Here is a 266,669-nt window from a genome sequence, read left to right as displayed (position 1 = left end):
CACACAGTGGGAGGGGTGGTATTGAGGGAGGGTCACACCTTGGGAGGGGTGATACTGAGGGAGGGTCACACTGTGGGAGGGGTAGTACTGAGGGATGGTCCCACTGCGGGAGGGGTGGTACTGAGGGAGGGTCACACTGTGGGAGGGGTGGTACTGAGGGATGGTCACACTGCGGGAGGGGTGGTACTGAGGGAGGGTCACACTGTGGGAGGGGTGGTACTGAGGGAGGAGTGGTACTGAGGGAGAGTCACACTGCGGGAAGGGTGGTACTGATGGAGGGTCACACTGTGGGAGGGGTGGTACTGAGGGAGGGTCACACTGTGGGAGGGGTGGTACTGAGGGAGGGGCGGTGCTGAGGGAGGGTCACACTTTGGGGGGGCGGTACTGAGGGAGGGTCACACTGTGGGAGGGGTGGTACTGATGGAGGGTCACACTGTGGGAGGGGTGGTACTGAGGGAGGGTCACACTGTGGGAGGGGTGGTACTGAGGGAGGGGCGGTACTGAGGGAGGGTCACACTTTGGGGGGGCGGTACTGAGGGAGGGTCACACTGTGGGAGGGGTGGTACTGAGGGAGGGTCACACTATGGGAGGGGCAATATTCAGGGAGCTGATATGGACCCACTGGGGTGGCAGTGGATCACCCCGTAGACAGTGAGAAGCACGTGCCAGCCACAATCAACTTGACAAGACCAAACCTGAGAACCCAAGGGATCAATAACTCCAGTTGAGATATTGACCAGCAAACACAGGTGCTCAAACCCTGTAAGCTCAACGTTTTACAGCAAGCCTCAGAGCTCATGACAGTGGTATCTTCTCCCTCCATCCTGCCACACATAGCAGCCCAAGTGTTCGGTTTATGGGGGGACGGGGCAGGTACTCAAATCAGTGCACGTGTGAAGCTTTTGACTGGGAAACATAACCCAATGTGAAGCTTTTGGACTGTGGAAGAGGGAGGCAGAGGAGAAGGGAGTGAAGAGGGTACGCACACACAGAAGCAGTGAGTAAGGCCGGTGTACGTTAAGGTCATCACAGCATAATAATCTAAATGGGAAAAGAACATGTCATATCTAAGCCACTTGAGGACCAGCTGGAAGGAGAGACACTGAACACCGGTGTACTGGAGGAGGACAACGTTAACAGTATCTCTGGAGATAAAGCAACACCAACTCCGATGGATAGGTCATGTCATCCGGATACCTAACTGACATCTCCCCAAACAGATCCTTTAGTCCCAGTTGAAGGAAGGTCAGCGAGTCTCTGGTGGGCAAAGGAAACGTTCAAAGAAAGCTTCAAAATCAGCCTGGAGAATTTTAACATTACACTTACGTACTGGGAAGACATTACGCCATGGTAGAGTAGCGGTTAGTCTGATGGTATCATAGCTACTGGCACCAGAGTTCAGAGTTCAATCCCGGTGTAAGGAGTCTGCGTGTACTCCCCGTGCAATGCGTGGGGTTTCTCCATGAGTTCCAGTTTTCTCGCACGGTCCGAGGACATGCTGGTTAGTGGGTTAATTGGTCATTGTATGTTGTCCTGTGATCAGGCTGGGCTTAATGTCAGGGGGTTGTTGGTGGTGTGCTGGGCTGGAAGCTCCTGTTCAGCGCTGTGTCTCTAAATAACTGAAACTGATACACCTGAAGCAAATCTGTTCAAGAGGGAGCTGTGCTACATAAGAACATAGAAACATGGAAAACCTACAGCACAATACAGGCCCTTCGGCCCACAAAGTTGTGCCGAACATGTCCCTACCTTAGAAATTACCTAGGTTTACCCATGGCCCTCTATTTTTCTGAACTCCATGTACCTATCCAGGAGTCTCTTAAAAGACCCTATCATATCCGCCTCCACCACCATCACCGGCAGCCCATTCCACACACTCACCACTCTCTGCGTAAAAAACATCTCCTCTGTACCTACTCCCAAGCACCTTAAACCTGTGTCCTCTTGCGACAGCCATTTCAGCCCTGGGAAAAAGCCTCTGACTATCCACGCGATCAATGCCTCTCATCATCTTATACACCTCTATCAGGTCACCTCTCATCCTCCGTTGCTCCAAGGAGAAAAGACCGAGTTCACTCAACCTCTTCTCATAAAGCGTGCTCCCCAATCCAGGCAACATTCTTGTAAATCTCCTCTGCACCCTTTCTATGGTTTCCACATCCTTCCTGTAGTGAGGTGACCATAACTGAGCACAGTACTCCAAGTGGGGTCTGACCAGGGTCCTATATAGCTGCAACATTACCTCTCAGCTCCTAAATTCAATTCCACAATTGATGAAGGCCAATGCACCGTATGCCTTCTTAACCACAGCGTCAAACTGCGCAGCTGCTTTGAGTGTCCTATGGACTCGGACCCCAAGATCCTTCTGATCCTCCACACTGCCAAGAGTCTTACCATTAATACTATATTCTATATTATTAATGAGAACGATCACCACTGTGTCGCAGAGAACAAGCAGCAGCCGTGAAAGGAGAGACTGAACAACCAAAAGACTCAACCACTGACCACAGTCACCACTTACTCGTATCCACACTGAACCAGAATACGTGGATCCTGGACCGGCCTCCACAGCCGAATGAGGACCCACCAATAGACAACCCACTAGGGGAACATCATACTCAACTCCAGTGATCGAGTTACCACTGTATACAATAATGTTAATAGACCCAATGAAGTAAATACTTTCTGCATGTTTAGTGTGCGTGTGTTTCTGAGGGTGTGGTATGTGTGTGTGTGTATATTACTCTATCAGATCTATCTAGTCTATTTATTTATATACTTACTTTATCTTATTGCACTCTTCTCCACGCTCCCTGTACTTTTTCAAAGATATGACATGGAGAGAATGTCTCCTATAGTGGGGGAGTCTTGGACCAAAGGACACAGCCTCAGAAAAGAAGGACATCTATTTAGAACAGAGATGAGGAGGAATTTCTTTAGCCAGAGGGTGGTGAATCTGTGGAATTCATTGCCACAGACGGCTGTGGAGGTCAAATCATTGGGTGTATTTAAAGTGGAACTTGATAAGATCTTGATCAGTCAGGGTGTGGAGGTTATGGGGAGAAGGCAGGAGAATCTGGTGGTGTGAGATAATAAATTGGCCATGATGAAATGGTGGAGCAGACTCAATGGGCCAAAAGGTCTAATTCTGCTGCTATGCCTTATGGTCTTATGATCCTATATCAATAAGGTTGAAAGAGTGCAGAGAAAATTTACAAGGAAGTTGCCAGAACTTGAGAAATTGTCACAGGGAAAGGTTGAATAGGCTAGAACTTCATTCCCTAGACCATTGGAGATTGAAGGGAGGTTTGATAGAGGCATACAAAATTATCAATAGATAGGGTAAATGCAAGCAAACTTTTTCCAATGAGGTTGGGTGAATGTAGAACTAGAGGTCATGAGTTAAGTGTGAAAGATAAGATACTTAAAACATCTTTCACTCAGAGGGTGGTGAGAGTGTGGAGCAAGCTTCCAGCAGAAGTGGTGGATGTTGGGTTCATTTGAAACATTTAAGAGAAGTTTGGGTGATAAATACAGGGATGGGAGTGGTATGGAGGGCGATGGCCCAGATACAGGTTAATGGGGCTAGGCAAAATAACAGTTCAGCACAGACTAGATGGGCTGAAGGGTCTGTTTCTGTGCTGTGGTGCTCTATGACTCTACAGAAGAAACCAGGAAATGATCTCTCCAATGAGAAGGAGCTTAGTCATAAAGTCAATAGCAGTGCCATCATCACGTTCATCACTAGAGAGGGTACCAAAAAGATTCATGGAGGTATTACTGGATCTAGAGGGCTTTGGTTACAAGGGGAGTCCAGATAGGATGGGACTGTTTTCCTTGGAGTAAAGGAGGCTGAGAGGTAACCATCAGCATTATGTGCTGTGTCATACAATGGGGGTGATTATTGTCTTTCCATGACCATGATTGTCCTTGGCAATTTTTTCTACAGAAGTGATTTCCCATTGCCTTCTCTGGGCAGTGTCTGTACAAGACAGGTGACTCCAACCTTTCTCAATACTCTTCACAGGTTGTCTGCCAGTGGTCACATAACCAGCACTTTTGATGTGCTCCACCACCCACCATCTGCTCCCACGGTTTCACGTGACCCTGACCAGGAGCGGGGTGGAGCACCTTGCACCTCCTTTGGTAGGGACGTACCTCCACCCATAGAGAGGTTTATGAAATCATGAGAGGCATTGATAAGGTGGACTGTCAGTCTTTCTTGTAAGGTAAGGGAGTCTAAAACTAGAGGAAATGGGTTAAGGTGAGAGGGGAGAGATTTAAAGGCATCCTGAGGAACAAGTCTGTTAGGAGTTTGTATGTTCTTCTCGTGACCCTGTCGCTTCTCACTGGGTGATCCAGTTTCCCCATACATTCCAAAAACGTAGTTTAGTTGTGGCCATGCTATGCTCACGCCGGAAGCATGCTGACACTTGCAGGCTGCCTTCAACATGTCCTCGGACTGTGTCGATGCAAACCACACATCTTACTGTATGTTTCGTAAACACAAGAGATTCTGCAGATGCTGGAAATCCAGAGTTACACACACAAAAATGATGGAGGAACTCTGCATGTCAGGCAGCATCTATGGAGAGGAATAAAGAGTCGACGTTTTGGGCCCTTCCCTAACCTACACAGCTCTTCCACCTAGAAGGACAAGGGGCAGCAGGGGCAGGAGAACACCACCACCTGCAGGTTCCCTCCTAGCCACACAGCATCCCCACTTGGAAATCTACCCCTGATGCTTCATCATTACTAGGTGTAAATCCTGGACAGAGTGAATGTGGCAAAGTTGTTTCCCATGATGGGGGAGTCTAGTGCGAGAGGGCATGACATAAGGATTGATGGGCACCCATTCAGAACAGAGATGTGAAGAAATTTTTTTAGCCAGATGGTGGTGAATCTATGGAATTTGTTGCCACAGGCGGTAGTGGAGGCCAAGTCATTGGGTGTATTTAAGGCAGAGATTGATAGGTATCTGAGTAGCCAGGGCATCAAAGGTTATGGTGAGAAGGCGGGGGAGTGGGACTGAATGGGAGAATGGATCAGCTCATGATAAAATGGCGGAGCAGACTCCATGGGCCAAATGGCCAACTTCTGCTCCTTTGCCTTATTGTTGTCTTATGGTTGACTCCCTCCTCAGCAGCACCCTGGAGGAAGGGGTGGGGGCACCTTCACCAGAAGGACTGCAAAGGTTCAAGGAGGTGGCTCACCTCACAACTTCTAAAGGAGAACTTAGTGATGGGTGATGAACATCATTAAGTGATACTTGCAGAAAGTAGAAAGAGGGTATTTTTTTCCAGGGCAGAAATGTCAAATATGAAGGGCCATAATTTTAAGGTGATTGGAGGAAAGTTTAGTGGGGATGTCAGAGGTAGGATTTTACACAGAGAGTGGTGGGTGCACAGAGTGCACTACCAGGGGCAGATATATTAGGCACATGGATGGCAGAACAACGGAGGTCTACCAAGTTGATGCCAACCTGAAATTCTCTCTAGTTAAGAAACTCGCTCCACAGATTAGAAGCGTAGAAACATAGAAATCGACAACACATTACAGGCCCTTTGGCCCACAATGTTGTGCTGACCATGTAATCTACTCTAGAAACTGCCTAGAATTTCCCTACCTATAGCCCTCTATTTTTCTAAGCTCCATGTACCTACCTAAGAGACTCTTAAGAAATCCTATTGTATCCGCCTCCTCCACAGTCCCCGGCAGTGCATTCCACGCACCCACCACTCTCTGTGTGAGAAATTTACCTCTGACATCCCCCTTGTACCTAGTTCCAAGGACTTTAAAACTATCCCTCTTGTGTTAGCCATTTCAGCCCTGGGAAAAAGTTTCTGGCTACCCACACGATCAATGCCTCTCATCATTTTATACACCTCTATCAGGTCACCTCTTATCCTCCAAGGAGAAAAGGCAAAGTTCCTCAACTTATTCTCATAAGGCATGCTCTCCAATCCAGGCAACATCCTTGTAAATCTCCTCTGCATTCTCTCCGTAGTATCCACATCCTTCCTGTAGTGAGGTGACCAGAACTGAACATAGTACTCCAAGTGCGATCTAACTAAGGTCTTATATAGCTTTAACATTATGGTTGTGAACTCAATCCCACGGTTGATGAAGGCCATCACACCACATGGCTTCTTAACAACACTGTCAACCTGCATAGCAGCTTTGAGCATTCCATGGACACGAACCCCAAGATCTCGCTGATACTCCACACTGCCAAGAGTCTTACTATTAATATTATATTCTGTCTTCAAATTTGACCTACCAAAATGAACCATTTCACACTAATCTGAGTTGAACTCCATCTGCTACTTCTCAACCCAGTTCTGCATCCTATCAATGCTGGGCTGTAACCTCTGACAACCCTCCAGACTATCTTCAACACCCCCAACTTTTTTGTCATCAGCAAACTTACAAACCCACCTCTCTACTTCCTCATCCAGGATCATTTATAAAAATCACAAAGAGGCGTGGTCCCAGAACAGATCCTCGTTAACACGACTGGTCACCATCGTCCATGCAGAATATGAACCATCTACAAGCACACCTTCCTTTCTGTGGGCAAACCATTTCTGGATCCACAAGGCAAGGATCCTCTGCCTCTTCACTTCGGTTCCTACCCCCTTTGCAGATCTAGTTTAAACCCTCCTCAATAGCATTAGCAAACTTCCCTCCTAGGATATTGGCTTCCCTCCTGTTCAGGCTTAACCCATCCCACTTGTACAGGTCACCCCTTCCCCAGAAAAGGTTCCAATGATCCAAGAACTTGAAACCCTGCCCCACGCACCATCTCCTCAGTCACTCATTCATCTGCACCATCTTCCTGTTCTGACCTTCCCTAGATCATGGCACTGGGCGTAATCCAGAGATTACCACCTTGGAGGTCCTGCTCTTCAGCCTCCTTCCTAACTCCCTGAACCTACTGCACACAGGACCTCTACCCCTCTCCTGCCTTTGTCATTGTTACCAACATGTACCACAACCTCTGGCTGCTCTCCCTCCCCTTCAAGAATATTTTGCAACCGTTCAGAGACATCCTGGACCCTACCACCCGGGAGGCAACACATTATCCTAGCATCTCTTTTGCTGCCGCTGGATCTCAGTTCTGACCCCTAACTATCAAGTCCCCTCTGACTATTGCTCTGCCTGACTTCACCCAACCCTTTTGCAGCTCAGAGCCGACCACAGTGCTATTGGTTTGGCTGCTGCTGCCTTGCCCAGGTAGGTCATCCCCCTCAGCAGTCCCCAAAGGGGTAAACCTGTTGCTGAGGGGAATGGCCACAGGGGGACCCTGCACTGACTTCCTGCTCCCTTTACCTCTCTGTATTCACCCATCTACTCCCCGAATTCTGCACTCTGGATGTAACCACCTGCTCAGAAGTCGTGTATATCAATTGCTCTGCCTCCCGGATGACACTAAGTTCATCCAACTTTAGCTCCAGCTCCTTAATGCAATCTTTCATGAGCTGGAGTTGGCTGCTCTTCCCATAGGTGTAGTCATCAGGTTCCATGAATTCCCACATCCCACAGGAGGAGCTTTCCACTGCCATATCTCCCATCCTGCCCGCACTGTACAATGGGAAACCAAGAGCAAATCTTCTAGCCAGTTTCTCTGGCCTCAGCCTCTTCTCGTTGAAGCCTCTTGAGTCAAAGCCTGATACTCCCAGTCTCACCGCTGGCTCACTCCCAACAATGGCTGCCTCGCTTGTCCCTTCTGTACTTTTACTTACTTCGCAGCACTCTGTTCCCACCACTGATTGGGCCTCTGGAATGTCCCAACACCCGCGAAGCTTTCCTTTTATTCAAGCCTCGCTGACCTGCGAGTAGCCTCCTCGAGGTGCTGTGTCCCCACCGCAGACTGGGCCTCCAGAACGATTGGACCTCTGGATTCCCCCTAAATGTTTCACCTTTTGCCCTAAACTATGACCTCGAGTTCTAGTCTCACCCAACCTGAGGGCAAAAAGCCAGCTTGCACTCACCCTATTTAAACCCTCATATTGTATACCTCTACTTTCTTTTACATAGAGAGTTTGGATGTGTGTGTAGCATGCTGTAAGGTTTCACCACTAAGGCTAATGTAATGGCTTCTATGTAATGTTCCACTGTTAATGTAATGGTTTCTCTGTAGCAGCACTGTTTGGGTTATGACTAGAGATAATGGGACTTTGGAATGCAGGGGCTATTCAATGGGAGAAATGTTGTTCTTTCTTGTGTGTCTGGGAGCCGGGTTTTCCGTGGTCTTTCGTCAGGGAGCAATGGAGAGAGAGGACGTGAATAGAGAGAGTCAGAAGACCACTGGGCGGAGTGGACTGAGGAGTGAGGGTCCGAGGGCCGGCTACGCTCAGAGGTCGACGGGAACAAATGAACGGACGGTGAACTCCAACGACGCGCGATAGACTTTTTCCTTAAAAAGGGCCCTTTTACTTTTTATTTTCTTTACTAACCCTCTATCCAGGGTAAGATTTATAAAGTTCAGTCCTTTAATTGCATATGGTGTACTGTCGGATGTTTAGCAGTGCGGATTTGTAATCGGGCAACACATCACGCAGCACCTACACAAACAAGATCTCTCAGTTTGGCAGGGCCAGGAGTTGTTTTCCCCTGGACAATCACGTGCCGGCCGAGCCGGAGGGTCACACGTGGAACACACTGCCAGGGGTGGTGGTAGAGACAGCTACATTAGGGACATTTAAGAGACTCTTAGATAAAATGGAGGGCTGAGTGGGACAGAAGGGTTAGATTGATCTTAGAGTAGGTTCAAAGGTCAGCACAACATCGTGGGCCGGAGGGCTATACTGGAAGGTAATGCTCTGTGTTATATGTTACTGGGTCTTAATCCTGGAATCTCCTCTTCAACAGCACAGGGGGAACATGTTCACCAGAAAACCCTCAGCGGTTCACGGAGGTGTCTCACCCCACCCTCTCAAGAGGCAGCTAGGGTTGGGCGATAAATGCTGGTCTTCACAGTGATGACCGGATCACAAAGATGAAGAAATGAAACAACAAATAGTTCAGAGTTCAATGTAAATTTATTATCAAGGTACATGTATGTCACCATATACAACCCTGAGATCCATTTTCTTGCAGGCATACTCAATAAATCCGGAATAGAATAATAACCATTTTAAAATCAATGAAAGACCGCACCAACTTAGGCATTCAACCAGTCGCAAAAAACAAACTGTGAAAATACTGAAAGAAAGAAAAGATAATAATATATAAATAAGCAATAAATATCAAGAACATGAGATGAGTTCTTGAAAGTGAGTCCATGGGTTGAGAGAACAGTTCAGTGATGGAGTGAGTGAGGTTATCCGTTTTGGTTCAAGACCCTGATGGTTGAGGTGTAATAAATGTTCCTGAACCTGATGGTGTGGGCCCTGAGGCTCCTGTACCTTCTTCCTGATGGCAGCAGTGAGAAGAGAGCATGGCGTGACTGGTGGGGGTCCCTAATAATGGACGTTGCTTTCCTATGACAACATTTCATGTATATGTGCTCAGTGGTGGTGAGGGCGTTACGCGTGGTGGACTGGGCCATATCCACTACTTTTTGTAGGATTTTCCGTTAAGTGCCTTCCTTATTGAATACTATTGAATCCTTACACTTGTTGAGTAAGCATTCCCTATTGGAGGGTAGTGTTAGTTGAGTGTGTTAGGACCCCCCCACCCCCGGTGCTGCAGGTTATATAATTTGGCAGCAATTTCTTCAAACAAGCCTGAATGGAGTCCCCAACTATGATTTCAAACGTCAGGGTGGGAAGTATTTTGTTTGTTGATGGAGGCATTCAATATTATGAGTGCCTGATAAATGTTGGCTTTTGGCAATAAGTAAATGAAATCTTGATTCAGATTGTTAGCATAATGGTTAACGCGACACTATTACAACTCGGGGCGTTCTGGAGTACGAAACAACCGATTGACCGACCCACACAACCAATCGACAGACGATGCAATAGCCACAGCTCTACACACCGTCCTTACATATCTGGAGAAGAAGGATGCTTATGTGAGAATGCTGTTCTTGGACTGCAGTTCAGCATTCAACACTATAGTTCCATCCAGGCTCGACAAGAAGCTCAGAGACCTCGGCCTTGACCCTGCCTTGTGCAGCTGGATCCTGGACTTCCTGTCAGATCGCCAGCAGATGGTAAGAGTGGGTTCCCTCACCTCCAACCCTCTGCCTCTCAATACAGGAGCCCCTCAGGGCTGAGTATCAAGTCCCCTCCTTTACTCCTTGACTGTTTCGCCTCCCACAGCTCTAATCTGCTAATTAAATTTGCCAACGACACAATTGATTGGCCTTATCTCAAACAATAACCAGGTGGCCTACAGGGAAGAAGTCATCTCTCTGACACAGTGGTGTCAAGAAAACAACCTCTCCCTCAATGTCGCAAAAACAAAGGAGCTGGTTGTGGATTACAGGAGGAATGGAGACGGGCTCACCCCTATTGACATCAATGGATCTGGGGTTTTGAGGGTAAACAGCTTCAAGTTCCTCAGCAACCTCATCACCGAGGACCTCACGGGGTCTGTACACACCAGCTGTGTGGTGAAAAAGGCACAACAGCGCCTCGTTCACCTCAGATGGTTGAGGAAGTTTGGTATGGACCCCCAAATCCCATCCTGACTGGCTGCATCACTGTCTGGTGTGGGAACTGTACCTCCCTTAATCGCAGGACTCTGCAGAGAGTGGTGTGGATAGCCCAGCGCATCTGTAGTTGTGAACTTCCCATGATTCAGGACGTTTACAAAGACAGGTGTGAAAAAATGGCCCGAAGGATCACTGGGGACCCGAGTCACCCCAATCACAATCTATTCCAGCTGCTACCATCCGGGAAACGGTACCGCAGCATAAAAGCCAGGACCAACAGGCTCCGGGACAGCTTCTTCCACCAGGCCATCAGACTGATTAACTCACGCTGATTTGAGTGTATTTCGATGTTACATTGACTGTTCTATTTAGTATAAATTACTATGATGCACATAGCACATTTAGACAGGGACGCAGTGTAAAGATTTTTACTCCTCATGTATGTGAAGGATGTAAGAAATAAAGTCAATTCAATTCTGGTACCATCTGTAAGAGTTTAAACTCTCCTCCCTGTGACTGCGTGGGTTTACTCTGGGTTTCCCGGTTCCTTGCCACAGTCCAAAGACATGGGTTAGTAGGTTAATTGGCCATTGTAAATTACCCTGTGATTAGGGTTGCTGGGCAACACAGTGGTCGGTTCCACTCTATCTCTAAATAAAGATAAATAAATTTATTGTAATACATTTCAGGGTGTAAAGAAACTCCTTGTTTATAGAAACATAGAAAATAGGTGCAGGAGTAGGCCATTCAGCCCTTCGAACCTGCACTGCCATTCAGTACGATCATGGCTGATCATCCAACTCTGAACCCTGTACCTGCCTTCTCTCCATACTCCCTGATCCCTTTAGCCACAAGGGCCATATCTAACTCCCTCTTAAATATAGCCAATGAACTGACCTCAACTGTTTCCTGTGGCAGAGAGTTCCACAGATTCACCACTCTCCGTGTGAAGAAGTTTTTCCTAATCTCGGTCCTAAAAGGCTTCCGCTTTATCCTCAAACTGTGACCCCTCGTTCTGGACTTCCCCAACATCGGGAACAATCTTCCTACATCTAGCCTGTCCAATTCCTTTAGGGTTTTATACGTTTCAATAAGATCCCCCCCTCAATCTTCTAAATTCCAGCGAGTATAAGCCTAGTCGATCCAGTCTTTCATCATATGAAAGTTCTGCCATCCCAGAAATCAATCTGGTGAACCTTTGTACTCCCTCTATGGCAAGAATGCCTTTCCTCAGATTAGGGGACCAAAACTGCACACAATACTCCAGGTGTGGTCTCACCAAGGCCTTGTACAACTGCAGTAGTACCTCCCTGCTCCTGTACTCGAATCCTCTTGCTATGAATGCCAGCATACCATTCGCCTTTTTCACCGTCTGCTTATAAATGAGAAGCTCGTGGGGTAAAGAATGCATATGGTAGTAATAAGTACAATGATAAACACTCCAGTGAATTTCAACAGAACTGCATGAAATTATGGAACGGTCAGAAGTCATGCAGAGAGAAATGATGATGTGACTATAATAAAGAAATAAAATTAATGGTATGAGAATGTGGCAGGCCCACTGGGAGGAGGTGACTAGTTCAGGTGGGGAGAAAGCTGATGCCTGAGTCTGATGCATGTATTTATATAGAGAACAGTACAGACATTTTAGCCCACAATATTCTGCCAACCTTTAACCTACTCGAAGATCAATCTTACCAGTCCTTCGCAGATAGCCTTCCATTTTTCTATAATCCATGTACACTTAAGACTCTCTTCAATGTCCCGAATGTATCTGCCTCTACCACCAACCCTGGCAGTGTGTTCCACACACCCACCACTCTCTGTGTACAAAAAATTACCTCTGACATCCCCCTTATACTTTCTTCCAATCACCTTAGGATAAGGCCACCTCCTATTAGCCATTTCCACCCTGGGAAAAAGACTCTGGCTGTCCACTCTATCTATGCCTCTTATCATCTTGTACACCTCTATCAAATCACCTCTCATCCTCCTTCGCTCCAAAGAGAAAAGCCCCAGCTCACTCAACCTATCCTCATAAGACATGTTCTCTAATCCAGACAACATCCTGGTACATCTCCTCTGCATCCTCTCAAAAACTTCCACATCCTTCCTATGATGAGATGGCCTGAATTGAACACAGTATTCCAAGTATGGTTTAACCAGGGTTTTATAGAGCTGCAACATTACCTCACAGATCTTGAACTCAATCCCCTGATCATTGAAGGCCAACACTCCAGATGTCTCCTTAACAACCCTATCAACTTGTGCGCCATCTTTGAGGGATCTACGGATAGGAATAAGATTCCTGTTCCTCCTCACTGCCAAGAATCCTGCCATTAACCCTGCATTCTACCTTCAAATCCAACCTTCCAAAGTGAAACACTTCACACTTTCCAGGGTTGAACTCCATCTGCCACTTTATATTATGTACCACAGGTCCATAAGACATGGGAGCAGAGTTAGGCTACTTGGCCCATTGAGTCTGTTCCACCGTTCCATCATGGCTGATTTATTATCCCTCTCAACCCTATTCTCCTGCTTTCCCCCCTGTAACCTTTGACAACCTAACTAATCAAGACTTGGCCTCCACCTGTGATAATGAATTCCACAGCTTCATCACCCTCTGGCTAAAGAAATGTTTCCACATCTCTGTTCTACAGTGGCGTCTTTGTATTCTGAAGCTGTCATCGTGGCTATCCCTCGAGGTCGAGAATGATGGTCTTCATTCTGAAGAAGTGGCCCTCAGAGCGAAGATGCCTGTGCGTGTGTTTGTTTAATGTGTACTTGATGTTGCACTCCAAGAAGCACACGATATTTCACAAGTCAACCAACTGATTCCAATGGCATGGAAACCACGACGATTGGAGCTGATGGATTTGTTGCAGCCTTCATCCGCCTTCACAGCCGTTGAGTTCGAAGTAACTTCGTCCGCCTGTTCCACCATTGAGGCCTTGGTTGGATTGTTCTTTGTCAGGGACCTCATCCTCGACCTTACTGCCATGGGTGACCCTACCAGGAGCATAGCTCCAGACGGCATTGCTCTCGGGATCACAGGACCACACAAGCTTCACCACCACGACAAGGTGACAATCCATGGAGAAGTCTGAAGCTGCGCCCTCTGGTCCTATAGAAAACATCCTCTCCATGTCCACTCTACTTAGGCCATGCAACAGTCGATTGGTTTCAATGAAATCCACCTCATTCTTCTAAATTTCAGTGAGTAAGTGCCCAGAGATATCACATGCTCCTCATACAACAAACTGTTCATTCCAGGGATTATTTGCGTAAATCTCTTAGGGACCCTCTCTATTGCCAATGCATTTTTTCTTAGAAATGAGGCCCATAACTGCTGATGTGGGAGCATGTTAGATGTAACATTCCAGGGAGGTCTACTGAAGATCACAGAGGGGCAGAAAGCCAGTCCACTGTGAGAAATGTAGCTGTTAACCACAGCCTTGTATCAGCTGTCGGGAAACAGATATTGCCATCTCAGCATCTCTCTAAAGCCTGATTTCCTTCCTATTACGGCAGTTGCTAGTTCCAGGGAACTACAACGAGAGATTGGTGAAAGAGAGAGTGCTGACTTCATCATTGCCAGCTGTTTATCATGAATCCACCTCGTGTTCAAAACAGCATTGTTTATTCATCTGCAAGAATTAGACTTTTCATAAATTAGTATTCGCATTGGATTATTATAAGGAATTTCATAAATGGGTATTTGTATTAGATTGTCATAAGCACTTAGTGGCCATTTTATTAGGTACAACAGTACAAGGGCTCGTTAATGTAAATATCTAATCAGCCAAGCATGTAACAGCCAACTCAAGGCATAAAAGCATGTGGACATGGTGACTTTGATAACTTTGAACTTTGAATATGGTTATCCCACGTTAGGTTTTGTGAAATCACAGTCCCCAGGAACCTGAATGGTGAGATGGGGCTAATGCTGTTAACACAATGCAGAATGAAGTGTAACAGCTAGGGAGAAAGGGAAGGACTGGTAGATAGTGAAATGCAAGATCAGAATGAAGTTGATCGTCAGAATCAGAATCTGGTTTATTATTCCTGGCCTATGTCGTGAAATTTACTAACTTTGTGGCAGCAGTACAATGCAATACATGACAATATAAAAAAAACTCTGAATTACATTAAATATACACACATAGAACCATAGAACCATAGAACCATAGAACCTACAGCACAGAAACAGGCCTTTTGGCCCTTCTTGGCTGTGCTGAACCATTTTCTGCCTAGTCCCACTGACCTGCACACAGACCATATCCCTCCATACACCTCCCATCCATGTATCTGTCCAATTTATTCTTAAATGTTAAAAAAGAACCCGCATTTACCACCTCTTCTGGCAGCTCATTCCATACTCCCACCACTCTCTGTGTGAAGAAGCCCCCACTAATGTTCCCTTTAAACTTTTCCCCCCTCACCCTTAACCCATGTCCTCTGGTTTTTTTCTCCCCTTGCCTCAGTGGAAAAAGCCTGCTTGCATTCACTCTATCTATACCCACCATAATTTTATATACCTCTATGAGATCTCCCCTCATTCTTCTACGCTCCAGGGAATAAAGTCCTAACCTATTCAACCTTTCTCTGTAACTGAGTTTCTCAAGCCCCGGCAACATCCTTGTAAACCTTCTCTGCACTCTTTCAACCTTATTAATATCCTTCCTGTAATTTGGTGACCAAAACTGAACACAATACTCCAGATTCGGCCTCACCAATGCCTTATACAACCTCATCATAACATTCCAGCTCTTATATTCAATACTTTGATTAATAAAGGCCAATGTACCAAAAGCTCTCTTTACGACCCTATCTACCTGTGATGACACTTTTAGGGAATTTTGTATCTGTATTCCCAGATCCCTCTGTTCCACTGCACTCCTCAGTGCCTTACCATTAACCCTATATGTTCTACATTGGTTTGTCCGTCCAACGTGCAATACCTCACACTTGTCACTATTAAACTCCATCCGCCATTTTTCAGCCCATTTTTCCGGCTGGTCCAAGTCCCCCTGCAGGCTCTGAAAACCTTCCTCACTGTCTACTACACCTCCAATCTTTGTATCATCAGCAAACTTGCTGATCCAATTTACCACATTATCATCCAGATCATTGATATAGATGACAAATAACAATGGACCCAGCACTGATCCCTGTGGCACACCACTAGTCACAGGTCTCCACTCAGAGAAGCAACTCTCTACCACCACTCTCTGGCTTCTTCCATCGAGCCAATGTCTAATCCAATTTACCACCTCTCCATGTATACCTAGCGACTGAATTTTCCTAACTAACCTCCCATGCGGGACCTTGTCAAAGGCCTTACTGAAGTCCATGTAGACAATATCCACTGCCTTCCCTTCATCCACTTTCCTGGTAACCTCCTTGAAAAACTCCAATAGATTGGTCAAACATGACCTACCACGCACAAAGCCATGTTGACTCTCCCTAATAAGCCCCTGTCTATCCAAATGCTTGTAGATTCTGGCTCTTAGCACTCCCTCCAATAACTTACCTACTACCGACGTTAAGCTCACCGGCCTATAATTTCCCGGATTACTTTTCGATCCTTTTTTAAACAACGGAACAACATGAGCCACTCTCCAATCCTCCGGCACTTCACCCGTAGACAGCGACATTTTAAATATTTCTGCCAGGGCCCCCGCAATTTCAACCCTAGTCTCCTTCAAGGTCTGAGGGAACACTCTGTCAGGTCCCGGGGATTTATCCACTTTAATTTTCCTCAAGACAGCAAGCACCTCCTCCTTTTCAATCTGTACAGTTTCCATGATCTCACTACTTGATTCCCTCAATTCCATAGACTTCATGCCAGTTTCCATAGTAAATACAGACGCAAAAAAACCTATTTAAGATCTCCCCCATTTCCTTCGGTTCCGCACATAGCCGACCACTCTGATCTTCAAGAGGACCAATTTTATCCCTTACAATCCTTTTGCTCTTAATATACTTGTAAAAGCTCTTTGGATTATCCTTCACTTTGACTGCCAAGGCAACCTCATGTCTTCTTTTAGCCCTCCTGATTACTTTCTTAAGTATTTTCTTGCACTTCTTATACTCCTCAAGCACCTTATTTACTCCCTGCTTCCTATACATTTCATACAACTCCCTCTTCTTTTTTATCAGAGTTGCAATATCCCTTGAGAACCACGGTTCCTTATTTCTATTCAATTTGCCTTTAATCCTGACAGGAACATACAAACTCTGCACTGTCAAAATTTCCCCTTTGGAGGCTTCCCACCTACCAAGCACATCTTTGCCAGAGAACACATATATATATATAAAATAGTTAAATTAAATAAGCAGTACAAACACAGAAATAAAAATGTAGTTAACTAGTGGTCATGGGTTCAATGTCCATTCAGAAATCGGATGGTCGAGGAGAGGAAGCTGTTCCTGAATCACTGACTGTGTGCCTTTAGACTTCTGTACCTCTGTCCTGATGGTAGCAATGAGAAGAAGGCATGTCCTGGGTGGTGACGGCTCTTAGTGATGGACACCACCTTTTTGAGGCACTGCTCCTTGAAGATGTCTTGGATACTAGGAGGCTGGTGCCCGTGATGGAGCTGACGAATTGTACAACTCTCTGCAGCTTAGTTCGATTCTGTACTGTGGTCCCACCACACCCCCCTCCCACCCCCCAGACCAGACGGTGACGCAGCCAGTTACAATGCTCTCCACAGTACATCTGTAGAAATTTGGAAGTGTTTTTTGTGACGTAACAAATCTCCTCAAACTCCTAATGAAATGTAGTTGCTGTTGTTGTGTCTGTGCACTACATATGCATTGAATGAAAGCACGCGTGTGAATGATGGCTTTAGCTGGCGTGTTTACATTGCAGAGAGATGAGAGAGAGAACAATGTGCATAGACGACCAAGCAATTGCAGACGGCAGATCAATACATAGTGCTAAGGAGGGAGGTTTTATTATTATTATTAATAATAACAAGTACTTTATTTATCCTGAGAGGGGAATTATTTTGTTGCAGCAGTAACATTTAAAATCACCAGATTTCTCTAAAAGAAATAGATCCATATGTTATACTTCCTCCCCCTTTAGATTAATGCAGCATAAAACTGATTATGTACAAAACATTTAATTTCCCTTTCATAAGCCCATATTCCAAATAAACATGCTTTCGCAATAACAGTCCATAACTAACTTCACAGTTCCAAAGGTTCAGTCTTTTGGGTGGTGCTCTGTTTCTTTCAGGAAAGAGCCTCTGTACCTGTGGAGTGGCTTCGGGTTTGGTAGGTATAAGACAACGTTCTCGGTTTCCAGAGTCACGTTGCTGCAGTGACATGATCATCACTGAGAGGTAAGTCTGGTGACTGTAATGGGTCCGTCTTGTTGGATGCAATCGACTTGCGTGTGTTCTTCAGTCGAGCATCCAGTATCTGGTCCAAATAACGTCTCCATGTCTGATCTCTAACATCCACCGTGTACATCAGTGGTCCAATTCTTGTAGCTATCCTACCGGGTGTCCACTTGTCTTCTCGGTAGTCACACGCTAGGACTTCCTGTCCAATCTCAAGGCTCCTTGTTGCTTCACTCGACAACTGGCAGAGCTGTTTATTCTGCACTTCCCTCTATAGATCTGGTTTCAGGAGGTCTACACGAGATCTCAGATCCTGTTCATGAACAGCATTGCAAGTGTTTGATTTATATCACATGAACAGAGTTCTGATACACAAAAAGGAAGTTGTCCATCTTGTGCTGTAGAGAAATGTCCTCCTTGTCTATCGCTTTAATAGACTTCTTGAAGGTCTAGATAAACCTTTCAGCTAACCTATTCATTGCTGGGTGGTGAGGAGCTGACTTGAAATGTCTGATGCCATTTTTCTTCATGAACAGTTGGAATTCTTCTGACATGTATTGTGGTCCGTTGTCACTCACAATTTGTTCTGGTGAGCCGTTCCTGTCGAGGATAGTCCTCAGAGCAGAGACAGTCTTTGCTGAGGTGGTTGACTTCATTGGTATAACCTCCAGCCACTTCAAGTGAGCATCCACAGCAATTAGAAACATGGAGTCCGTGAATGGCCCAGCAAAGGCCTTTTGCCATGGTGTTGACAGCACTCCCGTGGGTGTAACGGTGTCTGTGGGGGTTCATTTTGAACTGTTTGGCATCTGAACAGCTTTTGGCCAAGTCTTCAATCTGTTTATCTATTCCTGGCCACCACACGTAGCTCTGGGCGAGACTCTCCATCTTGCCTATACCCGGGTGTCCTTCATGCAGATTTTCTAACACTCTGGTGCGCGGTTTAGGGGGAAGCACAACACGATATCCACACGTCATTGTTCTTTGACATAGCAACAGTTGGTCTCATCTCGCCGAGAACTCTGGAAACATAAGGTTACCTTGAGCTGGCCATCCTTGCATGGTGATTTCATAGACTTTTTCCCTTTGTACTGCAGAATTTGCTATCGGCAACTGGTCCACCAATGCAGTATGGAACACTTCTGCTGCGTCAAGTAAGAAGACTTTTCTTCCTCAGTTGCCAACAGTGGAAGACGTGACAAGCCATCAGCGTTGCTGTGTTGCTTGGTACCCTTGAGCTCTGTGTCATAAGAGTAGGCTCCTAGGAATAGTGTCTAATGTTGTAACCGGGTAGCAGTCATCACTGGAAATCCCTTCCTGTCGTTGAAAATGGACACAAGTGGCTGGTGATCTGTCACTGGTGTAAATTTCTGTCTGTAGGGGTAGTGGTGGAACTTCTTTATTCCCCGTACTAGACCAAGGGCCTCTCAGTCGATCTGTGTCTAATTGCGTTCTGCACTCATCAATAATCTTGAAGCAAATGCAATCGGGTGTTCAGACCTATCTTCCATAATATGTGACCAAACAGCTCCAATGCCATAAAGGGACACATCCCACGCCAGTCTGCTGGGCAGGGATGGGTCATAATGGGTGAGCAGTTATTAGTCTCTTTGTTTTCCTGAATGCTTTTTCACATCTTTCTGACCGTTCCCACTTTGCTCCTGTCTGTGACAGTGCGTTCATTGGGTGCTTCACTGTAGCAATGTTTGGGAGAAACTGGCGGTAGTAGTTTACAGGGCCCAAGTATGACCTGAGTTGTGACACATTTTCCGGTTTGGGAGCCTATAGCACTGCTTCAATCTTCTCTTGTGACTTATGTAAGCCATGCTTGTCAATGACATGTCCACAATATGAGATTTAATCTTTGAAAAAGCCCACTTTTCTCTCTCTTTGCATGCAGACCATACTCCCCCAGCCTGGTAAGCAATTTACCAAGGTTCTGGAGGTGTTCTTCATCATTTTTGCCAGTCACAATGATGTTAACAGGATAACATTGTGTTCCTGGGATATCTTGCAGCACTTAGTCTATTGCTCTTTGCCAAATTGCTGAAGCTGATGCGATGATAGAGACGATTATACTGTGCGACGGGGTCCTGAATTACCCCCATGAACTGTGCTTTTGAAAAGAGAGAGAGACAGTTATTTAACATCGATATCTTGTTTTGAAGAGAGAGAGAGAGAGAGACGAAGACTAACTGTTGGACTGTCACTTTAAGGCACAAGAAAGAACTGAGTAACTTTTGGATTTCTGCTGAGTTGGAGAGAGAGATGGCACTGAGCAGCTCGTAAGTTGCTATGGTGACCGAAGGCGGGGTTATTTGACGGACACTCGATGTTATGATCTTCGGCAGCGTGTTGGTACTCCTCAAGGACAGTTCACCTGCTGGTGATTTTCTTACACAGAGAGAGGAAGGAGGAGTTATTTGAATGACAGTCGATGTTCAGCACGGGAAGATAAAACAGGTCAGATGATAGACCTCAGACGCATGTTTTGGACACTGAATCAGCTTTGTTGTGTCCGCAGAAAAAGTGGGTTTTGGAGGATCGATCAGGCGGATCAATCAGTCACTCTTGCAGTGAAAAGTAAAGGGGTTGACTGGTGGGAAGTTTCCATGTGTCCACCCTCGCCGGGGTGATAGCTCCACCACAGAAAATCAGTCCCCTTTGTTAAAGTCACAGTCGGTGACTTCTAAAGGATTTCGAAGGACAACGAGAAGATCGATGGCGTCAGCTCACCTGAAGATTCAAATCTCTCCCTCTCTCTCCATCACTACTCAACTCAATACCACGAACTGAACTGAACTGAACTGAACTTTAATCATGATCGTAAGACTGTATCTTTTTACCCCTAGACTTGAAGAAGCCTGGTTTATCATATATATTTCCACACTTACAGTTATACTTACTTATGTATACAAAGCTTGATTTATCTACATTTATATTACCGTATTGCGTAGTTACTAATAAATATTATTAGTTTGTAGCAATACTGGACTCCAAAGTGTTTTCCATCTCTGCTGCTTCTTTATTCCCGTCACGGGGTTCGTGACATAAATTGGGGCCTGCGTCTGCGATATGAACAAATTGGTTGGATTGATTGGGGAAAATCCCTTTTGATTTTGTTGTGTGGAAAAACAGCAGAAATGGATGTTAGGGACTTTCTGAAATCACCAGACCCAGTGACTTTGAAGTTAGCTAGAAAGTATGAGTTGTGGGACATTGTTGAGGAATTAAAGCTTACCATAAGACCATAAGACCATAACACGAAGGAGCAGAAGTAGGCCATTCGGCCCATCGAGCCTGCTCCGCCATTTTATCATGAGCTGATCCATTCTCCCATTTAGTCCCACTCCCCCGCCTTCTCACCATAACCTTTGATGCCCTGGCTACTCAGATACCTATCAATCTCTGCCTTAAATACACCCAATGACCTGGCCTCCACTGCTGCCCGCGGCAACAAATTCCATAGATTCACCACCCTCTGACTAAAAAAATTTCTTCGCATTTCTGTTCTGAATGGGCGCCCTTCAATCCTTAAGTCTTGCCCTCTCGTATTAGACTCCCCCATCATGGGAAACAACTTTGCCACATCCACTTGTCCATGCCTTTCAACATTCAAAAAGAGGTCTCCCCTCATTCTTCTAAACTCCAAAGAATACCGTCCAAGAGCGGACAAACGTTCCTCATATGTTAACCATCTCATTCCCGGAATCATTCTAGTGAATCTTCTCTGTACCCTCTCCAACGTCAGCACATCCTTTCTTAAATAAGGAGACCAAAACTGCCCACAGTACTCAAAGTGAGGTCTCACCAGCGCCTTATAGAGCCTCAACATCACATCCCTGCTCCTATACTCTATTCCTCTAGAAATGAATGCCAACATTGCATTCACCTTCTTCACTACTGACTCAGCCTGGAGGTTAACTTTAAGGGTATCCTGTACGAGGACTCCCAAGTCCCATTGCATCTCAGAACTTTGAATTCTTTCCCCATTTAAATAATAGTCTGCCCCTTTATTTTTTTTGCCAAAGTGCATAACCATACACCTTCCAACATTGTACTTCATTTGCCACTTCTCTGCCCATTCTTCGAATCTATCCAAGTCTCTCTGCAGACTCTCCGTTTCCTCAGCACTACCGACCCCTCCACCTATCTTCGTATCGTCAGCAAACTTAGCCACAAGGCCAACTATTCCATGATCCAAATCGTTGATGTACAATGTAAAAAGAAGCGTCCCCAACACTGATCCCCATGGAATACAACTGGTAAGCGGCAGCCAACCAGAATAGGATCCCTTTATTCCCACTCTCTGTTTCCTGCCAATCAGCCAACACTCTATCCACGTATGTAACTTTCCCGTAATTCCATGGGCTCTTATCTTGTTAAGTAGCCTCATGTGTGGCACCTTGTCAAAGGCCTTCTGAAAATCCAAATATACAACATCCACAACATCTCCCTTGTCTAGCCTACTGGTAATTTCCTCAAAAAATTGTAATAGGTTTGTCAGGCAGGATTTTCCTTTAAGGAATCCATGCTGAGTTCTGCCTATCTTGTCATATGCCTCCAGGTACTCTGTAACCTCATCCTTGACAATCGACTCCAACAACTTCCCAACCACCGATGTCAAGCTAACAGCTCTATAATTTCCTTTTTGCTTCCTTGCCCCCTTCTTAAATAGCGGAGTGACATTTGCAATCTTCCAGTCTTCCGGAACCATGCCAGAATCTATCGACTTTTGAAAGATCATCGCTAATGCCTCCGCAATCTCCACAGCTACTTCCTTCAGAACACGAGGGTGCATTCCATCTGGTCCAGGAGATTTATCTACCTTTAGCCTATTCAGCTTCCTGAGTACTTTCTCTGTCGTAATTGTGACTGCGCACACTTCCCTGCCACCCTTGAGTGTCCGGTATACTGCTGATGTCTTCCTCAGTGAAGACTGATGCAAAATACTCATTCAGTTCCTCCGCCATCTCCTTATCTCCCATTGCAATTTCTCCAGCGTCATTTTCTATCGGTCCTATATCTACTCTCACCTGTCTTTTACTCTTTATATACTTGAAAAAGCTTTTAGTATCCTCTTTGATATTATTTGCTAGCTTCCTTTCATAGTTAATCTTTTCTCTCTTAATGACCTACTTGGTTTCCTTCTGTAAGGTTTTAAAAACTTCCCAATCCTCTGTCTTCCCACTAATTTTTGCTTCCTTGTATACCCTCTCCTTTGCTTTAACTTTGGCTTTGACTTCTCTTGTCAACCATGGTTGCATCCTTTTCCACTTGAAAATTTCTTCTTTTTTGGAATATACCTGTCTTGCACATTCCTCATTTCTTGCATAAACTCCAGCCACTGCTGCTCTGCTGTCTTGCCTGCCAGTGTCCCTTTCCAGTCAACTTTGGCCAGTTCCTCTCTCATGCCACTGTAATTTCCTTTACTCCACTGAAATACCAACACATCAGATTTCGGCTTCTCTTTTTCAAATTTCACAGTGGACTCAATCATGTTATGATCACTGTCTCCTAAGGGTTCCTTCACCTCAGTCTCTCTAATCAGCTCCGGTTCATTACACAATACCCAATCCAGTACAGCCGATCCCCTAGTGGGCTCAACAACAAGCTGTTCTAAAAAGCCATCTCACAGACATTCTACAAATTCTCTCTCTTGAGATCCAGTGCCGACCTGATTTTCCCAATCCACTCACATGTTAAAATCCCCCACAATTATCATAACACTGCCTTTCTGAAAAGCCTTTTCTATTTCCAGTTGTAATTTGTAGTCCACATCCCTGCAGCTGTTTGGAGGCCTATAAATAACCACCATCAGGGTCCTTTTACCCCTGCTATTCCTTAGCTCAACCCATAAAGATTCTGCACCTTCCGATCCTATGTCACCTCTTTCTAATGATTTAATATCACTTCTTACCAATAAAGCCACGCCTCCCTCTCTGCCTACCTTCCTATCCTTCCGATACACTGTGTATCCTTGGACGTTCAGCTCCCAGAGACATGCATCCTTTAGCTACGTCTCAGTGATGGCCACAATATCACACCTGCCAATCTGTAGCTGTGCGAGAAGATCATCCACCTTATTCCTTATGCTGCGTGCATTTAAGTACAGCACCTTAAGACCAGTATTTGATACTTCTTGCTTTGATTTCACTGCAACTTTATTGCACTGCAACTCATCCCAATGGCTACAAATTTGCCCCATCACCTGCCTGTCTTTCCTGACATCTTTACTGCTCACTATCTTAGATTTATTTCTGTTTTCCCCTTCCTCCGCTCTATCATTCCGGTTCCCATTCCCCTGCCAAATTAGTTTAAACCCTCCCTAACAGCTCTATTAAACTTTCCCACCAGGATATTGGTCCCCTTCGGGTTCAGGTGTAACCTGTCCTTTTTGAACAGGTCATACTTCCCCCAGAAGAGATCCCAATTATCCAAGAATCTGAAGCCCTGCCCCCTGCACCAGTCTCTCAGCCACACATTCATCTGCCTGATCCGACTATTCTTGCCCTCGCTAGCACGTGGCACAGGTAGCAATCCCGAGATTACTACCCTGGAGGCCCTGCTTCTTAGCTTCCTTCCTAACTCCTGGAAATCTCTCTTCAGGACCTCCTCCTTTGTCCTATCTATGTCATTGGTACCAACATGTACCAAGACAACTGGCTGCTCACCCTCCCCCTTTAGAATATTCAGGACCCGATCCGAGACATCCCATACCCTGGCACCTTACGACGGTAAAGAAGGGTATGACTAAGGTAGAAATTCAAAGAAAAATAGTTGAATATTATGTTTCGATGAAGCAATTTACTGAGGTTGTGTTGAAACTGTTCGTGGAAGGTGAACCTATTGATGATGAGCTTCAGCTTCTGTTGGAAAAATTAAAGATGGAGCATGAATTGAAATTAAAACAGTTCAAGAGAGAGGCTAGAGAGGCAGCAAATTGAGAGAAGAGGCAGAAAGACAGAGAAAGCTCGAGAGGGAGAAATGGCAACGTGAAGATCACGTGGCAGGAAGACAGAGACAGTTGGAAAAGATAGAGATGTGGCAGCAAAGAGGTTTGGTGTTGGACCCTGATGATTTTTGCAGCTCGGAAGGGTTTGCTTTGTGTGATGAATTTAAAAGGTGTGTTCCTGATGGTGTAAGGGCATACCCAGATGCAGAGGATGTCGCTACCCTGCAGGGGTCTGATAAGAAAGCAGACGAAGAAGTTTTAACCCACGAGGTTGAGTTTAGATCTTGGTTCAGTGAATAAGGGGTCAACCTTGGTACCAGTGGAATTTGAGGATTCTCAGTCACTTGTATTAGAACGTGTTTTAAAAGTTGGTGATGAGGTGGAAATTGCTGAGGTCAGTGTTGCCGAAAAGAATGGGAAAAGCGCTGTTCCTGGACTTTTGGATAAAGTGCTGGAAAAGGTTGGATTGGTTGCACGACCTTTGACCCTGCTTGCAGGACAAAGGCCTGCTGAGAAAGGATGTGCTACTCTGTGGAATTCTGTTTGGATATTTGGACACCTGCAAGATTATGGTACACTCACAATGCGCTGGAGGAACTCAGCAGGTCAGTCAGCATCAGTGGAAAAGATTAGTCGATGTTTCAGGCCGAAACCCTTCGTCAGGACTGAAGGAAGAACTTTGGGGAGGGTTTGAAGAATGCAGATAGTTGAAAAAAAACAGTAATTTGAAAGGCAAAGGGGTGGGGGAGGGGAAGCAGGGAGGTGATTGGCAGGAGAACAATGTGCAGTAGTAGAAGGAGGCGGAACTATGAGGGAGGTGATGTGAAATAGGGATAGAGGAAGGGAAGGGGAGGGAATTACCAGAAGTTGGAGAATTCTATGTTCATACCAAGAGGCTGGAGACTACCTAGACGGTATATGAGGTGTTGCTCCTCCAACCTGAGTTTAGCCTCATCATGGCAGTAGAGGAGGCCATGTATGGACATATCTGAATGGGAATGGGAAGCAGAGTTGAGGTGGGTGGCTACCGGGAGATCCTGTCTGTTGTGGCAGACAGAGTGGAGGTGCTCGACGAAGTGGTCCCACCAAGATTATGGTGTTGTGAAGAAGAATTGTTATGATTTTGGGGTGGAAGTTGTTATGGAAGCAAGTCGAAGTGAAGGTTGTAATTAGATGAATGGATTGTTTGGTCTCTTTCATAATGTATACATGGTTCTTATAAGCCTGGTGATGGTGGCTAAGTTTAGTAAATAATGGAGGCATGTTGACACCTCTCCAAGGTAAGGTTGATATAGCTGTTCAACTGATGAGCAAAGCTGCTGTTGAGGACTATGATAGCAAAACCAGAGGTTTAAAGTATGATGATGTGTCACAGACTTTTCTACCTTCCAGATTTCAGCAGGACTTAGAGGGTAGTAAGGCTGAGAAGATCAAGGAGGAAGGGAAAGGTTTGTCCTTATTGAGGAAGGAATTTATAGAGGAATAGAAGCGAGATTCTGAAATGGTGGCTTTAAAGGAGATAGCTCTCACAGGAGAGGAGGCTCAGAGAGAGTCAGTGGGATACTACCTTAAAGATAGGGTGTTGATGAGGAAGTGGAGACCAGTCACTGTGCCTGCAAGTCACGTGGTGGTTCTGAAAGTTTACAGGGCTGAAATTTTAAACATGGCTTACAGAATGCTTTTAGGTAGACTTCATGGAGTGAGAAAGACAGTGAACAGGATTATGAAGGAGTTTTACTGGCCTAGTTTAAGGAAGGATGTTGTGAATTTTTATAAGACTGGCCATACCTGTCAAGTTGAGGGGAAACTTAATCAGGTAACACTACTTAAACCGATACCTGCTTTTGGTGAATCTTTTTCTAGGGTCATAGTGGATTGTGTAGGCCCATTGCAAAAGACTGCAGCTGGTTATCAGTATGTGTTAACAATTATGTGTGCTGTGTCTAGGTCCCCTGAAGCAATGTCTTTTGAAAATATCGAGGCCAAGACTGTGGTAACAGCATTCAGCAAGTTTTTCACACTGGTAGGTCTGCCCAAAGCAATCCAATTTGACCAGGGTAGTTACTTTACTTCGAGAACATTCCAGGGGGTAGTTAGAGAATTGGAAGCTAAGCACATGGTGTCATCTACATAACACACAGAGTCCAAGGGAGCCTTGGAACGGTTCAATTCCACTCTTAAGACCATGATTAAAGCATATGGTGTGAGAAATGGGGAAAAATTGGGATGAGGGGGTTCCCCTCCTCTTATTTATTGTTGGAGATTCAATTCAGAAGGCATTGGAGGGTAGTTTGTTGAAACCTGTATTCAGTTATAGACCAAAAGGACCTTTGACCTTACTCAGAGAACTATGGTCTGATTTAGAAATAAGTGTCAATGTGTTTAAGTATGTTTTAGAATTCTGGGAAAGATTTAATAGGCTTTGTGGCCTTGCAAAGGAAAGTTTACAAAATGGTCAAATCAAAATAAAACACTTGTTTGCTAGAATTGCAGCTGGGAGAATTGTTATGGAACAAAATGGAGTCGTGGAATCTGATAATGGAGTGGAAAAACATGTTTACCCACTGAATCTAGTCTCACCAAGATGTCAGAATTCCATTGTTTTGGAAAATGTTACTGATAAGGTCCATCAGTTGGACCCTAGACCACAAAAACAAGTGAAAGGACTGATTGACGTTTTGAAAGGGTGCACAAGTGCAGTGCATCACGTCATTATAAATTCAGCCCAGCCCATGAAACAGCATCTTCACAGAGAGATATTTGAGAAAAGTAAAATGGTTGAAGAAGAAATTAGAAACAAGAAAGAACAAGGAAAGAGAATGGATGACTGTATTGATAGAGTGGGGAAGGCTAAATACCTTATTATGATTGACTTGTTAAAAGGATACCGGGGTGTTCCTTTAACAGAGAGGGCTAAAGAGATATCAGCATTTGTGACACCATCTAGACTGTATGAATACAATGATTTACACTTCGGGATGAAAAATGCTCCAGGGACATTTCAAAGAATAATCAATTCTGTGATTGGAGGTTTAGGAAACACAGAGGCTTATATCAATGATTTGGAGGTCTGGAATGACACGTGGGAAGAGCATATTGCAGCCGTCGAAAAACTGGTTAACAGACTTCCCGAGGCCAATCTTACTGTGAACTTCGCTAAAAGTAAGTTTGGTCATGCTACTGTTATTTATCTTGGCTATGTGGTGGGCCAGGTCCACCTGGCTCCTGTACTATTGTTGAAGTTCCTGTTCTGACCGGCAAGGAAGCTTTAGGAAGATTTTTGGGAATCGTTAAGTATTACCATAAGTTTTGTAAGAACTTGGCTGACATCGCTCTCCCCCTAACAAAACCCCTAGGGAAGAGTGATAAATTTGTATGGAATGACCTTTGCCAGGAGACATTTGAACATCTGAAAACCATCCTGTGTTATCATCCTGTGCTCAAAGCATCTGATTTTTCAAAGCCATTTTCTAAAACCACAGACGCTAGTGACGAAGCTGCTGGGGCGGTACTGTTACAGGAAGGACTGAATGACATCGAACATCCAGTAGCTTATTTCTCAAAGAACTTTAATGTACACCAGAAAAATTATTCAACTGTTGAAAAGGAATTACCAGCACTTATTTTGGCCTTACAGCATTTTGAAGCCAATGTTAAAAAAAAAAGACCTCGAAACCTTTCTGTTGTCCAGAGACCACTTGTAGTTTACATGGGTTATAATCCGTTGGTGTTTCTAACTAAGATGAAGGATAAGAATAGAAGTTTGTTAAATTGGAGTCTGATATTGCAAGAATTTCATCTGACAACCAGACATGTGATAGATACTAACAATATTATAGGTGATTAGTTATCCAGATATTAAGTTGGAAATTGTACACATTTTTGCTCTGTCATTTGATGATTTTACCTGTATTGTTTCAAACCCTGTATTTTACATTTAGACAAAAGAAATCGTCTTCGTCAGATTATTTTTTCCTGAGGAAGGGGAGTGTGACGAGGTCCTGAATTACCCCTATGAACTGTGCTTTTGAAAAGAGAGAGAGAGTTACTTAACATCGATATCTTGTTTTGAAGAGAGAGAGAGAGAGAGAGACGAAGTCTAACTGTTGGACTGTCACTTTAAGGCACAAGAAAGAACTGAGTAACTTTTGAATTTCTGCTGAGTTGGAGAAAGAGATGGCACCGAGCAGCTCGTAAGTTGCTATAGTGGCCGAAGGCGGGGTTATTTGATGGACACTCGATGTTATGATTTTCGGCAGCGTATTGATACTTCTCAAGGACAGTTTGCCTGCTTGTGATTTTCTTACACAGAGAGAGGAAAGAGGAGTTATTTGAATGACAGTTGATGCTCAGCACCAGAAGATAAAATAGGAGGTCAGATGATAGACCTCAGACACGTTTTGGACACTGAATGAGCTTTGTTGTGCCCGCAGAAAAAGTGGGTTTTGGAGGATCGATCAGGTGGATCGATCAGTCACTCTTGCAGTGTGAAGGAAAGGGGTTGACTGGTGGGGAGTTGTCCATGTGTCCACTCTCGCCTGGGTGATAGCTCCACCACAGAAAATCGGACCCCTTTGTTAAAGTCACAGTCGGTGACTTTTAAAGGATTTCAAAGGACAACGAGAAGATCAACAGCATCAGCTCACCTGAAGACTCAAATCTCTCCCTCTCTCTCTCTCCATCGCTACTCAACTCAATACCACGAACTGAACAGAACTGAACTTTACTCATCATTGTAAGACTGTATCTTTTTACCCCTAGACTTGAAGAGGCTTGGTTTATCATATGTATTTCCACACTTACTGTTATACTTACTTATATATATAATCATTGCTAATCGGTTTGATTTATCTACTGGAAATCGCCTCTGATCTGGGCCGACATTTATGTGCCGAGCGGCACCTAATTAATTAGCTTGTTTATTTCAGCTTTTTTTTTAAAGATGTGCTGGGTATGTTCTGGCTACCACTGCACCCCTGCATGCTTCACGGATTGGTATTGGTCCGCGGCCCAGAGGTTGGGGACCACTGCCTTAATGCATCAGTAAGTCCATCTCTAAAGTCACAGTACTGGGAAAGTTTGTGCAGTGCTACAATGTATTCAGAAATGCTTTCATCTTTTGACTGGTTCCTTTTGTAATATCTAAATCTCTCAGTTATTACCAGTGGTTTAAAGCTCAAGTGATTTTATAGAATTGTAACAGTTTTGTTGAACAGCTTGCTTGCTGGCTTTCCAGGGGTTATTAGGTTGTGTAAGAGCCTGTATGTTCTTATACCAATTAAGCTAAGAAGTTTAGGGAATTTCTTTCGCTCCTCCACGTTGTTTGTGTTGCAATAAAGTTCAACCCTCTTGGCATATACAACTCTCAGCCTTCATTAGCACTATCAAGTTCATCAACTTTCCCAACTGAAGCCATCGCTACGTTATTTTCACTTTAAATTCGGCGTGTCTTTCACTGTTACTACGCACTATACTCACGCCTTCGTTAGCATCTGTGACGGCCTTCCCTGCACCGGTTAACTCTCCTTGTTTTGTCCCGTAATCATGCTGTAAATGTTGGTGCAGTTCGTGATACTTTCTGACATTTAGGTTCATCCTTATTGCCAATTTTTTTGTGACTGTGCACAACTACATATCAGTTAATTAAAAGCACGCACACGGGTGATGGCTTTAGCTGGTGTGTTCACATTGCAGCGAGATTGCATTGCGAGAACAGATCATGTGCAGACAACAGATCAGCACGTAGTGCGGGGGGGTGGGGAGGCGGGGTCATTGCTCTAAAAGAAACAGATCTGTACATTACAGCTGTCGTGCCTTCCTTATAGCTGCGTTGATATGTTGGGACCAGGTTAGACCCTCAAAGATATTAATACCTGGAGCATCCAAGATATCTTCAAGGAGCAGTGCCTCAAAAAGGCAGCTTTCATCATTGAGAACCCCCCACCACCCTCTTCTCATTGTTACCATCAGGAAGGAGGTACAGAAGCCTGAAGGCACACACTCAGCGATTCAGGAACAGCTTCTTCCCCTCTGCCATCCGATTCCTAAATGGACATTGAACCCATGAACACTACCTCACTTTTGTTTATTATTTCTGTTTTTGCACTATTTTTAATTTAACGATTTTATATAGATATATATACTTACTGTAATTCCATTTTTTCTATATTTATCATGTACAGCAAAGACAGCAAATTTCACGACATGTGCCAATGATACTAAACCTGATTCTGATTCTGATTTTGAACACCCCGGAACTTGAAATTGCTCACTCTTGTGAAATTGTGAAGTCAGGGCAACACACGCAAAACGCTGGAGGAACTCAGCAGGCGAGGCAGCTTCTACGGAAGGGAATAGACAGTCGATGTTTTGGGCCGCAACTCGACTTCAGGACTGGAAAGGAAGGAGGAAGAAGCCAGAACAAGAAGGTGGGGAGGGGGTACAAGCTCTCAGGTGATAGGTGAGACAAGGAGGGCGAGTGAGGGAGGGGGAGGAAGTAGGAAGCTGGGAGGTGATAGAAGAGGTAAGGACTGAAGAAGAAGAAATCTGATAGGACAGTAGAGTGGACTGTGGGAAAAAGGGAAGGATGGGCACCAGAGGGAGGGGATTGTCAGGTGAGGAGAAGAAAAGGGGTGTGAGGGGAACCAGAGTGGGGAGTGGAAAAAGAAGAATGGGGAAGGGAAGAAATTACCAGAAGTTAGAGAAATCGATGTTTAGGTTGAAGGCTACCCAGATGGAATAGGAAGCATTGCTCTATTGCTCGATTGTATCTTAGTGTACGATTAGAAAACTGGTTGATTATTGATGCATGTACCAAGATACAGTGGAAGAACTCTGTTTTGTATGATCATTTCATCACAACAGTGCATGGAGCTAGAACAAGGTAAAACGATAACAGAATGCAGAATAGAGTGTAACAGCTACCGACAAAGTTCAGTGCAGGTAGACAATAAGGTACAAGGTCCTAATATTGCAGACACTGAGGCCAAGCGACCATGTTTTTGTGGTAGGGTGAGCAATTTCAATAGTTTTGTAATAGTGGATAGAAGCTGTCCTTGAGCCTAGTTGTACATGCTTTCAGCTTTTTGTATCTTCTGCCTTATGGGGGCGGTGAGAAGAAGAGAAACGTCTGGGGTGGGTGAGGTTTTGACTTAACAAGGCAGTGAGAAGCTGTCTGTCAGTCTGGTGATATGTGCTGTCAAGGTGGAAACAAGCAGGTCCCAAAGCATTTAACGGCGTCTCTGTAATCTTTTTTTGTACCATAATGTCACAAACTTAGATTCCTTGGCTCTACTAAGAAAACAAACTTCTTCCTTAGTTGTTCTTCCAGCCACAGAAACAGGAAAGGCGAGGATTTGATTCTTTCCAGAGATTTGTAATTGTTCAGGCAAATATTTACACAGGCTTTTGTTTCATTAATATTGTTCGATGGCAAATGTTCAAAAGAAACCTGGATCTGGCAGTGACTTCAAGAATGCACATGCAGAACAACTGAGGCTTACTCAGAAGTATTCCTGAAGTGTTTTACCGATTTAAAATTTATATTCAGTCGGAGAAATCAGAATCAGGTTTAATATCACTGACATATGTCAGGAAATTTGTTGTATTTGCAGCAGCAGTATTAGATATAAAAAATATATTTTATATATTAATTTTATATTAATTATTAAATATTACATATGTAACACCCTGGGAAAGGTTCACTGCTAATGTAATGGTCTTTCTGTGGAAGCAGTGTTTGGGTTATGGTCAGAGATAGCAGGTGCTTTGGAATGTGAGCTGAGTCTTTTCTTCAGCGGGAGATGAAGAGGGGAGAGTCTGGAGAGAAATGGTTGTCGGATTCAACCCAGTGGGGGACCGTGATTCAATGGAGCCAGGCGCCGAGATCGACTGAGGATCGATGAATATGAATTTTGGGAAGAGTTGAGCTACAATTTGTGCACATTTTTTTTTAAGATTCAAAGATTCAAAAAACTTTATTGTCATTCTAACCATACATCAGCTCTGCAGGGCAGAAGGAGACAGCGTTTCCCAGGAGCAGTGCAATCATAACATAACAAACACAACACTAAATAATAAACATAACAATAAATAGTAAAACACCACAGCCACATGTCAGTTAAAATCAGTTATAAGTGTCCAGTGCAAGTTAAAACTGTCCAAAGTAGAGTCAGGTGGAGCAGCTATTTAGCAGTCTGACTGCCTGTGGGAGGAAGCTGTTTAGTAGCCTTGTGGTTTTAGTTTTGATGCTCCTGTAACGTTTGCCTGATGGCAGAAGAACAACAGTTCATGGAGAGGGTGTGAGGGGTCTTTAATGATGTACCGTGTCTTCTGGAGGCATCGACTCTGAAAGAGGTCTTGGACAGAAGGTAGGGAGACCCCAATAACCTTCTCTGCTCCCCTAACCACCCTCTGCAAGGCTTTTTTGTCGACAGCACTGCAGCTGGAGTACCAGGTTGTGATGCAAAAGGTCAGCACACTCTCAACCACGCCTCTGTAGAATGTAGTTAAGATGTCAGTGGGGAGTGATGCTTGTTTAAGCTTCCTCAGAAAGTGCAATCTCTGCTGGGCCCGTTTCACAATCCCAGTGGTGTTCCTGGACCAGGTGAGATTTGACTGTTTAATTATAATGAGCCCTTTGTTTTTTTCTCTTTCTTTTCATGATTAACCCTTTAGTGAATTTAAGGTTTATAAATATGATTCCTTTAATCGTATGCAGTGTGCTGTCTGTTATTTCTTGGCATTGAGCTGTAACGGGGTAGCAAAGTACACAGCACCCACACAAACCGGGGCTTGGGGTGGGACAGCCGTCTCAACCTCACAGATTGGCAGGACCAGAGTTGTATATTCCCTAGACTTATGCAGCCAAGGAAACTAGCAGGGCTTCATAAATATGTATATACGTGTGTGTGTGTATATATATATATATATATATATATATGTGTGTGTGTGTGTGTGTACGTATATAAAATAAGTCGTGCAAAAACAGAGCAAAAAATACTGAGGTAATGTTCATTGTTTTTTTTTGTCTGTTCAGAATTCTGATGGCGGAGGGGAAGAGTCTGTTTCTAAAACTTTGAATTATTGTCTTCAGGTTCCTTCACCTGATTCGGTCAAGCCAACACCCATCACTGGTGATCGCCTGCGGCTCCAATGGGAATCACCAAACGTTCCCATTTAGAACTACTACAGCTGAAACCCACAGTCGTAGCCGTGGGGACTTCACTAAGCAACATTGTTTTTTAAGTAAAAAAATTGAGCAGAGTGTGCAGCAGTTCCTTGAAACAAACCAAAGCGGCTTGGAGACTTAGCATGAGCATTGACACTGTGTGACGTGCTTTCCACAGTAACAAAGTTCCAAAGTTTAAAATAGCACGTTCAGTCCTTTATTAAGAAACCAGTAAAGATGAACAACCTTGTAGTGATAAAAAAACTATCAAAACTAAAACTAGCGGTATAACAAAATAAGCAGTCTAATAACGATACAATAGTGATCTAGGCATTAGTGGTCAACAAACTAAATCATCCTGTTGCTCACCTAGACTAAACTGAGCTCAGACAAAGCAAGAATGTGTAACTATACTCATTTGCTTCTACCACCCACCAACCCACGTGACAAATTACCCACAATAAATGCGCAACACAAAATAGAATTCAGACAGACAGAGAACAGAGGCATGGTTACTACAGAGTGATTGGTAAATGGTAGGGCATTGAAGAATGCTGTAGAACAGCAGGATCTAGGAATAATGGTGCATAGTTCCCTGAAGGTGGAATTTCATGCAGATAGGGTGGTGAAGAAAGCTTTTGGTATGCAGGCCTTTATTAATCAGAGCATTGAGTATAGGAGTTGGGATGTAATGTTGAAATTGTACAAGGCCAAATTTGGAGTATTGTGTACAGTTCTGGTCACCGAATTATAGGAAAGATGTCAATAAAATTGAGAGAGTACAGAGGAGGTTTACTAAAATGTTGCCTGGGTTTCATCTCCTAAGTTACAGAGAAAGGTTGAACAAGTTAGGTCTCTATTCTTTGGCGCGTAGAAGGTTGAGGGGGGACTTGATAGAGGTGTTTAAAATTATGAGGGGGATTGATAGAGTTGACGTGGTTAGGCTTTTTCCATTAAGAGTGGGGAAGATTAAAACAAGAGGACATGAGTTATAGACAATAGACAATAGACAATAGGTGCAGAAGTAGACCATTCGGCCCTTCGAGCCTGCACCACCATTCTGAGATCATGGCTGATCATCTACTATCACTACCCGGTTCCTGCCTTGTCCCCATAACCCTTGATTCCCCTAACCATAAGATACCTTTCTAGCTCCTTCTTGAAAGCATCCAGAGAATTGGCCTCCACTGCCTTCTGAGGCAGCCCTTTCCACACCTCCACAACTCTCTGGGAGAAGAAGTTCCTCCTCAACTCTGTCCTAAATGACCTACCCCTTATTCTTAAACCATGCCCTCTGGTACTGGACTCTCCCAGCATCTGGAACATATTTCCTGCCTCTATCTTGTCCAATCCCTCAATAATCTTATATGTCTCAATCAGATCCCCCTGAATTCAATCTCCTACATTCCAGCATGTACAAGCCCAGTCTCTCTAACCTCTCTGTGTAAGGCAGTCCAGCCATCCCAGGAATTAACCTGGTGAACCTACGCTGCACCTCCTCCACAGCCAGGATGTCCTTCCTTAACCCTGGAGACTAAAACTGCACACATTACTCCAGGTGTGGTCTCACCAGGGCCCTGTACAAATGCAAAAAGATTTCCTTGCTCTTGTACTCAATTCCCTTTGTAATAAAGGCCAACATTCCATTAGCCTTCTTCACTGCCTGCTGCACTTGCTCATTCACCTTCAGAGACTGATGAACAAGTACTCCTAGATCTCTTTGTATTTCCCCCTTACCTAACTCCACACCATTCAGATAATAATCTGCCTTCCTGTTCTTGCTCCCAAAGTGAATAACCTCACACTTATTCACGTTAAACGTCATCTGCCAAGTTTCTGCCCACTCACCCAGCCTATCCAAGTCACCTTGAATTCTCCTAACATCCTCATCACATGTCACACTGCCACCCAGCTTAGTATCATCAGCAAACTTGCTGATGTTATTCACAATGCCTTCCTCTAAATCATTGTCGTAAATCGTAAACAGCTGCGGTCCCAATACCGAGCCCTGTGGCACCCCACTAGTCATCACCTGCCATTCCGAGAAACACCCATTCACTGCTACCCTTTGCTTTCTATCTGCCAACCAGTTTTCTATCCATGTCAATATCCTCCCCCCAATGCCATGAGCTCTGATTTTACCCACCAATCTCCTATGTGGTACCTTATCAAATGTCTTCTGAAAGTCAAGGTACACCACATCCACTGGATCTCCCGCATCTATCTTCCTGGTTACATCCTCGAAAAACTCCAATAGATTAGTCAAGTATGATTTGCCCTTGGTAAATCCATGCTGGCTCGGCCCAATCCTATCACTGCTATCAAGATATGCCGCTATTTCATCTTTAATAATGGACTCTAGCATCTTCCCCACTACTGATGTTAGGCTAACAGGGCGATAGTTCTCTGTTTTCTCCCTCCCTCCTTTCTTAAAAAGTGGGATAACATTAGCCATTCGCTAATCCTCAGGAGCTGATCCTGAATCTAAGGAACATTGGAAAATGATCACTAATGCATCTACAATTTCCAGAGCCACCTCCTTTAGTACCCTAGGATGCAGACCATCTGGACCTGGGGATTTGTTAGCCTTCAGTCCCATCAGTCTACTCATCACCGTTTCCTTCCTAATGTCAATCTGTTTCAGTTCCTCTGTTACCCTATGTCCTTGGCATATGTCTGGGAGATTGCTTGTGTCTTCCCTAGTGAAGACAGATCCAAAGTATTTATTAAATTCGTCTGCCATTTCTCTGTTTCCCATAACAATTTCTCCCAATTCATTCTTCAAGGGCCCAACATTGTTCTTAACTATCTTCCTTCTCTTCACATACCTAAAAAAACTTTTGCTATCCTCCTTTATATTCCTAGCTAGCTTGCGTTCATACCTTATTTTTTCTCCCCGTATTGCCTTTTTAGTTAAGTTCTGTTGCTCCTTAAAAATTTCCCAATCATCCATCTTCCCACTCACCTTAGCTCTGTTATACTTCTTTTTTAATGCTATGCTATCTCTAACTTCCTTTGTCAACCACTGTGGCCACTTTCCCCCCTTTGAATCCTTCCTTCTCTGGGGGATGAACTGATTTTGCACCTTGTGCATTATTCCCAAGAATACCTGCCATGCTGTTCCACTGTCTTTTCTGCTAGGATATCCGACCAGTCAACTTTGGCCAGCTCCTCCCTCATGGCTCCATAGTCTCCTTTATTCAACAGCAATACTGACACTTCTGATCTGCCCTTATCCCTCTCAACTTGCAGATAAAAACTTATCATATTATGGTCACTACCTCCTAATAGCTCCTTTACTTCAAGATCACTTATCAAATCCTGTTCATTGCACAAGAGTTGAGAATTAAAGGACAAAAGTTTAGGGGTAACATGAGGGAGAACTTCTTTACTCAGAGAGTGGTAGCTGTGTGGAATGAGCTTCCAGCAGAAATGGTTGAAGCAGGTTCGATGTTGTTGTTTAAAGTTTAATTGGATAGATATATGGACAGGAAAGGAATGGAGGGTTATGGGCTGAGTGCAGGTCGGTGGGACTAGGAAAGAGTGAGAGTTCGGCACGGACTAGAAGGGCCGAGATGGCCTGTTTCTGTGCTGTAACTGTTATATGGTTATATGGTTGCAGCATTCTATAGACGTCAATCCAATTTAAACAGTACACAATGCTGGGAATTTGAGCTGAAAGCAGGTTTTAATTTTTGTATGTGGACATTCTTAGCAACGCCTGTACCTAATTGTTTGGCAAAAGCTGCAGAGGGTTGTACACTCAGCCAGCCCCATCATCGAGGTCATCTTCAAAAGGCAATGCCTTAAGTAGCGGGCATCCACCACTAAGGACCCCCATCACCCAGGACATGGCCTTTTCTCATTGTTACTTAGAGCGTGGTTCAGTACTTGGAGATGTGATGTGGTGGCCATTACAGAGACTTGGATGGTTCAGGGGCAGGAATGGTTACTTCAAGTGCCGGGTTTTAGATGTTTCAGAAAGGACAGGGAGGGAGGCAAAAGAGGTGGGGGCGTGGCACTGTTGATCAGAGATAGTGTCACGGCTGCAGAAAAGGTGGACGCCATGGGAGGGATTGTCTACGGAGTCTCTGTGGGTGAAAGTTAGAAACAGGAAGGGGTCAATAACTCTACCGGGTGTTTTTTATAGGCCGCCCAATGGTAATAGGGATATCAAGGAGCAGATGGGGAAACAGATCCTGGAAAGGTGTAATAATAACAAAGTTGTTGTGATGGGAGATTTTAATTTCCCAAATATCGATTGGCATCTCCCTAGAGCAAGGGTTTAGATGGGGTGGAGTTTGTTAGGTATGTTCAAGAAGGATTCTTGACACAATATGTAGATAAGCCTACAAGAGGAGAGAGTGTACCTGATTTGGTATTGGGAAATGAACTCGGTCAGGTGTCAGATCTCTCAGTGGGAGAGCATTTTGGAGATAGTGAACATAATTCTATCTCCTTTACAATAGCATTGGAGAGAGATAGGAACAGACAAGTTAGAAAAGCGTTTAATTGGAGTAAGGGGAATTATGAGGCTATCAGTTAGGAAATTGGAGGTTTAAATTGGAAACAGATGTTCTCAGGGAAAAGTACGGAAGAAAAGTGGCAAATATTCAGGGGATATTTGTGCGGAGTTCTGCATAGGTATGTTCCAATGAGAAACGGAAGTTATGGTAGGGTACAGGAACCATGGCGTACAAAGGCTGTAATAAATCTAGTCAAGAAGAAAAGAAAAGAAAAGGTTCAGAGAGTTAGGTAATGTTAGAGATCTAGAAGATTATAAGGCTAATAGGAAGGAGCTTAAGAAGGAATTTAGGAAAGCCAGAAGGGGCCATGAGAAGGCCTTGGCGGGTAGGATTAAAGAAAACCCCAAGGCATTCTAAAAGTATGTGAAGAGCAAGAGGATAAGACGTGAAAGAATAAGACCTACCAAATGCGACAGTGAGAAAGTGTGTATGAAACCGGAGGAAATAGCAGAGGTACTTAATGAATACTTTACTTCAGTATTCACTATGGAAAAGGATCTTGGTGATTGTAGTGATGACTTGCAGCAGACTGAAAAGCTTGAGCATGTAGATATTAAGAAAGAAGATGTGCTGGAGCTTTTGGAAAGCATCAAGTTGGATAAGTCGCTGGGACCGAATGAGATGTACCCCAGGCTACTGTGGGAGGCAAGGGAGGAGATTGCTGAGCCTCTGGTGATGACCTTTGCATCATCAATGGGGATGGGAGAGGTTCTGGAGGATTGGAGGGTTGTGTATGCTGTTCCTTTGTTCAAGAAAGGGAGTAGAGATCGCCCAAGAAATTATAGACCAGTGAGTCTTACCTCAGTGGTTGGTAAGTTGATGGAGAAGATCCCGAGAGGCAGGATTTATGAACATTTGGAGAGGTATAATATGATTAGGAATAGTCAGCATGGCTTTGTTAAGGGCAGGTTGTGCCTTATGAGTCTGACTGAATTTTTTGAGGATGTGACTAAACACATTGATGAAGGAAGAGCAGTAGATGTAGTGTATATGGATTTCAGCAAGGCATTTGATAAGAAACCCCATGGAAAGCTTATTGAGAAAGTAAGGAGGCATGGGATCCAAGGGGACATTGCTTTGTGGATCCAGAACTGGCTTGCCCACAGATGGGAAAGAGTGGTTGTAGACGGGTCATATTCTGCATGGAGGTCGGTCACCAGTGGTGTGCCTCAGGGATCTGTTCTGGGACCCTTACTCTTCATGATTTTTATAAATAACCTGGATGAGGAAGTGGAGGGATGGGTTAGTAAGTTTGCTGATGACACAAAGGTTGGAGGTGTTGTGGATAGTGTGGAGGGCTGTCAGAGGTTACAGAGGGACATTGATAGGATGCAAAACTGGGCTGAGAAGTGGCAGTTGGAGTTCAACCCAGATAAGTGTGAAGTGGTTCATTTTGGTAGGTCAAATATGATGGCAGAATATAGTATTAATGGTAAGACTCTTGGCAGTGTGGAGGACCAGAGGGATTTTGGGGTCCGAGTCCGTTGGACACTCAAAGCAGCTGCGCAGGTTGACTCTGTGGTTAAGAAGGCGTACGGCATATTGGCCTTCATCAATCATGGAATTGAATTTAGGAGCCGAGAGGTAATGTTGCAGCTATATAGGACCTTGGTCAGACCACACTTGGAGTACTGTGTTCAGTTCTGGTCACCTCAGTACAGGAAGGATGTGGAAGCCATAGAAAGGATGCAAAGGAGATTTACTAGGATGTTGCCTGGATTGGGGAGCATGCCTTATGAGAATAGGTTGAGTAAACTCGGCCTTTTCTCCTTGGAGCGACGGAGGACGAAAGATGACCTGATAGAGGTGTATAAGATGATGAGAGGCATTGATTGTGTGGATAGTGAGAGGCTTTTTCTCAGGGCTGAAATGGCTAGCCCTGGGGAGCATGTACAGAGGAGATGTCAGGGGTAAGTTTTTTACTCAGAGAGTGGTGAGTGCATGTAATGGGCTGCCGGCAACGGTGGTGGAGACGGATACGATAGGGTCTTTTAAGAGACTTTGGATAGGTACATGGAGCTTAGGAAAATAGGGGGCTATGGGTAAGCCTAGTAAATTCTAAGGTAGAGACATGTTCAGCACAACCCTGTGGGCCGAAGGGCCTGTGTTGTGCTGTCGATTTTCTATGTTTCCATGTTTCTACGTTACCCTCAGGGAGGAGGTGCAGGAACCTGAAGAGGCACACTTAATGATTCAGGAAGAGCTTCTTCCTATCCCCCATCAGATTTCTGAATGGACATTGAACCCATGAACACTACTTCAGTACTCTGCTTTCTCTTTACATACTTATTGATAGTTCACTCCCAAGATGAATGGGTTCGGAGGTTAATTGGCCACGTGGGTGTGAGCGGGCAGTGTGGACTCGGTGGACTGTAGGGGCCCGTTACCGTATCGTATCTCTAAATAAAATATGTAAGTGAGTTGTCAATAAGCTTGGCTTTGGTATCAAAGTACCCTTATTATCAAGTGTGTACACTACACACAGCCTCAAGATTTGTCTCCTTACAGGTAGCCCGAGAACAGTGAAACGCAGTGGAACCCTATTGAAGAATAATCTGTCAAACACCCAACGTGCAGAAAAATAAACAAACCATGCAAGCAATAAAAGGAAGCAAAGACCATTCAGAACTGAAGACCACAAAAGTGAGCACACAGCCGGGCTGGGAGTCCACTCGTTACTGGCCACAGCCTCAGAGCAGGGCAGAGCTGAGTAAACCTTGTGGACCAGCCAGCTGAACCGGCCCATCCCTCGAACCCGGCCTCGTCACCCTGGCCTTTTCAATCTGGCCTGGCACTTCCATCATCCAAACCTCGGGTTGTTCCAGGTCTCTGCCATCTCAATTTGGCCCATAGTAGAGCTTCACAATTCAGCCTGGCTCTTAAATTAATCAAGCCCCGTGTCCTTCCTCACTCTCGGGCCCAGACCCCACTCCTTCGACTCTGCGTCACCTACACTTGCCTCGTTTGAGTTCTGCCGCATTGAATCACCTCCAAGTCCGCTCCTACAATGGCTAAACATTGGCTTATGCCATGCTCCTGTGCCTGGGCCAATCCACCTCGATTCGGCCTGTACATGCCGCGACCGTCCTGCACCTTCAAAACTTCAGTTCACACTGTAAAAATGCCAGGTTGCATGGGCAGTTCAAAAGTTCAGCTCTAAGAGGAAAGTTACGGACTATTGATTTCAATGATCGTATTGGAGAAAAAGAGTAATTAATACAGTAATTGCTTTTTTTTTATAACCAGACAAATTGTTCTGGCTGAAAATGCCATCTTAAAAGGATTCTGGTTTCCTCAGCTGTGTGTGTCCACCCCAAACCCCCGTTTGTGTGGATACTGTGTAATTCACTACCCTGTTACAAGTTAATGCCATGAAATAACAGACAGTACACTGCATACCATGAAAGGAATTATATTTATGAATCTTAACTAAAGGGTTAATAAAGACTAACAAAAAGAAAAGGCCCCATTCTAATTAAACAGTCAAATGTGCACAAATTGGAGCTCTTTTGAACTTCTCTGTCCCTCATGCGCTGGGCCCTCAGTCAACATGAAAGCACAGACCACCTTCTGAACGTTGCTCGCAATCCATCTCGAACAAACGGGTCTCCCACCGGATCGTACGCTACCACCAGTTCTCCACAGCGTCTTCTCTCTTCATCTCCTCTCGGCAAAAAAAACCCAAGACCAACCTTATTGTCCCTCTCCAAGAAGATGTCCCGCTAATTGGATGGCACGCATTCCATATCATCCCTCATCTTCAACAATAACCCAAACAGGCTGAAAGCAGAGCAGACCGCTCTTACAGAGCAGCAAAATGAAATACCTATAGCATAACAGTAAAGACATGAACCAGGGCATTACTCTAGCAAAAAGTGAAATCAGCTTCCCAATCTTCCACGGATTCCTAGATTGTTCCTGCGCATTAGAACACAGCTCAAACACCATCGATAAATTTGCCAGTGACACAGCTGTTGTTGGCAGCATTTCAGATGATGACCAGGAAACACACAGGAGTGAGATCGATCAGCAGATTGAGTGGTGTCGCAATCACAACCTTGCACTCAGCATCAGTAAAAACAAAGAATTGATTGTGGAGTCCCAAAAGGGTACGTCGAGAAAACACGCCCCAGTCCTCATCAAGGGATCAGCAATGGAAAGGGTGAACATTTGCAAGTTCCTGGGTGTCAGCATCCCTGAGGATCTATCCTGGGTCCAACATATCGGTGCAATTACAAAGAACACACGCCAGTGGCTATATCTCATTAGGAGTCTGAGGAGATTTGGTATGTCACCAAAGACTCCAGAAATATCGATAGATGTACCGTGAAGAGAATTCTGACTGGCTGCATCACCATCTGGTACAGAGACACCAAATGTACAGGATCGGAAAAAGCTGAGCCAGCTCCACCATGGGCACTGGCCTCCCCAGCACCAAGGGCACCCTCAAAAGGAGATGCCTCAAGAAGGTGGCACCCATCACTAAGGACCCTCACCATCTGGGTCTCGCTTTTTTCTCATTAGTGCCATCACTCCACATTTTAGGAACAGCTTCTTCCACTCTGCCATCAGACTTCTGAATGGAATGTGAACACCATCTCACATTTTGCTCTCTTTCTGCACTCGTCATCATCATCATCATCAGGTGCCGTGCCCAGTTTGAGCTTTGACTGCCATGGCCCACATACTCCTGTTTCGGGTCAAGTGGATCAATTCATTGGTATTCATTTCCAGTTCTCTGGCTGCTGTCTCCATCATCATTTGTCTTTGTCTTCCTCTTGCTTTCTTCCCTTCAATCTTTCCCATAATTACCGTGCATCCTAACTCCTCATTCCTAATCAATGAAGTTACGTTGCCTTTTCATGATCTCATACATTATTTCTCTTTTTGTGATTGCTCTGTTCATGACATCCTCGTTAGATATTTGTTTCGTCCATGATATTCTTTGCATCCTCCTCAAAAACCACATCTCTGCTGCTTCAATTCGTTTCCTCATGTTACAAGATATTGTCCAACATTCTGAGCCATATAACATAACTGGATATACGTAACATTTCAGTATTCTGAGGTGGGTTGTCATGCCTAGTTTAGTATTGGCCAGTATACTCTTCATTCTCGTAAAGGTGCCTTTTGCCATCCCTATTCTTCTTTTGATGTCCATGTCGCACCTGCCATCTGATGTCACCCAGCTTCCTAAGTAGCAAAAGTTCTGTACTTGTTATATGTCTTCCCCATTTATTCTCAGCCTGCAGATAGGATTCTCCTTCTTTTTGGATATCACCATGCATTCTGTCTTTTTGCAATAGATAGGTAGACCCATTTTTGCACTTTCTTCAACAATTATATCAATAAGTTTTGTACTTCTTTCTCCGTACTTGTAATTAACATAGTGTCATCTGCAGATCTGAAATTATTGATGTTTTCACCGCCAACTTTGATTCCCAAGATGTCTCTTATTTTTTGTAATATTGTTTCACTGTACACAATAAATAAATCAGGGGAGAAAACAAACCCTTGTCTAATGCCTCTCTTGATTTTCGTAGACTGACTCACTTCCCCATCCATTCTTACAGCGGCAGTTTGTTCCCAGTACAGATTTCTGATTAGGCAGAGGTCTTTCAAATCTAAATCTAGAGTTACCTGTAATATTTCAAATAACTTATTGTGCTTCACTTTATCAAATGCTATTATGTAGTCGAAAAAACAAACAAATCTTTTTGCACTTGAATAGCTCGTTCTGATAGTATCCTTAACATCAACATTGCATTTCTTGTACCTTTGTCTTTCGCAAAACCACATTGCTCTTTGCATATTTCAGCTTGTATTTTTAGCTCTTGTCATCAAAATTCTTAGAAGTACCTTGGTGATATGATTCATTAAACTTATGGTCATACGTAATTCACATTCTATTGCTCCAGCTTTCTTAGGAAAAGTGAAAAATACTGATCTTTTCAACTCTTCTGGTATTATTCCAGTCTCATAAATGTCATTGATTAAATCAATAAGTTTTTCCAATCCCATAATCTTCAAGGGCGATAATTTGTTCTATTACTGATTCATCAGGACCTGCTGCCTTTCCTTTCTTCATCTTATTTATTGCATTACGAACTTCAGATTTTAAAATACTTGGACCTTCAATGTTTTCCTTAATTTCTGGTTTTTCGCCTCGATCGTCTTCAAACAATTCCTGAATATACTCAGTTCATCTCTTCATAATCTCATCTTTTTCCATGATAATGGTACTGTCCTTTGCTTTCAAACATCCACCTGAAGAACAGGGGAGCTTTTTATCAGTGATATTCTTGATTTGTTGATGTAACCTTTTTGGATCAGTAATAGGGATTCTTTCTATTTGCTCACATTCCTGGTTTAACCATTCTTCTTTGGCTTTTTGACATAAGCTTTTAACTTCTTTACCTAAGGACTTATATTCTATAGGATTTGCTTTCTTCCGTCTCCTTTCTTCCATTAGATTTTTGATTTCATCTGTCATCCATTTATTCTTTGTGCTTTTTTTCTTTTTTAGGAATCACTGACTTTGCTGAATCTACCAAGGCATCCATAGAAACCATAGAAACTACAGCACAGAAACAGGCCCTTTGGCCCTTCTTGGCTGTGCCGAACCATTTTCTGCCTAGTCCCCCTGACCTGCACACGGACCATATCCCTCCATACACCTCCCATCCATGTATCTGTCCAATTTATTCTTAAATGTTAAAAAAAGAACCTGCATTTACCACCTCGTCTGGCAGCTCATTCCATACTCCCACCACTCTCTGTGTGAAGAAGCCCCTAATGTTCCCTTTAAACTTTTCCCCCCTCACCCTTAACCCATGTCCTCTGTTTTTTTTTTCTCCCCTTGCCTCAGTGGAAAAAGCCTGCTTGCATTCACTCTATCTATATCCATCATAATTTTATATACCTCTATCAAATCACCCCTCATTCTTCTATGCTCCAGGGAATAAAGTCCTAACCTATTCAACCTTTCTCTGTAACTGAGTTTCTCAAGTCCCGGCAACATCCTTGTAAACCTTCTCTGCACTCTTTCAACCTTATTTATATCCTTCCTGTAATTTGGTGACCAAAACTGAACACAATACTCCAGATTCGGCCTTGCCAATGCCTTATACAACTTCATCATAACATTCCAGCTCTTATACTCAATACTTTGATTAATAAAGGCCAATGTACCAAAAGCTCTCTTTACAACCCTATCTACTTGTGACCCACTTTTAGGGAATTTTGTATCTGTATTCCCAGATCCCTCTGTTCTACTGCACTCCTCAGTGCCTTACCACTAACCCTGTATGGTCTACCTTGGTTTGTCCTTCCAACGTGCAATACCTCACACTTGTCTGTATTAAACTCCATTTGCCATTTTTCCAGATGGTCCAAGTCCCTCTGCAGGCTCTGAAAACCTTCCTCACTGTCTACTACACCTCCAATCTTTGTATCATCAGCAAATTTGCTGATCCAATTTACCACATTATCATCCAGATCATTGATATAGATGACAAATAACAATGGACCCAGCACTGATCCCTGTGGCACACCACTAGTCACAGGCCTCCACTCAGAGAAGCAATTCTCTACCACCATTCTCTGGCTTCTTCCATTGAGCCAATGTCTAATCCAATTTACCACCTCTCCATGTATACCTAGCGAATGAATTTTCCTAACTAACCTCCCATGCGGGACCATGTCAAAGGCCTTACTGAAATCCATGTAGACAATATCCACTGCCTTCCCTTCATGCACTTTCCTGGTAACACCCTCGAAAGACTCCAATAGTGACTCAAACATGACCTACCACGCACAAAGCCATGTTGACCCTCCCTAATAAGTCCCTGTCTATCCAAATGCTTGTAGATTCTGTCTCTTAGTACTCCCTCCAATAACTTACCTACTACCGACGTTAAACTCACTGGCCTATAATTTCCTGGATTACGTTTCGATCCTTTTTTAAACAACGGAACAACATGAGCCACTCTCCAATCCTCCGGCACTTCACCCATAGACAGCGACGTTTTAAATATTTCTACCAGGGCCCCCGCAATTTCAACCCTAGTCTCCTTCAAGGTCCGAGGGAACACTCTGTCAGGTCCCGGGGATTTATCCACTTTAATTTTCCTCAAGACAGCAAGCACCTCCTCCTTTTCAACCTGTACAGTTTCCATGATCTCACTACTTGATCCCCTCAATTCCATAGACTTCATGCCAGTTTCCTTAGTAAATACAGACGCAAAAAACCTATTTAAGATCTCCCCCATTTCCTTTGGTTCCGCACATAGCCGACCACTCTGATCTTCAAGAGGCCCAATTTTATCCCTTACAATCCTTTTGCTCTTAATATACTTGTAAAAGCTCTTTGGATTATCCTTCACTTTGACTGCCAAGGCAACCTCATGTCTTCTTTTAGCCCTCCTGATTTCTTTCTTAAGTATTTTCTTGCACTTCTTATACTCCTCAAGCACCTGATTTACTCCCTGTTTCCTATACATTTCATACAACTCCCTCTTCTTCTTTATCAGAGTTGCAATATCCCTTGAGAACCACGGTTCCTTATTTCTATTCAATTTGCCTTTAATCCAAGCAATCACATCTTTGCCAGAGAACAACCTGTCCCAATCCACGCTTTTTAGATCCTTTCTCATTTCTTCAAATTTGGCCTTCTTTCAGTTCAGAACCTCAACCCTAGGACCAGATCTATCCTTGTCCATGATCAAATTAGAGAGTTAAATTTCATTTCTACATGATTACTATCATCTTCAACAGATTCTATTTCTAGACTTTGAAATCTATTCCTTACTTCAATTGTAAATTTTTGTCTAAGTTTTCTTCTTTAATTAATTGCAAGTAGTCAAGGGATTGTTCAGGTTTTTGCTTCTTTAGTTTTTAAGCTCTACCTTTACATGACATACTACTGGGTTATGGTCACTATTACAGTCTGCACCTGGATATGTTTTGCATTGAGTCACTGAGTTTCTAAATCTTTGGTTTATAGTAATAAAGTCAATTTGATTTCTAGTGTTATCACCTGGACTTCTCCAGGTCCACAAGTGTCTTGGATGGTTTTTAAAGTAGGTATTCATAATGACCTGATTATTCATCTTGTACCATTCTACCCATTTCTCACCTCTTTCATTTCTTTCGCTAGTCCAAATTTTCCTATGGTATTTCCATCAGCACCTTGTCCTACTTTAGCATTTAGATCTCCCATGACAATAACAATATCTTGAGATTTGCATTCATTCTTTGCTTGTTCAAGCTCTTCATAGAATTTATCTATATCCCCATTTGTTCCATCTGTTGTTGGTGCATATATGTGTATAATTGCTAAATCAAATAGTTGTCCTCTGAATCTAACAAGGAGCATTCTTTCTGATATTGCCCAATGTCCTCATGTTTTCTTCCATAGGAATTCCTACTCCATTAGTATGGGATGTTCCACAAGAATAAACTAGTGTTTTACTTCTAATCTGACATGTTCCAGCCCCTCTCCAACGAACTTCACTAATTCCCATGATGTTAATCTTTAGTCTTTCCATTTCAATTATCACATTGTCCAATCTTCCTGCTTGATATAGGGTTCTTACATTCCAAGTGGCAATACTTTCTGCACTACTTTTTTAAAAATATATTTATTATTGTACTTTTTATGTATTACACTGTACAGTTGCCACAAAGCAACAAATCTCACAACATACGTCAGTGAAAATAAGCCTGATTGAGTCTGATTAGAAGATGACAAACTTCTATAGAGGTATAGCAGACAGTATAATGACAAGCTGCATCACAGCCTGGTATGGAAAGTCCGATACCCTTGAACGTAAAATCCTACAAAAAGTAGTGGACACAGCCCAGTCCATCAAGGATAAAGCCCTCCCCACCATTGAGCCCATCTACAAGGAAAGCAGCATCCATCATCAGGGACCCCCACCACCCAGGACATGCTCTCTTCTCATTGCTGCCATCAGGAAGAAGGTACAGGAGTCTCTGGACCCAGACCACCAGGTTCAGGAGCAGTTGTTACCCCTCAATCATCAATCAGGCTTTTGAACCAAAGGGGATAACTTCACTCAGCTTCACTTGCCCCATCATTGAAACGTTACCACAACATATCGACTCTTCATCAAGCCCTCTCCTTTTCATGTTCTTGATGTTTATTGCTTATTTATTTATTTATTATTATCATTTCTTTCTTTTTGTATTTGCGGTTTATTGTCTTTTGCACACCGGTAGAACTCTCGAGTTGGTGCGGTACTTCACTGATTCTGTTATGGTTGTTGTTCTGCTACCAGTCTACTGAGTACGCCCACAAGAAAATGAATCTCAGGGTTTGTATATGCTGACATAAATGTACTCCCATAATAAGTTTGAGGCGGCAGATGCGAGGACAAGAAGGGAACACTGACCTCTACTGGCGCAGGAGGCTACAGACTCTGGAACCGGCAGCAACGTTCAATCACAGGGTCGAGCTGCCCCGGGGGGAAGGAAGGGATGGTTGACCCGATGTACATCTGGACTGAAAGGGAAGAGGTGCAGGAGATACCTAACAAGTGGCCACTGAGAATATATTCTTACTACACCCTGAGGTTCAGTTTCTTACGGGCATTTACAGAAAAATAAAGACATACAATCGAATTTACAAAAGACATACAAAGGCTGACAAACAACCAAAGTGCAAAACACAAATTGTGCAAATCAAAAATTAATAGTGAGAACACGAGTCGCAGATCCCTTGAAAGTGAGTCCGTAGGTTGTGGAATCAATTTAGAATTGCGCTGAGTGAAGTTACCCACGCTGGTTCAAGAGCCTGGTGGTTGAGGGGTAATAACTGTTCCTGCATCTGGTGGTGTAGGTCCTGGGGTTCCTGTACCTCCTTCCCGATGGCAGCGACGAGAAGAGAGCATGGCCTGGACGGTGGGGTCCCTGATTTTGCATGCTGCTTTTTTGTGACAGCTCTCCATGCATTGACAGCGATTATGACATCCTGATGAATCAACCCGAAAAATCAAACTGTTTTTTAAAATTTCCATAGATGCCACCTGACCTGCTGAGTTCCTCCAGCATTTTGTGTCTTTTGCCTTGGATTTCCAGTATTCTGCAGATTTGCTTGTGTTTGCGATACCTTTGGAACATTGCTCATCAGTCAGGAGTGCTGACATCAACAAATTACTTAGCGGTGCATATATTTGCAAGTTGGCTCGTTGGTCTAGGGGTATGATTCTCGCTTAGGGTGCGAGAGGTCCCGGGTTCAAATCCCGGACGAGCCCTTCTTTACGAACTGCCAGAGGAGAGGGTTCAATTGCATTTAATTTACAAGAGATATTGGGTTGAGGGACCAAAGCAGAAAGCTCCATAATTCTATTGCTTGTGGGAACCATGGTAGTGTAATGGTTAAGCCTGATTTATACTTGTGGTGTACGGGCTATGCCGTAGGCCTGATTTATACTTTTGCGTAGCCCCACGCTGTAGCGAGCATTTGTTGGTGTGTCCGCGTCACTCTGCAATTCACCGCCAAAACGCTAGTTGGCAGTGGGGTTTCTATGCCACTGTGTTGAGTTTCTTCATGAGAGACATGGACGAGGAAATACATTTCAAATATTTTCTGATGCTGGCTGGTAGACTTGACGATTTGGTTCATCGTCTCCAACCATTTATTTCGCATCAGTGTACAGACATGGCGGAGGAAAGCAACCGGAAATGCATAGGAGGAAGTGCGATGCTACCAAGCGGACCAATCACAGTTGTTGTGGTCTGCGTCACTGCGATGCGTGAGTTAATTTTTTTGAGGGAGAACGCGTCAACCTACAGTGTAGGGTATGCAGTACCTACGGCGTACATTTGACACAGAAGTATAAATTGGGCTTTAGTGTGACCATATTACAGACAGCTCAGGGCTTGGAGTAAATGCTGGCATCATCTGGAAGGTGTCTGCATTCCATGGGATATGTGAGTCTCCTTACACATTTCAAAGACATACCAGTTAGTAGGTCAATTGGTCATTGTAAATTGTCTTGCGGCTAGGCTAGGGTTAACTCAGGGGTCACTGGTTGGCATGGCTTGTAGGGCTTATTCTGAGCTGTATTTATATAAATAAATATAAACAGGAGCTACTTATCTATACAAATAAATTAATAAATACTGCACTCAGAGGGGACGTAATGGAGGGCTTGTCCACTGAGTCTATTTGGGTAGCATTCAAAAATAGTTATACCCAGATCAATCTGATGGGACTGTACTCCAGATCTCCATCACAATGACCTCTGGGGCATTGAGGAACAGACACACAGGCAGATTAAGGAAAGGTGTGAAAACAATAGTGCTGTTGTCACAAGGGGCTTCAATTTCCCTAATATAAACTGGGACCTTCTGAGTTTAAGAAGTTTAAATGGGGCAGAATTTGTTAGGTGCTTCCAGGAGGGTTTCTTAAATCAATATGTAGATAGTCCAACGAGAGGAGAGGCTGTATTGGACCTGGTGTTGGGTTATGAGCCTGGCCAGGTTTCCAGACTTTCAGTGGGTGACCAGTTAGGGAACAGTGACCACAACTCCTTAAGTTTTAAGACAGCTATAGATAAGGGTAAGTATGGACCTAGCAGGAGAGCATTAAATTTGAGCTGGGCAAATTACGAGAGCATTGGGTAGGAACTAGGGAGAGATAACTGGGTAAATGGCAGGATACTTGGTAGTGTGGAGGAGCAGAGGGATCTGGGGGTACATGTCCACAGATCCCTGAAAGTTGCCTCACAGGTGGATAGGGTAGTTAAGAAAGCTTATGGGGTGTTAGCTTTCATAAGTCGAGGGAAAGAGTTTAAGAGTCGCGATGTAATGATGCAGCTCTATAAAACTGATTAGGCCACACTTGGAGTACTGTGTCCAGTTCTGGTCGCCTGACTATAGGAAGGATGTGGAAACATTGGAAAGGGTACAGAAGAGATTTACCAGGATGCTGCCTGGTTTGGAGAGTAGGCATTAAGGGAGCTAAGGCTTTACTCTTTGGAGAGAAGGAGGATGAGAGGAGACATGATAGAGGTGTACAAGATAATAAGAGGAATAGATAGAGTGGATAGCCAGTGCCTCTTCCCCAGGGCACCACTGCTCAATACAAGAGGACATGGCTTTAAGGTAAGGGGTGGGAAGTTCAAGGGGGATATTAGAGGAAGGTTTTTTACTCAGAGAGTGGTTGGTGCATGGAATGCACTGCCTGAGTCAGTGGTGGAGGCAGATACAGTAGTGAAGTTTAAGAGACTACTAGACAGGTATATGGAGGAATTTAAGGTGGGGGCTTACATGGGAGGCAGGGTTTGAGGGTCAGCACAACATTGTGGGCCAAAGGGCCTGTAATGTGCTGTACTATTCTATGTTCTATGTTTAAAGCTGTTTTTGGGCAAGTCCACATCTGACACGTGGAGGGTGCTTAAAGACCAACTGGACAGAGTACAGGACAGATACGTTCCATTCAGAGGGAAGGACAAGGATGGCAAGGGAAGAGAACCTTGGGTGTTGAGAGAGATGATGAACTTAGTCAAGAAGGTAAAGGAAAAGTAGGAAGCTTAAGAAGTTGGAATCAAACAGAGCCATTAGGATTATAAATAAGCCAGAAAAGAATTCAAGAAGGGAATTAGAAAAGCCAGCAGAGGCCTTGGCAAGTAGGATTAAGATGAACCCCAAAGTATTCTATACATTCAACAAGAGCAACACACACAAAGTTGCTGGTGAACGCAGCAGGCCAGGCAACATCTATAGGAAGAGGCACAGTCGACGTTTCGGGCAGAGACCCTTCGTCAGGACTAACTGGAAGAAGAGATAGTAAGAGATTTGAAAGTGGGAGGGGGAGGGGGAGATCCAAAATGATAGGAGAAGACAGGAGGGGGAGGGATGGAGCCAAGAGCTGGAAAGTTGATTGGCAAAAGGGATACAGATCTGGAGAAGGGAGAGGATCATGGGACGGGAGGCCTAGGGAGAAAGAAAGGGGGAGGGGAGGACGTGGAGGATATGGAAATCTTTGCCAAGCATATTAATATGCTGGGGCATATAGAGGTAAAGGAGAAGGTGGTGTTGGGTCTCTTAAAGAGCATTAAAAGGTGGATAAGTCCCCAGGACCTGATGGGATATACCCTAGGTTACTGAGGGAGGCAAGAAAAGAGATTGTTGGGGCCTTGACCAGTATCTCTGTGTCCTCTAGCTGCAGGTGAGTAGCTAATGTCGTTCCATTGTTCAAGCACGGAACCAGACTGTCGCAGAAAACTGTGGGTCAATTGTTTAAGAAAAATAACCAGATGGCTTGAGTCACAAAAATAGATTGAGGTGCTTTTATTTACCTCAAAACAAGACAAAAACTGGAAAAAAGACAAAAAAATATATATATTTAGCCACCCTCAGACTAAACACAAATGAAAACTAACCCCAAAGCTGTCTGTCTGTCTGTATCTTGTTTTACGGCGGTTGGCATCCAGCTTAATGGTGCATTACCGCCACCCTCTGTTCCAGAATGTGCACTAGGCATACATTCTAAATCCACACACACACACACACACACACACACACACACACACACACACACAAACCTACACTTCACCCTCCCATCTTTGACCATCCTAGTATCCTATTCCTGTTTATTCGTCATATTCTATAAAAAAAACCCTGTACCCCTTAAAAACGCTAAAAATACCCGGACTTGTGCTCTCTCACCCATGCCTCACCCTTTTAATGTGAATTCCTGCATCCCCAACTCCCTTAATTTATTTCTCATCATCTCTCTCTGTATCCCATACTTCCTGCAACACAAAACTACATGTTCTACTGACTCCTCTTCCTGACATTCCTCACACAATCCTGTCTGGTGTTTCCCTATCATTTTCAATGTTTTGTTTAATGCACAATGCCCTAGCCTTAACCTAGTCCACACAATTTCCTCTCTTCTGTTTCCATTACCTACCCTAGTAACTGCAACACTCTTTTGTATTTGATATAAATGCCTCCCTTTCCCCTCCCTGTCCCATCTTTCTTGCCACATTCGGTTGACTTTTTCCCCAGATTACACACTTAACCTCTGCTTTACTGATACTAATGTGCATTTCCACATTTTCTTTCTTTAACGCCCTCTTTGCCAACTCATCCACCCTCTCATACCCCTTCACCCCTACATGTGCTGGAACCCATAAAAATTTTACCTGACCTCCCTGATTTGCAATTCTTGTAACTAACTGAAGGACTTCATAAAGTACATCTTGCCGACTGTTTGTGTGAAAAGACCTTAAACTTGCTAGAACTGAGGATGAATCTGAACATATCAATGCTTTGGCTTGTCTGGCTTTCTGCACCCATTGCAACGCAACCAACACCGCCAGCATCTCCACTGTAAACACTCCTAACTTATTAGATGTTCTTCTGCTGATTCCAATTTCTTTTGCTGGTATTACCACCCCAAACCCTGTCATTCCTGTTTCAGGTTCCTTCGCACCATCCATATAAATGTGAGTATAATCACTATACTTTTCCATCACATGACAGTTAAATGCATTTACCAAATCTGTTTTATATCTTTCTTTCCTTTTTACCTCTAACAAATGCCAGTCTATGTCAGGCCATACAAGCTTCCATGGAGCTACAACCGGATAAACTACTGAAGGACTTATCCTCAGATCAAATACTCCACATTCTTTTGCAATATCATTCCCTACCCGACTAAAGGTATCCCTCTGAAACCTCCCATTTTCCCAGCACTCCTGCAACACTCCTTTAGTAGGGTGAGAATCATTGTGCCCCTGCAAGTTAACCCAGTAGTTTGCCATCAGTTGCATCCTTCTTAGTTCCAAAGGCATTATCCCCATTTCTACCTGTAGGGCTGACACTGGTGACGTTTTAAAAGCCCCACTGCACACTCTCAAGGCCTGAGCCTGAATCACATCCAGTTTCCTTATAAGAGACCTAGCTGCTGATCCATATACTATATTTCCATAATCCAATACAGATCTTACTAAAGCCACATACATTCTCTTCAAAGCTGAACAACTTGCTCCCCACTCCCTACCAGTCAAACATCTCATCACATTTATTACTTTTTTACATTTCTCCTCAACTTTCCTGATATGGTCTGCCCATGTTAATCGTGAATCAAATATAACTCCCAGAAATTTAAATGATGCAACCCTTTCTAATTCAACCCCATACATCCTTAACTTCTTCCCTACCTCAACCCTTTTCCTGGTAAAAAACACAGTTTGAGTTTTGTCTACTGAAAATCTACATCCCCAGTCATAACCCCACTCCTCCACTTCATCAATTGCTTCTTGTAGTTTCCTGATTATATGGTCCATGTTCCTGCCTCTTTTCCACAAGGTCCCATCATCCGCAAACAGTGACCTACCTATATCCACTGGTACCTTTGTGAAGACATCATTGATCATAATCATGAAAAGTAACGGGCTAATCACACTACCTTGAGGTGTGCCCTTTTCCACTATGTACTGTTTTGATAATTCTGATCCAATCCGAACTTGAATTTTTCTACCAAACAAAAAATCTTTAATCCAATTAAAAACTCTCCCACCAACCCCCATCTTGTGCAGTTTAATTAATAATCCTTCCTTCCACATCATATCATAGGCTTTTTCAATGTCAAAGAACACTGCCACTACTGACTCTCTATTTGCCTGGGCCTTCCTTATTTCAGTCTCTAACATAATCACTGAGTCCATGGAATTCCTTCCCTTTCTAAAACCACTCTGATAACTTGCCAGCATTCCCCTTTTCTCAAGCTCATATGATAACCTTTCTGTTATCATCCTTTCCATTATCTTACATATACTTGATGTTAATGCAATTGGTCTGTAGCTAGTGGGTTTTGACAGATCCTTGCCAGGCTTCCTTATTGGAATTACTACTGCTTCTTTCCATGCACTTGGTAATCTTCCCTCCTCCCACACTCTGTTATAAAAATGCAGCAACTTCAAGAGCACTCCTTCTCCTAGATTTTTTAGCATCACAGAGCATATCAGATCTTTCCCTGGGGAGGTTGGTCTCGATCTCTTTATTGCTCTCACCGTTTCTGCTAATGTAAATGGATCATCAATTATATCATCTGTTCCTTCCCTCCTGCTCAACGCACCTGGGTGTTGGCTCATTATTCTTACCCTTCTTCTCCCTTCTTCAGACAAATTTTCTGAACTGTGTATCAGTACAAATGACTTGGCCATGACCTCAGCCTTATCCCTACTGGAGACTGCAGTTTCCTCCTCAGATATCATTACTGGATATTCCCATTCCCTTCTATCTCCTCCCATCCTCTTAATCATTCCCCATATCTCTCCCACAGGTGTTGTTCTTCCTACCTTGTCGCAAAAACTCCTCCAACTTGCCCTTTTAGCTTGACGTATAGTTCTTCTCACCACTGCCTGTGCTTTCTTATATTGAACCAAATGCTGCATATTATGGGTTCTTTTAACTAGCCTGAATGCTCTATTTCTGTTTTTTACAGCCTGACAACATTCCTCTGTCCACCATGGTACCAGTTTTCTATTCATCCTATTTTTACTCCTAGGTATAGATCCTTCTGCTGCCATGATACTAGCTGAAGTCACCTGACTGTTTAATTCATCTACATTTCCAGAAATATCAATCTTTGTCAACCTTTCTTCACTCAACTTCTGGAACTTACCCCAATCAGCTTTTTCAAACACCCACTTTGGGGTTCCGCCACCTGGTCTTACTTCAACTCTTTCACCCACTGAACACAAACTGGGTAGTGATCACTGCCTACTGTTGAAGCAGTCCAAACTCCTCAGTTACTAATGCCAGCCAAGGTATTAGACACTAACGTAATATCTAACACTGACTCAGTTCCTGTTGTTATATCTATCCTTGTGCCACTACCATCATTCATACACACCAAATCCCTTTCTTCCATCAAATCTTCAATTACCTTCCCATTTGGATCTGTAATCTGATCCCCCCATATTGTGCTATGAGCATTGAAATCTGCACACCACACTACTTTATGTCTGTTTTGTCCTTGTATCGTTAATAGGCTGTCCAAATCCAACCTTTTACATGGATTGTAGTAGTTAATTATAACCGCTCCCTCCCCTCCCTCCCACACTTCCACCACTATGTATTCCTGATCATCTCCTTTTTCCAGTACCCTATATGGTATACCTTGCTTGATTAACATAGCACAACCCCCTCCTCCCCCTAGATTTCTATCTTTCCTTATCATTGTATACCCATATACCACAAAGTCTAAAGTTGGTTTCAACCAAGTTTCCTGAATACACACTACATCCGGTTTTACAACCATTTCTTTAATAAAGTGCTTGAATTCCTGGCTATTGGCCAGTAAGCTCCTTGCATTCCATTGTAAAAGAATCACCATAGTTAGTATTAACCAACACATGACACTTCCTGGCTTGACTGATTACTGAGGTTCTCCCTCACTTCCTCCCATGTCAGTCCTACTAACCCTAAATGGCTTACTGCTGCTTTTACCACCAGCTGAACCTTGTCACTTTTTGACTTTACCTCAGCAGTACTATTAATCACTCCTGCAATGAATGTTACTAGAGCCTTTTTGTCTACATAAATCCTGTCATTTGTTCTTTGTTGCATCTCTCGTATCCCTATTGCTCCCTGTTCATTAGGAACATTATTCTGTTCTCTTGACATTCTTACAGCTTCTGCATAAGTGATCTTTCTTTTCACTCTTATTCCTTAAATTTTAGTCTCCCATCTCACACCCACTATATGCAACATTATGAGCTCCTCCACAATTGCAGCATTTTGGTTGAACTCCTGTTCCGCACTTGCCATATTCATGATCACCCCCACATCTAGCACATCTCCTCTGCCTTTTACAGTTTTTAGCCATGTGTCCAAACCTTTGACAATTATAGCACCTCAATGGCTTTGGCACATACACCCTTACTCATGAAACCCAGGAACACCTTCCTTGGCACTCTTTCTTCTTCAAATTCAATCAATACAGATTCACTTTCCTTTTTCACTCCCTCCTTTGTTGTTTTCAGTCTTTGAACATTCATTACTTTCCCTCCTTTGATATTCCTCTTTATCTCCTCCATATTTATACTCATTGGTATCCCCATAATCACTCCTTTACAACCACTGTTTTGTGCTCCCACCCTCCCAGTGTATTCCACCTTGCATTTTCCTATCTCTTTTAGCTTGAGTGCTTTCTCAAGTTGTTCCTCATTCGCACATCTTACCAATAAGTTGCCATCATTAAGGACTTTTGCAAATACTATTTCCCCTATCTTATTTGTCAGAGTTGTTGTTAGCACAAACGGGTTAATTTTCTTCATATGTCCCTGAGCCTTCTCATTAAACCTAATTATGACAACACCTCCTCTCTGAGCTTGTTCATCTTCCTCACTTTCAGAGCTTTCTCCACTATCATTTCTTATTCTTTTATTCCCTTTGTCTTGGTTTTTATTCATCTAACCCCTCACTACCTCCTCATTCCCTTTATTTCTCCCTTCACAATAATCCACCTCTCCCCAGCTGCCTACCTCTGGTCCCAAGTCTCTATCCCTCTCCTTCTCCACTTTCTTTCCCTCAACCCCACCTCTTATCTTGTCCACCATTACCAGACCCACACAACCCCCTCCCAGCAACTTCCATTCCTTCCCCACTCTCTTTCCCTCAACAGGTTCCAAAACACACTCACACATCAAGCAAAATACAGCCAGCTTCCAGTCAAGCCAACTCAGCCACTCGGCCCTGGCTCAACCCCAAAGCTGTCTGTCTGTATCTTGTTTTACAGCGGTTGGCATCCAGCTTAATGGTGCATTACCACCACCCTCTGCTCCAGAATGTGCACTAGACATACATTCCAAAAGCTAATTAGCTCAATTATCCAATTAAAGATGGTATCCTCCACCATCAGCACATCTGTGCAGGTTGCTGCTGCCTCTATATGAGACAGCTCCATGCAGCAGCTCTGTTTCAGACCCAGTCACTATTACTGCTGGGGATGAGTGTTTTACTGAGTGCGCCATCTGCTGTCCATAGTCAGTGACAGGCCTTCGTCACACAGACATAATCCTGGAAACTACAGACTGGTGAGTCTCAAATCAGCAGTAGGAAAGTTACTGGAAGGAATTCTTAGGGATAGGATTTATGAGCATTTGGAAAACCATGGCGTAATTAGTGAGAGCCAGCACAGCTTTACTGACATGATTAAGTTTTTGACGAGGTGATGAGGCTTTGGATATTGTCTACTTGGATTTTAGGAAGGTGTTTGACAAGGTCCCTCATGGGAGGCTCATCCAGAAGATTAAGATGCATGGGATCCATAGTGAACTGGCTGTTTGGATTCAGAACTGGCTTGCAGTGGTCGAAGGGAGGTCTGAGACGAATGGTATTCTGAAAGGATCTGTACTGGAGGTCTGAAATTAGTGGTATTCTGCAGGGATCTGTACTGCGACCTTTGCTTTTTTGATGTACATAAATGACCTGGATGAAAATGTGGATGTAGTTTTCAGATGATACAAAGAGTGATGGGTGCCTGAAATGCACTGCCTGGGTGGTGGTAGAGGCAGATACATTAGAGAATTTTAAGAGACATTTAGATAGGCACATGAATGTGAGAAAAATGGAAGGATATGGATATTGTGTAGGCAGAATGGACTAGTTTAGTTGGCCATTTGATCACTAATTTAATAGGTTCAACACAACATTGTGGGCCGATGGGTGCTGGAGCTGTTTGTTCTATATTCTCTACCACTGGGGAGGAGGAACAACTTTAATACTTCTAAGGTGATTGGAGAAAAGTATAGAGGGGATTATTTTGTACAGGGGGTGGTAAGTTCCTGAACCCCCCATTATTGGTGGTGGTCAAGGCAGGTACATCAGGGAAATTGAAGACACTTTCCAAAAGTTTCCAAGGACTCTTAGATGGCCAATTGGAGAATGGAGGTCCATGTGGGAGCAAAGGGTTAGCTTGGTGTTGGAGTAGGTTAAAGGGCCAGCACAAATTCGACAATTCCCTTTTCCTTCCATAGATGTTGCTTGACTCGCTGAATTCCTCCAGCAGATTGTTGTAAGGTCCACAGTCTCCTGTGGGTCATGCATTCAGTACTCAATTCTCCTTTTAGAATGCAGAACACTTCAGCCCACTTCAGGTCCTTCGGCTCGTCGTGTTGTGCCGATCTTTTAAGGCAATGGAATTCTTCCCTCCCATATAACCCTCTGTTTTTCTGTCATCCATAAGCCTATCTAAGAGGCTCTTAAATAATTCCATAAGACATAGGAGCCAGATTAGGCCAGTCAGCCAAATGAGTCTGCCCTTAAATTTCCGAAATGTATCAACCTTTAGCATCACCCCTGGCAGGGCATTCCATGCATCCACCACTTGTGTAAGTATCTGTGATATCTCCCAGGCAGCATACAATCAGTCCGTGTGTATGTACATGCCACCAATCTATGAAAATAAGCTATTTTATGTATTTATATTTTTGTGCTTTTTAAACTATTGTGTTCTTTATTTTATAGTGTTTTTGGAACAATTAATTTCGTTGTCCTTTACACTTGTGTACTGGCAGTGACAGTAAATAAATTTGAATCTTGAAAATTGCAGGCAGAACTCAGCGGGTCAGGCAGCGTCTATGGAAATGAATAAACAGAGGATATTTTGGGCAGAGATCCTTCATCAGGACATGTCATTTAGTCTTGATGCAGGGTCTTGGCCCAAAATTTTGACTGTTTATTCCTCTCCATAGATGTAGGCTGATCTGTTGACTTTTTCCAGCATTTTGTGTGTGTTATTCTGGATTTCCAGCATCTACAGAATCGCTTGTATTTCTGACAGCTCCCCCAGACTTTCCTTCAAAAGTCTTAAAGCTTTGCCCCCTCGTTTTAGCCTGGGAACAAGTCTCATGCTGTGTACTGAGGGAGTGCTGTGTAAGGGCCAAAAACAGTTCAGTCCAATGCATCTGATGTTTGAATTGATCAGAGCACACTTGGCTCAATTAAAGAGGATGACTGCATCAAGGACATGGAGAATACAGGACAATGACTGAGTGATCTGTTGATGTCAGCACTCCTGATGGATGAGTGACATTCCAAATGCATGTTCATCACTGTCAATACGCATCTACCAGGAGCTCCCAAACCAGCGAGGACAACTTCACTCACCTCAACTCTGAACTGATTCCACAACCTATAGACTCACTTCCAAGGACTCGACAACTCATGTTCTCAGTTTCATTTATTTATTTATTGTTTGTTTGTTTGTTGATCTGTTTATTTCCTTTTTTGTATTTGCAAAGTTTGTCTTTTACACGTTGGTCATTTGTCATTTTGTTTGTGTGTCGTTTTTCACTGATTCTATTGTATTTCTTTGTTCTACTGTGAATGCCTGCAAGAAAATGAATCTCGGGGTAGTATGTAGTGACATTACACACTGTGATAATAAATTTACTTTCAACTTTCCTTTGACGTATGGGAATCTCACAGCACAATGAAGCATTGATCAAATCCATAAAGTGACGCTAGGCACAGGAGTGCCTGTACATAAGGTGACTCTGACAGGAAATGATAACGTAGTGGTGTTTGGGGGTGTGGAGGGGTGGGTTACTGGGTGGAGGTGTTGATCAGCCTTACCACTTGGGGAAAGTAACTGTTTTTGAGTCTGGTGGTCCTGGTGTGGATGCTGTGTATCGTCCCCTGATGGGATTGGGACAAACAGTCCGTGAGCAGAGTGGGTGTGATCCTTCATGATGTTACTGGCCCTTTTCCAGCACCTCACTGTATACATGTCCTCAATGGCAGGTAGTCTGGTGCAGGTGATGTGTTGGGCAGTCACCTTTCAAATGTTGTTAATGTACCTGCCTCAACCCAGAGCCTCTTTCTCCAATATTTTTTATTGATTTCTATATGGAAGAATACAGACTTCAAGAGAATACATATTATAAAACAAAAGAAAAAACATAATAATACCAGATACAGTATATTGAATCACATTAACGAACTCCTTACTCTATATTCATATGGATTAGACTAATTCATATATTAGAATATAAATAATTTTATTAAAAAAAGGATCTACACCCACTACCAAAGTTGAAGCTGTTTGGGGAAAAAAAAAGAAAAAAAAACTTATCAGATAATAAAATACACTATTAACCAACTTCTGTACTTTAACAAGAAGTCAAAGATTATGAAAATAATTTAAAAATGGCCCCCACAAATTTTGAAAATCTTGGTTAGATTCAGAAATTGAACAAAGAATCTTTTCTAAATTTAGGCATGCCATAACATCCCGTAACCCTGAGCATGATTAGGCGGAACAGCATCCTCCCATTTAAACAAAAGCGCCCTCCTAGCTGTAAGAGAGATAAATCTGCAGATCAGATGTCTTCAAAATGATATCTTTCCTTCCAACAATACCAAATAGGGAAGTCAAAGGATTTACTTCAAAGAGTACAGAAGAAGTTTGGAATACTTCCAATATTTTCCAAGGCTTGGGCACGTCCAAAACATATGAATAAGTGAAGCTTCTCCATTGTTACACCTATCACAGTAGGGAGACATATCCCTATAAAAACGAGATAACTTATCCTTGGTCATATAAGCCCTATGAACCGCTTTAAATTGTAGGAGGAAATGACGAGCACATAACGATGAAGTATGAACCAATTTAAAAATCTCATTCCAAGTTTCTTCAGAAATTGAGGTCTGTAAATCTTGTTCCCAAAGATTTTTAATCTTGTCTAAAGAATCATTTCTCATTCCCAACAACATATCATAAATATTGGATATTGAACCATTATAAAATGGTTTCATATTAAGAATTTCATCTAATATGTTCTTATCAGGTCTATTAGGAAATGTATATAATTGAGATCGCAGAAAATCTAATTTGTACGTACCAAAAAAAAGTGGGTTTTTGGTAAACTATATTTAGTTGACAATTGTTCAAACGAAGAAATACTTCCTCCCACAAACAGATCCCAGAAGCATGTAATGCCCAATCCTTCCCATTGTTTAAAGACTACATCAGTCATAGAAGGCTTGAAAAAATGATTTTAAAAAATGGGACTAAAAAGGGAGAATCTCAATAAGCCAAAGTGTTTTCTAAATTGTATCCAAATCCTTAACCCAGTGCCTCTGGCAGCTTTTTCCATATACGGATCACTCTCCATGTGAAGAAACTGTCCCTCGGGTTCCTATTAAATCTCTGCCCTCTCACCTTTAACCTGTGCCCTCTAGATCTTGATTCCCCAACCGTTGTAAAGCATTCCTGGCTGTTGCGCAGAAAGGAAGAGGTCAGATGAGGAGGCTGATGCTGGAAATGCATATTAACAGCGAAGGAAAGTGTTGCTGGGAGCAACATTACAGGCAACAATTAACCAGCAAGAGACAGAGGACTGCAGGGCAGCACGAATCAACACCAGCTCAGTCTGAACATAAATCAATTTGTTATCTATTTCATTAAATTATTGTCTTCGATTCTGTCATTAAGATGTGTTGCAGATTCATCAGCGGAGCTGCGTTTTTGTGTCAGTGAGTAGGACGCAGATCAGGGTGGGTAGGCTCCTTTGTGATGTTAATGGTCTTTTTCCAGCATCTTCCTATTTAAACGTTTAATTAAATAAGTAATGCAATGAGAAAGGGAAAAAATAGTGAGGTAGTGTTAATGGGTTCATGAGCAGTTCAGAAAGCTGATGGAAGAGGGAAGAAAGCTGTTTCTGAAACATTGAACAAGTGTCTTCAGGCTCCAGTATCTCCTTCCTGGTGGTAGCAAAGAGAAGAGGGCACGTCCTGGGTGATGGGGGTCCTTAATAATGGACGGCCTTGGCCAGAGACCAGTGACAGTGTCATTAACCAGTGACAGACCCAGTGGGAGTTACAATGTGGGCCGAATGCATGAAATTGGGACTGCTGGATGATCTTGCCCCAAGATGTTGACTGTTTATTCCCCTCAAATGATGCTGCCTGACCTGCTGAGTATCTCCAGCAATCTGTGTGTCTTGCTCTGGATTTCCAGCATCAGCAGAACCTCTTGTATTTAGGAAATTGGGACTGGCTGGGCACCGAGCCTGTCGCGGGCTGGTTGGGCACCAGGCCTCTATCCATACTGCATTATAAACTCGGTCTGCAGACGCTGGAAGTCCAAAGCGACACAGAAAATGATGGAGGAACTCAGCAGGTCAGGCAGCATCATGGAGAGGAATAAACAGTCAATGTTTTGGGCCGAGGCCTTTCATCAGGACTGAGAAGGAAGCAGGAAGATGCCAGAATAAAAAGGTGGATAAGGGGAGGGTGATAGGTGAAGTCAGGTGGGTGGGAAAGGTAAAGGGCTGAAGAGGAAGAAATTTGATAGGGGAGGAGAGTGGACCACAGGAGAAAGGGACCCAGGGGGTAGAAATAGCCAGGTGAAAAGAAGTAAAAGGTCAGCGTGGGGAATGGGGGCGGGGAGGATTATTTGTTTACTAAAAGGAGAAACTGATATTCATGCCATCAGATTGGAGGCTAGGCAGACAGGATATAAGGTGCCGTATTGCCTGGTGTACTGTACTGTATTGGTCTATGGCTCTAAGAGAATAAGAATCAAGTTTATTACCACCTGCATGTGTCATGAAACTTGTTAATGAAATATAGCCGCTGTCTTGCCGTCTTTATAACTGCATCGATATGTTGGGACCAGGTTAGATCCTCAGAGATCTTGACACCCAAGAACTTGAAACTGCTCACTCTTTCCACTTCTGATCCCTCTATGAGGATTATGTGTTCCTTCGTCTTACCTTTCCTGAAGCCCACAATCAGCTCTTTTGTCTTACTGACACTGAGAGCCAGGTTGTTGCTGTGACACCACTCCACTAGTTGGCATATCTTGCTCCTGTACACCCTTTCATCTCCAGAAGAGATTCTGGTAGATCTGAGATTCTACCAACAATGTTTGTATCATCAGCAAATTTATAGATGGTATTTCAGCTCTATCTAGCCACACAGAGTGCAAGGACTCCGAGAAAACATGTAACCTCTGCGGCCCCTTGTTCTCGGAGTTCCACAGGAGGAGACATTCCCCTCACCTACTCTGCCAGGACACTTCCAGATCTTCTATGCTTCAGTCAGAGCTTATGAACTGGAATAGATGTGACCTTGGCATCATGTTTGGCAAGCACCCTGAAGATAGAGGTACAGTACTGTGCAAAGCTCTCAGGAACGTATACAGTATATATAGTTAGGCTGACTACAACTTTTGCACAGTCAGCGTGGAGTGGTGAGCAATCCGGTGGGAGCAAAGGATGTTGAAAATGGCGAGGGTGGAGCGCCACGGGGTGGGGGGGGAGGTGGGACAGGTGGCAGAGGGTGGGGGGTAGCTCGGGTGCAGACACACCCAGCCCTGAGACACCAAGCAAGGTCATTTGATCCCAAACGATTGGTTTATTGATCATTACAGAATTGCCGCTCCCTCCCCTCTCCCTTCACTTTTTCACCACCCCCTTCCCACTCTCAGTCCACAACGCAGACTCATATCAGGATCAGATTTATCATCACTCCCATACATGAAATGTTTTGTTTTGTGGCAGCAGTACAGTGCAATACATAAAATTACCACAGTACCGTGCAAAAGTCTTAGGCAGCCTAGCGATATATAGGTGTCTAAGACTTTTGCACAGTACTGTAAGTTTGTTTTACACAGAGAGTGGTGAGTGTGTGGAACACCCTGCCAGGGCTGGTGGTAGAGGCAGATACACTAGAGACACTTAATGGATGAAATATAAATGGAGGGGTATGTAAATGGGAAGAATTAGGCCAGCACAACATTGAGGGCCAAAGGGCCTGTACTGTGCTATAATCCTTGTGAGTCTAAGCTTCTCAGTCAAAGACGGTCTTCTGACAGTTTATGGGATCGATAGACACAGAGTCACCTTGCAGCTTTCTGGAGAGAGAGCTAGGATCCAATTTCACTGGCAGACTGGGCTGAAATTATAGGACTCGATGCTTCCTGCTCTGGCTTTGGACCATATAGAGTCAGAGCATTTTGTCATACAGCAGAGGAAAAGGCCATTTGGCCCATTGCCTCCATGCTGGCCAACATTCAAAGGGTGGTGCGAGTTATCTAAGACATTGGTGTGGCCTAATTTGGAGCACTATGTGCAGTTCTGGTCACACACTACAGGAGAGAAATCAATAAGACTGAAAATTCACAGGGTTTTGCCAGGACTTTAGTTACAGGGAAAGGTTGAATAGGTTAGGATTTTATTCCCTGGAGCACGGGAGAACGAGGGGTCTAGATAGATGGTGGAGTGGAGGTACGTCTCTACCAAAGGAGGTGTGAGGCACTCCTTCCCTCCGCTAGCCTGCAGGTCACCCTTGGGTAAGGTGTAGCACCGGTTTAGCATTGTCCCGCCCCCCAGTCAGGGTCATGTGAAACCATGGAAGTAGGTGGTGGATGGTCATATGAGCAGCCGGTGCAGATCACAAGTCCTGGTTATGTGACCACTGACACCAGGCAGATACTCTCTGAAGAGTTTTGATAATGGCTGGGGTCACCCATCTTGTAAACACTCTGCCCTGAAGAAGGCAACGGCAAACCAGTTCTCTGGAAAAATTCACCAAGATCATGGTTATGGAAAGAGCTCAGACTGAAGCCGGATAGAAGATCATGATTGCCCACATCAATACAACACCAAACATATGACAAATAGGGTAAATGCGAGTAGGCTTTTTTCTCCAAGGCTGGGTGACTCTAGAACTAGAGGTCATAGGTTTAGAGTGAAAGGTCAAATATTTAAGGCAAACCTGAGAGGTACCTTCTTCACTCAGAGGGTCAAGCGATTGTGGAACAAGCTGCCAGTGGAAGTAGGGAAAAGGGGTCATTTGCAACATTACACCAACCTCTGGCTAATGAAATTCCTCCTCATCTCGGTTCTAAAGGGACATCCTTCTACTCTGAGGGTGTGTCCTCTGATCCTGGACTCCCCCACCGCTGGAAACATCCCCTTCATGTCCACTCTATCTCGGCCTCTCCACAACTCTGTCAGCTTCCCCCTCTGTTGGCGTTATTTATAGCGGAGAGGATAATCTTAGACTACAGGATGTTATTGGTCAGCTAGAACACTGGGCAGAGAAATGGCAGATGGAATTCAATATTTAATTCCCCCCCCCCAGGGAAACCAAGTCCTGCCTCTCCAGTCTCTTCTCATAAGCAAAACTCTCCATCGCAGCAACATCCTGCAGTGCAGTCACCAACTTCCTACAATAAGCAATAAATACTCAGTCAGAATTTGGCTTATATAATGTGAAATGTCTTGTTTTGTGGCAGCAGTAAGATGCAAATACATAAAAAAACGATAAATGACAAAACAAATAAGTAAGGGTAAAAAATAAGGTTTAGAGAACAGAATGGGTTGGTGAACAGTTTAGAAATCTGATGGCCGAGGGGCAGAAGCTGATCCTGAATCATTAACTGTGTGTACCTCCTCCCTGATGGTAGCAATGAGAACAGGGCATGTCCTGGGTGATGGGGGCTTTAGTGATGGATGCCATCTTCTTGAGGCATCTCCTGTTGACGATGCCCTCAGTGGAGGGGTGGGGCTGTGCCCGTGTGATGGCTACGTGTCAGAACCTTCATACCAGGTGATGATGCGAACGGTCAGAATGCTTTCCATCTCCCTGCAAGACGATGGTGATATGCCACATCTCCTCAGAGGGAATGGCGCTGAGACTGTATCGCAGTCTAAAGCAGGTCCGAAAGAAATGCTAACATGGCAGTAACAGAAGAGAATTAAAAAAAGGTCCAAGCTCAGAGGCAGAGCACTTCACTGTACAGCAAGAGGTCCCTGGTGGAGTAGCATCACAGCCTAGAGGTTCACACAGCACTCTACAGTACCAGCGACCCGGGCCCAATCCCTGACACTGTCTGTAAGGAGCTTGTACGTTCTCCCCATGACCACGTGAGTTTCCTTCTGCTGCTCCAGTTTCCTCCCACAGTCCAAAGACGTACTGGTTGGTACTTGACTGTGCTAGGGCACGAAGGGCCTACTCTTCGCTATCTCAATAAATATATAAATAACCTTGGTAGCACCCAGGGGAAGGGAATGCGAAGGACATGATTTAAGGCAGAGATTGATAGATTCTTGATTGGCAAAGGGGTTAAAGGTTACAGGAAGAATAGGGTTGAGCTGGAAAATAAATCAGTCACAAGTCAATGGTGAAGCAGATTTGATGGGCTGAATGGCCTACTTCTGCTCCTACATCTATGTTTCAGGAGTCTGACAGCAGTGGGGGAGGTGGCAGGGTAGAGACACGTCTCTACCCAAGGAGGTGTAAGGTGCTCCTTCCCCCTGCCACCCTTGGGCAAGGCGTAGCACCTGCCTAGCCCCCGATCAGGGCCACGTGAAGCCATGGGATCAGGTGGTGGATGGTCGTACGAGCAGCCGGTGCAGATCACAAGTCCTGGTTATGTGACCACTGAAGCCAGGCAGATGATCTCTGAAGAGTATTGATAATGGCTGGGGTCACCTGTTTAGTAAAGACACTGCCCAGAAGAAGGCAATGGAAAACCATTAGTTTAGAGATACAGCACAGTAACAGGGCCTTCCAGCCCAACAAGCTCGCACCACCCAAATACACCCATGTGGCCAATCAACCTGCTAATCTGTACGTCTTTGGACGGTACGTCCGTATAGCTATACGTCTTTGGACCGTACGACCGTACGTCCAATCAACTTGCTGAACCCTACGTCTTTGGACTGTGGGAGGAAACTGGAGCACCTGGAGTAAATCCATGCAGACAGGTGGAAAATGTACAAATCCTTACAGTCAGCGGTGGGAATTGAAATGCAGCTCGCTCGCACTGTAAAGTGTTACACTACTGCTGTGCAGAAAGAGTGAGGGGAATTCGATCGGTAGAGTCAGACAGCACCTAGAGAAGCAGCTTCACATCTGCAGAAGGATGTAAAGTTGCAGGAAGTTTTAAACTCAGCCAACTCCACCATGGCCACTGCCCCCCCACCCCAGCATCCAGGACATTAAATGGCAATGCTTCAGAAAGGCAGCATCCATCATTAAGGACCCCCATCACCCAGGACATGCCCTCTTCTCACTGCTACCATCAGGGAGGAGGTACAGGAGCCTGAAGACACACACTCAAAGATTCAGGAACAACTTCTTTCCCTCTGCCATCCAATTTCTGAATGGACAACGAACTCATGTACACGACCTCATTTCATTTTTCCTCTCTTTTTGAACTATTTATTTAATTTAATTTTTATATATATCTTATTATAGTTTCTATTTGATGTATTGCAAAGTATTGTGGCAGATAAACAATGAATTTCACGACATATGCCAGTGATATTAAACCTGATTCTGATCTCCCACTGGTCACTGGGACTGTGCACCATCCGCTCACTGCCAATTCTCCTGACTCTGTGTCTCCCTACACAGACAGTGATGAAATATTTACTGCCGTTCCTGTATCTGCAGTGCTGTCTTGTCAGCTGACGCTGAGCTGGGACCTCAGCAGTCATCAATAAGCATTTGGGCTCTTCAGCGTGACCTTGCAAAGACTCATCGCTGCTGCCTCTCCGGGATATCAATCCATCACTCTACAACGGGCAGAGATGCCAAGGTCTCACTTTTCCGCCTCGTGTCACTCTGATTGACTCTTCCCCTACCCCAACCCCCACCCCCCCGAGGTCACACATCAGTCTGTGTGTCCCAGCAGGCGATGCCATGCTCGGAGAGGCTCTGGTCTCACGCCTATCTTCAGAATCCTGGGTGTTAATATATCATAGAACACAGAACACACAACATGTGGGGTACCACAGTAGCATTGCGGTTAGGACAACACTATAACAGCTCAGAGTGTCAGAGTTCTGCCTTCTCGTCATATTCTTTGATGCTCTGACCGATCAGGAAACAATCAATTTCTGCCTTAAATATACACACAGACTTGGCCTCCACTGCAGTCTGTAAGCGAGTTTATACAGCACGTTCCCCTGTGTGTGTGTGTGTGTGTGTGTGTGTGTGTGTGTGTGTGTGTATATGTGTCTGTGTCAAAGATCTCACTGTTAAAGGAGTGGACGTTGTCATCGAATTTCGATGGACAACTGAAGAAGTGTGTGCGTGTGTGCACGTGCGCGTATGCGTGGTGTGTGTGCGCGCGCGCGTGTGTGGTGTGTGTGCGTGTGGGGTGTGTGTGTGTGCGCGCGCACACGCGTGTGTGTGGGGTATGTGTGTGTGTGTGTGTGTGTGCGCGCGTGCGCGTATGTGTGGTGTGTGTGTGAAAGATCTCACCGTTAAAGGAGTGGACGTTGTCATCAAATTTCAATGGACAACCGAAGAATGTGTGTGTGTGCGTGTGTGTGTGTTTCCTCCAGGTGCTCTGGTTTCCTCCCACAGTCCAAAGACGTACTGGTGAGTAGGTTGATTGATCGTTGTAAATTGTCCCGTGATTAGGCTGGGGTTAAACCAGGGGTTGCTGGGCAGCACGGCTTGAAGGGCTGGAAGGCCTGTTTGGTGCTGTATCTCTAAATAAATTATACTTAAAAATGCAGCGGAGTACTGACCTTACGGTCTTATCAATAAGTACTGCCTGATAGTTGGTAACAGCTTCTCTTATGAGGCACACTATAACACAACCACATAACAGAGACAGATATATCTTGCCTGAATCCACATTTCATTGGAATATTTCTGCCCCACACCCAATTTGGTCGATGGAAATGATATAATTGTAGCAGTAATTCATAATCACAAGAGATTCTGCAGTTGCTGGAAATCCAGGGCAACACACACAAAATGCTGGAGGAACTCAGCAGGTCAGGCAGCATCCATGGAGAGGAATGAACAGGCGACATTTTGGGCTGAGACCCTTCTTCAAGCTAAAGTGTAGCAGTTTTTTCAACAACTGATTCCTCTTCAAAGACCACTTGGGAAAGGACATCCATCATGGATGCCCAAACTGATCAGGCACATGGGTACAACCTTGGGATTGAGTTACCTCGGGTACTCAGGAATCCATAAAACCATAAGACATAGGAGCAGGATTAGACCATTCAGATCATAGAGCCAGCTCTGCCAGCCGGTCATAGCTGACTTATTATTCCTCTCAGCCCCATTCTCCTCGCTTCTCCCTGTAACCTTTGACACCCTTATTAATCAAGAACCTATCAATCTCCGCTTTAAATATACCCAGTGGTTTGGCCTCCACAGTCATCTGTGGCAATGAATTCCATAGATACACCACCCTCTGGCTAAAGAAATTCCTCCTCATCTCTGTCCTGAAGGAGCGTACTTCTATTCTGAGGCCATGCGCTCTGATCCTGGACTCTCCCACTATAGGAAACACCTTCTCCACATTTACTCTATCTAGGCTTTTCAATATTCGATTAAGCTTCAATGACACGCCCCCTCATTCTTTTAAACTCTAATGAGTAAAGGCCTAGAGCCATCAAGCACTCTTTATATGTTACCCTTTCCATTCCCGGGGTTTTTAATCTGTGGATTACCCCAATTATTGTTGATATTCTCTTTCCATCTCAGTAGCTTGGTAAAGCAGCTAAGACATTCAGACAGTCTGACTTCTCCTTGCTTCCATCATGCAGAAGGTACAAAAGCCTGAAAGCACATACCACTGGGCTCAAATACAGCTTCTACCCCTCTGTTGTAGACTACTAAATGATCCCCTAGTATGATAAGATAAAATCTTGACCATACAATCTTAAACACAAGAGATTCTGCAGATGCTGGAAATCCAAAGGGGCACGCACAAAATGATCGAGGAATCCAGCAGATCAGGCAACACCTATGGAGGGAAATGAGTGGTTGACATTTTGGGCCCAGACCCTTAATCAGAACTGGAAAGGAAGAGAAAGGGAGGAACATCAGAATAAGAAGGTGAGGAAAGGCTATATATATATATATATATATATATACACACACACACGAGCATAAGAAATAGGAGCAGGAGTCGGCCATCTGGCCCGTCGAGCCTGCTCCACCATTCAATAAAATCATGGCTGATCTGGCCATGGACTCATCTGCACCTACCTGTCTTTTCCCCATAACCTTTAATTCTACATGGGGCACGTAGAAAAGATGAATGGTCTCATACTTTTCCACAGTGTAGAGTAGTCTGAGGCAGGGTAGGTTTAAGGTAAGAGGGAAAAGATTTAAAGAGGACCTGAGGGGAAACTTCTTTAATGAGAGGTTTCCTCCACCATTGACACTGCCTTCACCCGCATCTCCTCCATTTGCTGAACGTCCGCACTCACCCCATCTTACCATTGCCTTTACAGTGATAGTGTTTCTCTCGGCCTTACCTACCACCCCATGAGCCTCCGCATCCAACACACCATCCTCCACAAGCTCTGCCATCTCCAAAGCGATCCTACCACCAAACATATCTTCACCCTCCCCCCACACGCTCTCCACTTTCTGCAAGGATTGTTCTGTCTGTGATTCCCTTGTCCATTCGTCCCTCCCCACTAATCTCCCTGCCGGCTCTTATCCCTGCAAATGGCCGAACTGCCTATTCACCTCCTTCCTCACCTCTGTTCAAGGCCCAAAACAGCCCTTCCAGGTGGGGCAACACTTCACCTGCAAACTTGCTGGGTTGTCTATCATGTTTGGTGCTCCCGACCTGTTGTAAATTACGAGATTGATTCGTCAAGTACATCGGTCCACCCAACAAAAGTGGAACTTCCCAGTGGCCAAACGTTTTAATTCCAATTCGCACTCCCATTCCAACATGTTGGTCCATAGTCAAGATGAGGCCACCCTCAGGGCTGAGCAGCGACACCCCATAATCCATCTGAGTAGCCTCCAACCTGATGGCATGAATATCAATTTCTCCCCCTCTCTCTTCTTCTATGTTTCCCACTCTGGCCTCATACCTCTTCTCACCTCCCAATGAACTCCCCCTGGATCCCCTACTCCTTCCCTTTCTCCTATGGTCCATTCTCACTCTCCTATCAAATTCCTTCCTCTCCTGCCCTTTAACTACCCCCCCCCCCCCCGCCTGACTTCACCTATCACCTTCCCCTCCTCCAACCTTTTTATTTTGGAATCTTCCCTCTTCCTTTCTAGTCCTGAAGAAGGTTCTTGGTCCGAGATGTCGGCTGTTTATTCACTTCCATGGATGCTGCTTGACCGGCTGAGACCCTCTAGCATTTTGTGTGTGGCTTTAAACAGAGGATGGTGGGTGTGTGGAATGAGCTGCCAGAGGAAGTGGTAGCGGTGGGTACAATTCCCTTCACAGGTCATTTGGACTGGACACCATCTGTTCCAGCAGACTCAATCAGCATAACCAGAGACACCACACACCCTGGCCACTCCCTGTCTGACCCGCTGCCATCCAGCAAAAGGTTCAGGACACTAAAAGCCAGAACAAATAGACTGAGGAACCGCTTCTATCCCAGAGCTGTGGCCTCCATCACACCACTCGCACAGAACAATGACTGAAACTGTGAGCACACACAAGGACTTAAATACTCGCACTAACGGCACTTTGTGCATTACTGTGATATTCTGGTGCGGCTGCCACTTATTTTCTGCTACTTATCTATTTAATACTGTTTTTCTATTACTGTCTTGTTTTTATCTACCGCTTTATTTAATTGCCTGAGAGGAAGCCAAACAGAGTTTCATTGTACCAACGTATAATGGCAATAAAGATCATTCCATTCCATTCCATTCCATTCCATTCAATTCAATAGATAGTAAAGGTTTAGAGAGAGATGGGCCAAATGCAGACAAATGGTATGAGATTAGATGGGACATTTTGTTTGACATTGTCCAATTGGGCTTGTTTCTGTACTGTTTGAATCTGTGACTTTACTTGGAAATGGAATTGGAATCAAAACTAGAACATAGAACATAACAGCACTGTATAAACCCTTCAACCCTCAATGTTGTGCCAACCTTTTAACCTTCTCCAGGATCAATCTAACCCTTCCCTCCCACATTAACCCATGGTTAGTTTATTATTGTCACATGTGCTGAGATACAGTGAAAAGCTTGTCTTGCGTACTGTTCATACAGATCAGATCATTACACAGTGTATTGAGGTAGAACAAGGGTAAACAAGTCATTGTTATACACAATCATTGAAAGTGGGCATGCAGGTACAGCAGGCGGTGAAAAAGGCGAATGGTATACTGGCATTTATAGCGAGAGGATTCGAGTACAGGAGCAGGGAGGTACTACTGCAGTTGTACAAGGCCTTGGTGAGACCACACCTGGAGTATTGTGTGCAGTTTTGGTCCCCTAATCTGAGGAAAGACAATCTTGCCATAGAGGGAGTACAAAGAAGGTTCACCAGATTGATTCCTGGGACGGCAGGACTTTCATATGATGAAAGACTGGATCGGCTAGGCTTATACTCTCTGGAATTTAGAAGATTGAGGGGGGATCTTATTGAAACGTATAAAATCCTAAAGGGATTGGGCAGGCTAGATGCAGGAAGATTTTTCCAGGTGTTGGGGAAGTCCAGAACGAGGGGTCACAGTTTGAGGATAAAGGGGAAGCCTTTTAGGACCGAGATGAGGAAAAACTTCTTCACACAGAGAGTGGTGAATCTGTGGAATTCTCTGCCACAGGAAACAGTTGAGGCCAGTTCATTGGCTATATTTAAGAGGGAGTTAGATATGGCCCTTGTGGCTAAAGCGATCAGGGGGTATGGAGGGAAGGCAGGTACAGGGTTCTGAGTTGAATGATCAGCCATGATCATACTGAATGGCGGTGCAGGCTAGAAGGGCTGAATGGCCTACTCCCGCACCTATTTTCTATGTTTCTATGTTTTCTATGTAAACAATAACAGAATGCAGAATAGTGTTACAGTTATGGAGAAAGTGCAGTCAGGTAGACAATAAGGTGCAAGATCATGAAGGCAATTTTGAGGTCAAGAGTCAATTGGATTGTACTAGGTGTCCACCTGTTGGGCCTATATCTGGGGGGTGGAAGCTGTTCTTGACCCTGGTGGTATGTGCTTTCTAGATCTTGCACCTTCTACCTGATGAGAGGGGGGAGAAGAGAGAAGCGACTGGAGAAGTTTGGCACGGTAACATACTAGTTAGCGCAGTACTTTACATTGCCTGCTGTAAGATTGGGGTTCAATTTGAGCTGCTGTCTGCAAGGAGTTTGCACCTTCTCCCTGTGACCACATGGATTTCCTCTGGGTCCTCCGACTCCCTCCCACACAATGTCCAAAGCCGTACGGATTAGGGTTAGTGAGTTGCATGCAATGCCACGTTGGAGCCGGAAGCATGGCGCCAGTTGTTGGCTGCCCAACAACATCTCATTGACACAAAACAATGAACTTCGCTGTATGCTTTGACGTACCTGTGACAAGTAAAGCTAATCTTTAATCTTTGACTGTCCGGAGTGGGTAGGTTTTTGATTATGTTTGCTAATTTATTGAGGAGTGTAAACAGAGTCCATAGAACTTGCTCAACAAGGATGAGTGGATCCAAAGGATGTATTTCTGTGCTTTATAACTCTGATCCGATGTATCTCCTGCAATTCTACCAATTAATCGTTCCCTGGGTTTTTGACCCAGTTGTTAAGGAAAAGTACCTCTTCCTACAAGTCCATATAGGCCCCTCATGGTCCATGCATCTCCTGTCAGCTTGCCCTGCTCCAGAGAAAAGAACATAGACCATTTAACGTTACAGCACAGTACAGGCCCTTCAGCCCTCAATGTTGTGCCATCCCTTTAATCTATTCTAAGAACGATCTAATCCGTACATCCTATATCGCTCTCCATTTTTCTATCACCCACATGCTTATCTAAGATTCTCTTAAATGTTCCTAGTGTATCTGTCTCTAACACCACCCCTAGCAGGACATTCCATACACCCACCACTCTGTGTAAAAAACTTACCTCTGACATCCCCCCCTATACTTTCCTCTAATCACCTTAACATTATGCCCCCTCAAATTAGGCATTTCTGCCCTGGGAGACAACCTCTGACTGTCCACTCGATCTATGCCTCTTATCATCCTGTACATCTCTATCCAGTCACCTCCCATCCTCCTTTGCCTTGAAAAGAAAAGCCCTGGCTCACTCAGTCTATTCTCGTAAGACATGCTCTCTTGCCCAGGCAGCATCCCGGTCTTGGCCTGAAATGTCGACTGTACTTTTTTCCATAGATGCTGCCTGGTCTGCTGAGTTCCTCCAGCATTTTGTGTGTGTTGCTCGGATTTCCAGCACCTTGCAGATATTCTCATGTTTGTGATCCTGGTAAATCTCCTCTGCACCCCTCTAAAGCTTCCACATCTAAACACCAGGTGCGGTGTAACCAGGGTTTTATAGAGCTCCAATACTACCTTGAACTGTGGGCTAAAAGATCATTTCTTACAGCTGCAGTCCTGGCCAGTTCTGCACTTTGTCTCTATGCCGTCCCTCATCACCACTTTCCAGTAATGTGTTGGCCACATAGATAAACACTTAGGAAGCCTGCCAGTGAGTAACTTGAGCCCAAAGACAGTAAAATCCGGTTATTTTCAGATGCCCCCCCGGGACCTCCAGACAATCCAATCAATTCGGGTCTCAGTACTTCCACCCAGTAGCTAGAGGCAGCAGTGACTCTGGAGAGGGTGTGCGGATCAGGAATGAGACTAGGAATAGCAAGCTACGTGAATTCATACAGCAGTGAAACAGGTCATTCAGCCCAATGGGCCCATGCTGACCCAATTAGAGTCATACAGCAGTGAAATAGACCATTCGGCCCAACTGGCCTATGCTGACTAAATTAGAGTCATATAGCAGTGAAACAGACCATTCGGCCTAACTGGCCCATGCTGACCCAATTGAACCCACATCTACCACACCCACCGGCAGCTCGTTCCACACTCGCAACACCCTCTGAGTGAAGTAGTTCCCCTCATGTACCCTTTCACCCTTAACCCATGACCTCTAGTTATGCTCTATAGATTTAAACAAGGAACAAGCTGCCAGAAGAAGTGGTCAAGACTGGTATAATAATAGCATTTAAAAGGTACTTGGACAGGAAAAGTTTAGTGTGATATGTACCAAACACGAACAAATAGGACTAGCTTATTGCCACTTTGATCAGCATGGATGAGTTGGGCCGAAGGGCCTGTTTCTGTGCAGTATAACTCAAGAACTATAACTCTAAGAAGGGGAGGAGGCTCAAAGCATGCTGGCATGAACCAGATGGACTAAATGGCCTGGCCCTAAGCAGAATCCTCTGTGGGATAAGGTCATGAAGAGATCTTTTGGCATATTGTCTTTCATAAATCAGAATATTGAGTGCAGAAGGTGGGATGCTATGTTGAAGTTATGTAAGATCATTTGGAGTACTGTGTGCAGTTCTGATCATCCACCTACAGGAAAGATATCAATAAAATTCAAAGAGTGCAAAGAAAATTTACAAGTTCGTTGCTGGGACTTGAGGGCCTGAGTTATGGGAAAGATTGTATTGATTAGGACTTTATTTCCTACAGCGTAGGAGGATAATAATGGAAGATTTGATAGAGGTATACAAAATTATAAGGGCATAAGTAGGGTAAGTGCAAGTAGGCTTTTTCCACTGAAGTTGGGTGAGACTACAACTAGACGTCATGGGCTAAGGGTGGAAGGTGAAATATTTAAGGAGAACATGAGGGGAAACTTCTTAACTCGGAGTGTGGAACGAGCTGCCAATGGAGGTGGTGAGTGCAGGTTTTATTTCAACACTTAAGAGAAATTTGGATATGTACATAGATGGAAGGGGTATGGAGGGTTATGGTCCTTGTAAATTTTCTCTGCACTTTTTCCAACACTATTGATATCTTTTCTGTAAGTAGGTGATGAGAACTCCACACAATACTCCAAGTTAGGCCTGACCAATGTCTTATACAACTTCAACATAACATCCCAAATCCGGTACTCAATACTTGGATGTTCTTGACGGGGGCAGCATAATTAATATAGTACAGCTAGATGGGCCGAAGGGCCTATTCCCTGTGCTGTAGTGCTAGATGACACTGTGAGTCACTCTACTGCATTCTGTCGAGCATGGGCTATGGAAAGAGATCTGATCTCCCAGCACCAAGTTGAGAATCAGTGCTAGATGTTCCACCGTGAGTCTGACACACTGACAATAATAAAAGTGAAGATGACTGGAGCTGGGGTGAAAAATGACACTGCCTGCACCTTGTAATTGCTTTTGGCACTCCCAGAGTCTTGGGGTTTGGATTAGGTGCTGGGACGGAGTGGATGATTGCTGATCCCTGCTGTAGAACAGACTGATGTATAACTGTCAGTAGATCAGCGATCATTAATGACAGTCTTAACTGCTGATAGCTTTTGGTCCTTGCCAAAGACAGCCAGCTCATTTTAACTCAATTTGCTGGCCTCCCAGAGTCAAGTATTCTATAAGACAATGAGACATAGGAACCAAATTAGGCCATTCAGCCCATCAAATCTGCTCCACCATTTCATCATGGCTGATTTATAATCACTCTCAACCCCGTTCTCCTGCCCTCTCCACATAATCTTTGATGCCTTGACTAACCAAGAACCTATTAACCTATGCTTTAAGTATACCCAATGACCTGGACTTCACAGTCGTCTGTGATAATGAATTCCACAGATTCATTACCCTCTGGCTAAAGAAATTCCTCCTCAACTTTGATCTAAATGTACGTCCCTCTATTCTGAGGCTGTGCCCACTAGTCCTAGACTCACTCCCTATAGGAAACATCCTCTCCACATCCACTCTCTCTAGGCTTTTCAATATTTGACAGGTTTCAATAAGATCTCCCCACCATTCTTCTAATCTCCAGTGAATATAGATCCAGAGCCATTAAAAATGCTCCTCCTACATTAACCCTTTCATTCCCAGAATCATTCTCAAGAAGATCCTCTGGGCCCTCTCCAATGCCAGCAAACCCTTTCTCAGATAAGGGCATAACATTGCTCACAATGCTCCGGACAGTCTGACTATTGCCTTATAAAGCCTCAGAATTTAATCCTTGCTCTTCTATCCTTAGTCTTCTCGAAATGAATGCTAACATTGCACTTGCCTGCCTTCCTTACCACTGACTCAACCTGAACCTCATTCTCTCACATTGCCACTGAACACAGAAACACAAATAGGAGCAGAATTAGGCCATTTGGCCCATTGAGTCTGCTCTACCATTCAATCATGGCTGGTCCTTCTATTCCCCTCCCCAGCCTTCTCCCTGTAACCTTTGATGCCGTATCCAATCAAGAGCCTGTCGATCTCTATCTTAAATACACCCAGTGACCTGGCCTCCACAGCTGCCTGTGGTTAAAAAAATAATCCCACAAATTCACCACCCTCTGGCTAAAGAAATTTCTCCACATCTCTGTTTTAAATGGATTTCCCTCTATTCTGAGGCTGCACCCCCTTGTCCTAGACTCCCCCACCATGGGAAATATCCTTTCCACATCCACTCTATCTAGGTCTTTCAAAATTCGAAAGGTTTCAATGAGACCCCACCTCATCCTAATTTCCAGTGAGTACAGACCCAGAGCTATCAAACATTCCTCATATGATAACCGTTTCATTTCCGGAATCATCCTTGTGAACCTCCTCTGAACCCTTTCCAATGTCAGCACATCCCTTCTTAGAGGAGGAGCCCAAAACTGTTCACAATACTCAAGGTGAGGCCTCACCAGTGACTTATAAAGCCTTAGCATCACATCCCTGTTCTTGTCTTCTAGACCTCTTGAAATGAATGCCAACATGGCATTTGCCTTCCTCACCACCAACTCAACCTGAAAATTAACCTTATCCTGATCTATGCTGGCTTATCTCTACACAACAGCGTAGTGCTTAGCGCAGTCACTCTTGACAATGGCAAGTGATCAGTGATCAGGATTCAATTCCTGCTGCTGTCTGTAAGGAGTTTGACCGTTCACCCTGTGACTGTGTGGATTTCCTTTGGCTGCGCCAGTTACCTCCTACATGAGGGTTAGTGTCAGTGAGTTGTGGATATACAATATTGGTGCCGAAGTGTGGTGGCACTTGTGGGCTGCTTCCATCTGATTTGATGTGCTGCAAATGACACATTTAGCTTGATGTTTTGATGTTGGTGGGGATAATAAATCAGCCATGATAGAATGTAGAGTCAACAGGCTCGATGGCCTAAGTGGCCTATTTTCTGTTCCTGCATCTTATGGTGGGTGGTGAGGTGGAGGTACGTCTCTACTGAAGGAGGTGTAAGGTACTCCTCCCCCCCACTAGCCTGTAGGTCACCTTTGGGCAAGGGGTAGCGCCTGCTTAGCCCCCCGATCAGGGTCACATGAATCCATGGGAGCAGGTGGCGGATAGTCGTATGAGCAGCTGGTGCATATCACAAGTCTTGGTTATGCGACCACTGACACCAGGCAGACAATCTCTGGAGAGTATTGATAATGGCTGGGGTCACCCGTCTTGTAAAGACACTGCCCAGAAGAAGGTAGTGGCAAACTACTTCTGAAGAAAAATTTGCCACGAATGGTCATGGAAAGACTCTAATCGTCCATGTCATACAACATGGCACATAATGATGATGATGGTGATGTCTTTTAGCTTTATGATGTACCTGTGACAAATAAATCTAATCTTTAAAAAAAAAATGTCAGAAGTTCACCATCACCCTTGGCTCCTCAATCCTCAAAGAACATAGACCAGTACAGCACAGAATGTGCAGAACGTGATACCAATTTAAATTAATCCAATTTGCCAGCACATGATTCATAACCCATCATTCCCCGTCTGCTCATGTGTCTAACAACCTCTTAAACATTGCTATCACATCTGCTTCCACCACCATTCCAGGCACCCACCTCTCTCTGTGTGAAAAAACTTGCCCCACACATCTCCTTTAAATGTTTCCCCTCTCATCGTAAAGCAGTACTTACTTAACTTACTGCCCATTACGTGCTGGCGTTTTGGGCAGCAATGAAGGTCCTCCATCTCTGGCGATGTTCAGGGCTTTCTTCATCACGTCAATAACTTCCTCTCGGTTCTCACTACTGTCATCGATGGCCACTCAGGAATACCGTTATGCTCAGATGTAGAAGGAATCTTCATTGCTGTTCTCATAACTACGTAAACACGAGGAACTCTGCAGATGCTGGAAACTCAAGCAACACACATCAAAGTTGCTGGTGAACGCAGCAGGCCAGGCAGCATCTGTAGGAAGAGGTACAGTCGACGTTTTGGGCTGAGACCTTCGTCAGGACTAACTGAACCTCTTCCTGACGAAGGTCTCGGCCCGAAACGTGGACTGTACCTCTTCCTAGAGATGCTTCCAGGCCTGCTGCGTTCACCAGCAACTTTGATGTGTGTTCTCATAACAATTTTGTTTTACCAGTCAGGGTTGTTAGCCCTGAGATGAACCCCCAAACCTGGAGAACCAGTGGACCACTCTTAGTTTGTCCTCTACCGTTTAATCTGTTTGGCATGGGTGACCCTATCAAGAGCCAAAGCATAAAGCCCTGACTCCAGCCAGCATAGCCCTTTGGGTTATTGAGGTATGAAAGCCTCCAAACCCACGACAAGGTTGTGGTCCCCTTGGAGGGCCTTAAAGCTGTTCTTGCCATTGATGCAGACTTGCACCATCAATAGTAGGGCACTGAGGAGAATGGTGGAACAGAAAGATTTGGAAATACAGATCCATAATTCCTTGAAAATGACATTGCAGGTGGAGAAGGTCATAAAGAGAGCTTTTGGCACATTGGCATTCATAAATCAGAGTATTGGGACGTTATGTTGAAGTTGTATAAGACGTTGGGGAGGCCAAATTTGGAGTATTGTGTCCAGCTCTGGTCACCTAACTATAGTAAAGATATCAATAAGATTGAAAGAGTACAGAGAAAATTTACAAGGATGTTGCTGGGACCAGAGGACCTGCTCTACTTCCACCAGAGGTTAAAAAAAATCTGCCTGTCTCTGCCTCTCAGATCTTAAAACTGTGAGGTAGCACAGTAGCATATCATTTAGTGCAATGCTACCACAGTTCCAGCGACCTGGGTTCAATTGTGCTTGGGTTTCCTCCAGATACTCTGGTTTCCTCCCACATTCCAAAGACGTACTGGTTAGTAGGCTAATAGATCACATGCATGTATTTATTGATTTATTGAGCTATAGTGCAGAGTAGGCATTTCCAGCCCCTTGAGTCAATTCACAAGGCAATTTACAATGTCCAATTAACCTACCAACCAGTACGTCTTTGGACTGTGGGAGGAAACCAGAGCACCCGGAGGAAACACAGGCAGTCACAGGGAGAACGTACAAACTCTTGCAAGCTGCAGCAGGAATCGAACAAGAGTCACTGGTACTGTAAGGCATGGTGCTAACCACCACGCTACCTTCCTTCCCCACAATAACTCGGTGGCATGGACTCAAAGGGTCAGAGGGCTGTATCTCCGAACTAAACTATCACTTCACCCCTCAGCCTCTGTCATCCATAGAAAACAATTCAAGTTTGTCCAGCCTCTCCAGGAGGCTTTCCCTTGTACTACCTCTATGCATTGATGTGATGAAATGATCTGTATGGATGGCATGCAAGTCCAAATTTTTCACTAGACCTTGGTAAGGCTGGAGTCGACTATGGATGATGTGCCCTACCAGTCTGCGTGATACACAGGCCAGGTCCGTACGATACGGAGAGCAAGCTGTTGCCCATGCAGCAGGCTCCCCATCTCCACGCAACTGATGAATCCAAAGGAACCGCAGAGACCGATGCAATTTGGCACCAGTAGTGTCGCAGGAGTTGCCAGTCAACATTGAACTCAATCTAGGACTACCTCAGGGACTCCAGCTCCAGATTTTTCCCTCAGGGTTAACTCCTGAAGCCTTCCCCATGAGTGGGTATAGCTGCATGGCAGCAGAGGTTTGAGATCAGAGTTTTTGATGAGCTGCTGACCGTGGCTGATGAGCCCCATCTGCCCAAAGTGACTGGTTTTAAAACACTGGTAACCCATCTTTGCCCCTTCTCTTGTAGAAACAGTTTCCCTGGGCTTGGTAGCTAAGCCACACATGAAGGCCAGGAGCTGGACTTGGTTGTCAGAGGCCATTTGAGGTGCACGCCATTGGGAGCATTTAATAGGTAGTGGGAGCTTATCTCCACCACCCCTCACACCTCCCCCACAGCTATGACAACTTCAGGACCTCGGTACCTGTGACAATAATAAATCAATTTACCAAGTTATCTTACAGAGCACTTAGGAATTTATCAAAAGGTGAGCTGACCTTACGGAGAACTATGATGTTAACATAAAGCATATTGGGATAGCCCAGTGTGTTTACCATGGTAAGGTACAAGGTTTTACGATGGAAGTGGAGATCTTAATGCATACTTTACAACATTGTTAACATCGTCTCACAGTGCATTTAGCATATGGCTTATACAATCCAGACAGACATGTTATTGTATGGTTACTATGTCACTGAAGACAACAGAGATGCCATAAACACAGGAGATTCTGCCGATGCTAGAAATCGAGAGCAACACACACAGACAGCTGGGGAAACTCAGCAGGCCAGGCAGCAGCCATGGAGGGGAATAAACAGTCAACGTTTCGGGCCGAGATCTTCACCAGCGCTGCAGAAGAAGCCAGAATGAGAAGGTGGGAGGAAGTACAAGGTAAAAAGTGATAAGCGAAGCCAGGTGGGTGGGGGAGGGGAGATGAAGTAAGAAGCTGGGAGGTGATAGGTTGAAATGGTAAAAGGCTGAAGAAGAAGGAATCTGATAGGAGAGGAGAAAAGGAAGGAGGATGGGAACCAGGGGGAGGTGATAGTCGAGTGAGGGTAAGAAAAGGGCCAAAGTGAAGAAGAGGGACGGGCGAGAGGTAAAGATTACTGGAAGGTGAAGAAATCGATGCCCATGCTATCATGTTGGAGATGTTTATTTAATAAAGGAGATACAGTGTGGAATAGGCTCCTCTGGCCCTTTCAGCTACACTGCCCAGCAACTCCAGCCTAATCACGGGACAATTTACAATGACCAATTAACCAACCAACCGGTACATCTTTGTACTGTGGGAGGAATCCGGAGCACCCGGAAGAATGCGGTCACAGGAAGAACGTACAAACTCCTTAGAGGCAGTAATCAGAACTGAACCCGGGTCGCTGGTACTGTGCCAAGCACGACACGACCGTGCCACCTGTCAACATTCACAGCCTCCCATTTCCTTTCCAGTCCTGACAAAGGGTCCCGTCCCTCCAGCATTCCGTGTGTGCTGCTCTTACACTTTTGGTTACTGTATAGCCCACAAACCAATGGTTCTTAATGTTCCTAACACAGACTGAACTGGTGAAACTGAAGGAGGACATTAACAGAACACAAGAGAAATCATACTGTTATTTCAATTAAGACAAGGCAAATGAAGATTGCTCAAAATGCTTACATTGTTAAGCTGAGCAGGTGGAGGTTGTGCACTCAATGGATTCATTAGTAGGTATCTCCTGTACCTAATAAAGTGGCCACTGAGTGCATGATCGTGGTCTTCTTTCGCTGTAGCCCGTCCTCTTCAACGTTCAACATGTTGCGTGTTCAGAGATGCTCTTCTGCACACCACTGTTGTAACGCATGGTTATTTGAGTTACTGTCACCTTCCTGTCAGCCTGAACCAGTCTGGCCATTCTCCTCTGAACAAGGCATTTTTAACCACAGAATGGACTCTCACTGGATTTTTTTTTGTTTTTCACGCCATTTTCTGTAAACTCTAGAGACCGTTGTGCAGGAAAATCCCAGGAGATCAGCAGTTCCTGATTTACTCAAACCACCCCATCTGGCACCAACAATCATTCCATGGTCAAAGTCACTTTAGATCACATTTCTTCCCCCGTTCTGATGTTTGGTCTGAGCAACAACTGAACCTCTTCACAGTGTCTGTATGCTTTTATGCGTTGAGTTGCTGCCACATGATTAGCTGATTAGATATTTACATTAATGAGCAGGCGTGCAGGTGTACCTAATAAAGACCAACGAGTGTAGATCCAAGTACAAGACAAACAATGGCTCAGTGCCATTGACAGTACATTATTGTTTTTAATATTTTTGTTTTTCTGCTATCATTCTGCTCTATATGCAGTGTGCTGTGTTTTCCATCTTGACCTACGAGGAAGGTTGTTTCCTTTCGCTGTGTTCCTGTGTATGGTTGAATGACAATTAAACTTGAACTTGAGGTTCTAACTTAGCACAAGCATAACGTTCGTTGGAGCCATCCTGATGCAACGTTCCTCGGAAGCCGTGCTGTGTGTGGGCGGTGGAGTGCTCGCTGGAGTTTATCAGAATGAGGGAGAATCTCATTAAGACCAACCAAATACACTATTGAAAAGCTTAGATGGAGTGGATGTGGAGGGGATGTTTCCTATAGTGGGGCGACTATGTCCATTGGGCATAACCTCAAAATAGAGGGACGTCCGTTTAGAACAGAGATGAGGAGGAATTTCTTTAGCCAGAGAGTGATGAATCTGGGGAATTCATTGCCACAAACGGCTGTGGAGGACAATTCCTTGAGTGTATTTAAAGCGGATGTTGAGTGGTTCTAGATTAGATCAAAGATTACGGGGAGAAGGCAGGAGAATCGGGAAGATAAATCAGCCACGAGCGACTGCGGAGCACACAGGACGGGCCGAATGGCCTAATCCTGCTCCTGCGTCTCATGGTATTATGGCTAGGACAAGGGAAGGCGAGGCTAGATCACAGCTGAAACACTAGCCACCCCAGGTTCGTGTTCGCCCTCGTACCGGTATTCGTATCCCTCCATCTGGTCGCGGCACGCCTCGCGGAAGTTGCTGGCCCACCGCTTGATGCCCCTCCTGTTGAGGTAGAGGACCATGAGGAAGGTGGCTCCGATAAGAGCCAAGACGATCCCCAGGAAGACGTACGAGGCGGCGTCAGTCTCTGGGCACTGGAGGTCCTCGGCAGCCAACCGCTGCAGGAGGATCCCGTTCATGGACTCCGGGTGGGCGCAGGTCAACTTCTGCGCGTCCCCAACTTGCGATGTGTTGTCCAACCAGTGGTACATGGCCCGTAGCCCACAGTCGCACCGCAGTGGGTTGGAGGACAGATAAACTTTCACAATAGCCTGTTCTTCCAGGCGGGTAATGGCCCCTTCCCCGACTCCAGGCAATTGGTTGCCCCGCAGGTCTAACATCTCCCACTTGGTGTCGGTGGGCAGGTCGTCTGGGAGGTCGCCCAGGTGGTTCCTCGCCAGGTGCAGGTGGGTGAGGTTGGGGAGGTATCCGGGGTCCAACGCCGGCCAAAGTTGCCGGCCGGGCAGGTTCCGGAGGGCGCGGTTCATGCCCAGAGTCTCCAGGCGGAAGAGTCCCAGGAAAGCGTCGCGGGCGATGGAGCCCAGCGCATTCTCGCTGAGGTTCAGTGTCTTTAGATTGGGTAAGCCTTGGAAGGCGGAGGGCGCAATAGTCTGGATCCCGTTGCCCCGGAGGTCGAGGGTGTCGAGGAGGGCCAGCGCCGAGCCATTCCCCGCCACCGCCGATCCTCCCAGAACCGGGATGCTGTTCCCGGTCACTGCCAGTCTCTGGGTGCGTGGCGGGATCTCCCGTGGGATGCAGGTTAAGTTGGCGTCTCGGCACTCCACCTGCCACTCGTCTGGGCACCGGCACGCCAGGGGGCACGGGGAGACTCCGGAGAAGAAGGGCACCGCTGCGGCCAGGAGGGCGAGGAGAGGCGGGTGGTACGACCTCCGGGATCCGAGCTCAGCATCTCGTGGGTCACACATCCTCCAGAGGTTTCGGGATAGGGGGTGGTGGATGACAGCAAGCCCTCCCCCCTGCACACACAGCGGAAACACCGCCCTTCGTGCAGCCTAACCCTCTCCAACTGCAGCCAGAGTCCTAACTTTAGAGCTGCTCAGCTGTCTGGCCGACCCATTTACCCCCCTCTCTCTTCACGGCCGGTGCGGAGAAACTCTCCCCCACCCCTCCTCTCACCTCACGCCCGCAGTTCCACGGGGGACCCGGGCAGAGATTCCCACAAGTTCTGGCCCTCCGAGCGCTTTCTGCTTGCGAGCTCCCCAGCGCCGATGCTGCGAGTGATCTGATGCTGGCTGTGGCCGAGTACTCAGCTGTTCCCTGCAAATCCGAGAGTATTCCGTTTCGCTTTCTATCGATTCACAATTCTCCCGACGCAGATCGTAAGAGATCCATCACACACACACGTCTGCCGGAGCGCTGATTCAGATTAATTTATGTACATCGGAACCTACAGTGAAATTCTGTATGCCTGCGAGACACAATTGCCTACAGAATCTCCCTCTTTCTACCTTGTTATCCTGGCGTTTCCCCCCTTCCTTTCCAGTCCTAATGAAGGGTCTCCGTCGGCCCGAAACGTCAACTGTTAATTCATTTCCATAGATGTTGCCCCGACCCGTTGAGTTCCTTCCAGCACCGTGTGTGTGAATTAGCCGGGGGCGATGGATCTGTGGGGTTCTGTAGCATAGACGGCCGTGGGGAACAAGTCAGTCAGTGGCCGCTTCATTAGGAACAGGGCTGTAACCCGCTGACGTGTTCTGCTCTTCTGCTGCTGTTAACTGGAACTGGACTCTCTGACGGTGCTGTCTGAAAAGAGGATGCTGTCTAAGTTGCATGCCATCTTGGACAATGTCTCCCATCCACTACATAATGTACTGGTTGGGCACAGGAGTACATTCAGCCAGAGACTCATTCCACCGAGATGCAACACAGAGCGTCATAGGAAGTCATTCCTGCCTGTGGCCATCAAACTTTACAACTCCTCCCTTGGAGGGTCAGACACCCTGAGTCAATAGGCCGGTCCTGGATTTATCTCCTGGCATAATTTACATATTACTATTTAATTATTTATGGTTTTATTACTATTTAATTATTTATGGTGCAACTGTAACGAAAACCAATTTCCCCCGGGATCAATAAAGTATGACTATGACTGTTAACCATCTGCTTCAAGGTTCAACATGTTCAGAGACGCTCTTCTGCACACCACCGTTGTAGCACATGGTTACTTGAGTTACTGTCACCACCCTGTCAGCTTGAACCAGTCCGGCTATTCTCCTCTGACCTCTCTCATTAACAGAACTACCGCTCACCTGAGATGTTCTTGGTGTTTTTTGTGCACCATTCTCTGTAAACTCTGGAGAAGATTGTGCGTGAAAATCATCTGACAGAAGACTATAAGATAATCGACCATTTGGCCCTTCTAGTCTGCTCCACCATTCCATCATGACTGAGTTATTATCCCTCTCAATCGCATTCTCCTGCCTTTTCCCCATAATCTCTGTTGCCTTGACTATGCAGGAATCTACCAACCTCTGCTTTAAATATACCTAATAACTCGGCCTCCACAAATTCATCAACACATACAAAATACTGGAGGAACTCAGCAGGCCAGGCAACATCTGTGGAAAAGAGAGAACAGTCAACGTTTTGGACTGAGACCCCTCATCAGGTTTGGAAAAAAAAGAACAGAAGTCAGAGTAAGAAGGTGGGGGGAGGGGAGGAAGAAGTACAAGATGAAACTGGGAGAGGGGGAGGGAGTGATGTAAAGAGCTGGGAAGTTGATTAGTGAAAGAAATACAGGGCTGAAGGAGGGGGAATCTGATAGGGGAGGACAGAAGGCCATGGGAGAAAGGGAAGGAGGAGGAGCACCAGGGGGAGGTGATGAGCAAATATGGAGATAAGGTGAGAGTGTCATGGTCCAGTCTGTGAAGTCCGCATTCCGGTTCACAGTCCAGTCCATCGACCCTTGCTCCAGGTTTTCCTGTCTACCCTGTTTCTGTTCCTGTTGAGCACTAATTGAGGCAGCTGATGCTCGTTGGGGCTGGCTGCATAAATACCTTCAGAGACCAGGGCGTAGCTGCTGGATTGTTCTTGTCCTTACTCCTTGTATCCCTTCCTCTGCCTTCTGTTTCCTCGCCTGAAGCCTTGCCTTGTCTTGTCGGTAACTCTCGCCTGGCCTGAAGTTCTTGTCTCGCCTTGCATTGCTGAAGCCTTGCCCTGTCTTGCTGGTAACTCTCGCCTCGTCTCGCCTGAAGTCTTGTCTTGGAGCCACCCTGAACCTAGCTCCTTTCCTGTTACTTGCCTCTGTCAGGTAAGCCAGGCCAGATTGCCGTTACCCTGCAGTGGGCCCTGTCCCTTCCTGTCCCTTGCCTCCGTCGGGTAAGCCAGGCCAGATTGCCGTTACCCTGCGGTGGGTCCTGTCCCTTCCTGTCCCTTGCCTCCGTCGGGTGGAGATCCACACCCTGCCCAGGAGGAGCTTCAAGACCCTAAGCCTCAAGCCTCTGGTCTCCAGCCTCGCCTCAAGTCTCTGGTCTCCAGCCTCACCTCAAGTCTCTGGTCTCAAGCCTCGCCTCAGGTCTCTGGTCTTAAGCCTCACCTCAGGTCTCTGGTCTCAAGCCTCACCTCAAGTCTCTGGTCTCCAGCTTTGCCTCAAGTTTGAAGACTCCAGCCTCGTCCTGCCTGCCAGCCAAGTCACGTCCTTGCCTAGTTCTGGGGTCCGAGCCAGAGGCAAGACCCAGGTTCTGGGTCCTTGTCCAGTCTCTGGCTCGGAGTCCAAGCCTGGGCTCCTAGCTCTCTTGTCCAGTCCCGTTCCAGGTTCCCGGTTTCCGTGTCCATATCCTTGCCGTCACCCTGTATCCTAGTCCTGTCCCTAGTACTTCAGTGTCTGTGTCTTGCACTTGGGTCCGTTCCCAGCCACCTCCTTATGACAGAGAGAGAGAAACAGGAATGGAAAATGGTGAAGGTGAAGGAGAAGGGTTCGGGCAATTCCCAGAAGGAGAAATCAATGTTCATGCCATCAGGTTGGAGGCTACCCAGACAGAATATAAGGAGTTGCTCCTCCAAACTGAGAGTGGCCTGATCGTGGCAGTAGAGGAGGCCGTGGACTGTCATGTTGGAATGGGAATGGCAAGTAGAATTAAAATTGGTGGCCAGCAGGGGATCCCACTTTGTGTTGTGGGTGGAGCATAGGTGCTCGGCGAAACGATCTCCCAATCCATGTTGGGTCTCACCGATATTTAGGAAGCCAAAGTGGGACCACTAATTACAGTAGATGGCCCCCAACAGACTCACCTGGAAGGTCTGTTTGGGGGCCTGAGTGGTAGTGAGGGAGGAGGTGTAGGGGCAGGAGTGGGGATGGTGAAGGAGAGGGGGCAATTACCAGAAGTTCAAGAAATCAATGTTCATGCTATCAGGTTGGAGTTTACCCAGATGTTTCCGGCCCTCCCCCCCCACTCCCCACCCCCCACACACACACTTTCTGCAGAGATCGCTCCCTATGCAATTCCCTTGTCCACTCATCCTTCCCTGCCGACCTCCTTCCTGGTACTTATCCCTGAAGCGGAGCAAGTGCCACAACTACCCCTCCACCTCCTCCCTCACTATTATTCAGGACCCCAAACAGTTCCTCCCGTTCTATTTCCCATTCTGAAATGTCAGTCCATGGCCTCCTCTACTGCCATGCTGGGGCATCACTCAGGCTGAAGGAGCAGCAACTTATATTCCATGTCTAACCTCCAAAAAGTTCAAAAAAGGTTCAAAGGTTCATTTATTATCAAAGCACGTATCCACAAGACAGAAAGATCACAAAATTCTTTCAGAGAAAAACATCAACCCTCCCCTCCCACCCCACACAATAAAAGAACAGCATAAACATCAATTTCTCAAACTTCTGGTCATTTCTCCAGCCCATCCCGCCTTCACCATTCCCTATTTGTATTTGTGATCAGCAGCACTGGGGCTCCACAGGGGACTGTCTTTTCTCCCTTTCTCTTCACCATTTACACCTCCGACTTCAACTACTGCACAGAGTCTTGTCATCTTCAGAAGTTTTCTGATGACTCTGCCATAGTTGGATGCATCAGCAAGGGAGATGAGGCTGAGTACAGGGCTACGGTAGGAAACTTTGTCACATGGTGTGAGCAGAATTATCTGCAGCTTAATGTGAAAAAGACTAAGGAGCTGGTGGTAGACCTGAGGAGAGCTAAGGTACCGGTGACCCCTGTTTCCATCCAGGGGGTCAGTGTGGACATGGTGAAGGATTACAAGTACCTGGGGATACGAATTGACAATAAACTGGACTGGTCAAAGAACACTGAGGCTGTCTACAAGAAGGGTCAGAGCCATCTCTATTTCCTGAGGAGACTGAGGTCCTTTAACATCTGCTGGACAATGCTGAGGATGTTCTACGAGTCTGTGGTGGCCAGTGCTATCATGTTTGCTGTTGTGTGCTGGGGCAGCAGGCTGAGGGCGGCAAACACCAACAGAATCAACAAACTCATTCGTAAGGCCAGTGATGTTGTGGGGATGGAACTGGACTCTCTGACTGTGGTGTCTGAAAAGAGGATGCTGTCCAAGTTGCATGCCATCTTGGACAATGTCTCCCATCCACTACATAATGTACTAGGTGGGCACAGGAGTACATTCAGCCAGAGACTCATTCCACCGAGATGCAGCACAGAGCGTCATTGGAGGTCATTCCTGCCTGTGGCCATCAAACTTTACAACTCCTCCCTTGGAGGGTCAGACACCCTGAGCCGATAGGCTGGTCCTAGACTTATTTCATAATTTACATATTACTATTTAACTGTTTATGGTTTTATTACTATTTATTATTTATGGTGCAACTGTAACGAAAACCAATTTCCCCTGGATCAATAAAGTATGACTATGACTATGACTATTTCCTTCTTTCATCTTATCTCCTTACCTGCCCATCACCTCCCTCTGGTTCTCCTCACCTTTTTCTTTCTTCCACAGCCTTCTGTCCTCTCCTATCACATATCCCCTTCTCAAGCAAGCGCGTGTAAATCGGACCATGAGGCAGCGGGAATGTTTAAAAGAGAGAAGATTAACGGAGCGGGTAACGTTGTAGTGGGCGACGGAGTTAACGGCGATAGAGTAGGAAGACTTTGGCTCCTGAGGCTTCAGCGAGCAGAGGCTGAGGAAGAGCTTCACTCCAAGTGAAGTAAGGCCGGATAAGTTCCTTTAATAAATTTAGTTACCTTAAGAGTAGGTAATGGAGACAGCAGTTAGGTCAGTTGAGTGCTCTGTCTGCAGAATGTGGGAAGTCAGGGACAGCACAATTGTCCCTGATGACTACACCTGTAAAAGGTGCATCCAGCTGCAGCTCCTGACAAACCGAGTTAGGGAACTGGAGCTGGAGCTGGATGAACTTCGGATCATTCGGGAGGCAGAGGCAGAAATAAACAGGAGTTTCAGGGAGATAGTCACCCCTAAGAGTCAGGAGATAGGTAGCTGGGTGGCTGTCAGGAGAGGGAAGGGGAATAGACAGAAAGAGCAGAGCACCCCTGTGGCCGTTCCCACCAATAATAAGTACATCGTTTTGGATACTGTTGATGGGGATGACCTACCAGGGACAAGTTGCAGTGGTTGCGTCTCTGTCACCGAGATGGGACCCTCAGCTCAGGGGGAAGGAGGGAAAAGAGGAGAGCAGTTGTGACAGGGGATTCAATAGTTAGGGGGACAGATAGGAGGTTCTGTGGGAGACATCGAGAATCCTGGATGGTCTGTTGCCTCCCTGGTGCCAAGGTCCGTGATATCTCGGATCAAGTTCTCGGTATCCTCAAGAGGGAGGGTGAGCAGCCAGATGTCATGGTCCATGTAAGGACCAATGACGTGGGTAGGGAGAGTGAGGAGGTTCTGAAAGGTGAGCTTAGGGAGTTAGGTGCCAAGTTAAAGGATGGGACCTCCAGGATAGCAATCTCAGGATTGCTACCAGTGCCACGTGCAGGTGGGCACAGTACAGTACAGTATTCCAAGTAAGGAGATAGCAGATATTTATCGTAAGCACAAGGTTGTGATTGTGGGAGATTTTAATTTTCCACACATAGTCTGGGAAGCCCATTCTGTGAAAGGGCTGGATGGTTTGGAGTTTGTAAAATGTGTGCAGGGTAGTTTTTTGCAGCAATACATAGAGGTACCAACTAGAGAAGGGGCAGTGTTGGATCTCCTGTTAGGGAATGAGATAGGTCTGGTGACGGAGGTTTGTGTTGGGGAGCACTTCAGGTCCAGTGATCACAATGCCATTAGTTTCAATGTGGTTCTGGAGAAGGATAAGTCTGGACCCAGGGTTGAGGTTTTTGATTGGAGAAAGGCTAACTTTGAGGAGATGCGAAGGGATTTGGGTGGAGTGGATTGGGACAATTTGTTTTATGGGAAGAATGTAATAGAGAAATGAAGGTCATTTAGAGGTGAAATTTTGAGGGTACAGAATCTTTATGTTCCTGTTAAGTTGAAAGGAAAGGTTAAAAGTTTGAGACGGCCATGGTTTTCAAGGGATATTGAAAAATTGGTTCGGAAAAAGAGAGATATCTACAATAAATATAGGCAGCAGGAATAAATGAGGTGCTCGAGGAATATAAAGAATGTAAAGAGAATCTTAAAGAAATTAGAAAAGCTAAAAGAAGATATGAGGTTGCTTTGGCAAGTAAGGTGAAAATAAATCCCAAGGGTTTCTACAGTTATATTAATAGCAAAAGGATAGTGAGGGATAAAATTGGTCCCTTAGAGAATCAGAGTGGACAGCTATGTGTGGAGCCAAAAGAGATGGGGGAGATTCTGAACAATTTCTTTTCTTCGGTATTCACTAAGAAGAAGGATATTGAATTGTGTAAGATAAAGGAAATAGGTAGGGAAGTTATGGAAACTATGATGATTAAAGAAGAGGAAGTACTGGCGCTTTTAAGGAATATAAAAGTGGATAAGTCTCCGGGTCCTGACAGGATATTCCCTAGGACCTTGAGGGAAGTTGGTGTGGAAATAGCAGGGGCTCTGACAGAAATATTTCAAATGTCATTAGAAACGGGGATGGTGCCGGAGGATTGGCATATTGCTCATGTTGTTCCATTGTTTAAAAAGGGTTCTAAGAGTAAACCTAGCAATTATCGGCCTGTGAGTTTGACGTCAGTGGTGGGTAAATTGATGGAAAGTATTCTTAGAGATGGTATATATAATTATCTGGATAGACAGGTTCTGATTAGAAACAGTCAACATGGATTTGTGCGTGGAAGGTCATGTTTGATAAATCTTATTGAATTTTTTGAAGAGGTTACAAGGAAAGTTGACAAGGGTAAAGTGGTGGATGTTGTCTATATGGACTTCAGTAAGGCCTTTGACAAGGTTCCACACAGAAGGTTATTTAGGAAGGTTCAAACGTTAGGCATTAATATTGAAGTTGTAAAAAGGATTCAGCGGTGGCTGGATGGGAGATGCCAGAGCGTAGTGGTGGATAACTATTTGTCAGATTGGAGGCCGGTGACTAGTTGTGTGCCTCAAGAATCTGTACTGGGACCAATGTTGTTTGTCATATACATTAATGATCTGGATGATGGGGTGATAAATTGGATTAGTAAGTATGCAGATGATACTAAGATAGGTGGCGTTGTGGATAATGAAGTAGGTTTTCAAAGCTTGCAGAGAGATTTAGGCCAGTTAGAAGAGTGAGCTGAAAGATGGCAGATGGAGTTTAATGCTGATAAATGTGAGGTGCTACATTTTGGTAGGACTAATCAAAATAGGACATACATGGTAAATTGTAGAACATTGAAGAATGCAGTAGAACAGAGGGATCTAGGAATAATGGTGCTTAGTTCCCTGAAGGTGGAATCTCATGTGGATAGGGTGGTGAAGAAAGCTTTTGGTATGCTGGCCTTTATAAATCAGAGCATTGAGTATAGGAGTTGGGATGTAACATTGAAATTGTACAAGGCATTGGTGAGGCCAAATTTGGAGTATTATGTACAGTTTTGGTCACCGAATTATAGGAAAGATGTCAACAAAATAGAGAGAGTATAGAGAAGATTTACGAGAATGTTACCTGGGTTTAATCACCTAAGTTACAGAGAAAGGTTGAACAAACAGATGGGTCTATTGAGGAATATAGGGAAGCAAGAAAGAAGCTTAAGAAGAGGTTGAGAAGAGCAAGAAGGGGGCATGAGAAGGCCTTGACGAGTAGGGTAAAGGAAAACCCCAAGGCATTCTTCAATTATGTGAAGAACAAAAGGATGACAGGAGTGAAGGAGGACCGATTAGAGATAAAGGTGGGAAGATGTGCCTGGAGGCTGTGGAAGTGAGCGAGGTCCTCAATGAATACTTCTCTTCGGTATTCACCAATGAGAGGGAACTTGATGATGGTGAGGACAATATGAGTGAGGTTGATGTTCTGGAGCATGTTGATATTAAGGGAGATGAGCGGTTGGAGTTGTTAAAATACATTAGGACGGATAAGTCCCCGGGGCCTGAAGGAATATTCCCCAGGCTTCTCCACGAGGCAAGGGAAGAGATTGCTGAGCCTCTGGCTAGGATCTTTATGTCCTCGTTGCCCACGGGAATGGTACTGGAGGATTGAAGGGAGGCGAATGTTGTCCCCTTGTTCAAAAAAGGTAGTAGGGATAGTCCGGGTAATTATATACCAGTGAGCCTTACGTCTGTGGTGGGAAAGCTGTTGGAAAAGATTCTTAGAGATAGGATCTGTGGGCATTTAGAGAATCATGGTCTGATCAGGGACAGTCAGCATGGCTTTGTGAAGGGCAGATCGTGTCTAACAAGCCTGATAGAGTTCTTTGAGGAGGTGACCAGGCATATAGATGAGGGTAGTGCAGTGGATGTGATCTATATGGATTTTAGTAAGGCATTTGACAACGTTCCACACGGTAGGCTTATTCAGAAAGTTAGAAGGCATGGGATCCGGGGAAGTTTGGCCAGGTGGATTCAGAATTGGCTTGCCTGCAGAAGGCAGAGGGTGGTGGTGGAGGGAGTACATTCAGATTGGAGGATTGTGACTAGTGGTGTCCCACAAGGATCTGTTCTGGGACCTCTACTTTTTGTGATTTTTATTAATGACCTGGATGTGGGGGTAGAAGGGTGGGTTGGCAAGTTTGCAGACGACACAAAGGTTGGTGGTGTTGTAGATAGTGTAGAGGATTGTCGAACATTGCAGAGAGACATTGATAAGATGCAGAAATGGGCTGAGAAGTGGCAGATGGAGTTCAACCAGGAGAAATGTGAGGTGGTACACTTTGGAAGGACAAACTCCAAGGCAGAGTGCAAAGTAAATGGCAGGATACTTGGTAGTGTGGAGGAGCAGAGGGATCTGGGGGTACATGTCCACAGATCCCTGAAAGTTGCCTCACAGGTGGATAGGGTAGTTAAGAAAGCTTATGTGGTGTTAGCTTTCATAAGTCGAGGGACAGAGTTTAAGAGTCACGATGTAATGATGCAGCTCTATAAAACTCTGGTTAGGCCACACTTGGAGTACTGTGTCCAGTTCTGGTCACCTCACTATAGGAAGGATGTGGAAGCATTGGAAAGGGTACAGAGGAGATTTACCAGGATGCTACCTGGTTTAGAGAGTATGCATTATGATCAGAGATTAAGGGAGCTAGGGCTTTACTCTTTGGAGAGAAGGAAGATGAGAGGAGACATGATAGAGGTGTACAAGATAATAAGAGGAATAGATAGAGTGGATAGCCAGTGCCTCTTCCCCAGGGCACCACTGCTCAATACAAGAGGACATGGCTTTCAGGTAAGGGGTGGGAAGTTCAAGGGGGATATTAGAGGAAGGTTTTTTATTCAGAGAGTGGTTGGTGTGTGGGATGCACTGCCTGAGTCAGTAGTGGAGGCAGATACACTAGTGAAATTTAAGAGACTAGTAGTACTAGAGAGGTATATGGAGGAATTTAAGGTGGGGGACTATATGGGAGGCAGGGTTTGAGAGTTGGCACAACATTGTGGGCCGAAGGGCCTGTAATGTGCTGTACTATTCTATGTTCTATGTTCTAAGTTGGGTCTTTATTCTTTGGAACGTAGAAGGTTGAGGGGGCACTTGATAGAGGCATTTAAAGTTATCAGGGGGATAGATAGAGTTGACGTGGATAGGTTTTTTCCATTGAGAGTGAGGAAATTCAAACAAGAGGACATGAGTTGAGAGTTAAAGGGCAAAAGTTTAGGGGTAACATGAGGGGGAACTTCTTTACTCAGAGAGTGGTAGCTGTGTGGAATGAGCTTCCAGCAGAAGTGGTTGAGGCAGGTTCGATATTGTCGTTTAAAGTTAAATTGGACAGCTATATAGACAGGAAAGGAATGGAGGGTTATGGGCTGAGTGCAGGTGGGTGGGACTAGGAAAGAGTAAGAGTTCGGCACGGAGTAGAAGGGCCGAGATGGCCTGTTTCTGTGCTGTAATTGTTACATGGTTATATGGTTATAAGACGGGTGACCACAACCGTTACTCTTCAGAGATTGTCTGCCTAACTTCAGTGGTCGCAAAACGAGGACCTGTGATATGTACCTCTTGCTCATACGACAATTGACCTCCTGTTCCTATGGCTTCAAGGGGGAGGGGTCTAAGCAGGTGCCAGACCTTGCCCGAGGGTGGCCTGCAGGCTAGTGGAGGAGGGAAGGAGCGCTTTACACCTCCTTTGGTAGAGACATATCTCCACCTCAACACCCTCCACTATATAGAGGCCTTCTAATGTTTGGTAACTTTCAAAAAGATCCTCCTTCATTCTTCGAAACTCCAGCGATTACGGGCCCAGCGCCATCAAACATTCCTCGCATGTTAATGCTTTAATTCCCAGAATCATTCTTGTATTTCTCCACTGGACTCTCTACAATGCCAGCACATCCGTTCTTTGGTAAACATAGAAACATAGAAAACCTACAGCACAATACAGGCCCTTCAGCCCACAAAGCTGTCCCAAACATGTCCTTACCTGAGAAATTACCTAGGGTTACCCATAGCCCTCTATTTTTCTGAGCTCCATGTACCTGTCTGGGAATCTCTTAAAAGACTCTACTGTTTCCGCCTCCACCACCACCACCAGCAGCCCATTCCACGTACTCACCACTCTCTGCGTAAAAAACCTACCCCTGATATCTCCTCTGCCCCTACTTCCAGGCTCCTTAAAACTGTGCCCTCTTGTGGCAACCATTTCAGTCCTGGGAAAAAGCCTCTGACTATCCACACAATCATGCCTCTCATCATTTTATACACCTCTATCAGGTCACCTCTCATCCTCTGTCGCTCCAAGGAAAAAAGGCCGAGTTCACTCAATCTATTCTCATAAGGCACGCTCCCCAAACCAGGCAACATCCTTGTAAATCTCCTCTGCACCCTTTCTATGGTTTCCATGTCCTTCCTGTAGTGAGACAACCAGAATTGAGCACAGTTCTCCAAGTGGGTTCTGACCAGGGTCCTATATAGCTGCAACATTACCTCTCGGCTCCTAAACTCAATCCCACGATTGATGAAGGCCAATACACCGTATGCCTTCTTAACCACAGAGTCAACTTGCGCAGCAGCTTTGAGTGTTCTATGGACTCGGACCCCAAGATCCTTCTGATCCTCCACACTGCCAAGAGTCTTACCATTAATGTTATATTCTGTCATCATATTTGACCTACCAAAATGAACCACCTCACACTTATCTGGGTTGAACTCCATCTGCCACTTCTCAGCCCAATTTTGCATCCTATCAATGTCCCACTGCAACCTCTGACAGCCCTCCACACTATCCACAACACCTCCAACCTTTGTGTCATCAGCAAATCACTAACCCATCCCCCAACTTCCTCATCCAGGTCATTTATAAAAATCACGAAGAGTAAGGGTCCCAGAACAGATCCCTGAGGCACGCCACTGGTCACTGGCCTCCATGCAGAATATGACCCATCTACAACCACTCTTTGCCTTCTGTGGGCAAGCCAGTTCTGGATCCACAAAGCAATGTCCCCTTCAATCCCATGCCTCCTTACTTTCTCAATAAGCCTTTTATGGGGTACCTTGTCAAATGCCTTGCTGAAATCCATGTACACTACATCTACCGCTCTACCATCACTGCTCACAATAGTCCAAATGCAATCTGACCAATGCCTTATAAAGCCCCAGTATTACATCCTTGCTTTTATATTCTAGTCCTCTCAAAATGAATGCTAACATTGCATTTGCTTTCCTTACCACTGACTCATCCTGCAAGTTAATCTCCCAGTAGTTCGGCAGTTTCTGAGATACTCAAACCACCCCATCTGCCATCAACAATCATTCCACAGTTAAAGTCATTTAGATCACATTTCTTCCCCATTCTGATGTTTGGTCTGAACAACAACCAAACCTCTTGACCGTGTCTGTATGGTTTTATGCATTGAGATGCTGCCACATGATTGGCTGATTATATATTTGCATTAACAAATAGGTGTACAGGTGTACCTAATAAAGTGGCCACTGGCTGTACAGTGAAATACTATATGCCTAGGATATACTATTGCCTGCAGAATGAGCAAGTGGTTGGTGAATCTGTGGAAGTCATTTCAAGTGGAGTTTGATAAGTTCTTGATTAGTAAGGTTGTCGAAAGTTACATGGAGAAGGCAGAAGAATGTAGTTAAGGGGTTTAATAGATCAGCCATGATGGAATGGTGGGACAGACTCGATGGTTTGGAGGGTTGAATTTTATCACCATGTCTTGTGGTCTCTCTTATTTCCTCCAAAACTGGCCCTGCCCCAGTTTAACCTGTGGACACATGTTGTCTTGCACCATAACTAAATTAAAATCTAATGCAACACACACAAAATGCTGGGGGCACACAGCAGGCAAGGCAGTATCTATAGGAAGAAGTACAGTCGATGGAGTAAGAACAGGAGGAGGGGCATTAACGGAAGTGAGAGAAGTCAATGTTCACGCCATCAGGTTGGAGGCTATCCAGACGGAATATAAGGTGTTGTTCCTCCAACCTGAGTGTGGCTTCATCTTGACAGTAGAGGAGGCCGTGGATAGACATATCAGAATGGGAATGGGACGTGGAATTAAAATGTGTGGCCACCAGGAGATCCTGCTTCCTCTGGCGGACAGTGCGTATGTGTTCAGCGAAGCGGTCTCCCAGTCTGCGTCGGGTGCAAACGTCTCTGGCAGCCTAGCTATACATATGTGCCACAGAAATTTCCCCTCATCTCTGTTCTGAAGGGTCACCCCTCTTTTGCGAGACTGTGCCATCAGGCCCGAGGCTGCCCCTTCTACAGGAAACATCCTCTGCACATTCACTCTATTCAGGCTCTTCAATATTCGGCAGGTTTCAATGCGATTTCCCAGTGCAGGTGATTAGTGACGGGGGTTCGATTCCTGCCGCTGCCTGTATAGAGTAGCCTGACCGCTTGCATTTCCTCTGAATGTTTTGATTCTCTCCCACATTCCAAAGACGCACAGGTTGGGGTCAGTAAGTTGCGGGCATGTTACGTTGGCGCCAGAAGCGTGGTGGTACATGCAGGCTGCTCCCAGCACATAGAAACATAGAAAAATAGGTGCAGGAGTAGGCCATTCGGCCCTTCGAGCCTGCACCACCATTCAGTATGATCATGGCTGATCATCCAACTCAGAACCCTGTACCAGCCTTCCCTCCATACCCCCTGATCCCTTTAGACACAAGGGCCATATCTAACTCCCTCTTAAATATAGCCAATGAACTGGCCTCAACTGTTTCCTGTAGCAGAGAATTCCACAGATTCACCACTCTCCGTGTGAAGAAGTTTTTCCTAACCTCAGTCCTAAAAGGCTTCCACTTTATCCTCAAACTGACCCCTCGTTCTGGACTTCCCCAACATCAGGAAAAATCTTCCTGCATCTAGCCTGTCCAATCCCTTTAGGATTTTATATGTTTCAATAAGATCCCCCCTCAATCTTCTAAATTCCAACGAGTATAAGCCTAGTCAATCCAGTCTTTCATCATATGAAAGTCCTGCCACCCCAGGAATCAATCTGGTGAACCTTCTTTGTACTCCCTCTTTGGCAAGAATGTCTTTCCTCAGATTAGGGGACCAAAACTGCACACAATACTCCAGCTGTGGTCTCACCAAGGCCTTGTACAACTGCAGTAGTACCTCCCTGCTCCTGTACTCGAGCCCTCTTGCTATTAATGCCAGCATACCATTCGCCTTTTTCACTGCCTGCTGTACCTGCATGCCCACTTTCAATGACTGGTGTATAATGACATCCAGGTCTCGTTGCACCTCCCCTTTTCCTAATCATCCACCATTCAGATAATAATCTGTTTTCCTGTTTTTGCCACCAAAGTGGATAACTTCACATTTATCCACATTAAATTGCATATGCCATGAATTTGCCCACTCACCTAACCTATCCAAGTCATCCTGCATCCTCTTAGCATCCTCCTCACAGCTAACACTGCCGCCCAGCTTCGTGTCATCCGCAAACTTGGAGATGCTGAATTTAATTCCCTCATCCAAGTCATTAATATATATTGTAAACAACTGGGGTCCCAGCACTGAGCCTTGCGGTAGCCCACTAGTCACTGCCTGCCATTCTGAAAAGGTCCCGTTTATTCCCACTCTTTGCTTCCTGTCTGCCAACCAATTCTCTATCCACATCAATACCTTACCCCCAATACCGTGTGCTTTAAGTTTGCACACTAATCTCCTGTGTGGGACCTTGTCAAAAGCCTTTTGAAAATCCAAATATACCACATTCACTGGTTCTCCCCTATCCACTCTACTAGTTACATCCTCAAAAAATTCTCTGAGATTCGTCAGACATGATTTTCCTTTCACAAATCCATGCTGACTTTGTCCGATGATTTCACCGCTTTCCAAATGTGCTGTTATCACATCTTTGATAACTGACTCCAGCGGTTTCCCCACCACCGATGTCAGGCTAACCGGTCTATAATTCCCTGGTTTCTCTCTCCCTCCTTTTCTAAAAAGTGGGGTTACATTAGCCACCCTCCAATCCTCAGGAACTAGTCCAGAATCTAATGAGTTTTGAAAAATTATCACTAATGCATCCACTATTTCTTGGGCTACTTCCTTAAGCACTCTGGGATGCAGACCATCTGGCCCTGGGGATTTATCTGCCTTTAATCCCTTCAATTTACCTAACACCACTTCCCTACTAACATGTATTTCCCTCAGTTCCTCCATCTCACTGGATCCTCTGTCCCCTACTATTTCTGGAAGATTATTTATGTCCTCCTTAGTGAAGACAGAACCAAAGTAATTATTCAATTGGTCTGCCATGTCCTTGCTCCCCATAATCAATTCACCTGTTTCTGTCTGTAGGGGACCTACATTTGTCTTAACCAATCTTTTTCTTTTCACATATCTATAAAAGCTTTTACAGTCAGTTTTTATGTTCCCTGCCAGTTTTCTCTCATAATCTTTTTTCCCCTTCCTAATTAAGCCCTTTGTCCTCTTCTGCTGAACTCTGAATTTCTCCCAGTCCTCAGGTGAGCCACTTTTTCTGGCTAATTTGTATGCTCCTTCTTTGGAATTGATACTATCCCTAATTTCCCTTGTCAGCCACGGGTGCACGACCTTCCTTGATTTATTCTTTTGCCAAACTGGGATGAACAATTGTTGTAGTTCATCCATGCGATCTTTAAATGCTTGCCATTGCATATCCACCGTCAACCCTTTAAGTGTCATTTGCCAGTCTATCTTAGCTAATTCATGTCTCATACCTTCAAATTTACCCTTCTTTAAGTTCAGAATCTTTGTTTCTGAATTAACTATGTCACTCTCCATCTTAATGAAGAATTCCACCATATTATGGTCACTCTTACCCAAGTGGCCTCTCACAACAAGATTGCTAATTAACCCTTCCTCATTGCTCAATACACAGTCTAGACCCATTCTTAGACTGCGTTGATCGTTGACGCAAACGAAGCATTTCACTGTACCTGATGTTCCTGTGACAAATAAGGCTAATCTTTAATGCTTGAGATTTACAGGATCTGCTGAGTCTCGTGTGTCCGTGGCCGCCTGCCCACACCACCCCGATGAACGACTACACTTGGATGAGGGAGCTCGTTGATTATGGGAGAACACCAGCATTCCCTGCTTGTGACCACCACCTCGTGGCGACCCCGAACACTGCAGCTCCATTCAATCCCGTCTCCGGGGAATGGTTCCCAAACACAGCCTGTGAATTTCAAAGTTCAAAAAAAGTTCGAAGTAAAGTTATCATCCACGCATACAGCATATTACCATATTGAGATACTTCATACTTTATCCTTTATTGTCGCCAAACAATTGATACTAGAATGTACAATCATCATAGCAATATCTGATGCTGCGCTTCCCGCTCCCTGGATTACAAATCAATAGTAAATATTAACAATTTAAATTATAAATCATAAATAGAAAATAGAAAAATGGAAAGTAAGGTAGTGCAAAAAAACCGAGAGGCAGGTCCGGGTATTTGGAGGGTATGGCCCAGATCTGGGTCAGGATCTGTTCAGCAGTCTTATCACAGTTGGAAAGAAGCTGTTCCCAAATCTGGCCGTACGAGTCTTCAAGCTCCTGAGCCTTCTCCCGGAGGGAAGAGGGATGAAAAGTGTGTTGGCTGGGTGGGTCGTGTCCTTGATTATCCTGGCAGCACTGCTCCGACAGCGTGCGGTGTAAAGTGAGTCCACGGACGGAAGATTGGTTTGTGTGATGTGCTGTGCCATGTTCACGATCTTCAGCAGCTTCTTTCGGTCTTGGACAGGACAACTTCCATACCAGGTTGTGATGCACCCTAGAAGAATGCTTTCTACGGTGCATCTATAAAAATTGGTGAGGGTTTTAGGGGATAGGCCAAATTTCTTTAGTTTTCTCAGGAAGTAAAGGCGCTGGTGGGCCTTCTTGCTTGGTTGGACCAAGTCAGGTCATTTGTGATATTGACCCCGAGGAACTTAAAGCTTTTGACCTGTTCCACTTGCGCACCACCGATGTAAATTGGGTCGGGTGGTCCGCTACTCCTTCTGAAGTCACCAACCAATTCCTTCGTCTTGCTGATGTTGAGGGATAGGTTATTGTCTTTGCACCTTGCCACCAGGTTCTTAATTTCCTCTCTGTACTCAAACTCATCAGATTCATTTTCTTGCAGGAATACTCAATAATTCCATAATAGCATAATAACTATAATAGAATCGATGATAGACCACACCACCTCGGGCGTTCAACTAGTGTGCAAAAGACAACAAACTGTACAAATACAAAAAGAAAGAAATAATAAATAAACAAACAAACAAACAAATAAATAAATAAGCAAGCAATAACTTTCAAGAACATGAGTTGAAGAGTCCTTGAAGGTGAGTCCAATATTTTGGAGACATTTCAGTAATAGTGCAAGTGAAGTTGAGTGAAGTTATCCCCTCTGGTTCAAGAGCCTGATGGTTGAGGGGTAGTAACTGTTCCTGAACCTGGTGGTGTGAGTTCTGAGACTCTTGTACCTTTTTCCCAATGGCAGCAGCAAGAAGAGAGCATGACCTAGATGGTGGTGGTCCCTGATGATGGATGCTACTTTCCCGAGACGCTTGTGTGGTAGAGATGGTTAGTAAATTTGTAGATGTCGCCTACCTATAGGAGAGATATCAATATGATTGATAGAGTGCAGAGAAAATTTACAAGGCTGTTTCCAGTACTTGAGGAGTTGGGTTATAGGGAAAGATTGAATGGGTTAAGACTTCATTCCCAGGGCTTAGGAGAATGAGAGGAGATTTGACAGAAGTATACTACACCTCGTGTAGATGCAAGGACTTTACCCATGATGGACTGGGCCATATTCACTCATTTTTGTAGGATTTTCTATTCAAAGGCATTGGTGTTTCCATACCAGACGATGATGCAGCCAGTCAATATACTCTCCACCACACATCTATAGGAGCTTATCAAAGTTTTAGATGTCATGCTGAATCTCCACAAACTCCTATGGAAGTAGAGGTGCTGCTGTGCTTTCTTCGTAATTGGACTTTTGTGCTGGGCCCAGGACGGGTCCTCTGGAGTGAGAACTCCAAGGAATTTAAAGCTGCTGACCCTCTCCACCACTGATCCTTGGACTTCTAGTTTCCCCCTCCTGAAGTCAATAATCAGCTCCTTGGTCTTGCCGACATTGAGTGAGAGGTTGTTGTGGCGCCTCTCAACCAGATTTTCAAATCTCCCTCCTAAATGCTGAACTGTCACCACCTTTGATTCTGCCAATGACAGCAGTCTCATCAGCAAACTTGTATACGGCATGGGGCCTGTGTTTAGCCACACAGTCAGAAGTGTAAAGCGAGTAGAAAATCAATGTGCAAAAGTAGACAATATGCAAATACTATAAATAAATAACAGGCAGACGGACAGGTAGACAGAAAGACAGATATATAGTCAGGTAGACAGTTAGAAAGACATAGACAGATAGGTAGATAGAAAGACAGACAGATAGATAGACAGATAGACAGATAAATAGACAGATATATAGACAGATAGACAGAAAGACAGATATATATATAGACAGATGGATAGAAAGACAGGCAGATAGACAGACAGATAGGCAGATGGATAGATAGACAGACAGATAAATATAGGTAATCAACAGGCTCCCAGGTCTTGAAGCTTATTGGTTAGTTTTGAGGGAATGATAGTTTGTATGCTGAATAGCATAAAAGTATATAGACTGAGGTCAATCCTCGGCACCCGCTAGCAGGACTGAGTTTCAAATCTGGAAGTCCCTGATGGAGTGAAGACCACGAGCATTGAGACCATGATTCTGAAAGCCCAGCTTCGACGGACAGGACATGTCCTGGGTATGGGGGTCTCCAGAATTCCCAAACACCTACTGTATGGCATGCTACCTCTGGGCAAGAGGAACCAAGGTAGGCCTCGCAGGAGATTCAAAGACTGTGTGAAAGAATCATTACATATGCTGGCCTTCCAGCAAAGCAGCTGGAACAGTTTGCATAAGCCCGGACTGGATGGCGAGTCTTCGTAAGACTTGCTCACGAAAACTTTGAGGAGCAATGTTGTGCAGACCCGTTGGCAGCCCGAGAGTAATGGAAAACTGCAAGAGATGATGTTTCCAAAAGTGAGGGAGTCTAGAACCAGAGGGCCCAGCCTCGGAATAGAGGGACATCCATTTAGAACAGAGATAAGGAGGAATTTCTTTCAGTAGAGAGTGGTGTATCTGTGTAATTCATTGCCACAGACGGCAGTGGAGAGCAAGTCACTGGGTATATTTAAAGTTGGAGGTTGATAGGTTCTTGATTAGTCAGGGTGTCAAAGGTTATGGTAAGAAGGGAGGAGAATGGTTTTGGGAGGGATAATAAATCAGCCATGATGGAATGGTGGAGCAGACTTGATGGGCTGAGTGGCCTCATTCTTCTCTGTGTTTTGTGCTCAGCAGTTCCTCCAGCTGACTCAGGAGAGCGCCACCGACCTGACCGTGGACAAGTTTGCCACTCAGTACTTGGGACTCCACGGCTGCCTTTGGATCCATAACGGACGAGCTGCGCAAGAACAACTGCCGTTGTCGGACACGATGGACGACCGCCAGTGTAAGGGCTGAATACACAGGTGTTTTCCGAACTGGTGGGATGAAACGAAGCACTGGTTAGACCATGTCTGCATTTCTGATCACCTGCAGCACCGAAAGGAGGTGGGAGCTTCTGAGAGGGCACAGGGGAGATTCACCAGGATGCTGCCTGGATTAGAGAGCATGTCTTATGTGGAGAGGTTGAGCGAGCCAAGGCTTTTCAATTTGGAGGGAAGTCCGATGAAAGGTGACGGGGTGTACAAGGTGATAAGAGTCATAGATCGAGTGGGGAGCTGGAGGCTTTCTCCCAGAGCACTCCAGTCTGGGAGTTGTAGCCTCCGCAAAGCGAGGTGTTTGCGGTTGGAATGGTCTGTGTGGATCTGCAGAACAAAGTTTTCCACTGGATCTCGGTACTTGTGTGAGCACAAGTTGGAGTATTGCATTCATCTCTAGTCAACCATTAGAGGAAGAATGTCGAGACCTTGAAGAGGGTGCAGGAGAGGTTCACCAGGATGCTCCTTGGATTAGAGGACGTGAGCTATAAGGAGAGGTTGGACAAAATTGGGTTGTTTTCTTTGGAGTGTTGGAATCTTAAGGGAGAATTGATACAAGTTTATAAGAGTAAGAGGCAGAGACAGGGTTAACAGTCATAGTATTTTAAACCAGGCTTTAAGTTGTCCACGTACACTCTGTTGAGGCCTTTGAATATTCGAGAGTTTTCAATGAGATCCCCCCTTGATCTCCTAAACTCCAGCTAATACAGGCACAGAGCCATCAAACACTCTTTTCATTCCTGCAATCATTCTCGTGAACCTTCTCTGGACCCTCTCCAAGGCCAGCACATCGCTACTTAGATTCGAGACCCAAAACTGCTCGCAATACTCGAAGTGCAGCCTTATTGAGAAAGTAAGGAGGCATGGGATCCAAGGGGACATTGCTTTGTGGATCCAGAACTGGCTTGCCCACAGAAGGCAAAGAGTGGTTGTAGACGGGTCATATTCTGCATGGAGGCCAGTGACCAGTGGCGTGCCTCAGGGATCTGTTCTGGGAACCCTACTGTTTGTGATTTTTACAAATGACCTGGATAAGGAAGTGGAGGGATGGGCTAGTAAATTTGCTGATAACACAAAGTTTGGGGATGTTGTGAATAGTGTGGAGGGCTGTCAGAGGTTACAGCAGGACATTGATAGGATGCAAAACTGGGCTGAGAAGTGGCAGATGGAGTTCAACCCAGATAAGTGTGAGGTGGTTCATTTTGGTAGGTCAAATATGATGGCAGAATGTAATATTAATGGTAAGACTCTTGGCAGTGTTGAGGATCAGAGGGATCTTGGGGTCCGAATCCATAGGACACTCAAAAACTGCTGCGCAGGTTGACTCTGTGGTTAAGGCATACGGTGTATTGGCCTTCATCAATCATGGGATTGAGTTTAAGAGCCGAGAGGTAATGTTGCAGCTATATAGGATCCTGGTCAGACCCCACTTGGAGTACTGTGCTCAGTTCTGGTCACCTCACTACAGGAGGATGTGGAAACCATAGAAAGGGTGCAGAGGAGATTTACAAGGATGTTGCCTGGATTGGGGAGCATGCTTTATGAGAATAGGTCAAGTGAACTTGGCCTTTTCTCCTTGGAGCGACAGAGGATGAGAGGTGACCTAATAGAGGTGTATAAGATGATGAGAGGCATTGATCGTGTGGATAGTCAGAAGCTTTTTCCCAGGGCTGAAATGATTGCCACAAGAGGACACAGGCTTAAGGTGCTGGGGAGTAGGTACAGAGGAGATGTCAGGGGTAAGTTTTTTACTCAGAGAGTGGTGAGTGCATGGAATGGGCTGCCGGCAACGGTGGTGGAGGCGGATACCATAGAGTCTTTTAAGAGACTTTTGGATAGGTACATGGAGCTTAGAAAAAGAGAGGGCTATGGGTAAGCCTAGTAATTTCTCAGGTCAGGACGTGTTCGGCACAGCTTTGTGGGCCGAAGGGCCTGTATTGTGCTGTAGGTTTTCTATGTTTCTGTTTCTTATAATGCCTCAACGTTGCATCCAGCATCTCCTGTGCCCTAGGGAATAAAGTCCTAACCTTTTCAACCTTTTGTCAGGGAGTTTTAAGTAAACAGAGGATTGCTCTTGTCGCTTCTCTACAAGTTGGTGTGGAGTTCACGGGCTGAATCTCACCTCTGCTTTAGATCTACCCAGTGACTTGGCCTCCAAAGTTATCTGTGTCAATGAATTCCACAGATTCACCACCCTCTGGAAAAGAAATTCCTCCTAATCTCTGTACTAAATGATGTCCCTCTATTCTGAGGTCGTGCCCCCTGGTCCTAGATTCCCCCACTATTGAAAACATCCTCTCCACGTCTGCTCTTTCTGAGCCTTTCAATAGTCAAAAGGTGTTTGCACAATTTTTTTTCCACTGACTTGTGGAAGTCATGTTATGTGCTGTCTATCGCCATGTACCCATGTTCCTGCCGCAAGCACACCTTTCATCGGACCCACATCTCGCCATGCTTGTGCACAGGACAATTAACTCGACTTGACGACTGAGGCCCTCCATGGTCAGGGTCAACTACAGATGTTGTGAACCAGCCATCTACATAGTACCCAAGGCAGGGCAGTACGATATGGAGAGCAAGCTGCTCCCCGTGTAGCAGGCTCCATCTCTCCATGCAGCTGATAAAATCCAAAGGAACGGCAGAGACCAATACGGTTTGATGTCAGTGGCATCGCAGGAGTTGCCAGTCAGTGGTATATCAATGTAGGACTGCCTAAAGGAAACCCAGCTCCAGATTTTCCCTTGGGGTTTACCCATGAGTGGTTATAGCCACAAGACAGCGGAGGTTTGAGATCAGAGTTTTCCTTCTCCTAGATGAGCTGCCGACCACAGCTGATGAGCCCCATTTGCCCAGACAGAAACCCGCCTTTGCCCCTTCTCCTGTCAGGCTTAGTAACTAAGAAACATGTGAAGGCCAGGAGCTGGACTTGGTTGTCAGACAGTATTTGAGACACACACCAGTGGGAGCATTTAACAGGTAGTGGGAGTTTACCCCCACTATCACCATTAAGGAACATCCCTCCAGTGTTCGCTCAGAGCTGTAACAACATTAAGGAACCTGAGTATGTTTAAAATATTGTGCTATTAAATTGTATGTAATTTCTCCAGAATGAAACAGAAGTTTTTTTGCCATGTGGTTTGCCAGAGGCTAGTGTCCATGCTGGGTCAGGAGCTGGCTCCTCCGCTCGCTGCTGCCCTCCAGTATTTGCTCGGTGGGAGACGAGCTGGATTGTGTTAAACTGCAGCTGTACTGGGCACTTGGGCTATCCTTTCTGTGACTGCATGTTCTTCTGCTATTGTGATTATTTTGCTTTGTGCTGCGTGTGACTGTATCTTACACCTTGGCCCCGGAGTATTGCTAGTTTCGTTTGATTGCATTCATGGGTTATGGTTGAATGACAAATAAATTCCAACTAGATTTAGGGGGTGTGGAGGTGGACGCCAGGATCTGTGTCTGAGTTCATCCCTAGCAGCTGGGTAACCAAGGAGTTTCTGATCCAAGGATACGGGTTGTTCCCGGAGACACACCCACACACGCACAGGTACGAGGTACCGCTGGAAGGTCAATAACATGGTGAAGAACGCCCTTAGGTCGGCCCGAAGCCCGTTGGTCTCCCGGCACAGCGAAGGGTCCGTGAGAGAATGCTGCAGACTGGCACATTCCAGGCCGCAGGAAGATGTGTCGAGGAACGCACCAAAGCTCGGTGCAGCCACGCAAGGGCTTGGTGGGGAAGGACCACAGTCGAGGCTCCTTCTGCGAACCCTCGTTGGAAGGGCACCTCAAACAATGAAAAATGAGTCATGGCTGGGGAGGGGATCACGTGAATGATAATGGCACTATATTTACAACAAAGTAAGTTAACACTGTTGAATGTAATGACCATGAATGTAAAACTTAAACCATGTTTCTTTCTATATTTATCACTCTATTGCAAAGAGAGTTTATTTCTGAAGTATAAAAAAGTAAGATAGAATCTTCGTTCCAAGCAGCTTCACCCAAAAGCATTCGTCCTCGAAGATATCAACATCGCGGAGTATCTATCGCAATATATTGAGGCACACCAGTCACTATATTTCATTAGAGGTTTCAGGAAATTTGATATGCCACCGGTGTCCAGCGAGTTCCTACAGGTGCAGCACGAAGAGCATCCTGGCTGGTCGTATCACAGCCCCGTATGGTGGCTCCAAAGCCCAGGATCGCAGACTCGGCTAATTCCATCGCGTGCGGCATGGTAGTGTTAAGTTCACGTCAAAGTACATTTATTATCAAACTCTGTATACTATATACAACCTTGAGATTTGTCTCCTTACAGGCAGCCACAAAAACAATGAATCCCAATCGAACCTATTTTTAAAAAAGGCCAACACCCAATGTACAGAGAGTGGGGGAAAAAGAAACAAATCACGCAAACAAAAAAAGAAGGAAGGTGAGGCTCGGAACTGAAGTTCGCAGAAGTGAGGCATCGCTGCAGCCAATTCAGAAGCTTGTTACTTGCAGGCCACAGCCTCGGTTCAGTGCAGACATGAGTAAACCTCGTATGTCGTATGTCGATATGCTCTCCAGCCCGAGCCCCGCTGCCCTGATTCAGCCTGTACTTGACTTATCCAAGTCAGCCCAGCGCTTGAATTGATCAAACCTCGGATTTCGCATAATGCTTTGAAGCTCCAGTGGCCAGGGTTCAATTCCCGCCATGGTCTGTAAAGAGTTTGTACGTTCCCCCCGTGACCACGTGGGTTTCCTCCGTGTGCTCCAGTTTCCCCCACAGTCCAAAGACGTAGCAGTTAAGGTTAGCAAATCGTGGGCATGCTATGTTGGCAAGACCTGGGGGCTGCCCCCAGCACATCCTCAGACTACATTGTTTAACGCAAGCAACGCATTTCACTGTATGTTTCAATGTGCGTATGGCAACTAAAGCTAACCTTTTATCTTTGTACTCAAATTCTCCCAACTTTGTGGACATATTCAAGAGGCAGTGCCTTGAAAAGGCAGCATCCATCATTCAGGACATGCCCTCCTCTCATTACTACCATCAGGAAGGAGGTTTAGGAATGTGACCGGGTCCTGAATTACCCCTATGAACTGTGCTTTTGAAAAGAGAGAGAGTTATTTAACACCGACATCTTGTTTTTAAGAGAGAGAGAGAGACAAAGCTAAGATAGACTGGCAAATCACACTTAAAGGATTGACAGTGGATATGCAATGGCAAGCATTTAAAGGTTGCATGGATGAACTACAACAATTGTTCATCCCAGTTTGGCAAAAGAATAAATCAAGGAAGGTAGTGCACCCGTGGCTGACAAGAGAAATTAGGGATAGTATCAATTCCAAAGAAGAAGCATACAAATTAGCCAGAGAAAGTGGATCACTTGAGGACTGGGAGAAATTCAGAGTTCAGCAGAGGAGGACAAAGGGCTTAATTAGGAAGGGGAAAAAAGATTATGAGAGAAAACTGGCAGGGAACATAAAAACGGACTGTAAAAGCTTTTATAGATATGTAAAAAGGAAAAGACTGGTAAAGACAAATGTAGGTCCCCTGCAGACAGAAACAGGTGAATTGATTATGGGGAGCAAGGACATGGCAGACCAATTGAATAATTACTTTGGTTCTGTCTTCACTAAGGAGGACATAAATAATCTTTCAGAAATAGTAGGGGACAGAGGGTCCAGTGAGATGGAGGAACTGAGCGAAATACATGTTAGCAGGGAAGTGGTGTTAGGTAAATTGAAGGGATTGAAGGCAGATAAATCCCCAGGGCCAGATGGTCTGCATCCCAGGGTGCTTAAGGAAGTAGCCCAAGAAATAGTGGATGCATTAGTGATAATTTTTCAAAACTCGTTAGATTCTGGACTAGTTCCTGAGGATTGGAGGGTGGCTAATGTAACTCCACTTTTTAAAAAAGGAGGGAGAGAGAAACCGGGGAATTATAGACCGGTTAGCCTAACGTCGGTGATGGGGAAACTGCTGGAGTCAGTTATCAAGGATGTGATAACAGCACATTTGGAAAGCGGTGAAATGATCGGACAAAGTCAGCATGGATTTGTGAAAGGAAAATCATGTCTGACGAATCTCAGAGAATTTTTTGAGGATGTAACTAGTAGAGTGGATAGGGGAGAACCAGTGGATGTGGTATATTTGGATTTTCAGAAGGCTTTTGACAAGGTCCCACACAGGAGATTAGTGTGTAAACTTAAAGCACACGGTAATGCGGGTAAGGTATTGGTGTGGGTGGAGAGTTGGTTAGCAGACAGGAAGCAAAGAGTGGGAATAAACGGGACCTTTTCAGAATGGCAGGCGGTGACTAGTGGGGTACCGCAAGGCTCAGTGCTGGGACCTCAGTTGTTTACAATATATATTAATGACTTGGATGAGGGAATTAAATGCAGTATCTCCAAGTTTGCAGATGACACGAAGCTGGGTGGCAGTGTTAGCTGTGAGGAGGATGCTAAGAGGATGCAGGGTGACTTGGATAGGTTGGGTGAGTGGGCAAATTCATGGCAGATGCAATTTAATGTGGATAAATGTGAAGTTATCCACTTTGGTGGCAAAAATAGGAAAACAGATTATTATCTGAATGGTGGCCGATTAGGAACAGGGGAGGTGCAACGAGACCTGGGTGTCATTATACACCAGTCATTGAAAGTGGGCATGCAGGTACAGCAGGCGGTGAAGAAGGCGAATGGTATGCTGGCATTTATAGCGAGAGGATTCGAGTACAGGAGCAGGGAGGTACTACTGCAGTTGTACAAGGCCTTGGTGAGACCACACCTGGAGTATTGTGTGCTGTTTTGGTCCCCTAATCTGAGGAAAGACATCCTTGCCATAGAGGGAGTACAAAGAAGGTTCACCAGATTGATTCCTGGGATGGCAGGACTTTCATATGAAGAAAGACTGGATGAACTGGGCTTGTACTCGTTGGAATTTAGAAGATTGAGGGGGGATCTGATTGAAACGTATAAGATCCTAAAGGGATTGGACAGGCTAGATGCAGGAAGATTGTTCCCGATGTTGGGGAAGTCCAGAACGAGGGGTCACAGTTTGAGGATAGAGGGGAAGCCTTTTAGGACCGAGATTAGGAAAAACTTCTTCACACAGTGAGTGGTGAATCTGTGGAATTCTCTGCCACAAGAAACAGTTGAGGCCAGTTCATTGGCTATATTTAAGAGGGAGTTAGATATGGCCCTTGTGGCTACAGGGATTGGGGGGTATGGAGGGAAGGCTGGGGCGGGGTTCTGAGTTGGATGATCAGCCATGATCATAATAAACGGCGGTGCAGGCTCGAAGGGCCGAATGGCCTACTCCTGCACCTATTTTCTATGTATGTTTCTATGTATGAAGACTGCTCACAGTTTGTTTATACTTTCCCAAGGATATCACCTGCTTGTGCGTTCTTACAGACAGAGAAGGGAGGTGCTGTTATTTGAACGACAGTTGGTACTCAGTACGGGGAGATAAATAAAAGGTCAGATGATAGACCTGAGACACATGATTTTAGACACTGAATGAGCTTTGTTGTGCCCACAGAGAAAGTGGGTTTTTGGAGGATCTATCAGTGGCTCTCGCAGTGTGAAAAGGGTGTGACTGGTGGGGAGTTATTCGTGTGTTCAACCCTCGCCTGGGTTGATAGTTCCACCACAGAAGAATGGTCTCCTTTTGTTGTGGTCACAGTCGGGCTTCTAAAGGATTTTGGAGGACAACAGGAAGATCGATGGCGACAGCTCACCTTAAGACTCAAATCTCTCCCTCTCTCTCTCCATCACTACTCAACTCAATACCACGAACTGAACTGAACTTTACTCATCATCGTAAGACTATCTATTTACCCCTAGAAGTGAAGAAGCTTGGTTTATCATATATATTTCCACACTTACTGATAAACTTATTTATTGCTAACCTGTTTGATTTATCTGCATTTATATTACTGTATTGCGTAGTTACTAATAAATACCATTAGTTAATAGCAATACTGGACTCCAAAGTGTTTTCCATTTCTGCTGGATCTTTAACCCGTCACGGAGTACGTGACAGGAGCCTGAACTCACACACTCAATGTTTTAGGAATAGCTTCTTCCACTCTGCTATCAGATTTCTGAACAGTCAATGAACCCATGAACACTTATTCCTTTTATTAAAACATTTTTTTTAAAAATTATAGTAATTTTATGTCTTCGCATTCTACTGTTGCCACAGAACAAATTCCAAGTGATATAAGTCTGATAATAAATGTAATTTTGAAACTGGTGCTGGTTAGGCAGAAGAAGGGGAGGTCTAGATGGGCCGAAGGATCTCTCGCTCTGTGCTGCCTCAGGAAAGGTTCTCGTAGGGTTTTCCGCGCTTGATGGGTGGGGGGGTGAGATTTCGCGGGCTGCGGGTGGTCAGGTGGTAGCTGGTTTGGGCTGTCTTGGGACCCTCGGAGACACCCGCTCCCTCTGGTGATCTGCCATGCACTGCTTGAACGCCTGCACGGGCCCCTGGCACCGACGCCAGTCCTGGTGCTCTGCCATACAGTCCTGCACCGCATGGTGGTAGCTGGCACAGCCCGTCCGCGAGATCATCTGATCCACTGGGTCCTCCTCCTCCTCCTCTTCCTGTCCCGCTGCCCGGCGCCTGCCCCTGTCATGAAACGACATTCCACCTGACCCCTGCAACGGAGAAACATCAGTCAGCAATGGGTTGAGAGCTACCATGGCATGGCTGTTAGCATGGCACTATTGCAGCTTAGGCTGTTGGAGTTCTAAGTCATTCAACCATACGTGGCTACCCATGAATACTGCCAAACGAAAGAGTGTTACTCTGGGACCAAGGTGCAAAACACAGTACCAACTGTCATACACGGCACAAAGTACACATATGATATCAGTAAAATACAGTCACACAAAAAGTGTAGTCCAAGTCCCCGAGTCCATGAACATTGCAGCAGTCTACAGTCAGACATCATATCACTTGTCTTCTGTTGAGCGAACACTGGTGGGGGGGGGGGGGGGTGCGCAGGTACTGGCTCCAGCATGGATGCCACGCTACACCGCCTCCAGTGGAGGTCACTGACTCCGACACCTCCCCCTGTAGTTGCAAATAGGTGACACCACAGATTAAGGCCTGGTCCTCGTCTTGACCAAGGCCACTCAATTACCCCCCCCCCCGCCATTCGCCAATAAACCGGTGAATCGAACTTGCCACATTCCACACCACCAATGTCCAACAGGGTCTTGTAATCACAAGAACAGCAGCTAAGACAATCTCTCGCCGTTAGGCTGCACGCTGCCTTCACACATCGACACTTCTGCAGGCACCATATCCAGCTCCTTCAATTTCTCCACCAACGAGCAACTCGCTGACGGGGCAGACCCGCAGTACTTCAAGTCCTTAATGTCTCTCGGGGTCTTGCAATCATAAAAAAATGCGTTTAAAAACGACACCACCACCTTTAGTTGACCCCACTGAGCCAGTGCGTCCGAGCGTGGCACCATGTTATTGGAAGTTCCAATTTCAATCCTGGCTTCCCCTTTAGCAAGACTGTACATCCTTCCCATGTGGGGGTGGATTTCCTCCGGGTGCTCTGGCCTCCTCCCAGAGTATTTATATCTATTTAGAGATACAGCACGGTAACATGCCCTTCCAGCTCAACTAACTGCCTGATGGTAGGGGGTCAAGTGATTACGGGACGAATGGGAGAGATCATTTACGGCATCCACGTGCCTAGCTGAATCACAGTTGAACTTGAACAGAAGGGTTGGTTAGTGTCAGGGTCTGTGGTTCGGGAGAAGGCAGGTCATGGGAAATTCGAGATACGGGGGTCAGAGGCCAACCTGGGGGGAGGAGATCATGGCCCGAGAGGGGTTGTGAGGTCGCATGCCGAGGGGTAGTTAGTCAGGCCGAAGGAGTGGGAAGATCAGGGACCCAGAGGGGTGTTTCTGCCGCTCCACTCGCCCCACTCACCGGCACTCAAAGCTCTCCGCCAACTTCTCGGTGTCGTCCAAAGAAAAGCTCACCCGGCACCGGAAATACTGCAGAAAACAAAAGATCCGGGGTCATGACCGGTTGCTAAGGCAACAGAGAGGCGCTGGAGAGAAAGCAACACACAACTCGGCGATCAGGCAGCATCTGTGGAGGGAAACGGACGAGTAACTTTTCGGGTCGAGACTGTTCATTCTACTGATGAGCACATGACCATGAACGGCCAAAATACCAGTTTAGGAGGTAGTAACAAAAAAGTATTGAATAATAACAAAACTCAAAATGTAATTTTTCGCCCCTGTGGAGCATCCGGATAAACTCAGCCGCCCGGACTGCTGCTGGTCTAAAGTGCACAAGACAAACTGTCCTGACAAAGGGCCTCGGCCTGAAACGTCGACTGCACCTCTTCCTAGAGATGCTGCCTGGCCTTCTGCGTTCACCAGCAACTTTTATGTGTGTTGCTTGAATTTCCAGCATCTGCAGAATTCCTGTTGTTTGCAAGACAAACTTAGAAGATTTCGCTCCAAGCGGATGCTCTGAATGGAATGAGATTCTCCCAGAGGACACCGCGGCTCAGAAGCCCCTCTATCTCAAGGCGATGTTTTCCTTGGGTTCGATGTGACGCATGCGCAACACAGTCGGGTGGTGGATGAGTTCCGTCTCTTCGGTGGCGGGTTGCCACAGAAACCAAGACGAGCGTCACGTGACCGTCGGCGCGCCGTCCCGTCCCGCCCCGCCCCGCCCCAGGAATATTCGGCTGGTCGGGCGGCTGCTGAGAAGGGTGAGATGGAATCAATAATTTTGGGGGAAGCTCCACCCCAGAGAAAGGAAAATCTGAAATTCAACGTGTTTGAGGTTGCAGAGAGAGTTGGGAGGGCAGTAAAGAGTGTCACAGCTCAGTTACAGCAGCGGTGGTGGCCATTCAGTCTGTTAATTCCCTACTAGACTGGCCTTCCCCTGCACATCCAATCCCTGCAGAAAGATGTCCTGGCAACCATCCCTTAAATTCCAACAGACTGAGAGAAACCAATGTTGAACTGAGACACCAGCAGAGAAAACAGTCACCAGAAATTGTAGGACTCACCTCTTATTTTGCCCAAGCAGTCTCCAACCTGACATCATGAATATTGATATCTCTAACTTCCAAAAACCCTTCCAATAATGTCCCAGCCTATGCAGTCTCTCAGAAACAAAATCAGGTGTAATATCAAAGTGCTGGAGGAACTCAGCAGGTCAGGCAGCATCTATGGAAATGCATAAACAGTTTTGGGCTGAGACCCTTCATCAAGATTCTTGTGTTTATGTTTAATATCACTGACATATTTGTGTGAAATTAGATTAGATTATGAGGACATGCAGTCCTCTTTTATTGTCATTTAGTAATGCATGCATTAAGAAATGATACAATATTCCTGCGGTGTGATATCACGGAAACACAGGACAGACCAACACTGAAAGATTAACAAAAGCCACATAATTATAACATATAGTAACAACAGTGCAACAATACCATAACTTGATGAAGAACAGGCCATGGCACAGTAAAAAAGTTCAAAGTCTCTCGAAAGTCCCACATCTCACGCAGACGGGAGAAGGAAGAAAACTCTCCCTGCCATGCCCGACCACAGTCCGACTCTGTCGTCCGAAAACTTCGAGCCTCCAATCAGCCCTCCGACACAGTGTATTGAGCACCATCTCTATCCGAATGCTTCGACCTCAGCCTCGGTCGCCAGCAGCAGGCAAAGCCGGGGATTTTGGGGCCTTCCCTCCGGAAGATTCTCCATCGCGCAGTAACAATGGCAGCGAACCAGCATTTCAGAAATTTCTCCAGGTGTTCCTCTGTGCTTTCACGTCTGTCTCCATCAAATCAGAATTGTCCACAGCCCCTATTTAACAGATACGATATCATTTCACCGGCGAGCTCTGCGCTCTGTGTCGCGCTGCCATTTTCTCCTCCCGCCTAATTTTAACCAGAAGCAACTCTGCAGATGCTGGAAATCCAAAGCAACACACACAAAGTGCTGGAGGAACTCAGCAGGTCAGGCAACATTCATGGAGGGGAATAAACAGTCGACATTTTGGTCCAAGACACTTCATCAGGACCTGATGAAGGGTCTTGGCCTGAAGCATTGACTATTTATGCATTTCAACAGATGAGCCTGACCTGTTGAGTTCCTCCAGCATTTTGTGTGTATTGTGAAATATATTTATTTATTGAGATTCACTGCAGAACGGGCCCTTCCAGCCCTTTGAGCCATACCGCCCAGCGACCCGTGATTTAATCCCAGCCTAATCACAGGGCAATTTACAATGACCAATTAACCTACCAACCAGTGCATTTTTGGACTGTGGGAGGAAACCGGAGCACCCGGAGGAAACCCACGCAGTCACGGGGAGAATGTACAAACTCCCGACAGGCTGTGGCAGGAATTGAACCCCGGTCGCCTGTACTGTTAGACGTTGTGCTAACCACTACGGTACTGTGCAGCCTGAAATTTGCTGTTCTGCGGCAGCAGTTCATTAGAAAACTGTAAATCACAATAAGCAATATATATTAAAGAATTAAATAGCGCAACAGAAGAGCAAAGTTGTGATGTAAAGTTCATGGGTTCAGGGACGGTTCAGGAATCTGATGGCGGGGGGGAAGAAGCTGTTCCTAAAATGCTGAGTGTGTTTCTTCAGGCTCCTGTACCTCCTATGTATAATACAAACCCTCCAGTCCCAATAACATAATCATTAATCCTCTCTGTACTCCTCCAGTTTACTGACATCTTTCCTATAGCAGGGTGACCAGAACTGTACACAGTACTCCAAATCTAGCCTTACCTCCATCTTGTGCAGACGTAACATAATGTCCCAACTCCTGCTCTCCATGTTATGGGCACTTGTGCAAATGGGCTAGTTTAATCCAGTTTTGTATCATTTACCGGTACTGAGTTTTCCGGATTGGAAGTGCCCGGCCAGTCTTTCCCATCTGTCCTCGCTGCCTGGATGGAGGATGGATCATTCTCTCTTCTCCCCACTTCCATCGGGCAGACGTTGCAAAAGCCTGAAAGCATGTACCACCAGGCTCAGGGACAGCTTCTATCCTGCTGTATTAAGGCTGTTGAATGGTCCCCTAGTATGGTAAGTTGGAGTCTTCACCTCATAATCTACCTCATTATGACCTTGCAGCTTATTGACCGCCTGCACTGCACTTTCTCTGTAACTGTAACACTTTATTCTGCATTTTCTTACTGTTTTCTCTTGTACTATCTCTGTGCATTAAACTTAATGAAATGATCTGTGTGGATGGATGCGAAAACAAATATTTTCACTATACCTTGGTATGTGTGACAGTAGCACGCATACCAAACTCTGAATGAAATATAGCTGCTGTTGTCCTTATATTCCTATAAGGACAACAGCAGCTATATTTATTAGGAGTTTGAGAAGATTTGCTGTCACCAAAGCCACTCACAGATTTCTACAGGTGTAACACGGAGAGCATTCTGACTGGCTGCATCACCGTCTGGTCTGGAGTGGGGAAAACACGGCTCAGGATCGAAATGAGCTGCGGAAAGTTGTGAATTCAGTCCGCTCCGTCATGGGCACCAGGCTCCCCAGCATCCAGGATACCTTCAGAGAGCCATGCCTCAAAAAGGCAGCATCCATTATTAGGGACCCCTGTCACCCAGGCCATGCCCTCTTCTCATTGATACCATCAGGGAGGAGGTACAGAAACCTGAAAGCACTCACTCAGCATTTCAGGAACAACTTCTTCCCCTCTGCCACATGATTTCTAAATGGATATTGAACTCATGAACAATACCACACTACTTTTTTCTTGTTTTGCACGACTTACTTAACTGTTTAAAATATATATACTTCTCACTGTAACTTACAGATTTTATTATTATGTATAACACTGTGCTGCTGCTGCAGAACAACAGATTTCATGACATATGCCAGTGATATCAAACCTGATTCTGATTCTCCTGGTGAATTTCTTCTGGGTGCTGTCCTTTCCTCCCACATTCCAGGTTAGGGGTAGGGGTAGTAAATTGCCATGCTTGTGCAAAATCATGGCGACACTTGCAGACTGTCCCCAGCCCATCCACAGATTGTGTTGTTTATTGACGCAATATCATGCAGTTTGGGGTGTACGGGGGTGTCAGGGAGGGGTAGCATCTCTGGTGGGGGAACATGTCGCGTCCTTTTCAAGGCGGTTAGTCCACCTTTGGTCCCCACCTGGCACTCAGCTCTCACCTGTGGCTCCCGTAGCTGTTTGCATGCGACAGCGGCCACACCCCGGGCAACGGCTTCGACAAGCCGGCTAAACCAGGTGAGGGTAGCCGACGGGTCTCAAACCCTCGGTGAGATAGGGAGTTGTCTCTCCCAGCATGTGAAGACGGACTCTGGCGGACTGAGTGGACGAGACCAATGGAAGGTCCAACGGTCAAGAAGGCGGTCTCTGCAAGCGTCGTGGAACGTGTAGAGCAGAACAAGACACAGAAGATGTCCTGGTCATCCACTGCACCTAGTCCCATCTCCAGCCATCTCAACTCCTGTCTTGCCCCTGGATCCAGATGGGAATTGGGAAGAGGGAGAGTGAGGCTGACACTGCACAGCTCTCCCTCACTTAAATCCAAATCATGCGTTAGTCTTGACATCATCAATTGGTGTTGAGGTCTTCATCGACAACGATGGACAAACACAAACTGTATGTTTCAATGTATATGAAAGCTAACCTTTCTTCAATCTTATCCTCAAGATTAAAGATGACACCAGAGATTTTGGTGGACCTTCCTTCTGTTTACCTGTGAAACAGTTTAATTCTTTGCTTCCCGTGTCTCTTTTTTCCTTTTTCAAGGTGGCTGGGGTCGTGTCAGAGTGTCTGATCCAGTCTGCAGCTCATACTACGGTTCTTCACGGGTGGTGATTCTCACGTTTGGAACTCACCGAGGAGCCTGGCGTTTCAGTATCTCCAGATGCCGCCTGAAAGATGTGCGCCTTCAGGGTGCGGCCCCGTGGCTGACCCGATTCTTCGCTAATGTCACAGACTGAAGTGTCGCGGGAGGCTGAAGCTTTGAAAGAGTGGGCAGGCGGTGTACGGCACTGCCAAAGGAAGGAGGAGGGGGAGAGTTAATGCTTTTACTGCTGCTTGTGTGTGGGAGAGAGAAAGAGGAAGCTTTGGGGTTCTAACATTTTCTGTCAGATATTCTTTTTTTAATGTTTTGTGGATGTCTGTGAAGATTAAGGATTTCAGGTTGTATTCTGTAAGCATTCTCTGATATTAAATCAAACCATTTATTTTGTTATTATTTTTCGTTGTGCTATCTCAAGGTGTTTAGATTAAAGTCTGTCACGAGCCTTGTGGGCCATCAGGCCGGTGCTTATGCCAGTTTCCGTGGCATGAAGCGACTGAGAGTACGAGACTACCCCCCCCCCCCCCACCCCAGATAGGACGCCAGTCTATTGTGAGTGAATGCCAGTACCCATTCTCAGCTGGGTAGACTGGAGCATTGTGTGGTTAAGTACCTTGCTCAAGGACACACTCACTGCCTCGGCCGAGGCTTGAACCCACGACCTTCAGATCGCTAGTCCAATGCCCTGACCACTTGGCCACGCGCCACACATCTCAAGGTTTAGATGTGATGAAACAATCTGTGTGGATACCATCCACAGCAAAGTCCCTCATTGTACCTTGGTGCACGTGACAACAATAAACCAATTTACTAATTCCCTCTCACTCTCTCATGATTCCTGAGAGTGAACTTATTAACAGAGTTTTTGGACCCCTTACCAGTTATCTCCTGATAATTGTGCAAGTCCGTGTGCTGAAGAACGAAGGTCAAACCCTTGTTCGGGGAGTCTGGGGCCGAATCTCGAAGGTCAAATCCATGATCGGCGAGTCCTAGGGTCGATACGGGAGGTCGTCGAAGTCCGAAGTTGGATGCCCGGTGTCTGAGGGCTTGTGACCAAGGGCTGATGGTGGACTGTCCTGGGTTTGGAAGCCTGTCTGTGTGATGGTCAGGTGGTGGGTGGATGGGTGGGGTGGGGGGAAGGGGCTTGATTTGCGACTGTTGTTGCTCTGCTGAACATTGTGGGTATGCGATGTTGGTGCCGGAATGTGTGCCAACACGTGCGGGCTGCCCCCAGCACTTCCTTGGTTGTGTTGGCTTTAATGCAAACCATAGAAACCATAGAAACTACAGCACAGAAACAGGCCCTTTGGCCCTTCTTGGCTGTGCCGAACCATTTTCTGCCTAGTCCCACTGACCTGCACATGGACCATATCCCTCCATACACCTCCCATCCATGCATTTCACTGTATGTTTTGACGTACGTGTGATAAATGTCAATCTGAATCTGATGTGGCTTTTGAGAAGGGTCCTGTCAATTGTCTTAACATATCACGGAACAATTTAGACCCAATGGAAATAAACAGTTGACATTTTGGGCCAAGGCCCTTTCAGCCCAAAACGTCGACTGTTCATTCCCCTCCATAGATGCTGCCTGACCTACTGAGTTCCTCCAGCATTTTGTATGTAGTGGCCTGGATTTTGATCATCTGTAGAACCTCTAGTGTTTATACAGTCAATGGAGCCGCAAACCTCTCCCCTCCACCCAACACCCCCAACTCCTCTAGATCTCCTTGAGAAGGTGCTGGAATCATGATGAAAGTCCCGTTAAACATCAAACTCTTTACAATTTTCAACACCACTGTACAACACTAAAGGAACTGGTTAATCTGATCTTGCCTGATATTGCTGGCAGAATTTCAGATGGCAACGACGAGGTGTACAGGAACAAAACAGATCATCTGGTTGGGTAGTGTCGCAACAACCTTACACTCAATGTCAGTAAGACCAAGGAATTAATTGTGGACTTCAGAAAGGGTAAGATGAGGGAACACACGCCTGTCCTCATTGAAGGATCAGAAGTGGAAAGGGAGAGTAGTTTTAACTTCCTGCGTGTCAACATCTCTGAAGATCTATCCTGGGCCTAACATATTGACACAGTTGCAAAGAAGGCATGACAACGGCTATATCTCGTGAGGAGTTAGAGGAAATTTGGTATGTCACCAAAGACACTCACAGATGACTACAGATGTACCGTGGAGAGCGTTCTAACTGGTTGCATCACCGTCTGCTATGGAGGGGCCACTTCACAGCATCAAAAAAATATGCAGAAATTTTAACCTCTGCCAGCTCCATCATAGACCCTGGCCTCCCCAGTGATGCCTCAAAAAGGACCCCTATCACCCAGCACATGCCCTCTTCTCACTACCATCAGGGAGGAGGTACAAGAGCCTGAAGACACACACACTAAACTTTTTCCAAGAACAGCTTCTTTCCCTCCACCATCAGATTTCTGAATGGACAGTAAACCCATGAACAGTACCTCACTAATTTCCCCCTCTGTTTTTGCATGACTTATTTAATTTAATTTTCTTTTATGTATTTTTCTTATTGTAATGTATAGTTTTTATTATTATGTATTGCAATGTACTGCTGCTGCAAAACAACAAATTTTACAACATATGCTGGTGATATTAAACCTGATTCTGATTCTGTTTCTGAAGGGTCTCGCCCAAAAGAGCGACTGTTTCCTCCCCTCCATAGATGCTGCCTAACCTGCTGAGTTCCTCCAGCATTTTGTGTGTGTGTGTTGCTCTGGGTTTCCAGCATCTGCAGAATCTCTTGTGTATATGATTCAGCTCTAGCTTGTGAGGACAGACAGGACTTACCATCTGACATTAAACATCTTAAAGACACATGCATGTAACTTACTTTTAACTATTTAATAGACATACATATACTTACTGTCATTCACAGTTTTTCTCTCTCTATTATTATGTATTGCACTGCTGCTACAAAGTTAACAAATTTCATGACATATGCCAGTGATATTAAAACTGATTCTGATTTTTTGTGACATACTCTCACTGAGTGTACGTTCGTGGTCTTCTGTTGCTGCAGCCCAAACACTTCAAGGTTCAACATGCTGTGCATTCAGAGATGCTCTTCTGCACACCACTGTTGTAACACGTGGTTATTTGAGTTAATGTCACCTTCCTGTCAGTTTGAACCAGTCTGGCCATTCTCCTCTGACCTCTCTCATTAACAAGGTGTTTTCACCCACAGAACTGCCGTCACTGGATGTTTTTTTTTTCTCTCACACCATTCTCTGTAAATTCTAGAGACTGTTGAGCTTGAAAATCCCAGGAGATCAGCAGTTTTCTGAGATACTCAAACCACCCCATCTGGCACCAACAATCATTCCACAGTCAAAATCACTAAGATCACATTTCTTCCCCATTCTGATGCTTGGTCTGAACAACAACTGAACCACTTGACCATGTCTGCATGCTTTAATGCATTGAGTTGCTGCCATGATTGGCTGATTAGATATTTGCATTAACAAGCAGGTGTATACAGGTGTACCAAAAAACGTGACCACTGAGTGTATATAATTAAGTTGGTACTTTTTCCCACTTGACAAAACATCTTGTGAAAGGGGACATGGACAGTTACAACACCACCCCCGGATCCAAATTGGGGGTTTGATGTCCTTGTAGGTGATGTATTAGTTTTTGCGAGGGAGGGGGTTTGATGTTCTAGCTGCTGTTTTCCGGGTGGGCGATCTGTTAGTTCTTGTGCAAGGGAGGGGTTGCGGGATCTGGAGTTTGTAAGTTTTTTTTCTTTTTCTTTTTTGTGTGGGGGGAGTTTGATGTCTTTTTCAATTATTTCAATATGTTTTCTGTTTTTCATGGCTATCTGGAAAAGGCAAATCTCAGAGACATCTTAAAGGTAAACTATCGTCATCTGGGCACCACGGTAGTGTAGCTCTCAGCGTGATGCTTTTTCAGGTCAGGTCATCGGAGTTCTGAGTTCAATTCTGACTTCCTTCGTCAGAAAGTTTTACATTCTTCCCATGTGCGCGTGGGTTTCCTCCTACAGTCGAAAGACATATGGGTTGGTAGGTTACCTGGTCATCGTAAATTGCCCTGTGTTTAGGCTGGTGTTAATTGGGTGGGTTGCTGGACAGCTTGGCACTGTGTGCAGAAAGGCCTGTTCCACACTGTACTTCTAAATCAGCAATAAAAAAAAAGATAATCTATCATCATTTATTTAAAGTTCAAAGTTGTTTTTTGTATATCACAGTTGAAACCATAGTGAGACAGAGAAGTGACATTAGACAATGGGACACAATCCCTCTCCAGTCCACAAAACAATAATGTTCCCATCGACCGATAGATCCCAAAATTGACAATCCATCTATACTAATACACAGCCTATTGTCAAACAGGAACCATCAAAACTGTCGGCAAAATAAACATTAAAAAAAAACACAAGGCCTTTATTCCACTGTTAAAAAGGAAGTTATCATAGCAAGGACTGTTAATGGAGTCTCACGCGTCTGTAACTAGTGATGGAAACAGTTGTTTACACACAAGCATTCTCCTTTAAGTAGGTACAATCAGTTGGTCCCTGTTAAGCTGCAATCACTGTTCCCTCCGACCTGCGCGGATGTGCGGCCACGCAGTAACTGAAATGCTCTTTCTTGCTCCTGTAGCCTTTGTTGCCATGCAGCTGGGATTTTCTTTTATATAATGTTAATATAACTTCAAAATTATGCTAATGTAATTCTGAAATTTATGTTAATATAATTGTGAAATCCCCTGTAATTACGTATTAATGAATATAATCCATAAAATTTTAAAATAATAAACATACCACAACTTTTACTTTGAAATATTATAGAGCTTCAATGTATTTACATTGTCAGTGTTTCAAGTTACAACACTGTTACAAATTGCAACAATAAACACAGAATGGATGGTGGTAGCTTATGGTTAATAAACCGCCAGCCTGCAGAACACCGACGCTGTTTAAAAGTTTATGAAATGTGAAAGATTTTCTTTGTTGTACTGTATTTCATAATACCTTTCAATTAATAAATAAAATAATTCAAAAGTATGTGATTTTTCAATTGTCATTCTAAATATTCATAGTATGCATATTACAAAAAAAGACATTTAGAGTGCTGCACAATGGCTGGTCATGCAGCTGTAAAAAAAATAGAGGGAATGTTGGTTGCATTGTTCAGCAGTTCGGTCGGGGATCAGTTAGGACTTCTCCAAGAGAACTATGACCTTGTCATAGACCTTGGAGGCATGCGTGCCTCAATGACCCGGAGAGTTATGCTGGCTGGAGTCAGGGCTTTATGATTTGGCTCTTGGTAGGATCACCCATGCCAAACAAGTCAAACGGTAGAGGCCAGACTAAGAGTGGTCCTCCAGTCCTCTAGGTACAGGGTTCAGCTCAGGGCTAACAACTCTGATTGGTAAAACAAAACTGTTACGGAAACAGCAACAGAGAATACTTCTACATATTGGTGTGATGGTATTCCTGAGTCTCCACCAGAGACTTGCATGGCTGACACCAGTGAAAACCAAGAGGAAGCTACTGACGTGATGAAGGAAACTGTGAACACTGCCAGAGATGTGGAGGACCTCCCTTGCTGCCCTGAACACCAGCGGTGTAATGGGCAGTCAGTTAGGAATGCGTGTTTGTAGGGCACTGTATTCGGGGGGGGGGGGTCACAACCTTCTCTCAATGCAGCTAGCTAGATTGTGGTGGGGTAGTGCATGCACAAAGTAATCACAGACCCCACCCATCCTGGACATTCACCGTCTCCCCTCTCCCATCAGGCAGGAGATACAAAAGTCTGAAAGCTCGTACCACCAGGCTCAAAAACCGGGTCTATACCACTTCTGTAAGATCATTGATTGGGTCCCTAAGGTGGGCTCTTTACCTTATTATCGTGCTGAACATTATTGTCACCTGGCACTGCACTTTCTCCACAACAGCAACTAATTTTCATCAACGCACCATAGAAAGCATCCGATCTGGCTTGGTGTGGCAACTGACCTCGTAAAACTGTAGAGGGTTGTGGACACAGCTCGGCACATCATGGAAACCAGCCTCCCCTCCACGGACTCTGTCTACACTTTTCACTACCTCGGTAAAGCAGCCAACATAATCAAAGTCCCACCCACCCCACCCTGGACATTCTCTGTTCTGTTCTCTCCCACCGTGTTGAAGACACAAAAGCCTGAGCTCACATAGCATCAGGCTCAAGGTCAGCTTCTTCTATCCCGCTGTCAAATGGTTTCCCGTGCAATAACATGGACTCTTGACCTCACAATCTACCTCACTGTGATCTTGCACTTTATTGTCTACCCGCAGTGCACTTTCTCTGAAGCTGTTGTACTTTCTTCTGCGTTCTGTTATTGTTCTAGCTCAATGCATTGTGTGATCTGTATGAACTGCATGCAAGACAAGCTTTACAACATCTCTGAGTCCATGTGACAATAAACCAATTCCAGTTCACTAAGACCCTTCCTTTGCCATGATGAACTACCCCAGCCAACCCAATATCACAAATGACCTTAGATCGATCACAAATCACAAAAATTATACAACCCCTTGCTACTTATAAACAGTGAAAATGGACAACAACGATACAATGCAGCACTGTCCAATCAGAAGCATCCTTTCCCCATTGACTGACCTCTAATTGGTGGCTTTGCCAATTGGTGTCATGCCCAAATCCAATCCTGCAGTGGGTGTAAATACAAAATTCTGGAGGAACTCCTTGGATCCAGCGTCAGCATCTCTTGTGTTTATGGTGGATATCCATGTGGTGGTGGGGGGGGGCGGTGGTGTGGAGGAGAGGTGGGAGAACTGAATTTGATGTCTTCAGATGAAAAGTGACTAAAATAAGATGGAATTGAGGCATTTACATCGTGTTACTAGACGCATTGGGTGGCAGAGTGGAGTTGTAAGACACTCCTCCACTCCGCTAACCTGCAGGTCACCCTTGGGCGAGGTGTAGCACCTGCTTAGCACTCCCTACCTCAATCAGGGTCACGTGAAACCATGGGAGCAGGTGGTGGATGGTCGTATGAGCAGCTGGTTCATATCACGTCTTGGTTATGCGACCACTGACGCCAGGCAGACAATCTCTGAAGAGTGTTTATACTAGCTGCGATCACCAGTCTTGTGAAGACACTGCCCAGAAGACAGCAATGGCAAACCACTTCTGTAGAAAAAATGCCAAGAACAATCATGGCCAAAGACCATGCTCGTCCATGTCACATGACACACACATAATGGTGACGTTAGGCGACACAGTACATAATGGTGATGATGATGAGATGCTTTCTGGTGGTGGTGCGGGCTGAATAGGCAAAGCTAGAAGGGAAGGTGTTGCAAGTCCTTTCTCTCCACGTAGGTTTTGAACAATCTGGTTGGATAGAGGGACCAGATCCAAAAGCAAACTCCGGTGGCGATCAGTTAATTAGGGAAAATTGTAGGGAGAACAGGAATTTTTTTTCTCTCTGAGAAAAGGCCATCACTGACTCAATGGCTGAATGGCCTCCCTTAATGGGGTGAAGGAATTGAGCTCGTGCAGTTTGGCGGACCCGGACCCAGGGTCCACACTGTGCCAGTGAATGCTGCGCCACTCCCTCCCTCCCCCGTCAATCGCACCAGTAAGGTGGCACCATCACCCCCCCTAAGTACGTACACACCTGCCTTCTCAGGATGATTGATGGCCGATCACTCACTGTCAATTCTACATGCAGCAGTCCCAGCCACGGCAGTGGACTCCGTCAATCGATCGTGGTGGAAACGTGTGAATGCCCGTCAATTGCACCCAAAGCACGAAGCCTTCAGTATGGGACTGGAGTCACAGAGACCCTGAAGGAGTGATAACACAGTATGCCCCACCTCGCTGACCAGAATGCTTCTGCGCATGTCACGAGCAATGGTGGTAGAGCAAGCACAGACCTCACTCTCAGCACAGCCTTTAAATGTTCGTAAGGATTTATAACTTGAGGCACAAGCCAGCCGGCACAGAAACAGCTAGCCCAGTGCTGTGGTAAACAGGAAGCTTGTCACAAAATGACAAAGATGGCACTAGATTGAGGATTATATTAGACTGGTACAGAGTGGTGAGGGTTAAAGCCTAGGTTAAAGTGTAGTTTTGAAATTTTGCTCATGGACATCGATCGGTGTGGAAATTGGCAAAATTTTACACCTAACCCAGACTCTCCTATCTCGCACACTTCAACGGCAGAGGGAGCATGGGTCAGACATAGATTGGTATCTCTCTACACTGTCCCATCACCCACTCCCCGGGTCAGACACAGACTGATATCCCTCTACACTGTCCCATCACACACTCCCCGGGTCAGACACAGACTGATATCCCTCTACACTGTCCCATCACACACTCCCCAGGTCAGACACAGACTGGTATCTCTCTACATTGTCCCATCACACACTCCCCCCGGTCAGGCACAGACTGATATCCCTCTACACTGTCCCATCACACACTCCCCAGGTCAGACACAGACTGATAACCCTCTACACTGTCCCATCACACACTCCCCAGGTCAGACACAGACTGGTATCTCTCTACATTGTCCCATCACACACTCCCCCCGGTCAGGCACAGACTGATATCCCTCTACACTGTCCCATCACACACTCCCCAGGTCAGACACAGACTGGTATCTCTCTACATTGTCCCATCACACACTCCCCCCGGTCAGGCACAGACTGATATCCCTCTACACTGTCCCATCACACACTCCCCAGGTCAGACACAGACTGATAACCCTCTACACTGTCCCATCACACACTCCCCAGGTCAGACACAGACTGGTATCTCTCTACATTGTCCCATCACACACTCCCCCCGGTCAGGCACAGACTGATATCCCTCTACACTGTCCCATCACACACTCCCCAGGTCAGACACAGACTGATAACCCTCTACACTGTCCCATCACACACTCCCCAGGTCAGACACAGATTGGTATCTCTCTACATTGTCGCATCACACACTCCCCCAGTCAGACACAGACTGGTATCCCTCTACACTGTCTCAACACATACTTCCAGGGTCAAACACAGAGTAAAGTTCCCTCTGCACTGTCCCATCACACACTGCCAAGCTCAGACACAGAGTGAAGCTCCCTCCACAGTGTCCTATCATACACTTCCAGGGTCAGACAGAGGGAAGCTCCCTCTACACTGTCCCATCACACACTTATAGGGTCAGATACAGAGTGAAGTTCCCTCTAAACCATCCAATCACACAAGTTAAATACAGAATAAAACTCCCTCACAAATATTGTGTGGTAACCTCCAGGAATCTGTCCAGACAGAGGTGTGAAACATAACGATGAGCTCACTCTGAAATATCTGATTTCATGTCGAGGTGAAAAGGAAGAAGAAGACACCTAGTATCATATAGTTATTGTCCCCCAGTGTTAATGGATGTCATTCATCACCAGCTGACTTTGGAACTTATTGTCTGTGGGTTGACTCGTTCAACAACTCTACGATCCATTGACGACAGGTGGATCAAACTGGTTTGTGTTGCATTTGAGCTGGACTGGACGGGAGTAGGATGGATGGTGCAGTGGCAACTCCAGGCAGATGTGGCTTATCACTCAGACAGCTCGGACGCAACATCCATGGGCGACCCTGACTTGTGGAGGGCCTCAACAGGTTGGATGGGATGGAACTGAGAGAAACTGGAGGGAGGTCAATGGCTCAAGTGGCAGCTGTGGGAGGGAAGGAATTGTCGACGTTTTGGGTCACATGGATGAATCGAACCTCAGCCTGAAACATCGACAGTTACTTTCCCCCCTACAGATGCTGGTCAACCCACTGAGTACCTCCAGCAGACTATCTGTCGCTTCACCCTCCAGCGTTGACAGCCTTGTGTGTCTTCTCTGGGTTGCTGGGCATGGGTTATTGGGACCGGTAAGGCGGGCTGGATTGAAACACAGCAAGTTTTGCTGAACACGGTGGGCATGCTATATTGGCACCAGAATGTGTGGCAACACTTGCGGGCTGCCCCCAGCTCATCCTCACTCTGTGTTGGCTGTTAAGGCAAATGACACATTTCACTGGGAATCTGAATCTGAGTTTGGACTATTTTAGAAGTGTGGGGTTTATCTGCATTGGGTTGGGTTACATTGAAATGGGCTGGAGGGATCAGGTTCTGGTTAGGATGGCACTGAACCATGAGGCTCGTCATGGTTGCTTTTTTAGGTTCATAAGGGTAGTTTTAGGGGGACTGAGAGGAGAATCGGAGTCCAGGCTGTCATGAGCCTGTGAGCCTGTGCACCTGCATTTGTTAATTGTTGTCTTATCTAGCATTGTTGAACCCTGGTGCTTACTGCTTAATCTTGCCCAGTTTATTGTGACTGGCACGGGTTTTCTGCGTACTGTGATCTCCTGATTAGCACTTATCGTGGGATCCTTGTGTTTTGAGAATGATTCACCTTGCAGTGTTGCTCGGTCAAGCCACTGACCTGTTGGAATACCTACGAATAATCGATTGTTTCTGTCTCTACATGGCAGTCTGTCGTTCCTCTGCACCTGGGTTCAGTCGTCTGCCAGCGCACACCATGACACAGGTTAGGGTTCGGGGGATAGGGATGTGGGAAGTTAGAGGTCAGGGCAGTCAATGAATTTTCGGGGGCAGGAGATGCTGGTCAGAGTCCAGGTCAGAACACTCCACAGTTGAAGCCCAAGGACGGAGACTAGTGATCCCCTTAGTTAGGGCCCCGGGGACCAGGGCTGGTGATGCCACTGAGATTGGCAAATCCCAGCACCAGAGGTCCGAGCAAGCGGGAGGCATGAGGGCCAATGACCCCTCTCTCCCCCAAGGTCAGTAGGATCTGAGGTCAGAGGTCCAGGCTTGCCAGTCACAGACTCGTGACTGGGAATTCCTGGGGGCGATACACAGAGGTTGCTAAGTGCGGTAATTGAAGACTGAAGACAGCAAGTCTGGAGGTCAAGGCTGAAGGTTGAAGTTCCTGGGTCACATGTCTGGAGTCAGAGGCCTGGTATCTGTGAGTCTGGGTCAGGGACTGGAGATTAGAGGCCTGGGGGCAGCCGGTACTGGAGTTGGAGGCCTGTCTGTGTACCTGAGTGGGTGGAAGGATGGGAAAGGTTGTCATTCTGCTGAAGACTGAGGAGATGTTATTACACATTTCACTGTCTGTTTTGACATACACATCTGGATCTGAATCTACTGTCCAGTTTCCCCCTTGCATTTTACTCAGAGAGCGGTAGATGCCTAGAATGCGCTGCCTGCTATGGAGGTAGAGGCAAATACGTTAGAGACTTTTAAGAGACGTTTGGATGGGCACATGGATGAAGGGATATGGATATGGTGTAGGTAGGAAGGATTAGAGTTTTGTTTTTTTAATTTATTTTTTAGCTGGTTCAGCACAACATTGTGGGCCGAGTGCCGTGTTGCAGTACCATAATGTTCTATGTGATCTATAAACAATAAATGACTCTGAATGTGATTAGAGTGGGCTGGGATGGGCTGAATTGATTCTGGATATCTGGGGTTGCTTTGAATTGAGTTGAAATAGATTGTTGTTGCTTCAAATGGGATTGTTTTGAGATAGGTTGTGTAGGAATCACTTGCAATATGTAGAGTTGTGTTGGATTGGATTGGGTTTTGATGGGATCTCCAGGTTCACAAACTACTTGAGATTTCATCCTCCACCCTACCAACCTCTGCTATTAACCTGTAGGCAACAAGACCATTATGTTTCCCACTTCCAGGTGCTAAGCTCTCAGGATAACCATAGAAAATGTTGGAAGCACTCAGCAGGTCTAACAAATGGTCTCTGTCCTGAAACATTAACCGTTTCTCTCTCCAACGACACTGCCAAGCCCACTGAGAATTTCCAGCATATTCAGAATGCGGGCATCTGCAGTATTTTGAATTTTTCTTTCTGTTTCACTCAAAGCATTGTCCTGGAAATTCCTGAATGGTCTGGAAACCCTAGAGGGAAGTGAACTGACACTGCCAAAGGCAGAGGAGGCTGGGAAGAAACCGGTATCACTCCTGCACCAATCTTCAATTCACAGTCCAAGAGCTCTGGGCTCAAGGCCATCCAGAGTACTTTCTCTTTAAAATATTACAAGAAGAGGAACTACAAACAACGGCAGCTTTTCGTGTAGTGGGTGCGACCATGGATCGAGGCCGGGGCGGTGGGTGGGGCAGTTTCACCGGTCATCGTGTTGTGGTGAATTCGCTCCATCTTCATTGTCACCGCTCTCATCTTTCAGGCCCTTCAACCTCTGCCGGGCAAAGTCCTCGAAGACAATGTCATCGTCACTGCAAAGGGGCAGAACAGATTGAACCTAGAGTCATTGAAAGCTGTGGCATAGAATGAGGCCGCCCAGCCCTTCCTCTCCGGGCTGGCCCAGGAGATGTTACTTGGCCAGATCCCACCTCCCAGTGAAGAGCCTTGCAGATTACAGTCCTTCAAACATTGTACCAAGTACATAGAACATGGAAGATAGAACATTACAGCACAGTACAGGCCCTTCAGCCAACAATGTTGTGCAGACCTTTTAATCTACTCTAAGATCAATCTAACCCTTCCCTCCCACAAGGCCCTCCATATTTCTTTCATCCATGTACCAATCTAAGTGTCACTTAAATATTCTTATTCTATCTGCTTCCACCACCACCTTCTGGCAGTGCATTAATCCCTATGACATCTGACATCCCCCTATACTTTCTTCCAAGCACCTTCAAATTATCCCCTTGTGTACTGGCCACTTCTGCCCTGAAAAAAGGGTGCTGGCTGTCCACTTGATCTATGCCTCTTATCATCTTGTACACCTCTATCCCATCACCTGTCACCTTCCTTCGCTCTAAAGAGAAAAGCCCTGGCTCACTCAACCAATCCTCATAAGACATGCTCTCTAATCCAGGCAGCATCCTGGTAAATCTCCTCTGCACCCTCTCTAAAGCTTCCACATCCTTCCTATAATGAGACGACCAGAACGAAACACAATTTTCCCAGTGTGGTCTCACCAAAGTTTTCTAGAGCTGCAACATTACCTTACTGCTCTTGAACTCAGTCCCCTGACTAATGAAGACCAACACAACATACACCTTCTTAACCAATCTATCAACTATACGGCAACTTTGAGGGATTTATGGACGTGAACCCCAAGATCCCTCTGTTCCTCCACACTGCTAAGAATCATGCAATTAACCCCGTTGTTCTCTCTTCTGCCTTAATATTTTGGGTCAGTGGCTTCCCTTGACATACCTCATTATAGGAAAGACGTGGAAGCTTTAGGGAGGATGCAGAGGAGAATTACCAGACGCTGCCTGGATTAGAAAGCATGTTTTAGGAGCATAGATTGAGTGAGCTGGGGCTTTCCACCTTGCAGCAAAGGTTGATTAGTAAGGGTGTCACAGGTTACGAGGTCAAGACAGGAGAAAGGGATGAGAGAAATAATAAATCAGCCATGATGGAATGGTGCAGAATACTCAATGGGCCAAATGGCCTAATTCTGCTCCTATGTCTTATGGTCTTGACAGCTGTGTACAAGATGATAAGGGGCACAGACCGAGTGGACGGCCAGAGACTTTTCCCAAGAGCAGAAACGGCTAATATGAAGGGGCATAGGTTTCAGGTGATTGGAGGAAAGTACGTCAGAGATAGTTTTTTCAATTGGAGAGTGGTGGGTATGTGGAATGTGCCATCAGGGGTGGTGGTCGAGGCAGATACATTGATACCTTGAAGAAACTCACAGACAGGCATGTGGACAGTCCTTGTACATCCTGTGAGCTAATCTTATGTACTTATATTTATTGTGTTTTTAGTTTTCTTTTAGATTATTGTATTTTTTTAAGCTGCATCAGATCCGGAGTAAAAATCATTTTGTTCTCCTTTACACTTGTGTACAGAAAAATGACAATAATCTTGTGAATCGTGAGTTTTGAGTGAATGAAAGAAAATGGAGGCCTCTGTGGGAGGGATGGGCTGGATTTTGGAGTAGATTCAGGCTCTGCAGTCACAACACAGTGGACCGCAGAGCCAGTACTGTGCTGTACTGTTCTATGCGCTCTGAAATGACCGAGGCAGAGACGTTTGGGGAAACAACGAGGATCAAAGCAGAGCATCCAAAACTTACTTGGTGTCAAACTCGATCAGGTTGGTGTCGATGGGAGACTCGTTCTCAGTAGCTGTAAAGAAGAGTCACAGATGAGAAAGAACCCATGACTGGAATCCAACTTGATGATCACACTGACCCCCCCCCCCCCCCCCCCCCGGTCAATGGATGTCTTCAGAATAACACAGCGTCTGTTCCCTGTTAGCCTGACCACTTCTTGCCCTCAGCCCTGGCTCCCCCATTCTGTTCCCTTCACCACTTGCCTCACTTCACTCCACATCACCCCACCTCTCCTAGAGTCTCTCCCCCCTGCCAGACCAGTATGAATGCCCCCTGCTCATTTGTCCATCTGCATCCCTCTCCAACCCACCAGCTTCCATTTCTCCCATGCCCCCTCTCATCTCATTGCACCCCTCCCTCCTCATCCCAATCCACCTCTTCCCTCCCCATCATCCTACTGCCCTGCCTACACCTCCCTCCTTATCTGCCCTCAGAAGCTAAACTCCCTCCATGGATGATATTGCCTTTTCTCACAGATGCACAGTGGAGAGTATATTGACTGGTAGTATCGCAGCCAGGTACAGAAACACCAATGGCCCAGAATGCAAAAGCCTACAGAAAGTAATGGACACAGCCCAGCCCATCACAGGAAAGGCCCACCATACCGTTGAGCACATCTACAGACAAGAAGCGCTGCTATAAGAAAGCAGCACCCATCAAGTTTTAGTTCAACTTTAATTATCATTCAATATAATGAATACAGCCAACTGAAGCAGTGCGCGTCTGAGGCCAATGTGCAAACGACATTACCATCAGCACACAGCACAAGTAGCACATGTGGTTATAATTTCAGAAAAAAAGTCACAAAGTGAAAAAGTAATAATATGGCCCAAGTCCCCAAGTACCATGACCAGACTGATGGTAAATTGACCTGGTCCAGTTTGTTCTTCCACCGAGCAAACAGTAGAAAGCAGCACTGACCGAACACTGGAGAACAAACACCAGAGGGCAGCACTGACCGAACACTGGAGAACAAACACCAGAGGGCAGCACCGAGTGAACACCGGACAGCAGCACCGAGCGAACACCGGAGAGACAGCACCGACTGAACATCGGAGAGACAGCACCGACTGAACACTGGAGAGACAGCACCGACTGAACACCAGAGAGACAGCACCGAGCAAGCACCGGAGGGCAGCACCAACCGAACACCGGACAGCAAACACCAGAGGGCAACACCGAGCGAACACCGGACAGCAAACACCAGAGGGCAGCATCGAGCGAACACCGGGGGGGGGGGGGGGGGGGGGGCAGCACCGAGCGAACACCGGAGGGCAGCACCGACTGAGCACCGGAGAGCAACACCGAGCCAACACCGGAGGGCAGCACCGAGTGAACACCAGAGAGCAGCACCAAGCCAACACCAGAGGGCAGCTCCGACTGAACACCGGAGAGCAGCTCTGCCTCGGCATCTCCTCCCCTCTGTGACAGAGACAGCACCGAGCAAGCACCGGAGGGCAGCACCAACCGAACACCGGACAGCAAACACCAGAGGGCAACACCGAGCGAACACCGGACAGCAAACACCAGAGGGCAGCATCGAGCGAACACCGGGGGGGGGGGGGGGGCAGCACCGAGCGAACACCGGAGGGCAGCACCGACTGAGCACCGGAGAGCAACACCGAGCCAACACCGGAGGGCAGCACCGAGTGAACACCAGAGAGCAGCACCAAGCCAACACCAGAGGGCAGCTCCGACTGAACACCGGAGAGCAGCTCTGCCTCGGCATCTCCTCCCCTCTGTGACAGCAACAGCTTTGTCCTCGCCACAACCCAGGCAAAGCTTCTCCCCCATTGTCAGTCTTTCCAATAAACCAGTGAACCGTACTGGCAGTATTCTGCGTTACCAATGTCCAAGAGGATCTTGCGATCACAATAAAAATGTCCAGGATGATCATTCAGACTGCACACTTTCTTGGCACAATGGTATACAACAGGTCCAGGTGACAAGACAACAACGGCACACAAAAACTCCAAATCCATCACTACCCTGATGGAATGGTCATCAAGGAACCCCATCTTTTAGGCTATGCTCACTTCTCCCTGCTGGCATCGGGCAGGAGGTACAAAAGTCTTAGGTCCCGGACCACCAGGTTCAGACACAGTTAAGCTCAAGTTTAATTGCATTTAACCATTCATGAATACAGCCAAATGAAACAGTGTTACTCCGGGACCAAGGTACAAAACACAACACCAACAGTCATACACAGCACAAGGCACTTATATCTCATAAGTCAGCAGTAAATGTACAGTCCCACAAAAATATAGCTCAAATCCCTGAGTGACATGTTCTGTACATTATTGGTGCATGGATGCTATAGAGCAAGAACAAGCAGTTCTCAGCAGTCCACGTACCGGCTGTGTGGTGAGGGCAGGGAACGTCGACTCAGACCATGAGAGGCCTGCGTCTGGCATTTTCATGCCTTACAAGGCGTAGATTGGAAGTCTAGAGACACTAGAGCAATGTGTGATTAAGTGCCTTGCTCAAGGACACAAACACGCTGCCACAGCTGAGGCTCGAACTAGCGACCTTCAGATCGCTAGACGAACACCTTAACCACTTGGCCACGTGCCCAACACAGAAAAAGCACAACAGAGCCTCTTTCACCTCAGACGGTTGAAGAAGTTTGCAATCCTAAGGGCTTTCTACAGGGGCACAATTGAGAGCATCCTGACTGGCTGCATCACTGCCTGGTATGGGAACTGTACTTCCCTGAACCGCAGGACTCTGCAGAGAGTGGTGTGGACAGCCCAGCGCATCTTAGATGTGAAACTTCCCACTATTCAGGACATTTACAGAGACAGGTGTGTAAAAAGGGCCTGATGGATCACTGGGGACCTGAGTCACCCCAACCACAAACTGTTCCAGCTGCTACCATCCGGGAAACAGTACTGCAGCATAAAAGCCAGGACCAGCAGGCTCCGGAACAGCTTCTTCCACCGGACCATCAGACTAATTAATTCATGCTGATATTTCTATGTTATATTGACTGTCCTGTTGTACATACTATTTATTACAAATTACTATAAATTGCACATTGCACACTTAGACTGAGATGCAACGTAAAGACTTTTACTCATGTATGTGAAGGATGCAAGAAATAAAGTCAATTCAATTAAATTCAGAATTCAATTCACAGACAAACAGATGTCTGCACACAAACATGCCATTCCACCAATTGAACACTGGAGGGCAGCAGTTATCACCCTACAACCATCAGGCTCCTGAACCAGCTGGGTAACTTCAATCTCCACAACACCCAACTGATTCCACAACCTGTGCACTCACTTTCAAGGGCTCTACAACTCAAATTCTCAGCATTATTTATTTATTTACTTATTTTTTATTATTATTATTATTATTGTTGTATTTGCACTGATTATCTTCTTTCTATGACTATCACTCACATTGCCAGTGCGCATGCACCGGTCGTGCATGCAGCCTGGTACAGCCGTTCCGATCTATTCTTACTTTCTTCTTCTTACTTTTTTCTTCTTACTTTTTAATTTACGTTATTTTTTGTATTTTTTTTTCTCACAGTAACACGTCGAAGCTGCGCCCTCTCTAACATGCTGGTAGAGAGAGTTTTATTTGGGTTTTCTTTAGCGCTGGAAATGGTTACATCCCGACACGCGGGACAGAAGCAAGGTCGCATTGTGTACTCCACGGACCAGCAAATACCGGCTGGCTTAGCGAACAGAGCAGCGGACACCCCTGCTGAAATCCGGAGGAAAACACACAGAGGGGGATCACAAAGCCGAGGAAAGAGGACCGGGTCCAGACAACAGAGACTTATGGAGAGGAGTTCGGTGGGTAATACCGTTCCGGCTGACCGGAAGTGCACTGACAGCGGTAAGCGTAAAGGAGTTCGGTGCTTACTGATCTGGTTAACAACAGATGGTGCAATCCGGGGCATATTACGATCGAGGAACGTGTTTGCAGACTGGATATTGAACTTTTTACTGTTGGACTTCGGCCACATTCCACCGTGATACAACACTTGGCGGCACGGGAGGTCGTTCCTGCCTGTGGCCATCGAACGTGCAACTCCTCCCGTGGAGGGTCAGACACCCTGAGCCAATAGACTGGTCCTGGACTTATTTTCCATCTGGCATAGTTTGCATTTTGTTGTTTGATTGTTTGTGGTTTTTGTATTGTTATATTTACGCTCTATTCTTGGTTGGTGCGGCTGTAACGAAACCAAATTTCCCTCGGGATCAATAAAGTATATCTGTCTATCGGTTGTTTGTCCATCTTTGTGTGCAGTTGTTCATTGATTCAATTGTTTCTCTTTGTTCTACTGTGAATGGCTGCAAGGAAATGAATCTCAAGATTGTATATGATGGATATATACATACTTCAGTAATAAATTTACTTTGAACTTTCTCTTTTTGAGTCCAGTGACTCAAGAGGGTGATAAGATTGTGCTGGTTTAACTTTAATTGATGGAGTTTTAGGTTTCAAAATTAGCAGAGAAACAGGCCATTCGGCCCACAATGTCTATGCTGACCATGATGCCAAACTAATCCCATCTGCCTGCACATGAACAATACCCCTCCACTCCCTGTCTGTTCATATGACTGTCCATAGCAGGGGTTCACAACCATTTTCATGCCATGGACCAATACCATTTAGTAAGGGGTCTGTTGAAAGTGCTGGAGGAACTCAGTAGGTCGGTCCGCATCTATGGAGGGGAATAAACAGCCGACGTTTTGGACTGGTATTTTTCATTCATTAAGAGTTCATCCAGCATTTTGTAAGTGGTGTACTGGATCTTCAGCATCTGCAGAATCTCTGGTGTCCATGTCTCTGTATGAGTGTGATTGCTGTTGTATATACTTCCAGCATTACTCCCCCTGGCAACCCATTCCAGTCACCCACCACCCTCTGTGTAGAAACCTGTCCCATACATAGAGTCATAGAGCACTCTAGCACAGAAAGAGACCGTTCAGCCCATCTAGTCCATACTAAACTGTACCAAAGACCTGTACCTAGGCCATCTCCCATCCATGTACTTATTCAAACTTCTCTTAAATGTTGCAATCAAACCTGAATCCACTACTTGCTCTGGCAGCTCATTCCACACTCACTCTCACCGCCCTCTGTTCAGGTTCCCCTTAAATAGTTCACCTTTTATCCTTAACCATACGGGATAGAACAGAATTTGGCCATTCAGCCCATTGGGTCAATTCCACCTCTGGCCTCCAGTTCTAATCTCACTCAAACTCAATTGACAATTCCTTTAAACTTTTCCCCTCTCATCATAAAGCCAAGCCTCCTCGTGAGTGACATCTCTAACCCGGGGAAATGACACTGATGGCCTACCTTATCTGTGCTTCTCACAGACTGGCATCATGATTATCAGAGACATGATGGGCCGAAGGTCTTGTTTGCGTGCTGTGCAGTTTTGTGTTCCATCTAACTTTGTTTCAGCCATTGGGAGATTTTTTTCCAACACTGATTCCCATTTCCTTCTCTGGAATCTCTTACCTTCTCTGCTAAGTGTCTCCTCGTCTGGTTTGGCATGCATCAGGGTGAAAGGAAGCTCTACAACCACGTCACTGGAAGGTGGAGAGGCAGATCATTAGAGTACTGAACCGTTTTTGTAAACCCCACCTCTCCCTTTCCTCCTCACACCAGATCGTTCGGGTGCTGAAACCTCTTTGTCAACCATCTCCACCTCCCTCACCTCCTTATTCCTGATGGATGGTGGGGGGGGGGGGGGGAGTGGTCTCCTCGTGGAACTGACAAAGCAACCCTTCTTGAGAGACAGAGAAACAGAGGAAGAGACATGGAGAGAGAGACAGAAAGATAAGAGGAGATAGAAATAGACCGAGAGACAGAGTGAGTGAGTGAGTGAGTGAGAGAGAGAGAGAGAGAGAGAGAGAGAGAGAGAGAGAGAGAGAGAGAGAGAGAGAGAAAGAGAGAGAGAGAGAGAGAGACGGACAGAGACAGAGACAGGCAGAGATACCGAGAGCGAAAGAGAGATAGACAGAGATGGGGAAAGAGACAGACAGAGATGGGGAAAGAGAAAGACAGAGATAGAGAAAATGGAGAAGATGAGAGAGGAAAAGAAAGGAAATCTTAAAAACAAAGACAAAGGATTACATTGTACGAATCACTGGTGAGGTTGCACTCGGAGTACTGAGTGTAGATCTGGTTGGCCAACCCACAGGAAGGGTGTGATGAACCTGGAGAGGCTGGGACTGTCTCCCCTCGAGTGTAGGAGTCTGAGGGGGTGACCTTCTAGAGAGGGATATCGATAAGGTGAACGGCCAGTGATTTTCCCAATGTATAGGAGCCCAGACCTAGAAGATTTGGGTTTACGGTGAGAGGGGAAAGATTTAAAATGGAGACATTTTCCCCATAGAGGGTGGTGAGCTGCTGGAGAATGTGGTAGAAACAGGTACAACTACAGTGACACTAGGACAGGGACACAGACAGGAAAGATTAATTTATTTATTTAGATACACAATGCTGAACAGGCCTTCCCCGCCCAACAAGCTGCACCACCAAGCAACCCACTGACTTAACCCCAGCCTGATCACAGGACGATTTACAATGACCAATTAACCTACTAACCCATATGCCTTTGGACTGTGGGAGGAAACCAGAGCACCCGGAGGAAACCCACGTATACACAGAAAGAAGGTAGATCCAGAGAGACAGACGGAGTGAGAGTGGGAGGAGAGAGCAAGAGTGAACAACCACGCACAGGGATATCAGAACCAGGTTATTAGCACTGTCCTATATGTTAAATTTGTTGCTTTGTAGTAGCAATACATTGCAAAGGCATAAAAGGTTACAAAACAGATGCATTAAACGGAATAATGAGATATTGTTCATGCGTTCATGAAATCTGATGGCTGACGGGAGGAATGAGAGAGTCACTGAGAAGACAGGGAAATGATCATATCAAATGAGCTGGGGAGGCCCAAGAGGTCTGGTGGCCTATTCACAGAACATAGAACAGAAATGGCCCTTCGGCCCACAATACTGTGCTGACCTTTCAACCTATTCCATCATCAATCTGACCCTTGCCCCCCCCACTACGTAGCCCAACGTCCTCCGTTTTTCATGCCTATCTAAGAGTCTCTTCATCCCTGCTGTACTTCCTCTGATTGAGTCCACTCTGCCACTCAATTGATCATGCTGGATATTTTCAACTCCTTTCTCCCACCTTCTCCCTGTAACACTTAACTCCCTTACCCATCAACAACCTATCCATCTCTGATTTAAATAGACCCAATGACTTGGCCTCCACTGCCAGCTGTGGGAATTAATTCCACAGATTCACCACCCATAAACACAAGAGATTCTGCAGATGCTGGAAATCCAGAGCAACACACACAGAATGCCAGAGGAACCTATTGAAGGGTTTTATTCCTCTCCATAGATGCTGCCTGGCCTGCTGAGTTCCTCCAGCATTTTGTGTGTGTTGCTCAGATTTCCAGCGTCGGCAGATTTTCTCTTCTGTGCATCCCATTATCCTTCCCCTTCCTTTCCGGTCTGGATGGAAGGATCTCGGCCCAGCGCTGACCTGCTGAGTTCTTCCAGCGTTCTGTGGGTAATACAGGGCGGCTGCAGTGTGCACCATCTACAGAATGCACTGCAGATACTCCCAAACCCACCGCTCCTCCCACCCAGAGGGACGGGGGAACACCGCCACCCGCAGGTTCCCCTCCCAGCCACACACTGGTGATACTTGGAAATATATCACCGTTCCCTCACTGTCTCCGGGTCTAAATCCTGGTACAACAGCACTGTGGCAGGGGGGTGGGGGGGGGCATCTTCACCAGGACTGCAGAGGTTCACCCCCATCTTCTCGAAGGCCAGTTCGGGAGGGACGATAAAATGCTGGCCTTCATTCCAGGAAGGAAGTCACGTTTCAAAGAGAGAAGAATATTTTTTTGGAGTGGTTGTGCTGGAGAGGACTGAGGGGACAGCTGCTGTGGGCAGTCTCTCGGGGATGGGGTTTATGTCTGTGGGTGGGACGGACCCCACTCCACCCACGGTGGATCACTTCTGCTGGTAAGGAGATGACAGCATTCATCAGCAGCCATGGTTTCTCTACACCGCATTGCACGCATTGCCAGAGAGGATGGAACATGCACAATGGGGTGAAATGTCTCGTGTTGTTTAGCCGCCGCGGCCGAAGGCTTTGCTGTTTACCTTGTGGCAAGGTCTCCCAAGATGCTGACACCAGAAAACAAAGAGTGAGGGAGAGAGAGAGAGAGAGAGAGAGAGAGATTTGATCAACAAGTCACCATCAGGGTTAATCTAGACATGGAATGCAAGAACACGGCTCCACCACTGCCTCCACGAAGACCACCCCATCGCTGAACATCAACCAGTGACACACCCGGCCCCCAGGTCTCTGGATAATGGGTGGCCCGGAACAATCAAAGGTAGACCTCTCCACACCACAGAACTACGGAGGCATGTAATCAACGGATCCAATACGGAATTGGTTAGAGTGTACTGGGAGTATTGTGAGCCGTTTTGGGCCGTCGTCTAAGAAGGATGAGCTGGCATTGGAGAAAGTCCAGGGAAGGGGTGAATGAGAATGGCTCCCCCAATGAAAGGGTTAACATATGAGGAGTGTTTCGATGGCTCTGGGCCTGTACTCACTGTTTAGAAGAATGAGGGGGATCTCACGGAAACCTATCAGATACTGAGAGGATGTGGGGAGGATGTTTCCTACAGTGCGGGAGTCTAGGACCAGAGGGCACAGACTCAGAATAGAGAGACATTCTTTTAGACGTTTCTTTAGCTGGGGGGTAGTGAATCTGTCGAATTTATTGCCGCAGGTGGCTCTGGAGAACAAGTTATTGGGTGTATTTAAAGTGGAGGTTGATTAGTCAGGTGATCAAAGGTTAGGGAGAGAAGACAGGAGAATGGGTTTGAGAGGGTATATCAACCATCCATGATGGAATTGGAGCAAACTTAATGGGCCAACTGGCCTAATTCTGTTCCTATGTCTTATGCTCTTATGGGCCAATGGGATTTGATAAGGCTGAGGACTGTAAAAATTAAATAGGACATGAAACCTTCTGGGAAAACGGGGAGGACATGGTTTTCTGATGGGACAGAGAAATCCCTATACCAGTGTCCAGTGATGGGACAGGGGAACTTCTGGGAAGATCCAGTGATGGAAGCAGGGGAAGTTCTAGGATGATTCACGGATGGAAGGGGAACCTCTGGGATGATTCATAAGACCATAAGATATAGGAGCAGAATTTAACCTGTTGGCCTATTGAGTCTGCCAGCATTTCATCATGGCTGATCCAATTTTCCTCTCAGCCCCAGACTCCTGCCTTCTCCCCATATCCCCTCATTCCCTGACCAGTCAATAACTTATCAAACTTTGCCTTAAATATACACAAAGACCTGACCTCCACAGCTGCCTGTGGCAAAGAATTCCACAGATTCACCACTCTCTGTCTAAAGAAATTCCTCCTCATTTCCATTCTAAAAGGGCGCCCTGTTAAAAGTTAAACAGTTAAAAGTTCTGAAGCTGTGTCCTTGGTCTTGGACCCTCCCACCATAGGAAACATCCTCTCCAGATCCACTCTATCAAGGCCTTTCACCATTGATAGGTTTCAATGAGGTCATCCTCATTCTACTGAATTCCAGTGAATACAGGCCTAGAGACACCAAACGCTTTTCATATGACAAGCCATTTAATCCTGGAATCAGTTTCGTGAACCTCCTTTGAACCCTCTCCAGTTTCAGCACATCCTTTCTATGATAAGGGACCCAAAACTGCTCAGAATACTCCAAGTGAGCCTCACCAGAGCTTTATAAAGTCTCAACATTACATCCTTGCTTTTATATTCTAGTCCCCTTGAAAAGACTGCTAACATTGCATTTGGCTTCCTCTCCACAGACTCAACTTGCAAATGAACCTTTAGGGAACCCTGCACAAGGACTCCCAAGTCCCCTTGCACTTCAGATTTTAGTACTTCCTCTCCATTTAGAAAATAGTCAACCCTTTCATTGCTTCTACCAAAGTGCATCATACACTTCCTGACTCTGTAATCCTCCTGCCACTTCTTTGCCCATTCTCCTAATCTGTATAAGTCCTTCTGTAAGCCTCTCTACTTCCTCAAACTACCTGTCCCTACAGCTATCTTCATATTGTCTGCAAACTTTGCAACAAAGCCATCACTTCCATCATCCAAATCATTGACATATAATGTACAAAGAATTGGTCCCAGCACTGACCCCTGTGGAACACCACTAGTCACTGGCAGCCAACCCGAAAAGGCTCCTTTATTCCCACTCTTTGTCTTCTGCCAATCAGCCACTGCTTTATCCATGCTAGAATCTTCCCTATAATACTATGGGCTTGTACCTTGTTCAGCAGCCTCGTGTGTGGTACCTTGTCAAAGGCCTTCTGAAAATCCAAGTACACAACATCAACTGATTCTCCTTTGTCTATCCTGCTTGTTATTTTTTCAAAACATTCCAACAGATTTGTCAGGCAAGATTTTCCTTTGAGGAAATCATACTGTCTATAGGCTATTTTATCATGTGCCTCCAAGTACCCTGAAACCAGATCCTTAACAATCGACTCCAACATCTTCCCAATCACTGTGGTAAGACTAACTGGCCTATAGTTTCCTTTCTTCTGCTCTCTCCCTTCTTGAAGAGTGCAGTGACATTTTCAATGTTTCAGTTTTCCAGAACCATTTCAGAATCTAGTGATTCTAGAAAGTTCATTACTAATGCCTGTAGCTCTTTCAGAACTCTGGGGTGTACACCATCTGATACAGGTGACTTATCTACCTTCAGACCTGTCAATTTCCCAAGAACCTTCTTTCTAGTAATGGTACCTTCACACACTTCATGCCCCCTGACTCCTGAAACTTACATCATTCAGCTAGTGTCTTCCACATTGAAGACCAATGCAAAATACTTACTCAATTCATCCACCATTTCCTTGTCCTCCATTACTACCTCTCCAGCAACATTTTTCAGCAGTCTGATAAACTCTCTTGCCTCTCTTTTACTCTTTATGTATCTGAAGAAACTTTTGGTATCCTCTTTAATATTGGCTAGCTTATTTTCATATTCCACCTTTACCTTCTTTATTTCTTTAGTTGTCTTCTGTTGGTATTTGAAAGCTTCCCAATCCTCTAACTTCTCACTCATTTTTGCTCTATTATATGCCCTCCCTTTGGCTTTTATTTTGGCTTTGACTTTTCTTGTTAGCCACGGTTGTGCCATCTTGCCTTTAGAATAATTCTTCCTCTTTGGGATGGAAATGTGCTATAGGTCATCCACGTTATTCTGTATACTGGGCACATTCAGATATAACACCTTCAGTCCTGTATTCACCCTTCTCGATCCTGTCCACCTTTTATGTTGCAACTCATCCCGTTGACTGTAATTTTGCCCTATCATCAGTCTCTCCTTGTTAGGAATCTCACTGCACATTGCCTCTGTTTGTAAACCAACAACCTCATCTTCAACACTATTTCTCCAGTCCCATCCTGCTGCCAAATTAGTTGAATCCCACCCGAACAACTCTAGCCAACCTGCCTGCAAGGATATTGGAAACCTCGGGTCAGGTATAACCATCGTTTTTGTATAGGTCAAATTTCCCCAGAAGAGACCCCAATGCTCCATACATTTGAACCTCTGCCTCCTGCACCAGTTCCTCAGCCACACTTTCACCTGCCAAATCATCCTATTCCTACCCTTGCTGGGATGTGTCACAGGCAGCAATCCAGAAATTACTACCCTGGAGGCGATGTTTCTCAGCTTTCTTCCTAGCTCCCTAAAATCTCTCTTCAGAACCTCCTCACCTTGTTTACTTGTCATTGGTGCCAATATGCACCAAGACTTTTGGCTGCTCAACCTTGCCCTTGAGAATCCATCGACCTGATCCGAGACATCCCTGATCCTGGCACTAGGGAGGCAACATACCATCCAGATGTCTCTACTGCACCCACAGAACTTCATCTCTGTTCCTCTAACTCCTTATCTCCTATCAACACCGCAATCCTCTTCACACCTCTGTTCTTCTGAGCCACAGTGCCAGAGATCCGGTCACAGTGGCCCGTACCCTCCCAACAGAATCTGGAGTCATATATTTATTATTGAGGGGAATGGCCACGGGTGTACTCTATGCTTTTCCCCTCCTTCTCCTGACAGTCACACAGTTACCTGTCTCCTGCAACCTAGGGGCGACTACCTTCCCACAGCTCCCTGCATGAGACAAAGGTCATCGAGCTGCAGCTCCAGCTCTTTAATATGTTCTCTCAGGAGCTGTAGCTCGGTGCACCTGGTGCAGATGTGTTTATTTGGGAGACTGGAGGTCCCCTGACTTCCCACATCCCACACACAGTACAAGACACTGCTCCTGGAGCCATTCTCACTAAACTACTATACCCTAACAGACGAGGAATGAACAGATAAGAACAGAGAGAGAGTAATTTACAGGGCAATTTACCTCACTGAAACCAGACGAGCCAAAGCCACTCTAGACACTGGCAAACTCCCAATGAATGGCCGCTCTGCTTGCAAGTAAATTCTCATTGGCCCTTTCCAATGAATCCCTCTTGCTGATTGGTCGCTCCTCATCTCAGAGAAACTGCCACAAAACTCTTCCTTCAGAATCTCTGTCGCTGTCCTGGTTAGAAGTTAGCTGTTTTTACGCACCCCTGACGTTGTTTGTCCAAATCGGAGAAAACTAGCTCGAAGCTCTGCTTTTTAAACATTGAACGCGGACTTGAGTGAACAGTAACTCCTTTTACGCGCTGCCTCTTGCTGATTGGTCGCCGCTGAACTCAGAGAAACTGCAGCGAAACTCTGCCTTTGAAATCTCGATCGATGTCCTGATTAAAAAGTAGCTCTTTTTACGCACAACTAAAGTGGATTGTCCCATTCCCATATGTGGGAGGGGAATCTCTGAGACAATTCACGGATGGGATGATTCAGTGGTGGGACAGAGGACCTCCAGGTCTCTTCAATGTTGGCGACAGGGAACATCTGAGTCTCCGTCCAATGGTGGGACAGGGGAACCTCTAGATCTTGTTTTCAGTGATAGAACAAGGTTCCTCTGGTACCATTGCCCAGTGGAGGGAAGGGTTTCCAGAGGTCACTGGGTAACAGGGACAGAGGGCCACACCAGACACAGTCACCATCCAACACCCAGCTGGTAGAAATGGAGCGGATCCCACCCTCCCTAATTCCCCCAAAATGACCTTCTCTCCCTGAAATCACTAACCAAGTCTCCAGCCCCCATGGGGGAAGGGGAGGGAACCACTCCATGGGGTAGGGTCTCACACTACCTCACCTGGAGGGAAATTGCTCAACAAATTCTGCTCAGGATCAGGTGGTCATTGCCTTTCTGATAACCAACTGATCCAGGCGAGGGGACAGTGGGACTGCGACTGCGTACTGCCATATGACCATAAAACCATAAGACATAGAAAGCAGAACAAGGCCGCTTGGCCCATTGAGTCTGTTCCACCATTCCATCATGGCTGATTTATTATCCCTCAACCCCGTTCTCCTGCCTTCTCCCCATAACCTCTGATGCCCTGACTAATCAAGAATCTATCAACCTCTGCTTTATATATACCCAGTGACTTGGTCTCAACAACTGTCTGTGGCAATGAATTCCACAGATTCACCACCCTATGCCTAAAGAAGTTCCTCCTCATCTCTGTTCTAAAGGGACGTCCTAGTATTCTAAGTCTAATTTGGAAATCAATTGACTGCATGAAATTTCTCTGGGCATTCCAATTTCTGCCCACATCCACCATCCCTACCTCCCATTCAACCAATCCAAACCTCATAACCATGGAGCGAAACGTTCAGACTCACCCTCCCCGCGAAACCACCAGCTTCACCTTGACCTTATAGGATACGATGATGCCCAGGATCTCCTTATTGGCTCCATCTCTAAGTCTGAAAGAGAAAGAGAAAGACTTTCCTTTTCACTAGTGTCTCCCCACCATGGGAAGCCAACTGCTCGTCTTACAGAACATACATAGAACACAGAACAGTACAGCACAGGATAGGCCTTTCATCCCGTGATGTTCCAAACCAATTAAACCAATTACTCTTAATTAACCTAATCCCTCTTCTCTACACCTTATCCATATCCTAAACACAAGACACTCCGCAAATGCTGGAAATCCAGGGCAACACACACAAGAACACCTGGGTGTTCTTGTTGATGGTACCCACACACCTTCAATTTACAGGACTTGTCACTCAGGGACTTGGGCTATGTATATTTTTCTGTGTGACTGTATGCTATATGTGCTATATGCACTCTTGTACTGTGTGTGACTGTTGGTGCTGTGTTTTGTACCTTGGCCCCAGAGGACGCTGTTTTGCTGGGCTGTATTTATGGGTATTCATGTATAGTTGAATAACAATCAGACTTGTACTTGAAAATGCAGGAGGAACTCAGCAGGTCAGGCAGCATCTATGGTGAGGACTAAACAGTCAACATTACGGGCTGAGACCCTTCATCAGGATTGGAAAGGACGGGGGAAGATGTCAGAAAAAGCATCAGATCTTTATTCTAGCTTCTGTTTCTTCCCTTCCTTCAACCGGCCATCAAAGGAGTGGTCACTGCCGGAGTGATCTGAGGCAGAGTGGTAGGGCTTTGGCTCTTTGAGGGTGAGTGGACCTCGTCTTTTTTTCTTTCTTTTTTTTTTGAGAGGAATAAAGAGCATGTCTGTAGGGTTAGTACTTTGCTCTGGGTGTCAGATGTAGGAATCTTCCAGTCTCCCAGGTGGCCACACCTGCGCCAGGTGCACCAAGATGCAGTTCCTGAGAGACCGTGTTAGGGATCTGGAGCTGCGGCTTGATGACCTACAGCTCATTAGGGAGAGTGAACAGGAGATAGAGAGGAGCTACAGGGAGTTAGTCACCCCGAGGCTGCAGGAGTCAGATAAGTGGGTGACAGTCAGGGAAGGGATGGGAAGAGTTCAGATAGTAGAGAGCACCCCCGTGGCCATCCCCCTCAGTAATCATTATCTCGTTTTGGATGCTGTTGAGGGGGATGACCTGACAGAGGACGACCACGGTGATCGGATCTCTGGCACTGAGTCTGGTTCTGTGGTGCAGAAGGGAGAAAAGAGGATGAGGAATGTAGTAGTCATAGGGGATTCCATAGTGAGGGGAACAGACAGGAGGTTCTGTCAGCCTGATAAAGTTACCCACATGGTGTGTTGCCTCCCAGGTGCCAGGGTATGGGATGTCTTGGATCAGGTGCAGAGTATTCTGAAGGGAGAAGGTGAACAGCCAGAAGTCTTGGTACATGTTGGTACCAATGACATAGGTAGAAAAACGGGAGGAGGTCCTGAAGAGAGAATTCAGGGAGTTGGGTAGGAAGCTGAAAAGCAGGTCCTCCAGAGTATTAATCTCAGGATTGCTGCCTGTGACACGTGCTAACAAGTGCAAGAATAGCTTGATCAGGCATATTAATGTGTAGCTGAGAGACCGGTGTAGGGGGCAGGGCTTCGGGTTCCTGGATCATTGGGGCATCTTCTGGGGGAGGTATGATCGGTACAAAAAGGACGGGTTACACCTGAACCCAAGGGGATCCAACATCCTAGCAGGCAGGTTTAATAGAACTGTTAGGGAGTGCTTAAACTAATTTGGCAGGGGGATGGGAACTGGAGTGATAGGGCTGAGGAAGGGGGAAACAGAAATAAATCAAAGATAGCGTGCAACAGAGGTGATAGAAAGGACAGGCAGGAGATGAGACATAATCACAGCCAGTGGGATGAGTTACAAGGCAATAGAAGCATGGTGCAGTTAAAACAGAAAGCAACAAATACCGAACTGAAAGTGTTATAATTGAATGCACTCAGCATAAGAAATAAAGTGGATTGAAATTTGGCTAAAGGCTGCCATTGGGAGCTGTACGTCCAAGGATATAAGGTGTATCAGAAAGATAGGATAGCAGGCAGAGGGGGTGGCGTGGCCCTGTGTATAAGAAATAATATTAAATCATTAGAAAGAGATGACATAGGATTGGAGGGTGTAGAGTCTCTATGGGTTGACTTAAGAAATGGCAAGGGTAAAAGGACCCTAACGGCAGTTGTATACAGGCCTCCAAACAGCAGCCGGGATGTGGATTTTCAAATTACAGCAGGAGATAGAAAAGACAAGTCATGATAATCATTGGGGATTTTAACATGAAAGTGGATTGGGAAAACTAGGCCAGTACTGGACCTCAAGAGAGAGAATTTGTAGAATGTCTAAGGGATGGCTTTTTAGAACAGCTTGTTGTTGAGCCCACTAGGGGATCAGCTGTGCTGAATTGGGTGTTGTGCAATGATCCAGAGGTGATAAGGGAGCTTAGGGTTAAGGAACCCTTAGGGAACAGTGATCACAATATGATCGAGTTCACTTTGAAATTTGACAAAGAGAAACTAAATTCCAATGTGCCGGTATTTCAGTGGAATAAAGGAAATTACAATGGCATGAGGGGGGAACTGGCCAACGTTGACTGCAAAGGGACACTAGCAGGAAGAACAGCAGAGCAGCAATGGCTGGAATTTCTGCAAAAAATGAGGGAAGTGAAAGACAGCTATATTCCAAATAAGAAGAAATTTTCAAAGGGAAGAAGGACACTACCGTGGCTGACAAGTGAAGTCAGAACCAAAATAAAAGCAAAAGAGAGGGCATACAAGGAAGCCAAAGTTAATGGGAAGATAGAGGATTGGGAAGCTTTTAAAAGCTTGCAGAAGCAACTTAGTAGGTCATTAGGAAGGAAAAGATGAATTATGAGACAAAGCTGGCGATTAATATCAAAGAAGATACTAAAAGCTTTTTTAAGTGAGGTGGGAGGCAGCAGAAAGGAAATTATAGACCTGTTAGCCTGACATCAGTGGTTGGGAAGTTGTTGGAATCGATTGTTAGGGATGAGATTATGGAATACCTGGAGCACATGACAAGATAGGCCAAAGCCAGCATGGTTTCCTGAAAGGAAAATCCTGCTTGACTAACCTACTTCAAATTTTTGAGGAAATTACTAGCAGGGTAGACAAAGGAGAAGTAGTAGACGAGGTGTACTTGGATTTTCAGAAGGCCTTTGACAAGGTGCTGCACATGTCCCAGAAGGCGGGAGGAGAAGATGGCGGCGCGATGCAGCGCGCGTAGCCTCTCTGGTGAAATGATATCGTATTTGTAAGTAGGATGCTGTGCACAATTCTAATTTGATGATGACAGACGTGAGAAGCAGAGGAACATCTGGAGAAATTTCTGAAACGCCGGTTCGCTGCCGCTGCTACTGTGTGATCCAGAATCTCTGGAGGGAAGGCTCCAAAATTCCCGGCTTTGCCTGCTGCTGGTGACCGAGGCTGAGGTCAAAGCACTTGGATAGAGATGGTGCACGGTGCTCGGTGTCGGGGGGCTGATCAGACCTCGAGGTTTTCGGATGACTCAGAGTCGGACTGTGGTCGGGCATGGCAGGGAGAGTTTTCTTCCTTCTCCCGTTTGCGTGAGATGTGGGACTTTCGAGAGACTTTGAACTTTTTTACTGTGCCCATGGCCTGTTCTTCATCAAGTTATGGTATTGTTGCACTGTTGTAACTATATGTTATAATTATGTGGTTTTTGTTAGTTTTTCAGTCTTGGTCTGTCCTGTGTTTCTGTGATATCACACCGGAGGAATATTGTATCATTTCTTAAAGCATACATTACTAAATGACAATAAAAGAGGACTGCGTGTCCTCATAATCTAATCTAATCTAATGAGGCTGATTAGCAAAATAAGGGTCCATGGAATTACAAGGAAGTTACTAGCATTGGCTGATCAGCAGAAAACAGAGAGTGGGAATAAAGGGATCCTATTCTGGCTGGCTGCCGGTTACCAGTGGAGTTCCACAGGAGTCTGTGTTGGGACTGCTGCTTTTTATGATGTATGTCAATGATTTGGACCATGGGATTAATGGATTTGTGGCTAAATTTGCTGATGATACAAAGATAGGTGGAAGAGTGGGTAGTGTTAAGGAAACAGAGAGCCTGCAGAGACAGTCAGGTAGTTTAGGGGAATGGGCAAAGAAGTGGCAAATGAAATACAATGTTGGAAAGTGTATGGTCATGCACTTTGGTGGAAGAAATAAATGGGCAGACTATTATTTAGATAGGGAGAGAATTCAAAATGCAGAAATGCAAAGGGACTTGGTAGTCCTTGTGCAAGATACCCTAAAGGTTAACCTCCAGGTTGAGTTGGTGGTGAAGAAGGCGAATGCAATGTTGGCATTCATTTCTAGAGGTATAGAATATAAGAGCAGGGATGTGATGTTGAGGCTCTATAAGGCACTCGTGAGACCACACTTGGAGTATTGTGTGCAGTCTTGGGCTCTTTATTTTAGAAAGGATATACTGACATTGGAGAGGGTTCAGAGAAGATTCACGAGAATGATTCAAGGAATGAAAGGGTTACCGTATGAGGAACATCTGGCAGCTCTTGGGCTGTATTCCCTGGAGCTCAGGAGAATAAGGGGGGATCTCATAGAAACATTCCAAATGTTAAAAGGCCTGAACAGATTAAATATGTCAAAGTTACTTCCCATGGTAGGGGAGTCTAGGACAAGAGGGCATGACTTCAGGGTTGAAGGACATTCATTTAGAACAGAGGTGCAGAGAAATTACTTTAGTCAGAGGGTGGTAAATCTGTGGAATTTGTTGCTACGAGCGGCTGTGGAGGCCAAGTCATTGGGTGTATTTAAGGCAGAGATAGATAGATTCTTGATAAGTCATGGCATCAAAGGGTATGGGAGAAGGCAGGGGAGTGGGGATGACTGGAAGAACTGGATCAACCCATGATTGAATGGCGGAGCAGACTCAATGGGCCGAATGGCCTGCTTCCGTTCCTATATTGCATGGTCTTAACCAGTTGGTTCTCGAACCAACCAGCACAACTGTAATCACTACCTCTGTAGAGCAAAACTATGACCACTTAGCACTTTTAGTTTGAGCTCTGTTTTCTTGTGCATAATTCATGTTTAATTTACATTTTGTTTGCAATCGCTGCTTGTCTGATGCTGTCTGCCCGCAATGCTGCTGCAAGCAAGTTTTCCATTGCACGTGGACTTGTTCAGATGACAACGAAGCCAGTGGTTCACTGGTTCCATTTAATATGCAGTATACAACCTGAAATTTTTACTCCTCACTGACATCCACGAAACTGAAACAAACCCGAAAGAATGAATGACCGAAAAACGTTAGAACCTCAAAGCCACCCCTCCCCATCCCACACACAAGCAGCGGCAAAAACATCAGCCCCCCCCCCCAAGCAATAGCAAGCCCCCAGAGATCAGGATCTACAGTCCTTCAAAAATTACCGTCCATCCCAACACTTTGCTATCTCAACAGGCCCTTTCTCTCACTAACGAGGGAGAGAGAGAGATCGCGCCTGTCACAGCAAGAGGGAAGGGCAGCAGCTGACTGTTGTTCCACGCTGACACTAATCCTACCTTAATCCTGTTTATTCTTAGCACGTTCCCAATCTCCAGATTCTCCTACATGTGTTAATAACCATCTATGTATGATTTAGTGGCTAATTAAATCACCGACCCATAGGTCACTGGTATGTGGGAGGAAACCAGAATACCTGGGGGAAAACCTATGTGGTCACAGGGAAAATGTGCAAACTCCACAGGGAGAGCACTGGAGGCTGGAATTGAAACCATGACCCTGGCTTTGTGAGGCAGTGGTTCTATCAGCTACGTGACTTTATCACCTAGTTATCTGTGTAATCCGCATGGAGAGTGCTGGCAATTGGGATCGTATCCAGGACTACGGTGCCATGAGGCAGTGGCCCTACCACCAGTGTCACATTACTGCCTCTGAGTGTGCCGCAGAACAGTGAACAAACCGTCAGGTGCTTACAAAGTGCTGGAGGCCAAGTTGGTGTCCTCGTGTTTGAGCTTGCCGTCCAGCGCAAGGCCACGCTTCTCTCGGTTATTGGCCAGGTAAGGCGTCAAGGTGTACACTTTGCAGAAGGTGGAGCTGGGGGCTACAATGTCACTGCATGGGGAAAGGAAGGTCAAGTAGAAAGAGAGTAGATTAAAGAACTAGCATTTCCACATCAATCCACTCCAATTTTTATTGATGCACCATAGAAAGCATCCTGTCTGGGAGTATAACAGCTTGGTACAACCACTGCACTACCCGAGACCACAAGAAACTGCAGAGACGTGGACCCAGCTCAGCACATCACGGAAACCAGTCTCCCCTCCATGGACTCTGTCTACACTTCTCTGCCTCAGTAAAGCAGCCAGCATAATCAAAGACCCACCCACCCCAGGCATTCTTCTCCCCTCTCTCATCGGGCAGAAGATACAGAAGCCTGAAAGCGTGTACCACCAGGATCAGGGACAGCTTCTATCCCACTGTTATACGACTATGGAATGTTCCTTAGTACGATAAGATGGACTCTTGACCTCATAATCTACCTTGTTATGATCTTGCACTTTTCCGTGCAGGTAGACAATACTTTCTCCGTAACTGTTACACTTTATTCTGCATTCTGCTATTGTTTTACCTTGTTGTATCTCACTGCACTGTGTAATGATCTGATCTGTATGGACAGTGTGCAGGTTAAGTTATTCATTGTACCTGCACGTGATTCATATCTCGTCATTTCCTGCACACTCGCGAATCCATCTAAGCCTCTCAAACTCCTCTATTGTGTTTGGTCCCACCACCCCGGCAGCCCACTCCAACACCCACCTCTCTCTGTAAAACATCTTTCCCTGTACACCTCCTTTGAAATTACCCTCTCATACTGAAGGCATGTCCTCAAGTATATGGTATTTTGACAGTAGGAAAAAGATACTGGGTGTCTACCCCATCAGCGCCTTTCTTACATTTCTGTCAGGTCTCCCTCAGCCATTGCCGCTCCCAAGGAAACAACCCTATTTTTTTTCAACCTCTCCCTCAGCTCATATTAAGGTATTGGAGTTGATTTTTAAGGATGAGGTCTCAGGGTACTTGGAGGCACATGATAAAATGTAGCTTCCTGAAGGGAAAATCTTGCCTGACAAATCTGTTGGAATTCTTTGAATAAATAACCTTGGAGAATCGGTTGATGCACTTGGATTTTCAGGAGGCCTTTGACAGGTTGCCACGCATGAGGCTGCTTAACAAGCTACTAGCCCATGGTATTACAGGAAAGATTCGAGCATGGATAAAGCAGTAGCTAATTAGCAGGAGGCAACGAGTGGGAATAAAGGGAACCTTTTCTGGCTGTCTGTCGGTGAATAGTGGTATTCCACAGGGGCCTGTGTTGGGACCAATTATTTTTCCATTATGTGCAAATAATTTGGATGACAGAATTGATGGCTTTCTTGCAAAGTTTGCAGACAATATGAAGATAGGTGGAGAGGCAGGTAGTTTTGAGAAAGTAGAGAGGCTATGGAAGGATTAGGCGATTTGGAGAATGAGCAAAGATATTGCAGATGAAAACAGTGTTGGGAAGTATATGGTCATGCACTTTGGTAGAAGAAGTGAAAGGGTTGACTATTTTCTAAATGGAGAGAAAATACAAGAAACTGAGATACAAAGGGACTTGGGAATCCTTGTGCAGGATTCCCTAAAGGTTAATTTTCAGGTTGAGTCTGTGGTGAGGAAGGCAAATGCAATGTTAGCATTTATTTCAAGAGGACTAGAATATGAAAGCAAGAATATAATGTTGAAACTTCTTAAAGCACTGGAGAGGCCTCTCTTTGAGTATTGTGAGCAGGTTTGGGTCCCTTGACTTAGAAAGGATGTGCTGAAACTGGAGAGGGTTCAAAGGAGGCTCACAAAAACGATTCCAGGATGGAATAGCTTGTCATATGAAGAGTGTTTGATGGCTCTGGGCCTGCATTCACTGGAATTCTGAAGAATGAGGGGTGATCTCATTGAAATCCATCAAATGGTGAAAGGGCTTGATGGAGTGGACGTGGAGAGGATATTTCCTATGGTGGGAGAGTCTAAGATCAGAGGACATAGTCTCAGAACAGAGGGGTGTCCTTTTAGAACGGTGATGAAGAGGGATTTCTTTATCCAGAGAGTGGCGAATCTGTGGAATTCTTTGCGACAGGCAGCTGTGGAGGCCAAGTCTTTATGTATATTTAAGGCAAAGGTTGATAAATTCTTGATTGGTCAGGGCGTAAGGGGATACAGGGAGAAGGTAGGAGACTGGGGCTGAGAGGAAAATTGGATCAGCCGTGATGAAATGGTGGAGCAGACTCGATGAGCCAAATGGCCTAATTCTGCTCCTAAATCTCATGGTCTTATGGCCATATACTCTAATCCAGCAACATCCTGGCAGACCTCTTCTGCGCCATCTTTAAATCCTTCACATTCTTCTTACAATGGGACAAACAGAACTGCACAAAATATTCATGTGACCTAACTAAAGTTTCATACAGCAGCAACATGACTTCTTTAATCTTACACTTAACTGAAGAGTACAAGCCTGCTGTAGGCCTTCTGTAACACCCTGTCTACGGGCATGGCCACTTTCAGGAGCTATGCACTTGGATCTCAAGATTCCTCTGTACATCAATGCATCGGCCATTAACTGTGCACGTCCCCATTGCATTTGACCTCCCAAAGAATAACACCTGACCCTTGCCTGGATTACGGTGTCAAGGGACAGGGCATTAGTGCAGAAGAGTGATGCCTAGGAATACTTGAGCCAAAAATTTTTTGATAGCATAGCAGGCATGGGGAGGGCCAAATGGCCTTCATCCGCCTTCTATTTGGTTTGTTTTGTTCAAGCCCAGAGAATGGGCAACTCACCATGATGCAGCTCCCCCAGGGGTGGCATTGAGGGAAGGTTACTGAGGGGGGGGGTGGTACTGAGGGAGGGTCACACTGTGGGAGGGATGGTACTGAGGGAGAGCCACACTGTGGGAAGGGCGGTACTGAGGGAGGGTCACACTGTGGGAGGGGTGGTACTGAGGGAGAGTCACGCTGTGGGAGGGGCGGTACTGAGGGAAGGGTGGTACTGAGGGAGGGTCACACTGTGGGAGGGGTGGTACTGAGGGAGAGTCACGCTGTGGGAGGGGCGGTACTGAGGGAGGGTCACACTGAGGGAGGGGTGGTACTGAGGGAGAGCCACACTGTGGGAAGTGCGGTACTGAGGGAGGGTCACACTGTGGGAGGGGTGGTACTGCAGGAGGGCGTGTGCTGAGGTGCGTGTTAGATTCTGGGAGTGTGTGGGTGGGGGATGAGGAGTGCAGGGGAGGGATCTACTCACTCAGCTTCAGCTGTGGCAACGGGGCACTTGTACTGAGCCGTGTTGAAGAGGCAGATGTCAGCGTACTGACGGACTGCAAAACAAGAGGCAGGTGGGAAATGATGGGGCAATAACAAATCAACACACCTTCACCCCTCACACCTCACCATCATCCTCTCCACTCATCCCTCGCACCTCATCCCTCACCCTAATCCTCATCCCCTCCCCTATACCTTGCTCCTCATCTCTCACTCTCACCCTAATCCTCATCCTCTGCCCTTGCTCCTCGCCCTCTCCTGTTGCCCTCCCTCTCCTATCCCACTTCACATCTTCCCTCTCATTTCCCCCTCCTGTCATCCTCATCCTTTCTGCCTTCTCCCCAACCCCTGCCCTGAACCCTCATCTTCCCCCCATCCTGATCCATTCCACCTCATCCACATTGCCTTCCCACCCTCTTTCTCCTCTTCATCATCCCCTTCCTATCCTCCTCACACCCTCCCCCACTCCCTCATCTCCTCACCCTTACCGGATGCCAGTCCCATGACACCCCACACCCCTTGTCCTCTCCAAGCTGCCAGACTTGGATGAGTGGTGGGGGAGGGTCACTGAGCCCCTACCCTAGACATATTTGGCCCCCACACATCTGTCTGGCAGCTATATCTGGACCATTTGACCATCTGCTCCGGCCCACCACATCTCGTCCTCCAACGTATGGGTACATACTGGGATTTTGCCCACTGATGATTTCTCTGCCCCAAACCTCCCAAAATCTGGGCAGCAAAGCCTGCACGGACCCCACCACTAAACATCTGGGCAGCTCCTCCTGCCACCAGCCTCACTATAAACATCTGGACCCTCCACAAGAACCTCTGCCCCTAAACACCTGGTTGATAGCACACACGGACAGACTCCTACCTGCGATCTTGAGTTTCTTGACAGTTTTGTTTGTGTTGTTGGTCACGTGAACATTCACATTTATCGGTTCTCCATGATAATAAATCTGAAAGAACAAAATAATCAGAGCTCTCAGCCCTTGAATTGGCCAGTGGGGTGAGACAAGCAGATTTGATGGCCAATGGGATGAGACAGACAGATTTGGAAGCCAATAAAGTGAGACAGACATATTAGGTGGCCAATGGAGTGAGATGAATTGAATTGGCGGCCAATGGAGTAAGAAGGACAGAACTGGCAGCCAATGGAGTAAGAAGGACAGAATTGGCGGCCAATGGAGTCAGAAGGACAGAATTGGCGGCCAATGGAGTAAGAAGGACAGAATGGGCGGCTAATTGAATGAAATAGACAGATTTAGTGGCCATTGCAGTGAGACAGACAGGTTAGGAGGCCAATAGTGTGAGACGGACGACTCATTGATTGAACCCTGATCTGTGATTACTGGCACTGTAAAGTGCTGCAATACCCACTATGCTACCAAGCAGTATTTATTTTGTAATCTATGGTAATTTTATATCTTTGCACTACACTAATGCCACAAAACAACAAATTTCACATCACTCAAGTCAGCAATAAAAAATCTGATTCTGATTCTGGGTATAGAACAACAGATGTTAGAAATAAGTTACAGGGCAGAGTTCAGTTGGAACGTTCATGGGTTTAGGATAGAAAAATTACTGTGACAGTCATGAACGGACAGCGGCAGGCATTCAGACCTTGGTGTCCCAGTTCTCCAGAGTATGGTTAGCTGTCACTGTGTCTCTGAGACTCAGACTGCCACGTTCCTCAGGATGAGCACTCAGTGCTCAACTGTAGGAGTTCCACTTCTAGTGCTACTGTTTAGATTTCGCCTTTGCATTTCGTTTGTGTCATCTTCTTTATTTCGAGTCTGAATTTGAGTCTGAGTTAATTCTAGACCTTACTCTGCACTGGGTTTACCACCATCCATAATTCATTACAAGTATAGAATATAATTGTAAACATGGGGCACAGAAGTGCAGTGGTTAGCACAACACTTTACAGTACCAGCATACCGGGTTAATAGAACATAGAATAGCACAGCACAGTACAGGCCCTTCAGCCCACAATGTTGTGCTGACCCTTAAACCCTGCCTCCCATATAACCCCCCACCTTAAATTCCTCCATATACCTGAGTAGTAGTCTCTTAATCTTCACATCCGAGTTCAACTCCTGCCGTTTTGTGTGTGTGTGTGTATTAATTTAAAAGTTATATATAAAATATATATATATTACAGACTGAAATTGAAGAAGTTCCAAAGAAGGTTTATCAGAATTATCCCAGAAGTAAAAAGGTTAATGTATCAGGAGTGTTTGATGGCTCCGAGCCTACATTCACTGGAGCTTAGAAGAATGGTGGGGGGTTGGGGGGGGGGATCTCATTGAAACCTCCCAAATATTCAAAGGCCTAGATAGAGTAGACAGGAAGAGGATGTTTCCAATTACAGATTGAGATCTAATCTGTGGATTTGTGGGTTTATACATGGAATAACAGATCATTAGAAGTGAATTACAGGCTGAGATCTCATCCAAGCATGTACAGATTTATATAAATAATAGATTACTGTGATTTAATTTACAAGCTAGTATCTAATCAAGGATTTCACGGGGATTATATACAAAATAGCAGATCCTTAGGAGTGAGTTACAAGCTAGGATCTAGTCCAAGGGTTTGTGGATTTATGTATATAATAGATCCCTTGGAGTGAATCACAGGCTGGGATCTAATCTAAGGATTTGATATATATAAAATGAGGTATAAAAATCATACAATGGAATTTATTTGAGAGTTTCATTAACTTTATAGAATCAAATGACTGATCTCCAAGAGCAGATGATAGGCTGGGATCTAATCCAGGGGTTTGAGAAGGGTTTATATACAGAATCACATGCCCTGTGAACTGAATTACACACTGGGATCTAATCTAATACATTATAACAGATCCCCAAGAGTGGGTGACAGAGTGATACCCAATCTGGAGGTGCAGGGAGGATTTATATACAGAATAACAGGTTCACTGGTCTGAATTACTGGCTGGGATCTATTCCAGGGGTTTGAGGAGGATTATAGGGCATAGGAGCAGAATTAGGCCATTCGGCTGACAAGCTGGATTCAATTGGGGACATTGGAGGTTTCCTAAAGGCTGATTTATACTTCTGCGTACAGGCTACACCGTAGCCTATGCCGTAGGCCTGATTTATACTTCTGCATTGGCTCTACACCGTAGCGAGCATGTGTTGGTGTGTCCGCGTCACTCTGCAATTCACCGCCAAAATGCTAGTTGGCGGTGGGGTTTCCATGCCACTGCGTTGAGTTTCTTCATGAGAGACATGGACAAGGAAATGCATTTCAAATATCTTTGGACGTCGGCAGGTAGATTTGACGATTTGGTTCATCGTCACCAACCATTTATTTCGCATCGGTGTACGCACAGTATGCCTACAGACATGGCAGAGAAGAAGCAACCAGAAATGTGTAGGAGGAAATGCGATGCTACCAAGCTGACCAATCACAGTTGTTGCGGTCTGCGTCGCCACGACACGTGAGTTACTTTTTTGAGGAGGTGCGCGTCACCCTACGGTATAGGGTACGCGGTACCTACGGCGTAGATTTGATGCAGAAGTATAAACCAGGCTTAAGGCAAATGAATTCCCTATGCACTCGGACAGTCTTGCTCCCAGCACACTGTCCGCCTCTCACCTCCTTGTCCAGCGATGCCTCTAGGTGGAGGGGTTTGTCTGACATGAGGAACTGGCGGGTGGTCTCGGCCGTGGGTTGGGGTCCGGGCTTCTCCGGAGCATACTGCACCTTGCGTATCACCAACCTCACTGAGTTCCTACAACAGAGGTAAGGAAGACTTCACAATCTTCTCAGATCTGACAAACTCCTGTGGCTGTAGCATGGAGAGCATTTGAACTGGTTGCATCACTGTCTGGTATGGAGGGGCTTTTCCAATTTGTACATTGACCACAGATACACAGCTCCCTGAACAAGATCCCAATCTTGAGATGGCAGGAACTGTGGGAGTGTAAAGTCTTTCTCCAACTAGGGGGAAGAACACCCAGTCTACTTCGGATAAAGTCTGGTTAGACCAGTCTAGGCAACTGTACTGAGGTACAGTGAAAGACTTTGCTTTGCATTCGGGAGACAAGAGATTTGGCAGATGCTGGAAATCTGGAGCAACACAAGTAAAATGCTGGAGGGACTCAGCAGGTCGGGCAGCATCTATGGGGGGAAATGGATAGTCGACGTTTTGGGTTGAGACCCTTCATCATGACGGGAAAGAGAGAGAGAGAGCTGGCATAAAAGTGTGGTGGAGAAAGGGTTGGAGCAAGAGTTGGCAGGCAAAGGATGGACCTATGTGAGACAGGAGGTGATGATGGGCAGCTGAGGGAGGGAGGTGGAGTGGAAATGACGTAGGAAGCTAGCAGGGGATGAATGGAAATGCCAAACGGCTGAAGAAGATTGAATCTGATAGGAGAAGACACAGGACAATGGAATAAAGGTGGGGGGGGGGAAGAATTCTCCCCACACCACCCTCTCAAATTACCCAATGCTCACATATTCCTCTCTCCAGTTTCCCCACCCCCCCACCTCCTTCCATTGTTCCACAGTCCATTGTCCTCTCCTATCAGATTCCTTCTTCTTCAGGTCTTTGCCAGCTTCTCACATCATTCTCACACTCTCCCTCTCCCTCACCCTGATCCATCTATCACCTGCCAGCTTCTCACACCTTCACACTCTACCTCTCCCTCACCTGGATCCACCTATTACCTGCCAGCTTCTCACATCATTCTCAGTCTCCACCTCCTCACCTGGATCCTCCTATCACCTGCCAACTTCTTACACCTTCACACTCTACCCCTCCCTCACCTGGATCCACGTATCACCTCCCAACTTCTCACATCATTTATACTCTCCCCCTCCCTCACTACCCCCTCACCTGGATCCACCTATCACCTGCCAACACTTGTTCCACCCCTTCCTTCCATCTTTTAATACTGGCCGTCTCCTCTCTTTCTCTCCAGTCCACATGAAGTGCTTCAACATAAAACATCAACTGGACACCTCCCTCCATTGATGCTGCCTGATCCGATGTGGTATTTGCTGCAGTATTTTATGTGTTGCATTTATTGTGCATGTCATCCATACAGATTGTTTCACCACGCCAGAGCAGCGAGGTTGTACCAGGGAAAACAATAACTGAATACAGGATTATGTATTACCATTCCAGAGAACGCACAGTGCAGATAGACAGTAAGGTGGGAGATGATAATAAGGTAGATTGTGAGCTTAAGGAAAGATCTTCTTTTTCAATAGTCCTTTCACAGTGGTGTAGAAGCTGTCCTCAAGCCTGGTGGTACGTGCTTTCACGCCTCTTGTATCTTCTGCCCAATGGGAGAGGGGAGAAGCGAGAATGTACTGGGTGGGTGGGGTGGTCTTTGATTACGCTGGCTGCTTTACTGAGGCAGTGCGTGGCTATGGTCAACGTACTGTAGGAAGGATGGGATTATGCTGGAGGGAGTGCAGAGGAGATTTGCCAGGATATCTCTGGGCTGGAGGACTTCAGTTCTGGGGGAGATGGGAATGATTTTGTAGGAGGAGCGCTTGATGTCCCTGGGCCTGTATTGACTGCAGTTTAGAAGAATGGGGGAGGGGGGAATCTATTGAATATTGAAAGGCCCACATGGAGAGGATGTTTCCTATACTGCAAGAGTCTAGGACCAGAGGGCACAGCCTCAGTCTGTCATTGGTTATATTTAAAGTGGAGGTTGACAGGTTCTTGATTAATCAGGGCACCAAAGGTTATGGGGAGAAGGCAGGAGAACGGAGTTGAGAGGAAAAATAAATCAGCCTTGATGGAATGGTGAAACAAATCTGATGGGCTGAACAGTCCAATTATGTTTCTATGTCATAAGTGGCTAGGCAGAGGGTGGTGGATATATGGAAAGGCTGGGGAGAGTGTAATGGGTATATGGATAGGTTGGGGAGAGGGCAATAGGTATATAGATAGGCTGGGCAGAGGGCAATGGGTATATGGATAGGTGGGGAGAGGGCAATAGGTATATGGATAGGTGGGGAGAGGGCAATGGGTATATGGAAAGTTTAGGAGAGGGTGGTAGATATATGGAAAGGCTGGGCAGAGTGTGATGGGTATACGGATAGGCTGGGAAGAGGGTGGTGGGCATAAGGTAAGGCTGGGAAGTTGGTGTTGGATGTATGGAAAAGCTGGGAAGTTGGTGGTGGGTATATGGATAGGCTGGGAAGTTGATGGTGGGTGTACGGATAGGTTGGGGAGAGAATGGTGGGTATATGGATAGGCTGGGGAGTGGGTGGTGGGTATATGGAAAGGATGGGCAGAGGGTTGTGGGTATATGGACAGGGTGGGCAGAGGGTTGTGGGTATATGGAAAGGGTGGGCAGAGGGTTGTGGGTATATGGACAGGGTGGGCAGAGGGTTGTGGGTATATGGACAGGGTGGGCAGAGGGTTGTGGGTATATGGACAGGGTGGGGAGAGGGTGCTGGTTACATGGACAGGGTGGGGAGAGGGTGATGGGTATACGGATAGGGTGGGGAGAGGGTGATGGGTATACGGATAGGTTGGGGAGAGGGTGATGGGTGTATGGATAGGGTGGGGAGAGGGTGATGGGTATACGGATAGGGTGGGGACAGGGTGATGGGTATATGGATAGGGTGGGGACAGGGTGATGGGTACATGGATAGGGTGGGGCGAGGGTGATGGGTGTATGGATAGGGTGGGGACAGGGTGATGGATATACGGATAGGGTGGGGACAGGGTGATGGGTATACGGATAGGGTGGGAAGAGGGTGATGGGTATACGGATAGGGTGGGGAGAGGGTGATGGGTGTATGGATAGGGTGGGGAGAGGGTGATGGGTATACGGATAGGGTGGGGAGAGGGTGATGGGTATACGGATAGGGTGGGGACAGGGTGATGGGTATACGGATAGGGTGGGGAGAGGGTGATGGATATACGGATAGGGTGGGGAGAGGGTGATGGGTATATGGATAGGGTGGGGACAGGGTGATGGGTATACGGATAGGGTGGGGAGAGGGTGATGGGTGTATGGATAGGGTGGGGAGAGGGTGATGGGTATACGGATAGGGTGGGGAGAGGGTGATGGGTATACGGATAGGGTGGGGACAGGGTGATGGGTATACGGATAGGGTGGGGAGAGGGTGATGGATATACGGATAGGGTGGGGAGAGGGTGATGGGTATATGGATAGGGTGGGGACAGGGTGATGGGTATACGGATAGGGTGGGGAGAGGGTGATGGGTGTATGGATAGGGTGGGGAGAGGGTGATGGGTATACGGATAGGGTGGGGAGAGGGTGATGGGTATATGGATAGGGTGGGGACAGGGTGATGGGTATACGGATAGGGTGGGGAGAGGGTGATGGGTGTATGGATAGGGTGGGGAGAGGGTGATGGGTATACGGATAGGGTGGGGAGAGGGTGATGGGTATACGGATAGGGTGGGGACAGGGTGATGGGTATACGGATAGGGTGGGGAGAGGGTGATGGGTGTATGGATAGGGTGGGGAGAGGGTGATGGGTATACGGATAGGGTGGGGAGAGGGTGATGGGTATATGGATAGGGTGGGGACAGGGTGATGGGTATACGGACAGGGTGGGGAGAGGGTGATGGGTGTATGGATAGGGTGGGGAGAGGGTGATGGGTATACGGATAGGGTGGGGAGAGGGTGATGGGTGTATGGATAGGGTGGGGAGAGGGTGATGGGTATACGGATAGGGTGGGGAGAGGGTGATGGGTATACGGATAGGGTGGGGAGAGGATGGTGGGTATATGGATAGGGTGGGGAGAGGGTGATGGGTATACGGATAGGGTGGGGAGAGGGTGATGGGTGTATGGATAGGGTGGGGAGAGGGTGATGGGTATACGGATAGGGTGGGGAGAGGCTTTACCTCTGATAAGTTAACCGTAGGGCATATGAAAGTGAAAACGCTATAGTCAAGAGGGAAACTTGTATTGCCAAAAGGCAGGTTGAGAAGGATATTGCTGATAATACAAAGATTGAGCTCAGATTTTTTTCAATACTTTAGTAGTAAAAGAAAAGTCAAGTTAAGTGCATTAGGAATAGTAGTAGAATGTTAAATAATGCAGAGAAGGAAATAGTGGATGCTCTTAACTCATATTTTGCTAAAATATTCACCTGAAAAAATGTCAACAACATGTCAGTAAATGTAGAAAAAAATAATGCTGTTTTAAGTGACTTAACAATCTTAGAAAGTGAGCTCCTGTTTCAGCTGAAAAGCCTGAAAGTTGATAAATCTCCACGGCCAGACAACGTATATCCAAGGGTACTTAAAGAGGTTTGTAATTACATATACAAACCCCTAACATGTACTTTTCAAAAGTCAGTGGAGACTGGTGAAATCCCTGATGACTGAAATGGGCTATGTTGTCCCAGTCTATAAGGGTGACCGCACTGACCCTGGTAACTATAGACCGGTAAGCTTAGCGTGTTAGCAGGTAAGATAATGGAAACAAAAATAAAGAATGAGATAGAAAAGTAGCTGACAACAACAGAAAAAGTAGCAGAAAGCCAGCATAAGGTGTGCGAATAGGTGCAGAATTGGTTCAAATACAGAAAAAGAGTTTTGATGAAAAGATCATTTTCAGACCTAGAAGATGCTAAAAGTGGAGTTCCGCGGGGATCAGTTTTGGGACACTTGCTGATTTTAATTTACATTAATGATTTGGATAAGCACATAACAAATAAACTAGTAAAGTTTGCTGATTCAGGCAGCAGAATCAATATAGTTAGATCTAAACAAAATCCAGATATGGGCAGATAAATGGCAAATGAAATTTAATGTAAGTTAATGTAAGGTATTACATATAGGAAGTAGAAATATTAGATATAAATATACAATGGGGGGTCTTGAGCAGAAAATGCACTCTATTAGAAGGATTTAGGCATCCTGGTAGACTCGCCACTATCAGCATTACCATCACTATCACTGATGTTTGTATATATAATCACAGACCTCTTTAAATACCCTTAGATATATATTGTCTGGCCCTGGAGATTTATTAACTTCCACTGTCACTATTAAACCAGATCTTATTAGGGAGTTTAATGTAAAGAAATCCTTAAGAGGCAGTGATCATAATACGATTGAATTCATGCTGCAATTTGAGAGGGAGAAGCACAAGTCACATCTATCATCATCACAATGGAATAAAGGGAATTACAGAGGCATTAGAGGAGCTTGCCCAGGTCGATTGGAGGAGGATACTGGCAGGGATGACGGCAAAACAGAGATGGCTGAAGTTTCTGGGAGTAGTTCACAAGGTGCAGGATAGATATGTCCCACAGAAGAAGTTGTTCTCAAATTACAGCAATAAGCAAGTGTGGCTGACAAGATAAGTTAAGGACTGCATAAAAGCTAAGAAAATGGCATATAAGGTAGTAAAAGTGAATGGGAAGTTGGATGATTGGGAAGCTTGTAAAATCCAAAAAGGGAAAAGGTGAAATATAAGGGCAATTAGCCAATAATATAAAGCTGGATGCTACACGTTTTTCAGTTATATAAAGAGTGAAAGGAAGGTAAGAGTTGATATTGGGCCACTTGAAAATGATGTTGGTGAGGTAGTAATGGGGGACAAAGAAATGACAGATGAGATTAATGGGTACTTTGCATCAGCCTTCACTGTGGAAGACACTAGCCGGATGTCGGTGAATGCCAGGAAGCACCAATGAGTGCCATCGCTATTACAAAGGAAAGAGTGCTAGGAAAACTCAAAGATCTTAAGGTGGATAAGTCACCTGGACCAGATGGACTACATCCCAGAGTCCTGAGAGAGGTTGCTGAAGAGATACTGGATGCATTGGTCATGATCTTTCAAGAATCACTTGATTCTGGCATAGTCCAGAGGACTGGAAGATTGCAAATGTCACTCCACTCTTTAAGAAGGGAGGAAGGCAAAAGAAAGGAAATTATAGGCCAGTTAGCCTAACCCCAGTGGTTAGGAAAATGTTAGAGTCTATTATCAAGGATGAGGCTTTGGGTTACTTGGAGACTAATGATAAAATAAGTCAAGGTCACCATGGTTTCTGTGAAGAGAAATCCTGCCTGACAAATCTGTTAGAGTTCTTTGAGGATGTAACAAGGAGGGTGGACAAAAGAGAGGCAGTGAATGTCGTTTACTTGGATTTTCAGAAGGCATTTGATAAGGTACCACACATGAGGCTGTTTAACAAGATAACATCCTATGGCGTTACAGGAAGGATACTGGCATGGATAGAGGAATGGCTGACAGGCTGGAGGCTGCGAGTGGGAATAAAAGGGGCCTTTTCTGGTTGGCTGCTGGTGACTAGTAATGTTTTTCAGGGCTCAGTATTGGAACCACTACTTTTCACATTGTTTATCAATGATTTAGATAGTGGAATTGATGGCTTTGTGGCAAAGTTTGCAGATGATACAAAGATAAGTGGAGGGGTAGGTAGTACTGAGGAAGCAATGCAATTACAGAAGGACTTAGACAGATTGGGCAAAAAAGTGGCAGATGGAATACAGCGCTGGAAAATGTATGATAATGAATTTTGGTAAAAGGAACAATAGTGCAGACTATTATCTAAATGGGGAGAAGGTTCAAACATCAGAGGTGCAGAGGGACTTAGGAGTCCTCGTGCAAGACTCCTGGAAGGCTAATTTACAGGTTGAGTCTGTGGTAAAGAAGGCAAATGCAATGTTGGCATTTATTTCAAGAGGAATAGAATATAAAAACAAGGAGATAATGCTGAACCTTTAAAAGACACTAGTCAGGCTGCATATGGTGTATTGTAAACAGTCTTGGGTCTCATATCGCAGAAATGTATTGTTATTGGAGAAAGTCTAGAGGAAGCTCACAAGGATAATCCTGAGAATGGAGGGGTTAACATATGAGGAGCGTTTGGCAGCTTTGGAGCTGTACTCACTGAAATTTAGAAGAATGTGGGGGAATCTCATTGAAACCTACCGAATGTTGAAAGGACTAGATAGGGTGGATGTGGAGAGGATGTTTCCTATGGTTGGGGTATCGAGAACTAGAGGGCACAGCCTCAAGATTGAGGGATGACCTTTTAGAGCAAAAGTAAGGAGGAATTTTTTTGCCAAAGTGTGGTGAATCTGTGGAATGCTTTTCCACAGACTGCGGTGGAGGCCAGGTCTGTGGGTATACTTAAGGCGGAAGTTGATCGTTTCCTGATTGGTCAGGGCATCGATGGATATGGCGAGAAGGCCAGTGTATGAGGTTGAGTGGGATCCGGGATCAGCCATGGCGAGATGGAGGAGCAGACTCGATGGGCTGAATGGCCTAATTCTGCTCCTATGTCTCATGGCCTTATGGTTTAGCATCTAGACAATGCACAGAAGTGATAAGGAAGGCTAACAGAATGTTGGGCTGTATAATGCACTCAGTGGAGTTCAAGTCTAGAGACGTTCTCCTTAAGCTGCATCATGTGATTGTGAGGCCACACCCAGAGTACTGTGTATAATTTTGGTCTCCACATTTTGTGAAGGATGTGAAGGCACTGGAGAGAGTTCAGAGAGGGGTCCAACACAGGTAAATAGGACTAGCTTAGATGGGCATCTGGATTACCATGGACTAGATGGGCTGAATGGCCTGTTGATCTCAATGAAGTGACTCCTACCGTTTGTGGATTCGCTCCTCCAGGTTGTCAGAACAGAAGGTTTTCACCTCAAAATCGACGCCACAAGCCTTGGGATGATAGAAAAAGAGAGATTCTGATGAATATATCAGCTTAAGGATTGGGAGCAGTAGTAGGCCGTGCATAGAATAGAATAGAATCTCATAGTCGTAGAATCATAGAACACTAAATCTCAGAAGCAGGCCCTTTGGCCCATCTAGTCCATGCCAAACTGTTATCCTGCCTAGTCCCATCGACCTGCACCAGGACAATAGCCCTCCATACACCTTCCATCCAGGTACAGAGCATGGTTACAAGGATGTTGCTGACTCTTGAGGACCTGAGTTATAGGGAAAGTTGAATTGGTTAGGATTTTAGGACAATGAATGGAGATTTGATAGGGGTATACCAAATTATGAGGTGTATAAATGGGTTGAATCCATGTGGGCTTTTCCCACCGAGGTTTGGTGAGACAAGAGCTAGAGGTCATAGGTTTGGGGTGAAAGGCGGCATCTTTAAGAGCAATTTGGGGAGGAACTTTGTCACTCAGAGGGTGGTGCAAGTGTGCCAGCAGAAGCTGTAGATACAGGTTTAATGTAACATCTAAGAGAAGTTTGGATAAGTACGTAGATGGGAGAGGTATGGAGGGAGACGGTCAGGATGCAGATGGATAGGATTAGAAGAATGGGTTTGCATGGAATGGATGGGCCTCTGTGCTGTCGTGCTCTATAACTACAACTTTGTCAAGCTTGTTATCAATAATATCTCCCCTCGTTTTAAACTTGAGAGGATACCCTCCCAGTCTGCTCAATGTCTTCTCACACAACAGGCGCACATTCCCAGACACCAGCCTGGTGAACCATCACTATATATACCCCTGCTCCCCTCCCCCCTCCCACCTCATGACAGACGTGAGCAAATGAGACTCACTGAGATGGATATCTCGGTCAGCATGGATGTTAGGCTGAAGGGCCCACAAAATTATGAGGGGCACAGATAGAGTAGACAGCTGCTATTTTTATTTATTTAGAGATACAGCATAGAACGTGCCCTTCTGGCCCTCTGAGTCCCACTGCCCAACAACTCACCTTATCACTGGACAATTTACAATGACCAATTAACTGGTACGTCTTTGAACAGTGGGAGGAAACCAGAGCACCTGGAGGAAACACATGCACACATGGGAAAGCCATACAAACTTTCTTACAGATGACACCAGAATTGAACTCTGATGTCCTGAGCTGTAATAGTGCTGTGCTAACTACTACTTTATTGTGGTACCCATGTCTAGTACTAGAGGGCTTTTTATATTATTTACTTAATACTAAAGGTGAAAGGGGGTAAGTTCAGATGAGATATACGGGGCAAGTTTTTTTAAACATACACAGAGTGGTAGGTGCCCGGAACATGTTGCCAGAGGTGGTGGTGGAGGCAGATATGAGAGAGGTAGAACATAGAACATAGAATAGTACAGCACATTACAGGCCCTTCGGCCCACAATGTTGTGCTGACCCTCAAACCCTGCCTCCCATATAACCCCCACCTTAAATTCTTCCATATACCTGTCTAGTAGTCTCTTAAACCTCACTAGTGTATCTGCCTCAATCACTGACTCAGGCAGTGCATTCCACACACCAACCACTCTCTGAGTAAAAAACCTTTCTCTAATATCCCCCTTGAACTTCCCACCCCTTACCTTAAAGCCGTGTCCTCTTGTATTGAGCGGTGGTGCTCTGAGAAAGAGGCACTGGCTATCCACTCTATCTATTCCTCTTAATACCTTGTACACCTCTATCATGTCTCCTCTCATCCTCCTTCTCTCCAAAGAGTAAAGCCCTAGCTCCCTTAATCTCTGATCATAATGCATACTCTCTAAACCAGGCAGCATCCTGGTAAATCTCCTCTGTACCCTTCCCAATGCTTCCATATCCTTCCTATAATGAGGCGACCAGAACTGGACACAGTACTCCAAGTGTGGCCTAACCAGAGTTTTATAGAGCTGCATCATTACATAGTGTAGCAGTTAGCATAATACTTTACAGCACCAGCTATAAAAGCAGGTTTCAACTCACGCCGTTGTCTGTAAGGAGTTTGTATGCTCTCTCTGTGACCATATGGATTTCCTCCGGGTCCCCTGGGTTCCTCTCACATCCCAAAGATGTACAGGTTAGCGTTAGTAAGTTGTGGGCAGCTTATGTTGACGCTAGTAGCATTTCATCACTTGCGGGCTGCCCTCAAACATCCTCAGACTGTGCTGGTCATTGACGCAAACAGCGCATTTCATTGTATGTTTCGATGTACGTGTGACAAATAAAGCTAATCTTTAATCTTTATTTCAAGTGCTCTTAGAGAGGCACATCAACGTGCAGAGAAAAGAGGGATATGGACATAACGTCCGAAGGGATTAGTTCAATCAGGCATTTAATTACTTATTTAGTTAGCTTGCCAGAACTTCATGGGCTAAGGGCAATGTTCTCTAATTTTTTTTTCCACTGCTGTGCTGACTAACCATTCCTTCGAGCAGGAAATTTAGACATGGCCTGAAAACTGTGTAACACTAAATTTTTTTCTAATATGCATACTATGAATATTTATAACAATGTTGGTGTTGGTTTATTAACAATGAACCATTGACTTCCATTCTGGGTTTATTGTTACAATTTGTAACAGTGTTGTAACTTGAAACACTGACAATGTAAAAAGTTGAAGCTCTAAAATGATTACGGATTATATTCCTTAACACATAACTAATTACAAGGTATTTCACAATTATATTAACATAGGCTTCAAAGTTATATTATCATGATTTGAAAATGATATTAACATAATTTCAACATTATATTAACGTTACATAAAAGAAAATTCCAGCTGCATGGCAACAAAGGCTATGTGCACAGGAGCACTTCAGTTACTGTGCGGTCGTGCCAAGAGGTCTGTTCCTGTGTTACACTGCTCTCTGTTTTATGACCATCACTTTACATATCCTTTCTATCTAAGAATACCAAAGCTATTGTTTATTATTGTCATATGTACCAAGGTACAGGCAAAAACTTTTTCCTGCATACTGTTCATCACTGTTCCTTTACAGTGGGAAGAGCACAGCGTACAGCCACACATCAACTAAAATGCTCCCGTGCACATATCCTTCGTTGCTGCGTAGCTGGGATTTTCTTTTATATCAGGGGTTCCTAAGTTTTTTTTATGCCATGGTCCAATGCCATTAAGCAAGGGATCTGTGGAACCCAGGTTGGGAACCCCTGTTTTATATAATTTTATTATAATTGTGAAATACCTTGTAATTAATTATGTGTTAAAGAATATAATCCATAAACTTTCTAAATAATAAACATACCACAACCTGAACTCTCAAACATTTTAGAGCTTCAACATATTTATAATGTCAGTGTTTCAAGTTACAACACTGTTAGATATTGTAACAATAAACACAGAAAGGAAATTGATAGCTCATTGTTAATAAACTGTTGGCCCACTGAATGCTGATGCTATCCAACTTTAAAAGTTAACAAAATGTGAAAGGTTTTCATTGTACTGTATTTCATCTTACTTCAGTTAATATATAAAATCAAAATTATGTGATTTTTCAATTATCATTCTAAGTAGTCACAGTATGCATGCTACAAACAAAAACATTTAAAGTGCTGTGCAGTTTTCATGCCATGTAAAAAGTCTCTTGTTCAGAACGTGGTTAGTTCATTCCTGTGTTAAAAAATATTAGAGGGAACATTGCTGTTCCTACATATCATTTCATCACATCAGTACATTGAGGTAGTATAAAGGGAAACAATATGAAAGTGCAGAATAAATTATTACAGTTACAGAGAAAGGGCAGTGCAGGTATACAATAAGGTAACGAGTGAGAGAGAGCACAGATTGAAATACCTTTCCTGTCTCCTCGGGCCCTGGCTGCAGGGTAACTGAACAGGGCAGGTTGGGAGGGATCTGTGGGAAAGGGAGAACAGTGTTAATAATTTCTCTTCATCTCTGTTCTAAAGGGGCGCCCTTGTATTCTGAGGCTGTGCCCTTTGATCCTAGACTCACCCATCATAGGAAACTATCACAATGTGCACTGGCAACGACTGAACCCAAGTGCAGGGAAAAGACAGACTCCCATGTAGAGACGGCAACCAGGGTTTACTGATAAGAGTTCAACATCGGTGGCTCTGCTGGGCAACACCACCAGACATAACAATCTCAAAGCTAGGACCCCACCATAAGCGCTAATTGGGAGTTTGCTTCAACAATCACAGAATGTGGAGGACCCATGCCACTCAAAATAAACTTAAGATTAAACAGAAAGCACCAGCAATTGTTGACTCTCATTACAACAATTAACGAGTACAGGTACTCCTGAAAACCTGGTGCCCAATTCTCTCCGGCTATCGAAGGGCTCATTACAGGAAACAGCTTCTGAAGACCCACACTCAATGTTTTAGGAATAGCTCTTTTTAAAAATATATTTCTTACTGTAACTTATAATAATCTTGATGTACTGCCACAAAACAAGTTTAATGATATATGTCAATAAACCTGATCCTGATCCTGATTTGATACTATGTGAGGACAACAGTCTTTCTCTCAATGTCAGCAAAGCAAAAGGGCTGGTCATTGAGCTCAGGAAGTAAGGAGGAGTACACACCTCTGCCTGTATCAGTGGTGCTGAGCTGGAGATAGTTGAGAGCTTAATGTTCCTCTGCATACCGTGTATCAGTCAGTTTATGTACAGTCTGGCGTCACTTTATGGACATATAATCAATGTGTAGAAGCTATCTTATAAATTTATATTTATTGTGTTTTATTATTATTGTGGTTCTTTTGTGCTGCATCAGATCCGGAGTAACAATTATTTGTTCTCCTTTACACTTGTGTACTGGAAATGACTTTAAAACAATCTTGAACCTTTCACTGGGCCCAGCTCTCATTCAAAGTCACAGGGATGGGCAATGAGTGTGGCAAGAGATGAAGGTCGAACCTCAAATATGAAGGGGTAACCATGTTCTCCCAGCTTCTTCATCAGACGCTCTTGAAGCCGGGTCAGGGGCTTCTTCTCCTCTGCCACAGGTGGGAAGGCTTGGACGTTGGCCACAAAGAGATCCTTCCGGAAGGTCAGTCCCAGCACGTCCAGATCCTCTCGGCCATAGCGGAAGGCACAGGTCAAAGTCACAAACACTGGGAGACAGGGAGAGAAATGGAATAGTTCAGCTCAAATTAGATGGGCCAAAGGACTTTCTTTGGTGCTGTAGTACTCTTTGACTCAAAACAGCCGAATAGAGGGACTTCCCAGTAAATGATTGTACCTTCCCTCACCCCATCAACACTCCTCCATAATCAACTACCTATCCCTCAACCCATTCAATCCCCACATACAGTCCACAGACACTCTACCCATCGCCACCTCTATCCCCACCCACTGAATCACCTCCCACAGCCCACAGACACTTTCTCCCATCATCAACTCTCCCCACCCTCTGAAACCCCTCCCACATCCCATGGCCACTCTCCCTAATTACCACCTCTACCCCCACCCACTGAATCCCCTCCCAAAACCCATAAACACTCTCCCCCATCACTGACTCTCCCCACCCATTCAATCCCCACACACAGCCCACAGGTACTACCTATCACCAACTCTACCTCCACCCACTGAATCCCCTCCCACAGCCCACGGACACTCTCCCCCATCACCAGCTCTCCCCACACCCACTGATTCCATTCCCACAGCCCACAGTCTCCCCTGTCACTGACTCTCCCGCCCACCACCGCCTTTCCACTGCTCCAACTGGGTTAAGAGCCTCACATCCATGCAAGCCAACGTTTATGGATATCAGCTCCTGTTCTCCCCCCACTGACATGTTTACCTTTCCTTTCCTTGAGGTATTCTGGATCAACCAACACGACACCGTCTGTGGGAGAGAGAAGTGTTCATTACAACGTGTACTGAGGGAGCACCGCACTGTGGGGGGATCATACTGGGGGTGCCGAGGATCCTATGATGAAAGGATGAGTGAGCTTGGGCTTGTTTCTTTAGAGCAAAAGAGGATGAGAGGTGACTTGATAGAGGTTGTCCCAGAGGTGTAGATTGAGTGGACGGCCAGAGACATTTTCCCAGGGTGGAAATGGCTAATTCTAGGGGTCATGACTTTAAAGTAATAAGACTATATGACATAGGAGCAGAATTAGGCCATTTGGCCCATTGAGTATTCTCTGCTATTTCATCATGGCTGATCCTTTTTTTCCCACCTCAGCCCCACTCTCCAACTTTCTCCACGTAACCTTTGATGCCATGTCTAATCAAGAACCTATCAATCTCTGCCTTAAATACACCCAATGACTTGGCCTCCACAGCTGTCTATGGTAATAAATTCCACAAATTCACCACCTTCTGGCGAAAGAGATTGTTTTTGAGAGGAATGGCCACAGGGGAACTCTGCTCTAACTGCCCCTTTGCACTTTTCCTGATGGTCACTCAGCTACTTGCCTCCTGCAACTTTGGGGTGACCACTCCCCTGTAACTCTGATCAATTATCTCCTCACTCCCCTGTACAAGCCGAAGGTCATCCAGCTGCTGCTCCAGATCCCTAACACGGTCTTCAAGGAGCTGCAGCCGGATGCACTTCACACAGATGTAGTTCCCCGGGAGACTCTGGGCCACCCAGTTTTCCAACATCCAGCACGAAAAGCACACCACAGCCATTTAAACGGTACAGTAAGAGAGGAGAAAAAAAAGAAATGCAAGCCTTAACAGATGCTTTACACAGAGCCAACGCCTCTTCCGAGCTGAAGCCCGGTTTGAACCAAAGCCTGTCGCTTCTACTCTCACTACTGGCCCACTCCCAACAATGGTCTTATTTCCTGTTATAATCTGTGGTCCACCTCCCAGCTACTGTTGGGAGGCCTGTGTATAATTGCCATCAATGTCCTTTTACCCTTGTAGTTTCTTAACTCAACCCACAAGGATTCAACATCTTCCGATCCTATATCACAACTTTCTACTGATTTGATGTCATTCTTTACCAGCAGAGCCACACCACCTCCTCTGCCTACCTTCCTCTCTCTCCGATACAACGTGTAGCTTTTGGACATTCAGCTTCTAAATATGACCAACCTTCAGCCACGATTCAGTGATGGCCACAATATCATACCCGACAATCTGTAAAGGTGCAGCAAGATCATCCACCTTATTTCTTATACTCCGTGCATTGCGATATAACACTTTGAGTACTGTATTTACCACCCTTTTTGATTCTGCATCCCTCATGCACTGATACTCACCCTGCTGGCTGCAAATTTATCCTATCATCTGCCTGCCTTTGCTGACAGTCTGACTGCATGCTATCTTTGCTTTTTTACCATCTGTTCTATCCTCAGTCCTTTCACTCTGGCTCCCGTTCCCTTGCCAAATTAGTTTAAACCCTCCCCAACAGCTCTAACACACGTGCCTATGAGAATATTGGACCCCTCGGGTTCAGGTGCAACCCATCACTTTTGAACTGGTCCCACCTCCCCCAGAAGAGATCCCAATGATCCAAGAACCTGAAGCCCTGCCCCCTACACCAGCATCTCAGCCACGCATTTATCTACCAAATCATTTTATTTCTACCCTCACTGGTGTGTGGCATAGGCAGCAATCCAGAAATTCCTACCCAGGAGGTCCTGCTTCTCAGCTTTCTACCTAGCTCTCTTCAGGACCCCTTTGCTTTTCCTTCCTATGTCACTGGTACCAATATGTACCAGGACATCTGGCTGCTCTCCTTCCCCCTCCAAAATGTAGTGGACACGATCCGAGATCCCGACCCTGGCACCTGGGAGGCAACATATCAATCGGGTGTCCCTTTCACGTCCACAGAATCTCCTGTCTGTTCCCCTGACTATCAAGTTGCCTATCACCGGCAGTCCCCTCTTCTCCCTCTTTCCCTTCTGCACCACGGAGCCATGCTCAGTGCCAGTAACCCGGTGGGAGGAAGCATAGGGAGGGGGATTGTTAGAGATAAGTTTTTTACACAGTGTTGGGTGCGTGAAATGCCCTGCCAGAGGTGGTGGTAGAGGTAGATACATTAGGGACATTTAAGAGCCCCTTAGGTAAGCACTTGGATGATAGAAAAATGGAGGGCTATGCGGGAGGGAAGGGTTAGATTGATCTTAGAGTAGGTTAAAAGATCAGCACAACATCATGGGGTGAAGGGCCTGTACTGCACTGTAGTGTTCGATGAAGTACAGGGTCATTTCCATCACTTAGTGGTTGTGTACACTCCCAAGCCTGGCGAGATGCAAGTGCTCCTATTTCGAGTGGTCTGTTGGACCCCATTGATCGCAGCTCTCAGGGTGTCATTCCCCCCCTCCATTGTGGCTGAGCTTAGGTGAAGAAGTTGAGGGAGATGGTTGGACCCCTTGATTTGGTCAACGGGTATACTTAAAGCGGAGGTTGATTGGTTCTTGATTAGTTACAAGGAGAAGACAGGAGAATGGGGTGTTGAGAGGGTAAGCAGATTATTCATGATAGGATAGCAGAGCAGACTTGATGGGCTGAATGATATAATTCTGCTCCGGTGCCTTACAGTCTTACAGAACAGATTTGAGAAGGAATTTCTTCAGCAAGCGGTTGGTGAAATTGTGGAATTCATCATCACAGATGGCCGTGGGATCACGTCTGGTTTTTCTGTCTGAGCCCACCAACGAGCAGGTGTCTGGGATCAAGCAGCTCTAGAAGGAGCCACTCAGTTTGGGGAAGCCTGTCTGTGGCCACAGGGGACACGCTCCTTTGGCAAAGATATTAGGAAGCATGGAATATATTGGGAGGTCTGGTATGCACGGACTGCTGCTGCGCAGGATCAGAAAAAGCTGAAGAAGTTGTAAACTCAGCCAGCTCCATCATGGGCACCAGCCTCCCCAGCCTCTTGGACATCTTCAAAAGGTGATGCCTGAAAAAGCCAGCACCCGTCATTAAGGACCCCCATCACCCAGGACATGCCCTCTTCTCATTGCTAACATCAAGGAGGTGGAAGAGGAGTCTGAAGACACACACTCAGGAACAATTTCTTCCCCTCTGCCATTGGATTTCCGAATGGACAATGAACCCATGAACACTACCTCAGTAGTTTTTCTTTCTTTTGCTCTTTTTGCACTACTTGTTTAATTTAATTATATATTTTATTGTAATTTATCGTATTTTAATTATATATTGCAATGTACTGCTGCTGCAAAACAACAAATTTCACAACATATGCCAGTGATATTAAACCTGATTCTGAATCTGAGAAAGGAAACTGCTGAAGGACGAGCTATATTTGTGAAATGGTGGATCCAAATGTTGCAGGATTTGGACCATTTTCTATTCTCTAACCTCTGAAGAAGTGACTATTTTGAACCAGTGCGGGGTGTTGGCCATTAATGAGCTGGTGGCCTCTTTGCTCAGCTGCCAGCTGGTCACTTTGCTCCTGCCCACTGCCTTTGTCGCCAGGACCCAGAGGGAGCTGTTGGACTTCTTCTGGAGTAAGAGGAGACACTGGTCTCTGCTGTGGTCCTGTGTCTTCCAACAGCAGAGGCCAGTCAGTGGTCAGCCACTGGTGTGCCACCTGTACCCAGGTGGCACCTGTTCACTAGGCACCCTCCGAGGTGGCATGCACTTTTGTCGCCTGCGGCACTGCCTTCAGGAGGGTACACCGCTCCTGGCAGTGGGTATTGGCTGCACTGCTCTGCAGGAGCTGCCAGGCGGCTACCGGGAGTTATTGCAAATCTGTGACGGTCTCGTCTGGTCAGAGAGCTCCTACGCTAGCGGAGTTGGAGCTCTGGCTGTGACAGAGGCTGGTTCTCATCCCATTGCAGTTTTTTATTGCTTACTTAATTATTGTTATTATTCTGTTCTCCCTTTCTTTTTGAATTTGCACAGTTTGGTTTTCGTTTGCACATTGGTTGATTGTTCATCCTGTTGGGTATGGTTTTTCATTAATTCTGTTGTGTTTCTAGTATCTTACTGTGAATACCTACAAGAAAATGAATCTCAGGGCAGTAAATTTATTTTCAAAGTACATATATGATAATAGTACTTTGATAATAAATTTATTTTGACCTTTGTCATCCCTATCCCATCATGGTGGGCTTCCAAGAAGTTTGGGGGCATAGAGAGGTCCTGACTGTGCTTGCCAGATTTCCCGCACAGCCAGAATTACTCACCGGAACTGAGGTTCAAAATCTCCCATGGGATCCGGTCCCACACAATGCGAGCCGACTCACTAAGATGTCCGCCACGCCATTCCATGATGCACCATGGTGGTTCTTGTGTAGTCTGCTCCTGCATACTATTCACTCCTTCACCCTCGTCCGCCAAGTGGACAGACCATGAGGGTTTTATGCGTTGGTGATGAAAGCGAATTTCAGGGTTGTATATGGTGACATATACAGTATGAACTGTGAGAATAACTTTACTTTGAACTTTGAACTCCTGCCTGAGAAGCAAATTGGATCCACCCCAGTTTGCCTACCAACACAACAGGTCCACAGCAGATACCATTTCACTGACTTATCACTCAACCTGGAACATCTAGACAGCAAAGGTGCATACATCAGGATGCTCTTTATTGACTACAGCTCAGCATTTAATATTATCATCCCCTCAAAACTAATCAATAAGCTTCAAGACCTAGGCCTCAATAACTCATTGTGCAATTGGATCCTCAATTTCCTCACTTCAACACAGGCAACAACACCCCCTCCACAATCTCCATCAGGGCAGATGCACCACACGGCTGTGTGCGCAGCCCCCTGCTCTACTCGCTTTACACTTCTGACTGTGTGGCTAAACACAGCTCCAATGCCATATTCAAGTCCGCTATTGATACCACCGTCATAGGCCAAATCAAAGGTGGTGACAAATCAGCATGTAGGAGGGAGACTGAAAATCTGGCCGAGTGGTACCTCAACAACCTCTCACTCAATGTCAGCAAGACCAAGGAGCTGATCATTGACTTTGTGAGGAGGGAAATGGAGGTCTATCAGTCCAGTGGGGGATCAGATGTAGAGAGGGTCAACAACTTTAAATTTCTCCATATTATTATTTCAGAAGACCTGTCCTGGGCCCAACATATAAGTGTAATTATGAAGAAAGCACGGCAGTGCCTCTACTTCCTTAGAAGTTTGCCAAGATTCAGCAGGACATCTAAAACTCTGTCGACCGTCTATAGATGTGTGGTGGAGAGTATATTGCCTGGCTGCATCACAGCCTGGAATGGAAACACCAGTGCCCTTGAATGGAAAACCCTACAAAAAGTAGTGGATATGGCCCAGTGCATCATGGTTAAAGCCCTTTCTACCATCTACTTGGAGCGGCGTTGCAGGATCTACCATCAGGGTGCCCCACCACCCAGGTCACGCTCTCTTCTCACTGCTGCCATCAGGAAGAAGGTACAAGAGCCTCAGGACTCGCACCAGTTGGTTCAGGAACAGTTATTATCCTTCAATCATCAAGTTCTTGAAGCCGTGGGGATAACTTCACTTGCCCCATCATTGAGGCGTTTCCATAACCTACAGACTCACTTTCAAGGACTCTTCATCTCATTTTCTCGATATTTATTGTTTATTTTTTTTTCTTCTTTATTTGCCCACTATGTTGTCTTCTGCACACTGGTTGCTCACCTTGTCGGTGCAATCTTTCATTGATCCTATGCGGTTATTAGATTTCTAGAGTATGCCCACAAGGGAACACATATCAGGGTCACATATGTCCCTGGATAATAAATTTACTCTGAACTTAAAAACGCAAACAACAGGAATTCTGCAGATGCTGGAAATTCAAGCAACACACATCAAAGTTGTTAGTGAACGCAGCAGGCCAGGCAGCATCTCTAGGAAGAGGTACAGTCGACGTTTCAGGCCGAGACAAAGGGTCTCAGCCTGAAACGTCGTCTGTACCTCTTCCTAGAGATGCTGCCTGACCTGCTGCATTCACCAGCAACCTTGATGTCTGTTACTCTGAACATTGCTTTTTTGGTTCACTGGGATCGGTCAGTCAAACAGCTTCCACTCTGTTAGTATAAAACTGACCAGATTCTGTCTGTCGGACTATCGAACTCACCCACTGGCTCCACGAAGTCCACGTGATCTACAAAGTCCCTCTTCCCCAGGTACACGGTAAGCTGGAAAACAAACAGTAAGAAATAAAAAAAATCAGGTTTAATATCACTGGCATTTATCATGAAATTTAAATAAGTATTGCATAAAGAGAGTACAACAGTGAAAAGTAAAAAAAATGAAATCAAATCTTTAGAAAGAGGTGACACAGGGTCAGCAAGTGTTGAATCATTGGGGATAGAACAAAGGAACTACAAGGGTAAAAGGATGCTGATGGGAGTTGTATACAGACCCCCATATGGAGACCCTGGATCTGCGCCTGGAAAGTCTTCACTCTCCAGGGTGCAGGCCTGGGCAAGGTTGTATGGAAGACCAGCAGTTGCCCATGCTGCAAGTCTCCCCTCTCCATGACACCAATGTTGTCCAAGGGAAGGGTGTTAGGACCCATACAGCTTGGCACCAGTGTCGTCGCAGAGCACTGTGTGGTTAAGTGCCTTGCTCAAGGACACAACACGTTGCCTCGGCTGGGGCTCGAACTCACAACCTTCAGGTCTCTAGTCCAATGCCTTAACCACTTGGCCACGGGGTACTAAGGATGTGGTCTACAAATTAGAAAGGAACACAGAAAATACATGCTAAAAGAGCAACGTTACAATAGTTATGGGGGATTTCAATATGCAGGTAGATTAGGAGAATCAGGTTGGTCCTGGATTCCAGGAGGGAGAGATTCCAGAATGCCCAGGAGATGGCTTTTCAGAGCAGCTCGTGGTTAAACCCACCAGGGGATGAGCTATTCTGGGTTGGGTGTTGTGCAATGATCTGGAATTGATTCGAGAGCTTAAGGTAAAAGAACTCTTAGGGGAAAATGATCATAATATGATCGAATTCATCCTGAAGTTTTAGAAGCAGAAGCTAAAGTCGGATGTATCAGTAATAGAGTGGAGTAAAGGGAATTACAAAGGCATAAAAGAAGAGTTGGCCAGAATAAAATGGAAAAGAACACTGGCAGGGATGACAGCAGAGCAGCAATGGCTGGAATTTCTGGAAGCAATTCAGAAGGCACAGGATATATACATCCCACAGAGGAAGAATTATTCAGAAGGTAAGATGACACAACCATGGCTAAAAGGAGAAGTCAAAGCCAAAGAGAGGGCATAATTGGGCAACAATTAATGGGAAGTTAGAGGATTGGGAAGCTTTTAAAACCAACAGAAGGCAACTAAAAACTCATTAAGAAGGAATATGAAAGTAAGTCAGGCAATAATATGAAAGGGGATATCAAAAGTTTCTTCAGATACGTAAAGTGTAAAAGAGAGGCAAAAGTGGATATCAGACCTCTGGGAAACAATGCTAGAGGTAGTAATGGGGCAAGGAAATGGCGGACGAACTGTATAAGTATTTTGCATCAGTCTTCACTGTGAAAGGCACTAGAAGTACGGTGGAAGTTCCAGGTGTCAGTGGTCACGAAGTGTGCAAAGATACCTTAACTAGAGAGAAGGTTCTTGGGAAACTGAAAGGTCTGAAAGTAGGTAAGTCACCTGGACCAGATGGTGAACATGCCAGGGTTCTGAAAGAGGTGGCTAAAGAGATCTTAATGAATGTACAATAATCACTAGATTCTGGAATCACTCCGGAAGACTGGAAAATTGTAAATATCACTCCACTCTTCAAGAAGGGAGAGAGGCAGAAGGAAGGAAACCATAGGCCAGTTAGTCTCACCTCAGTGGTTGGGAAGATGTTGGAGTCAATTATTAAGGATGACATCTCAGGGTACTTGGAGGCACATGACAAAATAGGCCATAGTCAGCATGATTTTGTCAAGGGAAAATCATGCCTAACAAATCTGTTCGAATTCTTTGATGAAATAACAATCAGGATAGACAAAGGAGAATCGGTTGATGTGTTCTTGGATTTTCAGAAGGCCTTTGACAAGGTGCCACACATGAGGCTGAGTATCCATGGTATTACAGGAGTGATTCTAGCATGGACAAAGCAGTGCTGATTGGCAGAAGACAAAGAGTGGAAATAAAGGGAGCCTTTTCTGATTGGCTGCCAGTGACTAGTGGTGTTCCACAGGGACCAATTCTATTTGCATTATATGTCAATGATTTGGATAATGTAATTTATGGCTTTGCTGCAAAGTTTGCAAACAATATGAAGATAAGTGGAGGGACAGGTAGTTTTGAAGAAGCAGAGACGTTTCAGAAGGACTTAGGCAGATTCAGAAAACAGGCAAAGAAATGGCATATGGAATACAGTGTAGGAAAGTGTACATTCATGCATTATGGTAGAAGAAATGAAAGGATTGACTATTTTCTAAATGGAGAGAATATTTAAAAAAACTGAGGTGCAAAAGAACTTGGGAGTGCTTGCAAACACGAGGAATTCTGCAGATGCTGGAAATTCAAGCAACACACATCAAATTTGCTGGTGAACGCAGCAGGCCAGGCAGCATCTCCAGGAAGAGGTACAGTCGACGTTTCGGACCGTGATCCTTCGTCAGTTGAAGAGGACCATAACGTTGTCATGGTTGAGAGGCTTGCATACCCAGGGAGCCATGCCGGCTGGAGTCAGGCCTTTATGTTTTGGCTCCTGATTGGGGTCACCCATGCCAAACAGGTCAAAGGGTAGAGGCCAAATTAAGAATGGTCCACTCGTCCTCCAGGTCCAGGGGGTTCAGCTCAGGGATAACAAACCGGAAAGGGTAAAACAAAATTGTTACAGAAACAGCAATGAAGAATCCTTCTATAGCTGAGTATCCCTGAGTCTTCATCTGGGACCTGCATGACTGACAGTAGTGAAAACTGAGGGGAAACTACTGGCATGATGAAGGAAGCCTTGAACACCACCAAGACCAAGACCAAAACTGGGAGTGCAATGAAGAAGATGAACGAGAACCCACAGAGATGGAGGGTATTCATTGCTGCCCTAAACACCAGTGGTGTAATGGGTAGTAAGAAAGTAAGTTGGTCTTACGGACATTGTTTCCACTCATCCCATCCTTCTCCAGACCTGTGGCACTGTCTGTGTGGAGTTTGTACATTCTTCCTGTGACCACGTGCGTTTCCCAGGGCAGAAACATTGACCTTTTATTCTTCTCCAAGGACACTGCCTGACCGCTGAGTCCCGCCAGCATTTTGTGTGCGCGATCCGCATTTCCAGCACCTGCAGAATCTCCTGTGAATACGAGGCAGTGTTCCTCCAAATTGCTTTTAGCTTCAACCCAGCAACAGAGGAGGCCGTGGACAGACATGTCAGTGTGGGGATGGGAAGTGGATTGAAATGCCTGTTGTTGCTGCTCAATGAAGTGGTTTCCCAACCTGTGTCCCTCAACAATGTCGAGGAGGCCGTATCGAGAGCACCTGATACAATAAATTACCCTGATGGACTATAAATGGGGCAAGCTTAGATGGGCATCTTGTCGAGGCCCATTGTCCAGAGCCAGTCCACTGGGGTAGTTGAAGGCTGATGGTCTGCACGTCCATGCCCAGATCATAGACTGAATCAAAGTCCACTGGAATCCAGGGGCTGACAAAGACTGCCTGGTCCAGGCTTCGAGAACTGTGTACGTGTGTGGGAGGGAGGAACAGGAATTGTTTTGCTGTTGTTATTTTGTTGTTTGTTGTGTTCTATGTTGTTCTGCCCAACATTGTGGGTGTGCTGTGTTGGCACAAGAATGTGTGGCGACACTTGTGGGCTGCCCCCAGCACACCCTTAGGTGCGTTTGTAAATGACGCATTTTACTGTATGTTCCAATCTCCACATGATAAATCAACTTGAATCTTAATCTTCAATCCTAGTCAGTACAGACAGGTTGGGCTGAAGGCCGTATTTCTGTGTTGAAGTTCAAGCTGAATTGTCATTCAGCCATACATGAATACCCATGAGTACAGCCGAACAAAACAGTGTTACTCTGGGACCCGGTCGCAAAAGAAGTACCAACAGTCAGCACAGGGCACAAATAGCACATATAAGAGAGCAGCAAAATACAGTCACACGCAAAAAAAAATACAGTCCAAGTCCCTGACTCCATGAATGTTGAAGCAGTCTGCAGTCAAGCACAACACAGCTTGTCTTCTGCCGAGCAGACACTGGAGAGCAGCACCAATGCCGCACTGCACTGTACGACTCATTGACAGGATTATCTCGACAGACAGAATGGTCACCACTTGGAATTAGTCCTTCCCTTCAGATGGCTCTGATTGCATCCCGAGACAGTGAATTGTCAGGGATTATTCCCCATGGATCCAATTAACACATCTCAATGGTGTTCCAGAGAGTTGCAGAATAACCATTATTCTGTTGTCGTTTGATAAAAATATCTTGGTGCAGGCACACATCGAGGTACTTGTAAATGAAACACACTCTCACTCTCTGGGAGTGAGATAAGTTTTCAGAAGTGTGCGGCTCATCTTTTTTCTGGTCTGAATGAGCTTGCTGTCCTGCAGCCATATTTCATTAGGAGTTTGAGAGATTTGATACATCACCAAAGCCTCTAGCAAATTTCTACAGATGTCCCATGGAGAGCATATTGACTGGTTACTCACCGTCTGCTATGGAGGGATTGGAAAAAGCTGCAGAGATTATAAGTGCAACCGGCTCCATCATGGGAGTTAGCCTCCTCACCACTGAGGACATCTTCGAACGGCAGCGCCTCAAAAAGGCGATACCTCCATCATTAGCACCCCCTTCACCCAGGCCATGCCCGATCCTCACTGCCACTATCAAGGAGGAGGTACAGGAGCCTGAAGACATACAATTATTTTAGGGACAGCTTTTCCCCCAGCACCATCAGATTTCAAACAGACAATGAACCGAAGTACAGTACCTCACTGTCTTTGCTCCCTTTCTGCACTATTTGTTTAATTTAATTTTTTAAATATATATGTATCTTATTGCAATTTATGGGCTTTTTTATGCATTGGGATTCGTTAAGGTTGTTATAGCCGGGGGAAGTGGTAATGGAGATAAGCTCCCACTACCTATTAAATGCTCCCAATGGCGCGCATCTCAAATAGCCTCTGACAACCAGGTCCAGCTCCTGGGCTTCACGTAGCTACTAAGCCCGGTGGAACCGCTTATATTGACAGGACAAGGGGCAAAGGCGGATTACTGGCACCTTAAAACCAGTTGCTCCGGGCAGATGGGGTTTGTCAGCCGAGGTCAGCAGCTCATCTAGGAGAGGAAAACTCTGATTTAACTCTCTGCAGTCTTGTGGCCATACCCACTCACGGGGAAGGCTTTGGGAGTAAACCATGAGGAAAATTTCAGAGCCGGAGTCCCTAAAGCAGCCCTACGTTGAGTTCAACGCTGACCGGCAATATCTGTGGCACCATTGGTACGAAACTGTATCAGTCTCTGCAGTTCCTTTAGATTCATCAGAGCGTGGAGAGGGGGAGCTTGTTACAGGGGCAATAGCTTGCTCTCCATATCGTACCACCCAAGCTTGTGTATCTAGGCAGCTAGGATGAAATATCAATGGTCGACCCCAACCGACTGCAGCCTCATTATAACAACATAAGAACATAAGAAATAGGAGCAGGAGTAGGCCATCCGGCCCATCGAGCCTGCCCCGCCATTCAATAAGATCATGGCTGATCTGTCCGTAACTCAGCTCCATCTACCTGCCTTTTCCCCATAATCCTTAATTCCCCTACTATATAAAAACCTATCTAACTGTGTCTTAAATATATTTAGTGAAGAAGCCTCAACTGCTTCCCTGGGCAGAGAATTCCACAGATTCACCACTCTCTGGGGAAAAACAGTTTCTCCTCATCTCCGTCCTATGTCTTCTCCCCTGAATCTTGAGGCAATGTCCCCTAGTTCTAGTCTCAGCTACCAATGGAAACAACTTTCCTACTTCTATCTTAACTATCCCTTTCAAAATTTTGTATGTTTCTATAAGATCCCCTCTCATTCTTCTGAATTCCAGAGAGTGCAGTCCCAGGCAACTCAATTGCTCCTCATAAGTTAACCCTTTCATCTCTGGAATCAACCTGGTGAACCTCCTCTGCACTGCCTCCAAAGCCAGTATATCCTTCCTCAAGTATGGAGACCAGAACTGCACACAGTACTCCAGGTGCAGCCTCACCAGTACCCTGTATAGTTGCAGCATGACCTCCCTGCTCTTGAATTCAATCCCTCTAGCAATGAAGGCCAACATTCCGTTTGCCTTCTTAATAACCTGTTGCAATTGCAAGCCAACTTTTTGCGATTCATGCACAAGCACTCCCAAGTCCCTCTGCACAACAGCATGCTGCAATCTTTCACCATTTAAATAACAATCTGCTCTTCTATTATTCCTTCCAAAGTGGATGATCTCGCATTTACCAACGTTGTATTCCATCTGCCAGACCTTGGCCCACTCACTTAACCTATCTGTATCCCTCTGCAGATTCTCCACATCCTCTGTACAATTTGCTTTTCCACTCAGTTTAGTGTCATCAGCAAATTTTGCTACGCTACACTCAGTCCCCTCTTCCAAATCATCAATGTAAATGTTAAACAGCTGCAGGCCCAGCACCGACCCCTGCGGCACCCCACTCACCACTGACTGCCAACCGGAGAAACACCCATTTATACCAACTCTCTGCCTTCTATCGATTAACCAATCCACTATCCATGCCAATACACTTCCTCCCACTCCATGCAAATGATGCATCTGTATCTTATTTACAAGTCTCTTGTGCGGCACCTTATCAAACGTCTTCTGGAAATCCAAGTATTCGACATCCACCTGTTCCCCTCTATCCACTGCACTCATTATATCCTCAAAGAACTCCAGTAAGTTTATCAAACACCATCAATGTAATTATATATTACATTGCACTGTACTGTTGCCACAAAACTACAAATTCCACAATATACAGTACTGTTCAAAAGTCTTAGGTTCGTATACGTAGCTAGGGTGCATAAGACTTTGGCACAGTACTGTAGTAATTTTATGTAATGCACTGTACCGCTGCCACAAAAAAACACACATTTCATGACATACGCGAGTGATGATTCTGATATGTGGACTGAGAGTCGGAAGGGGGGCAGGGAGAGGGGAATCGTGGTTGGGAAGAGTGGAGGGGAGAGGGGAGGGAGTGGGAAGCACCAGAAAGACATTCTGTAATGATCAATAAACCAGTTCAATCAAATGACACACATAAAAATTGCTGGTGAACGCAGCAGGCCACCAGCAATTTTTATGTGCGTTGCTTGAAGTGTGAGCACGTGGCCAAGTGGTTAAGGCATTGGACTAGCGACCTGAAGGTCGTGAGTTCGAGCCCCAGCCGAGGGAACGTGTTGTGTCCTTGAGCAAGGCACTTAATCACACAGTGCTCTGCGACGACACTGGGTCCTAGTGCCCTTCCCTTGGACAACATTAGTGTTGTGGAGAGGGGAGACTTGCAGCATGGGCAACTGCTGGTCTTCCATACAACCTTGCCCAGGCCTGTGCCCTGGAGAGTGAAGACTTTCCAGGCGCAGATCCATGGTCTCGCAAGACTAACCGATGCCTTTACTTCTTATGCTTGAAATTCCAGCATCTGCAGATTTCCTCATGTTTGAATCAAATGACCCTGCCTGGCATCTCAGGGCTGGGTGTGTCAGCATTCACATCACACCACTCCACCCCACCCCTGGCACTCCTTCTCTGCCACCTGTCCCACACCCCTCCCGCGGCACTCCAGCCTCACCATTCGCAACATCCTTTGCTCCCACTGGGTTTACAAACTCGCTTTCCGCTCCACGTTAACAAAGGCAGAACTGTGCGAAAGCCTTAGGCACCCGAGCTGTATATATGTGCCTAAGACTTTTGTACAGTATCGTATGTCAGTGATAATACCCGAGTCTGATTCCCACCAGTCCTATTCCCCATTCGCTAGGAGATCACCAACCACCACTGCCATCCTGTGCATTAACACCAGGAGGTTAGAGGTTAAAGATCTCAGTTCCTTCCGTCAGAAGGAAATGCCTACTCACGACCTCAGATTCAGTTTCATTTATTTATCACATGTACGGGATCGGAAAATGGCACGTCATATGGCACAGCACATTATGAAGATGATGATACTGTGACCTATAGGATTTTTACGTACAGCTGCTACAAAACAACTGTAGCCCCCTGGCTAACCTCAGGGTCGCTCAGCTCACTGTCGTCCAGGGAAACAGCCCTCGGCCCCGCCAAACTGGGTAATTAGTTTGTGTGGATGCTGTGTGATGTACCCCACCCCGCCCAAATAACAGACAATACACCAGATACGATTAAATGATTTACAGTTTATAGATATTAACGGAACTATATAATTAATAGAGAATAAAATATAAAAGGAAAATAAAAGGTGCCACACTTATCAAAGTTCAATCGCCTCGTGCACAAACAGTTGGAGCTCAGGACCCTTCTTCTTCACCCTGCGACCCCTCGGATCACCTCGACCGGCCGCCTGGGACCAACAACAATGGTTGACCAGATGCCCCACACGAGTCCGTCTCTGTCTCCTCGCCGAACGCCCTCCTCGGGGTCCGACCCCGTTAATGGACATCACAGCACCTGGTCCATCCTCTGTCTCTCTCTCTCCCGCCTTCTGCCCCAAAACCCCGCGCATACAATATCTTACAGATACACCAAAACCATAATAACTATCCCAATTGGTTCATAACATCTTCTTATCAGTAACGTGATTCAACAAACTGCTAGCGGGAGGACTTTCTCAGCATTTAACATAACAAAGAAGCATTCCCAAGTATAACATAACAAAGAAGCCATTTTAATTAGCCTACACAGTAACATAAGAGACGAAACCCCCGTACACAACAAATTTCAAAGCCTGATTAACCTGATTCTGAAGCATACAGTGAAATGTGCCATTTGTGTCAAAAACCAACACAACCTAACGGTGTGCTAGGGCAGCCCGCAAGTCACGCCACACACTCCGGCACCAGCATAACATGTTCACTGGGTTCAGCGGAGCAGAAGCAACAGCAACAACAAAAGAGATTTTGAAACAGAGAAGAATATAGGAAAATGCAGTTGTCCACTTTGGAAGAATAATTTTTAATTTTAAACTGCAGAAAGCTGCAATGTCAAGTGATTTTAAGTTCAAGAGATTCTGGAAATGCTGGAAATAAGACATTGGAGTAGAATTAGGCCATTTGGCCCATCAAGTATGTTCTGCCACTCCTTCGTGGCTGATTTATTATCCCTCTCAACCCCATTCTCCCGTCTTCTTCCTGATAACCTTTGACACCCTGACTAATCAAGAACCTATCAACCTCTGGTTTAATTATACTCAATGTCTTAGCACCACAGCCATCTGTGACGATGAATTCCACAGATTCACTACCCTCTGGCGAAAGAAACTCCTCATCATCCCTGTTCTGAAGGTACGTCCTTCTGTTCTGAGGTTGTGCTTGCTGACTCCCTCACGACAGGAAAATATCCTCTCCAAGTCCACTCGATAGGTTTCAATGAGATCCCCCTCATTCTTCTGAACTCCATCAAATTCAGGCCCACTGCCATCAAAAGCTCGTCATATGTTATCCCTTTCAGTCCTGAGATCATTCTCATGAACTCCTCTGGACCCTCTCCAAAGCCAGCACATCTCTTCTTCGATAAGGGGCCCAAAACTGCTCGCAATGCTGCAAGTGCATACTGACCAATGCCTTATAAAGCCTCACAATTACCTCCTTGCTTTAATATTCTAGTCCTCTTGAAATGAATGCTGACATTGCCTTTGCCTTACTCACTGCTGACTCAACCTGCAAATTAACCTTTTGGGTATCCTGCTTGTTGAACAGCACACACAAAATGCTGGAGCAGTTCAGCCTCCCTCCCTCTGCAAAACCCTCAGCTGACTATTGTTGCCCTCCTTTTCTGGTCTCTTGCTTAATGCTCCCACACTGGGTGCATGTCTGCAGCTGCCTAGTCCCTGAGCCCTTAAAACTCCTCGATAAATATCTCTCTCCTTCATTTAAGACACTTGTTAAAGCCTCTGTCCCACCACCTCTGTTATCTGTATCTTGTCCTGGGCTCAATGCCAGATAACATTTGCTAACGCTTCTATGAAATACCGTCAAATTTTTAACATTTTGAAGCAGTGATTTAGTAACCGAAGCCAGGAGTTCAGTCCGGAGAAGTGTGAAGTGATTCACAATGGAAGGTCGGAAGTTGAAGGCAGAGTACAGGGTCAGCGGCAGGATTCTTATAGTGTGGAGGAACAGAGCAAGTTTAGGGCCCATGTCAATCCATCCCTCAAAGTTGCTGCACAAATTGATAGGGTGGTTAAAATCTATCGTGCTGACCTTCATCAGTCGGGGGACTGAGTCCAAGAGCGATAAGGTAATGTTGCAGCTCTATAAAACTTTATATTGTGTTCTGTTCTTGTTGACCCATTATAGGAAGGATGTAGAAGCTTTAGAGAGGGTGCAGAGGAGAGATTCACCAGGATGCAGTCTGGGTTAGAGAGCACGTCTTATGAAGACAGGCTGAGCGAGCTAGGGGGCTTTTTTCTTTGGAGTGAAGGAGGATGAGAGGTGTCTTGCTAGAGGTGCGAGAAAACTGGATGACCTGGAGGAAGCTGACAAAGCGTTAGGGAGAATTGGTAAACTCCACACAGACTGCACCCATGCCTCTAGAGTTCTGAGACTGTAGCAGTAAACCTCATGCCACTGTCCACATGGCCATAAAACCATGAGACATAGGAGCAGAATTAGGCCATTCGGCCCATCAGGTCAGCTCTGCCATTCCATCATGGCTGTTTTATTTTCCCTCTCAACTCCATTCTCTACCTTCTCCTGTAACCTTTGATGCCCTGATTAAACAAGAGCCTATCAACCTCTACTTTAAATACACCCGATGACTTGGCCTCTACAGCTGTCTTTGACAATAAATTCCACAGATTCATCATCCTCTGGTTAAAGAAATTCCTCCTCATGTCTGTTCTAAAGGGACATCCTTCTACTCTGAGGCTGTGCCCTCTAGTCTTAGACACTCCTACTATTGGAAATATCCTCTGCACAGCCTCTGTATCCAGGCCTTTCAATATTTGATGGATTTCAATGAGATTCCCTCCCTCATTCTTCTAAGCTCCGGCGAGTACAGGCAGGCCCAGAGCCATCAAACTCCTCATATGTTAACCCTTTTACTCCCAAGATCATTCTTGTGAACCTCCTCTAGACCCTCGCTAACACATCTTTCTTTAGATCAAGGGCCCAAAATTGCAAAATAGACATAGAATTCAAATGGGAGACCTTACCTTTCCGTTTGGGCTTGACTTCTTAAAAACTCTATAAAGCAACAAGGGAGAGAGACAAAGAGAAGATGGTTAGAAAACAGCAAATGCAAGGTTTTACATTTCTGTACTTTCACACAGAATTGGCATTGTTAGAATTAAAATCCACTCGCGTGGGCTGAAATCCAAAGGTATGAGTTCAAATCCTGCAGCAGATTTAACTTTTAGAGATTCAGCATGGTTAAGCCTGGTCTGGCTGAATGAGCCCGATGCGCCCAAACACCCCTGTGACCAATTACCCTGCTAACCTGAACGTCTTTGGACTGTGGCAGGAAACCGGAGCACTCAGAGGAAACCGGCATGGTTACAAAAACAACATACAAACTCCTTGCTGGCTCCGCTGGGAACTGAACCCAGGCCACTGCTGCTGTCATCAGTTTATGCTACCACGTCCCTGATTGTGTCCAATTTTTCCTTCTCCTTTCCAGATATCAACCACACTTTGTGTAAAAATCTTCCAGCTTCCTTCCTCTCACCTTAAACTGACCCTCCAAGAGGACCACAATCTTCTTGTAGGGTTGCGTGCCTCAGGGACCCAGAAAGCTATGCTGGCTGGGAGTCGGGGCTTTATGCTTTGGCTCTTGGTAGGGTCACCCATGCCAAAACTTTTAAGAGGCCAGACTAAGAGTGGCCCACCTATCCTCCAGGCTCGGAGGTTCAGCTCGAAGCTAACAACCATGAAAAGGTCAAACAAAACTGTTACGGAAACAGCAATGAAGAATCCTTCTACACCTGAATCTGATGGTATTCCCGAGTCCCCACCTGGGACTTGCGTGGCTGACAGTATTAAAAACCAAGAGGAAGCTACTGACACGATGAAGGAAGCCCTGAACACAGCCACCTTCACTCCAGCGCTAAACGCCAGTGGCGTACTGGACTTCAAACTTCCACCCTTCTCTTTCAGGTACTCAAGTCCTCAACAATGGACTGGAGGGATGTAAGAAAAACTAGCACTAGGTTGAGGAACAGTTATTATCTCTCAACCACCAGGCTCTTGAACCAGAGGAGACATCTTCCCTCAGCTTCACTCACCCCAACACTGACCTGTTCCCATGGCCTCTGGGCTCACTTTCAAGGACCCTTCATCTCATGCTCTTGATATTTGTAGCTCATTTATTGATATTTATTCTTTCTTTCTTCCGTATTTGCAGAGTTTGTTGTCTTTTTCACACTGGTTGTTCACCCTGTTGGTGTGGTCTTTCATTGATTCTGCCGTGGTTATTAGATTTATTTAGTATGCCCACAGGAAAATGTATCTCAGGGTTGTACGTGTGACAACTATGTGCTTTGACAATGTTTACTTTGAACGTTAGACAAGGGTCCCAAGTGTGGAATGACCAGTGTCTTACAAAGCCTCAGCATTACATCCGTGGGGCTGAACGGCTGGTGGCCTCTGTCTGCACTATGACGATTCAGTAATTCAGTAAGAATCTGATATTGGAGGCAATCTTCACCTCCTGAGACTGGTAACACTGTGGAAGAAGCTGGGGTGTGCCTGTTACTCCTGAGAAGGTGTTGGAACTGAGTGAGCAAACTGTTCTGTTACACAGATGCGAGGGATGCTGTGACAAGTGGAGCCTTTATCAAGAAGTACCCTCACCACCTCAGGACGCTGAAGAAGGCATGTTGCAGGCTTGCCTTCATTGGTCAGGGCACGAAGTACAAGAATCAGGGAAAAAAAAGCCAGTACCATCATGAAGGATCCCACACACCCTGCCCATGGACTGTTTGTCCCACTCCCATCAGGGAGGAGGCTACGTAGCATCCACGCCAGGACCACCAGACTCAAAAACAGTTACTTTCCCCAAGCAGTAAGGCTGATCAACACCTCCACCCACTAACCCACCCATCCACACCCCAACCATCACCACTTTATCGTTTCCTGTCAGAGTCACCTTGTATACAGTCACTCCTGTGCCTAGCGTCACTTTATGGACATACAATCTATATATATATATATATAAACTAACTTATGTCATCATCATATGTGCCGTGTGCCATTTAGAAGAATGATAGGAAATCTAATAGAAACATATGAAATTATGAAAGGAATAGATAAGATAGAAGCTGGAAAGTTGTTTCTGCTGGTAGGTGAGACTAGATCTAGGGGACATAGCCTCAAGATTCGTGGGAGTAGATTTTGGATGGAGGTGAGGAGGAACTGCTTTTCCCAAAGTATGATGAATCTGTGGAATTCTCTGCCCAATAAAGCAGTGAAGGCTACCTCAGTAAATATATTTAAGACAAGGTTGGATAGATTGTTGCATAATAGGGGAATTGAGGGTTCTGGGGAAAAGGCAGGTAGGTGGAGATGAGTCCATGGCCAGAGCAGCCATGATCTTATTGAATGGTGGAGCAGGCTTGATGGGCCAGATGGCCTACTCCCGCTCCTATTTCTTATGTTCTTATGTCATATGACGTGGGCAATCATGGTCTATCCATAACCATGATTGTTTTTTGGCAATTTTTTTTACAGAAGTGGTTTCCCATTGGCTTCTTCTGGGCAGTGTCTTTACAAGACGGGTGACCCCAGCCAGTATCAATACTCTTCAGCGATTGCCTGCCTGGCGTCAGCGGTCGCATAACCAGGACTTGTGATATGCACAGGCTATTCGTACGAGCATCCACCAACTGCTCCCGTGGCTTCACGTGGCACTGATCATGCCACCAAAAATGTATTTATATTTATTGTGTTTTTTTGTTATTGCGTTCCTTACTTCATTGTGTTTTTTTTGTGCTGCATCGGACCTGGAGTAACAACTATTTCATTCTCATTTACACCTGCGTACTGGAAATGACATTAAACACTCTTGAATTAGTTCCCAAAAAATACATCATTTGAAATGTCACTTGTACAGATACATGGATAGGAAAAATTTGGAGGAATATCAGCATCGATGAGATGGGCTGAAAGGCCTGTTTCTGTGCTGCATAACTCTCACAATCTATGATAGTAAAGTGTTTGGAAATTTGCAGAACCTGTGACAGGCACTATAAAAATGCAAGTCTCTTATTTACTTAATGGATGTTCCCGTGAAATATTTTGTCAAGGCCGTCCCCTTGGCAACCAGCGGACGTGGGAGAGTCAGAAATCTTTCATCTCTGGAAAGAGAACTGAAGAACTGCTCAATATGCTGTTTACAGTCAGAGTCCTCAGCACAGAAATACGCCTTTCAGCCCTTCTAGAGATACAGTGTTTAACAGGCCCAGCAACCCGACGGTTTAACCCTAGCCTAAACACAGGACGATTTACAATGACTAACCTACTAACCGGTATATTTCTGGACTGTGGGAGATAACTGAAGCACCCGGAGGAAAACTCGCACGCTCACGGGACTGAATGTACAAACTTGTTTACGGAAGACACTGAAATTGAACTCCAAACTCTGATGCCTCAAGACGTAATAGCATCACGCTAACCGCTATGCTACTCTGGCACCCCAGTCCGTGCTGAACTTTATACTTTATTGTAGCGAAACAATTGATACTAGAATGTACAATCATCACAGCGATATTTGATTCTGCGCTTCCCGCTCCCTGGATTACAAATATTAAATATTAATAATATTAAGAATAGTAAAAATTAGTAAATATTAAAAATTTAAATTATATATCATAAATAGAAAATAGAAAAATGGGAAGTAAGGTAGTGCAAAAGAACTGAGAGGCAGGTCCGGATATTTGGAGGGTATGGCCCAGATCCGGGTCGGGATCTGTTCAGCAGTCTTATCACAGTTGGAAAGAAGCTGTTCCCAAATCTGGCCGTACGAGTCTTCAAGCTCCTGAGCCTTCTCCCAGAGGGAAGAGGGACGAAAAGTCTGTTGGCTGGGTGGGTCGTGTCCTTGACTATCCTGGCAGCACTGCTCCGACAGCGTGCGGTGTAAAGTGAGTCCAAGGACGGAAGATTGGTTTGTGTGATGTGCTGCACCGTGATCACGATCTTCTGCAGCTTCTTTCGGACTTGGACAGGACAACTTCCATACCAGGTTGTGATGCACCCTAGAAGAATGCTTTCTACGGTGCATCTATAAAAATTAGTGAGGGTTATAGGGGACAGGCCAAATTTCTTTAGTTTTCTCAGGAAGTAAAGGTGCTGGTGGGCCTTCTTGGCGTGAACTCTGCCTGGTTGGACCAAATCAGGTCATTTGTGATATGGACCCTGAGGAACTTAAAGCTTTTGACCTGTTCCACTTGCGCACCACCGATGTAAGTTGGGTCATGCAGTCCGCTACTCCTTCTGAAGTCAACAACCGATTCCTTCGTCTTGCTGATGTTGAGGGATAGGTTATTGTCTTCACACCATGCCAGCAGGTTCTTAATTTCCTCTCTGTACTCAAACTCATCATTACCCGAGATACGGCCTACAATTGTTGTGTCATCAGCAAACTTATATATTGAATTCGATGGAAACTTGGCTACACAATCATGTGTGTACAGTGAGTACAGCAGGGGGCTGAGTACACAGCCTTGTGGGGCACCAGTGCTCAGAGTGTTTGTAGAGGAGAGAGAGTGATTGTAGAGGAGGACTATTAATCTGCCTAGACCCATCGACCACCACCTGGACCATAGCCCTCCATACCTCTCCCATCCATGAACCTATCCAAACTTCTATTTCAAGGGTGGGCAACCTTCTTGCCTCTGTGGGCCAGATCGCATACTAATGAGTGGACGGTGGGCCAGATAAATGCTTAAAAAACTTGAAATATGGGAATTATCCATTTAAGTACATCTAGTTATGTTTCGCCTCAAATTAATGAATAACGCACGCTAGAAAATCATTTGCGCTTAACCAAGGATGTCAATTGGTAATCAAAGAACTCAGTTTAGTTGCAATTTATTTCAATCAAAGCATCTTTTGAATCTATTAAAAGGACACAAAGAATCTTTAAACATAAAACGGATGTACATGATGCATTGAATGGTGGTAAATTAATATAATAAAAAAGAAAAATTTAATGCAAACAGTCGATAAATCAATGTGAAATTTAATGCTGTCTGTTTCGAAACTAGCCTTCATTTGCTCAACTTTATCTTTCCTTGCTTGCCCAGTAAACCTGTTAAAATTTCCACTACGGCGGGTCTCGTAATGTCGCTTGATATTTGCCACCTTCTTCACAGCAACATTTTCTAGGCAAATGAGACAAACTGGTTTCCCAGCTTGCTCGATGAAGAAGTAATCTAGTGTCCAAGTGTCTTGGACATTTCGGCACTCAGTGTCTACCTTCCTGCGTTTTGCATTCATTGCCATTGGAATTTTTTTCTTCGATCTTATTTCGAAACGCGAGTTATTCAACAAGTATCGTAGCAAATGTAAATATCCGGATATTTAGCATGGATTTCTTGTTAAAACACAGTGATGCTGTTTCTGTTTACAAATTTGAACGATCCCATCTGAAAACCTGCGCGTGCACGGAGAGTATCTAATACATATCAATCAGGTAGTCTGCCTTCCCGTCATTCGTATATACCAGTGTTTGGTTTGGAACAAAACAGAACCTGGGTCCAGTGTAATGAGACGCCATGCATGTCCATCAGTGTGGTCGCGTGAAACACTCAGAATAAGGAAAAATCACTCGCGGGCCGGATAAGCATAGTATCCCAATATCTGGCCCGTGGATCGTAGGTTGCCTACCCCTGTTCTAATTGTTAAAATTGGGTCCACATCCACTTCCACTGGCAGCTCTTTCCATCTCACCACCCTCTGAGGAAAGAAGTTTCCCTTCAGGTTCCCCTTAAATACTTTACCTTTCACCCTTAACCCATGACTTCTAGTTCGAGTCTAAAATAGACATCCCACCTCTCCCGGAAGTTCCAGGAGTCTCCCACATATTAATAGTGGCTCCCTGATGCCCGCAAATTATATACAATATCATGGAAATCAATTTTTTTGAGAGAGAGAGCGAGAGAGAGAAAGCAAGAGAGAGGAAGCAAGCGAGAGCGACCGAGAGAGAGAGAGAGAGAGAGAGAGAGAGAGAGAGCGAGAGCGCAAGCGAGCGCTCGAGCGAGAGCGCGCCATGGCAGAGTGTTCCCAAAAAAATATAAAACGTATGTCACCCCAGACTACACTAAAGTGTACCCCTGCCTAATAGGGGTCAAAATAATGACAGTGTTGCTCGCTGCACTGTTTGCAACAGTGACTTTTCTATTGCCCATGGTGGGTTAAGACTGTAAAAGACATGTTGAGGTGAGTTTAACAGGTGTCATTCGTTCATTAGCATAGCTAACGTTATTTAAACTAACTGGCTAGCTGCTAAGGAGCTACTCTATTGCAGACATCCCACCTCTCCAGGGAGTCTCCCGCAAATTGATGGTGCTACCTCTCTGAAATGAGTTTTTGCAGGGTGGGATGTCTGCTAAAATGTCAACTGTTTATTCCTCTCCACAGATACTGCCCGACCTCAAACATGAGAAAATCTGCAGATGCTGGAAATCCAAAGCAACACACACAAAATGCTGGAGGAACTCAGCAGGCCAGGCAGCATTTATGGAAAAGAGTAAAGAGTTGATGTTTTGTGTGGAGATCCTTCTTCAGGACTGAGGAGGGTCTCAGCCTGAAACACTGACTATACTCTTTTCCATAGGTGCTGCCTGGCCTGCTGAGCTCCTCCAGCATTTTGTGTGTGTTGCTCTGGAGGGAGGGGCAGGTACCTCTTCTCTCTACTCAGTTCTGATGCAGGCTTTCAAGCTAAAACGGTGACAATTCCTCTCCCCCTGCAGATGCTGCTCGACTTGCTGGGTATCTCCTGTGGGCTGTTGTTTGTTTATAAAGGTTTAGCGAGTTTGATCTTGCCTTTCAATTCTCAAACACTAGATGAAATCTCACTTATGCTCAGAGCTTATTATAGCTTCCTAAATGCATGCAGGAAATTATAACCGGGATGTTGATGGTTGAGAAGACAACTATAAGTCCTCATTACGACACAGAGACAGGATCTCACACCTTGCCACAAGAAACGTATCCAATGTAGCAACTATCAAACACTCTTTCCTGTTCACCTGTGCTAAGATTTAATTTATTTTTCCATCGATATCAGCATGTCATCTAAAACTTTTACAGACTTCTATAGATTCACAGTGGAGAGTCCTGACAGACAAAAACAAAATCCTGGAGGAGCTCAGCAGGTCAGACAGCATCTGTGGAAAGGGATGAACAGTCGCTGTTTCGGGCTGAGATGCTTCATTGGGACTCTAGGAATATTCTCGCTGGTTGCATCACAGCCTGATGTGGAAGCACGGATACACAGAAGTGGAAACGACTGCAGGAAGTGCTGGATAGAGCCGAGTGCGTCACAGGCCCAGCCATCCCCACCATGACAGCATTTACAAGGAGTGCTGCCACAGAAACATAGAACATAGAACAGCACGGCACAGTACAGGCCCTTCGGCCCACAATGTTGTGCCGACCCTCAAACCCTGCCTCCCATATAACCCCCCACCTTAAATTCCTCCATATACCTGTCTAGTAGTCTCTTAAATTTCACTAGTGTATCTGCCTCCACCACTGACTCAGGCAGTGCATTCCACACACCAACCACTCTCTGAGTAAAAAACCTTCCTCTAATATCCCCCTTGAACTTCCCACCCCTTACCTTAAAGCCATGTCCTCTTGTATTGGGCAGTGGTGCCCTGGGGAAGAGGCGCTGGCTATCCACTCTATCTATTCCTCTTATTATCTTGTATACCTCTATCACGTCTCCTCTCATCCTCCTTCTCTCCAAAGAGTAAAGCCCTAGCTCCCTTAATCTCTGATCATAATGCATACTCTCTAAACCAGGCAGCATCCATCATCAAGAACCCCCACCACCTAGGCCATGCTCTCTCCTCACTTCTGCCATCAGGAAGGAGATGAGAAACTTTAAGTCGCACACCACCAATTTCAGTTATTACCCCTCAACCATCAGGTTCCTGAACTAGTGTGGATAAATTCACTCACCTCAACTCTGCACAGATTCCACAACCGACAGACTCACCTTGAAGGATCCGACAGTTCATAGAGTCATAGAGAAGTACAGCACAGAAACAAGCCCTTCCACACATCTAGTCCATGCCTAAACCATCTAAGCTGCCTGCTCCCGTCGATCTGCACCGGGACCATAGCCATCCATACCCCTACCAGCCAAGTACCTATCCAAACTTCACTTAAATGTTGAAATCGAGCTCACGTGCACCATCTGTGCTGGCAGCTCATTCCACACTCTCACCACCCTCTGAGTGAAGTCGTTTCCCCTCAGGTTCCCCTTAAACTTCTCAACTTTCACCCTTAACTCATGACCTCTGGTTGTAGTCCCACCCAACCTCAGCAGAAAAAGCCGGCTTGCATTTACCCTATCTATACCCTTCATCATTTTGTATATCTCTATCAAATCTCCCCTCATTCTCTTACATTCTAAGAAATAAAGTCCTAACCTATTCAATCGTTCCTTATAACTCAGGTCCTCCAGGCTTGGCAACATCCTGTAAATTTTCTCTGTAATTGTTTCGACCTTGTATTCATCTTTCCTGTCGGTAGGTGACCAAAACTGCACACATTACTCCAAATCATGCCTCACCAATGTGTCTTATACAACTTCAACATAACATCCCAACTCCTGTACTCAATACGTTGATTTATAAAAGCCAATGTGCCAAAATGTTCACACTGTTACTTTTTTATTTACACAATTTGTTGTCTTTCGCACATTGGTTATTTGTCAGTCTTTGTTTATGCATAGTCCATTTTATTGTATTTCTGTACTTTCCTACAAATACAGTACTGTGCAAAAGTTTTAGATTTTTTATCTGGTTTCAGGGGTACGGCCTCCTCCCAGCCCTGATCTCAGCATCAAGGCCGTCTGGGATTTCTTGGAGAGGCAGGAGCAAGCGAGGCAGCCACAGTCTGCAGACGAACTGTAGACTATAGAAGGCCTCACAGACCTGATGAAGGGTCTCGGCCTGACACGTCAACTGTTTATTCTCGTCCATAGATGCTGCCTCCAGCACATTGTGCGCATCGCTCTAGATTTCCGGCATTCGCAGCACCTCCTATATGTATGTTATGCTGAAGTTGCAGAAGACGCTGGTGAGGCCAAATTTGGAGCACTGAGTGCATTTCCGGTCACCTGCCTACAGAAAAGATATCAATAGGATTGAAAGAGTACAGCCTAAATTTACAAGGATGTTGCTAGGACCTGAGGACCTGAGTTATAAGGAAAGGTTAGGTCTTTATTCCCTGGAGCATAGGAGCATGAGGGGAGATTTGATCAAGGTATACAAAATTATGAGGGGTATAGATAGGATAAATGAATGCAGGCTTTTTCCACTGAGGTTGGGTGAAACTAGCACTGGAGGTCATGGGTTAAAGGGGAAAGGTAAAATGTTTAAGGAGAACATGAGGGGGAACCTTCTTCATTCAGAGGGTGGTGGGAGTGTGGAACAAGCTGCCAGCAGAATTGTGGAATAGGGGTTCAACTTCAACATCTAACAGTAACTTAGATAGGCACGTGGATGGGAAGGTTATGGTCCGGGTGCAGGTAGATGGGAATAGGCGGAATTACAGTTCAGTACAGACTAGATGGGCCAAAGGGCCTGTTTCTGTACTATAGTGCTCAATGACTCTCTTGAGAAAGGGTGATGGTTTCACCAGTGGATGGCTACCAGAAAACGATCGGCCTCCGTAGTCTCTTGCGCCTCATTCACTGTGCGAATGGCACGGCAGAGTAATGTTACTACAGCACCAGTGATCAGTCTTCCATTCCTGCCTCTTTCACGGGGAGTTTGTGCATCCTCCCCATGACCGTATGGGTTTCCCCTGGGTGCTCGATTTTCGTAAGACCATAACACATAGGGACAGAATAAGGCCATTAGGCCCATCGAGACTGCTCCACCATTCCATCATGGCTGATTTATTATCCCTCTCAACCCCTTCTCCTGCCTTCTCCCCATAACCTTTGATGCTCTGACTAACCAAGAGCCTATGAACCTATGCACCCACTGACACGGCCTCCATAGCCATCTGTGGCAATGAATTCCACAGATTCATCACACTCTGACTAAAGAAATTCTTCCTTCTCTCTGTTCCAAGCAGATGTCCCACATTCTAAAGATGTATTTCCTCCCACATTCCAAAGATATACACGTTTGGGTTCATACGTCCTGCACATGTTACGTTATTGCCGGAAGTGTGGGTCCCCCACAGCACACTCTCACTCTATTGGCTGCTTCACTGTACGTGTTTCTATCTTTCAATCTACATGTGACAATATATCTGACCCCTCTTTAATCATCTGTGGTCTTGCCTCTCTTGAGAATTCAAATGATTCAAATGATTTTAATTGCTACCATCACCCTAATAAAAAAAAATGAGACTCTGGAATATTCTGTAGGGAGAGACAGCATAGTCTCCCTCGGAGTACTCCACTTTGATTAGCCGTTGCCATGCCAACACTTGGCCCAAGTCAGTCGCTGGCACTGGCAGAGGTTGAGATTGATGACAAGAATCACTTTGATATTCTAATCCATCCCAAGAGTCGTCACCCAAGTGTCCCCTGCTGAATTGTTAATCAGCTCCTATTTCCAATTAGAAACCCAGACTGAAAACTATGTAGGCTGGAGAAGAACAGCCTCTCAAGGCTCAAGGTAGATTTATTATCAAAGTACACTCTATACAACCCTGAGATTCATTTTGTTGCAGACAGCCACAAAACAAAGGAACACAACAGAATCCACAAAATAACCCCACAACAAAGACTGTCGAACACCCAATGTGCGACAAAAAAGAACAAATCGTGCAAACAATTAAAGAGTAAACAAATAACACACAGAGCATGAACTGCAGAGTTCTCGAGAGTGGGTCCACAGCCTCAGAGCCAGTTCAGAGCTGAGGGGAGTGAAGCTGGTCCAGGAGCCCACGGCTGCAGGCCACAGCCTCAGAGCCAGTTCAGAGCTGAGGAGAGTGAAGCTGGTCCAGCAGCCCACAGCCTCAGAGCCAGTTCAGTGCTGAGGGGAGTGAAGCTGGTCCTGCAGGCCACAGCCTCAGAGCCAGTTCAGAGCTGAGGGGAGTAAACCTGACAGAGTAGCAAACTGAACACTGGTTTGTCCTCCGCCCTTGTATTGACATCTTGATCAAATCGTACAAATTGTAAAACAAAGTAAACAAGAACCCGTGGGAACGAGCCGCAGAGTCCCCGAAAGTGAGCACTCAGCTGCGGAGCCAAATCAGCGGTGAGACGAGTGAAGCCCATCCAGGAGCACAATGGCTGCAGGGCAGCTACTGCTCCCGAACTTGGAGGCATGGGACCAAGACTTCTGCACCTGCCCCCCCGTCAGTAGTTGTGAGAAGTGAGGGCAGCTAGTCAAACGCAGGCATACGGCGCTGAGCACCTGCTTGCTTTCCGTCCTTGTCCTCGATGACTTTCACCTTGCTCGATGCTTTAATCAGCACAGACTAATGGAGCAGGCCACGAGTTCATCTTCAGCCATCAGGCCTGACGCAGGATCCACTCCCGGCCATGCCCCAGCTCTATCTGCACTCTCAAGAATCCAGTTGGCCAAATCCCCTAAGAGATCGCAAAAGCGCCAGGTCGTTCAGTCAGTTCTAAAGAACATCCTTAAAAGGGAAATTATAGGCTGCTGACCGCAGCAATCACACTTCAGAAGTATATCTACAACACGTCGCCACTGGTCACTACCTCTATCTGACACTCATCACGCATTTGTTATATAAATAATTTGAATGTGAATGGGCAAAGTTCAAAGTAAATTTATTATCAAAGTACAACATGTCACTGTATACAACCCTGAGATTCATTTTCTTGCAGGCATACTCAATAAGTCCATAACGGAATAAAAACCATAACAGAATCAATGAGAGACCACGCCAACTTGGTATTCAGCCAGTGAGCAAAAGACACCCCACTGTGTAAATACAAAAGGAAAGAAATATAATAACAGATAATAGATAAATAATCAATAAATATTGAGATCATGAGATGTGAGTGAAAGTGAGTCCATAGGTTGTGGGAATATTTCAGTGATGGGGTGAGTCCCCTCTGGTTCAAGAGCCTGATGGTTGAAGGATAATAACTGTCCCTGAACCTGGTGGTGTGGACCCTGAGGCTCCTGTACCTTCTTCCTGATGGCAGCAGTGAGAAGGAGCATGGACTGGGTGGTGGGGGTCCCTGATGATGGATGTTGCTTTCCTGAGACAACGCTCAGGTGGTAGTGATGGTTAGTAATTTTATAGGTGTCGCCTACCTACAAGAGAGATATCAATAAGATTGAAAGTGTGCAGAGAAAATTTACAAGGACATTGCCAAGACTTGAGAACCTGAGTTTCAGGGAAAGGTTGAATAGGTTAGGACCTTGTCAGGATCAGAATCAGGTTTAATTTCACCAGCACTTGTCGTGAAATTTGTTAAAGTGGCAGCAGTTCTATGCAATACATGATAAAAATCGAAAAAAATAAATAAATCAATTACAGTAAGTATTATAAATAGTTAAATTAAAAATTGTGCAAAAACAGAAATAATAAGAAAATGAGATAGTATTCACGGGCTCAGTGTCCATTTAGGAATCGGATGGCAGAGGGGAAGAAGCTGTTCCTGAATCACTGAGGGTGTGACTTCAGGCTTCTGTACCTCCTTCCTGACAGTTACAATGAGAACAGGGCATGCTCTGGGTGATGGGGGTCCTTAAAAAATGGATGCTGCCTTTGTGAGGCATCGCTCCTTGAAGATGTCTTGCATACTACGGAGGCTAGTACCCAGAGCTAACTAATCTTACAACTTTCTGCAGCTTCTTTCGGTCCTGGGCAGTAACCCCTCCATACCAGACAGCGATGCAACCTGTCAGAATGCTCTCCATGGAACAACTATAGACTTTATTCCCTGGAGTGTAGGAGAATGAGGGGATATTTAAAAGATGTACACAAGCAGGTGTTCTTACAGATCAAATCATTTCAACAATATATTGAAGTAGTACAAGGGAAAGCAGTGACAGAATGCAGAATCCAGTTACAGGGGAGGTGCAGAGCAGGCAGACAATAAAGTGCAAGTCATCATTGTGAGATCAAGGGTCCATCTTATTGTAGTAGAGTACTGTTCAATAGTCTTCTAACAGCAGGACAGAAGCTGTTCTTGAGTCTGGTGGGACGTGCTTTCAGGTTTTGTATCTTTTGCCTGATGGGAGAGGGGAGAAGAGAGAATGTTTGGGGTGGGTGGGGCCTTTGATTGCGTTGGCTGCTTTACTGAGGCAGTGAGAAGTGTAGACAGAGTCCAGGGAGGGGAGGCTGGTTTCTGTGATGTGCTGAGCTGTGTCCACAACTCTCTGAAGCTTCATGCGGTCCCGGGCCGAGTGTTTGCCGTGCCAAACCATGATGCATCCAGACAGAATGATTTCTAAGGTGCGTCTGTGAAATTTGGTGAATGTCAAAGGGCACAAGCCGAACGTCTTTAACCCCCTGAGGAAGTGAAGGACCTGATGAGCTTATTGGCAATGTCCAGCTATGGAATCCCTGCGAAGAAAATGATTATAAACTCAGAGAGCAACCCTGGGATATCGATAAAATGTTGAAACAAAATCCCTGCAATTATTGACCTATTCTAAAAAAAAATCTTTGAGAATATCGACTCAAATCCCCAGGACAGTCTGCAAACTCAGACAAACAACAAGGAATCCCTCTCTAAATTAAAGCAAAAATTGACGATCTGTTTTGCATGGACTAGAGTAACAGTGCAATCTTATTGTCTTTGGCAATGGCAATAAAGTTCTGTTCTGTTCTATGGCTGAACAGGATTCCCTCGGAACTATATTGGGTCTCGCATGGCAATTGTTGACTCCACACCTCAAATATTGTGCACAGTTTTGGTCTCTTTACCTACAAACTACACTCAGTGGCCACTGTATTAGGTACACCTGTTTATTAACGCAAATATCTGATCAGCCAATCACATGGCAGCAACGCCATGTATAAAAGCATGCCGACATGGTCAAGAGGTTCAGCTGTTCAGACCAAACATCAGAATGGGGAAGAAACGTGCCCCTAGTGACTTTGACCGTGATGCCAGACAGAGTGGTTTGAGTACCTCGGGATCTGCTGATCTACTGAGATTTTCACACACAACAGTCTCTAGAGTTTAAAAAATATCCAGTGAGCAGCGTTCCGGTATGCAAAAGCACCTTGTTAATGAGGGAGGTCAGAGGAGAATGGCCAGACTGGTGCAAGCTGATAGGAAGGTGACAGTAACTTCGCATTACAACAGTGGTGTGCAGAAGAGCATCTCTGAATGCATGACACATTGATTCTTGAAATGGATAGGCTACAGCAGCAGAAGACCACGAACATACACTCAGGGGCTACAGTAGTAGAAGGTCACACTGGTGTCCTGTCAGGCTGCATCATTATGTTGAACAGAAGCTGTGAGGCATCGGACTGCAAGACCCTACAGGGGACAGTAAAAACCACCAAAAGGATCGCCAGGGTATCCCTTACCCCTACACAACAGCTTCTTCCCTCAGGCTGTGAGACTAGTAAATACCCTGCCTGCCACCACTGAGGTCTCGTCACCAGGACAGTGAGCTGCTTATTGTGCTGTGCATTTAGAATTATATTTTATTGGCCTATTTGTGGTAATATCTTGTTTAATGTGTTGTGTGTGATATTTGTGCAGTGTGTGCACCGGGGTCTGGGGGAATGTTATTTCATTTGGTTGTACAGTCAGGTGACAATAAACTTGAGTTTGAACTTGATTTGGATTCCACTCTTGTACTGAAGGAAGTGACCGCAGAGTATACGTAGTCCCTTGTTGACTCCGCACCAGAATTTTGTGCACAGTTTTGTTCTCTCTATCTGCAAACGACTTATCTCCTTGCCAAGGTGAACTGGTAGAAAGGATGAGCAGCTCCTGGGTGTAAACAACTCCGAAGATCTACTCCAGGCTCAACATACAGTATTTATTTATCTATTTATTTACTTATTTAGATACAGTACAGAACAGGCTTCCCCCTTCCAACTCTTCAAGCCACACCGCCCAGCAATCCCTCAATTTAATCCTAGCCTAATCATGGGATAATTTACAATGACCAATTAACCTACCAATTGGTACGTCTTTGGACTGTGGGAGGAATCAGAAGCACCCAGAGGAAACCAGCACGGTCACAGGGAGAACGTACAAACTCCTTACGGGCACTGGCAGGAATTGAGCCCTGTTGCTGGTTCTGTAAAGCACTGTGCTGTCATACCACCCACACTGATGCAGTGGTTCTACTTCATTAGGGGACTTGGCATGTCACCATGGACTTGCCAATTTCTACAGATGTACTGTGGACAGCAAATATCTAATAAACTGGACTGGTCAAAGAACACTGAGGCTGTCTACAAGAAGGGTCAGAGCCGTCTCTATTTCCTGAGGAGACTGAGGTCCTTTAACATCTGCCGGACGATGCTGACAATGTTCTACGAGTCTGTGGTGGCCAGTGCGATCATGTTTGCTGTTGTGTGCTGGGGCAGCAGGCTGAGGGTAGCAGACACCAACAGAATCAACAAACTCATTCATAAGGCCAGTGATGTTGTGGGGATGGAACTGGACTCTCTGACGGTGGTGTCTGAAAAGAGGATGCTGTCCAAGTTGCATGCCATCTTGGTCAATGTCTCCCATCCACTACATAATGTACTGGGTGGGCACAGGAGTACATTCAGCCAGAGACTCATTCCACCGAGATGCAACACAGAGCGTCATAGGAAGTCATTCCTGCCTGTGGCCATCAAACTTTACAACTCCTCCCTTGGAGGGTCAGACACCCTGAGCCAATAGGCTGGTCCTGGACTTATTTCATAATTTACTGGCATAATTTACATATTACTATTTAACTATTTATGGTTCTATTACTATTTATTATTTATGGTGCAACTGTAATGAAAACCAATTTCCCCCGGGATCAATAAAGTATGACTATGAGTAATCAGCCACTCATATGGCATCACCTTCTGGATATCACCAATGCACAAGATCACAAGAGGCTGCAGACGGCTGTAGGCTCAGTCAGCTCTATCATGGGCACAATCCTCCCCTTCATCAAGGACATCTTCAAGAGCTGGTACATCAAGAAGGACCCTCAACACTCAGGACATGGCTTCTTCCCCCTGTCATCATCAGAAAGGAAGTACAGGAGCTTGAAGACACACATTCAACATTTTAAGATCTGCTTTTTTGCCTCCGTCATCAGATTTCTGAATGGCCCATGAGCGCCTTAAAACCAGTCACTTCGGGTAGATGGAGATCGTCAGCCATAGTCTCCAAGGAGAAGGAAAAATCTGATTTCAAATCTCCGCTGACTTGTGGCTATAGCCACTGATGGGTAAGGCTTCAGGAGTAAACCGTGAGGGGGAAAATATCTGGAGCTGGAGTCCCCAAGGCAGCCCTACATTGACTGGCAACTCCTGCGACGCCACTGTTACCAAACTGTATCGGTCTCTGCCGTTCCTTTGGATTCATCAGCGGGGTGAAGAGGGGGAGCTTGCTGAGAGGGCAACAGCTTGCTAACCATATCATACAGCCTTGATTTGCATTCTGACTTGCACATAGACAGCTAGAGCACACCATCCGTGGTCGACCCTGACCAACGGAGATCATTGAGGATGTTTGGAACGATCTGCCTGGACAGGATACAGACACGTACTGTCTCTCAGTACACGTGACAATAATCAACCAATTACCACCTGGGGTAGTAATATCATCTTCAGGTTCTCGAGGCTAGCAGCGGGTAGAGCCACTGCCTCACCACGCCAAAGACCTGGGTTCAATCCTGACTCCTGCCACAGTCCGTGCAGAGTTTGTGCATCCTCCCTGTGGCCACATGGGCTTCCCCTGATCTGACTCCACCTCTCCTCAGGAAGTACGTTCTTGGTATCAGAGTCAGATTTATTATAGCATATGTTTTAAGATCATAAGATATAGGAGCAGAATTAGTCCATTTGATCCATCGAGTCTGGTCTGCCATTTCATCATGGCTGATCCATTTCCTTCTCAGCCCCAATCTCCTGCCTTCTCCCTGTATCCCTTCATGCCCTGACTAATCAATAATCTATCTGTTAGTCTTGCGAGACCATGGATCTACGCCTGGAAAGTCCAGGACACAGGCTTGGGCAAGGTTGTATGGAAGACCAGCAGTTATCTATGCTGCAAGTCTCCCCTCTCCACGACACCGATGTTGTCCAGGGGAAGGGCAATAGGACCCATACAGCTTGGCACCAGGGTGGTCGCAGAGCAATGTGTGATTAAGTGCCTTGCTCAAGGACACAACACGTTCCCTCGGCCGGGGCTCGAACTCACGACCTTCAGGTCGCTAGTCCAATGCCTTAACCACTTGGCCACGTGCCCACAATAATCTATCAATCCCTCCCTTAAATATACATAAAGACTTGGCCTCCACAGCCAAGAATTCCACAGATTCACTACCCTCCCTGGCTAAAGAAATTCCTCCTCACCTCCGTGCTAAATAAATGCCCCTCTATTCTGAGGCTGCATCCTCTGGTCTTTGACTGGCCCCCACCATAGGAAACATCTTCACATCTACCTATTGAGGCCAATCAACATTCAATAGATTTCAATAAGCCCCACCTCCCTCCTCATTCTTCTAAATCCCAGAGAGTACAGGCTCATGAAATTAATTGCTTAGTGAGAGACGACAAAATTACCATAAGTTACTAAAATTAAATAAATAAATAAATAGCGCGAACAAAAACAGAAGGAATAGCGTTCATGGCGCTTCATTGGTCAGGGGCGACCATGAGTGTTGTGTCCTAGCGGTCTACGTGATACAGAGGTCGCCTGGATTGAACTCTGAACTCTTGACACCCAAGCTGTAATGGTATCACGCTGTGGCGTTAATGTTCTCATCAACTCCCCCCCGCCAACCCCACCCCAGATTCTGCCCCTTACCCACACACCAGGGGCAATTCACATCGGCCAATTAAACCACCAAACTGTGCGACTTTGGGATGTGGGAGGGAACCGGGGCACCCGGGGGGGGGGGGGAGGGGGGAGCCCATGACAAAAAACTGCGGAGAGTGTGGACGCAGCTCAGCACACCACGAAAACCGGCCTCCCCTCCACGGACTCTGCCTACACTTCCCACTGCCTCAGTAAAGCAGCCAGCATCATCAAGAACACTGCCCACCCCAGACATTTTCTTTTCTTCCCCCTGCATTGAACATAAGACGTGAAAACATGAAGGAGGATGAGAAGTGACTTGATAGAGGTGACAGGTGATGAGGGGTATAGATGGTGGACAACCAGAGACTTCTCCCAGAGCGGAAATGATTAATGCGAGGGGCATAATTTCAAGGTGACTGGAGGAAAGTACAGGGGGATATCAGTTTTTTTTAAACACAGAGACTGGTGGGTGCTTGGAACGTGCTGCCAGGGGTGGTGGTAGAGATGGTTACATTAAAGGCTTTGTAGAGACTCTTAGATAGACACATGGATGATGGTTATGTGGGAGGGAAGGGTTAGATTAATCTCGGAGTAGGTTAAATTTTTATACAATTCTTGTTCGAATGATGTTTTTTCTTGTAAAAGTTGTTTATAATTTCTAATGAAGTGTTAATCATTCAAAATATCGACCTTTTATTCCGCTCCATGGATGCTGCCTGACCTGCTGAGTTCCACCAGCATTTTGTGTGGGCCATTCTTGGATTTCCAGCCTCTGCAGAATATGTTGCGTTTAGAATGTACGTGTTTCTTGTGAATGCACTTACCTGATGCAATGTGCCTGCAATGCTGCTGCAAGTAAGCTTTGCGCTGCACCTGTGCAGATGGCAACTGTAACACTCGGGGCACCAGAGCTTGAAGTTCACTCCCGGTGTAAGGCTGCTGCATTGCGCCCATGCAGACGTGGGCTTGTGACTCTGATAATAAACTCAACTTCGTCTTTGAACCATGAGAACTTGCATCAGTTTGACAACATTCTGGAGAACATCTCCTCCGGCTCCTCCCTCTCTGTACTGAACTTTGAGCTCGCACAAGGCAGATACATGAAGGACAGTTAAGAGACACATGTATGAAAGAAAGATGGAGGATTATGTGGGAAGGAAGGGTTAGATTGATTTTGGAGAATGTTGAAAGTTCTGTACTGCATTGTAGGCCAAAGGGCTTATAATGTTCTATGTTCAAAGTTAAGGGGTCAAGCATCACTTTGACAGATACATGAGTAGAAAAGGTAATGAGGGATATTCACAATCAAATAGAATAGCTTAGATGGGAATCTTGGTCAGCATGAACCGGTTGGGCTGAATGGCCTGTTTCTGTGCTGTATGACTCTGTGAGGCAGGGTTTGAATCCTGAGCATTCGATCACCCCTCTGCCTACACAGATGCTGCCTGACCCACTGAGTGACTCCAGCTGTCCACTTCTTGCTCCACATCCCCACATGGTTCAGTGTCATCAGGCATTCTCGGACTGATGACACTGGATCCCCTCAGCCATGCCATTAATCTAAACTGTGAATAGGTAGCATTGCGAGCACTCGAACTGAGTATTGTGTTTCCTGAGCCTTAGAAGAACATAATCAGCTTCCTAAGGACCCAGGTCAGGACCTAAGGTGTTAACTATTGGTGAGTCCGCAGGAGGGCGATCCAGGATCCACATATTTCAAGGACTCTTCATCTCATGCTCTTGATATTTATTGCTTATTTATTTATTATTACTTCTTTCTTTCTGTATTTGCACAGTTTCTGGTCTTTTGCACACTGGTTGAACGCCCAAGTTGGTGAGGTTTTATTGATTCTAATATGGTTATTGTTCTATTTTGGATTTGTTGAGTATTCCAGCAAGAAAATGAATCTCAGAGTTCTGTATAGTGAAATACATGTACTTCAATAATAAACTTATTTTGAACTTTGAACTTAATGGAGAACGCCTGTGCGTGACATTGTTTGACGTGGGGAGGCTGATGCATGGGCAGCCACAACACCATCCTTGACAACATGGGATCAGAGAGCAGTGGCGTTGAGTTCAAAACAACTGGGGACCCTTCACTGCTGCAGCCTTCCTCCGCCTCCACTGCCATTGTGATGTATCATCATCTACCACCCCATTAAGAGATCCAACGACGAGATCAAACATCGTCTTAAATGCGCTGGAACAGCTTTTGGACATCTCCGAGCAAGAGTCTTTCATGATCGTGACATCCGAACAGACACCAAAATGTCAGTGTACAAAGCAGTGGTAATCCCAATGCTCCTGTATGCATCAGAAACCTGGACAACATACCGACGACATCTGAAGGCACTTGAAAAGTTCCATCAATGCTGTCTTCGAAACATCTTAAATATCAGCTGGGAAGATAAAAGAACCAATGTCAGTGTGCTAAATGAAGCAAAAACAACAAGCATTGAAGCCTACATCATCAAGAACCAACTAAGATGGAGCGGTCATGTTCGGATGAAAGACGAACATCTGCCAAAACAAATCTTCTACTCTCAGCTTAAAGAAGGCAAACGTAAAAGAGGCGGACAACAGAAGAGATTCAAAGACGTCTTAAAAGCCAAGATGAAGAAATGTAACATCGACATCAACAATTGGGAAACCAATGCCAAAGACAGGAAACTCTGGCAAGCCATCATCTGAGAAGGAACAGCAACTTTCGAAGCCAACAGATGTGCAGATTTAGAAGAATAGAGAAGAAAATGGAAAGAGAGGCAGCAACAACCAAAGCCCGATCTGCCATCTGGAACTACCTGTCCTGAATGCGGAAGAACTTTCAAAGCCAAGATTGGACTCATAAGCCACTTGAGAGCCCATAAGTAGATCCACAGAACGAAGACCATCATCCTCGATCTCAAGGGATAGCCATGACAACCCCATTAAGGTCTTGGTTGGATGGCTGTTTGTCAGGAGCCTCCCCATTGACCTTACCACCATGGGTGCCTAACAGGAGCAAAATTCCAGTCAACAGTATTCTCGGGATGTCAGGAAATCACAGGCCTCTCCACCACAACAGGGTGACAATCCTCAAAACTCAAAAGTTCAAAGTTCAAAGTAAATTTATTATCAAAATAGATACATGTCACCATATACAATCCCGAGATTCATTTTCTTGCAGGCATTCTTAGTAAATAGAAAGAACCACAATAGAATCAATGAAAAACATCATGTGACAGAGATGAACAAACAAGCAATGTGCAAAAGACAACAAACTATACCAATAGAAAAGAGATGAAGTAGATAAATAAGCAATAAATATCACAAACACCAGTTGCAGAGTGTTTAAGAGTGTGCCCTTAGGTTATGGAATCAGTTCAGTGTTGGGGTGAGTGAAGCTGAATGAAGTTATCCTCTCTGGTTCAAGGAACTGATTTTCGAGGGGGAACAGCTGTTCCTGAACCTGATGGTGTGAATCCCAAGGCTCGTGTACCTCCTTCTTGATGGCAACAGTGAGAAAAGAGCATGGCCTGGGTGGTGGAGGTATCTGATGATGGAGGCTGCTTTCCTGCGACAGTGCACCATGTCGAAGTGCTCAATGGTGGGGACGGCTTTACCCGAACTTTTTGTAGGCTTTTTCTTCCGTCAAGGACATTGTGTGGTGTACTTAATATTTCAGTTATATTGTAAATATGTTGTTCGATTAAGCATTCTTTGTTGTGTAAATAATTATGATTTATATGTAAAAGTGTATGTGTGGCATACATTATCACAACACCAGGTCATATGCGCATGCCTCGTTTAAAGTAGAAACGAACTATGAGCCATTCTCCTGGGCTCCTGTCTTTTTCTTGCAATTAGTTCTATAAGGCCTAGAGGAGAAGATGGCAGTGCGACACAGCACGCACAGCTCTCCGGTGAAATGATATCGTATCTGTTAAATAGGAGCCGTGCACAATTCTGATTTGATGGAGACAGACGTGAGAAGCAGAGGAGCATCTGGAGAAATTTCTGAAACGCCGGTTCGTTGCCGCTGCTACTGTGCGATCGAGAATCTTCCAGAGGGAAGGCCCCAAAATCCCCGGCTTTGCCTGCTGCTGACGACCGAGGCTGAGGTCGAAGCGCTCGGATAGAGATGCTGCTCGGTACTCGGTGTCGGAGGGCTGATCAGAGGCTCGAAGTTTTCGGACGACTCAGAGTCGGACTGCGGTCGAGCATGGCAGGGAGAGTTTTCTTCCTTCTCCCATCTGCGTGAGATGTGGGACTTTCGAGAGACTTTGAACTTTTTTACTGTGCCATGGCCTGTTCTTCATCAAGTTATGGTATTGTTGCACTGTTGTAACTATATGTTATAATTATGTGGTTTTTGTTAGTTTTTCAGTCTTGGTCTGTCCTGTGTTTCTGTGATATCACACCGGAGGAATATTATATCATTTCTTAATGCATGCATTACTAAATGACAATAAAAGAGGACTGCGTGTCCTCATAATCTAATCTAATGTTTTGGACCTACAAAACGTAATAGCAGTGATGAGGAAGTGTTAAAACGATCCTGAGATGACTACCTAACTGTTAAGGCTCTGTGAGCCATTGGAGTTAAAAAGAAAAATGAAGCAAGACCTTTGAGTTAAAACAATTGCAGCATGTATCATTTCAGAAGGGATGACACCATCTAATTTTAAAAGGCAGAAAACAGACAAATTCACCAGTTCATGATCAATGAGTATCAAGTGATAATAATAAATTTTTAAGAAAGTAGAAATGACTGGCTACATTGGAAAGATAGATGCATTCGATTGCACAGGAGATAACCGGGTATTGTATACTGAGTGAATAGAGCAGTATTTTAAAGCAAATGAAACAGCCAATGAGAAGCAAGTGCCAGTTGTGTTGAGTGCAATAGGTGGAAAAGCATACAGTTTGCTTAGAGGTTTGACTGCTCCAACCAAACCAGGTGAAATGAGTTTTGCTGAGTCGTGAAAGTGATACTGGAACATATAGAACCAAAACAACTGACATGCCAAATCTTTGCAAACTTCTAAGAAAGTTGAGGCGCTGTTGTGCCTTCTTTGTACTGGTAGTTACATGCTGGACCCAGGAGAATTGTGAATAGGTAACCAAGAGTAGAGACCGTCACAATACTTTATATATTGCAAGTACATCCTTCTGTCGGAAGAAGACCAGACCTGTGTGCAATTCTCTAAGTGCAGTCTCAAAGGGGCCCTATATAATTGCAATCAGATATTTCATTCTTCTACTCAAACCCTTTTGCAACGCCAACATATCTTTTAGCTTCCTAATTACTTGCTGAACTTGCACATTACACTTCAGTGATTTGAGTAAAAGGTCTCTCAACAACAAATTTTTGAACACCAACTCTTTTCTGTTTGTCAAAGTCTCTCACATTATGTTGTATCAGCCATCTCCTTGACCATAATACAGCAACTGTTCCAGGTAGCTGTAAAAAAAAACCTTGCCCTTCACATCATCTTTAAAGACCATAACAGCATAAGACATTGGAGCAGAATTAGGCCATTCAGCCCATTGAGTATGCTCCACCATTCCACCATGGCTAATTTATTTCCCTTTCAACCCCATTATCCTGCCATCTCCCTGTAAGCTTTGACATCTTTACTAAACACGAACCTATCAAACCTTCATGTTTTACCCAATAACTTGACCTTTACAGCAATGAATTTCCACAGATTCACCGCCCTCTGACTAAATAAATCCCTCCTGATCTCTGTTCCAAAGGAGTGTCCTTCAATTCTGAGTCTGTGCCCTCTGGTCCTAGACTCCCCACTAAAACATCATCTCCAGATCCACTCTATCCAAGCCTTTCAAAATTCAATAGGTTTTAATGAGATCCCCCCCTCATTCTTCTAAACTCCAGCGAGTTCAGGCCCAGAGCCATCAGATGCTTCTCTTATGTTAACCCTGTCATTCCTGGGATCATTCTTGTGAACCTCATCTGGCCCGTCTCCAATGCCAACACATCATCTCTTAGTTATGGAACCCAAACTTTGTTCTGCTCACGACCCTATAGGAATGCTGTGGCTAATCTCCAGAGGGAGCAGAAAAAATTCACAAGGGTGTTGACTAGATTGGATGGCTGGGCTCGGAATAGAAAGATATGCCTTTAGAACACAGATAAATCTGTAGAATTCAAAGTTCAAAGTACATATATGTCACCATAAACAATCCCCTGGGACTCCTTTTCTTACAGGCATACTCAATAAACCCAAGAACCACAATAGAATCAATGAAAGACCACGCCCAACAGGATGGACAACCAACCAATGTGAAAAAGAGAACAAACTGTGAAAATACAAAAAGAAGTAAACAATGATGATAAATAAATAAGCAATAAATATTGAGAACATGAGATGAAGAGTCCTTGGAAGTGAGTCCATAGGTTGTGGGAATGTTTCAGTGATGGGGCGACTGAGTTGAGTGAAGAATTCATTGCCGCAGACAGCTGTGGAGGCCAAGTCATTGGGTATATTTAAAGCGGAGGTTGATAGGTTCTTGATCAGTAAGGGCATCAAAGGCAGAGATTCTCACAACATCCATGAATTAACTAGACAAAGACTTGCATCGTCAAGGTAACCACAAGAAACTGCAAGAGAGTTATGGACACAGCTCAGCATTTCACAGGAACCAGCTCTACTCCATGGACTCTGTCTGCAATTCTCAATGTCTCGGTAAAGCAGCCAACATAATCAAAGACCACACCCACCCTGAACATTCTTTCTTCTGCCCTCTCCCTTCAGACAGAAGATACAAAATTCTGAAAGCACGTACCACCAGGCTTAAGGACAATGTCTATCCCACTGTTATCAGATTATTAAACAGCCTCTTGTATGATAAGATGGAGTCTTGGCCACGCAATCTACCTAGTTATGATTTTGCACTTTATCATTTACCCGCAGTGTGCTTTTTCCAGTGGTGTGGGCACGTGGCCAAGTGGTTAAGGCATTGGACTAGCTACCTGAAGGTCGTGAGTTCAAGCCCCAGCCAAGGCAACGTGTTGTGTCCTTGAGCAAGGCACTTAATCACACATTGCTCTGCGATGACACTGGTGCCAAGCTGTATGGGTCCTAATGCCCTTCCCTTGGACAACATTGGTGTCGTGGAGAGGGGAGACTTGCAGCATGGGCAACTGCTGGTCTTCCATACAACCTTGCCCAGGCCTGCGCCCTGGAGAGTGAAGACTTTCCAGGTGCAGATCCATGGTCTCGCAAGACTAACGGATGCCTTTACTTTTTCCAGTGGCTTTTACACTTTATTCTGCACTGTTATTGTTTCACCTTATTGTGCCTCAAGACTCTGTATAATGATTTGATCTGTATGAGCAGTTTGCAAGACAAGCTTCTCACTGTACCTCGGTACATGTGACAGTAATAAACCAATTCCAGTATTATCGGCCTGCACTGCACCTCCTCTGTAACTGAAGCACAATGATTCTTTATTCAGTTCCACTCTTCTCTTCATGCAGCAATTTGATGAAATGGCCTGTATAGCTGGCATGCAAAACAAAGTTTTTTGCAAGACCTCAGTACCTGTGACAATAATAAACTAATTTACGAATAGTTCTAATATAGATCAAGGGATTCACAAACACAAGAGGTTCAGTCTACGGCCTAAAATTTCTGTGGAAAACACAATGCTAAAATTAAAATAAATCTCTTCTGCCTGCCTATGTTCCATTCCCCTCCATTTCTTGCATATCCTCTGTCTCTGTAACATTTTATTCTGCATTCTGTTATTGTTTTACCTTGTTCTATCTCAATGCACTGTGTAATGAATTGATCTGTGTGAACAGAATGCAAGACAAGCTTTTCACTGTACCTCAGCACAGGACTGTGCGAAAGTCTTGGGCACGTATACACAGCAGAGGGTGTTGAAAATTTTTGCACAGTACTGGATTTGTCAACGTAGAGAGGAGAGTGAATTTGTGAATCTAGTGGGAGCAAAGGATGTTGAGAATGGCGAAGGTGGAACGCCATGGGAGGGGTGTGGGACACATGGCAGAGAAGGAATGTCAGGGGCTAGGGGCTGGGGGCAGAGCATGGCGCAGGTACAGATACACCCAGCACTGAGACACTAGGCAAAATCATTTGTTTCCAAACAATTGGTTTATTGATCATTACAGAATGTCTCTCTGTTGCTTCCCACTCCCTCCCCTCTCCCTTTCCCTTTTCCCAACCATGATTCCCCTCTCCCCGCCCCCTTCCCACTCTCAGTCCATAATACAGACCCATTTTGGAATCCGGTTTATCAGCACTCATACTGTATATGTCATGGAATGTATTTTTTGCAGCAGCTGCAATACATTGCAACGCACAAAATTGCAACAGCACTGTGTAAGAGTCTTGGGCACCCCAGCTATATATACGTGCCTGAGACCTTTGCACAGTACTGTGGATGTGATAATAAACCAACACCAAAGTTTAGAAGGCTTCCGAACGAATCTAGGCCGATGAGATCAGTGTGGGCTGATGCAATGATGGGCAAGGACATGGTGGGCTAGTTCTGGTGTTGTTGTTTCATTACTCCTTGTGCTCTGTGTTGTTCTGCTGAGCATTTTGGGCACGATGTGTTGGCTCCAGAATGTTGGGGCTCCACCTGCGGCCTGCCCCCGGTACATGCTCGGGCTCTGCGGTTGTTGATGCAAGCAAGGCACTTCACTAAGTTTCAGTGTTCATCGGGGACATCTTCAAACGGCGAATCCTCAACACGGCGGAGTCCATCATTAGGGACTACCATCATCCGGGACATGCCCTCTTCCCATTGCAGGGAGCAGAGATACAGGAGCCTGAAGACCCATGCTCCACTTTCCAGGAACAGCTTCTTCCCCTCGCCATTAGATTTCTGAACGGACAATGAACCCATGTACACTTCTTCATTATTTGTCTTTCTCTGTTTGCACTACTTAATTAATTTCACTATTTTATATATATTATATACTTACTGTAATTCATTCTATTTATATTTACTGTAATTCACTGTATTTTTTTCTATTATTATGTATTACATTGTACTGTGCCGCCACAAATACACAACATTTCATGGTGCATAAGACCATCAGATTTACTAGTGAAATGAGACCATTTTGGCCCATTGTGTCTGCTCTGCCATTTCATCATGGCTGACCCATTTTCCCCCTCAGCCCCGTTCTCCTGCCTTCTCCCCATATCCCTTCATGCCTTAACCAATCAAGAATCTATCAACCTCTGGCTTAAATATACGGGAAGACTTGGCCGCCCGTATCAACAAATTCCACGGATTCACCACTCTCTGGTTAAAGAAATTCCTCCTCATCACCATTCTAAAAGTATGCCCCTCTATTCTGAGGCTACATTCTCTGGTCTCAGACTCTCCCACCATAGGAAACATCCTCGTCACATCCACTCTATCAAAGCCTTCACCGTTTGATAGCTTTCAATGAGGTCACCCCTCATTCTTCTGAATTCTAGTGGATAAAGGCCCAGAGCCATCAAATGCACTTCATATGACAAGTCATTCAATCCTGAAATCATTTTTGTGAACCTCCTTTGAAACCTCTCCAGTTTTAGCACATCCTTTCTAAGATAAGGGGCCCAAACCTGCTCACAATACTCCGAGTGAGGCCTCACCACTGCTTTATAAAGTCTCAACATTACACCCTTGCTTTTATATTCCAGTGCTCTTCAAAATGAATACTAACATCGCATGTACCTTCCTCACTACAGACTCAACCTGCGAACCTGACACAATATGCCGATGATATTAAACCTGATTCTGGTAAATAAGTATGAATCTGAATGAACTAACCTGTTTGAATAATGCGATGCAGGATTTCGTCATGGGCTGTGAAATACTCCTGGGGCATTCTAGGTTGCGAATATGCTAAATCGTTGTCAAATGCTCCCCAGCTGTGATCTCACCTTAAAACACATGTCTGGTGTCATGTTTTGTAACTCCAGAAATTAATCTAAAGTAAAACATGGGAGCCGGGATAACTTGGGTACCTAGTTTTCCATTAGCGAGGCGCAGACATAAGATGCGGTGGCATGATGACGTATGCCATTCACATACTTTTACATACAACCCGTAATGAATTATGTACACAACAATGAATGCCTAATCAAACAATATATTGTAATATTACTCAAATATTAAGTATGTAACATCCAGCATCTCATAGAACATAGAAGAGTACAGCACAGGAACGGATATTTCTGTCCATGATGTTGTGCCAGTCCAATTAAATTGGTAATCAAATGGCTAACTAAACTAATCCTTTCTGCCTACACAATGTCCATATCCTTCCATTTTCCTCACATTTGTGCGTCTATCTAAATGCCTCTTAAATTTCTCTAATATTTCTGCCTTTACCACTACCCCAGGCACAGCATTCCAGGCACCCACCACTCCATGTAAAAAAAATGCCCCTCACATCCCCTTTGAAATTACCTGCTCTCACCTTCCATGTAACAACCCTCTGGTATTAGCCATTTCTACCCTGGGAAAAAGATACTGTCTGTTTACTCTATCCATGCCTCTCATAATCTTATAAACCTCGATCAGATCTCCTTTCAGCCTCCGCCACTCCAGAGAAAACAACCCAAGCCTGTCCAACCCCTTGTTACGGCACATGCCCTCTAATCCAGGCAGCATCCTTGATCAAGGGTAGGATATAATGATGATAGCAAAAGTCAACCACTTTGGAAACTATACATGACCTCAATCGATCCTTCAGCCAAGGGGATCACATGTCACATATTCAAAGTTCAAGGTTCATTTTCTTGCTGGAAAAGTAACTACAAGAAGCACAATAGAATCAGTGAAAGACCACTCCCAACAGGATGGACAAACAGCCAATCTGCAAAAGACAATAAACTGTGCAAAGAGAAAAAAGAAATAATAAGTAAATAAATTAGCGATTATACATAGAGAACATGAGATGAAGAGTCCTTAAAAATGAGTCCATGGGCTGTGGGAACATTTCAGAGTTGGGCTCCCATACCTCCTCAAAAACCAAAGTTTATTATCAAAGTACATGTTGTTAACCATGTACAGCCCTGAGATTTATTTTCTTGCAGGCATACTCAATAAATCCAATAACCATAAGAGAATCGATAAAAGACCGCACCAACGGGACGGACTATCAGTGTGCAGAAGACAACAAACTGTGCAAAATACAAGAAATAAATAAAAGTACTCATAAATAAATGAGCAATGAATATCAAGAACATGAGATGAAGGGTCCTTGAAAGTGAGTCAACAGGTGTGGGAACAGTTCAGAGATAGGGTGAGTGAAGTCGAGTGAAATTATCCCGTCTAGCACAAAAGCCTAATGATTGAGGGGTAATAACTGTTCCTGAACCTGCTGGTATTTAAAAATGGTAGTCTAAATGTGACCCTCCTTCCTTTCCACTGGTACAGTGTCCACAGAGTAATCTGCACAAAAGCTCTTTTGCAAACTAATAGAGATTTTTTAAAGAGTATTTTCTTAGTGAGGAAGTGCTCATGTCCCATAGAAAATAAACACATTTGTCAAAGGATGCGCCAACAGAACCATTTAAAGCTCTTGCCCATTTTCTATGATTTGTATTCAATGCAGACGCTCAAGTTAAGCAGGCCTTGTGGTTGCCCTTGGCAACCACTCTGTTTCTGATGATTAAAAGCTATCTCCAGGAGCCGAGCAATCCTCCCAAGAACAATTTAACAATCTCAGCACTGAGATGATTGAATCACAGGACTGTACAACACAGAACAAGGTCATTTTGGCCCACCTCATCAATGCTCTCAGTGATGCCTATCTACATTAATCCCACCTGCCTGCATTAGGTCAACATCCCTTTATTCCTGTCCAAGCACCTGAATAAATTTCTTTTAGAACACAGACTATTACAGCACAGTACAGGTCCTTTGGCACATGATGCTTCATTGATCTTTTGTCCTGCTCTACGACAGGGCGCCATGGTAGGGTACTCAACAGTTCGGATCAGAGTTCACATTTCAATTCCATGGCTGTCTATAAGGAATTTATGTGTTTCCCCGTGATATCATTGGTTTCCTCTGGGTGCTCCGGTTTCTTCTCACATTCCAAAGACATACCAATTTGTAGGTTAGTTGGTCCCGTGATTAGGCTAGTATTAAATAGATGGGTTGCTGGGCAGTTCAGCTCGCTGGACTGGAGAGGCCTGTTTCACCCTGAATCTCCAAGTAAGTAAAAAAAACTATAACTCCTCCTTCCTACTATGTATGAGGGAAGGGTTAGATTGACCTCCACTTTTCCATCATCTCTGTGCCTGTCTAGGAGTTGCTTAAATACCCTGAATGTATCTGCCTCTATCACTAACCCCGGCAGAGCGTTCCAACACCCAACCACTTTCTGTGTAAAAACTGTTATCTCTGACATCCCTCCTACACTTTCCTCAATTAGCTTAAAAATAGCCCCCCCCCATTATCATTTGATATTTCCACGCTTGGAGAAAACAGGCTATATGGTGGGATGGTTGAGGAACAGTGGAAGACTTTCACAGAGATTTTTCACCATGCTCAAAAAAAGTATATTCCGGGCAAAGCCAGGTATATTCCAGTCAAAGCCAAGGACTGTAAGGGTGGGGAGAGACAGCCTTGGATAACTAAGGAAATAAAGGAAGGCGTCACACTAAAAGCTCATGTGTGCAAAGTTGCCAAGAGTAATGAAAAACTGGAAGACTGGGAAAATTTTTAAAAGTAACAAAGAACCACTAAGCGAGCAATAAAGAAAGGGAAGATAGATTATGAAAATAAACCTGCATAAAATATAAAAACAGACCGTAAAAGTTTTTATAATTATATAAAGCAGTAAAGGGTGGCTAAAGTAAACGCAGGTCCCTCGGAGGACGAGAAGGGGAATTGATACTGAGTAATGAGGAAATGGTTGAGGTTTTAAATGGCTATTTTGTGTCGGTCTTCATGGTGGAGGACACATCTAACATGCCAAAGAGAGATGTTATGGATGCGATGGGAGGTGAGGACCTCGATATAATAGCTAACACTAAAGAGGTAGCGCTGAGCATATTTGTGAGCCTGAAGATAGATAAGTCCCCTGGTCCTGATGGAAAGCATCCCAGGGTATTGAACAAAATGGCAGAAGTTATAGAAGAGGCTTTGGTGATAGTTTACCAAAATTCTGTGGACTCTGGGGAGGTCCCAGCGGATTGGAAGATGGTGAATGTCACACCACTGTTGAAAAAAAGGGTGTATGCAAAAGGCAGGTAACTATAGGCCAGTTAGTTTAACATCTGTAGTTGGGAAAATGCTTGAAGCTATCATTAAAGAAGAAATAGAGAAACATTTAGAAAGAAGTGGTTCCATTAGACAGACGCAGCATGGATTCAGAAAGGGCAGGTCCTGTTTGACAAACTTATTGGAGTTCTTTGAGGATATAACAAGTGCAGTGGATAAAGGAGAACAGATGGACATTATTTATTTGGATTTCCAGAAGGTGTTCGATAAGGTGCCACATAAAAGACATCCATAAGATAAGGATGCATAGAGTTGGGGGTAATGTACTAGCATGGATAGAGGATTGTTTAACTATTAGAAAGCAGAGATTTGGGATACATGGGTGTTACTCTGGTTGACAATCAGTGGTGAGCGGTGTGTCGCAGGGGTCGATGCTGGGCCTGCAACTGTTTGCAATATACATTGATGATCTGGAAGAGGGTACGGAGTGTAGTGTATCTAAGTTTGCCGATGACACTAAATTGAGTGGAAAAGCAAATTGTGCAGAAGATATGGAAAGTCTGCAGGGAGATATAGATAGGTTAAGTGAGTGGGCAAAGTGCTGGCAGATGGAGTACAATGTTGGTAAATGTGAGGTCATCCACTTTGGAAAGAAAAATGAAAGAGCAGCTTATTATTTAAATGGTAAAACACCATGCTGCTGTGCAGAGGGACTTGGGAGGGCTTGTGCATGACTCACAAAAGGTTGGGCTGAAGGTGCAGCAGTCTATCAAGAAGGCAAATGGAAAGTTGATCTTCATTGCTAGAGGGATTGAATTTAAGAGCAGGGAGGTTATGCTGCAACTGTACAGGGTACTGGTGAGGCCCCACCTGGAGCACTGAGTGCAGTTCTGATCTCCTTACTTGAGGAAGGATACACTGGCTTTGGAGGCAGTGCAGAGGAGGCTCACCAGGTTGATTCCAGAGATCAGGGGTTAGACTATGAGGAGAGATTGAGTTGCCTGGGACTGTACTTGCTGGAATTCAGAAGTATGAGAGTAGATAGAAACATAGAACATAGAAACATAGAAAACCTACAGCACAATACAGGTCCTTCGGCCCACAATGCTGTGCCGAGCATGTATTAATTTCAAAATTACCTAGAGTTACCTATAGTCCTCTATTTTTCTAAACTCCGTGTACAGATATATATGTCTCCATATACCTTATAGAAACATATAAAATTATGAAAGGGATAGATAAGATAGAGGCAGGAAAGATGTTTCCACTGATAGGTGAGACCAGAACTAGGGGACATAGCCTCAAGATTTGGGGGAGTACTTTTCCCAGAGTGTGCTGAATCTATGAAATTCTCTGCCCAATGAAGCAGTGGAGGCTACCTCACTAAATATATTTAAGACAAGGTTGGATAGAATTTTGCATAGTAGGGGAATTAAAGGTTATGGGGAAAAGGCAGGTAGGTGGAGGTGAGTCCATGGCCAGATCGGCTATGACCTTATTGAATGGCGGAGCAGGCTTGATGGGCCAGAAGGCCTACTCCTGCTCCTATTTCTTATGTCTCCAGCTGTCCGTTCAATCTATGCCTCTTATCATCTTGTACATCTCTATCAAATCACCTCTCATCCTCCTGTGGTCCAAAGAGAAAATCCCCAGCTCACACAAACTGTCCTCATAAGACATGCTCTCCAATCCAGGCGGAATCCTGGGAAATCTGCTCTGCAAACTCCCTAAAGCTTCCACATTCTTCCTGTCATGAGGTGACCAGGACTGAACACAATAGTCCAAGTGTGGTCTAAGCAGAGCTTTATGGACACGGTGCTAGAAATTCAAAGCAACACATGCACGATGCTGGAGGAACAGGTCAGGTAGCATCTATGGAAATGAATAAACAGCCAACATTTTAGACCCTTCTTCAGGACTGGAGAGGAAGGGGGAGGTAGTCAGATTAAAAAGGTGGGGGGGGGGAGAGGAAGGAGGATAGCTGGAAGGTGGGTGGAAAAGGTAAAGGACTGGAGAGGAAGGAATCAGACAGGAAAGGAGAGTGACTATGGGAGAAAGGAGGAAGGGACCCAGGGAGAGTGAGATGGAGGTGGCAGGTGTGTAGTACTTTCCTATGACTCCATCATATCCGGAGGAGACCAAAGCAGTCACAAGCAGAATATACAAAGCTCTGACAGATGGCGCTGCAGTTGAACTCTGAACTCCGAACAGCCCGAGCTGTAATAGTGTCGCGCTAACTGCTGCGCTGCCGTGCTTTTGCTGGGTTTGACCTCTACTTTCAGTCTCATACAGACCTCTGACCCTGGTGACCGGGAGTGGGGAGGCGTTACCATTAGATCATAAGACATAGGCCATTTGACCCATCGAGTCTGCTCTGCCATTTCATCATGGCTGATCCAATTTTCCTCTCAGCCCCAATCTCCTCCCCCTATATCCCTTTATGCCCTGACCAATCAAGAATCTATCAGCCTCTGCCTTAAACATTCATAAAGACTTGGCCTCTACAGCTGCCTGTGACAAAGAATTCCACAGAGCCATCACTGTCTGCTTAAAGAAATTCCTCCTCATCTCCATTCTAAAAAAGATGTCCCTCTATTCTGAGGCTGTGTCCGTTGGTCTTAGACTCTCCCACTGTAGGAAGTATCCTCTCCACTTTCATTCTATCAAGGCCTTTCACCATTCAATAGGTTTCAATGAGGTCTCCCCTCATGTTTCTGAACTCTAGTGAATACAGGCCCATGTCGATCAAACGCTCTTCATATGACAAGCCATTCACTCCTGGAATCATTTTCATGAACCTCCTTTGAACCCTCTCCAGTTTCAGCACATCCTTTCTAAGATCATGGAACCAAAACTGCTCACAATACTCCAAGTGAGGCCTCACCAGTGTTTTATAAAGTTTCAACATTACATCCTTGCTTTTACATTCTAGTCCTCTCGAAATGAATACTAACATTTCATTTGCCTTCCTCACCACAGACTCAACCTGCAAATTAACTTTTAGGGAATCCTGCACAAGGACTCCCAAATGCCTTTGCACCTGTTTTTTGAATTTTCTCTCTATTTAGAAAATAGTCAACCTTTTCACTTTTTCTACCAAAGTGCATGACCATACACTTCCCAACACTGTATTCCATCTGCCATTTCTTTGACCATTCTCCAATCTGTCTAAGTCCTTCTGTGGGCTCTCTACTTCCTCAAATCTACCTGGCCCTCCACCTATCTTCATATTGTCTCCAAACTTTGTTACAAAGCCATCAATTTCATCATCATTTATTGACATAAAATGTAAAAAGAATCGGTCCCAACATGGACCTCGTGGAACACAACTAGTCACTGGCAGCCAACCAGAAAAGGCTCCCTTTATTCCCACTCTTTGACTCCTGCCAATCGGCCACTGCTTTGTCCATGCTAGAATCTTTCCTGTAATACCATGGGCTCATACTTGTTAAGCAGCCTCATGTGTGGCAACTTGTCAAAGGCCTTCTGAAAATCCAAGTACACAACATGAACCAGTTTTCCTTTGTCTATCCTACTTGTTACCTCTTCAAAGAGAAATGACACTGCCTTTCGAAAATGACTGCGGGCTGCTGATCAGAAGGTCACCATTCCAGTTGCAACAGCAACATTCCTTCAGTCAAGTAGAGTTTTCAGAAGACTTGGAAAAGGTTCAACCCTTTCAGTGAGTGAAGGTAAACTCATTAGCGGTCATTACTGCGGTCGATGAAACGGTTATAAGGATGATGCATTAACACAAACTACCTTAGCAATTTCCCTGATTGTACATTCAGCATCTACTGAGGCAACAAAAGACTAAAATCGATTGCTCAAGGAAGAACCTCTTACCAGCTAACAAGGGGTTCATTTCCTGGTTGCCTGGGAAACAGTGAAAGGCCTCAGGTCGTGTGGCCTGTATTCAGGTTTGAAGCATTAATATGAGATTGAAGAGTGCATTCTGCTTCCCTATTTTCACTAACCTTGCTCTAACTGATTTAATAGTATTCCCACAATACACACACACACACACAAAATGCCAGAGAAACTCAGCAGGTCAGGCAGCATTTATGGAGGAAATCAACCCACGTCGTGCGTTTCCAAACAGGGGTCCATGGACCCTTTGGTTAATGGGGGGCAGTTCATGGCATAAAAAAACGTTGGGAAGCCATGGTCTAGATAAAGGACTTCTTCCTGAAACATTCACCCTCCATTTTCCTGCAGAGTTGCTGCCTTATTTTGCTGAGTCCCTCCATTGTCTTTCCATAGTGCTCCCCACTCACCTTCCCCCTCACCTGGTCTCACTTATCACCTGCCAGCCTGTACTCCTTCCTCTCCCACTCTCCTTCTTATTCCTTCCCATTCCTGATGAAGGCTCTCAGTCCGACACATCTGCTGTTTATTCCTCTGCATAGATAATGCCTGACCTGCTGAGTTTTTTCCAGCATTTTGTGTGTGCTGCTTAAGATTTTCAGCATCTGCAGAACCTTGTGTCTTTGGTACAGGTAGTCCATTCCAGGCACCTGCCATTGTGTAAAAAAAATGTCCTGCACATCCCTTCAAGCTTTCTCCCCTCACCTTAAATTTAATGGGGAAAATGATTCTGACTGCCTCTGTCTGTCATAATTTTATGAATTTCCTTCACAAGGCCAAAAGACACAGGAGCAGAATTAAGCCATTCAACAACCTTGCACTCAATGTCAGTGAGACCAAGGAATTGATTATAGATTTCAGGAAGAAGTCGAGGGAACACACACCAGTACTCCTTGAGGGATCAGAAATGCAAAGGGTAAACAGTTTTAAGTTCATGGGTGCCAACATCTCAGCGAATCTATCCTGGACTCAACACATTGGGGCAGCAATAAGGGTTCCGGCCCGAAACGTCGACTCATCGTTTCCACGGATGCTGCCCGACCTGCTGAGTTCCTCCAGCCTGTTGTGAATATAGTGCAGTGGTTAGCGCCACGCCTTACAGCTCTGTCAACCTGGGTACAATTCCCACCACTGCCTGTAAGGAGTTCGTATGTTCTCCCCACAACCGCAAGGGTTTCCTCCGGGTGCTCTGGTTTCCTCCCACAGTCCAAAGATACACCGGTTGGTAGCTTAATTGGTCATTGTAAATTGTCCTGTGATTAGACCAGGGTTAAATGGGAGGTTGCTGGGCAGTGTGGCTCAAAGGATCAGAAAGGCCTATTCTGTGCTTTACCTCAATAAGTAAATATTGATGCAGTTACAAAGAAGGTACGACAGCGGCTGTATTCATTAGGAGTTTGACGAGATTTGATATAGTCATAGTCATACTTTATGGATCCCGGGGGAAATTGTTTTTCATTATAGCTGCACCATAAATAATAAATAGTAATAAAACCATAAATAGTTAAATAGTAATATGTAAATTATGCCAGTAAATTATGAAATGTCCAGGACCAGCCTATTGGCTCAGGGTGTCTGACCCTCCAAGGGAGGAGTTGTAAAGTTTGATGGCCACAGGCAGGAATGACTTCCTGTGACGCTCTGTGTTACATCTCGGTGGAATGAGTCTCTGGCTGAATGTACTCCTGTGCCCACCCAGTACATTATGTAGTGGATGGGAGACATTGTCCAAGATGGCATGCAACTTGGACAGCATCCTCTTTTCAGACACCACCGTCAGAGAGTCCAGTTCCAGCCCCACAACATCACTGGCCTTACGAATGAGTTTGTTGATCCTGTTGGTGTCTGCTACCCTCAGCCTGCTGCCCCAGCGCACAACAGCAAACACGATCGCACTGGCCACCACAGACTCGTAGAACATCCTCAGCATCGTCCGGCAGGTGTTAAAGGACCTCAGTCTCCTCAGGAAATAGAGACGGCTCTGACCTTTCTTGGAGACAGCCTCAGTGTTCTTTGACCAGTCCAGTTTATTGTCAATTCGTATCCCCAGGTTACAATAAGTCACCAAAGACACTCGCAGATTTCTACAATTGTACCGTGGAGAGCACTCTAACTGGTTGAATCACTGTCTGGTATGCAAGGGCACAGAGGGGCACAGGATTGGGAAAAAACTACAGAACATTGTGAACTCAGTCAGCTCCATCATGATCACTGGCCTCCCCAGCATCCAGGACATCTCCAAAAGGCGATGCTTCAAAAAGGTGGCATCCATCATTAAGGATGCCCATCACCCAGGACATGACCTCTTCTCATTGCAAGGAGGAGATACAGGAGTCTGAAGGCACACATTCAACATTTCACAAACAGCTTCTCCCCCTCTGCCATCTGATTTCTGGGAATGGACAACAAACCCATGAACATTACCTCGCTTTTTTCCCTTTCTTTTTGAACTACTTATTTAATGTAATTTTCATATATATATAGTATTATAATTCACAGTTTTTATTATTCATTGCGATGCCCTGCTGCCACATATCAACAAATTTCACGACACATGTTAGCTAATGATATTAACCCTGATGCTGATTCCAATTATGTTCTACTCTGCCACTCCATCATGGCTGATTCATTATCCCTTTCAACCCCATTCCCCTGCCTTCTCTCCATAACATTTGCCACCCTTACTAATCAGGAACCTTATCAACTTCCGCTTTACCCAATGACTTGGCCTCCACAGCCGTCTGTAGCAATGAATTCCACTGATTCACCACCTCCCTCCTCATCTCTGTTCTACGGTGACGTCCTTCTATTCTGAGGCTGCAGCCTCTGGTCTCCCCTCAGTTTCCAACACCCCAGAGAAAGCAACCCCAGTGTGCCAAACTACATCTTACTCTCCTGCTCTCTAATCCAGGCAGCATCCTGGTGAACCTTTTCTGCATCCTCTCCAAAGCCTCGACAGCAAGGTTTCTCATCAGTGGGTCTGCAGAACCCCAGGGTTCCGTGAGAGGTCGCTAGGCATTCCACGAGAGATGGTGATTAAAAAAAATGAACATCCGCAGTGGTGGGCAGTGACTGATCTGCCCCGTCAGCAATCTCGTTTGCGGACTCTCAGCCCAGTGCAGCAGTGAACAGTAGGACCATGGTTATTTGGATGAGTCCATTCTCAGCTTTTGGGGAGGCCAGTGATAATTGGTGAGTGCTGTATTACACAGAAGGGAGGGCGGTAGGCTGATAATTGGTGAGTGCTGTATTGTACGGAGGGGAGAACGGTAGGCTGATAATTAGTGATTATGGTATTACATGGAGGGCAGGACGGTAGACTGTTAATTGGTGATCACTGTATTGCACAGAGGGAGGACAGTAGTCTGATAATTGGTGAGTGCTGCATTGTACGGAGGGAGGACAGTAGTCTGATAATTGGTGAGTGACATATTGCACTGAGTGGGGGACGGTACGCTGATAATTGGTGAGTGCTGTATTATATGGAATGGAGGACGGTGGGCTGATAATTGGTGAGTGATGTATTGTACGGAGGGGAGGACGGTAGGCTGATAATTGGTGAGTGACGTATTGTACAGAGTGGGGGACGGTAGGCTGATAATTGGTGAGCACTGTATTGCACAGAGGGAGGACAGTAGGCTGATAATTGGTGAGTGTTGTATTATATGGAGTGGGGGACGGTAGGCTGATAATTGGTGAGTGTTGTATTGTACGGAGGGGGGGACGGTAGGCTGATAATTGGTGAGTGCTGTATTATATGGAGTGGAGGACGGTGGGCTGATAATTGGTGAGTGATGTATTGTACGGAGGGGAGGACGGTAGGCTGATGAGGAGCGTGAAATGCGTTTTCCAAGCATTGAATGGACTTGCACAACTTGAGCTGTGACATCAGCCTTTCCCTCACAAATTACCTCCCCAACAACTTCCCCTTATGTGCTGCCGACTGACTAATGGGAGCAAACAAACTCTACCGGTGTAGTAGAAAGTTGGAGGGAACTTTCCATTCGAAAGAAGGTCCGGTGTGGTGATTTTTGAAGAGAAGGTGTGAGATAGAAGATGATGTTCTAGGCCTAGGCCTACAGACAATTCTGATAAGGTTAGTGATGAAGAGTTACTACTTACTGATTCATTTCATTGCACTAGAGCAACAACAGACACAGAAAACGTCCACCTTTACAATGAAAGCTCCTTATCACTAGGTTTTACATGGACTGGTGATTCAAGTTAAAAGGCTCAGCAAGCAAGCTCTTTAGTAGCAAGACTTATTTCCCAGAAAAGGAAAAGTCACACAGCTGGTGAGAACCTAATAATGCTAACATGGAAAATTATAGTGGGCAAATTGCGAGGACAAGATGCAATATGAGAAATTGGAAAGATTTCACTCGCAAGCAGTCCAATAAGTTGACGTAGTGATGACATGTCACATGATGCTGAAGAGGTTTTGTGTGATAAACTGAAGAACAACAGTTTCTCTATCCAGGTTGATGAGTCAACAGATTTCACCAATAAATGTCAGGTTGTAGCATTTGTAAGATTTGTAAATGATACTGAAATTCAAGAAAGCTTTTTCTGTTGCAAAGAGCTGCCTGAAACTAACAAAGGCCAAGATATATTTAATGTTTTAACTTCACATCTGGAAACAAAAGATCTGTCTTGTAGGAAATGTGTTGACATCTGTATTGCTGGTGCCCCATCAATGGCTGGCTCCATTTTTTTCTCTAAGAAGAAAATCCTGACAATGTAACAACACTCTGCTTTCCTCACAGAGAAGAGCTGATGTCAAAAACTCCTGGAGATGAAATGAAAAAGGTTCTGGATGTTGCTACACAAATGGTTAACTATTAAACAAAGACCAGTTCACTCGAGAATGTTTTAAAAACTGTGTAAAAACCTGGACAAAGAACACCCCAGTCTCCTGCTACATACAGAAATCTGGTGGCTCTGTTTGAGCTGAAAGCTGAATTACAGGAGTACTTTCAAAAAAATAGTAGGCCAGATTTGCTGTGTGCTTTGAAGATGAAGAACAGCTGCAGAAACTAGCCTACTTAGCTGAGACTTTTCATCATATGAACCAGTTGAACAAGTCTCTGCAAGGCTCTATAGAAAATGCTTTGACTTCAAGTGACAAGATTCTGACCATGTTACTTAGTAAGAAAATGTATAAAATTGTGTCTTACACTATACTTTTATTCATATTGCTTTGCCTTATGGTTTTTAGTAACTTTACTATTCAACACTGTCAATAAATTTTCATGTTGCAAATAGCATTAATTAGAATCAATTTACAAACTTAATTTAAATTAAATCTACTGACCCTACCCTTAGAAAAATTAAATTCCATTTTGGCTTAGCCAGTTATTTAACATAAATTTAGGAGTTTTTAAAATTTATGAAAGGGACAGAAAGATTAATTTCAAGAAAGGCAAGCTAAGCTTAACTACCTGTTTTTTTTTCAAAAAAGGTTGGCTAAAAATTCATTCTCTACTCATAAGAGTGTTTACGATTATTTTTGATTATTATATCTACAACTTACTGATCACGCTAACGTACCGTGAGCTGTAGCTGTAATAATTTTTATGTAGGGGTTCCCTGAGACCTGGAAATTATTTCAAGGGTTCCTCCAGGGCAAAAAGTTTGAGAAAGGCTGCTTAACATCCTTTCTGTAATGGGGGTGACCAGAACTGTACATAACACTCCAAGTGTGACAACTTGCCATGAGATAGGGCCAAGGATTTCTGGGAGCAAGTGGTGACTCTAATCTGTGTCTTCAGTTCTTGAATGTCATTGGACCTATTCAGACACAGGAAGAAGGTGCTGGGTGTTCCAACCACGGTAAATTCTCCAGCGTATAGGTTGTCAGCTGCAGCAGCAGTGCAGTGGTTAGCGCTATGCTTGACCGTGCCACCTGCTTCTGCCACTGTCTGGAAGGAGTTTGCACTTTCTACCCGTGACCACTTGGGTTCCTCTGATTCCTCCCACAATCCAAAGATGTCCCGTTACACCACTAGTCACGGGCAGCCAGTCAGAAAAGGCTCCCTTTATTCCCACTCTTTGCCTGCTGCCAATCAGCCACTGCTTTATCCATGCTAGAATCTTCCCTGTAGCTTGTTCAGCAGCCTCCTGTGAGGCACCTTGTCAACAATCTTCAGAAAATCCAGGTAGACAATATCAACCGATTCTTGTTGTCTATCCTCTTTGTTACTTCTTCAGAGAATTCCATGAACACTACCTCACTACTATTTTTCCCCTCTTTTTGCACTATTTAATTTAACCATGTATTAAATGTATATATATATATATATATATATATATATATATACATACACACACACTTACTATAATTTACAGTTTTTCTTATGTATTGCAATGTACTGCTGCCACATAACAAATTTCATGACGTATGCCAGTGATATTAAACCTGATTCTGAACTAAACCCTGGGAGTGAAGAGAAACAGTGAGTGTGGAGCCAAGCAGGCTAATGGATTCATTAATGTCCTTTAAGAGGGAGATCTGCCAACTACTATATCCAGGCCGCTTGTCAGGTAACCATGGAAACAAAGATGACAGTGACATAAGGCATTTGTTCTGCTGGTTTCCAAGATTGAAGATCAGAGGGAAAATGAAAGCCCTTGATAAATGCTAATGTACATGATGTTGGCGAATCAGAATCAGGGTTTATATCACTGGTATATGTCCTGAAATGTGTTGTTCTGCAGCAGGAATATATTGCAATAAATGAGAAACATGTACAGTATATATATAAAAGTTAAATTAAATAGTGCAAAAGAGAGTAAAACAGAGGTGAGGTAGTGTACATAGGTTCACTGTCCATTCAGAAAACTGATGGCGGAGAGGAAGAAGCTGTTCCTGAATCGTTGAGTATGTGTCTTCAGGCTCCTGTACCTCCTCCCTGATGGCAGAGGGGAGGAAGCTGTTCCTGAATCATTGAGTGTGTGTCTTCAGGCTCCTGTACCTCCTCCCTGACGGCGGAGAGGAAGAAGCTGTTCCTGAATCATTGAGTGTGTGTCTTCAGGCTCCTGTACCTCCTCCCTGACGGCAGAGGGGAGGAAGCTGTGCCTGAATCGTTGAGTGTGTGTCTTTAGGCTCCTGTACCTCCTCCCTGATGGTAGCAATGAGAAGAGGGCACATCCGGGTGATGGGGGTCCTGAATGATGGATGCCAACAATTTGGAATATTTTGTTCAGTTTTGGACACCCTGTTATAGGACAGATGTCACAAAGATGGGAAGAGTGAAGAGAAGATTTACGAGGATGTTTCCAAGACTTGAGGGACTGAGTTATGGTGAAATCTTGGAAAGGGTAGGAGACTATGTAAAAAAAATTGTCCTGCACATCTCATTTAAACTTGCCCCCCCCCCACCTTAAATACATGCTTTCTGGATTTTTCCTCAAGATTTACTTCTGAAGCCTTCCCAGTGCGTGGACGTAGCCTCAAGGTAGCTGAGGTTTGAGATCAGAGTCTTCCTTCACCTAGATGAGCTGCCAGTAATGGCTGATGAGTCCCACCTGCCTGAAGCGACTGGTTTTAGTGCCAGAAACCCACTTCTGCCCCTTCCCTCATCAATAGAAATGGTTCCGCCAGGCTTAGTCGTGACACCCCACTGGTTTCCTCGGCTACATAGTTTTGCTCAGAGACTGACAGAAAGACCATTACATTAGCAGTGAAACCTTTCCCACAGTGTTACACTAACTAACCCACACACAAAGGCCGGGAGCTGGACTTGGTTGCCAGATTCATGCCATTGGGGCATTTAATGGGTAGTTGGAGCTCATCCCCATTACCACCCCCAGCCATAACAACCATAAGGAAATTTATTCTGTATTCTGTTAGTGTTTTCTCTTGTACGACCTCAAAGTACTGATGTGATGAGATGATTTGTATGGATGGCGTGTAAAATAAAATCTTTCACTGGACCTTGGTACATTAGTGGAAAGAAGTTTCCCCTCATGTTAGAAAGAAAAACAAATTCTTCACTCAGAGGGTCATGAGAGGGTGGAACGAGCCACCAGCACTAGTGGTACATGCGAGATCAATTTCAACATTTAAGCAAGTTTGGATAGGTACATGGAGGGTAGGGGTATGGTCCCAGTGCAGGTTGTTGGGAGTAGGCAGTTTAATGGACTACAATGGGTTGGACTGTGCTGTACTTTTCTATGGCTCTATGTAACAATAATAGTCCAATTCCAATCCTGGGGGGTTTCTTTCTCCCAAGACCACGGGAGCAGTAGTCAGCAGTACCTGGGATAAATAAAATGAATCTGAATCCAAATATCTGCATGGATCTTTTCTGTATCCTGCCGAGCTTAATGACATCATTCCTGTACCCTGGGGCTGGAACAACACACAATGTCCCATATCTAGAGGACATTGATATAGGACACTGTGAGCAGTTTTGGGTCTCTTATCTAAGAAAGGGTCCAGAGGAGGTTCACGAGAATGATTCATGGAATGAAAGGGTTAACATAGGAGTGTTTGATGGCTCTGGGTCTGTACTCGCTAGGGCTTAAAAGAATGAGGGAGGACCTCATTGAAACCTACTGAATACTGAAAGTCTTAGATAGAGTGGACCTGGAGAGCACATCTCCAATAGCGGGATAGTCTAGGACCAGAAGGTATCTCCTCAGAATACAAAGATGACCCTTCAGAACAGAGATGAGGAGGAATTTCTTTAGCTAGAGAATGATGAATCTGTGGAATTCATTGCCACAGATGGCTGTGGAGGCCAAATCATTGGGTATATTTAAAGCGGAGATTAACAGGTTCTTGATTAATCAGGGCATCAAAGGTTACAGGGGAAAGGCAGGAGAATGGGGTTGAGAGGGATAGTAAATCAGCCAGTATGGAATCACAGAACAGACGCGATGGGCCAAATGACCTACCTCTGCTCTGACGTCTTATGGGCGTACATCTTACGGTCTTATATCTCAACCCCTCTAAACCTGGTAATAACCTCAAAAATGTTATCCCCAGTTTAATGACATCCTACAGCAGGGTGACCTGAAGTCTACACAACAATCCAAGTGTGAGCTTGCCAATGTCTTGTGCACCTGCAACCTGACATCCCATCTCTTGTACTCAAAATTCCAACCAATGATCTTGGAGTAGGTTAAAAGGTCAGTACAGCATTGTGGGCTGTACTGTTCAATGTTCTATATACAGTGCCTTGTGAAAGTATTCAGCCCCCAGGCCCTTTGTTCGCATAAGTGAGTATTACAGCCAGGGATTTTGATCAATTTAACTGAGAATTTTTATTTGTGAATCACGTGCTCCTTCTCTTCCCCTACAGTAAAGCCTAAAAAAATAGGGAAAATTGTAAATCATAAAAAATTAAAAATTCAACAACTGAAATATCAGCAGTTCAAAGGCCTTCATCCCCTTTTCTCAATACATAGCTGAACCACCTCTCGCAGCTATTACAGCCAGTAATCTTTTTGAGTAAGTCTCTATTAGCTTTGCATGATGTGATGGAGCAAGATTTGCCCATTCCTCCTGGTAAAATTGTTCAACCTCTGCCAGGTTAGTTGAGGAGCAGTGGTGGACAGCAATCTTGAGGACTCGATGTTCAGCTGGGTTAAGATCAGTAGTCTGACTGGGCCATTCGAGGACATCAGCTTTCCTCATTTGAAGCTGCTCCATGGTTGTTCTGCTGAAAGATGAACTTCCTCTCCAGTTTGAGCTTTCTGGCCGAGGCTAGCAGGATTTTATCCAGGATCTCTCTCTATTTAGCAGCATTCATTTTTCCATCAATCCTGACCAGATTTACAGTTCCTGCTGCTGAAAAGCATCCCTATAGCTAATACCATTCTTCTCCAGTGACTGGGTTTGGAACAGTGGTCTGACCTAGGCAATGTAGCAATGGTTTCATATTTTTTCCACTTTTTTGCAATGGACTGCACTGAACTCCGAGATATGTTCAGTACCTTTGAGGTGGACTTGTATCCTTCCCTAGATTTGTTCTTCTCTATTATCATTCCCCTGACTTGTCTTGAATGCCCTTTGTCATCATTTGGTTTGGTCTGTTGAAAATCTACCATACTGTTGAACCTTACAGAGAGAAAGGGTATTTATTCTTACGAATTCATTGAAAACAGGTGATCCTCCAATCTTCTGCATCAACAGATTGGGTGAGTTGGTGACACAATGCAAGGTATTACACCTGAGGAAAGTTAACAAAACTAATTACAAAGGGATGAATACTTTTCCAGCCTCACAATTCTGGTTTATAATTTTTAGTAAACTGTTGACAGATTTTGTAATTTTTTTATTTATGTTTATTTATTTATTGAGACAGTGTAAAATAGGCCTTTCCAGCCCTTTGAGCCACACCACCCAGCAACCTGGAAGTTGAACCTGACCAGAGGGCTTAAAAAGAGGATTTTCATAGCAGTCATAGAGTCCATTCTCACGTACGGATGCGAGACGTGGACACTCACCAAGACGATGCGAAAGTCTCTAGATGGTTGCTATACACGAATGCTCCGGATGGCTCTTGACGTGAGTTGGCAAAAGCACATGACGAACGTTGAGCTCTACAACAACCTACTGATGCTCTCCGCTAAAGTCGAGGCGAGAAGACTGCAACTAGCAGGGCACGGTCTACACCACCCCGAGCTACCTGCCAACCTAGTCATCATATGGGAGCCCAAGCACGGGAGGATGAACCCTGGGTGCCCTCCCAGGACTATGGTCAACACGCTCCTAGAAGACAGCGGCGCGGCTAATGTAGGTGAACTGAACACACTGATGAGGGAGAGGGAGAAGTGGAGAGTCCGTCATCGTGCCCGACGCCGGCCCCCTAGGCCTGAGTCGACTTAGTAGTAGTCGTAGTAGTACCCAGCAACTCTACGATTTAATCCGAGCCTAATCCTGAGACAACTTACAATGACTAATTAACCTACCAACCAGTAGCTCTTTGGACAGTGGCAGGAAACCAAAGCACCCTGAGGAAACCCATGTGGTCACGGGGGGGGGGGTGGGGGGGGGGAATACAAATCCTTACAGGCAGTCGCAGGAATTGAACCCACTACTATAAAGCATTGTGCTAACCACTACACTACCAGATGCCCATTTGATATGAATGCACAATGTGTTGTAGATTCACTCAAAAACCCCTATTTCAATATCCTATATTTTAAACATGGAAAATGAGATGCTAAAATGTGAAAATAGTTGTGGAGGGGCTGAATATTTTTTCCAAGGAACTGTACCTTATGGCTCTTGCACCTTATTGTCTATCTGCACCATCCACTCTCTGTAACTGTAACACTCTCTTCTGTAGTCCTGATAAAAGGTCTCGGTATGCAATGTCGACTGTTCATTTCCAGTCCCAGATGCTGCCTGACCTGCTGAGTTCCTCAGCATTTTGTATGTTCCTTCTGCATTCTGGTATTGCTTTCCCTCACAATATTTAGTGCTCTGATGAGATGAAATTATCTGTATGGGTAGTGTGCAAAATGAAAAAATAATTTACCTCAGAACATGTGACAATAATGAACAAATTCATATGTAGTCAAAGAGGGCTTCCCTTCCTTCCATCATAACGAAGGAGATGTCCTTTTTCAAAGAAAGGGGCTTCCCTTCCTCCACCATCAATGCTGCCCTTAACTACATCTCTTCCATTTCACACATGTCTGCTCTCACCCCATCCTCCCACCACCTTACCAGGGATAGGGTTCCTCTTGGCCTTGCCCACCGCCCCACCAGCCTCCACATTCAGCACAAAACCTTCGCAACTTCTGCCACCTCCAATGGGATCCCACCACTAAGCACACCTTCCCCCCCACCCACCGCTTTCTGCAGGGATCGCTCCCTATGCGACTCCCTTGTCCATTCATCCCTCCCCACTGATCTCCCTCCTAGCACTTATCCTTGCAAGTGGAACAAGTGCTACACCTCCTCCCTCACTACCATTCAGGGCCCCAGACAGTCCTTCCAGGTGAGGCGACACTTCACCTGTGCGTCTGTTGGGGGTCATACACTGTATCTGAGGTCGCCTCCTGTATATCGGTGAGACCCGATATAGATTGGGAGACTGTTTCGCCGAGCACCTACGCTCTATCTGCCAGAAGGAGCAGGATCTCCCAGCGGCCACCCATTTTAATTCCACTTCCCATTCCAACATGTCCATCCATGACCTCCTCTACTGTTGCAATGAGGCCGCAATCAGACTGGAGGAACAACACTTTATTTTCCATCTGGGTAGCCTCCAACCTGATGGCATGAACCTCGATTTCTCAAATTTCCAGTAATGCCCCCCCACCATTCCTCATCCCCTTTCCCTCTCTCACCTTACCTCTTTACCTGCCCATCGCCTCCCTCTGGTGCTCCTCCACCTTTTCTTCCTTCCATGGCCTTGTTCTCTCCAATTAGACTCTGCCTTCCCCAGCCCTGTATCTCGTTCACCAATCAACTTCCCAGCTCTTTACTCCATCCCTCCCCCTCCAGGTTTCACCTATCGTGGTTCTTTCCCCCCTTAACCCACCTTTAAAATCTACCCCTCGGCTTTTTTTCTCCAGTCCTGCCGAGGGGTCTTGGCCCGAAACCTCGACTGCATTTTTTCCATGGATGCTGCCTAGCCTGCTGAGTTCCTCCAGCATTTTGTGTGTGTTGCTTCAATTTATATGTAGACTAGATCAGGTAGGAACAGTAATGTCTATCATCAGTAGACCAGGTGAGTTTTAAGACAATCCACTACCCATATGTTCACCATTTTATTCCACATTTGTTTGCAAATTTTGGGGCATTACGGTTGCATAGTGGTTAGCGTAACGCTACTACAGTGCCAAAGACCAGAGCTCAATTCTGCCACTATTTGTAAGGAGTTTGTAAGGTTCGCTCCATGACCATGTAGATTTCCTCCAAGTGCTCCAGTTTCCTCCCACATCCCAAAGACACAGGGGTTAGTCGGCTAATTGGTTACATGGGTGTAATTGGGCAGCGCAGGCCTGTTGAGCTGGACAGGCCTGTATCTAAAGGTTCGAAGGTTCATTTCATTATCCAAGTACATATGCAGAATACAACTCTGAGATGTGTCTTTTCCAGATAGCCATAGAAATCAGAAAACTATAAAGGTACTTGAAAGAAAGACATCAATCCCCCCTGCACAAAAAGAAACAAAAACTCGCAAACCTCAAACCTCCTCAACTCCTCCCTCGCACAAAGACTAACAGATCATTCAAACCCCCAGTCCGCCAATCCTCAACAAGAAAGAGTGAGCAAGAACACAGAAAAAAAATGTAGAATTGAAAGAGGTCAACATGATCTAGTTAGTTTGACTGACAGTCCAATCCATAAATCTCAGAATTCCGATAACATCTCTGAGAGCGTCGGGATGTAGCAAACACTCGGACAGCAGGTTTGCTTATTCATTTTACTTGTCTCCAGATAAACTGAAATAAGTAAACCTGCCACAGATCACTCCCCATCACTACATCATAATTCCTCTTTTTGCATTATTTATTTGTCACTGGGAGTGATTTTTATTGTCTATACTGCTGCCAGAAAACAACATAGTTCATGTTAGATTTCAGCAAGAATAAACCTGGCTCCAATCCTGATCTGTAGACAGTAGCAGGACTCCCCATTGGGGACTGCCATTAAAGATAGCCTCTCGCCATGGAGACCCCTATTAAAGACAGTTGCTCACCGCAGGGGACACCCTTTAAAGACAGCCCCTCACATTGGGGAACCCAACTTAAAGATGGCCCCACCCCAACGGGGGACCCCATTAAAGACAGCCCCTTCCCGGATGTTGCCTGACCCTGATAATTTCCGTCAGCATTTTGTGTGTTCCTTCTGTATTCTGTTATTGTTTTCTCTTTGTACTACCTCAATACACTGACGAAGTGATGTGTATGGATGGCATGCTAAATTAAAAAAAAAATTAATTTACCTCAGAACGTGACAATAATGAACCAATTTATATGTAGACTAGATCAGGTAGGAACAGTTCTGTCTACAATCAGTAGACCAGGTGAGGCCCTTTAAAGACACCTCCCTATTGGGGAACCTCCTTTAAAGACATCTTCTCCCCATCAGGGGGCCCCCCCCCTTTAAAGACGGCCTCCCATTGGGGGACCCACTTTAAAGAAGGCCCTTCCCCATCGGGGCATGACTTTTAAAGGAGGTCTCTCCCCATCTGGGACCCATTTTAAAGATAGCCCCTCCCCACCAGTGTACCCCTTTTAAAGAACATCTCTCCCCACCTGGGACAAATGGTACAGCAGCACCTCCCAAGAAGATTGAGGCAAGCAAGGCTCCCCACCCCCACCTTAACTGTGTTTATAGGAGCACCATTGAGAGCATCCTGACAAGGTACATCTCCATCTGGTGTAGGACCAGCCGAGCATCGGAACAGAAGTCCCTACAAAAGCTCTGTGAGAACAGCTGAAAGGATCATAGGGGTCTCCCTACCATTCATCGAGGACACTTATCTGGAGTGCTGCACAAGCGGGGTCCTAAATGTTATTAAGGATCCCACCCATCCATCCAGCTTTCTCTTTGACTTTCTACATCAGCCAGGAGACTCCGATACATAAAAACAAGAATGGTCAGGATGAGAAACAATTTCTTCCCTCAGGCTGAACTCCCGGCCCCATCGTATTTGAAGTGTCACTGGTTAATCTGTTCTATTTCTTACAATATTTAATATGATTGCACTTTAATTTGTTACTTATGTGTGATTCATCTGTGGATTTTATCCTCATCTCCCTATGTGTACTGTATGTATGTTATGTGTACTACTGTGCTTTACACCCTGGGTCAGAGAACCGTTGTCTCTCATTTCTAATACATTATATGGTTATACATGTTATATACATGTATATAGTTACATGACAATAAATGCAGACGTGAGGAAATCTGCAGATGCTGGAAATTCAAGCGACACACATGAAAAATACTGGTGAACGCAGCAGGCCAGGCAATATCTATAGGAAGAGGTACAGTCGACGTTTCGGGCCAGGGCCCTTCGTCAGGACTAACTGAAGGAAGAGATAGTAAGAGATTTGAAAGTGGGAGGGGGAGGGGGAGATCTGAAATGATAGGAGAAGACAGGAGGGGAGGGGTAGATCTCAGAGCTAAAGAAGGGAGAGTTTCAGGAGATCTTGCTTTCTCTGGCAGACAGAGTGTGGGTGTTCAGCGAAACGGTCTCCCAGCCTGCATCGTTCAGCAAAACGGTCTGTCTGCCAGCGAAAGCAGGATCTCCCAGAGGCCACACATTTTAATTCCACATCCCATTCCCATTCTGATATGTCTATCTACGGCCTCCTCTACTGTCAAGATGAAGCCACACTCAGGTTGGAGGAACAACACCTTATATTCCGTCTGGGTAGCCTCTAATCTGATGGCATGAATATTGACTTCTCTAACTTCCGCTAATGCCCCTCCTCCCCCTCGTACCCCATCCTTTATTTATTTATTATATTTTTAATATATTTTTTATTTTTCGCCCTGTTTTTCTCTCTCTTCTTTCTGCCTCTGTCCCTCTCACTATATTTCTGGGCTCCCCTCCCCCCTTCTCTTTCTCCCCAGGCTTCCCGTACCATGATCCTCTCCCTTCTCCAGCTCTTAAATCCACCCCTCCCCTCCTGTCTTCTCCTATCATTTCGGATTTCCCCCTCCCCCTCTCAAATCTCTTATTAGCTCTTCTTTCAGTTAGTCCTGACGAAGGGTCCCGGCCCGAAACGTCAACTATACCTCCTCCTATAGATGCTGCCTGGCCTGCTGCGTTCAAATGACAATAAACTTGACTTGACTTGACCTGACCCCCATTAAAGACGACACTCTCCTTTGGGGGACCCCTTTTGAAGGAGGTCGCTCTCACTTTCCTTACCCCGCCCTTTTACTTTGGTAATAAATTTGATCTTTTGAGTCAGTGTTTCCTTTTAAAGGTCTCATTTTATTGAGGACCCCTTTTTAAGAAGGTCCCTCCTGATCAAGGACCCCTTTTAAAGGTCTCTCTCCGTAATGGAAAGACAAAGCACAGATTGGATTTACCTCGACCTCGCTCCGACATTTCTCCATGTTACAGCTGTCTGCCTGACACGGTTGACATTATTAAGAGGAATATCTCAGAGCTACATCTGGACCCATCAATATTTCAGAAACCTAATTAACACAGACTGACACGAAGTGGGAATGTCCCAAATCAACACGAAGAACAAGCCACATTCAAGCACCTTCTCTGTCCCCGGAGAGATTCCTGAGATTTGAACCGTCCTCTTGTGGAGATGTTAAGCCCACTGCCCGAAGCAGAACAAAAATGTGGCAATGTTTTGGGAAAGAATAAGAGGAGCTCCCCCGGGGGACCTTCCACGCAATGCTGTTAGAACATAGAACAGTAACCATGGGCCCCAGGTAGCATAATGGTTAGCATGGCACGATTATAGCTCGGGGTACTGCAGAGCTCGAGCAGCTCAATTCTCCTGCTGTCCTGCAAGGTATTTCTGTACATCTTTACCCTGGAATGTATGTGTTTTCCCTGGCAGTCCCGGTTTCTTCCTACCGTACAGTTAGTAGGTTAATTGGTCATTCTAAATTGTCCAGTGATTAGGTTAGGGTTAATTAGGGTTGTGGGGTTGCTGGGACAGCTTACCTCAAAGGGCAAACTCTGAGCTGTGTCACTAAATGTTTTAAAAAATTAAAAAATCAGCCCACAATGAACATTCCCTTTAGTTTTTTTTATTAAGAAAGCAGCTGTGCAGGGACCAGCCATTGCGCTGAGCAGGATATTTCAATAAGACCTGAAAACTGCGCAGCACTTCAGATGGTTTTTTTAAATAGATGACATCAGAGATCAGCGGGCCGGCAGTTTATTAACAATGAGCGACCGAGATCCACTCTGTTACAATTATTGTTACAATTTGTAACAGTGTTGTAACTTGAAATACTGACAACGTAAATACGTCAAAGCTCCTTTCAAAGTACAGTATATGGTATGGTTATTATTTAGAAAATTTAAGGTTTACATTCATTAATACATAATTACAGGGGATTTCACAACTACTATACATTAACATAATTTTAAAATTATATTAACGTTAAATAAAAGAAAATTTCAGCTGCATGGCACAAAGGCTATGTGCACGGAAGCATTTCAGTTACTGTGTGGCCACACGCACGTGCAGGTTAGAGGGAACGGTGCCCACAATATTGTGCCGAACTTTAAAGCTACTCTAAGGAAAGCAGTAACAATACAGAGTAAAGTGAAAAAGCCACCACAAAGTGCAGTGTAGGTAAATGATCCATATCCCTCCATATTCATGAGCCTGACTAAAAATCTCTTAAAAATTGACCATAGACCAGAGCCTAGAACAGTACAGGCCCTTCAGCCCACAATGTTGTGCTGACTCTTTAACTTCCTCCAAGATCAATCCAATCCCTTCCTCGCACATAAACCTCCATTTTTCTGTCATCTATGTGCCTATCTAACAGTTTCTTATATTTCTCTAATGTACCTGCCCCTACCACCAGCCCTGCAGCACTTTCCACGCACCCACCACTCGCTGTGTTAAACACCTACCTCTGACATCCCCCTATACTTTCCTCCAATCATCCTAAAATTATACCCCCTTGTATGTTTCGACCCTGGGGATGAAGTTCAGGCTGTCCACTTGAGCTATGCCTCTTATTAACTTATACATCTCTGTCAGGTCACCTCTCACCCTCCTTCACGCCAAAGAGAAAAGCCCTAGATCACTCAACCTATCCTCATAAGACATGCTCTCTAGTCCATGCGGCATCCTGGTAAATCTCCTCTGCACCCTCTCTAAAGCTTCCAGATCCTCCCTATATTGTTAATCCATTATGCCTGGCTGGTACAGATGTGTGGGATCTTGCTGAGCAAAAGTGGCCTCCACGGGACACAAACAGAAATCTGGGGTTGAGGTGAGAAACAGAGAGCTGGAAACGCTGGGCTAGGGGGAAAGGTGAAGAAAGTGGGGGGCACAGAATTTCACTCCTGGAAGCAAATATGGGCTGACAGGCCTGCATAGTGTAACAACAATTCTGTGCTTCTCTCGTACCTCATTGGCTTGAAACATTTTGGGGTGTCCTGAGCTCGTGGGGAAGAACTTGAGGTACTTAAATACAAGGCAGTCATGGAACGCATCTCACTGCCTCAGTAAAGCAGCCAGCATAATCAAAGACCCCCACCCACCCCAGACATTCTGACTTCTCACCCGTCCCATTGGGTAGAAGATACAAAATCCTGAAAGCACGGACCACCAGGCTGAAGGACGCCTTCTACCTCACTGCTACAAGAACCTTGAATGGTTTTGCAATCAGTTTACACTGCCAACTGTAAGACCAGTGTTGGAATTCTGCTGCTGTTTGGAAAGGGTTTGTACATTCCTCCCGTGACTGTACGCAGGCTTCCTCCCACATTGCAAAGATGATTTGGCACAAAATGATGCATTACGCTATATGCATCAAAGTAGATGTGACAAATAAAGTAGCTTTTTTTAAATTTTGGAATGGATCTTATGTACAATAAGGATGAACCCTTGACCTCACAATCTACCTCACCATGGCTCTTGCACCTTGTTGTCTGTCTGCACTGCACTTTCCCTGTAACTGTAACAGATGATTCTGTATTCTGTCAATGCTTCTCCTTTTGTTCAAACTTAATGTTTGAGATGTTTCCTTAAGGTTGTTCCAGCCAGGGGGTGGTAATGGGGATAAGCTCCCACTAACTATTAAATGCTCCCAACAGCGTGCATCTCAAATAGCTTCTGGCAACCAAGTCCTGCTCCTGGCCTTCACATGTGGCTTAGCTTCTAAGCCCAGCAGAACCAATTCTACTGACAGGAAAAGGGTCAAAGCTGGGTTACTGGCACCTTAAAATCTATTGCTTTGGGCAGATGGGGCTCATCAGCCGTGGTTGGCAGCTCATCTAGAAGGCAAGTTCTGACCTCAAACCTCCGCTACCTTGTGGCTATACCCGCAAGGGTGTAACAAAACACACTGATGAAGGTAGAGCAGTGGATGCAATGTATATGGATTTCAGTAAGGCATTTGGTAAGATTCCCTGTGCAAGGCTCATTCAGAAAGTAAGGAGGCATGGGATCCAAGGAGAACTTGCTTTGTGGACCCAGAATTGGCTTGTCTACAGAAGGCAAAGGGTGGTTGTAGATGGTTCGTACTCTGCATGGAGGTTGGTGACCAGTGGTGTTCTGCAGAGACCAGTTCTGGGATCCCTCCTCTTTGTGATTTTAATAAATGATCTGGATGAAGAAGTAGAAGGGTGGTAGAAAGTTTGCTGATGACACAAAGGTTGGGGGTGTTGTGGATAGTATGGAGGGTTGTCAGAGGTTACAGCGGGACATTGATAGGATGCAGAACTGGGCTGAGAAGTGGCAGATGGAGTTCAACTCAGGTAAGTGTGAAGTGGTTCATTTCTGTAGGTCAAATTTGAAGACAGAATATAATATTAATGGTGAGACTCTTGGCAGTGTAGAGAATCAGAGAGATCTTGGGGTCTGTGTCCATAGGACGCTCAAAGCTGCTGCGCAGGTTGATAGCAACACACATCAAAGTTGCTGGTGAACTCAGCAGGCCAGGCAGCATCTCTAGGAAGAGGTACAGTCGACGTTTCAGGCCGAGACCCTTCGTCAGGACTAACTGAAGGAAGAGTTAGTAAGAGATTTGAAAGTGGGAGTGGGAGGGGGAGATCCAAAATGATAGAAGACAGGAGGGGGAGGGATGGAGCCAAGAGCTGGACAGGTGATTGGCAAAAGGGATATGAGAGGATCATGGGACAGGAGGCCCAGGGAGAAAGACAAGGAGGGAGGAACCAGAGGATGGGCAAGGGGTAAGTCAGAGGGACAGAGGGAGAAAAAGGAGAGTGAGAGAAAGAATGTGTGTATAAAAATAAATAACGGATGGGGTACGAGGGGGAGCTGGGGCATTAGCGGAAGTTAGAGAAGTCGATGTTCATGCCATCAGGTTGGAGGCTACCCAGACGGAATATAAAGTGTTGTTCCTCCAACCTGAGTGTGGCTTCATCTTTACAGTAGAGGAGGCCGTGGATAGACATGTCAGAATGGGAATGGGAAGTGGAATTAAAATGTGTGGCCACCGGGAGATCCTGCTTTCTCTGGCGGACACTTCACCTGTGAGTCGGCCAGGGTGATATACTGCATCCGGTGCTCTCGATGTGGCCTTCTATATATTGGCGAGACCCGATGCAGACTGGGAGACCGCTTTGCTGAACACCTACGCTCTGTCTGCCAGAGAAAGCAGGATCTCCCAGTGGCCACACATTTTAATTCCACTTCCCATTCCCATTCTGACATGTCTATCCACAGCTTCCTCTACTGTCAAGATGAAGCCACACTCAGGTTGGAGGAACAACACCTTATATTCCGTCTGGGTAGCCTCCAACCTGATGGCATGAACATTGACTTCTCTAACTTCTGCTAATGCCCCAGCTCCCCCTCGTACCCCATCCGTTATTTATTTTTATACACAAATTCTTTCTCTCACTCTCCTTTTTCTCCCTCTGTCCCTCTGACTATACCCCTTGCCCATCCTCTGGGCTCCCCCACCCTTTTGTCTTTCTCTCTGAGCCTCCTGTCCCATGATCCTGTCACATCCCCTTTGCCAATCACCTGTCCAGCTCTTGGCTCCATCCCTTCCCCTCCTGTCTTCTCCTATCATTTCTGATCTCCCCCTCCTCCTCCCACTTTCAAATCTCTTACTATCTCTTCTTTCAGTTAGTCCTGACGAAGGGTCTCGGCCTGAAACGTCGACTGTACCCCTTCCTAGAGATGCTGCCTGGCCTGCTGCGTTCACCAGCAACTTTGATGTGTGTTGCTTGAATTTCCAGCATCTGCAGAATTCCTGTTGTTTGTGCAGGTTGACAGTGTTGTTGAGAAGGCGTATGGTGTGGTGGCCTTCATCAACTGTGAGATTGAGTTCAAGAGCCGTGAGGTACTGTTACAGGTGTATAAGACCTTGGTCAGACCCCACTTGGAGTACTGTGTTCAGTTCTGGTCACCTCACTACAAGAAGGATGTGGATACTATAAAGAGAGTGCAGAGGAGATTTACAAGTATGTTGCCTGAATTGGAGAGCGTGTCTTATGAGTGTACTTGGCCTTTTCTCCTTGGAGCAACAGGTGATACGAGGTGACCTGAGAGAGGTATATAAAATGATGAGAGGCATTGATCGTGTGGTTAGCCAGAGGCTTTTTCCCAGGGCTGAAATAACTAATATGAGGGCGCATGGTTTTAAGGTGCTTGGAAATAGGTACAGAGGGGATGTCAGGGGCAAGTTTTTCCACACAGAGAGTGGTGGGTGCGTGGAATGCACTGCCGGCGACTGTGGGGGAGGTGGATGCAATAGGGTTTCTTAAGAGACTCTTAGATAGGTACATGGAGCTTAGAAAAATAGAGGGCTACGCAGTAGGGAAATTCTAGGCAGTTTCTAGAGTAGGTTACATTGTGGACTGAAGGGCCTGTAATGTGCTGTAGATTTCTATGTTTTATGCACCCACTTATGGGGAAGGCTTCTGGAGTTAAACCCCAAGGGAAAAATCTGGAGCTGGATTCCTTGAGGCAGTCCAACATTGAGTTCAATGCTGACTGGCAACTCTAATGGTGCTGCTGGTGCCAAATTGTATCAGTCTCTGCCATTCCATTGGATTCATTGACTGCATGGAGAGAGGGAGACTGCCATATGGGCAACAGTTTGCTCTCCATATTGCACTGCCCTGGTTTGTGTATCACTTAGACAGCTGGGACACACCATCCACGGTCTATCCCGACCAACGGAGGACATTGAGAATGCTTGGAATGGTGTGCCTGGATGGGATACAGACACGAACTGTCTCTCAGTACATGTGACAGTAATCAACCATTTTCCACCTGGGGTAGGAATACCACCGCCATCTAGGGGCAGCACCGTGGAGCAGTGGGGAAAGCCACTAGAGACCCAGATTCGATCCTGACTTCCACCGTAGTCTGTCTGGGAATTGTAGATCCTCGTTTTGGCTACATGGGCTTCCCCTCAGATGCTCCGGTTTTAGTCTCACGTTCCAAAGATGCACGGGTTGGTGGTTTAATTGGCCAGAGTAAATTGCCCCTCGTGTATGGGTAAGGGGCAGAATCTGGTGGGGGGGGGAGGGAACATTGGTGCCACAGTTAGTGAGACAGCATTACAGCTCAGGGTGGAGTTCAGAGTTCAGAGTTCAATCTTGGTCTTCTGTAAGGACCGTCCGTCCTCCCCGTGGAACGTGTGGGTTTTGTCCAGGTGCTCTGGAGTCCAAAGTCTTACCGGTTGGTAGGTTAATTGGTCATTGTAAGTTGTCCTGTGATTGGGCTAGGGTTAAATTGGGGGTTGCTGGCTGCCATGGGTCAAAGGGCAGGAAAAGGCCTATTCTGTGCTGTACCTCAAAACAAAATTACAGGGAATAAGAGAGTGACAGGGACCAATGGAAATGCTCTCTTAGGATATAGCACAGAGAAAAGGAGCTGAGAGGCACCTTTCTGCAATGGATTAAATAACCCAGACGGGACCTTTGAGGGCTCAGGCCCTGCATTCACTGGAATGGCAGAGCAGACTCTCTTCCTGCAGTAACCTGGGGTATATCCCGTCTGGTCCCAGGGACATATCCATCTCTCCGTGGCTGTGCTGGTGCTGGAAGCATGGCGACACTAACGGGCTGACCCCAGCACTTCCCTGAACTGTGTTGGTCATTGGTACAAACAATGCATTTCAATAGCTTGGTATTTCAGTTTACATGTGACAAATAAAGTAAATCTAATCAACGACAAAGATTAAAGTAAACTTACTACCAAAGTACATACAGTGTAAGTCACTACATACAACCCTGAGGTTCATTTTCTTACTCAATAAATTCATTACAGAATCAATGAAAGACCGCACCAATTTGGGCATTCAATCAGTGTGCAAAAGACAACATGCAAATACTAAAAGAAAGAAATAATAATAAAAAATAAATAAGCAGTAGATAGAGAACATGAGATGAGTCCTTGAAAGGGAGTCCATCGGTTGTGTGGACATTCCAATGATGGAGCAGGTGAAGTTGAGGGAAGTTATCCCCTTTGGTTCAAGAGCCTGATGGTTGAGGAGTAAGAACTGTTCCTGAACCTGGTGGGATGGGTTCTAAGTCTCCTGTACTATCTTCCCAATGGCAGCAGTGAGAAGAGAGCATATCCTGGGTGGAGGGGGTCCCTGTGACAATGCATTCTGTAGATGTGCCCAATGGTGGGGAGGGCTTTACCTGTCATGGAGTGGGCCATATCCACTACTCTTCATTGGACTTTTCCATTCAAGGGCAAAGATGTTTCCATACGAGATTGTGATGCAGCCAGTCAATGGACTGTACTCTCCATTGCACATCTATTGAAGTCTGTCAGAGTTTTAGACACCATGTTGAATCTTTATGAACTCCTGGATGTAGATCATTAAGTTGTTCATTTGCATTTTCTTTTCCCCTGTCGCATCCCTTTGACCTCAGAGAAGATGATCGAATCACAGAGTTATCCTGGTTTACCAGGATCATGCCTGGATTCATCATCATCAGGTGCCGTGCCCAGTTTGAGCTTTGACTGCCATGGCCCACACACTCCTGTTTTGGGTCAAGTGGATCAATTCATTGATATACATTTCCAGTTCTCTGGCTGCTGTCTCCACCACCATTTGTCTCTGCTTCCTCCTGCTTTCTTCCATATAACCATATAACAATTACAGCACAGAAACAGGCTATCTCGGCCCTTCTAGTCTGTGCCGAACTCTTACTCTCACCCAGTCCCACCGACCTGCACTCAGCCCATAACCCTCCATTCCTTTCCTGTCCATATAGCTGTCCAATTTAACTTTAAACGACAACATCGAACCTGCCTCAACCACTTCTACTGGAAGCTCGTTCCACACAGCTACCACTCTCTGAGTAAAGAAGTTTCCCCTCATGTTACCCCTAAACTTTTGCCCTTTAACTCTCAACTCATGTCTTCTTGTTTGAATCTTGCCCCACTCTCAATGGAAAAAGCCTATCCACGTCAACTCTATCTATCCCCCTCATAATTTTAAATACCTCTATCAAGTCCCCCTTCAACCTTCTATGCTCCAAAGAATAAAGACCCAACTTGTTCAAACTTTCTCTATAACTTCGGAGATGAAACCCAGGTAACATTCTCGTAAATCTTCTCTGTACTCTCTCAATTTTGTTGATATCTTTCCCATAATTACCGTGCATTCTAACTCCTCTTTCCTAATCACATGTTCAATGAAGTTACGTTGCCTTTTCATGATCTCATACATTATTTCTCTTTTTGTGTTTGCTCTGTTCATGACATCCTCATCAGATATTTATTTTATCCATGATATTCTTTGCATCCTCCTCAAAAACCACATCTCTGCTGCTTCAATTCGTTTCCTCATGTTACTAGATATTGTCCAACATCCTGAGCCATATAACATAACTGGATATACGTAACATTTCAGTACTCTGAGGCGGGTTGTCATACCTAGTTTAGTGTTGGTCAGTATACTCTTCATTCTCGTAAAGGTGTCTTTTGCCATCCCTATTCTTCTTTTGATGTCCATGTCGCACCTGCCATCTGATGTCACCCAGCTTCCTAAGTAGCAAAAGTTCTGTACTTGTTTTATGTCTTCCCTGTTTATTCTCAGCCTGCAGATAGGATACCTGGATTAGAGGGCATATTCCATAACAAGAGGTTGGACAAACTTGGGTTGTTTCCTCTGGAGTGGCAGAGGCTTAGAGGAGATCTGATGGAGGTTTATAAGATCATGAGAGGCATAGATAGAGTAGACAGATAGCACGTTTTTCCCAAAGTTGAAATGTCTAATACCAGAGGGCATGCATTTATGGTGAGAGGGGGTAATTTCAAAGAGCTGAGGGGGCAAGATTTTACATATACACAGAGAGTGGTGTGTGTTTGGACTGTGCTGCCTGGGGTGGTGGTAGAAGAGGCAGAACCATTAGGGATTAGATGGGCACATGAATTTGAGGAAAATAGAAAGATATAGGCATCGTAGAGGCAGAAGAGATTAGTCTAGTAGACCATTTTATTGCTAATTTAATTGGTTCGGCACAACATTGTGTTCCTCTGCTCTACTATGTTCTAGAGTCACTCAGTGCAGCAACATGCCCTTCGGCTTGCCGTGTCTCTACTGACCCATCAAACACCAATTCATGTTAACTCCATCATATCCTCCCCACAGCCCCAGCTCCCTGCAGATTCTATCCCTCACCCACACACTGCAGCCAATTAACCCGCTAACCTGGGTGCATGTCGTGTGGGAGCAAATCAGAGTGACTTTGGGAAAGGGGGTGGTGGTGCTGGGGAGTGCTGGCAATCAACAGTCTTAGGGAGAATGTGCAATCTACACGCACACACACACACACACACACACACACACAGCGCGAGAAGTTGCTATTGCACTTGCATTACTGGCACTGAGACACGAGGTCCGCGACCTACACCGCAGAGCTGCCTACGCCCAGAGACGTCAATCATTTCTCCCGCCATTGATGCTGCCCAACCTTCTGAGAGTTCTTAGTTCAGAAGAAAGTGAGGCCATCAATGAGAGGATACCATAAGACATAGGAGCAGAATTCAGCCATTCAGCTCATTGACTCTCCACCATTCCATCATGGCTGATTTATTATCCCTGCCTTCTCCCCGCATGGCCACCCTTTCTCAAGATCCCTATTCCAACAAACATCCTCACTACACATGTCGACATAAGGACTTACAGCAAAGAAGTGGCAGATGGAATACAGTGCAGGTCATGCACGTTGGTAGAAGGAATAAAGATGTGGGCTATTTTCTAAACGGAGACAAAACCCAAGAAACTGAGGTGCAAAGGGACTTGGAAGCTCTTGTGCAGGATTTCCTAAAGGTTAATTTGCAGGTTGAGTCGGGGGTAAGGAAGGCAAATGCAATGTTAGCATTCATTTCGAGAGGACTAGAATATAAGAGCAAGGATGTAATGCTGAGGCTTTACAAGTCATTGGTCAGACCGCACTTGGAGTATTGAGAGCAATTTTGGGCCCCTTATCCAAGAAAGGATGTGCTGGAATTAGAAAGGGTCTGTAGGAGGCTCATGAGAATGATTCTGGGAATGAAAGGGTTAACGTATAAGGAACACTTGATGGCTGTGGGCCTGTACACTTGAATTTAGAAGAATGAGAGGGAATCTCATTGAAACCTATTGAATATTGAAAGGCTGAGGTAGAGTGAATGTGAAGAGGGTGCTGCCTATAGCGGGGGAAGAGGAGGACCAGAGGCCGCAGCCTCAGAAGAGAGGGACGTCCATTTGGGGCAGAGATGAGGAGGAATTTCTTTAGCTAGAGAGTGGTGAAGCTATGTAAATAATTGCCACAGACGGCTGTGAAGACAAAGTCATTGCGTATACTTACAGCGGAGGCTGACAGCTTCTTGATTAGTCATGGGTGCTAAAGGTTACAGGGAGAAGACAGGAGAATGGGGTTGAGAGGGATAATAAATCAGCCATGATGGAATGGTGGAGCGGACCCAATTGTCCAAACAGCCAAATCCTGCTCCCATGTCTTATGTCCATTTATGTGGAACAGATGGTTCCACGCACTTGCATTCAGCAGGAGACACTCTGCCAAAAGTGGTCTTGCTCAAATCAGACTGAACCACAGATGGGAGTATCCAGCTGGCTATCCAGCAAACGTCACCAAAAAAACAAGGAGCCAACTTCTCTCCTGATCAACAACACTCCACCCAACCGGAACCAAGTAGGGATTTGCAAGGTATTCTCTAGCCGGCTACTTCAGAATCAGGTTTAATATCACTGGCATGTGTCATGAAATTTCTTGTTTTGCAGCAGCAATACATTGCAATACATAATAATAAAAACTACTACAATAAGAAACATTTTTAAAAAGTTAATTAAGTAGTGGAAAAGAGAGAAAAATATTGAGGTAGTGTACATGGGTTCATTGTCCATTCAGAAATCTGATGGTGAAGGGGAATCATTGATTGCCTCTCATCAGGCTCCTGGACCCCTTCTTTGATGGTAGCAATGAGAAGATGTAACATCCTAGGTGATGTGGGGGGGGGGGAGCCATGTCCTTAATGACAGATGCCACCTTTTCTTAAAGCATCGCCTTTCGAGGATGCCCTCGATGCTGGAGAGGCGGGTGCCCAGTACGGAGTTCACAGAGTTTATAACTCTCTGATCCTGTTTGGCTGCCCCTCTGAGCCAAATGGTGATAACACCAATGAGAATGCTCTCCATAGCACATCTGTAGAAACTTGCGAATGTCTTTGGTGATACACCGGTTCTCCCCAAACTCCTAAAAGTATAGCTGCTGTTTTGCCTTCTTTGTAATTACATTAATATGTACTGCACTGACTGAACAGCCTAATGCAAAAATTGTCTAGAGGTCAAGGATGCTACTCTGCTCATTTTTCTTGCACCACTCCAATTACTGTCATTTCTACTCTGTCCCCTCTTCTCTTTAGCCTGTCAGCCCTACTGGGACATAAGCCACAAACTGCAGATCCCCAGTGTCCTCTGTTCTGGGCCAGCCTTTCGAGTTGTCCCCAAGTGTAACCCATTGAAGATCCTCCCTTCCCCCGGGATGAGGTTCCTTTCGCAGCCATGGCAACGTTACTCTGTTCCTCCAGCCCCGAATATTCTTACAGTAGCATAGAGGTCAGCACATTGCTTTACAGAGCCAGTGGCCCAGGTTTAATTCCCGCTGCTGCTTGTAAGGGTTTGCATGTTCTCTCCGTGACTACGTGGGTTTCCTCTGGGAGTTTTGGTTTCTGCTCACATTCCAAAATCAAGACATAGGCGTTAGGGTTGGTAGGTTGTGAGCATCCTATGTTGGTGCCAGAAATATGGCAACTCTTGCAGGCTGCCCCCAGCACAATCCTCAGACTGGGATGGTTCTTGACACAAACGATGCATTTTACCGTACGTGTGACAAATAAATCTAATCTTTATACAACCGTACACATGACAATGGTGAGTCCGCACTTGGCATACTGTATACAGTTCTGCTTGCTCAGCTCTCGGAAGGGTGTCACTCAGTGGGAAAGAGCGCAGAAAGATTCACAGAGACGTTATTGGGTCAGGACGGCTTTAGTTACAAAGGTGAGACTGGATAGGCTGGAAATGTACGAAACTAAGGGTGACCTTAGTTTTATAAAAATCACAAGGGACATAAATTTGTAGGATTTTGTGAATAAAATATGCGTTTTATGTGCTTAACAAAAACTGCAGCCTTTTACTTCCATTATGAACAAACCAAAAGCAGTCGCCTTACAGTGATGTCACTACGTCAGACACCGTCTCTTAAAGTGAATACGACGATTCAGTGATGGTGTTTGTGAATTATATGGAACAGTTTCTACTCTGAACAACGTGTCATCTGTCACCCATTACATTACCCTACAAGTTCAAGTTTATTGTCGTATATATACACAACCAAACGAAACATTCCTCCAGACCACAGTGCACCCACACAAGACACATCACACTCAGCACATAAAACAAATTACTATAAATAAGTTAATAAAATATAATTCAAAGTACAGTGGCAGTGTGCAGCACAAGTAAACAGCTCGCTGACCTAGTGACCAGATCTCAGTGGTGTCAGGGTATTCATTAGTCACCCAGCCTGAGGGAGGAAGCTGTTACCCCGTCTGACAGTCCTAGTCCTGATGCTCCTGGACCTCCTTCCCTAACGGTAGTGGGTAAATATCACAAATAGGTAGATGGTCACAGTCTTCTCCCCAGGGTAGGGTAATGTAATACTACAGGGCATCAATTTAAAGTGAGAGAAGAAAGATTTTAGTGGGTATACAGTACGAGCTGCCAGAGGAAGTGGTAGAGGCTAGTTCAATTTAGAGTGCAATTTAGAAAGGTTTAGAGCAGGGATTCCTGCCCTGCAGTCCACTCTCCACTTGCTTAATGGCATTGGTCCATGGCATAAAAAAGGTTGGGAACCCCTGGTTTAGAGGGAGGTGGGACTAGCTCAGATTGGCATCTGGGTTAGCATGGGCTAGTTGGGCTGAAGGGCCTGTTTTCATGCAGTATGGCTCTATGGCTCCTTCCTAAAAAAATTATCCCAAACTTCCTTTGGGAATTGCCTGTTGAATCAGAAACAAAAAAAAACATGCTGAAGGAACTCATTGAGCCAGGCAAAACATCAGCGGAGGCAAAGGGTCAGTCAACATTTCTGGTCAAATTAACACTATCATATAAATGATCAGACATCCCACCCTGCAGAAACTCATTTCAGGGAGGTAGCACCATCAATTTGCGGGAGACTCCCTGGAGAGGTGGGATGTCTGCAATAGAGTAGCTCCTTAGCAGCTAGCCAGCTAGTTTAAATAACGTTAGCTATGCTAATGAACGAATGACACCTGTTAACTCACCTCAACATGTCTTTTACAGTCTTAACCCACCACGGGCAATAGAAAAGTCACTGTTACAAACAGTGCAGTGAGCAACACTGTCATTATTTTGACCCCTATTAGGCAGGGGTACACTTTAGTGTAGTCTGGGGTGACATACATTTTATATTTTCTTTTCTTAGAACACTCTGTATGGTGTGCTCTCTCCCTCTCTCACTCTCTCACGTGCTCTCTCTCTCGCTCTTGCTCTCGTTCACTCTCCAAAAAAGAATCTATTTCCGGGATATTGTATATAATTTGCAGGCATCAGGGAGCCACTATCAATATGCGGGAGACTCTCGGAACTTCCGGGAGAGGTGGGATATCTGAATGACAGTCAACAAAATGTCTGTCTCCATCATGGACGGTCCCAAACCCGGCTGTGAGAGGAGGAAGGTTGTACATGGGGCTGACAACCCCATCCTGTAAAAACCCAGAGCTACAGAAACACGAACAGAAGCTCCAAAAACCTCATCCCTGGGACAGAAAGAATCTTCACCTAGATGTATAAAGGCATGTGGTGAAACTTCCGGCTCTGGAGGGAGGGCTCAGGTCAGCTGTTGTCGGCAGCCTAAACTCCAATAGCAGTGAAGGGCTTAAGAAGAAGAAAATGTCATCCGTTCCTCTTTGCCTCCACAAGTGCAGCCTGACCCACAGAGCTCCGCCAGTAGCTTGCTCCTTACTCGAGATCCCAGCACCTGCAGCGTCTAACGCCTTCTGCGGAACATGATGCCAGGTCGAAGTGTGGATAATCAGTCCCCTTGAATCCAGATCTGCAGCTGGCTGGTCCCCTGCCATCTGTGTCCACCCTCTCTGCATTTACTCTTTCAAAAACACTTCAGTTTTTTTTTGTTCTAATTGCACTTTAGTGTAAAGATTGAAAATTTAATTGTTTTTTATTTATTTAGAAATATAGCGCAGAACAGGCCCTTCCAGCCTAACGAGCCGTACCGCCAAGCAACCCCCTGATATAACCCGAGCCCAATCACAGGACAATTTACACTGACCAATTAACCTACTAACCGGTACGTCTTTGGACTGTGGGAGGAAACCGGAGCACTGAGAGGAAACCCACATGCTGATGGAGTTTTCTCACAGAGAACTCCAGAATTGAACTCCGAACTCCGACGCCCAGAGCTGCAATAGCATCACTCTAACCGCTAGGCTACCATGGTATCATTTGTTTTTCTTCTGAATGTTGCTTAAATAATGCTGTGCGCCTGTGATGCTGCTGCAAGTAAGGAGTTCATTGTACCTGTGCACACGCGGACTTATACAGGTAACAACAAGCACGACATTGACCCTGATAATCTGGTAAACCAATTCAAATTCACAGTAACACAAGAAGCTGCAGAGAAGCTCCACCTGATACATCAGAGGCACGTCTCTCCCCACGATCTACAGGAAGTGCTACCTCAAGATGGCAACATCCGACATCAAAGATCCCCCACCATTGGGGCGATGCCTTCTCCCCTCGAGCAGGAGGCACAGAAGCCCCAAGTCCCACACCGCCAGGTTCAGGAATGGCTACTTCCCTTCAAGATGGTGTACTGGTTAGCACATCGCTTTACAACGCCAGCAAGTGATCAATCTATAGGGTTCAATTCCCACCACCATCTGTAAGGAGTTTTTGAAACAGGCAGAGGCAAGATAGGTAGGTAAGTTCATTCCTTATTTCTTGTTTACTTTTTTCTTGAGAGAAAAGGGGGTATGTCTACAAAGCTAGTGCTCTGTTCTGAGTGTCAGATTGGGATTTCCAAGGGACTCCCAGCCTCCTCGATGGCCACGTCTGCACCAGGTGCATTGAAGTGCAGTTCCTTAAAGACCGAGTTAGGGAACTGGAGACGCAGCTCGATGACCTTCGGCTTCTTAGGGAAAGTGAAGCAGTGATCGACAGGAGCAACAGAGAGGTCATCGCCCCAAGGCGACAGGAGACAGACAAAAGGGTGACTGTCAAGAGAGGGAAGGGAGAACATCAGATAGTGGAGAGTACCCCTGTGGCCATCACCCTCAGCAACGTACTCCATTTTGAGTGCTGTTGGGGGAGGAAAAATGACCTACCTGGGGGAGGCAACAGTGGCCGTGCCTCTGGCACTGAGTCTGACCCTGTGGCTCAGAAGGGTAGGGAGCTGAAGCGGATGACAGCAGAAAAAGGAGACTCTATCATTACGGGGACGCATAGGCGATCCTGTGGGCGTGAAAAGGAAACACGGATGGTAGTTCGCCTCCCAGGTGCCAGGGTTCATAATGTTTCTGAACGTGCCCACAATATCCTGAAAAGGGAGGGTGAGCAACCAGAAGTCATGGTACATATTGGTACCAAAGACATTGGTAGAAAAAGCGAGAAGGTCATGAAAAAAAGAGTATAGAAAGTTACAAAGGAAGCTAAGAAGCAGGACCTCAAGGGTAGTAGTCTTGGGATTGTTGCCTGTGCCACACGATAGTGAGGATAGGAATAGAATGAGTTGGCAGATAAATGTGTGGCCGAAGGATTGGAGCAGGGACAGGGATTCAGATTTCTGGATCATTGGGACCTATTCTGGGGCAGGTGTGACTTGTACGAAAGTGATGGGTTGGACTTAAATCCGAGGCGGACCAATATCCTTGCAGGCAGGTTTACTAGAGCTGTTGGGAGAGGTTTAAACTAATATGGCAGGGGGATGGGAACCAGTATGACAGAGCTGAGGATGAACCAGCAGGTTTACAAGTAGATGATGGGTGTAACATGAACGTAAGGAAGGACAAGCCAATGATTGGGTACAAATGCAGACAAAGCAAAGAGTTAAATTGTACCACAGAGGCAAAATTCAAAAGGGCAAATAATGTAGGACTGAAGGAGTTGTATTTAAATGTGCGTAGCATTCGGAATAAGGTAGGTGAACTCATGGCGCAATTCAGAGATTGGTCACTATGACGTTGTAGGCACCACTGAGTCATGGCTGAAAGGAGGCCATAGTTGGAAGTTTAACATCAAAGGATATACTTTGTATCGAAAGGACAGAGAAGAAGGCATAGGTGATGGTGTGGCTCTGTTGTAAGAGATGGAATTACATCTTTAGAAAGAGGTGACATAGGCTCAGAGAATGCTGTATCTTTGTGTGTGGAGCTAAGAAACTGCAAGAGTTAAAAACAACATTATGGGAAAAATATATTGGTAGCCAAGATGTGGGGTTGAGATTACAAAGGGAGCTGGAAAAGGCATGTAGTAAGGGTAATGACACAATTGTAATGGGGACTTCAATATGCAAGGGAATTGGGAAAATCAAGATTGGTGTTGGATCACAAGAGAGGGAATTTGTTAAATGCCTATGAGATAGATTTTCAGAGCAGCTTGTGCTTGAGCCTACTGGGGGAAAGGTGTAATAACCCACATCTTATTAGGGAGTTTAACATAAAGGAACCCTTAGGAGGCAGTGAACATACTATGATTTAATTCATACCGCAATATGAGAGGGAGAAGCATAACTCACATGTATTTGTATCACAATGGAATAAAGGGAATTACAGAGGCATGAGAGAGGAGCTTGCCCAGGTGGATTGGAGGAGGATACTGGCAGGGATGACGGCAGAGCAGAGACGGCTGAAGTTTCTGGGAATAGTTCACAAGGTGCAGGAGAGATAAGTCCCACATAGGAAGAATTTCTCAAATGGCTGGGGTAGGCAACCGTGGCTGACAAGGGAAGTTAAGGACTGCATAAAAGCCAAGGAAATGGCATAACAGGTTGCAAAAATAACTGGGAAGTTGGATGATTGGGAAGCTTTTAAAATCCAACAAAAGCAACTAACCAAGCTATAAGAAGGGAAAAGATGAAATATGAGGGCAAACTAGCCAATAATATAAAGCAGGATACCAAAAGGTTTTTTTCCAGTAATATAAAGAGTAAAAGGGAGTTGAGAGCTGATATTGGACCACTGGAAAAATAGGCTGGTGAGATAGTAATTGGGGACAAAGAAATGGCAGATGAACTTAATGGGTACTTTGCATCTGTCTTCACTGTGGAAGACACTAGCAGTGTCCCAGAGGTCCATGAGAGTCAGGGAGCAGGAGTGAGTGCCATTGCTATTACAAAGGAAAAAGTGCGAGGCAAACTCAATGATCTTAAGGTGGATAAGTCATCTAGACCAGATGGACTACATCCCAGAGCCCTGACAGAGATTGCTGAAGAGATAACAGATGCATTGGTCATGATCTTTCAAGAATCACTTGATTCTGGCATGGGCATTCTCATTGGGGAAGAGTCCAGAGGAGGTTCACGAGGATGATTCCAGGAATGAAGGGGTTAACATGTGCGGAGTGTTTGGCAGCTTTGGGCCTGTACTCACTGTAACTTAGGAGAATGCAAGGGGATCTCAACGAAACCTACTGAATGTTGAAAGGACTAAATATGGTGTATACGGAGTGGATGGTTCCTGTGGTGGGGTATCCGGAACTAGAGGGCACAGCCTCAACATTGAGGGGCGTCCCTTCAGAACAGAGGTAAGGAGGAATTTTTTTAGACAGAGAGTAGTGAATCTGTGTACTGCTAGTGCATGGACTGCAGCGGAGGCCATGTCGATGGGTATATTTAAGGGCATCAAAGGATATGGCTAGAAGGCAAGTGTATGGGATTCAATGGGATCTGGGATCAGCCATGATGGAATGGCGGAGCAGACTCGATAGGCTGAATGGCCTAATTCTGCTCCTGTGTCTTATGGTCTGTACATTCCCTCTGTGACCGCGTGGATTTCCTCTGGCTGCTCTGGTTTCCTCCCACAGTCCAAAGACATGTAGTTAGGGTTAGTAGGTTGTGGACATGCTATGTGGACGCTGAAAACATGGCGATCAGCACAATCTTCCCTGATTTGATTGGACATAAACAACACATTTCACTGTATTTATCGAAAATAAAGCTAATCTTTAATTGTTAAGCCAACCTGTAGAACCCTAACCACTGCCTCAGTACAGCAACACCATGAACACTTTGCATTACAGTGGACTTTGTTTTTTTCTAATCATCCTTATATTATTTTGTAGCGCAACATGCACAAAATACTGCAGGAAAGTTCCAGTTTGGTCCATATCCCACTAAACCTTTCTTCTCCATGACCCTTCCAAATGTCTCTTAAACATTGTAACTGTACCTGCCTCAACCACTTCCTCTGGCAGCTCATTCTATACCCGCCATCTTGTGTCTCTTAGATAGGCACATGGATGATAGAAAAATGGAGGGCTATGTCAGAGGCAAGGTTAAAATGTCGGAGGTGTAGGTTAAAAGGTCGGCACAACAATGTGGGCCGAAGGGCCTGTGCTGTAATGTTGTGTTCTATGTTTTAGTAGATACATTTGTTCGTTCGTTATGCGCCGTATCTAACGACGTGGGCAATCATGGCGACCATGATTGTTCTCGGCAAAGTTTCCTGCAGAAGTGGTTTGCCATTGCTGCCTTCTGGGCAGTGTCTTTACAAGAGGGGTGGCTCCAGTCATTACCAATCCTCTTCAGAGATTGTCCGCCTGGCATCAGCAGGTCGCATAACCAGAACTTGTGATATGTACCAGCCGCTCATACGACCATCTACCACCTGCTCCCATGGGTTCACGTGACCCTGATCGGGGCCTAAGCAGGTGCTACACCTTGCCCAAGGGTGACCTGCAGGCTAGTGGAGGGAAGGAGACCTTACACCTCTCTTGGTAGAGAGGCATCTCCACCCCACCACCCTAATGATGAGTAAATGCAAGCAGGCTTTTGCTACTGAGGTTGGGTGAGACTGGAACTAGAGCTCACAGACTCTGAGATACAGGAGCAGAATTAGGCCATTCAGCCCATCAAATCTGCTCCAACATTAAACATGAATGATTTATTTTTCCGCTCAACCACACTCACTCTTAATAAGTGAGTGTAAAGGAGAACAAGATTATTGTTACCTAACGATAGTTCCCTCACAATATTTGACTTCAGTTTTCCAAAGTATGGGTAACTTCTGCACTCTGAATCAGATTTAATTCTGACTGGCGTATGTCATGAAATTTGTTGTTTTGCCGCAGCAGTTCATTGCAATTATTGTCATATGAGATACAGCGCAAAGCTCTTGCACACTGTTCACACAGATCAGTTCGTTAAACAGCAAATTGAGGAAGGATAACGTACACAGGTTTCCACCGTAGCAGAGCGATTATTGTGATGCTATTGCAACTCAGGGCGGAGTTCAGAGTTCAATTCCGGTATCAACTGTAAGCAGTTTTAATATTCTTCCCGTGCGTACGTGGGTTTTCTCTGGGTGCTCTGGTTTCCTGCCGCAGTCGAAAGACGTACCGGTTAGTAGGTTAATTGGTCGTTGTAAATTGCCCCGTGATTAGGCCGGGATTAAATCGGTGGGTTGCTGGGCAGTGTGGAATGTTGGAATGCCATGTTGGAATGGGTGTTGCGGTCTGAAGGGCGGAATAAGAACAGTACAGGCCCTTCAGCTCATCATGTTGTGACCTCTTGACCTGCTCCCAGGTAAAACTATAGCAATGCAGAACAGAGTGTAAAAGTTAACGAAAGAGTGCAGTGCAGGTAAATGATAAAGTGCAGGGTCATAATGAAGGAGACTGTGAGGGCAGGAGTCCACCTGATCTGAGAAGGGCCCGTCTGATCACAGTGGGACCAACACGGGAGGGAGTCAGTGAGGGGCTGCCCGGTGGCCTAGCAGTCAGTGACCATGGTCCAATTCCTATCGCTGCGTTTCCTCCGGATGCTCCGGTTTCCTCTGACGGAGAGGGTTAACTGGTCACATGGGTGCAACTGGGGCACAGAAAGGTGGGAGAGGTCGAGGTGCGAACCAGCGAACAGTTGATGTAGTTAGTACAAATCTCTGGTGGGTGGTTACACAGCAAGATCTCACAAACGGCAAGGTGATTATGATTTCATAAATCTGCTTTGATCATCTCGATGGAGGGGATGAGACCGAGAGAGTGGGGAGAATTCCCCACTCCCACCAACTTACCAGAAAATGGTACCAGAGATTTTCTCACGTTCACCTGAGACGGCCCCTCCGACGTTCCCTCAGTAGCACCCCTCCCACAGCGGGGCGCCCCCTCATCCCCTCGTCCCCGTGTTGAGCCTGGGCGGGCGGTCCCTCCCACGCCGCCTGCCAGCTATCCCGGGATCTCGGCTGGAGATCCACAGAGAGGCCGGGGAGCAGTCTCCAACATCAGAACTTGCGAGCGCCAACGCCTGCGGTTCACCTCCCACCGCCCGTCACCCTCTGGGTCAGGAACACACACACACACACACACCCTTTCTCACGGGCTGCAAGGGGGGACAGACAGTCCCTTCCATCACAGCACGGAGCCCAGCCCAGTCCGTGCATCAATACATCATCTTCAACACCCCTCTCGATGCAATTCACAAAGACACACAAACTAAGACCCCCTCCCACACAGACAAGAAATGAAAACGCTGCCTACCTCGTCCCTCTGTCGCTCATCTTCCTCCAGTGATCCCGCGAGCTGGGTGGAATATCTCGCAGGGCGAAGTGTGTTGTCTGTCTGTGTGTGTTTGGCTCTGTCTGTCCCTCTCCCTCACACACACAAACAATTAAGCCTACACCCCCCCCCCCTGTAAATTCCTTTTCTTTTTCGCTGACACACACCCTCTCCAACAGTATTAAATCCTCCTGACCGTAGCCTGGTAATGACAATTTCCTACTCGTTCCTCATTGTTAGCTGTCGACGGAAAAAGAGACTGAATTCTCTGCTTCCCCTTCTCGCTCATGAGCACAGACCCACGCCTCCCTCCGCTTCAAGCCGCGCCCCCTCCCCTCCCCTCCGGCCAACCACCTTAATAAGGTAGACTGCACACCCGCACAATGTCTCAGATACCTGGCGTTTAAACACAGAGACACACTGGGAGAGATTCGAGGCAAAGGGCAACTGAGCTACTGAAATAATTGTAAAAATATTCAATTACTGAATATTTTAATATTAGTTGGGAATAGACAATAGACAATAGGTGCAGAAGTAGGCCATTCGGCCCTTCGAGCCAGCACCACCATTCACTGTGATCATGGGTGACCATCCACAATCAGTATCCAGTTCCTGCCTTATCCCCATAACCTTTGATTCCGCTATCTTTAAGAGCTCTATCCATCTCTTTTTTGAAAGCATCCTGAGACTTGGCCTCCACAGCCTTCTGGGGCAGAGCATTCCATATATCCACCACTCTCTGGGTGAAAAAGTTTTTCCTCAACTCCGTTCTAAATGGCCTACCCCTAATTCTTAAACTGTGGCCTCTGGTTCTGGACTCACCCATCAGCGGGAACATGCTTCCTGCCTGCAGTGTGTCCAATCCCTTAATAATCTTATATGTTTTAATAAGATCCCCTCTCAGCCTTCTAAATTCCAGTGTTTACAAACCCAGTCGCTCCAATCTTTCGACATATGACAGTCCCGCCATCCCAGGAATTAACCTTGTGAACCTACGCTGCACTCCCTCAATAGCAAGAATGTCCTTCCTCAAATTTGGAGACCAAAACTGCACACCGTACTCCAGGTGTGGTCTCACCAGGGCCCTGTACAGCTGCAGAAGGACCTCTTTGCTCTTATACTCAATTCCCCTTGTTATGAAGGCCAGCATGCCATTAGCTTTCTTCACTGCCCGCTGTACTTGCATACTTGCTTTCAGTGACTGATGTACAAGAACACCTAGATCTCATTGTGCTTCCCCTTTTCCTAACTTGACTCCATTTAGATAATAGAACATCGACCGGTACAGCACAGGAACAGGCCCTTTGGACAACAATGTTGTGCCGAACCAATTAAATTAGTAATCAAATGGTCAACTAAACTAATCACTTCTGCCTACACAATGTCCATATCTCTCCATTGTTCTCACATTCATCTGCTTATCTAAGTTTTGCTCATTCTCCGTGATGGCCATCTCCATGGCGCTCAGGCTGTGCAGACTGTGCTCCGTGCCCGCTAATATGAACTGATAAGTCAGGCTTTGGGCCTACTCCATGCCGCTCCAGCGTTCGGATCTGAGGGCTCAAGTTTGGTTGGGAACACTTCGATGGCTTGCATGATTTTTCAAATTTTGTTTTTTCTTTCTCTTGCATGTCGAG

At 45.4% G+C, this 266,669-nt stretch overlaps 3 protein-coding genes, 1 long non-coding RNA gene and 1 other non-coding gene across 7 annotated transcripts; 2 read left to right on the top strand and 3 right to left on the bottom strand.

The window, feature by feature from the left end:
* The first annotated feature begins 26,344 nt into the window (after positions 1–26,344).
* LOC140200651 (uncharacterized) lies at positions 26,345–30,243 on the top strand. Its single transcript, XR_011886682.1, has 3 exons — positions 26,345–26,942; positions 27,950–28,081; positions 28,861–30,243. It is a non-coding gene; the product is annotated as an uncharacterized lncRNA (long non-coding RNA).
* A 19,575-nt stretch (positions 30,244–49,818) lies between these two features.
* Positions 49,819–49,890, top strand: trnap-agg (transfer RNA proline (anticodon AGG)). Its single transcript has one exon. It is a non-coding gene; the product is annotated as a tRNA-Pro (tRNA).
* A 35,363-nt stretch (positions 49,891–85,253) lies between these two features.
* On the bottom strand, positions 85,254–86,300 carry tpbgl (trophoblast glycoprotein like). The gene has a single exon (XM_072264221.1). The coding sequence runs from the start codon at positions 86,298–86,300 to the stop codon at positions 85,254–85,256; it is 1,047 nt and encodes a 348-aa protein (XP_072120322.1).
* Positions 86,301–114,011: 27,711 nt separating this feature from the next.
* coa4 (cytochrome c oxidase assembly factor 4 homolog) lies at positions 114,012–115,927 on the bottom strand. The gene is made up of 2 exons (XM_072264220.1): positions 115,837–115,927; positions 114,012–114,542 (listed from the first exon to the last, which is right to left on the bottom strand). The coding sequence occupies exon 2, from the start codon at positions 114,528–114,530 to the stop codon at positions 114,276–114,278; it is 255 nt and encodes an 84-aa protein (XP_072120321.1). The 5' UTR covers positions 114,531–114,542; positions 115,837–115,927; the 3' UTR covers positions 114,012–114,275.
* A 10,984-nt stretch (positions 115,928–126,911) lies between these two features.
* LOC140199982 (beta-arrestin-1) lies at positions 126,912–265,269 on the bottom strand. 3 transcript variants are annotated; one of them, XM_072262542.1, is made up of 15 exons: positions 265,015–265,269; positions 193,117–193,147; positions 181,881–181,941; positions 175,672–175,716; positions 174,786–174,982; positions 173,696–173,755; positions 169,799–169,866; positions 161,814–161,949; positions 159,058–159,142; positions 158,164–158,236; positions 154,803–154,940; positions 148,767–148,850; positions 140,418–140,488; positions 134,889–134,940; positions 126,912–133,068 (listed from the first exon to the last, which is right to left on the bottom strand). In XM_072262542.1, the coding sequence occupies exons 1-15, from the start codon at positions 265,032–265,034 to the stop codon at positions 132,957–132,959; spliced, it is 1,233 nt and encodes a 410-aa protein (XP_072118643.1). In that variant the 5' UTR covers positions 265,035–265,269; the 3' UTR covers positions 126,912–132,956. The 3 variants fall into 3 exon arrangements, with proteins under 3 accessions (XP_072118643.1, XP_072118644.1, XP_072118645.1); XM_072262543.1 differs by lacking the exon at positions 148,767–148,850; XM_072262544.1 differs by lacking the exons at positions 161,814–161,949; positions 169,799–169,866.
* Between the last annotated feature and the right edge of the window lie 1,400 nt (positions 265,270–266,669).

This window comes from Mobula birostris, chromosome 7 (genome assembly GCF_030028105.1).
Source record: "Mobula birostris isolate sMobBir1 chromosome 7, sMobBir1.hap1, whole genome shotgun sequence".
NCBI classification, from domain to species: Eukaryota; Metazoa; Chordata; class Chondrichthyes; order Myliobatiformes; family Myliobatidae; genus Mobula; species Mobula birostris.
This window is presented reverse-complemented; position numbering and strand designations above follow the sequence as displayed.

What these genes read in the sequence shown, in the direction of transcription:
- coa4 (XM_072264220.1), bottom strand. Translation starts at nt 114,530, where the DNA reads ATGTCGTTTCATGACAGGGGCAGGCGCCGGGCAGCGGGACAGGAAGAG.
- tpbgl (XM_072264221.1), bottom strand. Translation starts at nt 86,300, where the DNA reads ATGTGTGACCCACGAGATGCTGAGCTCGGATCCCGGAGGTCGTACCAC.
- LOC140199982 (XM_072262542.1), bottom strand. Translation starts at nt 265,034, where the DNA reads ATGAGCGACAGAGGGACGAG. An exon ending in GTTACCCCTTCATATTTGAG is followed by an intron (nt 173,756 to 174,785) that starts GTTCGACCTTCA and finishes CCTTTCCCACAG; the next exon opens with ATCCCTCCCAACCTGCCCTG. An exon ending in CTGATCGAGTTTGACACCAA is followed by an intron (nt 133,069 to 134,888) that starts GTAAGTTTTGGA and finishes GCCCCTTTGCAG; the next exon opens with TGACGATGACATTGTCTTCG.